The 288,358-nt window shown below is 43.8% G+C and overlaps 1 protein-coding gene and 1 long non-coding RNA gene across 6 annotated transcripts; both read right to left on the bottom strand.

Annotated features, from left to right (window-relative positions):
- Positions 1-20,309: 20,309 nt before the first annotated feature.
- Positions 20,310-34,499, bottom strand: LOC148774825 (uncharacterized). Its single transcript, XR_016035272.1, has 3 exons — positions 33,799-34,499; positions 32,239-32,279; positions 20,310-20,772 (listed from the first exon to the last, which is right to left on the bottom strand). It is a non-coding gene; the product is annotated as an uncharacterized LOC148774825 (long non-coding RNA).
- An 18,794-nt stretch (positions 34,500-53,293) lies between these two features.
- On the bottom strand, positions 53,294-246,822 carry ZNF827 (zinc finger protein 827). 5 transcript variants are annotated; one of them, XM_055405491.2, is made up of 15 exons: positions 246,271-246,822; positions 208,419-209,459; positions 197,188-197,360; positions 190,884-191,364; positions 173,256-173,489; positions 145,200-145,439; positions 142,740-142,794; positions 126,939-127,042; positions 77,379-77,516; positions 73,299-73,470; positions 72,283-72,449; positions 64,026-64,217; positions 63,487-63,664; positions 61,458-61,490; positions 59,853-59,988 (listed from the first exon to the last, which is right to left on the bottom strand). In XM_055405491.2, the coding sequence occupies exons 1-14, from the start codon at positions 246,311-246,313 to the stop codon at positions 61,475-61,477; spliced, it is 3,234 nt and encodes a 1,077-aa protein (XP_055261466.2). In that variant the 5' UTR covers positions 246,314-246,822; the 3' UTR covers positions 59,853-59,988; positions 61,458-61,474. The 5 variants fall into 5 exon arrangements, with proteins under 5 accessions (XP_055261465.2, XP_055261464.2, XP_055261466.2 ...); XM_088827996.1 differs by having other exon boundaries at positions 59,886-59,988; positions 63,478-63,664; XM_088827997.1 differs by having other exon boundaries at positions 59,898-59,988; positions 63,474-63,664.
- Positions 246,823-288,358: the final 41,536 nt, after the last annotated feature.

Raw genomic sequence — 288,358 nt, 5'->3', positions numbered from 1 at the left:
GGAAGGAAAGTTATGACCAACCTTGATAGTATATTAAAAAGCAGAGACATTACTTTGCCGACCAAGGTCCGTCTAGTCAAGGCAATGGTTTTTCCTGTGGTCATGTATGGATGTGAGAGTTGGACTGTGAAGAAGGCTGATCGCCGCAGAATCGATGCTTTTGAACTGTGGTGCTGGAGAAGACTCTTGAGAGTCCCTTATACTGCAAGGAGATCCAACCAGTCCATTCTAAAGGAGATCAATCCTGGATGTTCATTGGAGGGACTGATGCTAAAGCTGAAACTCCAATACTTTGGCCACCTCATGAGACGAGTTGACTCACTGGAAAAGACTCTGATGCTGGGAAAGGTTGGGGGCGGGAGGAGAAGGGGACGACGGAGAATGAGATGGCTGGATGGCATCACCGACTCTGTGGACATGAGTTTGAGTGTACTCCGGGAGTTGGTGATGGACAGGGAGGCCTGGCGTGCTGTGATTCATGGGGTCGCGGAGAGTCGGACACGACTGAGCGACTGAACTGAACTGAACTGAAGGTACATTTATACCATAATTATTTGTTGAAGAGTTTATGTTATCATACATTTGTTTATAGACAACCACACAGTCTAAGGAGAAAATTTTTAAATGTTTTCTACAAATACTGTTTCATAATCTGTTCTATTTGTTTTCCTGCCTCAAAACTATTTAACTATCAGGTTTTTTTTAACCAGAACATCACATAAGTTTATTTCAGATGTAACAGCAGTTTTAAAATCAACAAGTTTAAATCTTAACTGCACCAAGTAAACTCCTCCTTCACTGTATCTCCATCTTCTTCACCTTGTATCTGGGTTTCTCCAAGAAACCTCCAACTCCCTGAGAAAAAGCATCATGCCCTGAAACCATGTGCCTAATCCTTCTACAGCAAAGATGCTTGCGTTCCAAGTTTCAAAATTTTAAAGAAAGATACTCCTACTTTGATATACTAACAAGTATCTGTAAGTAATTTTCCTCTCAAAGAAGCATACCTTGTGGCATGTCAGCCGCACTTTAAGACTGTTGAAATTCAGCTCTTGGAGCAGTCTTCCCAGCATTTAAAATCAACAGCCACACCCTCATGTAACCATAGAAATCCTGGATTGGCCAAAAGTTCATTTGGATTATTCCATAAACTGGTAAGGAAAACCTGAATGACCTTATGGCCAACCCAATATGACGATTCCTGGGCTTTATTCCTATGGTCTGTGCAGGGCAGGTGAGCTTCTGCATGTCTAAGGCGCCGAATGGGTGCTGATCCAGCTACCTACGAAGACTCTTTCTTTAAGGCTGATGATGGATCCACTCCCGGAGGTGCCGATCAAGGTGAAGCAGGACCTCTGTTTCTGTAAAGCATCCCACAGGCCACGTGAATGAGCACAGAGGGCTGGGAGGTTCTGCTGAAAGAAGTGCTAAGAGCAGGGACACATGTGGCGAGATCTGTTTCAATTTGCCAGTGAATTGTCAGTGCAGAGAAGGAGAGGCAGGTGGACTAACCAGCCTTAGAGTCATTATTAGTGAAGGATGCAGGGAATCAGGTGAGCAGAAGGCAGGCTGCTATGACTTCTCAATCTAAAAAATATTCACAGTGGCATTTCAGTGGCCTTAATTCTTAACCCCAGCTGCTCTCTAGAAGCTTCCAGGAGTGAGCTTTTAAAAATTACCTTCGCTGTTCACCTGAAACCACCACAGCATTGTTAATCTGCTATACCCTGATACAAAATAAAAAGTTTAAAATATAAAATAAAAATGAGCCAAGCCAAGGCCCTACTCCAGACCAATTAAATCAGAATCTATGGCTGGGGGTGGGGTCTTATTTCACCAGCCCCTGGGGCGACTCCAGAGGGCCACCAGCTTCAGTACCTTTGCTCTATGACACACGAGAAGCCGTTCGCGTCACCTGCTACTGTTGACATCACAAACAGGACACATTTGCCTCCAGACCCTTGAAGGTCAGTCTTTAGAAGAAATGAATGCTTGGCACTGTCCTCTTGCTCCACGTCTTAAACCATCATGAGTAGGACTCACTTATTTTTAAAAGCAGTGGCCACCTGCTTTCTTTCCAGGATTTGTAGCTGCTTATCACTTAGAGCAAAAGCCAGAAAGTCCTAAATTTGCGAGTTAAAACTGGAGGGAGGTGGGAAGTAGCACTTGTGGAATTGTGGGACCTGTTGCTTGGCAACTTTGAGTTCAGCTTCTTTATTCTGTGAGCCGTCAGAGTCACAAAGTTTGCTGAGCTGGGTTGATTACTTCCCACTACAAAAAGGAAATTAATTCTGCACGACGGAGAGGGCTCCAAAAGCTGTCCTTCGAAGCGGGCCATGTCACACTTCTTCTACTTGACACCACAAATTCCTCTGCCCTTCCGTCCTCTCACTTCTCAAGAGTTTGATGTGATCAGACAGAAGGCCGCAGCATCTTGGCAGGATGAAGCAAGGTGGTCAGATTTGTCGATGACAACGTACATGGGCAGTTACAGGAAAAAGCAGCTGGATGAGTCCACGGGCGGCCGACTTGGAGTCCCTGGCCTGAGCATCACAAGTAAGATCGCTTTGTGATTTGCCCCTGGCTACGTCTCTCTGACTAGATGAGAACGATACTAGAAGGAGGAGGGTGTTGTCAACCCCGAAACACTTCTCGGAATTCCACTCTGTATATTTTCCTGAAATGTCAGGGGGCGTGCGTGCGAAGTTACTTCAGTCGTGTCCGACTCTTTGTGACCCCATGGAGTGTAGCCTGCAAAGCTCCTCTGTTGATGGGGCTTCCCAGGCAAGAATACTGCCATTTCCTTCTGCAGGGGATCTTCCTGACCCAGGAAAAAGAGCTAAATGTCAGTTACCAGCTGAAACTATGATTGTTATTCTCTGTTTAGTCCTTCTAAAATGGATGCACAACTGCTTTTACAAGGTAAAATGTGAGTATTTGGTTAAGATGGGCTTCCCAGGTGGCACAAGAGGTAAAGAACCAACCTGGCAATGCAGGAGACAAAAGAGATGCAGGTTCCATCCCCGGGTCAGGAAGATCCCCTGGAGCAGGGAATGGCTACCCACTCCAGTGTTCTTGCCTGGGAAATCCCATGGACAGAGGAGCCTGGAGGGGCTGCAGTCTACAGAGCTGCACAGAGTCAGACACAACTTAGTGACTAACCCTAATGAGTGTTAGTTATTTTGCCTTCCAGGGCTTTCCAGATTGTCAAAACAATACTCAAAGCTGAAATGTCTCAGGGGTACTTTCCAATTGGATACCTCGTCTGGTGTATTCCAATGAACTACACAGTCTGCGTTTTCAAAAACTCTCAAGTTTGTTGGCACCTCAATTAACTTTGGAAGTCCCTTTGCTAATTCTGTGAATTTTGAGGTATCTCTGGGCCCCCTGGGGGAATCTTCAAGGCAATACTTGCCTCCCCATCTCAACCTTGGACTCTCTGAGGTATACAAACCCAGAGGAGATGAAAACTGTGAGAGCCCTAACTGGACCTTTCAGAAGAGCCCCAGATTATTTGAAAAGCAGTGGTTTTCCTTTCTGCATTAGTACTAATAGAGGAAAATCCCTGAGTGAAAAAGCATTATCATGTTGGATCATGCTTCTGAAATAAAGAGGCACTGTGCAAGGGCTTACTAAAAAGCCACAGGACAAATAGGGTGCATTTGTTTGTTACAGCAGCAATAGGAAAGTACCGGTAGACCTTGGAGATACTGTGGGTTTGGTCTAATAAAGTGGGTATCCCAATAAATCAAGTCACACAAATTTTTTGGTTTCCCAGTATATAAAAAGTTATACATACACTATCAGTTCAGTTCAGTTCAGTTCAGTCGCTCAGTCGTGTCCGACTCTCCGCGACCCCATGAATCACAGCACACCAGGCCTCCCTGTCCATCACCAACTCCCGGAGTACACTCAAACTCATGTCCACAGAGTTGGTGATGCCATCCAGCCATCTCATTCTCCGTCGTCCCCTTCTCCTCCCGCCCCCAACCTTTCCCAGCATCAGAGTCTTTTCCAGTGAGTCAACTCGTCTCATGAGGTGGCCAAAGTATTGGAGTTTCAGCTTTAGCATCAGTCCCTCCAATGAACATCCAGGATTGATCTCCTTTAGAATGGACTGGTTGGATCTCCTTGCAGTATAAGGGACTCTCAAGAGTCTTCTCCAACACCACAGTTCAAAAGCATCGATTCTTCGGCGATCAGCTTTCTTCACAGTCCAACTCTCACATCCATACATGACCACGGGAAAAACCATTGCCTTGACTAGACGGACCTTGGTCGGCAAAGTAATGTCTCTGCTTTTTAATATACTATCAAGGTTGGTCATAACTTTCCTTCCAAGGAGCAAGCGTCTTTTAATTTCATGGCTGCAATCAGCATCTGCAGTGATTTTGGAGCCCAAAAAAACAAAGTCTGACACTGTTTCCACTGTTTTTCCATCTATTTCCCATGAAGTGATGGGACCAGATGCCATGATCTTTGTTTTCTGAATGTTGAGCTTCAAGCCAACCTTTTCACTCTCCTCTTTCACTTTCATCAAGAGGCTTTTGAGTTCCTCTTCACTTTCTGCCATAAGGGTAGTGTCATCTGCATATCTGAGGTTATTGATATTTCTCCCAGCAATCTTGATTCCAGCTTGTGCTTCTTCCAGCCCAGCGTTCCTCATGATGTACTCTGCATATAAGTTAAATAAGCAAGGTGACAATATACAACCTTGACGCACTCCTTTTCCTATTTGGAACCAGTCTGTTGTTCCATGACCGGTTCTAACTGTTGCTTCCTGACCTGCATACAGGTTTCTCAAGAGGCAGGTCAGGTGGTCTGGGATTCCCATCTCTTTCAGAATGTTCCACAGTTTATTGTGATCCACACAGTCAAAGGCTTTGGCATAGTCAATGAAGCAGAAATAGATGTTTTTCTGAAACTCTCTTGCTTTCTCCATAATCCAGCGGATGTTGGCAATTTGATCTCTGGTGCCTCTGCCTTTTCTAAAACCTGCTTGAACATCTGGGAGTTCACGGTTTACATACTGCTGAAGCCTGGCTTGGAGAATTTTGAGCATGACTTTACTAGCGTGTGAGATGAGTGCAATTGTGCGGTAGTTTGAGCATTCTTTGGCATTGCCTTTCTTTGGGATTGGAATGAAGACTGACCTCTTCCAGTCCTGTGGCCACTGCTGAGTTTTCCAAATCTGCTGGCATATTGAGTGCAGCACTTTCACAGCATCATCTTTCAAGACTTGAAATAGCTCAACTGGAATTCCATCACCACCACTAGCTTTGTTCGTAGTGATGCTTTCTAAGGCCCACTTGACTTCACATTCCAAGATGTCTGGCTCTAGGTCAGTGATCACATTATCGTGACTATCTTGGTCGTGAAGATCTTTTTTGTACAGTTCTTCTGTGTATTCCTGCCACCTCTTCTTAATATCTTCTGCTTCTGTTAGGTCCATACCATTTCTGTCCTTTATCGAGCCCATCTTTGCATGAAAAGTTCCCTTGGAATCTCTAATTTTCTTGAAGAGGTCTCTTGTTTTTCCTATTCTGTTGTTTTCCTCTATTTCTTTGCATTGATCACTGAGGAAGGCTTTCTTATCTCTCCTTGCTATTCTTTGGAACTCTGCATTCAGATGCTTATATCTTTCCTTTTCTCCTTTGCTTTTCGCCTCTCTTCTTTTTACAGCTATTTGTAAGGCCTCCTCAGACAGCCATTTCGCTCTTTTGCATTTCTTTTCCATGGGGATGGTCTTGGTCCCTGTCTCCTGTACAATGTCACGAACCTCCGTCCAGAGTTCATCAGGCACTCTATCAATCAGATCTAGTCCCTTAAATCTATTTCTCACTTCCACTGCATAATCATAAGGGATTTGATTGAGGTCATATCTGAATGGTCTAGTGGTTTTCCCTACTTTCTTCAATTTAAGTCTGAACTTCGCAATAAGGAGTTCATGATCTGAGCCACAGTCAGCTCCTGGTCTTGTTTTCGCTAACTGTATACAGCTTCTCCATCTTTGGTTGCAAAGAATATAATCAATCTGATTTCGGTGTTGACCATCTGGTGATGTCCATGTGTAGAGTCTTCTCTTGTGTTGTTGGAAGAGGGTGTTTGCTATGACCAGTGCATTCTCTTGACAAAACTCTATTAGCCTTTGCCCTGCTTCATTCCGTGCTCCAAGGCCAAATTTGCCAGTTACTCCAGGTGTTTCTTGACTTCCTACTTTTGCATTCCAGTCCCCTATAATGAAAAGGACATCTTTTTTGGGTGTTAGTTCTAAAAGGTCTTGTAGGTCTTCATAGAACCGATTAACTTCGGCTTCTTCAGCATTACTGGTTGGGGCATAGGCCTGGATTACTGTAATATTGAATGGTTTGCCTTGGAAACGAACAGAAATCATCCTGTCATTTTTAAGATTGCATCCAAGTAGTGCATTTCGGACTCTCTTGTTGACCATGATGGCTACTCCATTTCTTCTAAGGGATTCCTGCCCACAGTAGTAGATATAATGGTCATCCGAGTTAAATTCACCCATTCCAGTCCATTTTAGTTCACTGATTCCTAGAATGTCGACATTCACTCTTGCCATCTCCTGTTTGACCACTTCCAATTTGCCTTGATTCATGGACCTAACATTCCAGGTTCCTATGCAATATTGCTCTTTACAGCATCGGACCTTGTTTCTATCATTGGTCACATCCACAACTGGGTATTGGTTTTGCTTTTGCTCCATCCCTTTATTCCTTCTATAGTTATTTCTCCACTGAGCTCCAGTAGCATACTGGGCACCTACCGACCTGGGGAATTCCTCATTCAGTATCCTATCATTTTGCCCTTTGTTACTGTTCACGGGGTTCTCAAGGCAAGTATACTGAAGTGGTTTGCCATTCCCTTCTCCAGGGGACCACATTCGGCTGTGGTCCATGTGATTAGATCAGCTAGTTTCCTGTGATTATGATTTCAGTTTGTCTGCCCTCTGGTGCCCCCTAGCAATACCTACCGTCTTATTTCGGTTTCCCTTACCTTGGTCGTGGAAAATCTCTTCACAGCCGCTCCAGCAAAGTGCAGCTGCTGTACCTTACCTTGGACAAGGGGTATCTCCTCAAGGCCCCCCCTCCTGACCTTGAACGCGGAGTAGCTCCTCTCGGCCCTCCTGCGCCCGCGCAGCCACCGCCTGTTGGACGTGGGGTAGCTCCTCTCGGCCGCCGGCCCTGGCCTCAGGCGTGGGGTAGCTCCTCACACTATACTGTAGTCTATTAGGCGGGCAATAACATTATGTCTAAAAAACAATGTTCATGTCTTAATTTAAAAAATACTTGGTTGCTAAAAAAAATAAAATGTAACCATCATCTAACAACACAGGCTTGCCACACACCTTGAATTTGTAAAACACACAGTATCTGCAAAGTGCAAGAAAGTCAAGTCCAATTAAACAAGCTTTGCCTGTAACACAGGTAGAATGGAGATCAGAAACATTTTTATAATAAAGTGAAAATTTTTTATAATAAAGAGCACAATTCAAAATTTTCATGAATGTTAAAAACAGGAACTATGAAACAAAATTAGTGCTTACCAGTAAGTTTTCAAATGAAATTTTTTAAAAATGCCACTTTGCTAAAATATGTCAAGATTTTAGAATAAAGATAGTCAAAGATATGTAAGATCTCCACACAGAAAACTATAGGACCTTAGTGAGAGAATATAAAGATCTAAGTGAATAGAGAGATGAACCATGTTCATGGATTGGAAGACTGACTATTATAAGAATATTATTTCTCCCCAAATTGATTTACAGATTCTATACAATTCCAACATGTTTTTGTGGAACTTGACAAGATGGTTCAAGACCAGGAAACAGTCAGAACACTCTTAAAAAAGAACAAAGTATGCGTGTTTCCTCTACAGATAACAAAACTTACCATAAAGCCTCAGTAATTAAGGTGGAATGGCACTGTGGCCCCAAGCTAACAAACAGACGACTTGAACAGAAAAAAGGGCCCAAAACAGAACCTTGCATATATGGGCACTTATTTATGTAAAAGGTGGCAGAACAGTGAAGAAAGGTCATGTTTGCAATTCCAGGTAGATTCATTCCAGATGAATTAGAGACCAAAGTGTGAAAGGCAAAAATAGCAAAACCCATTAGATAATGACATAAGGACTATCTTGATGATCTTGGGGTTGGCAAAGATTTCCTAAACAGAACACAAGAAGTCCTAACCACAGAGAAACAGTGAAGTAAGTGAGACCAGCTTCAAGTAGCTCCATTTAACAAAATGCACCCTTAAAAGTATGAAAGTTGAGCTACAGATAGGAAGGTGAGATTTCCAACTTGGTGACTGACCAAGGGCTCATAACTACGATACATATTAAAAAAAAAAAAAACCTCCTGGGGACTTCCCTGGTGGTTCAGTGGCTAAGACTCCGTGCTCCCAATGCAGCGTGTCTGGGTTTGATCCCTGGTCAGGGCCACAATCTGCAACTCAGAGTTCACATGCTGCAATTAATAGTTTGCATGCCACATCTAAGACCTGGCACAGATAAATAAATAAATGAAAATATTAAAAAAAAAACTCATACAAATTAGTATGAAAAAGACAACCTACTAGAAACATAGGAAAGAGACTTTGAAATGAAGTTCATAAACCAAGATATCCATGTGATCAATAAAATGTATCAAAAGTTCCTTAACCACGTTAATCATCAGGACATGCAAATTAAAACCACAATGAACTTACTCATGTAAACTTCCAGAATGGTTAAACTCAAAAAGATAATACAAAGTGCTGGTGGAAGTATAAAACAATGAGGTCTCTCATGTATCTGGTGGGTATACGCATTGAATCGTTTTATTGAGGAAAACAATTTGATCTTCTTTTCTAAAGTTGATGCTATAGATATCCTCAGTTCAGTTCAATATCTTAGGACTTGGCAATTTTAAGTATATATCCGGCTGAAAAGTGTTGTCACACATGCACCAAGAGACATGTACAAGTAGTTCATAGCAATTTTTCACAATAGCCAAAAAACTAAAAAACAAGAGCCTAATGTAGAATACATACTGTTCAAATACAAAAGAATGGATAGACCATGGTGTGATTGTACAATGCTGGTGTAAATGAACAAACTATGGTTGCACCCTGTAATACCACCAACACTGCAGCCAGCATTTGAGCCAGATGCAAAACATGTGTATTATTCTATTTACGTAAAAGTTTTAAAAAACTGTGCATGCTAAGTTACTTCAGTTGTGTCCAACTCCTTATGATGCTATGGACTGTGGCCTGCCAGGCTCCTCTGTCCAAGGGATTCTCCAGGCAAGAATACTGGAGTGGGTTGCCATGCCCTTCTCCAGGGGATCTTTCCGACCCAGGGACTGAACCCGAGTCTCTTTACCACTGGGTTCTTTACCACTCGTGCCACCTGGGAAGCCCTCGTTTGGTGTATCTGCTTGGGTGATAAAAAACAAATAAATAAAAGGAGAAGCAAAGAAATGATTCCCATAGAAGTCAGAAAACTGGCCCACTGACTAACTTTCTGCTCTAAAATAATTACCGGGTTTGGACTTGGAAATACGCATTTGGTGGTCTTCCCTGGTGGTTCAGTGGTTAGGAATCTGCCTGCCACGGCAGGGGACATGGGTTCAATCCCTTGTCTGGGAAGATCTCACACACCATGGAGCAACTGAGCCCATGCACCAGGAAAGAAAAAAGAAATCAGAAATATGCATTTAAAAATTAATACCCCCTGGTGATTCACTTGTTGCTGTAGGTAAGGAGAAGAAAGATACAAGGTGGGCTGCCAGCCCCTGTCTCAGGGATGATGAGGGCTAGTCTGTGGGCTCAGTACATGTCCAGGAGCATTTTAGAACTCTTATTATTATTATTTTTTTTACATATTTTTAAACTTGTTTTCTGAAGTATAGTTGACTTACCTTGTTGTATATTTCTGCTGTGTGGCAAAGTGATTCAGTAATACATATGTATACATTCTTTTTCATATCCTTTTCCATTATGGTTTATCACAGGGTATAAATACAGTTCCTTGTGATATACAGCAGAACCTTGTTATTTATCTATTTCTATCTATGATAGTTTGCATCTACTAATTCCAAACTCCCAATCCATCCGTCCCCCAAACCCTCCATCTTTCCCACCCCTGCACTAAGACGCTAGGCTGACATAACTCCACTTTACCCCTAACACGCATGTAGTTCCAGGTCCCCGGAGCTTGAAGTCCCTCCTCTCCTCAACGAGAGGCCCTGAAACAACAGTCATCCTCTAGAAATTCATGACTGCGCTTCCCACCAAGCCAACTGCTTGCCTAAAATGAGCATTATATCTGGATTCAGAGAAACTGAGATACAGATATGTTTTGAAGGATAGACATAGCATCTGCTAGTCCCCAAGTTACCCCGCCACTATTAAGTTCTAAGTTTTCCTGGGAAACCAACATAATTACTGTAATATTTCCTATTCCATTCATAGCACTTATTTTATTTTGAAAACAGCTCCCTAGGGAAAGTCTCATAAATTCTGTGAAAACAATTATGAACTTACTGTTTGAGCTTTTCATGTACAAAAGTTGAACAGTTTACCCTTTTATGACAAATTGGGGAACAAACAAATCACTAAAGACAATGAGAAAGTCCAACTTGGGTTGATTTAATGGGATTTTTACTGTTGGGAGAGTGGAAAGAGGGAAGAAAAGAAGCCGAAGTTTAAGAAATCAAATGAAAGCATGAGTGAAAATCCCTGCAAGCCCGTAGGCTGTGGCTTATAAACCCCATAAGCTCATACCTTGTTTTTCGTACTTGCTTTCTGTAGGATGGCATTGCCAAACTGCTTTGCTGGCAGGGCTGAGCTCCAAGAGTCCACAGATGCTAAAGGTGAGTGCAGTGTGATCAGTTCTGAGCATAGCCATTTTGCCAAGATTGCTGCTTTGATAACTTTTATGTTCGAGATTGTCATCCGAATAGTTTCCATATACCTACTAAAGGCAAGGTGCCTCTGGCATGTTCCACTCTGGATCAGTTGCTCTTAAAAATAATAGTTATTCCAGGGTGAAAAACCTCCTCCTCAGAAGGTACCTTCTCCCAGAGCTTGGAGCTCTAAGTAACAGAATGTGAGCTTTACTGGGTATGTCAAAGAATTAGGAAGAGAAAACAAACCATTATAAACCACCAACTAAGAAACTCCATTTACTAATTGATACCACCTCCACCCCATTTCAGTTAAATCAGGATAACACTTGCAGCTACAATAGATAAACTTCCAAATTCCAGTTGCTTAACATAATAATGGGCTTCCCAGGTGGTGCTAGTGGTAAAGAACCCACCTGCTAATGCAGGAGACAGGAGAGAAGCAGGTTCGATCGCTGGGTGGGGACGATTCCCCGGAGGAGGACATGGCGACCCACTCCAGTATTCTTGCCTGGAAAATCCCATGGACAGAGGGGCCTGGCGGGCTACTGTCCATGGGGTCACAAAGAGTCAGACATAACTGAAGCAACTGAGCATGCAGGCAACATAATAAAAGATAGTTTTTTTCTTCATATAAAGGCCTGGGAAGGTGTTTTGCAGACAGACCTTAGATCTAAGGACACAGATGTCATTCATCTGGGAGTTCCACCATCTCCTGGGGCCCCAGAATCTCCATCTGGCAGGCGGGGGAGGATAAAGGGTTAGGATGGCACATGGCTTTTCCACCATTTCAGCCTGGAAGCAACTCACATCTCACATGGTCACATCCAGTGGGGGAAGCGGTCACAAGGCCCCACCTACACGAGAGTTCAGATTCCTGGGCTGGCAGCCCCGTCCAGTAACAACTGCGCTCGGCAGAGGGGGAGAGCCAGCCCTCCTACCCCACACTCTGATTTTGAGGAAGAAACACAATAGGTTTTTCCCATATAATTTCCTGGAAAAGGCACCCCACTCCAGTACTCTCGCCTGGAAAATCCCATGGACGGAGGAGCCTGGTGGGCTGCAGTCCATGGGGTCACGACTGAGCGACTTCACTTTCACTTTTCACTTGCGTGCATTGGAGAAGGAACTGGCAACCCACTCCAGTGTCCTTGACTGGAGAATCCCAGGGACAGGGGAGCCTGGTGGGCTGCCGTCTATGGGGTCACACAGAGTTGGACACAACTGAAGCGACTTAGCAGCAGCTGCAGCATATAATTTTCATCTCTCTGGGTTCAATCTTTGAAGGTTTAATAAGACCAATGAGAGTCATCTCAGGTGAGGATATTAAAGCACTTTGTAAAATATTCTATTAGTACTTTCTGTTATATTTGTTATCCAGTGTGTGCCCGTGTGTTGTCGGTATGGTGTTGAGAACCATCCTGTAGCCTCAGGGAGTTCTCCTGAAAAATGGAGTCAAGGTTTTTAACCACTGCCTTGGACGATCACTACTCTGCTGGCTTTGCTAATAAAACTGGACTGTATGGAAACAGTACATTTGAAATGGATTTGATGCATCCCTCTATGGTTTGTTGAGGCAAGAGGATAGGATGGCAAACCATCTGCACTATTGTTAAAATCAAGGAAGACTTTCTTTCTCCCTTTGCAGTAATAAACATATAATTGAAACACACTACTTAGCTTGGCTGGAGAAGGGACTGGCTACCCACTCCAGTATTCTTGCCTGGAAAATTCCATGGACAGAGGAGCCTGGCGGGCTGCAGTCCATGGGGTTACAAGAGCCACACATGACTGAATACACACACACACACATATACCCCTGACCTGAAGACAAGTCTAGGGCAGGGGAAGTTAAATAATGTACCACTGTATGGTAGATCTTGCTTTTTTCCTATCTTCTCCTGTCTTTATGGTAAAGTACAGTAGGAGAAAGGTAGAAAAGACATAAATGTACAAATGTATTCATAATGATGATTTACTAATGGAGACTTTGCCCATGTTGCTTTTCTCACTTTCCTCAAATGGTCATTTTAGTTTAACTGATGCCTACTCTCGTCATTAAGAGGTGACAGTATATCAAGGTAGAATTATTTAATTTGGCCAAAGGATAACTTCCCTCTGTGCTTCTTTGAAAATTTCTAATTTTGGGATTATCAACTGTGTGCTCAGTTCAGTTCAGTTCAGTCGCTCAGTCGTGTCTGACTCTTTGAGACCCCATGGACTGCAGCACACCAGGCTTCCCTGTCCATCACCAACTCCTAGACTTTACTCAAACTCATGTCCACTGAGTCGGTGATGCCATCCAACCATCTCATCCTCTGTCGTCCCCTTCTCCTCCTGCCTTCAATCTTTCCCAGCATCAGGGTCTTTTCCAATGAGTCAGCTCTTCACATCAGGTGGCCAAAGTATTGGGGTTTCAGCTTCAACATCAGTCCTTCTAAAACACTCAGGACTGTTCTCCTTTAGAATGGACTAGTTGGATCTCCTTGCAGTCCAAGGGACTCTCAAGAGTCTTCTCCAACACCACAGTTCAAAAGCATCACTTCTTCAGCACTCAGCTTTCTTTATAGTCCAACTCTCACAACCATACGTGACTACTGGAAAAACCATAGCCTGGACTAGACGGTCCTTTGTTGGCAAAGTAATGTCTCTGCTTTTTAATATGCTGTCTAGGTTGGTCATAACTTTCCTTCCAAGGAGTAAGTGTCTTTTAATTTCATGGCTGCAATCACCATCTGCAGTGATTTTGGAGCCCAAAAAAATTGTCAGCCACTGTTTCCACTGTTTCCCCATCTATTTCCCATGAAGTGATGGGACCAGATGCCATGATCTTAGTTTTCTGAATGTTGAGCTTCAAGCCAACTTTTCACTCTCCTCTTTCACTTTCATCAAGAGACTCTTTAGTCACTTTCCGCCATAAAGATGGTATCATCTGCATATCTGAGGTTATTGATATTTCTCCTGGCAATCTTGATTCCAGCTTGTGCTTCTTCCAGCCCAGCGTTCCTCATGATGTACTCTGCATATAAGTTAAATAAGCCAGGTGACAATATACAACCTTGACGTACACCTTTTCCTATTTGGAACCAGTGTGTTGTTCCATGTCCAGTTCTGTTGTTTCCTGACCTGCATACAGGTTTCTCAGCTTTGTGCTAAAAGTGTCTAATGAAGGGAGCTAAAACGTGAAGCCAAATCAATGCAAGCCCATTGGATAAATTCGCTCACCACTCGTGGACATGGCCTGTTGATGGTCTCCTTGTAGAGTGTGTCCCTCCATAGATATGCAAATCAGATGGATTGTTCCTAAGTGTGATTCACAACCATCAGAGGAAAAACATTCTCAGATTTTTTCAAGACTGCCTTTCAAAGAATTTGGTCTTATTCTGCCTATGCTAAGGTGGATTTTCCTTTGGTGTTACTATTAATTTTCTTTCCAAGTGATGTGGCTGCGGCTTTTCCCTCCTTTGGCGCCCTCCCCCACCCCGATCAATCTGCTCATCTCTCAAGTTCAAAGAACAAAGCAATAACTAAGAAAAACTAAAATCGAAGGTCTTAAAAGTGCAATACAGACAGAAATTGGTCAGCAATTCCTCTCTCTTTACACTCTGCTAAGACAGATTCTAGCAAGCTTTATTTAAAAAGCTCCTCTCACGCAAAAGCGATTTATGAAGAGTGAGATGGGATGTGGGCCCCGCTGCCTCTGGGGCTGCGCTCAAGGCGGTCCCTGCCCCTTCTCTTGTTCTGAGTGCCTCTGTACGTCCCTCCAGGACAAGCCCAAGTTACTCTTGCAAAAGGGTACACTGGCCTCTTTGAATCCAGCTGTTCTAAGAGACGTAATATGTACCAGGGAAGAGGATATCTATAGACTGACATCATCAGAGCCCAGATGTGACAGAGTGTATGAAAATGTGCATTCTTTCCTGGGATATTCCCTAGTCACACATAACAAATTTCAAGTCCCTAAAGAGCAACCTGGAATTGTCTTCATGGCATATGGCCTTTAAAAAAATAATAATAATAATAACCCACATTATTATTTATTTGGCTGCACCAGGTCTTACCTGATGCATGTGGGATCTAGTTCCCTGACCAGGGATCGAACCTGGGCCCCTGCACTGGGAGCATAGAGTCTTCACCACCAGAAGTCCCATGGTATTATGGCCTTTTACAAGGATGACAGCATCCAGGAGAATACTTATAGGAATCAAATAATATTCTAAGAGGACAACATGAAGATGATCTGTCATGTTCCTTCAAGAGCGTGTTCATTTTCAACATCATCTCACTTCTCCGAACCTCAAAAGACTTCTAAAAGTGAAAGGAACAACCAGAATACCCTTGAGTCCTGTCTTCACTCAGGGAGATCTTCACGCATAAACAAGATGATGTCACTTTGTTTCCTGTGATGCTTGCATTAAAACCCTCCACTCCCATTTCATGCCTTTTGCTTTTTGATCACTCTTTTCCAGTTAATTGACGTCTTTCAGGAACTTGAAACTGCTAAGCGATTTCCTACCTCAGGGCCTTTGCACACACATTCTCTTTGCTAGAATCCAATTATCCCAGCTCTGCTGAATTGTATGCTTCAGGTTTGAATTTAAATGTCACTTCTTCAGAGATGTTTTCCCTGGCCACTATATTTAAAGTCAGTTCTTCACATACTTTCCATTTTTAATTTTCATCTTAATGCCTAGTTTGCTATATATTATTATATTTGTTTACTCACTTATTATCGTTCCTCTTCTAGAACATAAGCTTCAAGAGAGCAGGAATTTGTCTTGTTGATCTCTGTATCTCCAGCACCCAGGGCAGGGCTAAACACAAACCAGGTGTCCTTTAATTGTATGTTGAAAAGTGGTTTTTATGGACCTTCTATGGTTGACTTTTTCTTTCCCACAATAGATTCTTACATAGAATTTGTCTTTCCAAAGGAAATTTATAAAAGTACTTTTTAAAATTATAATGTAGTTTTTATAGAAGCAATCTTTCAAAAACTTGTATTTCCAGTGGCAGGCTTTATTTATTTATTTTCAGTGGCAGGCTTTAGTGTGTTTAGTGGCAGGATTCTAAAGTGTTACATATAAAATACCTTAAAAATTGAGTAAAAAAACCAGCATATGGCACTGTTGCATTTTATGTGTGGTTTTAGTTGTATAGGGGCTTTCCTGGTATGGTGCTAGTGGTAAAGAACTCACCTGCTAATGCAGGAGACAGAAGAGACACAGGTTCGATCCCTGGGTGGGGAAGATCACTCAGAGGAGGGCATTGCAACCCACTGCAGTATTCTTGCCTGGAGAATCCCATGGACAGAGGGGCTTCATGGGCTACAGTCCACGGGTCGAAAGTGTCCGAAAGTACTGAGGCAACTTAGCACACATGCACCCACCTTAGTTGTGTACACTCCTCCACCCTGCACCCAGGCTCTGTAATGAGTGGAAGGAAGCACAGCCAGGCAAACCCCAAATCTGAAACAGACACAGCCCTGTAAGCAGCAAGTGTGATCTGGGATGGGCGGCAGAGAGGAAAGAGAGCAGAAACGTTGGTGTCCACAGGCCTACCCTTTCTCAGTGATGTGGGTGTCTTGCTTCCAAGCTTTGTCCACCTTCTTTCCATAACGTCACAGGGATGGCGCATCCTTGTGCTGTTTGGGGATCATTCCCAAACCTTTTTGCTCCTGGAGGCTGGGGCCCCAGAGTGAAGGTGGGAGCAGATGGCTTAGGGCATGCTGAAGAGACAGGCTTATCCAGGTTGCTGGATCCGGCAATCCTTAGCAGGTTTGCTGGTAAGGATTATCCGGTTTGCTGGTAAGGTAAGGGTTTACCGGATTTGCTTATCCGGCAATCCTCAGCAGGCGTGCTGGTCTGCCTGGGGAAGGAGCAGTAGGCTGGCCCCCGGATGGCAATGGTAAGTGGGGAGATGGCAGTCTAGCCAGGCAGCGTCCCCCAGCTGTCCTGGGAGAGACTCACGGCTCCTCATCCAGGCTCCCCGACACCTAGGCCATCATCTCCCAGGCAGAGGCATGGGGAGCTTCCCCTCCCTGGAATGAAGCCCCCCCCACGCACACACACCCGCCACCCTCTTGCCCTCAAAGAAACCTAATTTCTGTCTCCTCCTGCCTGTGACTCCACGCACGCCATCCTGCGCCTGGCACCTGGGTCGTCTCGCCCTGAGTTTCCACACTTTCCACTCCTACCATCTGTGCTGATAACGTTCTAGCACTTTCTCCACCCCTCCCTCCCCTCCCCCGCCTAGCCACACACCAGTTGCCTGACCACTCCCCTCTCTGGAGGCACAAGCCTTTGGGGGGTCCATTGTGTTGTGGGAAAAGAGGGTGACGCCTCTGGCTTCAGCACGAATGTCCCCCCTGGTTCCTCACAGGGCGGCTCTGTGTGCCTCCCTGGTTAACCTGATCCCTGCCCTCCTCCTCCTCCCACAGACAGCGTGGCTGCCCACGGGTACGAGGAAGGGGGAAGATGCCTTAGAACCAGCCTCCGCTGCCACGGGGTCCCCAGCTCACTCCCAGTGTGGGCGGTCACGGCAGAGAATCTGCTAATGCCAGGACTTCATTTATCTGGCTAATTCGTATGCCTGGCCGTGGGAAGTGCATATGTTTCTTTTAAACTACAGAAAGAAAAAAGCTTGTGTTGGCTACCCCATAAATCTAGACAGCCTGGAAAGCAGCTTGCCTGGGACTGAGGTCCTCCCCACACTAAAAAATGCCAGGTATAGCAGCTGATGGCCAGCACACCCCCAGTGAATCCCAGGACAGGCCCCCAGATTCAGGAACTACCACCGTGCCTTGCAGATGTTGGGGACTTTGTTTTGCTCAATTTGAAATTAGCAAACAGTCTAATAAATGGTTAAAAGTGTTTGCCAGGAAATATTCAAGTGTAAGGCAACGGCGTCCAAATTCCCTGCAGAGACTGGACACAAGGGAACATTGGCAGATAAGCCTGTTATTAAGAAGGTCACAAAACGCCATCTGTTACCCTGCATACTTGACTGTCCAAGCATAACGTCCACTAGGAAAGGAGAGCACAGCAGCAGGCGTCCCAGGTGGCGCGGTGGTCAAGAATCCGCCTGCCAGCGCAGGAGAGGCAGAAGACGCTGGTTCCATCCATGGTCGGGGAGTATCCCTTGCAGAAGGAAATGGCAACCCACTCCAGTATTCTTGCCTGGAGAATCCCGTGGACAGAGGAGACTGATGGGCTACAGTCCACGGGGGTCACAAAAGAGTTGGATGTGACGAAGCACCACACGCACAGGCATTGCAGTGATTTCAGTGGGCTTATGTGAACAAACCGTGGATCTCCCCATGGGATGGGCTACAAGTACGTGGGGAGAAGATGGGAAGAAGGCATCGTTTTTAGATCTGGTCTTGGTTATGGCTTCAGTGTAATTTGAGATGCTGCTGCCTGGTTTTCCGAATCTTTTTCTGCCTGGTTTTAGTTTTCTGTGAAATATGATAATAGTACTTTGTCTATCATTATGAAATTGAGCAGATAAATGAATGCCTCATTCCTTTATCCACAATTTTTTAATTCATAGAAAAGAAGGAATAGTAGAACCAGTATTTGCCTACTCCCTGCCTAGATTCACCAATTGTTAACATTTTGCCACATTTGTTAACATATAGTTTTATCTCCATCTCTACTTATTGATACTTGTATATAATACTCTGCAGAACTATTGAGTAAATTTTCAGGCATAGTAACAGTAAATCCTTAAATACTTCAGCATGTACCTCTAGGAGCAACAATGTTTGCTTATAACCATAATACTATTTGCTAATAACCATAATATTATTATCTTATATAACCATAATACTGTTATTACATGCAAGAAACTTCATATTGATAGGATATTCTCACCTAATGTTCAGTCCATTAAATGCGTTTTTCTTAATAATCTGTCAGGAAAAGATTCACTCTGTCTTCTATCCCCATGGTTAGCAGTTCTCTCTTTAAGACACCTCATATTTTTTGAGACACTTTGAAAAGTCTGATGAAAGCTCTAGGCCCTATCTTCAGAAAAATATCCGTCAAGAAAGACATTTCTATGCACCACCAATGCATACATCTTGGATCTCTCCAGGGTGTCCACGGACTCTTGGTTAAATGCTGTTAAGCTTTTATCTAAATTCTCCTCTTTTGTATGCATACAGTTTAAGACCACAGTACTCAGAAAAGGTTAAAAACAGTTTTTTCTTTACTTTCCAACATTATGTTTTGTGTTCATGAAGCTTCATTTTAAGGAACTGGAAGTTTCAAGGAACAGGGGGCTGGGTAGGTCAAAGATCACATGGTCCCCAAATCTAAGAAAAGAAAACAGAATCACAAATACACCTGAGAGCTGTACTATCACAGAACCTAGTGGGGGACTCCATGGTGAGAAGACCCAGAATATTTCCAAACTTGAGATTCCGCAAGAGCCAGGTGCTCACAAACCCACACTTGCTTTCTTGGTAACTTATTTTTAAAACCATATACCTGTAGCATTCCATCAGGTTTGGCACAATATTTCTGGACCTAATATGTAAGATAGAATTTTCTGGCAGTTACTGACATTGTTAGTTTAATCAACAAAACTGCCCAATTTGGTCACAGTTCTAGGACTAGGAAGTGGAAGCAGGGAGGCGGATACACGCTGGCAATTTAGGGGAATGTTAAATGTCCTTAATTGAAAGGCCAGCTGAAACTGCCAGGGTAATGTTGAACTGTGGGCTTTATTTTGTCAACTGTTAACTTGCAAAGAAAAAAATCAGCAGACCATACACCAGCATATGCGAGCTTCTTGGTATTCTTCTCCACAAACAGACTGAAGAAAATGAGAGCTGTTTCTAGCTTGATGAGAAAAATGTACAAGTTTGGCTAAAAGACGGACATAAAATCCCAACATATCCCTCATACAGTGGTCCAGCACAAATTCTAATCCCCATTTCCCCATAATCTATCAAATGCCTCAAAATCACTTTCTATAAAATTTTTATATTTTAAAATCATATAACTTGCTAATTAATGCTTCTCTTATATGATTTTTGAAAGGAAGGGTGACAAAAATCTAGTGAAAGCCTCTGGCAGGCCTATAGGATTTATAAAAGTCTTATAGAGCTTTGAAAGGCTAAGGATTTACAGGAATAATCAGAGCTAATTGTGCAGGATAAACTTCGTATCTACCTGCTCTGTCACTGTGAAAAAGTGGTTTTTTCTTGAATTTAGGTAAATAATTATTGAACTCATTGATTTTAGCTTAAGATACCCTGCTTTAAAAAGTTTATCAGCATAAAACAGCACAGATAATGAGTATCAGCCAAATGCTATTCCTCTCCCTTGACTTATCCCTGGTGACCAGACCCCATCATATTATGCCAAACCAGACACTCTTCTCCTTTTTAAATCAGTCTTTATTTATTTTTAATCAAATTAAAATTTTTCCTTACTTTTTTAATCAAAATAGTTGAGAAATCAACATGATTAGTCATTAGCAAAATGCAAATTAAAACACAATGACATACTTTCTTACATCTGTTCAGTTCAGTTCAGTCGCTCAGTTGTGTCTGACTCTCTGCGATCCCATGAACCGCAGCACGCCAGGCCTCCCTGTCCATCACCAACTCCTGGAGTTCACTCAAACTCATGTCCATCCAGTTGGTGATGCCATCCAGCCATCTCATTCTCTGTCGTCCCCTTCTCCTCCTGCCCTCAATCGTTCCCAGCATCAGGGTCTTTTCCAGTGAATCACCTCTTCGCATCAGGTGGCCAAAGTATTTCAGCTTCAACATCAGTCCTTCCAATGAACACCCAGGACTGATCTCCTTTAGGACAGACTGGATGGATCTCCTTGCAGTCCAAAAATGGCTATAATCACAGACAGAAAGTAACAAATGTGGGCCAGGATGTAGAGAAACCAGAACCTTCATTCATTGCTGGTGAGAATGTAAAGTCAGCACAGATACTTTGGAAAACACCTTGACAGTTTCTTTAAAAGTTAAACATAAATTTACAGTAGGATCCAGTAATTCCGTACCCAGGTACACAGCTGTGTGTGCTGAGTCGCTTCAGTTGTGTCCAACTCTCTGCAACCCCGTGAACTGCAGCCCACCGGGCTTCTCTGTCCATGGGACTCTCCAGACAAGAACACTGGAGTAGGTTGCCATGCCCTCCTCCAGGGGATCTCCCCAACTCAGGGATCAAACCCACATCTCTTCTGTCTCCTGCATTGGCAGGGGGTTCTTTATAATTAATGTCACCTGGGAAACCCAGGTACTCACTTAAGAGAAATGAAAACATATGTCCACACAAAGATTCGCACATGAATATTCACGACAGTACTATCTATAATAGTGAGAACTGGAAAGAATCCGGACATCCATCAGATGGTGAATGGATATCGAAATTTGTTTTATTTATACAGCGGAGTACTACCCATCAACGAAAAGAACAAAATATGGAATGTGGATGAATCTCAAAAACATTATGCTACATAAAAGAAGGTAGACATATAAGATCACATAGTGTATGATTCCATTTATATGAAATATCCAATAAAGGCAAACCTATAGATAAAGTAAGCTAGTAGTTTTCTGTGTCTGAAGATAGGACAGGACATTAGCTATAAATGGGCATGAAGGATCTTATTGGGTTAATGTAAATGCTCTAATACTAATTTACAGTATTATGATGATGGTTGTATAACTTGATACGTTTACTTGAAATCATTGAACTGGTTGGGTCGGTTTTATAACATGTAAGTTGTACCTCAAGAAAATTATTAAAAGTACACGAAAGCTTCTTTAGACCTTGAGAAAAATTCATAGCTTTAGAATTTTAGCATAGTCTTGGTATTCCCTCTGATTCTAAGAGTATAGATTGTGTGGCCATAGAAGGATGCTTCAGGCATAAGTTTACCCTGACTTCTGGCTTCCATTTCTGTACCTGAGGTACTTGAAAGAGTCTGCTCCATCCTAACAAAAGGTAAAAAGATGAAAAGACTGGAAAGGCAACAGCTGTCTTGGATCTATAAGGGAGGTGATGACCCAGAGCAAACCACTGTTCCCAAGATTGAAGAGAGAGATGAATACAAAGAGTCACAGCTTCCCAGAGCAGAGGCTAACAGGTGACAGCCACCACAGGAACCGGAGCTAGGGCTGGAATCTGAACAGCAACTGACAAACTGCTGAGGCTCAATGTAGCAAAGAGCAGACAAGACTGAGCATGCAGGCAATGCAACACAACAATTTGTCAACAACGTAGACAAGTCTGAGAGCTCAAAATTCTAGAAAGATCCAGGAGTAGGGTAATCCTTACAACACTGTGTGAAATTTACCTCCAGGAACTTGACCAGGTACCCACAGTAAACATCAGAGAACAACTCCCTTGTGCTTCCGGCAGGGGCAGGGGGAAAAGAACCATTTTGAAATACTCCGGAGTTTTCTTTACGCTAGTGGTAAAGAATCCACCTGGGCCAGGAAGATGCCCTGGAGGAGGGCATCACTACCCATTCCAGTATTCTTGCCTGGAGAATTCCCTGGATAGAGGAGACTGGTGGGCTACAGTTCATAGCGCTGCAAAGAGCTGGACAATATTGAGCGACTGTACACACACACACACACACACACCCTCGGGAGAAGATAGTTAACCAGAGCCTAATCTGCAAGGGTATTAGCATGGCCTAACTGAGCTGGGAGAAGGGAAACTGACAACTCCAGTCCACTCTGCCCTTCTATGTGGGAAAAGAGAAATACTCATCCCACTTCAGTCATGCTGTTCCACCCAGGATGGGAGAAAAAAACTTAGAAAAACTTGTGAAGTTCACAGTCCAGAGCCACAGGCTCACCAAAAGGCTGAGACCTAATCATAGGACTACAGAACGCTTCTCTCCCCTCACAACTTACCACCACATTATTAAGGTCCTATTTACAACAGTTCCTTTTACCTGGTACATCATGTGCTTCTATCAAGAAAAAAAAAAAATCACAAAGCATGCTAAAAGGCAAAAACACAATTTGAAGTTTAAGAGCATCAGGACCAGATACAGCAGGATGTTGGAATTATCAGATCAGGAATTTAAAGCAACTATGGTTAATATTCTTAAGGCTCTGATAAAATAGAATAGATGAGCAATATGTGCATATAGGGGCTTCCCTGGAAGCACTGGTGGTAAAGAACCCGCCTGCTAATGAGCAGACATAGGAGACGTGGGTTCGATTCCTGGTTCAGGAAGATCACCTGGAGGGAGTCATGGCAACCCATTCCAGTATTCTTGCCTGGAGAATTCCATGGACAGAGGAGTCTGGCAGACTACAGTCCATAGGGTCGCAAAGAATCAGACACAACTGAACTGACTTAGTGTGTGCATGTGTGTGCGTGCACACACACACACGAACATAGATGGAAATCTTAAGAAAGAAGCGAAAAGAAGTGCTAGAGATCAAAAGCAGTATCATATAAATAAGGAATGCCTTTGTTGGACTTAACAGTGAACTGCTCACAGCTTGAGGAAAAAGACTCTGGACTTGGGGCTACCTCAGTATAAACCTACAAAATTGAAAGACAAGGAGAACAAAGGCAGAAAATACAGAACACACCATGAGACAAATATAAACGATGTAATGAGAACACCAGAAGAAGAAAGAAATCCAAAAAGTATGTAAAGCAATAATGACTGAGAATTTTCACAAATTAATGTCAGACACCAAACCACAGATCCAGGAAGTTCAGGGGACATCAAGAAGGATAAATGTAAAACAAACAAAAGAAACGAAGAAGAGCCCTGTACCTAGATATACAATTTTCAAAGTACAGAAAGTAAAAGATATAGAAAAAAATTCTGAAAGAAGCCACAGGGGAAAACCTTACCTACAGAGAAACAAGATTAGAATTATATTCAAATTCTCCTGAGAAACCATGGAAGCTATTAGAGAGTAGAGTGAAATGTTTAATGTTGCTGAGAGAAAAAAACCCACTAACTTAGAATTTTGTGCCCTGTGAAATTATCCTTGAAAAGTGAAGGAGAAAGAAATGCTTTCTCAGACAAACAAAAGCTGAGGGAATTTGTTGCCAGTAAGCCTGTCTTGCAAGTGATGTTAAAAGTTCTTTACAGAGAAGGAAATAACATGGGTCAGAAATTGGATCTGCACAAAAAGGAAGAGCATTGAAGAAGGAATAGGTGAATGAAACTTAGTTTTCTTAGTAATTGAGCTAACAGATAACAGTTTGTTCAAAAATAATGTAACAATGTATTCAATAATATATGCTTATGTATATGTCTAATGTATATATGTGTACGTATGTATGCTTCTATAACTGAGATGAATGACAGAAATGATACCGTAAAAGGAGGAAATAGGAATATTTTATTATTATAAGATATGCTACAGTGTAAATGTATGTGCTAGTGCTAAGTTGCTCAGTTGTGTCTGACTCTTTGTGACTCTATGGATGGTAGCCCGCCAGGCTCCTCTATCCATGCGGATTCTCCAGGCAAGAATATTGGAGTGGGTTGCCATGTCCTTCTCCAGGTGTAAATGTATAGTTGTAAAAATACGTTGAAAACTCTAGGGAAGCGACTAAAAAAGCTTTTAAAAAAGCTGAAAGGAGAGAGATAGAATCATATAAAATGCTCAATTAAAGCAACAGAAGGCAGAAAAAGTGGAAGACATAAATAGGAATAAGGGTAACAAACTAAACAGTAACAAATATGGCAGAGGTTAATCCAGCTGTACCAACAGTCATTTTGAACATCAATGGTTTAAATACACTAGTTAAAAGACAGCGGAGAAGGCAATGGCAAGCCACTCCAGTACTCTTGCCTAGAAAATCCCATGGATGGAGGAGCCTGGTGGGCTGCAGTCCATGGGGTCACTCAGTCGGACACGACTGAGCGACCTCACTTTCACTTTTCACTTTCACACATTGGAGAAGGAAATGGCAACCCACTCCAGTGTTCTTGCCTGGAGAATCCCAGGGACGGGGGAGCCTGGTGGGCTGCCGTCTATGGGGTCGCACAGAGTCGGTCTCGACTGAAGCGACGCAGCAGCAGCAGCAGCAGTTAAAAGACAGAGGTCAGTGGAGCTGAATACAGGATCCTATCATATGTTATCTACAAGAAACCCACTTTAAATATAAAGACTCAAATAAATTAATGGTAAATAAATGGAAAAAATATACTATGTTAATACCAATTTTTAAAAAAGCAGGAATGGCTATATTTCACACAGAACAGACTTCAGAGCAAGGAAATTTATCAGAGATAAAGAAGGGCATTTAATAATAATGATGATGATATAATAATAATGATTAATAATAAGAATAATGATAAGGGGGTTAACTCTGCAAGAAGACATAATAATCCTTAACACATATGTTCCAAACAGCAGAGTATCAAACTATATGAGGTGACAACTGATAAAACTTTAAGGAGAAATAGATGAGCCCACTGTCATGTTTGGAAATTTCAACATCTTTCTATCAGAAGTGGATGGATCTAGAAGACAAACAGTGAGTGAGGACATAGTTGAACTCAACCACATATCAACTGGATATAATCAGCATCTATTAAATAACTTCATCCAACAACAGGAAATACATTCTTCTCAAGCTCACATGGAACATTCACCAAGATAGGCCACAGTCTGGCTCATAAAATACACCTCAATACATTTAAAAGAATAGCATTCATAGAATGTCTGCTCTCAGACCACAGCGGAATTAAATTAGAAATCAATAACAAAGATTACTGGAAAATCCCCAAATACATGGAGATTACACAATACACTTCTAAATAACACATGGATCATAGAAGAAATCTCAAGAGAAATTTAAAAAATATTTTGAACTAAATGAAAATACAACTTAAAATTTGTGTAATGCAGTAAAAGCAGTGCTTAGACAGAAATTTATAGCATTCCATTGATTTATCTGAAAAATCTAAAATCAATTTACTTTCCGTCTTAGGAAACTAGAAGAGAAAGAGCACATTAAACCCACAGTAAGCAATAGAAAAGAAATAGGTGGTAGAGGAGAAATCAATGAAATTGAAAATAGGAAATCAAGAGAGAAAATCAAGGAAACAGAAAGCTGGTTCTTTGAAAAAAATAGACAGGCTAACTAGAAAAAAGTAGAGAAAGGACATAAATTACTAGCAGAAATAAATCAAAGAAGAAAATCACTACAGAGCTCACAGACATTAAAAGGACACTAAAGGAATACTATGAAAAATTCCATGCTGACAAATTTGATAACCAAGATGAAATGGACCAATTCCTTGAAGATACAGACTGTCAATACTCAATAAGAAAAAATAGACAATCTGAATAGGCTTATATCTATTGAAGAAATTGAATCAATAACCTTCCCAGGCAGAAAGCAATAGGCCCAGATGGGTTCACTGGCGAATTTTATCAAACATTTAAGGAAGAACTTATACCAAATCTCTACAATTTCTTTCAGATGTTAAAAGGTGAAGGAAATCTTCCTAATTCATTCTATGAGGTCAGCATTACCCTAATACCAAAGCCAGACAAAGAGATTACAGGAGATATAGAGATAAATACATTTCATGAACACATATTCATAAATCCTCTGCTAAATATTAGCAAATAAAAGAATTATATACCATATCTAAGAGGAATTTATTCCAGGCATACAAGGCTAATTCAACATTCAGAAATCAATGTATCCATCACATCAACAGGCTAGATAAAAAATCACATGATCATATCAATACATTCAGAAAAAGCTTTTGACAAAATTCAATACCCATTCATGATAAAAAGTCTTAGTAAACTAGGAAAAGATGGGAACTTCCTCAACTTAATAAAAAAAATCTACAAAAAACCTATAGATAACATCATATTTAATGACAGAAGCTCAAAGCTTTCCCACTAAGATCAGGTAAGGCAAGGATTCTCCTCTTACCACTCTTTTCAACACAATACTGAGAGTACTAGCTAATGCATTAAGACAAGAAAGGGAAATAAAAGGTACAGAGATTGAGGAGGAAAGAATGAAACTCTCTTCGTTCACATATGAGTCAATTTCCTATGCAGACAATCTAAAAAAATTGACCAAACAGAAAAGAAAGTCCTGGGTTAATATACACAACTTGATTGCTGTCCTATATACTAGCAATGAACAAGTAGAAACTGAAATTAGATTCAGTGCAATCCCAGTCAAAACCACAAGTTATTTTGTGGATATCAACAAAGTGATTCTAAAGTTTACATAGGGATGGATAAATAGAGCACAGAAGACTTTTAGGACAGTGAAAAAACTCTGTGTAATACTGTAATGGGGCTTCCCTGGTGGCTCAGAGGTTAAAGCGTCTGCCTCCAATGCGGAAGACCCGGGTTCGATCCCTGGGTCGGGAAGATCCCCTGGAGAAGGAAACGGTAACCCACTCCAGTATTCTTGCCTGGAGAATCCCATGGATGGAGAAGCCTGGTAGGCTACAGTCCACGGGGTCGTAAAGAGTCGGACACGACTGAGCGACGGAACGGAACGGAATACTGTAATGATGGGTGCATGCCTTTATATATTTGTCCAAACCCATAGAATGTACTGGCTTTCCTGGTCGCTCAGTGATTAAAGAATCCACCTGCCAATGCAGGAGACATGGGTTCAATCCCTGGATTGGGAAGACCCCCCCGCCCCCGCAGAGAAGGAAATGGCAACCCACTCCAGTATCCACCTGGAGGATTCCATGGACAGAGGAGCCTGGTGGGGTCACATGGGGTCACAAAAGAGTCAGACACAACTTAGTGACTACACACTAACAGAATGTACACCACCAACAGTGAACTGTAGTGGAAACTGTGGACTTTAGGTGAGTATGATGTTATCGACACATTGTAGGTGTACCAGTTGCAACAATGGTTACTACGCTGGTAGGGGAATGCCGATGATGGGAAAGCTATGCCTGTGCTGGGGCAGGGAGAATATTGGAACTTGGTATCTTTCAGTTTTGTTGTGAACTTAAAATTGCTCTAAAAAATGAAAATCTTAAGAAAAGAGGAACACTTAAAAAAGGTTAATTTTTCTTTCTCATAGGGGAGAGGGGACATAAAGAATTATTTTGTAGCTAAATTAAAATTTAAGAAAATTAATACTGAAACACAGGCCCGATTTTAGACTTACTTCAGGAGAACCTTATAGAGAAAGCCAAAGGACATGTAAAACTGAATTACTCTGATAACATTTTTAAGCTGTAAATTCAAATAATTTCAATGTCTTCTTGGTTGTTGCCAATAAGATTTTCTTTTAAAAATAATGTTAAAGTGGTTAAAAAAAATAAAAACATTTTTACCCACTCACCCTGGGAGATCCAGAACGTTTACTATGTAAGTTAACTTTTAGTCACAGTTTTGTCTTACTTCTTACTTTTCTGTTGATCAGATTCTAAAGGGAAGTAAGTGATATGTGTACAATTTGCTGCTGCTGCTAAGTCGCTTCAGTCATGTCCGACTCTGTGTGACCCCATAGACAGCAGCCCACCAGGCTACGTCTGCTGCTATAGCCTAACTGGGAATGTAAGAAATTTTATTCTAACACTGGGTTTGATCCTGGTTTTCATCTTCATTTGCATGCAGGACTGTTACCGCATATTACCAGTTCGTTTAAAAATTCATTTGTCATCAAGCATGGAGTGGTAAGTCCAACATTTCTCAGTGATTATTTACATGCAGAGCTTAAATGACTGCATACTGCTTTGTTGTTATTAATTAGAAAACAAACAAACTGGAGGGGAATGAAGTTGTTAATACATTCATTCACGCAGCATTTATTTTTGAGTGCTTATTATACATTTAGCTTTCTTCTAGGTGATGGAGATATAAGATTACCAACATTAGTTGTGAGATGATGATTCCCTGCTTCTTTCACAGTCATAATTTTTCCTCTTTCCCGTGTGTGACAATAACTATACATACTACATTGATGGTTAAAAACAAAAGCAGCTCTTCTCTGATTGAAAACTTTCAAATAATACAGAGAAACAGAGACAAAGTAAGAGTTACCTGAAACCCTTCCTCTCCTCGCAGGGATGAACCACCATTAATATTTTAGTGATCTTCCTTAGAAATCTCTTTCTATACTCACGTGTATGTAAAGATGCTCACAGGGGCCTCCCTGGTGGCTCAGTGGTAAGGAGAAGAGCAGTCAATGCAGGAGACATGGGTTCGAGCCTTGATTTGGGAAGACCCCACACGCTGCAGAGCAACGAAGGTCCAGTGCCTCAACTACTGACCCTGTGCTCTAGAACCCAGGCGCTGCAACCACTGAAGCCCTCATGCCTCGAGCTGGTGCTTCTCAACAAGAGAGAGCAGGGCAATGAGAAGCCTTGGCACCACGACTAGAGAGGAGACCCTGCTCACCACAGCTAGAGCAAAGCCCATGCAGCAATGAAGGCCCAGCACAGCCAAAAGAATTAAAAAGTGTTTTAAAGATGTACACAGTCATGCACATAGAATACATCGATGGGATCCACTGTCCTCTGTAATCTGCTTTAATCATTTAAGGTTTTCATGGACCTCCTTCAGTGTTAACATAATCATTATTTTAATAGATACATAATATTCTATTGACTGGCTGTATCATTTTAAAAATATGCCATCCTGCTGGGCATTCAGGCTTTTCAAATTTGTAACTTACAAATTATGTGGGAATCAGTAAATTTGAATGCAAATTTTTTATAATTGTGAAATCATCATCTCAGAGTACTTTCCTACAGGCAGAATTCTTGGATCAGAAGGGATACTTATTTTAAATTCTGATATATGGCCAAATTGCCTATCAGAACATTGGTTTTATGAAACAGCCGCCCACAAGAGTGCCTGTTTTCCTATATTTTCTCTAATGCTGGCTTTAAAAATAATTTTAATATTTTCTAGTTTGATAAAAATAGTTCAGTCTTCTTTTGATTTTCATTTCTTTATCATTGAGGTTGAGCATCTTCTGTTTAATAGTTATTCATACTCTTTTCGTGAATTATAGTCAGTTCTCATTATTCAAGGTAGTTATCTCATTTAAAGTCTCCACTAACATGACTCAGGGAATACGGAACTATTGCTCCTAAGAGAAATATAGGGTCTGTTTCCTGTGAGCCTCTGGTCATACTATTTTCATCAACTGATCAATATGTAAGTTTGTTTTCCATGTGTTTCTGTTTAACAGCACCTTATTGAACATGTATTGTTGGTTCATCAACATTGATCCTACAGCATTATAACTTGTGCCTAAACGAAGCTTATCTAACAATCCTAGTTTCTCGGTAAGGCCCATCAGCCTTCTCGCACTTAGGAACACTAAGCAGCACATCAGCCCTGCACCTGGGGGCTGTTTAGAACAGTGAGATCATTAACAAAAGACACAAAAAGGCAGAAGGTGTGGCACTAGATAGGCTGCAGAAAGGCCACTTGTCCACAGGACCAGACCTGAAACAAGAAGGCAGAGTGTGCTCTTGTCGGGCCTCCACCAAGAACATGCATGCCAAGTGACTCAAACTGCTTGCCACTTTGGGCATGTCCTTGAATGATCTCAAAAGCACTGTGAGTATTGATTTTAAATGGAATCCATGAACCATGAGGATCGATCGTACTCACTTCCTTTGACCACCTTTCTATTGGGGTGCTTAGCTTTTTCTTAACTACTTTGTATAAGCTATTTGCATATAAGGATAGTTATATTTGCATATAAGGATATCTATTTGCATATAAGGATAGCTGTCCAATTTTATAAGTATTTTCTCCAATTCTGTCTTTTCATTTTAGTGTTAGTACTTTACTATGGTGGCTTCTGACAGCAGTATCAAAGTGCCTTTTGAATGGGGAGGACAACACTGGAAAGAGAATGTGATTAAGCTTCTATTGTTGTGAAACTGGTTGATGTGTGTTCCCATCTTTTCTTCATAGGCACACCAGATTCTGTCTGGGGATTTTCCTCCAGCACCTCCTCCTCCAGGTTATGAAAGACCATGTAAGTCTGATCCAAAACTACCACTTTACATCCACATTTTGCTTTTAATTATGATCTTTATTGGATATTTTCATACATTCCAGAGTGTGAAGCCATTTAAGGCCTTTGGCATTTCTGCCTCCTTCCTCCCATCACACACTTTACTACTTCATTGCACACACCTCTCCTTGGAGAAGGGAATGGCAACCCACTCCAGTGTTCTTGCCTGGAGAATCCCGTGGACGGAGGAGCCTGGCAGGGTACAGTCCATGGGGTAGCAAAGAGTCAGACACAACTGAGTGACTCTCACACATTCACATACCTCTCCCAACGTAAATGGAAGGATGGGAGAATGCAGACATAAAAAGAGAATTCCCACAGAGGCACTTGACAGTGGCAGCTCTGAAAAAGACTACCTGTGAGAAGGTTGTGATAGTGGCGGAAGTTGGGGATGGGGTAGGTGGGTAGTGTGTGTGTGAAGTAGGTAGTGTGTATGGAACGATTGATTAAAACATGGTTTAGGAATGTCAGTACAGTTCATCTATTCATATTGTAATAGACTTTACCATGAGTACTTAATCCACTAGCAGTCTATCTCTTTATGCTAGATGCGAGAATTAAAAGGCCAGCACCGAAGAACATGATGAGGTACACTCTTCTAAGGAGAGAGCTCCTGAAACATGTAAGAATCTTTTTGCTTGTCACCCAACAGTGGTTCCTTGGGAGTGTCAACAATTCTGCACAGTGTATCCTCGAGGGTGGACGTGTGTGTATGTTTAGAGTCGGTGCGAAGGTAATCCAACATTTACAATCACGTGACACATAGAAACAACTCTGGAAAAGGACTGTTTTGATAAGCAATCTTCCCAAAAGTATCATGAACATTTCTCGTGTAGGTCTCTTATTTTGGAAACAAGCCTCAAAGAGGCTTAGAGGGACTGGAACTTCTCTCGTACCGTCTAAATGCTCATCAGTGATGGCAGGGATCTGTTGGATTTCACCTCATGCGAAGAAGGCAGTAAGTTCTCAGACTGTCCTTCCCTTTTGGGGACCCATCCTGGGTGCCCAGTATCGGATTCACTATCCTCACGTGGCTATTCTGCCACCTGCTATCCACTGGCTCTGTTCCCCATGACACGGCCCTCTAGAGCCCAGGCTTTCTTTTGTCTGCTCAGACTTTCTCCAAACCAGTAATTTTAAGCAGGAGGTGACAGTGGGATTCTTCCTCTATCTTAAGAGTTCTGGCAGAGACTTCTAAAGAATAAAAACTCGTTTCTACAAGCACCCTACTGACTTTACTTCATTTGATATACAAGTTACAGGGACTTCCCTGGTGGTCCAGTGTTCTCAATGTACAGGGCACAGGTTCCATACCTGGTTGGGGAACTAAGATCCAACATGCCTCACAGTGCAGCCTGAAAAAAAAAAAAAAAGATTTAAAAAAAGTTACAATGACTTTTGCTATCTTATTACTTTTGCTTATTAAGATTCTCTTTAAATTGACTTTTAAAAATGTGGCCTCACCCTAAGTAATTATATTTACCAGCACCATCGGTTTGGTATGCTAGTTATGTGCATTAGAAAAAAAAACAACTCTGACCATTAAAATAAAAAATGTTATTCAAGTACCACCTAACATGATCACAAGAGCTACCAGTACAGACAGGATAGATAGATATCACTTAGGAAAATGCTAGTCTATGGGCACCAACTAGCTTATCTGATACATTGAGCTAACGAGACATGATTGTAAAGCCCACTTTGATTCCCAGGTAACTAGAATGGTGGTATTCCAGAAATGGCGTATTTGTCTTCATTTTTTTTTTTGCCTTAGGACTTAGTAACTTTCCTAGCTCAGGAGGGCAGGGCTGTGGTAAGCTGTGGAAAGCATTATTCTGGGGCATTTGAAGCTGGGCAGTTCACTGAATGTTATATTATGCAGATAGCCAGGGACCTCCCTTTACTGTAGGGTTGGTGCAGGCTTCTAGGAAGGGTAGCTGATTTCCTGAAAGTGTATTTACTGCTAGCTGGCCTCCCGGGAGTTGCCTGGGAGAATCATTAACTATTGTTAAATAAATAAGTCCCTCTCGCTGCACAGAGTTGTACTCGTGCCAAGCCATTCCACTGCCAGGGTCCGCAGCTGTTCGGGGGAACAGTTGTCTGTCTCTTCGAGGGGCTTCCTCGCCCTCCCTCCCCTAAAGTGAATGTTCTATATTCACAGTAACCTCTTTTAAGTCAACAATTCCCGACAAATTAATGACATTACATCCTGCTCTTGTTTTTATGGTACAACAAGAAGCTGAAAGTACAACACACAGACACACCCCACACAATCAACACGGGCTCCTTGTTTGGGAAAACTTGGGCCTAAAATTCCGAATAAAAGAAATCACGATTTTTAATTTATAGGATAAAGCAAAATCAATTTTCATATTATATTCTACATCAGTAGCAAGTAAGGACTGAATGAAAATTTCAACCATCATTAACGATATTTTCACTTTAAAAAGTATTTGCTTGGTGTCTAATGCCTTTGGTAACCATCTTCTAAATATTTATATTTCTGGGTTCTATCTTCAAGAAGTTCATGATGTAACACTGGAAAGTAGAGAAATCCACACCCAGGGCTATCTGTACTAAAAGGATGGTAGGGAAGACGGGAAAGAATCTTACTGCTAAAGGATGATTCAAGGGCAGCAGCAGCAGCAGTGAACCGGTGCGGTTATTGATTCCAGGAAATCAATGGTTCGGTTATTGATTCTAAGAGTTCTTGCCCCCCTTTCCTCTCCGGCTTATTGATCTGGCCTTCCTGACACAGACACGGTATATTAAATAGGCAAATTAAAGGAGATGGAAGAAAATGCAGGAATAATCCCAGTTTCTGCACGTTATCGATGTCTTGGCAATTTAATTCCCAACTGCGCAAAAACTAACCTTAGCGGATGGGCGAGTGCTGACAACCAGGCCATTTTTTTTTTCTTCCCCAGTTTCGTGAACCAAGTGATTCTACAAGCAAGAGTAGTTCATCTGGAGGCTCAGAAGCTGATCAAGTCGTTTATATTCGGAAAGGACCATTCTCGATATTCGTTTAGCTGAGTTGGAAAGCGAAGCCACAAAGTTGGCGGCTCCGAGCCTGCTTAATTAACGACTTGGAGATATGAATGGGCCCGGGAAGACACGGACCTAGGCAGGTTGGTTTTCTTGGGCACTTTCCGGACTTCAAAAGCCTTCATCCCTCAATTTGTTTTTTCTCTCAAATTGGAAAAGGGGACCAAAGTTATCGTTATACTGATCATTAAACTTTCCTGTAAAGACTTGGAAGCAGGCTTCTCTGCAGGAACTACAGAAATGGTGTTGTGGCCCCGACAGCTGTCGGCTCTAGCGTCCAAGGAGCCATTGCCGTCCATCTGGGCGCCCCAGGCGGGGAAGGGCGCAAGGGCGTGAGAAAGGCTCTTTTGTATTCAGAGCAATCGTCGCCTGAGCCGCAGCCTCGCACTAACAGCCTCGCACAAGTAGCTTCCTTCCCCGCGAGGCGCCGCGGGGAAGCAAGTTGGTGGGAGGGGGTGGCTGGCGGCGCGAAGGGGGCGGGATCTGGGGGCGGAGCGAATCGCGGCCTTTCTCGTCCCTCCAGAGCGGCCCCGCGACCCACAAGCCCCGCCCACGCCCCAGCCCCAGCCCCAGCCCCGCCCCACCGCGGTCTTCCTCTCGGAGTTCCGCCTCTCTCGCCTCTCCTCCTCTCCAGGTCCGCCTCCTCCCTCCACGATCCTCCTCCTCCTCCTCCTCCGTGCCGCGGTCCGCCGCCTCCTCCTCTCCTCCTCCTCCAGTTCTACGACCCTCCTCCGCTGCGTTCCCAGCGCCCCCTCCGGCCCCACCCCGACTGGACGTGCCAGGCCCTCTCCCCGCCGCGCACTCGCACCACCCCGCCGCCCCGGCCTGCGCCGCTGCCGAGCGCGCTGCAGGGAGGTCGCCCCTGCGGAGACCCTGTGCGGGGAGGGCGTCGCCGCTGTCCTGGGAGCAAGGGCCCCGCGAGTGCTGGCGCACCGAGGGGGAGGCCGAATCTCGTGTGGTTACGGAAGTAGCGGCCCCTGCCCCTCTTCCTCCGCACCCCCCGCCCTGCTCTCTGCCTGCTGCCGGCTTTACTCCCGTTTAGCAAACAGACCTTCTCCACATGGGTTCTGTTAAATAGAAAAGGTAATTAAAAGTCGCACCACCACCTCCACCTCGTCCCTCCCCCGACCCTTCCCAAACCTCCTAGTGGTTATTTTTGTTCTTTAGCCCAGGTTAGGCTAAGTGCTATCCCCGAAAGCCTTCTGGTCTGATTCCCAGGATCCCTACGTATGGTTTCCATTAAGGGCGCCAAACTGCTTTAAAACTGCTGCCTTGGAGCCACTCAGAAACCTCCAGGATTTTTGCCCTGGCCAGCTTCATGGAGAAGCTCTTGAGCAGAGGGAGGTAAAGGCCGCTGTTGAATGTCGACTTAAAGAATGCTGCTGCTAAGTCGCTTCAGTCGTGTCCGACTTTGTGCGTGCGACCCCATAGACAGCAGCCCACCAGGCTCCTCTGTCCCTGGGATTCTCCAGGCAAGAATACTGGAGTGGGTTGCCACTTCCTTCTCCAGACTTAAAGAATATTCACAATCTAAAAATTGAGTGTTATATTTTATTTGGTGGGCAATTTAAAGACTTAAAGCCCAGGAGACAGCATGTCAAGTGACACTGAGATAATTGCTCAGAAGAGGCAAGGGGAGGAGCCAGGTTATACGAAGTTTTACAGCAAAGGGCAGTAGTCTATCAAATGATTATTGTTAATTAAAGAAAACCAGATATCCCAAGTTAAGGAATTTAGTGCCTTTCTATGTATGGGAAGATGCATGAGTCTGTTGTTACTGTTCAGTTGCAAAGTCATGTCCAACTCTGAGACCCGGTGGACTGCAGCATGCCAGGCTAACCTGTCTGTCACTGTCTTCCAGAGTTTGTTCCCATTCATGTCCATTGAGTTGATGATGCCATCCAACCATCTCATCCTCTGACACTCCTCCTCCTGCCCTCAGTCTTTCGCAGCATCAGGGTCCTTTCCAGTGAGTCAGCTCTTCACATCTTTGGCCAAAGAATCGGAGCTTCAGCTTCAGGATCAGTCCTTCCAATGAATATTCAGTGTTGATTTCCTTTAGGATTGCTTAGTTTGATCTCCTTGCAGTCCAAGGGCCTCTCGGTTTTTTTCCAGTGTGCATGAGTGCTAAGTCTCTTCAGCCGTGTCTGACTCTCTGCGACCCTTTGGACTGTAGCCCACCAGGTTTCCTCTGTCCATGGGGATTCTCAGGGCAAGAATATTGGAGTGGGTTGCCATGCCCTCCTTCAGGGGATCTTCCTGACCCAGGGATCCAACCTGCATCTCTTATATCTTTGCATTGACCGGCAGTTTTTTACCACTAGCCTCCAGCACCACAATTCAAAAGCATCAGTTCTTCAGTGCTTAGCTTTCTTTATGGTACATCTCTCACAACTGTACAGGACTACTAGAAAAACCATAACTTTGACTATATGGACCTTTGTCAGCAAAGTGATGTCTCTGTCTTTTAATATGCTGTCTAGGTTTGTCATAGCTTTTCTTGCAAGGAGCAAGTGTCTTTTCATTTCCTGGCTGCAGTATCCGTCCGAAGTAATTTTGGAGTCCAGGAAAATAAAATCTGCCACGGTTTCCACTTTTTCTCCCTCTGTTTGCCATGAAGTGATGGGACTGAATGCCATGATCTTAGTTTTGGGCTCCCTGAAATCATTCCTTTCATATGCATCTCAGCGATGGGGGGCCAGTATCTTGTGTTTTTTTTTTTACATCCTGAGCATCCTTCGGAGTGGCTGCAGCCTAATGGCTGCCAGGTCTCCTTCCCAAGTGCCCTCAGGGCTTACGTTGGAGGGCTGTGACCCCTGATGACTGTTCAGTTCAGTGCAGTCGCTCAGTTGTGACCGACTCTTTGCGACCCCGTGAATCACAGCACACCAGGCCTCCCTGTCTATCACCAACTCCCAGAGTTCACTCAAACTCATGTCCATCGAGTCGGTGATGCCATCCAGCCATCTCATTCTCTGTCGTCCCCTTCTCCTCCCACCCCCAATCTTTCCCAGCATCAGAGTCTTTTCCAGTGAGTCAACTCTTCACATGAGGTGGCCAAAGTATTGGAGTTTCAGCTTTAGCATCAGTCCTTCCAATGAACACCCAGGATTGATCTCCTTTAGAATGGACTAGTTGGATCTCCTTGCAGTCCCAAGGGACTCTCAAGAGTCTTCTCCAGCACCACAGTTCAAAAGCATCAATTCTTCGGCGATCAGCTTTCTTCACAGTCCAACTCACATCCATACATGACCACTGGAAAAACCATAGCCTTGACTAGACGGACCTTGGTTGGCAAAGCAATGTCTCTGCTGATATGGCAGGAAATACTCCATTTCTCATGAAGGTCTAATTGCCTAATGCTCCTGGTCTTATGCTTCAATTAATGTTTTACTACTCCAAGGAAATAAAATTCTCTATGTCAATAGGTATTATTTGTTCTTTCAGTATTTGTGGATTTTTTTTTTGCTGTACGCGGGCATAACTTATTAGAATAACACTCTTTAAATTAAAAAACCCGATGTGAACAGATTTAGAGATGATTTTGGAGACTAACCTGGCCACAGAAATTCAGTTTAACCAGCAACATTTATATGGTTGGGTCTACACCGTCTCCTTTGCTGGGCCCCATTCCTCTACCAACCCCCAACAAAGACAAAAAAAAAATGTTGGCTTCTGGAAAAATAGTCCCTTACTTGGGGTTGGGGTTTGTGGTCTAAGAAAAAAGGGAGCTGATAGGTTTGTAGAATCACTGTGTTGTAATTGAAAAGTTCCCTAGAATTCATCACAAGTCTATCAGTTTATTGAGGAGACTCCCAAAGTGTAGGGCTTAGGGACAATCCACATGGCTCATGAGTGAAGGACTAACTCAGAACTGCGGCCTAATGTGGGGAAAGACTTGGACGTCAAGTGCTTTATCATGGATAGAAAAAGGACTGATCAAATTCAGCTCAATCGTAACACGTTCTCCTTGTTTCTCTCTCTCCTGCCTTTTGCCCTGCAGCTAACTCCCTGTCCTGCTCTGGGTCTTGCATGTTTGGGGAGTTCCAGCCCTCTCTTCCATCCCATAACCTAGGCTTCACTCCTTTCTTTCTCTTTTTCCTTCCTTCCTAACCCCTCAGCCCACCCGAGCCCCATCCATGAGATTTTTATTTGGATTTTTAAAATGAAACCAGGTGCTACATAAAACAAAAGCAAAGTAATAACAAGGAAAGACTATCCAACGCCTAAGGAATGTGCTGAGTTTTATGACTCAGGCTGTCCTGGCAAAGAGCTCCGACTTACCCGGAGAGGTGGGTGGCACAGAGCAAGGACCATACATGGCAGCCTCAGGCTCCCCAGATAGGCATGGTCAAGGCTGCCCGTGACTCACCGCCCCAAACCAGAGATCTTGTTCTTTGTGAAACAAGACTTCCTGAGACTAGAGCCAAAGGATCATCACATTTTCCCGAAGAGGCCAGTTCAGGCTGACATAGCAGGGGCCACCCTGAGGTTTGGAGGGGAAGGGAGCCTGGGAAGAAGGCCATCCCTGGGAAAGAAACCAGCTCGATGGACTTGGGCTAGGGTTTTGGTGCCTTGAAGTGATGAGTAAACTGCAAAGTGACAGGAAGCGCAGCAAGAATTGTTCTGGAGACAATGGCTTGGGAACTCCAGGTGGCAGGAGTGTCTTGGAGGAGGGGAGGGTGGCAATGGTGCTTGGAACCCACAGTGGCGGGGGCACGGGCTGGGGGGGGAGTTCCCCTTGACAAGTGGTGTGAGGTGTGGAGTGCAGGAAAAGTGGATCAGAGGCTGGCAGGGTTTCTGGGGGGTGCCCTGGCTCGTGTGATCAGGAGGAGCAGATAAGAGCAGCAGTGGTGGCCTTTACATAAACACCCCAGACACTCAGGCATACATCTTGGAATTCTGAGAATTCTTCTCCAGTGAGCACAGTAATGGGCTGAGCTGTACATTTTTTCTGCTACTAAGGGGCAGGCGGAGAGAGCTGAGAGAGCTAGGGTGCCCGACTCTTCTGGCAGAGTTGGGGGAAGGGGCCTGAACTTGGGGGACAAGGGTCTGTTGGCGTTCTCATCATTACACAGGCCCTGGGTCCAAAGGAGACCCATAGAGCTTCCTCTGGTGTCGGCCACCCCATTGAAGGCTGTCATTTTCTGCATGGGGGTGCACCTTGACTGGCATAAATGAGAGCCCACGCAGAAGCCTCATGGAGGGCAGCCTGATTTTTCCCTTTTCTTCTTTTTTTTCCCTTCTCCTTGCCGGTGGAATACCATGTCAAAAAGCTACAGTGACTATTCCATAATGGGCAGGAAAAGCTCTGCTTAACTTTTTCATTAAAATCTGCTTACCTGGAAAAATAAAGTCTTTTAAGGACCATGACTACATAAATATTTATAGCGTGAACAGGCGTCACTCTAGCTTCCGAGGGAGAATGGGCTTATTCAGTTTTATTTATGATGTGACACTCCGGTGAATGACATCCGTCATCTGGGTCGGCCCTACACTCCCTTCCACTGAAGCATGTTTATGGAGTGATTATGCCTGCAAATATTTGCTATATTTAGTCCCTCTCCTCCCCAACCGCCTCTTAGCCTTTTTTTTAACACCCCAAATGAGCAAAAAGTCAAGCTTATGGTCTTGGGAAGATTTGAACCCTAATGACAAGGTGCAGGGGCTGGAACAAGCGGTGCAGAAGCATTTGACGAGTTGGGAGGCAATTAGAGTGAGAAGGATGAGTTATTACAGCATCACCCCCACACAAAGGTGCTTTGTGGGGCCTGCGGCCAGCAGGTGAGGGCCCTCGGTGGGGCGTGATGGGTTTTGACAGGTGATAGCCATAGCCCTGAGTGATGAATGCAGATAGATCCCGGTTGAACTTTCCTTCCCAGGCAACTTTCTCAGGACAAGACCCCGCAAGACCTCAGATCCGTCACCGTACACCCTGAGGGCTCTGGGGGCAGGGGTTGGTGGGAACTCTGTGACCTCAGCTGGGTCAAGGTTGCTGGGGTAACCCGAGTGGGCCACACCTGGTGTCTGGCTGGGGGCACTGGAACTGCCCTCCATCAGCTGTGGAGAAGGGAGGGCCCCCTCTGGCTTCTAGCTTAACAGCTGCACATGCCCGCTCTTGGCATTTCAGGCTGGACCTAGGCTTACTTTAAGGCCCAGTGCCTGCCTCCGGTCAGCTTGGCCACCTATTGTTTATCCTGGGAAGGGCTGGGTCTTGGCAACGGGGCCTGAAGTGGTGCCCGCATTTTATTTTTAGAGATGGGAAAATGCTTGCTTTTTGGCAGCCACTCTTTTTCTGGCGCACATCAGGATGGCGTCAAAAAGTTCAAGCGAGAGATTCCAAGCCCTAGATTCATGGTGTGTGTATCATAGGCAGTAGGACCACGGGCCTCTCAACAGAAGCCTCTGCAGAGCCTGAGATCTCTCATCAGCAAGCCTCTTGAACAAAGTGGGTCCCACTGGCTTCATCCTGGCATCACAAGGCCTTTAGTCCTCCACCCTCAGCCTGGTCTTCTAACGAGCCCCTCTTCAGAGCCTCAGCTGGCCTGAAATGTTGAGTTCTTACCTCTCGTCCACTCCTTCCCTACCAATTCAAAGTCTAGTCCAACTTGGCAGACAGAGGAAGAAAAAGCAACCAGTCTGCTAAACCTGACATTCACCACCCCTTCTCAGAGCTACTGTCATTGCCATCATGGTGACTGGTGCGAGGCAACCAGCTTCCACAGCAAGAAGAGCATTACCACCCCCAGGAAGGGCATTTTCAGATTTTATTAGAATTATTATTTGTTCCAGCATGGTCCGTCTTAGAACATATTTTTATAGGTCCTGTGATTACAGCTACTGATAGTTTCAGTTCAGTTCAGTTCAGTTCAGTCGCTCAGTTGTGTCCAACTCTCAGCGACCCCATGAATCACAGCACGCCAGGCCTCCCTGTCCATCACCAACTCCCGGAGTTCACTCAAACTCATGTCCACAGAGTCAGTGATGCCATCCAGCCATCTCATTCTCGGTCGTCCCCTTCTCCTCCCGCCCCCAACCTTTCCCAGCATCAGAGTCTTTTCCAGTGAGTCAACTCATCGCATGAGGTGGCCAAAGTATTGCAGTTTCAGCTTTAGCATCAGTCCCTCCAATGAACACCCAGGATTGATCTCCTTTAGTTTACCTGAAAGCATTTTGTAAACTGTAATGACATGTTATACAAAGGTTAAAAGGAATGGATATAAAAGTAAAGAATTGCATTTCCGATTTTTCTTTATCCCCAACCTTTTAACAAATTACTTTTTAATTACAAAAGTAAAAAATGAATATACTCTCCTTTGCCCCCTTGATTACCTTTTGGATTCATTTTTCTTCTTACTGGAGTACACCCTCTGGTAGGTTTTCCTCTCTCCACCAGAGAGTACCTGTGGATGATAAATTTTCCTGAGGGCTTTTGTGTCTGAGACTTCATTTCCATCTCTCTCTAGTATTAAAAATTTGGCTTATTATGAAACTCTAAGTTCATATTTATTTTTCTCGAGCATATTGAAGCTATTTGCCCTATTTTTTTTTTTGAAACTTCTATGATTGATCTGACTCATTCTTTTGTAGACTCTTTTAGGACTGTCATTGTCACCTCGATCTTCTGGAGTTTTATTATGATATCTCTGTGTGTTAATTTAGTTTTTAAGCTTATCCTTCTCACTACTATAGGCTCTTTCAATCTGAGGGCTCAAGCCTTTAGTTCTAGGATGTGGGGTGCTGAGGAATAAGCCAGAAAGGTTATATTGACCTATATAATAGAGTTCTGGGGAGAGAAAAGGGGTCATGTGGCCTGAACATTGGGGGAACTCTAAGGGGTTCTAAAGAGATGGAGAAGAGTAAGGTTTGGAAGAATTCATTGCCAGTGAGGTGAGGAAAATGTCCTCAGAGGATCTTTAAGATCTTTGGATATACATCAAGAATGTACTCCCTTCTTTGGTATTTTATGAAGAAGCTGAAGCTTGAATTGTTGTTATATCTTTTTCTATGAAACTATTTTTCTGTAATTTGGTGCTGAAACTGAACCACAAAACTCTCTTGAGTTACTATGAGTTATAGAAACAATTATTTTTATAAAATTTTAAGCAAATATCTTTGTTTCATTCTGTGTCTCTCTCCTCACTGACCTTCTCCCTCTTCTTTTATATAATGAGGAAACAAAATTAGATGCTTCAAAGGCGTGCGTTTCTCTGTAACTCGCTCTCTTTTGCTCCTTCATCTATCTACCTAAATATTCTTTCTTATGAATAATGGCTTATAAGAAGCATAGGCACATAGTTTGTTCACTCATTTCTGTAATCTAACTTGTCACCAAGTGAGCTGTCCTGAGTAGATCGTAAATTTGGATAAAGAGGACAGCACAGTGACCAAGCTTATAGCAGGTCAGGACCCTTGGCTTAAGATCTGGTGTATGAAGCTCTGCCAACCCCCACCCCACCCACACCATAGAAGCTTACTATTCTAGCCTGAGGAATTCATTCCATAAATTCTCTTGGGCCACCCATTGGAGCTGAAAGGCTCAACCCAAAAGAGCATCTTTGAGCAAACAAAAGCAGAAGATGCAAACAAAATTAAGTTATTCTTCCATAAACATAATCATTGGGTCGGTTTTTATCAGGTGCGTGTCTTACCTATTGGAAAGCACAAAAGATGGTTATTAAACATTTTGAAATATGAAGAATATAGGTGTTAGCATTAAAGGTCCAAATTCTCCTGGGAGGTTTGGATTGTGTGGGGGCTCTTTCTTCCACTTTTAATACACACACTAACGTGTTTGCTGTGAAGAGACAATAAGCATATGCAGCCTGTAAACTGAATTACTCACCCTCCTGACTGAACCGTGACTGGGGCCTGAGTGGACTTCCCTGGTAGCTCAGCTGGTGAAGAATCCACCGGGAATGCAGGAGACCCTGGTTCAATTCCTGGGTCGGGAAGATCTCCTGGAGAAGGGATAGGCTACCCCATCCCAGCATTCATGGGCTTCCCTGGTGGCTCAGTGGTAAAGCATCCTCCCACAATGTGGGAGATCTGGGTTTGATCCCTGGGTTGGGAAGATCCCTTGGAGGAGGGCATGGCAAGCCACTCCAGTATTCTTGCCTGGAGAATCCCCATAGACAGAGGAGCCTGGCAGGCAACAGTCCATGGGGTCGCAAAGAGTCGGACACGATTGAGCAACTCAGCACACAGCATGCGGGGCTTGAGTAGCCCCAACTACCATGCAGCCCCAGTGCCCAGACAGATTCGGACCTCCTTGTTGATAGATGCTAGTGGCACTCTCACCAGCATTTGAAACTTGCCTAAGGAAGTGGAGATGCAGCATATCCTGTGAATACCATTTTGCTGTGTCATCCTTTTCAGGTCACTCCATACACAGTGACTGAACTTTGGAGGTACATGCCTGATGGTCTTGGGTTGAACTCTCAAGTGGTAGAATCAGCTCTGCTGACCTCTGCTCTTCTAGACTGAGGAATTGTTCTTCGGAGATTCTCTAGGACCACCTCGTGATTTGATGTGTGACATAGGGGAGAGAGATTTGGGAAAGGTGCCAACGTAGCACTGATTATCAACAGCAGGACCTCAGAGCAAGTGAAGGCACAAGATGTGAGCAAAATTAAGGTCAGAGTCTTCTATTTTTAACAAGCGATCTGTGCTGATCTTTTATTTTTTGCCATGAGGCCCTGTGGGATCTTAGTTCCCTGATCAGGGATCGAACTGGCATCCCTTGCATTGGAAGCTCAGAGTCTTAGCCACTAGACCACTAGGGAAGTCCCTCAGAGTCTTCTGAGAATGTAGGGCAAATAGTGAAAAGCATTCATGTGGATCCTCAAGGGAATCGGGTGTTTCTTCAAGCTGCCACCAGCATTTCTTCTTTTCTGGAGTGCAAGATTTCCTCCACTTTGTGTGTAACCACTGTTCTGTCTCCAGGGAGGGGCGTGTTTTCCAAATTATAGATCTCTCCTGCCTTCCTACAAAATAAAAAAAGGTGACAGTGTGAGGTTTTTAAAACTGTGCTTTACTGAAAAAGAACCATGCATTTGCTTTAAATTTTCAGGATACTATATTTTCAATTTTTGGTTCCTCTATAATTGTGTCTTCTCTCTAAATTTCCTACACTTTCTTTCATCTTCCCACCAACGTTTATGTTAAACAATGAATGCTCTATACTTTTGTAGGTAAAGATGCTTCTGGAATTTGGTCCCCATGAAGAGAATCCAATTTTATTTGTCATTATTTTTTAATAACTTAAAAGATATTTATTTATTTGGCTGCACCAGGTCTTACTTGCAGCATGTAGAATCTTTAGATGCAAACTCTTAGCTGCAGTGTGTGGGATCTAGTTCCCTGACCAGGGATTGAACCCAGGCCCCCTGCACTGAGAGCTCAAGTCTTAGCCACTGAACCAACAAGGAACTCCTGAGAATCTAATTTTAAAGGGAGAAATTCTGAAATAATCACTACCCCTTGTCTGGAAAATGTAAGTTTTCATAGAACAGCGTTTGTAAAAGCAGGCCTACCTCCAGAGAAACATGTGACAAGTATCTGGCAGATGCCATCACTGTAACGTATTCCCCTTAAAAACCCTTCCATTTTTGCTTGCTCTGATTTCCTGCTTTAATGGAAGAGCCCACCATGGTGACACATACACTCTTGTTTGTCAAAGTGTGAGGCCCTGCCAGATGGTCGTCTTCAGAAGAAACGCTTTCAATATGATAATGTTTATATTTGTGTTTCTGGCATGAATTAATAATTTTCTCATGATATTTAATAAGAAACAGATTATTTCATTTCCAACTCATAGAACCCTGTACCTTTCTTTCCATTATGTCTGATGAGAGTTATTTTCTTCCTGTTGGCACGCTGGCAGCGGGTACAAGCAGGATCGCTGAGTTGTAGTTCTTTTCCTCAACTGGAGTGTGTACAGCCCAGAAGGGCTGGAGATCCACTGCTCCATATGCCTCAGAGAGCGACAGTCAGGGTAGCGTGAGACCAGGCCTCCAGCGTAAACAATCTTTTGAGTTTCAAGATTAGACCCCCATGGTCTAGTATTCTGGATGTTGGTAACTGAGTCTGTCCTCTCTGGCCATATCCATCACGTTTTCTTTTGTTTTATTAAAGTTTAAGTCCCTTGGACTGCAAGGAGATCAAACCCGTCAGTCCTAAAGGAAATCAACCCTGAATATTCATTGGAAGGACTGATGCTGAAGCTGAAGCTCCAATACTTTGGCCACCTGATGCAAAGCGCTGACTCACTGGAAAAGACCCTGATCCTGGGAAAGACTGAAGGTGGGAGGAGAAGGGGATGACAGAGGATGAGATGGTTGGATGGTATCACCGACTCAATGGACATGAGTTTGAGCCAACTCCAGGAGATGGTGAAGAACAGGGAAACCTGGAGTGCTGCAGTCCGTGGGGTCGAAAAGAGTCGGACAGGACTGAGGGACTGAACACAATAAAATTTATTTTATTTATTCATTTTTAATTGGAGGATAATTGTTTTACAGTGTTGTATTGGTTTGTTGTGGAGAAGGCAATGGCAACCCACTCCAGTACTCTTGCCTGGAGAATCCCAGGGATGGGGGAGCCTGGTGGGCTGCTGTCTATGGGGTCACACAGAGTCGGACACGACTGAAGCGACTTAGCAGCAGCAGCAGCAGCAGCATTGGTTTGTTGGTTTTTTTTAATTTAAAAATACTTTTGGCTGTACCATGCAGCCTGAAGGACCTCCATTACCCAACCAAGAATCGAACCTGTAGCTCCTGCAGTGGATGCACAGAGTCTTAACCACTGGACCCCCAGGGAAGTCCCTCCGTCATGTTTTTTAAGAGACCTATCATATTGCCTTCTAACCCTTTAACTTTTCACACTGGAATCCTTATTTTATCATTCTGGGCATAGCAGAAGTTGGGAACAGGGATAACTTTCCATCCGTTGACTTTTTTTTTTTTTTGCAATTCTCCAGACTCTTGTAATTTAGTGTGCTGTGTGTCCTTGGTCACTCAGTCATGTCCGACTCTTTGCGAGCCCATGGGCTGTAGCCCACCAGGCTCCTCTGTCCATGGGATTCTCCAGGCAAGAATACTGGAGTGGGTTGCCATGCCCTTCTCCAGAGGACTCTTACCAACCCAGGGATCGAATCCGGCTTCTGCTTTGCAGGTAGATTCTCTGCCATCTGAGCTGGAGGGAAGGAAGTTGTATTTAGAAGTACTACCGAATTTTACCACGCAGCCTGTTTCCTGTGGATGTCTTTGGCAGAAACTTGTGCAGGCAGACAGCAGGAGCAGGGCATGAAGACAGACAGGATGCACTTCAGAGGATGAATTATACTGGAAAATGATGTGGAAAATTGGTGTGGAGTGTGGCTGGGATTCTAGATTACTCTTCCTTTCTTCAAAGGACTGTGAAGTGAGGATCAGGAGAGGTTAGGGCTCCCCAGGAGGGAAGGGAGGGTTCAACATCTTTGGGCACACGTGAGTATGAGGGACATGTGATTTTTTTCTTTCACTATCAAACAATAAGGCTTCTCTGGTGGCTCAGTGGTAAAGAACTCGCCTGCCAATGCAGGAGATGCGGGTTCAATCTCTGGGTCAGGACGACCCCTGGAGAAGAAAGTAGCAACTCACTCCAGTTTTCTTGCCGGGGAAACCCCATGGACAGAGGCACCTGGTGAGCTAGAGTCCATGGAATCGCAAAGAGCAGGACCCAACTTAATGACTAAACAACAACAACCCAACTTGATACAAGAGTAGACTCTTCTCCTTGTCACCAACTGCTCACCAGCAATTCATTCTGGAACATGTTGGAATTTGGTTTCCACCCCTAACCTGTCACTGACACTGCATCCTGAAAGATCACCAGGGGCCAGCAGATCATCGGTCAAGGCTGTGGGATTCAACCTCAACCTCCTCTTCCTTGGGGATTTCGCTTAGAGGACCCTCTCACCACAGCTCCCTGAAAGCTCTGTGCTCTGCTGCGACGTCTCGAAGTGTTGCTCTTTGGTCTCCTTGCCCTGGGAGGTTGGCATCTCCCAAGGTTCTGTCTTTGGTGCATTTGCTGCCATGGTGTTATCACCTGCCCCACGGGCTCCAAAAACCACCTTTGGGCCTACAAGCCTGATCATGAGCTTTGTCTGAGCTCTAGAGCTCACTTTCCACCACCTTTACGACCCAAGAATGACCTACTCAGAGAGAAAATGACTTCTAGACCCTTGGCAAGGATGCCGAGGCCCTGCACCCAGGTGTTAAGAGGGGAAAGACAGGAGAGATTCATAAAATACTTGGCAGATAAAGTGAACAGGACTTCGATGCACTCGCTGTCCAAAGAAAGGGAACAGAGAAAGGAAGAGGAGAGATAGAAGGGGGCAAAGCTGACCCCGGTAGCTCAGGTAACTTGGGGGGTGGGTGTCCCTTACTGATCTAGCACAGTGGTCCCCAGCCTTTTCGGCACCATGGGCTGGTTTTGTGGAAGACAGTTTTTCCACTGACTAGGGGCAGGGGGATGGTTTGAGGAAGATTCAAGCGCGTTACATTTGTTGTTTACTTCGCTTCTATTATTATGGCATCAGCTCCAGCTTGGATCATCAGGCATTAGATCGCAGAGGTTGGGGACCCCCGGTCTAAAGAGTGCACGGTTAAGCGGCACATCTCAGGGGGAAGACGGTGGTTTCAGTTTAGCATATCTGAACCTGCCACGTGTCTCTGCCCTTTTCATCCTCCTTCCCTGCAGCACCGCTAGGATTATCTTCCTAAAATGCAGGTCAGATCCTGCCATTTTCCTTCTCAATTTTTTTTCTGAGTTCTTTTTAACTAGAGAGTCATTTAGACGTTCAGACTCCTTAACAAGGGATTCAGAGCCCTACACAAGCTGGCTTTGTTTGGTTTCATTATCATCTTCTAGCACAACAGAACCTACCGTGCAGTTTCTCACCTTCTTGCTTTTCCTCAAGCTGTTCTCTCAATCTGGAATGCCCTCCCCACTCTTCCCGCCTCGGAGAATCCTACTCAGTCTTGAGACTGCAGTTGGCTTTCTCCATTCCCCAGAAAGCCTCCTGTCACCCTGGTTGGAAGTAGTCGCTCTTTAGTCAATATTTCTATAGCAATATATGCGTACTTTTTTCCTGGTATTGTAATGCATTTGCTCAAATGTGCGTTTCTTCTGTGGGTTGGCAAACACTTTAAAAGGGGCTTCTCAGGTGGCTCAAAGAATCTGCCTGCCAATGCAGGAGATGTGGGTTCCATCCCTGGGTCAGGAAGATCCCCTGGAGAAGGAAATGGCAACCCACTCCAGTATTCTTACCTGGAAAATTGCATGGACAGAGGAGATTGGCGGGCTACAGTCCACAGGGTTGCAAAAGAGTCAGACACAACTTAGTGACTGAGCACAGCCCAGCCCAGCAAATGCCTAAATATTAGGGATTATGTCTCATTTATCCCTGTTTCTTACCAGCTGCCAGCACATGACTTTCCATGTATCGATTTCATTAAATAATGAAAGAAAAGCAGAGACATTGGTTGAGGTTAGAGTGGAAGTGGAGTCTGGGGTGTGGGGGAAGCAGTGATGGGTGCACAGGCTTGCTTTGGAACCTGGCGGCTGGGTTGGAAGCTCTGGGTTGTGGAGGACAGCTGCAGAGAATAATAACGAGGGAGGCAGTGGATTATGGGTGATGTGAGGGGCTCATATATAAAGACAGGATCCCGTGACACCAAATCATAGTGAAAGTGTTAGTCCCTGAGTCGTGTCTAACTCTCTGCGACCCCATGGACTGTAGTCTGCCAGGCTTCTCTGTCCATGGGGTTTTGCAAGCGAGAATACTGGAGTGGGTTGCTATTCCCTTCTCTAGGGGATCTTCCCAACCTAGGGATCAAACCCAGGTCTCCTGCATTGCAGGCAGATTCTTTACTATCTGGGCCACCAGGGAAGCCCCACAAAATCATGGGTGAACACAACTTAGCCTACCTTATGGGCAGACATGCCAAATTACAACGTCCCTTCATCAACAGGGAATTTTCATTCTGCCCATTTAAAAAGACACATAGCCTCATTGTGTAACCAAAAACCCTTGCATAGTCGATGATGGCTGCTGTGTCTTTGTCTGATGCTGTAAAGAGATGGGACCTTGACCAATAGTATGATGATGACCCATTGCTATGCCCATTTATTTAATCGTAGAAAAGATATGCAAGAGGGTATTCTCTTAATAAGATTTCTTCGACCTTTAATTATTCTTTTCACATGGTACTTTTTCATTAGCCTATATTTATTTTTAGTAGCACAAAGGAAGAATGAAAAATGTTATCTTTTAATAGTGTGAGTCCCAGAATAAAACAAGCCATGGTCTTCCCTCCAGCAGCTCTCACACAAAGGCGTGTCTATTATGTTTATATCGGCACTGTACGCTGTGCATGCTGTCTGTGCACGTTCTGTGTAACCATGCTTAGCCCCATCTTCCTTAGTAAAAGGATTGCCAGTTGTGGGTTGTTGGTGTTGTTTAGTCTCTCAGTCGTGTCTGACTCTTTGGCAACGCCATGGACTGTGGCCCACCAGGCTCCTCTGTTCAAGGGATTCTCCAGGCAAGAATACTGGAGTGGGTTGCCATTTCTTTCTCCAGGGGATCTAGCATTGGCAGGCAGGTTCTTTACAACTGAGCCGCCAGGTAAAGCCCAACTGTGGGTTACAGGTGGGAATAAAAAAAAGATGAAATACCTTGAACATTTCAATTTTCAATTGGGGGCTTCCCTGGAGAAGGACGGAGAAGGCAATGGCAACCCACTCCAGTACTCTTGCCTGGAAAATCCCATGGTTGGGGGAGTCTGGTAGGCTGCAGTCCATGGGGTCGCTAAGAGTTGGACATGACTGAGCGACTTCACTTTCACTTTTCACTTTCATGCATTGGAGAAGGAAATGGCAACCCACTCCAGTGTTCTTGCCTGGAGAATCCCAGGGATGGGGGAGCCTTGTGGGCTGCCATCTATGGGGTCGCACAGAGTCGGACATGACTGAAGCGACTTAGCAGCAGCAGCAGCAGCTGGAGAAGGAAATGGTAACCCACTCCAGTGTTCTTGCCTGGAGAATCCCAGGGACGGGGGAGCCTGGTGGGCTGCCGTCTATGGGGTCGCACAGAGTTGGACACGACTGAAGCGACTTAGCAGCAGCAGCTGGTGGTCCAGTAGTTAAGAATCCACCTTGTAGTTCAAGGGACATTGGTTCGATCCCTGGTCCAGGAAGATTCCACACAGCATGGAGCAAGTCAGCCCACGCACCAGAACTACTGAGCCCACGCACTGCAGCTACTGAAGCTGGAGCGCCTGGAGTCCATGTTCTGCAACAAGAGAAGCCACCACAATGAGAAGCCCACACACCGCAAGGAAGAGGAGCCCCTCCTTCACAATTAGAGAAGGCCTGTGTGCAGCCAGGAGACGAAATAAATAAACAAATCTCTACAGAAGTTTTCAATTAGCTATTTTCCACGAGAACAGATACCTCCCTGTTCAGCCCCACGTTCGTTCCTCTGGGAGGTACAAGCATAAAGAAAATGCCTGCCTCCTTTATTCTTAGATGAGTTCTGGCTGCCAGCCCCTTTGTTGGACCAGCATTCATGATCACTTAGGACCTCTGAGATCCACCAGGATGCCTTTTGCTTGGGTTTGAGGCTGGCCGAAGCCTGAGGCATGGCTGCTCTTCCCTGGCTTTGTGGGGGCTCTCACGTGGCTTTCCCAGTCTAGGAGGCTCTCTGAGGTGGGGGACAGCCCATGTCGCTGTCAAGCAACTTCCTCTCAGTCAAGTCCCAGAAGGACTCAGTCTCATTAGAGAAATCAAAAGGGGAACTCCAAAGGAGGGAGGACTCTAAAGAGATTTTATAGTTTCTCTCCAGCTACATAGGTGGGAGAGCCTTTATTAATACCTGCTCCTCAGGTCCACCTCCTTCCTTCCATAGCACCACAAGCCAGCACTGTCTTGGTTCTTCCCAGCTCCCAGTGGGGGAAAGGAGAAGGTCTTCATTCTAACCTAATAGGCTGGATATACAGCCAACATTGGTTTAGAAGCTAATAAAGGGATGTCAACGTTTATGCCAAATATGACTGTCTTATCCGATACCGATGGCTCTGCATCTCACAGACTTACCTGCTTCTTTCCAGCCTTCGCTGCAGCAACCAACTACGGTCAGGTGTGGTTGACAGCACCTCCCCTCAGCTTCACCAACAATCTCTTTCATGCTGCACCATTGGCCTTTTTGCCGCGTCTGCGGCTGCCTGTGGGGAACTTCTCAGTCATTCCAAATCATGGGCAAAGCTGGAAGTGCAAGGGAATTGACGCACACTGCGGCTGCTCCGGCCCCTTCTCGCTTCCCTCATGTGACTTGTATCCTGAGACACGTTTACACAGCTCCTCAGGAGGCTCCCACAGTGACTGAGTCCCGGGTGTTCACTGCAGTGACTGACTTGCCAAAGCGCCCTGGGATTGGCTTTCCCCTCTTACCTACTTCACTCTTTCGAGCTTCACTTTTGTTTCTGGAATTGCTTCCGAAAATAAACCTCAGGATCCAGCTTTTTAGGGGAACCCAGAAAACACCGAGATAAAAGAAGGCGGCAGACTATAAATGCTGATCAAACCCATTGTGGGGAGAGTGTTCTATCAGACCTTCTATTTGAAGAGGGACCTAAGGGAACGACGGGGCTGGACTGTCCTCTGCAATACACACTGAGAAGCCTGTGGACCACTAATCAGAAACCGCGGTTAAAAAATAGAAGAACTCTAAAGCCAAGTGATGACATTTCCTATCTAGAAATCTTTGAGACTGGAGAGACATCATTCTGGAATTCAGGCTGGAAGATGGCTAGATAAATGTCCCTGGTTCTAGCCCCGTGTTTGCTTGTCTGATGAGGGGCATAGGTCAGTAATTTTCCTGTGTCTCTGGAAAGTACGTGTCCTCTTTCCATCCAAGGAAAGTGCCTGTAAGCATTGATAATGTGCTTAGAGGCCTTGGGTCCAGAGTCGTTCTAAACAAGTGGCAAAATGAGAAGAATATATTCTTTAGGTTAAAACTAAAATGTCTTTCATTACCTTTTAAAAGAAAACCATTTGCTCTTCTCCAGAGAACACCTGATGCATGGTTGGCAGAGAGTTTAGCAGTCACAACGGCACCAATCCCCTGGTGGAGGTTGGAAGCAAGTGGTGGGAAAAGGAAGGGGTGGAGTTAGAGAGATGAGATGACCAGGACAAAACCTTTCCCTCCCACCTGCCTACCCCCAACTCATCGAAGCAGATTAAGTACCCATAGTTAGGTGAAGCATTTTTGTTGTTGTTGTTGACTTGCTAAGTTGTGTTCGACTCTGCGACCCCACAGACTGCAGCCCACCAAGCTCCTCTGTCCTTGGGATTTTCCAGGCAAGAATACTGGAGTGGGGTGCCATTTCCTTCTTCAAGGGATCATCCCAACACCGCGATCGAACCCGCATCTCCTGCTTGGCAGGCAGATTCTTTACCATCTGAGCCACCTGGGAAGCCCAAGCCACCCTCAAGATGACTGCAAACAATCTAAGCATGATGCCTAATGTTTAATCAGAAGACATACATTTTAGATCTCCCAAATTCTGAAGTGGGAAAAAAATATATTTTTAGGCATTGTTTTCTCCCTTAAGTCTGTTGTGGCTTGAAAATATTGAGGTGCCATTTTTGCTCTAACTGCCTGGCGAGGGTTCTGTTTGGTGACCACTTTTGCTTCAGACCAACTTTTGCTTGTTCAGCAAGAGTCATGGAATCATCACACATGTTATCTGTTAGGGTGGGAAGGGATCTTAGAGACCATCTAGTTCAATCTTTCTTTTTATAAGGTGCTTCCGAGTCAGACTTCAAACTCAGGTGATCTAACTCCACGGAAATGTGTTTTGTGGTTGGAAAACCTTCTCTGTCATCCAGACCTTCTCACTAAAGAGGCTGGAAGGCCACCTCTAGGGATTGGTGTAGGGGAAAATAATTGAACTGAGATAGATTCTCTGCTCAAGTTCTAGAATTCTGTTGAAAACAAATTAATTTACACTTACCTTAACTCCATCAGAAAGGAATTCCAAGACACTATAGCAATTGACTTTCCCTTTCTCCTTTGCAGCTCCTACCAATATGAGCAGGGTTTACATTTTCCTGTTTTACAGATCCAGCTGGCAAGAATTATGAATGGGAGAACAGCTAACTCAGAAAGAAGAGGCCCTGATGGATAACCTCAGACCATTCACACCTTGGACAGGAGAAGAATGGGCCCCTTGGTCCACAGAGCCACACTTTATTTACCCCAGGGCCAGCATTATGGGCATTTGCTCTTAGTGAATTGTAATTACTTGAAAAATAAACCTCATTTTGTGTGGGATTCTTCTGAGAGTCGTTATACGTAAGAGTGTTGCCTGGGGTCTCTTGAACATCTGAGGTCGGTGACACCTTGGAGTGCAGTCTGAATCCCAAGAGTATTCTCTGATCCTGTGATTTTTGCTCACAGGCCTTAAGGCACTGTTGGAAGGATTCCAGTTTACCTTCTCTTAGTGGGCTTTTCAGGTGGTGCTGGTTGGTAAGGAATCTGCCTGCCAACGCAGGAGATGCGGTTTCCATCCCTGGGTGGGGAAGATCCCCTGGGGGAGGGCATGGCAACCCACTCCAGTATTCTTGCCTGGAAAATCCCACAGAGGAACCTGGCGGGCTATAGTCCATGGGGTCACAGAATCGGACATGACTGAAGCAACTTGGCATGCACGAATGAAAAAGCTGATGAAGTTACGTTTATTTTGCATGCACCCCCGGCTGCTTATGAACCACTTCAAACAGATAAAATCCCTCAGCTGCTGCTCCCTTTCACTGCTCCCTCTCCTTCTGTATGAGTTACCCCCAAGGACTGAAAGCACCGAAGTGATTTGATTCTGCGTTTGGGCCACTAAGGAGACGTGCCTTCCGCTGCAAGCCCTTCCTGAGCCCCACGTGACCCCTGGCAGCAAGGGGCTCTCCTGTGATGCTGCCGACTGTGGGTGTGGAGGTACCAGTGGTCGTCGAGCCTTGACATCTCCTTGTTGCCATGACCCGCTCTATGGCTCTATGAAATGGTCAAGGGCAGTCTCTGGTGCCCACCATATGGGGCCAGTCAGCTGTAGACACACTATAGAAAACATGACGGTGGTTAACAGGCTGTATGATCTTGGATGAAATTCTAACAAGGGCCGCATCGCTGGGTGGAGGTGCCGGGGCTCCTGAGCATCAACCTGAGCAAATCAGGGTGGAAGAGGATGAGGCCTGTCCTGTCCTGGATGGCTCGCATCCCATCCACTTCTCAGCATTACTGAAAGCTCATTAGCAGGGGAAACAATTACCAAACTGATGATTATTTTCTTTCTATTTCTGGCTTTTCTCAACCAAACGGAAAATGTGAGGTAGATGTGAAATCTAAGGGAAAAAAAACACAAAATGAGATGTCATGTCTGCCAGAGGTGTTAGCAAAAAGCAAAGAAGTCTGAGTTATTTTAATGTTTTCAGTAAACACCAACCATCCCCTAACACAACTAAGTATTTGAATCAAGGGAGAGATTATTGAGTCTCGTAAGACAGTTACTGGATGAAAACATGATGGAGGACTATAGTGTCTGGATTGGCCATTTTCAAAGTGGCTTCTACATTATCTCATTTTCCAAAAAGTAAATTTCATCTTTTCAATGTTAAAGTGAAGCAGTTTGTAATTTCTTGCAAGTAAAGGATATTAATGAGCAAGTTGTGAACCAGCAAAAGATTCTCTTCTGCTGCCTTGTATTTTTCATCAGCCATCACCGATTCATGAGGAAGTTCTAACAGAACTTTAAAATGGTGTTTTAAAAAATCGTTTGCATTTATCAGTGTGTCTGCTCGCTGATGTCACTCTCGCTTGCTCTCTTTTGGGCTCAATCTCTTTCTCCAGTTCACTTCAGTTCAGTTCAGTTCATTCGCTCAGTCATGTCCGACTCTCCGCGACCCCATGAATCACAGCACACCAGGCCTCCCTGTCCATCACCAACTTCCGGAGTTCACTCAAACTCATGTCCACAGAGTCGGTGATGCCATCCAGCCATCTCATTCTCCGTCGTCCCCTTCTCCTCCCGCCCCCAACCTTTCCCAGCATCAGAGTCTTTTCCAGTGAGTCAACTCGTCGCATGAGGTGGCCAAAGTATTGCAGTTTCAGCTTTAGCATCTGTCTTTCCAATGAACACCCAGGACTGATCTCCTTTAGAATGGACTGGTTGGATCTCCTTGCAGTCCAAGGGACTCTCAAGAGTCTTCTCCAACACCACAGTTCAAAAGCATTAATTCTTCGGCGATCAGCTTTCTTCACAGTCCAACTCTCACATCCATACATGACCACAGGAAAAACCATAGCTTTGACTAGATGGACCTTTGTTGGCAAAGTAATGTCTCTGCTTAATGAGGAACTAGTACTCGCATTTGGATAGATTATTATTTAGCTTATAAAACGTACCACTTATGACAGTTCTTATAGTTGCTAGACGTCATTAAGACAAATAGAATTACTCATCTGTAGGCCCCTCTTTGGCTATGGGGTCAATAAAATGCTGTTAAGCAGGAGAGGGTAAGGCTGGTGTACATTTCCAGTGTCACTAAGTATTTTCTGGAAGGAGCCAGCTTGCAGCTGTACTGATGGATGAGATGGTCTTAATACTAATGGCCTTGAATGATTTACATAATAGCAGTTTGCATTAGAACCATGGCTGTTCAAAACTTACACTTTGCAATAGTTGTAACTAGTAGTGAACATTTCCTAGGGCTTCCCTGGTGGCTCAGACAGTAAAGAATCTGCCTGCAGTACAGGAGATCCAAGTTCAATCCCTGGGTTGGGAAGATCCCCTCAAGAAAGGAATGGAAACCCACTCCAGTATTCTTGCCTGGAGAATTCATGGACAGAGGAGCCTGGTGGGCTACAGTCCATGGGGTCACAAGTCAGACATGACTTGGAGACTAAACTTACCTAAAACACACTGAAATTCAAATATCAGAACACAGCAAGACAAAACTCAGATTAACAAGTAGCCAAGAATGGCATCCAAGAAAGAAAAAGAAACAAGAGTATAGCCAACCTTTTTTTTTTAATTAGAGTATATTATACTTCCAAACTGGATACACTAGAAATTGGCAATGCAACATAAGATGCAAAGGAATATACCAGTTACTGTCAAAATGACCCTGTACAGCCTTGTAATGCAAAAAGCTTTATACAATACAAATTTTCAGTAATGTACATAAACCTTGACAGTATGATCATCTGAACATAATACGAGGAGTTAAAAAAAGGAGAGAAGAAAGTGCAGAGAATTCTAACTGTATCACTATATGGAAAAATAAGCTAGCTTTCATTGAAGAATGCATAGTGAAAACAGAATCAAAGTTAGTTGGCAGGTGACTATCTCAAAGACGTTAGTGTTTTACACGGAAAGGATATCTATGGAATACATCCTTCCCTGAGTATCAAACTGCAAACCAAATTTAGGGGTATGTATTACCTCAGTGGAATCTGAAAAATGCTGTAGATTTTTCTTTATTAATAACAATAATAATAATATAAAAAGTCAAACAAACTCCAAACACACCTTTTCTCACTCAGAAAACTTTTATAATTTACCAGAAAGATTGATGACTCTTTCCAAAGTGCTAAAAAAGTTGCCCAATTACATTAAGCATCACTAAGTCATTCAAATACAAGTTCAGTGGAACACATCTGAGCGGTAACCATCTCCTTCCAACACCCCTCTTGATCTTGAAAGTTTTACCCTAGGACCTCGTATTGCACAAGTGGCACGCTGTAAAATCTGCAGTCCTATCAGGGCCACTCTTCAGGTTTTTAACCTGCCGTTGCTCATGTGGGGCTCGCCCTCCTGCCAGCCTCTGTGGGTTCCCCGTGGCCCTCCTTCCTGCTATCACTGAACTTGTAATTGTGAAAAGCTTGTGGTTAGCCAAGTGGCACATTCTCCATCACATGGGGGTAAAGACGTGACTTGAAAAAAACACCCACCCACCCATAAGCCCAGTATTCTTGGAGTGTGTTTCCATGCCTGTCTATAGTGCCTTTGACTGAAACATTGACGGGGTGACGCTGAAGGACATCTCAAATGTGGCCAAGAACAGGCGTCTCTGCTGGAGAATGACCCAGGGTGCGGCAGCTTCCCACCCTCGCTGGCTCAGCCTCCCTGCCCGACCCCCGGGACAACTCCTTAGTGTAAACAGGCTTGCCAGGGCTGGATGACTGGCACGGGAAGCGGAGCACACCTGCCAGGTCTGGGGGAGGACGGGTGGGTATGGGGAGGACCATGGCGTGGACAGAAGGTACAGACTTCCGGCTTCCTGTAGAACTGTACAAGGGGGAGCTTTTGGAGAAGCAAACTGACCAGAGGAAGAAAATTCGGGATGCTTTTATTTCCCTCTGGATGAAACAGATGGGAAAAAAAAAAATCCCACCTCAAGGGTAGCACATGATGGAAAACAGCAATGCAGTAAGAATGCATTCCTCCTGCACACCGGTTCTTCAACAGATAAATAATACACAAACTTTTATATTCCAAACTTCCCATTACCATACAAAGCACATTTCTTCCTGCTCTTTTAGCCTGTTTCATACTGGAAATTCTGTTGTTTTAAAAATACAAGCCATTAACATGTTCAGCCAAAGATTCTTTTCTTTTTACCTCACCCCTGACTTTTTAAGAATAGTGAGGGGTTGTACAACCAATCCACACCTGCTTCTTGCTGCAATAAAGTGCTGCACATAAGTTGCCATTTTAATGACCACAAAGTAAGAGCTTTAAATAAGTATAAAGTTATCCTCCTAGCAGGTTATATCTACCAGGCGTTAACAAAATGGAATACAGAATTACTAATAACATGGAGAACACCGCTATAGCCAGACAATTTGCAAACACAATGGAAACGTCTCAGGGGCATAAACTGAACGGGAGGACTAAACAGCACCTTTTTGTTGGGTTGTTATATGTCACAGAGGTTATGACAAAAGTTTCAAACATACAGTCTACTCATTCCATAAAAAAGGTACATTTTCTTCCTTTTATTTTACTTTTTTTTTTTGCAGATGAAAAACAAACGCTAGTGCAAGACCAGAGCACTGTGCAAAACTGCCGTTTCATTTTTTTTTTTTTTAGTCTGAGCATTTATACCCAGAATTTATCCAAACCCCTTTTAATCTCCTTGGCTGGATTTATCAACCATAAAAATTTTCACTCATACATTTTTTTTTCTTTTCCTGCAAACAAATGGTAACCACTGACTTAATACATCACATATATATATATATTTAATCTGCCCTTAAAAAATGATGCACTGTGTGTGTGTGTACCATACACATTGCACACGTACGGACACACACACAAAACACACTTGAGTTTTGTGATGTTGGCTGCAGTGCTGTAAGCTATTTCTTCCAGGCGGGGCTCTCGATTGCTCTCTTCATAACCAGAAATGCGAGCACAAGATCTCCAGGACTCTGGAGAAATCGCAGGCAGCACTGAGTTGTCTACCATTCCTCCATCGAGTAAGCACCAGTCCCTACCACTCTGCAGCCACAAAACAGAGAGGGGAGAGGTGATGAAGGAGCTCTGGGAGCGACTGCAGCGCATGAACCACCCAGGAGGGCAAACAACGCTCATCGCTGTGAAAGAAGCCAGTACAAAGAAGGTGCAAATGTCATGGCACACGACACACGCTGTCTCTTTCCTAATCCACAAACGCTCACATGCCCCATTCGCCCAACAGAAAACAAAATGCACCGGTATGGAAGCTTACGAGTGCTGATTGCTATTAAGGACACTCTCTTTAGGGTTTAACAAGACAGGTTTCCTTTCAAAGTAAGGAGAAGGGCCGAGAGTGGGAGTGGGTGGCTGGGGAGGCATGCCTCTGAAGGTAGACGGTGCAGTCGGTCACTTCTCTGAAGATTGGATAAAGCAGCTTTCGGGTCAATGCAATAGGTATACACACAGAGCCAATCCTCTATTCCTTACTAAAGATATACAGTACACGTGGCTCAGACCCGGCGGGCCTGTAGGTTTTTGCAGCAACGTACACCTGCTGGGGTTGTGTTTTAAGTTTCGTGGGTTTTGTCTTTTTTGTGTTTATCTCTGTCCCTTGGTTTTTGGTACGGAGCCCGGCTGCCCTCAGACAGTCTCGGCTCTCTCTCTCAGTCCCAGATAGGCCAGGAAGGAGTGTTTGGGCGAGGGGATGCTGGGCGGCGCAGTCTGAGGTCGGGGAGGGTGGAATGTGAGATCCAACTGGTTCTTGGGGTATAACATCGTCAAGGGAATGAGATGGGCGAAATCCGAGTTCCGGTACTTGTCAAAGCGCAGAGGGGAGCCGTTCAAGGGCATGGCCTTGAGTGCCAGGTTGGGCTCGGAGCTGCTGCCGCCGTGGGCGGCCGACAGGGCCACGGTCTGCAGGGCCTGGGAGGCGGACATGACGGACAGCGGAGACAGCAGGTGGCGGGCGCTGCCGACCACCAGCAGCGGGGCCCCGGGGCCGCCGGCTTCCTGGGAGGCCGGGGCCGGGCCCTTCTTGTCCTCCTCGGGGCTGTCCGCGCTCTGATGCTTCTTGACGTGGCGGCTGAAGACGAAGGGGTGAGTGGTCTTGAACAGGCACTCTTCGCAGCTGAAGGTCTGGCGCGGGGCGTGCTTCAGCTTCTTGTGCAGGTTGAGATTGTCCTTGCGTTTGCAGCTGTAGCTGCACTGGTCACAGTGGAAGGGCCGCTCCCCGGTGTGCACGCGCACGTGCTCGATGAGCTTGTTGGCGGTCTTGGACAGGTAGCCGCACTGGTCGCACTTGTAGTGGTTGCCCAGGCGATGCGCGCGGGTGTGCGTCTCCAGCTCCAGCTGGTTGGCCTTCACCGTCTGGCAGATCCGGCACTTGTACTCCATCTTGTAGTGGGTCTTCACGTGGCACTCCATGGCGGCGGGGCGGTTGGTGGAATAAATGCAGAATGGGCACCTGCCGGGGAAGGGCGGGAAGCAAGGACGGGAGCGGGTCAGCCCTGCGGGGTCTGCGGGGGTACCCTCCCCGGCTGCTCCCCGCCTCGCCAGACTGCCCTCGGCCGCCCTCCCGGCTCCGAGACCCGACCTGCCCCCGGCCCAACCCGGCCCTGCCGCCTCCTGGGGACCCTTGGAGGCTCTGCTGCGGACAGAGCCATCCATTGGTCTGCTCGGGGACGGGGGCCTCCTGGCTGCACCGGCGGATGCCAGCCCCCAGGAAGGGGAGCAGAGCCAGTGCCTGGTTGGGGGGCGCTCAGCTAAGCTGTTCTCCCCTCCAGTACCCCCCGCCCGGCCCCTCGGAGCCCTCCCCGACCCCCACCGACCACGGCCGAGGGCTCACCCTCAAGACCTCCCCTCTAGATGGGAGCAACACAAAGAATCGACTTTTCATGCACCACACCAAGCACACGCAGAAAGGCTCAGAGTTTTGAAGAACAGCTTATAGGGGAGAGCTACCTCCAGCAAACAGAGAGTCATAGGGGTCAGAATCGTGCTGATTAAAAGGGTGGTTAGGATTGAGAAGGCCTGTGTGTGTGTGTGTCTGCGTGTGGGAGCAAGTGTGCTGTAGATACAGAGATCTGGACTCCTAACACCTGTCTCTCCTACAGCACTGGGTCTCCATCAGGGAAGGGAGGTGAGATCCATCACTGGGGCTCAGGAGAAGACCCACCCACCAGCCTGTCTAGGAATGAGGGATTGGGGGAGGGAGGCAGCTGCTATCTGGAACTTGAAGACATCATTAATGCATTATTAATGATTAATGTCATTACATCATGGAAATAAGAGTCATCCAAAGGGATCATAAGCTCTCAGCGGGCAGGACTCCCCTTCCTTCTGCATTCTCTGCAATGCTCGGTAGAGGAGCCCATAGTGGGCACTGATTCCTTTCTGGACTGGTCTCTACAAGTCATTTAGGCAGATTCTAGCAGGGCCGATTGCAGGCCCAGCTCTGTCACCTGATGGGCAGGCTGTGCCCCGGGACAAAGTCTGGGCCTCTCCATCCTAGGCAGTGAGGCTACGCTGCCCCCGGGCCCCCTGGATGTCCAGAGGGGCAAGGAGGGCAAGGGAGGGGTAGGTTCACAGATGTTGCTGAGCTTCGCTCTGTAGAAGCTGCCGGGCCCGAGTCGGTGGTTGATATTATGGCTGTAGCGTGTATGCTCTCTTTACCAAAAGGATGCAAATGCAAAAGTGGCGGCCTCGGCTCTGGACTGGCACCTGCAAGGGCAGGGCCCGGGAGTGACCTGTCCTCGGAGGGTTTGGAGAGGATTTCAGCAGAGCCCAACACACCCAGTGGCCGTGCACTGCTCCTCAGCGCCAAGCCCGCCGTTAGCCTCGGAACCTCAGCTCACAGAAGAGTGCACGCGAGAGAACTATAAGCCCATTCCCAGGTCAGTGCACACACAACCCCTACGCCAAGCTGGGCCTTACCTAGAGGAGTCTGAAACTCACCACTGTCCTGAGCTACGGCAAAAGAAAAATAATAGTATAATCTTATTTGATCTGCATTATGAACAGGATATAGAGTACAAGCAGTCCCATCACAGAAAAGCAATTTAGACATCAGCAGTCTGTTTCACGTTAAGGACGTTTCTGTGACCCACAGCTCAATCTTTCTTTCGCTGCTCAGGCAGAGGGAAAGGGTTTTCTATGTTCCCGTTATTTATCGTAAAGACACTCTGACAAATTACTTCTCTGAGACGGCAAAGGGAAAACAAAACAAAAACAAAAAAGACTCACTGTATAGCCAGAAGGCATTAGCAATTTTGTCAAAGTATTCTTCTACTTGGTCAGCCTAGAACATAAACTATTACATAGGGGACCGTTAGCACTGCATAGGAAGTGTCTACACCTGCAAAAGCATCAGGGTTCACTTGGCGTCCTCGCCAGTGGGTCAGAGGCTCGGGAACTTCTTAGGTCCCCGAAGAAAGGGGGTTCTAACTGGCAAAGCCACAACTGGCTGGGGCCGCAGGTAACGGGCGTGACTGGGCTTCTAGGAAGGGCAGTGAGCACTAAACCAACCAAGGAATACATGGCTTTTTAAAAAATACGTAAGAGTACGCTAATGTTTAGAGGGGGGCAGCGGGAATAAACCAAATCAAATTCCCAAATAAGCACGTGCTAGGCATTTCCCACTTACGGAGTCTTGAATGATCATCGCCCCACAACCCTTCCTCCTACCCTCCCCCCACCCCACCTAATCAGCCCCAAGAGTGAACCAAAATGGGATCTGACAGTGGGCGCCACTTCCTCTGTCTGGGGGAGTGTTTGAGGAGGGTTCCCCTGACCGGGCAGGAGCCAAGGGACTCCACCCTGCATTGCCCCCCACACTTGACTCCCGAGCTCCTGCTGGGTGGCTCCACCCCTTGCCCATTCAGGAGAGTCATGCCACTTCTCTCGGCAAGCTGTGAGTTTCAAAGATAAACATGTTTTTAAAAACAAAAGGTGTTCTTGTTCCTGTGTTAAGTAAAATGTCATTTTTCATTCTTTTACTTACACCATCAGTTCAGCTAAACATGAATAATTATGCTTTGAAAATGGTGTGTCTTTCTGTGCCCAGTGACAGATGCTTCTTTCTCTTCCCTAGAACGCAAGTGTCTCGTGAACGGGGCCTCTGATTTCAGAAGCATCAGGAAGATTAAACTCCGGTAGAGCTCGGACGTACATTTCCCTAGGGTGGAATTATGTTTTATTCCTTGTTTGCCCTTTAGCACCTATTATCAAGCCAGACACACAGCGTGTTTTGATAATAACGGATGGGTCTCTCTTTTGACCACAGGGCTTGTTGCAAATATTGGTTAATGATGATGCTCATTGTCTAGGTCTTTGGGGATCTGTGAAGAACATGTGATCAGAGGTGTCAGATCTCATGAAGGTGACACCAGCGAGATCCCAATTCCAGCTCCTAGAAAGGCGTAAGGCATGTTTGCAGGAAGACACGAGGCATGTGATCTCTGCATGAAAAGTGTTTCCTCTTGCCTGTTCACACTGGCAAGTATCCGATATCTGGAGGCGGGTGTGTTTGGGGTAGTTGTAGTGTTTATTTAAAAGACTTGTGGCAAATCATCTAAAAAATAAGAGATGGTGAAGTGCAGTGACAGGGTAATGATTTGCACGTGCGGACACATTATAACCCCTAAGTCCCTTACAATCAAGTCTGAACGGAACTCAAGTGGTGTAGGCTGAGTCTGCTCTTGCATGCCCACGTTGGGCTGCTTCAGTGAGTTGACCATCTTGGGAAATGGGAGTCTTGTGCTGACCTCTGCTGACCCCCTGGGGGACAGGTCTAATTCCTATCCAGCTAAAGGCAGCAGAGGTGTACCTGACTAATGCCCCCGCCCAGGCCAAGCTCCCCCTCTCCATGACCCCAAAAACCTTCAGGGGAGGGGACGGGGCAGGGATGGAGGCAGGGTGTTTAATAAAACAACACAGTAAAAGGTTCTGTACTTGCTTTCCTTACTTGAGCCCACCGGTGGGGACAGTGTGGCATTTCTTATGCTCCAGCAGCTGTTCGGGGGTCTTCATGAACTTGTGGCACACATCGCACTCAAACATCCGGGTGATGAGGTGGATCTGCAGGTGGCGCTCAAACATGTTCTTCGTCTTGCAGACAAAGTTGCAAAAAACGCATTCGAACCCTGCAAGGACCGAGGCTGGGTGTACGGGTGCAGGGGGCAGAGGGCAGGGGAGGGCGGGGGTTGGACGGAGACCACCCTCCTCCTTCTCTTTCCCTCCAGCTACACGATTCCAGGCACCGCTCCCTGCGTCTCTGAGCTAAAATGAGTTAAAGACACAATTCTGGCATCAATGTCACACTCCCCATCCTTTCATTCCATTTCATACACCAATGCAAACCAAGTCAAAAACCATATGCAAATTTTAGAGGCCATGCCTAATATCTGTTTCCCAACATCACTCCTCTCCAGGGCTTTACCTCAAGACTGGGTCATCCCTGCAGAGTGGATAGGACTGAGTCAACCAGCCCACCTCCTCCCTTACCTTTCTCTGGCTTTTCCTCACTAGTCAGGGAGGGCTGGCTCCCAGGCATGACGGAGATGACCAACAGGTTATTTCCACTCTTGTTCTTCTGAGAGCTGTCCGAATCGTCCTTGCTGTTGGCTGAATCACTCAGAGCTGAGAGGGACGAGGAAGAGGGGCTATTTGATTCACTGGGGGTCTTCCTGTCTTCCCCTGAAAAATTAAAAAAACAAACCAGGTCTGTTATTTAGATGAAAACCCTAGAATAATAGCAATTATGGGTGGGAGAGTTGGGGCCTCATGGCCACACCTTCATTCAGGGAGCACACACTGAGGTTTCCTGCTTTGCCAGTGCGGGGTCCCAGGTCCTGGTCACCTATGGTGATAACACGTATGGTTCTTGGGCCAAGAGTAGATATTCAATTTGCAAGTGTTTATTGGGGTCTTATAATAGTTTAAATTATAGCTAAGATGAACGTGTTACCAAGTTCTAGGAACTGTGTCGTGCTTTACATGCATGATCTCCTTTTAACCTCTCAAAAATCCAATGAGCCGTGACTATTATCATCCCCACTTTATAGACAAGGGAAGGGAGGCACAGCCAGATTAATGTGGCCTCAGTTGCGCGGCTAGGAAGTGGTGGACCAGAGCGTCGCTTGGTCTGATTCTAGTGTCTATGTGCTTGATCAGGGCACTGGGCTCTCCCTCAAAGCCATGGGTAAACAAATCAAGAGGCCAAGAAAATCAAGCATCAGGAGACTTCGGCTTCTCTTCAAGACAGAGTGTCAGAGACTGGATTGACCACTGCTACCGAAACAATGAAAAAAACACAGACAAAATCTATCAAACAATAATCTTCACAACACTGGACGTGAGGCAGTGAAGAGGCGCGACCCCTGCGAGAAAGGGAAGACAAGAAGGAGGCCCTAGGACTGCCCTGCTTCCCGCCTTGAGAGACTTCATCATCCAGGCTGCGATGCAGGGGTGGGGAACCCCCTGGCAGACTCACTGAACTGCGGAGAGAGAGCTGAGGCTCTTGAGGAGATTAACATGCCCGGACTTTGCAGGACAAAGCACCAGAGAAGAAAGAGAGGCACAGGAGAAGAACCCAGAGACCTGCAGATGGCCTCCCGAGGAGAAGAGTCGGGATCACAGCACGTGTGTGAGGAAACCATCCAAAGTTAAAGGGGAAAAAGGCATCTGAAAGGCTTAAAGAACAGTGTCTGTTTTCACCAGCCAAATTAGAAAAGCTCATAATTCCCAAGGCACTGAGTAGAAAAACATTTACTAGTGGGTAATGATTAGCCTCTCAGATGGAGCACTGCTCCAGACCTGCCTGACAAAACATAAAAGCAAGACCCTCAAAAGATCAAAGTTGCCAAATAATGCCTAAGACAAAAGTCAAGAGTATTTATAGGAATATAAAGTATACAGCACCCAACAAGGTAAGCATCACAATGTCTCACATCAAACAAAGATGATCAGGCATGCCAGGAAACTAGAAAACTCTACTCCCAAACAGAAATAATAATTGACCTATCAAATTTACCAGGAACTGACAAAGCTGTTAGAATTTACAGAAAATGACATAAGAACACTTATTGTAACTGTATTCTATATGTTCAGAAAGTTAAGCGGAGATAGAAATGATATAAAAAAGACCCAATCCAAATTCCGAGAGATGAAAATCATAGTGTCTGAGATGAAAAACAGACTGGGTGGGATTATTAGTGACTTAGACATGGCAGAAGAAAAGATCAGTGAACTTGAAGATAATCGCAATAGAAATGATCTGAAATGAAACAGAGAGGAAAAAGAATCAGAAACATGAAAAGAGCATCAGTGAGCTGTGGGATGCCTGCTGTTAGCTTCATATAAGTTCAACTGAAGTTCCTAACAGGGTGGGGAGGGCAGAAAAAATATCTGAAAAGACAAAAATTTTTCCAAATTTGAGGAAAAACCATAAATCTACAGATCCAAGAAACCTAATGAACTCTAAGCATAAGAAAGATAAAGAAATCCATACCAAGAGACATCATAATCAAATAGCTCTAAATGAGTGATAAAGAAAAAAATCCTAAAAGCAGCTAGAGAAAAAAAGCTACATTACGTGCAGAGGAACAAAAGTAAGTATGATGGCAGATTTCTCACGGGAAGCAATGCAAGGGAGAAGCAATGAAGTGACCGCTTTAAAGTACTGAAAGAAACAGCTGTCAGCCTGAGACTTCATACCCAGTGAGAATACATCCCAAACATGGAGGCAAAAGGGACTTCCCTGGTGCTCCAGCAGTTAAGATTCTTGGTTAGGGAACTAAAGATCCCACATACTGTGTGGTGCAGCGAAAAAAAAAAAAAAAACATGAAGAAAAGGCTGAAAGAAATCATCACCACAGACCCAAACTGTAAGAAATGGTAAAAAGAAATTCTTCAGGCAGTAGGAAAATGACACCAAATTAAAAAAAAATGGATCTACACAAAAAGAATGAAGAACCCTGGAAATGATAACTGCATGAGTAGACAGAGAAACTTTTCTGACTATTTAACATCTCTTTACAATATAAGAAAAGTAATTTTGTTCAAAAATACTGTAGCATTTATAACAGGTAAATATATGATGACAATGACATGAAGCCTGGGAGAGGAGAAATTATTGTGAGGTTCTTATACTAAAGGAAGTGGTATAACAGCACTTGAGGGTAAACTGTAATACATAAAAATGAACATCATAAACCCCAAATAACTGTGATTGATGCATTGTTCATGTTCAAGAGACTCAATATTTAGATGTCAATTGTCCCCAAGCCAATTCAATGCGACCTCATAGTCTTAGGTTAGTTTAGGGTTGCAACTATAAGGAGACTGTGCTTCAGTTCCTTTCAAATCAGCCAATTAAGTAATTTGGTGATTGCAAACTCTTAGAAACAAACTTTATTAGGAGATTAAAAAAATAAGTGATATTTTGTATATAGGCATAAAAAGTCCAGAAGTAAACAAAGCCGTAATGGTGGTTACAGCTAGTATATCAAATGACCAGCTTTATGCTTGTTTTTTTTTTAAATTTGGCTTTCAACATTTTTCCGGAGTGACCATGAATTACTTGTCCAATTAAAACACGTGTGTAAAAAGAGGAAGGAAAAATATTTACCAGTTTACAATGTTTTCAATGTTTCTGTCTGAAGAGCTGTACTTACGGCTAGAGCGCCCAGCTCTTACTTCAGTTGACAATTTAAAAACTCTTGCTCCTTAGCAGAAATGAACTTGGTTTCTGGACAGACGGGAGGTGACCTCACTTACTGACCCACGTGGAGGGATGGAACTTGCCTTTAAGCCACATCCCTCCCTTGGTACCCGGAAAGCCAGCACCATGATTGCCAGTCTCTTATCTAAATATTGAACCAGTTCAGTCACATTTTGTAGACAAACAGAGTATTTTCAGTGGGGGCCCTGAGTCCCCGGCATTGCCTCACCAAATCCATCCTCTGAGACTGGTCTTACCAACAGAATATTGTGCATGATTAAACTAGCTTTTAGAATTAAAACAGATAATTTTGGGGACTTTGCTGGTGGTCCAGGGCTAAGATTTTGCCCTTCCACTGCAGGGGACACAGGTTCGATTTCTGGTTCGGGAACTAAGATCCTGTAAGCTGCACAGTGTGTATTAAATAAATAAAAACAGATAATTTTAATTACCATCTTTAAGAATAGCTCCAAGTACCCTCAGGCTTATGGCACTGGAGAGATCTACCAAAATTAAGAAACGCGGATTCTCCAGGCAAGAATACTAGAGTGAGTCACCATTTCCTTCTCCAGGTGACCTTCCTAACCCAGGGACCAAACCCAGGCCTCCTGCATTGCAGGCAGATTCTTTATGGACTGAGCAGCCAGGGAAGCCAACTATATAGGAGCCGTGGCAAATCCTCTGGGCTGCAGCATGGAGAAACAAGCCCAGCCCACTCACTGTGTAATCCACTGTCTGCACAGCTTCCTTTCCCCTCAGCCCACAGCCCCCTTCACTGTATCTGCGGGATGTGAGCCAGGGTGCCCTCGTCAGCCCAATCCAAGGCTCACTATGATCCCAGTCACTGATCTTCAGCATCGCAAAGATTTCTGATGAAGGACACCTGTGCACAGGTAATGCACCCTCAAACTCTAGGATGGCCAACTGAAGAGAACTTTATAAACCTAAATATTTTGCAACTTAAAATGACAAAAATTGAGCAACTGAGCCCAGAAAAAAATACCAACCCTCTTTCTGCCTCAACACAAATACCATTACATTTCTGGTGTTTTTATTTTTTAAAAAGGAAACATCTCAATTTTAAAACTTGTTGCCATTAATTGCATAGTGGTTAAGAATAAGGACTTAAGATCCAGAATACCTGAGTTTGAATGCCATCTGTGCCACTCAGGAGCTGTATGACCTGGGACAAGGTATTGAACTTTGTGCTTCAATGATCTCATCTAAGAAATGGGAATAATATCAGTATCTCATACATTTGTTGTGGGACTCAAGTGAGTTTTTATATGCAAAGCGCCAAGAACAATGCCTGGCTCATGGTAAGCTTTGTTGAAGACTAAATTATTGTATTATAAAATATAACATACGATATTTATAAAATATAATAATATTAATAACTTTTTGTATTTTCCCATGCTCTTGTATATACCTGACATACAGCTGGCTCTCAAAAAATTTATAAAAATAATTATGAATTAATGGTTTTAAGAGAGAGTGTTATACCCACGGAGTAAACTTATTCTGCACGCATGTACGAACATGCTAAGTTGCTTCAGTCATGGCCGCCTCTTTGCAACCCTATTGCTCATAGTCTACCAGGCTCCTCTGTCCGTGGAATTCTCCAGGCAAGAATCCTGGAGTGGGCTGCCATTTCCTCCTCCAGGGTATCTTCCTGACCCAGGCATTAAACCCACATCTGTTAGGTCTCCTGCACTGCTAGGTGGATTTTTTACCATTAGTGCCACCTGGGAAGCCTTAAACTTATCCTACTCTCCTAAAATATTTCCTTAAAATTAAATTTTAAATTAAAATTAATATTCTACTGGCTGTTTTTATTTTTCCTACAGATAAATTCCCAGAAGTGAGATTACTGGGTCATAGTACATTACATTTTCAAGGCTCTTGGTATATACCAATTAGTTTTCAAAAGTTCTGCCACTTTGCAAGGCCATGGTCACAGGAGGATCAGCAGCTTCTGGCAACAGTGGAGAACGTAATAAGATATGCTCCTGACTTAACAGGTGAAACAGAAGCCACTTCTGAGTTTTGGTTTGCCTGCTAGCAAGGTTGAATACTTTTCCTGACGTTAAGTGATCAGTTTTTATTTCTTTTATTGTGAGTTGACTGTTCGTGTCCTTTGTGAATTCTTCAACTGGAGACTTTAGGTGTTTCTAACCAGTTTACATGAATTTTCCATGCTATAAATATATTAACCTTTGGTCATTTTTATAAACACATTTTACAGACTGTGGGTTTTTTAGCTTTTCTTCTCTTTTGCAAACAGAAGAAACTTTCCTGTGTCAAATCTCTTTTTTTTTTCTTTGTGATTTTGTGTGTCACTCAAGCTCTTACAAATCCTTCTTCTCATTCTGGAAGTTTGATAAATATTCTATTTTCCTCAAGCCTTTCTAGGGTTGACTTGTTGACAGGAATGGGGCAAGTTACGTGGAATTATTTTGGTGTCAGTGTGACGTGAAGTATAGATGGCTGTATTTTCCAAATAGCTGTTCAAATTCCTTAATGCCTTATTGCAACATTTTAAGACTACAGCAAAATTTGCATTGAGGAAGCACCAGAGGGAATATCTTCCCTTCCCGATGTTCTCTGCAGGGACAAGGAGCCAGAGAGGAAGAGGGTAAGGAAAGAGTCAAACACTAAACAGCAGACAGTTCCTCAAATTCCTGCTCGGCACTTCATTCACCAGTGAGTCTTGGGTAAGAGGAGCCAGTAAGGAAGTGTGAAGAAGGATGTGGATTCTAAGGGAGACTACATAAAAATCTGCGATTCATGAGAGCTGATCCTATAGGTCACGACTTCACTTAGGCAACAAGAAAGCACTCCAGATCCCAGGGTGCCGACACACAAGATGCCCACGTTTATGACGGTAAATCAAATGACCAGGCTTCCCCAGTGACTCGGTGGTAAAGAATCTGCCTGCGTGCATCTTCCTGATACAGGGATCGAACCCATGTTTCCTGCATTGGCAGACGGATTTTTTTTTTTTTTTAACCACTGAGCCACCAGGGAAGCCCCATTCTAGAGTATACATACTGTTTGTATCATAATTCTGCAATCACACAGCTTGTTGATTACAGACGTAGACTGACATATTTGGGGGCAAATTCAAACACCTCAAAGCAGCAGCTAATTACAAGAAACCCTCATTGGGAGACCATTAGCTTATAACTAGGGGTCACAAACTATAACCCTGGGGCCAAATTTAACTTTGTGTTTTTGTAAATCAAGTTTTAGAGGAACACTGCCATGCCCACTCTTTCACATATTATCTGTGGCTACTTTCCATCAATGGCAGGACTGAAGAGTACCGACAGCAACTGTGCCTGAAAGCCTGAGATACTTACTTTCTGGCCACTAAGAAATACGCTGCGTAGCACCCCTAGCTTATAGAGTAGGGCAGAACCTCACTCCCTAATAGCAGCACTAAAGGCTTCTACTGTGGTAAAGGAGAAACTTCTTTAATGCGTTTCACTCTGGGCTCTCTGCACTAATAAACAGGAATCTTCCCCACCATCTCAGAGGGAACAAGATCTCGCCGTGTTCCTGGTGGCAATGAGGAGGTGAGTGAGTCTGCAGCGGCCACTTGGGAAAGTTAACTTTCCAGTGATGACAATTAGGTGATGCCAAGTCCAACATTTCTCCAGGCATTAGTCTCTATGGTTTCCTTGGGGTGGTGTGGAGGGGCTTGGATCGGGGCGGGAGGAAGAAGGTTCTCGGCTGGGTTGAGGTGCACTTTGGGGTGGACAGGGTTAGAAGAAAGGAAAGTGTAACAGAAAAGAGAAAAAAAAAACTGAAAGCCAGTGGAAATGGAAGCAAGGCTGGCCTTTCCCTCCACTTGTCACTCCAGAAATGCTGAATTTAATTTGTCTTGGATGTGGGTTTCCCAGCACACCTGCTGCTCACGGTGCTAATGTGGCTACAGTCAGAAAACCGACAGTCAGACGCACCTCCTTGCTCAGCATAACGGCTCTCTGCAGACCTCCGAGTCAGAGCTGCTCAACTTACTGACAAAAGCAAGCTTTCATTGCTGTTGGCACCACAGAGCCACAGCGGCCAGTAAAGTAGAGAGAGATGGTTCTCATCTGTGCACGCCGCCAGCACAGCTGTCAGGGAAATGCCCCTTCCCAAATCCTTCCGGGCTGCAGACGCAAGGGGCAGATCCATGGCCTGGGGCTGGCGGTCAGCAACCTCTGCTAGCGACTTGCAAGCAAAGGCAGGGGCAGCTCCTCTTCATGGTCACTTATTGGCTGCACACTGGGGTTATTAGTAACCACCACTTGGGAGCGGTTGAGTGCATGGTGCAGTCAGATGTTAACATTATCAAATGGACGGAGTTAACCAGCACGGCCTTAAAGGAAAGGAAAGCACTGGCCAAAGTCTTGGCTGCAGCCTTGAGTGGTTTCAGGAGAAGCTGGTTTTCTTTGCGCTTGAACAGAGCTGCCGTTCATAGCTCTGGAGTGGGGCGGGGTGGGGAGGGGGCGCAGGGCTGCAGTTTCAGGGAAGAGGGGATGCTGCAGAGCTAGGTGAGCTGGTCTCTGACCCCAGAAAACAGAGAGGGGCAGCCCTCTGCTCAGGGTTGCCAGGGGCCATCAGAACAGCGTGGACACCGCAGGACTCTAGCAGGGAAGTGGTCAGGGCTGCTTGTAAATGAAGAGAAGACCTGACCTCTGTGGAAGCCTCAGAGTCTCCCTGTGTGGTACACCCACAATAATATGGACGGCGGAGGGTGGTTATAAGAGGTCCGGGGTGCAAAGGCACAAGCCTAGGGCGTTGTAAAAGCTCCATGACTGTTACCTAGGATGGTGATGACTGGGATGAGTAACAAGCATAGCCTCTCAACTTCGTCGGAGCCTGTGAATATGTCAGAGAGGCGAGGCACAAGCCGGCCAGGCGATGGCCTTGGGGCTACAGGGTAGCATCCTCTGGGAAGGAAGTGCCATGTGACGCGGATGTGCCTGTCAGGTGGGGCGGCGAGGGGTGGAGGGGAGAAGGGAGGGAAGGGCCGACGGGGAGGGCGGTCACCTGTGTGCTTGGTGCCGATGTGCGCCTTTATCTCCGCCTGCTCCGTGGTGACGAAGTCGCAGGCCGTGCAGCAGATGGAGAACATCCACTGCTCCTTGTCCACGTGGAGCGACATGTGGCTGACAAACTGGACGTTGAGCTCCGTCTCAAATCCGCACACATGACAGCTGGACCGGAGGAGAGATGCGTGAGCTTCTGAATGGAGGCTACTCGGGGGCAAGCGGTCCCCTCCCAAACCCCCACCTTGACACGCTTTGGTCCCACCAAAGGGCTAGGCATTAGGAAAGTCCTCCGCTTTCTGGGACGGCTTGGAAGTGGTCACCGTGCCAGATGGGTTAAATGCCCGCATAATGTAACAATCCCATTCATGCTATAATGATACTAAATAATCATACAGTTAATTCAAAATTACACATTCCAGATGCTCTACATTATCTAACTGATTCCTTCGGGCAAAGGGATGCAGGACAGCCTGGCCAAGATAATTAGCGGAGCTGGTGTGCCGATAAACTCCGCGAGCCTGGCAACTCAGGCTGTAAACAGCAACCACACCAAACCCTGATTCACGGTTGACTATGGAAAAGAAACAGGCAGCTCCAGGTACTGAAGGATAACACTGCGAAGGGAAGGGATGACATACTTCCAGGGCTATTTCCTCAAGGTTCCCAGACTCACTTTTTCCTTAGGATAATCCTCAGGAAGCAGCGATAAAGGTGGGAGCTTCCCGGCTGTAGGGACCTCATAGCTAATAACCCCCAAGTCTTCCTTCTCTCCGGACCCCACCCCAAAGCGCCACCTCCATGACCATTTCCCTTTTAATTAACTCTTCCTGGCCACCCAAGCCAGGAGAGGAGTCAGCGCATCACAGGGTTCAGTCCAAGCAAAGTCAATATTAAAAGCAAGCCCAGCCCTGAGGCTGAGATGAGACACTTTGTCACGTGTGCCCGAGCAGATGTGCAAGGAGTGTTCGAGGAAGTCTGGGCAGCCCGGACCGGCAGGTTCCACTGGCGGCTCACCTGTAATAATAAGGGTGCTTCTTCCCATCGCTGCCTTCAGAGGTGACAGCGCTGACAATGTCCTCGGTGTCCGTGCTCACCAGCTTCACCGAGTGGACGGTCAGGTGCTGGTTCAGGTTTGCGCGGCACTTAGCAGCATAGGGGCACAAGTGGCATTTGTATTTTCTTTCCTCTGGGGGAGAAGGGACAGGAGAAAACCCAAACCATGCTCAGAAATGGAAGCCCAACACCTTGCAAAAGACCACTCAGAGGTCTCAAGGACCGGAGGGCGCGACTCTCATTTCCAGTGGGGACAAAGCGAACACTCTGGAATTGTGACTATCTGAAGAGTTGACTCACTGGAAAAGACTCTGATGCTGGGAAGGACTGGGGGCGGGAGGAGACGGGGACGACAGAGAATGAGATGGCTGGATGGCATCACCGACTCGATGGACATGAGTTTGAGTGAACTCCGGGAGTTGGTGATGGACAGGGAGGCCTGGCGTGCTGTGATTCATGGGGTCGCGGAGAGTCGGACACGACTGAGCGACTGAACTGAACTGAGTCTTCCGTGATGGATCGAGTCGTAAAGAATCTGCCTGCCATTGCAGGAGACACAGGAGACGCGGGTTCGATCCCTAGGTTGGGAAAAATCCCCTGGAGGAGGGCATGACAACACTCCAGTTTTCTTGCCTGGGAAAGCCCAGGGACAGAGGAGTCTGGAGGGCTACAGTCCATAGGGTCGCAAAGAGTTGCACACAACTGAACAACATGCATATAAAGTCTTCACCTGGTGGCTTCTACATTGATACTTTCAAAGATAAAAGACAATTCCAGGGCGACTGGACCATCTGCTTTTTTCTGGATACCCATAGGCCTCTCTTCCTGATAACGTGCGCCCCACATATGCTACAAGAATACTCTGTGTGTGTGTGTATTCAAGTCCCCAGGTGTGTGGGTCTAGGGTGGGTGCTGAGCTGAGGAAGGGCATGTAAATCAGCCTGCTCAGGGCTGGCGTGTAAGAGACACACCATCACTTTCCCTAAGCTCCAGGCCTGGGTCAGTCAAGAAATAAACACGAAGGAAATTAAGGAGGGGGAAAAAATGAATCGGATGAAATAATTGAATTGGAAATTTTCATGGTCCATAAATAAAATTAAAAACTTTAATTATATTTCTTAATAGAATCCCTTTCATAAAACTGACGTTTCAGGGCCCTTTTCAGAGTGGCATTCTGAATTCATTTGACTTATCAAGTAAATTAAAGTAAAAGGAGCCGGCTTTGCTTTTAGGTACAGCTAAAGATAACAGATGGCAGCAGAGGAATAAAAAGGACAACTTCCTTTTCTGTCCTTAATTTTGACATTGTAACACTGGGCTTGCCTTAAAGAAAATACCTGTCTGTCTTACCTACATCACGGAGTAGGGTGAAAAAAAAAGTTTTTCTGCCACAAAATTTAAGGCATCATTATTACTATAGGTGGTCCCCAACATCTGAGGGGCTGGTGGCCTGGGCTCAGGCAAGGCTAGGGAGGAGCCCTACAGTGCAGAGAGAATAGTCTTTTCTTTAGAATTTTTGCATTTCTATTAATAAGCGAGGTTGTTAAGCTTTGATATTGAGATTGTTAAATTTGGGTATTAAGGTTACAATTTCTCCGTAAAGTGAACCGCTGAGCTTTCTTTCTCTTTTTCTTTTTATGGCCAAGCCCCTGTGGAATGTGGGGTCTTAGTTCCCCACCCAGGGATCAAACCCTCACCTCCTGCAGTGGAAGCATGGAGTCTTAACCACTGGACCACCAGGAAAGGTGTTATCTTTTACTATCATTTGGAGTAGTTTAACAATATCAGAATTTTCTAGTCTTGACAGGTTAAAAAAGAATCCAGCAGGAAAAGTTTCTGGACCTGATACTCTGTATTGTCTCCTCATCTTTCCAAATTCCCCTTTGGCAACCAGTTTATTTGAGGAGGGCATGGCAACCCATTCCAATATTCTTGCCTGGAGAATCCCATGGACAGAGCAGCCTGGCAGACTATAGTCCAAGTTTCTCCCCACCAGCTTTGGTCAATTTTGGAAATTTTGCTTAAATTATCTATGTCATTTAAAGTTTTCAGCTTTTTTTTTTTTTTGCCATTGAGTTGCCTTTATTTTCCAGTAATTCTTTAACAACATCTGTATTAGAAAATCAGGCTTCCCAACATAAATGTCCATTAATAGATGAATGGATAAGGAAGATGTGGTAGCTACATCAATGAAATACTGCGTGTATGCATGCTAAGTCACTTCAGTTGTGTCCGACTCTTTGTGACCCCATGGACTGTAGCCCACCAGGCTCCTCTGTCAATGGAATTCTCCAGGCAAAAATACTGGAGTGGGTTGTCATGCCTTCCTCCAGGGGATCTTCCCGACCCAGGGACTGAACCTGCGTCTCCGGCACTGCAGGCAGATTCTTTACCACTGAGCCACCGAGGAACCCCTAAAGAAATATTACTCAGCCATAAAAATAAATGAAATTTTGCTATTTGCAGCAACATGGATGGACTTTGAGGGTATTAAGTAAGCCAGACAAAGACAAATATTGTATAGTATCGATTATGTGTGGAATCTAAAAACTAAAGCAAACTAGTAATTTAACAAAAAAAGAAGCAGACTCCCAGATACAGAGAATAAACTAGTGGTTACTACTGAAGGGGAGGGGAAGTTAGGGGTGGGGAAGTGGTAGGTACAAATTACTGGTGTGAGATAGACTCAAAGGTGCATTGTACAACACGGGGAATGTTTTACAATAACTGTAAATGTGTAAGAGAAGAATTAGGCTTCCTTTTTCATTACTAATTTTGAATACTTTAGCCTCCTTTGTTTCTCTTAAACAGACTTAAAGGGATTTATCCATTTACGATCTTCTCCCTAGAATTTGTTCTTTTACTAATTCTTTATGATGAGTGCTAAGTTACTTAATTTTTGTTTTTCTTCCCTTCTAATTAAAACATTTAAGTCCATAAATGTTCCTCAGACCAGAGCTGCAGCTGTTTGTTCCAGGTTTAGGTATGAATGTTCTCCTTTCATTCCTCCTAGATGTCTGGAATTTGTGATTTTCTTCATTTCCTTTGATCTGATTAGGTAGGACATTTTATGGACCCTTGGTTATTTTAAATTTCATTGAAGTATATTCAGAGAATGTGGCACACAGAAGTTCTACTTTTCTGAACAAGTGAAAGTTTTCTTTGTGGCTAAGTATATGACTAAATTTGGTCTTTAGTGGTTTAATATTTAAGATTCAAAATGTTAAAAAATATATAAAGAGAAAATTAATCTTGTTATACTAATACTGTCTTGTTTTTTTGTTTTGTGTGATATATAAAACTTTTATTTTATCATTTTCTATTTGCTCTAAACAAGACACATTTGAATTTTTCAACAAGGCTGATCTTCAGTGTAAAAATTCAAACATTTTCTTATTTCCATCTCGCTTTTTGTTTAATATTGATTTTACCTCAGTTCTTTTTGTCCCAGCTTATTACTGTTGCATTGATTAAGTTACTATTTATTGCAGTTTCCACTTCCCAACACTCAGAATCAACCATAATTCTCTTCTTATACATAAATAAAGACAGACACTATTTCTCCACCAAGATGCTCTTTCCCCTTTGTCCCACCTACCACAATGAGATGAATCCAGTAAGACAGAGTGCAGCCACCCACCCCCATGCCTTCAAGATGAGGGCAATAAACTTAGAGTTGAGAAATTTCACCTGGACACACCTAAATGTGAATCTTCCTCATCAATCCTCCTTGAATGCAACAGATCCTTTCAGTACAAATGAAAAACTCTTTCCAGAGCCTTATTTGAATGTGCCAGGTAAAATGACTTGAAAAGGTCAGGATGAAAACATTTATACCACTTCATGGTTTAATTAAAAAAACTTTCTTTTTGTCCACACCAAGTGGCAAGTGGGACCCTAGTTCCCTGACCAGGGAGCGAACCCACACCCCCAGGACTGGAAGCATGGAGTCTTAACCACTGGGCTGCCAAGGAAGCTCAGAAACACAGATTCTTGATCATGAAGAAGCCAGTGGTCCAGACGGGGAAGGCCCCGACTTACCTGTGTGCAGAGACAGGTGTCGGGACAACGTCTGCTGTCGGCCAAATACTTTCCCACACACGTCACAGGGGAAGAGCTGGTCGTTGAATTTCCAGGAGGGCAACCCGTTTCCTGCCTCGAGGACTATCTTTTCTGTTTCTGGGCCAAAAGAACAAAGCAGTGTGAGGAATAAATGAAGCAATGGGAACACGTTTCAGCCTGGTCAACATTCAAGTTAATGTTCAACATTCAACTTAAGCCAAGGCTTCCTTCTAAAGAAGGTGGCTGATAAACTACAAGTAACCTCTGGTCTTCATGCTCATCTCCTGTCTCTAAGAAGGCCATTCTTGAAAACTATGGTGGCAAATGGAGCCCAATTTTAGTCAAGTCTCCTGTGGTTTCTCTCCTTCCTCACTAAAGGTCTGGGGACCCACCCTTTAGCAGGCTGACAGCATGGCTTAGCACTCTGCTCCAGATATAGCAGGCACTCTATCAAAGGTGCTGAACGAGTGAACAGCTGAGCTGCATGTTAAAATTCAAGAAATGCAGACTCTTGCCTGTGCGTGTGTGCGAAGTCACTTCAGTTCAGTTCAGTTCAGTTCAGTCGCTCAGTCGTGTCCGACTCTTTGCGACCTGATGATTCACAGCACGCCAGGCCTCCCTGTCCATCACCAACTCCCGGAGTTCACTCAAACTCATGTCCATTGAGTCGGTGATGCCATCCAGCCATCTCATTCTCTGTCGTCCCCTTCTCCTCCCGCCCCAATCCTTCCCAGCATCAGAGTCTTTTCCAGTGAGTCAACTCGTCGCATGAGGTGGCCAAAGTATTGGAGTTTCAGCTTTAGCATCAGTCCTTCCAATGAACACCCAGGACTGATCTCCCTTATTCAGTCATGTCTAAATCTTTGCAACTCCATGGACTGTAGCCTGCCAGCCTCCTCTGTCCATAGGATTCTTCAGGCAAGAATACTGGAGTGGGTTGCCATTTCCTCCTCCAGGGGATCTTTCCGACCCAGAGATTGAACCCACATCTCCTGCGTTGGCAGGTGAGTTCTTTACCACTAGCGCCATCTGGGAAGCTCGCAGACTCTTGCCATCAGACGGCAAATCAAGAATGCCAAAGCTCAGATTCTGATGTAAAAACAGATGGTTCAATCTCTTGAAAGGATTACAGTTTCATTGTCCTTTATGCACAAAATGTTTTGCCCTATGTTCTGGGTTGTGCAAAATCCTTAATGAGGAACCAGTGGTACACAGACTCAAGGATGACAACTGTGTACTGCTTGCTATGGTCTGAATGTATGAGTCCCCCCAAATTCATACACTGAAACCCTAATGCTCAAAGTTTTTTAGAGGTGGGGGTCCCTGGAAGGTGATTAGGTCATGAGGGTGCCTTCTCACGAGTGGGATTAGTGTCCTTAAAAAAGAGGCCCCACAGGGTTCCCTGACCCCTTTGCTATATGAGGACTCAGCAGGACGTAGGCAGTCTGTGTCCTGGAAGAAGGCCCTTGCCTGACCATGCTGACACCCTGCTCTTGGGCTTCCAGTCTCCAGGCCTGTGTGCAGTACATCTTTACGGTTTGTAAGCTACTCAGTCTATGGTATTTTGATACAGCAGTCTGAGTGGAGTCAGACTCTATTCCATGTGAAACTCCCTCATGAAAGAGTATACAACCAGAATTTCCCCAAGAGTCTCATGATGCTTGGGAAAATGATGAGAGCCACAAGTCATCTGTAAGTAATTCAGAGCCATGAATGACCTGCAGTCATTAATACCTTCTTTTGACATATTAAAAAGGGATTATTTTCTCATCATCATCCATTGGGTTACCTTGAATTTTCCTATCTATCCTCTGTCCATTGGATTCTCCAGTCAAGAATACTGGAGTGGGTTTCCATTTCCTTATCCAGATCTTCCTGACCCAGGGATCAAACCCACCTCTCCTGCACTGCATGTGGATTCTTTACCAGTGAGCTCCAGGGAAGCTCCATATTGCTTCTCGCTGAACTTAAGGATTGCACAAACATTCCTTCAACAGTAAGATAAGGAGAGGTGACAGACTGCCAAAAAGGGGGAAGCGGACACTTTCATGAGGACACTTGCTGGGCCCACTACAGCTTTCAGCCTCACCCTGAAGTGCAAGACAAATACTTTACTGAGTCAGTATCTTGTCCTTCATCTCCCTACATCACTGTGACTGTTTCTAGAGAACGGTGATGCTTTATACAACCGGATACCATGTGGCCATAATTAAATGGTGGAAGGAACTTTCCATAAAATCAAGCAGATGAAAACATTCAGACCACTGGGCAGAGACAAACATCAGAACAAAGAACCTGATTTCCCCCAGTTTGGTGAAAACTGCTTCCCAGACACAAATACAGGCTTCTACCTGCATTTGGGTGAGTCAACTGGATCAATTTTCATTTGAATTCAGACTTGCCAGATAGTGTAATCTCAGGAAAGAAGCAGCAAATATGCTATGTTTGGAAGGGGTGGGGGACTGATGGTGAAACTGTGAAAATGTTTGCTGGGAGGCACCTGCCAGTAATCCTAACACTGATAAGGCCCATGTATTGATTGATCTGTGTTTGTTAAATGTAGCTCTTTGGGCCTCAGAGACAAGATCAAGTCTTCTCATTAGAGTAGGAATGTGTGACTTCCCGCCTCTGCCCGGGAAGAGGCGGAGAGCTGTGGAGGAAAGAAAGCGCAAACGGAGCTACGGGGCTCTGCTACGTGAGGACAAGACCCACTCTCGGATGACCGTCCTTGAGTCCGAGCTGTGAGCATTTCCACACACGGCATGAGAGGGCATTTCAGTAGCTCCTTTGAAGTGTGTAATCACAACAGGGCTTCAAAGGAGGATGGTAGTAATAATTATAAGGAGAGATCAAGAGGGTACAGGGTCTTCCAATACACTCCCAACAAGAATGAACTAAGTGGGTCACAGACAGAACAAGCAGATGCAATTATAAAGAGAGAAGTCTCTTAGTAATTCTTTCAAGTATCAGTCACGTGCTTGAGACACTGAAGCATCATGAAAAGTCCAATTGCCTCCACTGGTCTAGAAAACGGTTAGAACCACAAAGGCTGTGCCGTGGGGAAGCAGAAGGACTGCCTGCAGACATGGTGAGGCAGGGTGGGGGTGTTCAGCCCTGGTCAGCACCCCCACCCACCCCAGCCTGGGCCCCAAGCCCTGTCCAGGGACCAGCTCCTCTCCCTCCTTGCTGTCTGCATTTGCTTTGGCTACCCCTTGCCATTTCACACGCAGGAGCAAAAGAATCAGGCCATCGCAGCCTCATCCCAGAACATGACCTTGAAATCAGATTGGGGTGAGGCTGGGGATGGAGGTACAGGGGCAAGAGAGGAATTAGAACTTTGCCCAAACAAGTACTGAAATCAAAGACTTGCTCTTCTTTCCCCAGAGCTGAAATGGAGCCCAAGGGGTGCCACGTTCTTCCACGTTTCCTGGGGATGGTGTCACTCGCCTGCTGTGAGAGAAACCTCACAATCTGTTTTGATTCCGCCCTCCGTCTCTCTGTCTTTTAGCACATCCCATCGGTCACCAAAAGCTGCCGTCTGGTTTGAGAGCGATAGCTGAATGTGATGGACACCCTGCAAGGCCACGCTTTAGGACCACTGTCTGCCTTCTGGAAGCAGGACTGGTTCCAGCACCATGGAGGCCCGGCAGCTGGGACCACCAGCTCTCCAGGACACATTCTGGAAGAGATCCAAGCACTGCCCTGCCGCTCTTGAGGATCAAAAGTTACCAAAAATACTGTAAACTATTTAAATTGTGAACCCTATAGATAAATGTTTATAAAAATGGATGTGGAGGCCTATACTAATTTCTTTGCATTAGGAATACAGACTGTAGCCCTACATTAAGAAAACCACTGTGGGGACAAGTGGCAAGTGCCCCCAGGGTGTGCATCTTTCAGCTCGGTTCATAGTCACAGGTACCGTGCTCCATCATCTCCTCCGGAAACCAAATGAACTAGCCTGGCTACTGCTTAACTGAGTCATCATCGCTCACCAGGAACACTGCCAAAGCCTCCTAAACAGACTCGCAGGTACCATTCCACCAGCCCCTCCTGGAGGTTCCCAGATGACCTAAGGCACAAGGCAGGTCATGTCTCGTCTTGAGTTCCCAGTGGCTCCCCCAGGCCAAACTCCTCCTGCACAGGGCTCCAACCATCTCTCCGCTTCTCCTCCCAAAGACTCAGCGGAGTGAGCGACTCGCCTTTCGGAAATAAGCTAGTCCCTCTGGAGCCTTCAACGCTTTTGAATCAACTATGCCTCCACCAGAAGCGACTCCCCACCTCTGGCACCTCTTCCACACACAGACTCCAGCTCATTTTCAAGCCCTGTCTCAGACCGTATCTCCTTGGTCAAGCCCTTCCCAGGTCCCCAGGTAATGTGTCCTTTACCCTTCTCTGTCCCAAAGCACTTTTCTTGAATATGCTATTGCACCACCTTACCTGTTAGATCATGTTTACATACCCTCTATTAATATGTTGTGTGTGTCTTTTTAACTCACCCAGTGAGTTCGACATGTAACAGTGCTCAGTAATTATGCTCTCTGGCTTCCCCTCCCTATTAGAAGGTGAGTCATTGAGGGAGGTGGTTCTGGAGGGTTTATTTATGCATCCTGGGCATAGGCACAGACCTGATACATAGCAGGTGGGTAGCAGATAGTTGTTGAAGAAGTGAATGACTGAATGAAATGACCCAAGTTTGGCAGGAAATAAACAGTATTCTTACTTTACACTGTGAAAGACTGAGGCTTGGAAACAGCATTAGTTAAAGCTAAAGGCCAATTCAGGGTAAAAAATAAGCCTACTTGCGTTCTGAATGGTGTCTTAACTGAACCTGAAAACCACGATTTAGTGATTTTTATTAGAAATGTTTGCAGTCCTGAGCCATACCCCCAGAGGGCCTCTGTCCTTACTTCTTCCCAATAACAAGCTACAGGATTATTCTCTTCATGACACATTCTCTGGCAGACACTGCTTTTTGGTTAACCCAACAGTCATTCTCAACTTTCCTCTCCCTGTCTAATTCCCACTGTAGAGGTAGCTGGGGTGGTCATGTGCTAAAGTTATGACCAATAAAAAGGCTTTTGCTTTCCTGATAAAGAGAAAGATATACTTGGTGTTGGCCTTCTTTTTCTTTCCTTGAACACAGAGATAATGCCTGGGGTTATGGCAGCCATTTTGGGCATGTGAGGCCTGAGGTGAAAGTCAACCTGTTAAGTATGGAGAAAGGGAAAGATGAAAAATGTCTGGGTCCTGGATGGCATCTTCCAGTGGCTGAATAAATGGTTGAAACCACCCACTCTGGACTTACTTTTTAGATAAGGAAAATAAACCACTGTTTGTTTCAGCCACTATCAGTTGGGTTTTCTTTTACTTATGATGCTCTTAACTGAAACACCTCCTGTGATTACTCTTTAACTGAGGACTGTGTAAGTTAGGTCTGCCTTTGACAAGCTGTATTCCAAAATTCCTGTATCCCGTGAAGGACTCTCCATATTCACTGTCAACAGCAGTAAGTGTACAGTCAGCCGAGCATATTTCCATCTTAATTATCTTCTGTTCTCCTCAAAAAAGAAAACTTTTTAAATTAAGAAATTTGCTTTTTAAAAACTTTTAATTGAAGCATAACACATAACAGAAAAATTCACATAACACTAACTGCTTTTTAATCAGCGCAAAATTTGGAATACAGATATTATTTTTAAAAATTTGCTCTTATTTCCACATCCCTTAATATTTGTTTCATTATTTTAAGAAGCTGTGAATAATTTTCTTCATTTCCTTTATAGCGAAATAGTTAGTGATTAAGCCTGCTGTGCTGCAGTCCATGGGGTTGCAAAGAGATGGACACAACTGAGCGACTGAACTGAACTGATACTTTTTAATATAGTGTCTCAGAGGATTCTGTCTCCTACAAAGCATTTTATTTTCCTTTATCTTCTTATACTCTGGTTCCTGAGATATCCATAAATTGTCCCCATAAGTTCCTGGCTACTCGGTACTATTTGAGTGGATGTTTTTCTCTCTACTTTTCCACCCATGATATTCGCTTTGAATATCATTTGGATCTTTCCCTCTTCCTTAAATACATTTTTGTTTTAAGTGAAGTAATAACTAGGTATGCAGGAGCAAGCACTTTAATCTCTTATAGTATGGTTCAGAGTATAGAAAGAGGGTATTTAGAGAGTCACCCCATCTTAGCAGTACCAGTATAAGGCTCTTAGCTCCTCCCCTTTGTGGTGAACTGAAAACCCTCATTCATAACAATAAGGCTCAACAGCCAAGAGATAGGATGCCAAACTCGCCTCTTGTGATCCAGTGATCTGAGGGGACAGGTCTCATTTTATGTACAGGTCATCAAGTATTTCTCCAAAAATTTCCATGTGATAAACCCATCTGGTACAGATTGGGAGGGAGTTTCATCAAACTCTATGTGACAGAACATTGGATACAGTAGAAGGAATCCAACTCCTTCATTTCCAGGAGGATGAAACGAAGCATAAAATTCCAGGGCCTCTTCCATCTCACTGTACCTCACAACATGTATAAATTTGAATAAGAGAATCAAGGTTTCCAGCATAAGTAAGGCTCAGGGAGGAACCTTAAGGATCATTTTGTTCAATTCTCTCTTCTTACATATAAGGAAACTGAGGCCCAGAGGACTGAAGTAATTGCTCAGGTACCTGGCTAGTGACTCTGAGAGAGGAGTGACCAGACTGGGTCTCACTGAAGCTCCTCCAAGTCACATGGAATCACAGACAATGTTTACAACAAACAAGAAAGGGATTTTTCTTTCTCCTCCTGTGTTTTGGCTCAGGGTTTAAATTCTTGGTTACAAGTGGACACAAGCAATTTAGCAACAATTCAGACACTAGAGTTTACTTCCACCTCTCTCTCTTTTTAATTGGAATATAGTTGCTTTACAATGTTGCGTTAGTTTCTGCTGTACAGCAAAGTGCATCAGTCACATGTATCCATTTATCCCCTCTTTGGTGGGTTTCCTTCCCGTTTAGGTCACCATAGAGCATTGAGTAGATGTGCTAACCTGTACTCCACAGTAGGATGTGTATAAGTCAACCTCACTTCTTGAAGGTGTCAGCCTAGTATATTCCCAGCCACAGAGGAGTTAGAGACCAGTATGTCATGAAGTAGAACAAAGAAAGAACAAGAGGAAGATCAAATGGGAAAACTAAAAGCCAAGCCCCTCTGAGGCAAACTACTTCCCTTTGGGCCTTTCACTGACATTTGGGGAACATTTTTGTTAAACAGGCAAAACCTCTCAAAGAACAAGAGGGGCAAAGGAAAGGGCTTTAGTTGGCTTTTCAGCCTTAACATTGTTTAGCTCCCTGACTGGTGTATCAGGCTTTATTATTGTGTCTGCGTGAGAGGATCCCTGTATCTCCTGCCAAAATAATCCTCTCAAAGAACCATCTCTCAACCTGACTTTGGCAAGAGACATGTGGAGAGAGAAGGCTTTATTTGGTTAAAGTCGTAAGCAAAAGATTGGCCAAAGTGTGACCTCAACGCATAAATAACTGTCCAGATTGACAAAATCCGCATCAGCTGCTCAATGTGGAAGACGCTCTGGGGCCCCTTGGGTTTTCCGTGATGACAGATGGTACTGTGAGTCTTTCTTTCATCATCAGGCCCAGAGAGTTGTGAGGCATATCTCAAACGAACTTCTGAAACCCTTGGCATTTAGAGTCCATACTCTTCTATAGGTTAAAACCTATCTGGTCATTTCCAGGCAGGGCATGTCATTTTTCTGGTAAGTCCTTTCCCTGCTGGTTCTGTCCTTTGGTTTCATAGGCTTAAGACAAGCTGCTGCCTTCTGAAGGTTGCTTGTGAATTAAGGAGAGCCAGTCATGCTTTAGGACTCTTTAGGGGTCAATATCTTTGAAGGGCTACAGTCTACAGGGTCACAAAAAGTCAGACCCGACTGAAGCGACTTGCACCATGCACACAAGCAGCATCTTTGCTATAGTGTTTGCAGTTCTATATCCTTTACAGATTTCTTGTAAGGGTCACTGCAACTTAGGGTAATCGGGCAGGTCCTAACAGATCTTTATTTTTTGGGGCTCCCAAATCACTGCAGATGGTGACTGAAGCCATGGAATTAAAAGATGCTTGCTCCTTGGAAGAAAAGCTATGACCAAACTAGACAGCATATTAAAAAGCAGAGACATTACTTTGCGATAAAGGTCTGCATAGTCAAATCAATGGTTTTTCCAGCTGTCATGTATGGATGTGAGAGCTGGACTATAAAGAAAGCTGAGTGCCAAAGAATTGATGCTTTTGAACTGTGGTGTTGGAGAAGACTCTTGAGAGTCCCTTGGACTGCAAGGATATCAAACCAGTCAATCCTAAAGAAAATCAGTCCTGAATATTCATTAGAAAGACTGATGCTGAAGCTAAAACTCCAGTACTTTGGCCACCTGATGCAAAGAACCCACTCATTGGAAAAGACCCTGATGCTGGGAAAGATTGAAGGTGGGAGGAGAAGGGGATGACAGAGGATGAGATGGTTGGATGGCATCACCGACTCGATGGACATGAGTTTGAGCAAGCTCCAGGAGTTGGTGAGGGACAGGGAAGCCTGGCGTCCTGCAGCCCATGGGTCACAAAGAGTCGACACAACTGAGCGACTGAACTGAACCGAACAGATCGATCAGGTTCCCTACACCTCTCTGCAGGTCTTGGTGCAACCAAATTCCCCTTTAAAGATGATTCCAAATACTTTTCCAAAGTAAGGGATTTTCCACTGGTCAAGATGTCAGATCAAGGAATAGCTAAGCTAGCAGAATTTAGCAAGAGTCAATCTGTGCTTGAGTAAAAATACCGGGCAGAGATTTTTAGGTATAAAAGAGTTCATGGTCTTGATCTTTTTTGGGGGCTCATTTCAAACTTCAGTTCAGTTCAGAAGCCCTCATCTCTATATAACCTCACCTTATCAATCAGTCCGTTAGGAATTTGTAGGAATTTGGATGTTGCTTCTACATTTTTCCTCTACTTGTATTTCCAAGATCAGTGGACACTCCATAAATGCTTATTGAATAAATGAGACCATCATACCCCCAAGATCATAACAGGTGAACTAAATGGCAACCAAATTTTACATTGCAACATGGAAGCAAACTGACAATACTGATACAGGAGTGACAGCCAAGGGGCTTTGGTTATTATTCTTGCCAGTTACACAGACCAGTGAATACTTCTCTTCTTAATGATGATGATAAGATTTGAAGTCTTAGCAAATGCCCTCAGAATGTCCCAATGTTGAGAACATTCACAAATCTTTGTTAGAAAACCATCAGGCCTGGGAGCTGTCATTCTCCTGTCTTGGTGGCAGACACTGCTCATTGCTTACTCAATAGCTAACAGAGCTACGCAATTTTTTTCTTTAGGGGAGCACTGTGCCTCGCTAAAAACACAAATAACATTTCCCTTCCCAGCTTCCACTGCTAGCAGGGTGTAGCCCTAAAACATGATTCTGTTCAATGAGATTCATCCTATTTGGGCAGCTTATCTTCATTATGCAAAACAGCATCAGAGTTTATTAAAAGTATATTAGAACCTGCTCTATAGCATAGGCTGCTCAGCTCAGTGGTCTGTGGTGACCTAGATGGGTGGGGCCGGGGAGGAAGGGAGGTCCAAAAGGGAGGGGATATATGTATACATATAGCTGATTCACTGTGTCGTACAGCAGAAATCAACACAACATTGTAGAGTCCATTCAGAAGATAATGCATAATTAAAGCCATAGGCTTCGTGTGTGGAGGATTTACCACCGTGCCAGGCACTGTACTACGCATGCACACATATTATACAGGAACTTGTAACAGCACTATGGTGAGATACTGTTGTTACCATTCCCATTTTACAAAAAAAGGAGTATCAGGCTCAGGGAGGTTGAACAATGAATTCAAGTTCTCCCAGCTGGTAAGTGACAGCCTAGCCCAAACCCAAGTCAATATGGCTCCAAAGCCCAACCCTGCAACCACTCATTTCATTACACAATTATACAAGATCAGTGAAGAAAATTCAAGGGTTCTTTCTGATTTATTTCGCCACAGACAAATCTATCTGCTGCAATCTCAATTTGTTCCAATTTAATTTTTCCTAAATTCACCAGCCATAAAGAAGAAGCACCAGGACAGCATAAATTTAAAGGGGGGTTTGTTGGGGCAACCCAAATACTGATCCCAGGACCTAGACAGAGAGAGAGTGGTGAAATTCGGAGCCCCCAACTTCCTTCTCTTGCCTGATTCCTCCTGGGTGTCCTTCTAGGTCTTTGCTGATGATGAGTTGCTAGATATAAAAAATCTGAGCACCAATTATGTAAATTTTAATTTAATCCTTTCAGGACAGCTTTCACTGGCCCCAGAGTAAGACCCTACAATGACTGTTCTTTCAACTTTTCTTAGAAAAGGAAGAGGCATTCAAGGGTGGTGCTACCCCATGACTATATTAGGTGATGGTGAATCTTTAAATCCAAAAGAGTTTTCTTCTACAGATTATCATAAAGTACGGGCACATATGAGAACATCTTGAGGGAAAACATTAACATTGCTAGGGCAAATGGGAGAATCATTTCTTTTCCCCCTTGTATATTGCTGAACTCGGTGTTCCACATTTATTTATTGAATAAATGAGAGAATGAATAAACTAAAAGCAGATCAACATTGTTAAAAATTTTAAATTTTCTAAAATACTCTAAAATGTGAAAATTCTAAATATTTTAGACTTCCTAAAATAAGTTCTAAAATACTAAAGAATTTAATGTTCATTTACTTCTACATGTGACCGTAGCCAAAAGGCCAAGAAGTGTGTTCATTTACAGCTAATACTATATGATGTGCTATGTATCATGCCTATAGAGCATTTTAAAAATATTTAATGTTTCTTTTTAAATTCAAGTCACAGTCATTTCCAAATGTTATTCAAGTAAGCCCCTAGGTATTCTGTCGTTCCCTTCACTGAGACTGGAATCCGCTGGTCGTCTCAATTATTCTAGTTCTTTTTTCTTATGGACAAGCCTTGATCATATCATCCATCCCTTTAAAGATTTCTAAATTTCCTCAAAGCCCTTATCAGTTCCCAGACATTGCAGTATTCCTGCGTGACCACATCCAATTTCAAATTTTCAGTCTTCTTTTCTCTCTGCTCACAATCTATTGAATTCTGTATTAACAGAAGCTATAACTCGTCAGTTTGTCTTTCTCCTGACCTTGAGTTTTAGCACATTATACAATTTGTGTTAGATGATGGTAGATTTAACATTTGAAGGCAACACTCATCGGAAACATTTTTCTCCAGGACCAGAAATACTATCTATTTGATTAAGCAAAGTTGTTTTTATGTGATCAAGATTTCTGTTTGTTGGTTTCTTTAATTATTCTTCTCCAGGTAGGGCTTACCAATATGGAATTGGGAAGTACCTCTGTTAATAGTATTTTCCTATGAAAGTATGTCAGAATGATAGGCAGCATTGACAATGTGTTACCAATAATAATAAATAACACTATTGGCAAACATTTTATTTTTAAATAAATAAAACAGGTTATCTCCAGAATAATATCATTGTCAATAATTTATTCATGGCCCTTCTTTAATGAGGGAAAAAGCTGTGGATTTAGATGTAGCTGAAAGAGGAACTGGGCTTCCCAGGTGGTGTTAGTGGTAAAGAACTCACCTGCCAATGCAGGAGACACAGAGATACAGGTTCGATCCCTGGGTTGGGAAGATCCTCTGGAGAAGGGCATGGCAACCCACTCCAGTATTCTTGCCTGGAGAATCCCCATGGACAGAGGAGCCTGGAGGGCTACAGTCCATGGGGTAGCAAAGAGACAGACACGACTGAAGCAACTGAGCACCCATGCATGCATGAAAGAGGAACTATCTGTACAACTAGTCACGATTTACTTAGCATTTATGTTGGGCTTCCCAGGTGGAGCAGTGGTAAAGAATCCACCTGCCAATGCGAGAGATCCAAGAAATAAGGGTTTGATCCCTGGGTTGGGCAGATCTCCTGGAATAGAAAATGGCAATCCACTCCAGTATTTCTTGCCTGAAAAATTTCATGGACAGAGGAGCCTGGCAGTCTACAGTCCATGGGGTTGCAAAGAGTCAGAAACAACTGAGCAACCAAACACACAAAACACACAGCATTTATGTTTTTCCAGGCACTATAGCTAAATCTTTTATTTACGTTACATCATTTAATCCTCAAGGCAACATGTTAAGGTTGTTCTCACTGTTATCCTCATTGGGTGTGATGCGTGTTCAATCACTTCAGTCATGTCCGACTCTTTGCGATCCTATGGACTGTAGCCCACCGGGTTCTTCTGTCCGTGGGATTCTCTAGGCAAGAATACTGGAGAGGGTTGCCATACCCTCCTTGAGGGGATCTTCCAGATCCAGAAATTGAACCTGCATCACTATGTCTCCTGCATTTGGCAGGTGGGTTCTTTACCACTAGCACCACCTGGGAAGCCATATCCTCACTGTATGGATGAAAAAATCAAAGCTCAGGATACTTAAGGCATCAGCCCATTCTCACACAGCTGGTAGGAAGTGGAGCTAAGATGTGAACCCAGAACCCCCAGTCTGGGAGAGTACGTGCCCTGGCTTCCCTTATACTGCACGTTAATATTCAGCAAGTTCATCAGGCATCACCCTGTTTTTGTGAAGGATCTTTAATCTCTGCTTCAAAGCAGAAAAAGGCTGATAGCTGATGACCTTGACTTAGTGGGCTCTAAGGAAGCCAAAGTCATGTATTTAATTTTTCTCATTCCTAGATGGCAAGTGTCACTGCATTTTATGGTTTCAGATGAAAGTACAACCATATCCAGCTGCCTTAGACACAAACATCCCTGTTAAAGAACAGAATGCAGCTACAGCGTGGAAGGTCTAATGTAAATTTAATCCTCTGCCAAACACATATTTTATCCATAAGGTATCTGAAGAATTGAACTTGTATCTTTGTGACCCCATGGACTATACAGTTCATGGAATTCTCCAGGCCAGAATACTGGAATGGGTAGCTGTTCCCTTCTCTAGGGGATCTTCTCAATCCAGGGATTGAATCCAGGTCAACCACATTGTAGGCAGATTCTTTACCAGCGGAGCCACCAGGGAAGCCCATTTGAAAGTTAGGGCACTACTATTATTAATATATTAGGTTGGTACGAAAGTAATTGTGGTTTGAATTGCTGAAATTTGCTGTTTGATATTGGAATGCATTCTTAAATAAATATGGTTATGCTATACATCATTTTATTGCAATTTCTCATTTATGTTTTTTTGCTAATGAGTTTTACTTGCTGTTTATTTTATATTTATTTTAAACTAGGAAAATAACATCACACAAAAAGTAACTTTGAATGATCTTCTTATTCAAATTCAAAATGGGTCATAAAGCAGTGAAGGCAACTCACAACATCAACAATGCATTTGGCATAGGAACTGCTAACACACATACAGTGTAGTGGTGGTTCAAGAAGTTTTACAAAAGAGACGAGAGCCTTGCAATGAGGAGCATGGTGGTGGGCCATCGGAAGTTGATAACGACCAATCAGCTTCGATGATCCTCTTACAACTATACAAGAAGTTGCCAAAGAACTCAGCGTTGACCATTCTATAGTCATTTGGCATTTGAACAAACTGGGAAGGTGAAAAACCTTGATAAGTGGGTACCTCATGAGCTGACCAAAAAGATCACTGGTTTGAAGTGTTGTTCTTCTCTTATTCTACATGACAGCAACAAACCATTTACTGATCAGATTGTGATGTATGATGAAAAGTGGATTTTTTAAGATAGCTGGTGATGACCAGCTCAGTGGCTGGACTGAGAAGAAGCTCCAAAACACTTCCCAAAGCCAAACTTGCAGCAAAAAACAGTCATGGCCACTGTTTGGTGATCTGCTGCCCGTCGGATTCACTACAGCCTTCTGAATCCCGGCGAAACCATTACATCTGAGAAGTATGCTGAACAAATCAATGAGATGCACCGAAAACTGCAATGCCTGCAGCCGGCATTGGTCATCAGAAAGGGCCCAATTCTTCTCCAAAACAATGCCCAACTGCACGTCTCACAACCAACACTTCAAAAGGTGAACATATTGCACTACAAAGTTTTGCCTCATCTGCCATATTCACCTGACCTCTTGCCAACTGACAACCACTTCATCGAGCATCTCAACAAGTTTTAGAAGGGAAAATACTTCCACAACCAGCAAAATGTTTCTATAACCACAACCAGAAGACACTTTCCCCTTGTTTGGGAAAATCATCTTAGGGGTTGGAACCAAGCAACGTTTAGAAGATAGCTGCTCACCGTTGATGGATCCTGGACCTCAGTTGCAATATTTCCAGCCTCTGGCCACCCCAGCTCACTTCAGACTGGCCCCACAATCCAAACTGACTCTGGCCATTCCTGTTACTGCTTGTCCTGAATTCAGTGGTTTTAACACACTCACAGACTCCCTCAGTTTTTCTCTCAAGTCTGAAGTTGAGGGTCAAACCTGTCAGTAACCAGTTCTCTGTTCAGTCCTAAATGGTGGGTATTCCCTACAATTCCAGGGCTTGGCCCTGTACTTGTGCTCCTAAATACATATTACACCACCCTCTAGGTTGCCTAGTCAGTTAATACATTGTTCAGTGTTCACTGCATCCTTAAAGATTTGTGCACTTTTAAAATCTTCATTTCAAAAATCTGAATACAGCTAAGCATATACTCTTTGTGAATTTGAAGTGTTAATGAAATAGTAAAAAAAAAAATAAAGGAAAGAAAAGAAAATGCTTTCCAAGTGTTGGTTGAATTAGAAAGCACAAATTTTTATGCTACAGGAATAAGCAAACTTATTACTGGTTGACAAAAATGTGTTTATTGTAATGGTACCTATTTTGATTAATAAAGATGTGTTTGACATACAAAGGTAATGAGTGGTGCGTTCTGTACCCATTAAAAATTAGAAATGAGTAGACTGTAAAACATGAGAAAATGCTTAGTAAAAAGAAAAAAGCAAGATACAAAAGTGTATGATTGGGTATGATTATGGCTGTAAATAACACACCAGTTCAGTTCAGTTCAGTTCAGTCGCTCAGTCATGTCCGACTCTCCGCGACCCCATAAATCACAGCACGCCAGGCCTCCCTGTCCATCACCAACTCCTGAAGTTCACTCAAACTCATGTCCATCGAGTCGGTGATGCCATCCAGCCATCTCATTCTCTGTCGTCCCCTTCTCCTCCCGCCCCCAACCTTTCCCAGCATCAGAGTCTTTTCCAGTGAGTCAACTCGTCGCATGAGGTGGCCAAAGTATTGCAGCTTCAGCTTTAGCATCAGTCCTTCCAATGAACACCCAGGATTGATCTCCTTTAGAATGGACTGGTTGGATCTCTTTGCAGTACAAGGGACTCTCAAGAGTCTTCTCCAACACCACAGTTCAAAAGCATCAATTCTTTGGCGATCAGCTTTCTTCACAGTCCAACTCTCACATCCATACATGACCACGGGAAAAACCATTGCCTTGACTAGACGGACCTTTGTTGGCAAAGTAATGCCTCTGCTTTTTAATATGCTATCTAGGTTGGTCATAACTTTCCTTCCAAGGAGTAAGCATCTTTTAATTTCATGGCTGCAATCAACATCTGCAGTGATTTTGGAGCCCCAAAAAATAAAGTCTGACACTGTTTCCACTGTTTTTCCATCTATTTCCCATGAAGTGATGGGACCAGATGCCATGATCTTTGTTTTCTGAATGTTGAGCTTCAAGCCAACCTTTTCACTCTCTTCTTTCACTTTCATCAAGAGGTTTTTTTAGTTCTTCTTCACTTTCTGCCATAAGGGTAGTGTCATCTGCATATCTGAGGTTATTGATATTTCTCCCAGAAATCTTGATTCCAGCTTGTGCTTCTTCCAGCCCAGCGTTCCTCATGATGTAATCTGCATATAAGTTAAATAAGCAAGGTGACAATATACAGCCTTGATGCACTCCTTTTCCTATTTGGAACCAGTCTGTTGTTCCATGTACAGTTTTGACTGTTGCTTCCTGACCTGCATACGGGTTTCTCAAGAGGCAGGTCAGGTGGTCTGGGATTCCCATCTCTTTCAGAACTTTCCACAGTTTATTGTGATCCACACAGTCAAAGGCTTTGGCATAGTCAATGAAGCAGAAATAGATGTTTTTCTGGAACTCTCTTGCTTTCTCCATGATCCAGTGGATGTTGGCAATTTGATCTCTGGTGCCTCTGCCTTTTCTAAAACCTGCTTGAACATCTGGGAGCTCACGGTTCACATATTGCTGAAGCCTGGCTTGGAGAATTTTGAGCATGACTTTACTAGCGTGTGAGATGAGTGCAATTGTGTGGTAGTTTGAGCATTCTTTGGCATTGCCTTTCTTTGGGATTGGGATGAAGACTGACCTTTTCCAGTCCTGTGGCCATTGCTGAGTTTTCCAAATTTGCTGGCATATTGAGTGCAGCACTTTCACAGCATCATCTTTCAAGATTTGAAATAGCTCAACTGGAATTCCATCACCTCCACTAGCTTTGTTCGTAGTGATGCTCTCTAAGGCCCACTTGACTTCACATTCCAAGATGTCTGGCTCTAGGTCAGTGATCACGTTATCGTGACTATCTTGGGCGTGAAGATCTTTTTTGTACAGTTCTTCTGTGTATTCTTGCCACCTCTTCTTAATATCTTCTGCTTCTGTTAGGTCCATACCATTTCTGTCCTTTATCGAGCCCATCTTTGCATGAAATGTTCCCTTGGGATCTCTAATTTTCTTGAAGAGATCTCTTGCTTTTAAAAAAAGAGGACAAAATAAATTCCTAACTGTGGTTATAATAGGAGGGCAGTAAATGGATGGCTTTGTCTTTCTTTAAGATTTTAGTTTTTCTTTGTTGGCATTACTTTTATAATAAAAATATTTTAAAGTAAAAAAAAAAAAAGATGTGTTTGAGTCTAGTTATCAATACAATGATTTAAAATTCATGATTTGAAACTGCAATTATGTTTGCAACAACCTAATAACTAAATGAAAACTTGAAACCCCTTCTATTTAATCATTTAAGGATAGAGCGAGAAGAGGATTTTCAGCTCACAAATCCAAAACGTAAACATCCAATAGCCTAAGGATATGTTAAGGAACAGAAAATACTCGGTAATACAACTCCAAAGTAGCTGAGCAAGAGGAGAAATCTAAAAAAAAAAAAAAAAAAGGATATTTTCCTCCCATTTCACTTTTCCAGTTGAAAAGCAAACAAATTACAAAAATATCAATGCAATATTTCAGTTACAAATCAAAATTGAGAAAAATCAAATAATAAATTTGGCAACATGGAGACACAACCCTACTCCATACTGGAAATGAACTATATTTTACTTATGTGCCTTGTATTACTGTAGGTTGGTATGTATTTTTTCTCATATATTCTGACTTGGTCGGTTTTGAAAGCATCTCTTCCTAGCCTCTCTTCTGACATCGATGTCAAATACAATAGACAATCAATAAATATTGGTTGATTTGATTAAAATTTCACCAGTTACAGGCAAAAGAGAGAAAATAAGCACAACATGCGTCAGTTAATGTAAAGCACCTGCAAACAGATAAGGCTGAGAAACCCTAGCCTGTCCAGTGTGGCACCACGTCCTAACCCATGACAAAAAGTCACCACCTCAAACTATTAGGTTGGCCATAATGTTTGCCTGGGTTTTTCCTGCTGCATCTTATGGAAAAACCCAAATGAACTTATTGGGCAACCCAATATGAAGACAGAGATTCAACATCCTTTGGAGACAGCCTCCACAGAATCTTGGCCCCACCTTCTGGGAACCAGGTGAACCAGGAAGAAAGCTTCTGCTAACTGCTTCTAAATTACAGAGAACCGGAGGTGCGGGCTGGCTAACTGCCTGCCTAGAATCCCACAGTAAAATCCAGACTGAGAGTGAACCAGTCTTGGCTCAGTGCCCTCCTCACCTCATCCCGCTGCCTCCCCAACAGGCTGAAGTTCAGGTTCTTAATCACACTACATACCAAAGGCTCTGCATATCTAATCAGTCTTCAAACCACACACTGTACTACAGAACATGTACATGGTGGAGAACAGATGTCGCCATGAGAATCGTATTTTCTGCTCCTTCCCAGTTTTGGCGTGTGTGCATCTGTAACCTTAATGTTGCAAGAATAAAGACTCTTGCATTTAATATTAATATGGGAACACACAAATGCTCCGCGTGTTGGAACACTGCCATATTCCAATTTCAACAGTGCACGCCTGCTTTTCTTGCATATGATTTGCCACAAGGTCCTGCTGGTGTTGTCTGAGCTGAGAATGTGGTCACAATCTCATCTCACAGGAGACAGTGTCAGGTGAAAGTCCTGGAGATCTACATGTCTCATTTAAAAAGCACACCCATATCAAACACCCATAAAGGCCAGTGGAAAAGCTCTTTACCAGTCAAGACCCAATTCACAGAACTATTTCTACCATTACGGAAACCAGTAACATCTTCAGCAGAACAGAACACTGAGTAACACCAAGGCCCAAATACTGGTCTGACAGGGGACCATGGGTAAGGAACGAGTCTCCAGTGGAACCTATTTCCTCTTCCAAAGTGAAGGTTTAGCCAAAATATTAATAGCAAACTCTGAAACCTAGACTAAGCCTTTCAACCACAGTTAGAATCACCATCAGCTGCTTACGGAGAGTGATTGCGTCTGTTTCCCTCACTGCATTATTTATAGATAATATTAACCACAGTGCTTAGACACCAGGATTGTCAGAAGTATGGCTTTTTAACCCTTTTTTATTTTTTTAATTTGTTTATTTTCGGCTGAGTCGGGTCTTAATTGCAGCATAGGGGCTCTCTAGTTGAGGCATGTGGGCTCAGGAGTTGCGGTGCGCTGGCTCAGTCGCCCTGTGGCATGTGAGATCTTAGTTCCCCAACCAGGGATCCAACCAGAGTCCCTGCACTGGAAGGAGGATTCTTAACCACTGGGCCACCAGAGAAGTCCCAAAGCTAATCATTTTTGCCCTAAGTGACAGAGTGTGGAGAAGTTAAATCCGATTTGATTAGGCTCCTGTGTAGGGGGGCAAAGGGAACTTATAAGAAGGGAAGTGAGAGCAACTGTCATTTTTCTGAAATTCTTTGCTCTACCTGATCAGCTAGAGTGGGATGAATTACACCAGTGGCTCCTCAGCTAAGGCTTCTAAGTCCCCTTCAATTGAATTTGGAGCCTGTCAGCCAACAGAGCATATAAAAATATGTAAGAGAGACTTGGTTATTGATCCTGGGCACCTGTACGTTTGGCCCACGTGGTGAAATGACCATGTCTGCATATGCAGATGGGCTTCCCTGGTGGCTCAGATGGTAAAGAATCTGCCTGTAATGCGGGAGACCTGGGTTCGATCTCTGGGTTGGGAAGATCCCCTGGAGAAGGGTATGGTAACCCTCTCCAGTAGTCTTGCCTGGAGAATCCCTATGGACAGAGGAACCTGACAGGCTACAGTCTACAGTCCACAGGGTCACAAAGAGCTGGACACGACTGAGAGACTAAGCACAGCACACACTATATGCAGATAAAATGACCTGCTCAATGCAGCAATAAATTCCAATATGAACCATTCCCTGGGTCTCGGTGTCTGTCCATTCAAAAAGGTCCTCTATAGCCAAAGTCTTCTTTATCTTGTTAAATCAAAAAGGATGAAACAATTTAATTCCACAGGGTTGAAAACTTGCCATCTGCAACCATGGAGGGAAGAGCCTCTTACTTCATTTCCCAGTTTCAATGACTGGCTTGAAAGGAGGTGCTTTATTCTTTGAAGTGGAGGGCTGCTTAAGAATAAATGTTCCAAAAATAAATATGGATACATGCAGATACACAGATAGGTTTTCACTTGTCTGTGCAAACAATGTCTCTGGAGGGATGCCCATGGAAGTGGTAACTCTGGTTGAGTGGCGGAGAAGGGGGCAGTGGGGGAGGAGGGGGTATATGGTCAGGAGCAGGGAACAGGGAACCGGTGGTGGGGAGAAGGGTGGGAAAGGTACTTATTTCATCACTTTCAAATTGAATTTCTAACCAACTCTGAACATTTAATATCATGTCTCTTGTACCCCTTAACACCTGTGCAAGAAATATGGTAGCAGCACCAATAATAAAATTTACTACTGAGAGTTAATAATGCATTGGGCACTCTCTGTGAAGCACCTGAAATAAATTATCATGGGCTCCTCCCAACAGCTACTGTGGAAGGTACTGACCCCCTTTCACAGATACTAAACTGAGCCACATATACAAAGGGCATCCTCCCAAGGGACATGCCAAGTTAGAAGCAAGGTCAAAGGCAGCCATCCAGTTATGTTTTATTAAGAATTTTGGTCTTTTAGGAGCAGCAGCCCTGAGTCACACAATTCTTGGACCACTTTTGCAATAATGATTAATCAATGGAACCCGTATATAATATTTCAAAACAAAAATTAGAGATCTTGAAGAGTCTCCCACAAACAACCCATATGTGGCTCAAGACAGAATGTGCTAGGTTATTATCTCTGTATTAAATAACAGAGACCCTATAGAACAAAGTACAGATCCTGCTCTTAAAGGTAAACTCTTTGCCTTTAGGTAAAATTATTGTAGAAAGCTTCACATTTGACCTTTACAGTCATTCCATCTACCGCTTGGATATAATAATAGCCGGAGGATTATCTTCCTATCAAGTTACAACTGTTCACCTCGTCACTCACATGAGTCTTATGCTTCTTTCAAGTTGGCCAAAGAGAGGTTTGTGAAGTCCTTGAACTTTAAGAGATTCGCAGCCTGCACGAGCTTTCTGAAACCGCCCTCTCCCCATCCCGTCAACAAATGCTGCATCACAGGAAAACTTATTTGTCTCCCTTTTCTCTGGAGCTGTTCACCAGTAATGCTAGAAGCCCTCATTCGCACGTGTTCCTTCTATGCTTTTCTGTTTCCTGTATTCATTTATTTTAAAAAGAAAAAGAGAGGAAGCTTTCTTCTAGGGCTTGCATCTTTAAGTCCTGAATAATTTTTTACGCCTTATACTACAATATATTGATCTTTAAGAGATCCAAGCTTCTGTAGCACAAATGGAAATGATTTATTCTGGAAAGTCTCACTGTAGTGCTGTTAAACCCACGAGCCCTCCGAATACTTAAAGCTTTAGCCAGCCTAGTAAATATCTTGGTATGGGTCAGTCTAAATAACTTCCATTTCCATGTGATGGTGCAAAATTGTTTTCTTTATCATTTTGTGGATAAAACAGTTAAGTATTGCTATCATCACCATTATTCTCCTTCACTGAGTTTAAGAATAAATGGAGGTAGAACTATCCACTAAATTAAAAAAAAAATGTTTAGTTTTGGTTGTGCTGGGTCTTTGTTGCTGCATGGGCTTTTCTCTAGTTGTGGTGCCTGGCCTTCTCACCGCGGTGGCTTTTCTTGTCATGGAGCAGGAGATCTAGGGCACTTGGGCTTCAGTATTTGCAGCACGTGGGCCCAATAGTTGTTGCAGCTCCTGGACCCTAGAGCAAAAGCTCAATAGTTTGTGGTGTGTGGGCTTAGTTGCTTCAAGGACTGTGAGATTTTCCTGGACCAGGGATCAAACCCACGTCTCCTGTATTGGCAGGTGAATTCTTTACCGCTGAGCCACCAGGTAAGTCCGTCATTAAACTTTCTGTTGTAAGGAACAAAGGGACTTTGAGAAGAAAATCAAGACAAAGGTTTGTTTACTGGAATATGGCTATCCCACTAACTTCATATTCACATCAGAGTATGCTACAGCCTACAGAAAATACACCCTGTATCCCAAATACAATATATACGATGTGCAATTCCCTCATTTCATGGGGAGGCAAAATATGAACCCACTTTCAAAATTTATACTAGTAAAAAGAAATGACCTAACAAAGAATATGTATGGTTTGGGGGCCAAACTATATGATCACCCACACAGGATTATCTCTAATACATCCACAGGTAGGTATGTACATTTGTAGCTTTAAAAATGTTCTAACCTTATTTTTAGTGACCTGTTCAGAATTCAGGGAAGGATATATTCTCTAAGATAATGAAATCTGAAATACTGTAGAAAGGATAACAATTACTGTTATGTGCAGATCTTCTGAGCTGCAGTGTTTTCACTATGGCTTCTTAAATTCCTTTACTGAAGAGTAAAGAAAGAACTGAGTCTAATGAAATTTGTTGGATCAAAGCAGAAATCTCATATCTGTAGAGAAATCAACAGGCAGTTGACAAAGCAGCTCGATCAAAGCAACTATACTCCAATAAAAATTAATTAAAAAAAAAAGCACCTGGAACATCAGTTGTCTAGCCTGAATTTCTAGCTTGTCTACCAACTTGACTCGGACATAAAGTGTTGGCAATCCACTGGTTTGTGAGATGGCTCAAGCTCACGTCAATCTTGATTTAGCTTTATTTTTATTTCAAATCAAATCTCATGTTTTGATATCTTTATTGGGGGTGGGAACTACAACTCAAAATTAGATCAAAGCAACAAATCTTTATTGGGATTTATTTCAAAACCAAATGAAATCGACAGACATGCATGTGTTTAATAAGTTAAGGCTCAAATCATTGGATAAGAAATCAGTACAGGAATCCCCCACAATGATAACAACGTTTAGAGCTCTGAGTAGGTCACGTTGGTGGGCACTGTTCTGAGTGCCTCATGTGTGTGACTTCACTAATCTTCACCACAACCCTATGAGTGCTAAGTCACTTCAGTCATGTCTGATTCTTTGCGACCTTATCGACTGTAGCCCGCCAGGCTCCTCTGTCCATGGAATTCTCCAGTCAAGAATATTGGAGTGATGCCTTCCTCCAGGGGATCTTCCCAACCCAGGGATGGAATTCGAGTCTCTTATGTCTCCTGCACTGGCAGCTGGGTTCTTTACCACTAGCGCCACCCGAGAAGATGAATAAGCCTATGAGTTACATATTATTACCATCAACAATTTACAAAGGAGGAAATCCAGGCTCAGAGAGTGGAAGGAAGCTTGCTAAAATCAACTCAGCCCGCAAGTGGTGGAGCTAAGATCTGAACCCAGGTGGGTCAGCTTCTGGGCTAGAAATGCCCCAAGAGTGATTTAGGATTAATGTAATGCAGTGAAATAACAAACCACTGTGGACATCATCAGAGTCTGTGCCCTCTGACCTGAGCGAAGGCCATCTGGAATTACTAAACAGTCTTTGGGCTCCTTGACCTTGAATCAACCACAGATAAGACATTTGAGGTTGCTAGTGTCCTCCTACCTGCATGCTTTTCTTCTTCCTTAATAAAGGAACCCCCGAGGTCTTACTGGGCACATGTCTGCCCACCAAAGAACACTGTCAGTTTCCCTAACAGCTAGACATAGGCATGTGACCAGGTTCTGGACAGTGGGATGACATGCACAACCTTTAGGTAATATCCTTAAAACGAGGGCCATGCCCTGGACTTCCTTCTTCCCTTCCTGGTGTTCAAATTGTGGACGTGATGATAGGAGATTGAGCGGCCGCCCTGGATGGTAACATGGAAGTTGTATGCTAGGGCTGGTAGAACAAGATAGAAAAAGTCTGGGTACCCTGGGGCCAACACATCAGCCACAGATGGTTCACACTCTGGCTGCCATAGCAGAGAAATACACTTCTACCTTATTTAAAGTGAAGCCGCTCAGTCGTGTCCGACTCTTTGCAACCCCATGGACTGTAGCTTACCAGGCTCCTAAGTCCATGGGATTTTCCAGGCAAGAATACTGGAGTGGGTTTCCTTCTCTATGGTCTACCTTATTTAGCCATTGTTATTTTGGCCTTTTTTTATAGCCATCAAAACTGTATCCTAACTAATATACGTAATTTTTTTTTTAATCATTTAGGCTTCCCAGGTGATGAGGTTGCTAAAGATGCAAAGGACAAAAGAGATGCAGGTTCAATCCCTGGGATAGAAAGACACCCTGGGGTAGGAAATGGCAACCCACTCCAGTATTCTTGCCTGGAGAATCCCATGGACAGAAGAGCCTGGCAGGCTACAGTCCATGAGAGTCTGTAGAGTCTCATGGCAGCAAAGAGTCAGACACAAGTGAGCATGCACACACACGCGCACGCACACACACACAGAGCCATTTTACAGGGAATAATGCACTTTCTCCGTTTCCTGAGATTTTAATAATTCATGAGCAAGGTTCTGTTCATGTTTGTTGCTTGTTTTTCAGACCACTGTTATACTGAAATAGTGTCACCATTGCCTAGTTGTTTATGATGAAACAAGTACAAGCGTTAATGGAATTATTAAATAAAACTCTAGCTTAGAAACTTAAAAAATTTCCAGAAGTCTGTGTTTATACATAGGTGAAGCAGTACCATTTAATTGGTATATCTGGTCTATGACTTTCAGTTTTCAAAATGCCCTTTAGATAAACCTGCCAACACCTAAGGTGGGATTTCTCAACCTCAGAACTATTGACATCTGGTCCAGAAAATTCTTTGTTGTTGGGTCTGTTCTGTGCATTGCAGGATATTTAATAGCATCCCTGGATTCTAGCTAATAGGTGCCAGTGGTACCTGCCTTCTAGTCATGGCAATTAAAAATATCACCAGACACTCCTAAATGTCTCCTGAGGGGGCAAATCACCCCCAGTTGAGAACCATACATCTCATATAGCCTACGTTGCAGATTTTGAGAAAGCAGACTGTGACTATTTAAATTCTAGCAGGAACACAGGCAGGTAGGTCCTCAACACATCTTCAACGAGAGTGGTGCCCTGGTGATTACCAGGGGCAAGGAGCATGAGCCAATTCTTATTTTTTGAATTAAGAAGTTCAACTGAGCTTTCAAGAAGAAAATTCACAAGGTAGTAAAAAAAAGTCACAGGCATAATTCCAAGCACATTAAACTATTAGTCCAACTTTCTCTATCCAAGGTTAAGATGGAAATAATTGCCTACGTGAAGTTAAAAAAAATCTTCCAGGTCTGAATAGGATTCTTTTGTAGAAACTCTGTTAGAAGAAAATCTGGCCCTCTCAGAATGGAGAGCGTTATCCTATTAAACTTTCAATTCCTTTAGCCTTTCTATGTCACTGGCACTATATTTTCAGACACTGGATATTACATATGTGCAGTAAGTGAGAATTATTATCTTCAAATATGTAAACATATTAAACCCCATCAGTCAAGTTCTTCTACCTTGATAGCCGTCACAATACTTAGCATTATGAATCTACTTATTTTATTTTTTGCTGGGGTATAACCTCAGATATGCAGATGACACTACCCTTATGGCAGAAAGTGAAGAGGAACTCAAAGGCCTCTTGATAAAAGTGAAAGAGGAGAGTGAAAAGGTTGGCTTGAAGCTCAGCATTCAGAAAACAAAGATCATGGCATCTGGTCCCATCACTTCATGGGAAATAGATGGAAAAACAGTGGAAACAGTGTCAGACTTTATTTTTTGGGGCTCCAAAGTCACTGCAGATGCTGATTGCAGCCATGAAATTAAAAGATGCTTACTCCTTGGAAGGAAGGTTATGACCAACCTTGATAGTATATTAAAAAGCAGAGACATTACTTTGCCAACCAAGGTCCGTCTAGTCAAGGCTATGGTTTCTCCCGTGGTCATGTATGGATGTGAGAGTTGGACTGTGAAGAAAGCTGATCGCCGAAGAATCGATGCTTTTGAACTGTGGTGTTGGAGAAGACTCTTGAGAGTCCCTTGTACTGCAAGGAGATCCAACCAGTCCATTCTAGAGGAGATCAATCCTGGATGTTCATTGGAGGGACTGATGCTAAAGCTGAAGCTGCAATACGTTGGCCACCTCATGCGACGAGTTGACTCACTGGAAAAGACTCTGATGCTGGGAAAGGTTGGGGGCGGGAGGAGAAGGGGACGACGGAGAATGAGATGGCTGGATGGCATCACCGACTCTGTGGACATGAGTTTGAGTGTACTCCGGGAGTTGGTGATGGACAGGGAGGCCTGGCGTGCTGTGATTCATGGGGTCGCGGAGAGTCGGACACGACTGAGCGACTGAACTGAACTGAACTTGACTTACAATGTTGTGTCAGTTTCAGGGGTACAGCAAAGTGATTCAGATACATATACCTGTATCTGTTCTCTTTCAGGTTCTTTTCCCTTATTCAGTTCAGTTCAGTTCAGTTCAGTCGCTCAGTCGTGTCTGACTCTCCGCGACCCCATGAATCACAGCACGCCAGGCCTCCCTGTCCATCACCAACTCCCGGAGTACACTCAAACTCATGTCCACAGAGTCGGTGATGCCATCCAGCCATCTCATTCTCCGTCGTCCCCTTCTCCTCCCGCCCCCAACCTTTCCCAGCATCAGAGTCTTTTCCAGTGAGTCAACTCGTCGCATGAGGTGGCCAACGTATTGCAGCTTCAGCTTTAGCATCAGTCCCTCCAATGAACATCCAGGATTGATCTCCTCTAGAATGGACTGGTTGGATCTCCTTGCAGTACAAGGGACTCTCAAGAGTCTTCTCCAACACCACAGTTCAAAAGCATCGATTCTTCGGCGATCAGCTTTCTTCACAGTCCAACTCTCACATCCATACATGACCACGGGAGAAACCATAGCCTTGACTAGACGGACCTTGGTTGGCAAAGTAATGTCTCTGCTTTTTAATATACTATCAAGGTTGGTCATAACCTTCCTTCCAAGGAGTAAGCATCTTTTAATTTCATGGCTGCAATCAGCATCTGCAGTGACTTTGGAGCCCCAAAAAATAAAGTCTGACACTGTTTCCACTGTTTTTCCATCTATTTCCCATGAAGTGATGGGACCAGATGCCATGATCTTTGTTTTCTGAATGCTGAGCTTCAAGCCAACCTTTTCACTCTCCTCTTTCACTTTCATCAAGAGTCTTTTGAGTTCCTCTTCACTTTCTGCCATAAGGGTAGTGTCATCTGCATATCTGAGGTTATTGATATTTCTCCCAGCAATCTTGATTCCAGCTTGTGCTTCTTCCAGCCCAACGTTCCTCATGATGTACTCTGCATATAAGTTAAATAAGGTGACAATATACAACCTTGACGTACACCTTTTCCTATTTGGAACCAGTCTGTTGTTCCATGTCCAGTTCTAACTGTTGCTTCCTGACCTGCCTGCATACAGGTTTCTCTCTTTCAGGTTCTTTTCCCTTATAGGTTATTATAAAATATTGAGTATAGTTCCTGGTGGTACACAATAGCAGAGAAGGCAATGACAAGCCACTCCAGTACTCTTGCCTAGAAAATCCCATGGATGGAGGAGCCTGGTGGGCTGCAGTCCGTGGGGTCGCTAAGGGTCGGACATGACTGAGCGACTTCACTTTCACTTTTCACTTTCACACATTGGAGAAGGAAATGGCAACCCATTCCAGTGTTCTTGCCTGGAGAATCCCAGGGAAGGGGGAGCCTGGTGGGCTTCTGTCTATGGGGTCGCACAGAGTCAGACACGACTGAAGTGACTTAGCAGCAGCAGCAGCTACACAATAGACGACAAATGGAAATATTTTATGTTCCATGGGATCAACTCATTCAAAGCAAACAGTATCTTCACAATCTCTTTCCCATTGGAGGTGGTGGGGAAGAAGTACACTGTAAAAAAATACGTCAGGCCCGTCACCTTCCTGAGATGGGACTTTGGGGGTGAGGTGAGGAAACTGCTGTCACCTTACATTTCTTTCAGATCACTGCACTCATTGGGAAGGTCCCCAGCACCTTTGGCATAACTGATGATTGTCAGGGCGTGGGAAGCCAATCAATTTGATGTTCATTGTCATCAACAGAGCAGAAGTATTACCCCAAGGTTGGGACGAAATTTCCTTGTTTTAACTGAGAGAATTCTCTCTTTGCTGATTCCTGGAGTGGCTAGAATCCAAGACATTTCTTTTTCTCCCTTTAATACACATGCTTTAAAAAGCTTAGCTGATTATTACAATCCATCATTTCCAGCAACTGAAAAAATTCCATTATTTCAATCTGAGCATTTTTAAATTAACATTAATGTTGGTGGTAGTGCTGGGCAAGGGGATGGTGAAGGGGGAAGGCAGGAAAGGTGATCTTCTGTTCACAGGAAGAGATTTTTTTTTAATGGGAATTAGAAGTAACATATGGAAAGATGGGGTTCATTCAACCCCTGTTTAATACACTGACTAAGAATCAAGGTTGGACATTGTCAAAGCTACTTACACCCAAGAAGGTGAAAAACCAAAGACTAGTTTCAGATTGCAATGATTCAATTCAGTTAATGGCTAGATGCAGAATTAATTTTTTTCTTCTTTTTCCTCCCATGTGGGTTCACTTTGCCATTATTTTAAAATTTTGGAAAGCTATTTAGAGACGTTTGGACTTCCATGAGATTCACTCAAATGTAAACCATCATTACTTTCTTGTTCCTCTTGAGATACAAAGCCCAATAGTGCGAGACCACTCTGGGAAAGGTTTGGTTCCTCTCCTGTTTTGTTTGTTTTTAGTACAGTGGGGCACAGCTTCAGAGGTCTGGTTCAGGGGTGATCCAATCATCTAAATAGGATCGGAGTTTGGATCTGCAAAGCATTTGGTACAAACCAGCCTGGTGAGTCAAGACCAAAGCAGTTGGCACCAAGGTGATAGTTCTTGAGTTTGCCATCAGGGAACTCAAAGGCTACCCTCCAGGTATGCTTATCGGTTAGTCCAGTGATGATTAGATTGCTGGGTGTGACCTGGCTGATCATGAAATGAACTGGGCTCAAGGAGCACTTTTTTTTAAAGGTGAAATAAAATAGGGTAGACTAGAAAATATCAGACACGGTACATGGTGAAGACTGTTTCATTTACCTATCTTAATCAATCAACCAACATACCTCTCCATATTTTACACTGTCATTTAACACACATGTATACATACAGAAACACATGACATTTACCCCGGGATTTTGTCCAAAAGTTTGAAAGTCACCGACTCAGTACATGGTTTCACCTACTTTGTTATGATAAGGAAACTTTAAGAGTCCACGTCTGTCAAAACCTCTACATAAAATGACTGCAAATATCTTTTCCCTAGTGCAGATTTTAAATGCTTTTTGGAGGGTTTCCCTGGTGGCTCAGTGGTAAAGAGGCCACCAGCCAACGCAGGTGGGAGACGGGGTTTGATTCCTGATCCAGGAAGACCTCACAGGCCGTGGGGCAACTAAGCCCGTGTGTCACAACTACTAAGATTGTACTTCAGAGCCTGGGAGCCAGAACTGCTGAAGCTGGCATGCCCTAGAGCCTGTGCTCTGCAAGAGGAGTCCCCACAATGAGAAGCCCAAGCTCAGCACCGAGAGGGCAGCCCCTGCTTACCACAACTAGAGAAAAGCCCCAGGAACAACAGAGACCCAGCACAACCAAAAATGATAAATAAAAAAACCCCAAATGCTTTATTTAAAAGTCTTTTTCATATTACCCATCTGAGCAATTTGGGGGAAAAAAAAAAAGAGCCCAAGCTGGTTACCATCTTCAAGACGGTAAGAAAATCACTTCTTTGCTGGCAGGGTAGTACTGGGATCCCTCTCATTCTTCCATTGAGCAAATAAAGGCGGTCATGCTGGAATCCAGCTGTGTGCAAAAGACTTTAGAAAGTGTCATGGCCGTAATCTGAGAGGAGTTAATAGCATCATCGTTTGAGAACGTCAACCCGCGCAAGCTGACCTATGAGACTTCTCTGTCCTCATCTTCCGAGAAGAGAGAAATTCCTCCAGTTGATCAAAGAATCCTCACGAAACAGTATATATGACTCCCCAAGATTCCAAGACCGTAATAGAGTCAGCAATATCATTTACCTTGAGCCAGTAATGATTTCCCAAAGGTCTTACTGCAGGTTTATCCCAGCTCCCTGGTAAAATGAACATGACTTAACTGCATTCACCGTGCTAAGCACACAGGAACATCCTGGTCAGGTTATTGATGCATACCAGAAAGAAAGATCCAGTTTCTCAAAATGGACATAGATTTCCTCAAATTAATTTTTCTTTGTTATTATTTGTTCTAACACATGATGTGCTACCCTGAAGAGAGGCCACTACTGCTAGGAACAATGAATTGATTAAAGACTTTCTAACTATAAAGTCTCTTAAGTGGACATTTCTATTTAAAATAGCAAAGTCTGCAAGTCATACAGAGAAAGACAAGTACGGTATGATTCAACTTTTATGTGGAATCTAAAAAATACAACAAACTAGCGAACCTAACAAAAGAGAAGCAGACTCACAGAAACAGAGGGCAAAGTGGTAGTTTCCAGCGGCAGAGTGGAGAAGCAATCGAGGTAGGGAGGGGATTAAGAGGCGTTAACTATTAGGCATAAAATAAGCTACAAAGAAAAGCTAGAGGGGTGGGGGGGGGAAGTGGGAGGGGCCATGGGATAACCCAGAGCTGACACATGCTGATGTCTGGTGGAGACCAACACAGTACTCTAAGGCAATTATCCTTCAACTAAAAATAAATGAAAATTTTTAAAAAGATACAAAATGCAGGGAATATACCCAATATTTTATCATAACTACAAACGGAATATAACCTTTACAACTTGTGAATCTCTGTATAGTACACCTGTAAGTTACACATTAATATGGTACAACAATACTTCAATTTAAAAAATGTTAAAAAAAAGCAAAACATCAAAGCCCTTTCAGATATTTTTGACCAGGTGTTCTCACACACCAAAAGAAAACGAACACACAATCAGTCATGAGTGAAAATGGATGTAAATGGACTGCTGATAAAGGTTTCTCCTTCTCCACTCTCAACCCTTCCCCCAGTGAATTCTGAAGCCTGCATCACCCCTGGAGGAAACTAATTCAGACTCACTCTCCAACCTGATGTTAAGTAGTCAACCTCACAGCTTGCCAGCAAGGAATGGGCTGCTTCATCACTGAGTCATATTATCTCATTCCCTGTCTCAGCAAACGGGCTCTGAATGGCTTGGCTGAAAAATGACATGGTAACAAGTTTAATCTAGAGAACCCCCTGCTTTATTCTGGCTGGAAAGAAAACAAAAATTTAGCCAAACAATGTATTTACAGGATGTGAGCCTTGAAAAGTCTATGAAGAATCTCCATTTCCTCAGATATTACGGATGACATTAAAATATTGTTAAAAGAGGATTTCAGCAACTGAGGATTGCTGGAAATCAGGGGGCAGAGGTACATATTTAGCTGGAAGGTCATCTTGAACCTGAGTTTTTGATGGGTTAGTACTTGGTTGTATTTCTAATAAATTTCTTGTTAAGTGCTATTTCCATGAATGGGGAAAGGCACCCTCCCCCACCACACACTCCTCATATTAGGAGGACCCCCTTGGTAATCCAGTGGTGAAGAATCCGTCTGCCAATGCTGGGGACGTGGGTTCAGTCCCTGGTTAGGGAACTAAGATCCCACATGCCACGGGGTAACTAAGCTTGCATGCCAAAATTACAGAGCCAGAGTTGCGCTATTAGACAGCCAGAGTGCCTCAACAATAAGCAACTTAAAATCCCACCTGCTGCAACTAAGATCAGATGCAGCAAAAGAGATAAATAAAATTCTCCCCCCATAAAAAATCATATTATGTAAAAGCACATATGACCTCTTCTGATCATCAGTAGGTTGGCTTCCCTTGTAGCTCAGTCAGCAAAGAATCTGCCTGCAATGCAGGAGACCCAGGTTTAATTCCTGGGTTGGGAAGAACCCCTGAAGAAGGGAATGGCAACCCATTCCAGTGTTCTTGCTTGGAGAATTCCATGGACAGAGGAGCCTGGCAGGCTCTAGTACACGGGGTCACAAGAGGCGGACATGACTTAGTGACTAAACCACCACCACCAATGCATGTAGGTAACAAATATTTAGGAGTTCCGTGGTAAATAACGGATGTTATTGTTTTACACAATATAATTTGGTATAACATTTGGAAAGAGCCATCATTAGTGGTTTTACGACTGTAAATCAGGTCTCCAATGGCAGAACTGGCAAAAAACACATATACAATAGCCTCTAGGCATGCTTTGTGAGCGTCTGTTAGAGTAATTTGCAGTTTTATTGGTGAATTCATAGTTCCCTGACATAGCTCTTTATAAATAATGCTGGAGAAATTCTTGGATGAAGCTAAATTCCTTTCTCTTATGAAGGCACTCTCTTTTCTACAATGAATTCTAAATAATAGATTCGTCTTGTCATTTTGTTTTAAAAATTATGGTTTCAAATTCTGTAACTTTCCAAGCTTTTTTATTATTGAATTTTGTAGACTATTCTCCATAAATACTTAGTTGGCTATCTTGATAGTCATTTTTAACTGATTAAGAAAAAGAAAAAAAAAACAAATTGAACGAGGCACAGTAAAACAAACTATTAACCCTCTTTTTTATTTTTTATATTAACATTTAAAATTTTAATTATTACTTTTTTTTTGAAGCACAGTTGATCTACAATATCATGTTAGTTTCGGGTATACAGTACAGTGACTCAGTTTTATCCATGTGTGTGCATGCATATCTCACATACACACACACATATATATATTCTTTCCAAGAGTCTTTTCCTTACAGGTTATTACAAAATATTAAGTACAGTTCCCAGTGCGATATAATCCCTCTTTCATAACTTAATAGTAAGAAAAATTAAATGAGATAAATATTGGGCAACACTCAGCACCACTAATTAATTATAACAGCGATATGCACAGACTCCATCCAAAAGGATACCCAGCAAATTAACTTTCTCTGACTGTCCTATCATTATTCAGGGCCTCTCTGTTTCCATTAAGCCTTTCAGGGGACTTTATTAAGCCTTTAAAGATTAAACAAGAGTGAGTCAGATTAACTTTTTAAAATGGAAGTGAGATTCTGTCATTTCTCTGCTCAAAACATTCCAGTGGTTCCTGAGATTCTTGCAGGAAAGGCCCAGTCTTAGCGAGTCTCCTCCAGGCTCTGTAGGCTCTCCCCCTGCCTCCCGTCCAGCCACCTATCTTCCTGCTTCCACTTCCCGGAGCCAAGCCCATCCTCACCTCTGGGCCTTGCAGTAAGTGATCCCTTTACCCAGAACTGTACCTTCTGAGGGGGAACTTTCTCTGACCATCCTACCTTTGATGGCCTCTTCCCAACCCCCCTTACCTAAAAGTTTAGTTTTTTCATGATGTTATTAAATAGTATAGAAATAAAATTACATATTCCATGAAAAATGTTATACATTTTAATAATGCTATTATATATGTGGGTGTATATAATTATTTGTGTATGACCTGTTTCTCTCTCTAGAATGTAAACCCCATAATGACAGGGACCTTGTTCTGTTCACTGCTATTCTCTGGACCTAAAAAAGCACTCAGTATATCACAGCTGCTCCATAAGTGCTTGTTGAATGAATAAACTTTCTTTTCACCTGAGGAGTATATAAAACTCCTAATAGCTTCTCAGATGCTCATCAAATACTTAATGCTGCTCAGGCCCTTTTATATTTAATCCCCATTTCATAGCATCTCAGCGTCCTCTGACACTGACGGAGAAGAATGAAAATAATCTAAGGGCTGGTGAATCTGCCTGTAGCCACAAAAATTTTTTCTAACTGACCTCTTCTGTTGGGAAACTAAATAGATGCAACAAAAATGTGAATGCTCATTCTACTTCTTGATAAAACTACTGAAAACATTCTCCATCAGCAGCTATTATTTTATTAATTGTATCTAAGTGGATGACATTTTTTTAGATATAAGTAAAGTACTATTTACTTAGGGACCAATAGTGCAATGTAACAGAACAAAGGGCCATTCCATTACACACTATTTTTTTTTCTCTTTCAAATTTCTTTTTTTTTTATTGGAGGCTAATTATTTTACAATATTATATTGGTTGGTTTTGCCATACATTGACATGAATCTGCCCCAGGTGTACATGAGTTCCCCTTCCTGAACCCCCCCCACCTCCCTCCTCCCTTTATCCCCCCTCTGGGTCATCCCCGCACACCAGCCCCGAACATCCTGTAACATGCGTCGACCTTGAACTGGTGATTCGTTTCACATATGACAACATACATGTTTCAATGCCATTCTCCCAAATCATCCTACCCTCACCCTCTCCCACAGAGTCCCAAAGACTATTCTATACATCTGTGTCTCTTTTACAGCCCAGTTGAATAAGGCTGCTCCAACAGCTGGTGCTCTAAGATAAATTTAATTCATTAACCTCCCTTGCACGGTTAAAAATAAGTAACCATCCTCAAACTTCCAATCATTCCTTAAGTGAGCTTAGCAAGTAGCCAAACTGAAATATGTACATATAAAGACTATGGCCATATTTATATTTCATATGAAGATTTTATAGTTCTTTGTTAATAACTTACAGGATATGTAACTTAAAATTTTTGAAATGACTCTGCCAGTATTTGTTCATTGTAACACAAGATGTTTGGGAACTTTGCATGTGACCATGAGAATATTATGATGCAACTCAAAGCATTATGAATCTTACCTTCTTCTCTTAACAACTTACTCACTCTAATAAATTTGATTTTTTTAATAAGCGTTCCACGCTCATTATAGAAAACTAGAAGAACACAGACAAATGGGGAAAAAAACCCCAAACCATGACAGTTCCCATCATTACCCAAAGGCAACTGCTATGAACATTTTGGTGAACTTTCATTTTATTCCTTTTTCATGTCCAAATGCCTTAAAAAAAAAAAAAAGACATTAATTACTATGAAAGGCTTGTAATCCAAGGCAAGTCTTAGTATGACACCAGCGATGATATTTTTAAAATACCACATTTTCGAGTGATAAAAGTAACAGTTGGGAGATAGACCGGAGTGCTTTAAAAATTAACATTTTTCATAAAAATGAAAAACAATTTGGCCAAAAATAGTGTCAAAAATAACTTTCACATACCGAAAGTATGCCTACATGTTAAAAGCATTTGCAAGAGTACACATTTTTTTTTTCCTGAGTAAAATTTTCCCCTGCTTTTCTTTTGGCAAGTACCTACACAGTACATACAAAATTAGTGAGCAAAAAATGTGATTTGTATGAGTCATCTTGACTTTAAGACAAAATAATACCTAAAATCCGCATAACCCATTAATTCTTGCCTCCACACTCGAGCAAAGATTGACAACCAGAGTCTGGACCTAGTCTTTTTTGTTTTTTTAAATCATTCTACCCCTGGGCTACCTGACTCCCTAATTATTCTGTTTCCCATTCCTATTAGAGAGCTCATTTCCTTGATAGCCTCACCGTTCCTTTTCCTGGGACTCACCCATTCACGAATCTTCCAACTAAACAACCCTAAGCCTAATTCCATTCAATTTAAAAGAGAAGCAACTCATCTCTGGATACTTAAGGCAAGAAACTCAAACCTTGAGACGGATGAGTCATTTTGACTGGAAAGCCCTGGATGGGAAGAAGGTACCCAAGGGTGCATGTCACAGAAGAGGAGAAAATCATTAATACCTAAGGTGCCAATCAGGGCAAGACATGAGACTGGGTGGCATCCTTTGTCTGACATCTTAAGATAGGTTCTGTGTTCCAAACACCTCTTACAAGATTTTCCCCAACATTTTCATCTCTTCCAGCTGAAAGTATTTCTGTTCACTTCAGTAGATCTACCATTTTTTGCTGGGATCACATTTAAATGTGGTTCTGTTGACGTTGATTGCCTTGTCCAAAGCTCCAGGCGTTATCTTCACATTAAAAACTTCCAGTGGTGTCAAGTGTTCAGTACCAGAACAAACAACATAGATTCACCTTTGATCAAATGATGTGTCTGATAATAAAAATAATGCATGCTTACTGCAAAAACAAAAGTCCATAAAATATACGTAAAAGTCATTTGAAAGTCTAATAACCCTGAGATAACAATGAACATTTCTACATCTATCCTTCCTGAATTTTTCCCATACACACACATGTTTACAAACCATGTATGCATGAAGATTTGTAACCTGATTTATATCCTCATGAACTGTATGAAACGCTCACTTAACTCTGGCATCTAGCTAGGGGAGTTCACCAAGGGAAGATGGCTAAGACTCACTGCTTTATGTGTATTTTTCTGAGTTCATTTAATCTAGACAGTGCTAGGGATCCAAGCCGTCATATGTACAAACAATAAATTATTTTTTTAAAAAGTGATTGGAATACATAGGTATCTCTCTTTACTTTTTTAAACTGTAAAAAATTGTATAAAAGTAATGTAAATTAATACTAAAAAAACAGAACAAAAGCTTTAAATTTAGAAAAATGAAAGCACCCCTCTCACCACCCCTCTTCTCCGTCTCGGTGCTTTTCACTCTGTGGTAATTCATCACTGTTCAGAGTTCCCATGTGGGGAGGTCATGTCCACATATGCAAGCATACTATGTGTACACGAAGTGTACCACTTCATGTCTTTTTTAAAGAAAGATACAAATGAGACTGTGTCAATCATGTTGCCTGTAGCTAGCTTTTAAAAATCCTTAACAGTGTCTCTTAGACATCTTTTCAAATTAAATTCTAAAAGATCTCCTTCATCCTTTTTTAATAGCTGTGGCATTTTCCATCAAATATCCTACGGTTAATTTCACCGGTTCTCTGCCTATGGACACTTGATTTGTTTTCAGATCTCTATGCCCAAAGCACAGCCTTGTCCATATACCTTAGTGCTACTTGTTCAAGTCTGTTGGCAGATGAAATTCTTAGAATCGCACATCAGGGTCCAAGTTCCTAAAATAACAGGGAACACTGTATTTCTCTGTAACATAGAGAATGCATTTCTTATTAACATAGAGAATGTATTTCTTATGGATGCCTTTAGTAGAGTATTTAATGTAAAACTTGGCTCCTGTGAGTTCCACAGAGGCTCATAATAGAAAAAGAGAAGGAAAAGGTAGGGATGAGACAGAATGCAAAGCGCTTTGCTATTGTTCAGTTGCTCTGTCATGTCCGATTCTTTGCAACCCCGTGGACTGCAGCACACCAGGCTTTCCTGTCCTTCACCATCTCCTGGAGCTTGCTTAAACTCATGTCCATTGAGTCGATGATGCCATCCAACCATCTCTTCCTCTGTTGGCCCCTTCTCTTCCTGCCTTCGATCTTTCCCAGCATCAGGGTCTTTTCCAATGAGTCAGATCTTCACATCAGGTAGCCAAAGTGTTGGAGCTTCAGCTTCAGCATCAATCCTTCCAATGAATATTCAGGATTGATTTCCTTTAGGATTGAGGGATTTGATCTCCTTTCAGTCCAAAGAACTCTCAAGAGTCTCCTTTAACACCACAATTCAAAAGCATCAGTTCTTCAGTGCTTAGTCTTCTTTATGGTCCAACTCTCACATCCACACATGACTACTGGAAAAACCAGAGCTTTGACTATGTGGACCTTTGTCGGCAAAGTAATGTCTCTGCTTTTTAATACACTGTCTAGAAATTGGAAAAGTTTTAGTTGATCAGTTGTATCTGACTCTTTGCAACCCCATGGATGATAGCCCACCAGGTTCCTCGGTCCACGGAATTCTCCAGGCAAGAATACTAGAGTAGGTAGCCATTTCCTTCTCCAGGGCATCGTCCTGACCCAGGGATGGAACCTTGGTCTCTTGCATCATAGGCAGATTCTTTACTGTCTGAACCACCAGGGAAGCCTAGGGGCAGAAACGGCTGTGTGTGTATGTGGCAGGTGGAAGTGGGTGGGTGGGTGGATGGGGGGTCTCCACCTCCAGGGGGCACATCTCAGATGATTTTTGCAAAGGTGAGGAGGAAGGTGTAAGGCTATGGAGGGTGTGGCCTGACAGCTGTAGGAAACTGTTTCTCTCTTCAGGTGTAAGAAATAATCGGGGAAACATCAGAAAACTTGTAGGACATTTCCTAAGCAAGAGGAAAAAATCACTTTTTAATAATTTGCAAAAAAATATATTTCCTTTCCTTGGGCTGCCCACATTCCAAAGGGCTTCAGGCCTGAATTCAAATCTGACTCACACGAAGTTTCCCATTAGTATGAATGAGAGACTCCTATGTGAACTTCTGCCTTATTTGAATCAAAATATAACACTGTCTCTCAATAAAATAATTAACTTGAAAAGAGAGGCTGATCTGATAAAGCAGTTGGCACATGGATGAGAAAACAATTCTATCTGAAATAATTTCAAGCTTTGTAAGACTAATGACACAGGGAATTTTATGCCTGGGAAATTTTATTATTACACATGAAAATCAGTATTGGAGTTTCACATTAATTCCAGTGTTAGCCTCTCACATCAAACCACTGAGTGTTCTTGGACCTCCATCTTCCACTCTCTGCCCTCAGAAACGCTGCTCCAGAGTTTCTTTGGTGGCAGTCAGATCTATATCTAAGGTGAGAAAAGGAACACAAAGAGCCTACAATCTTTCTCCTGTCAAGCTTAACCGTTTAATTCTAAAAAGAGAATTATGTCAGGGTAGTCACCCACATTAGCAAGAGAAAGCAAACAGGTTTGAAAAGAAGCTATATTGCACATCTTACATCTATAAAGGGGTCCATTTTAACCCACAGTCAAAAACAGATCTGTGTCATAATCAAAGTCTTATCGGATCTCTCTTTAGAACATTTAACACTGGCTCTGCAAACAACAGAGTTTTTCAGTGCTATGCTTTCATCCGAGATTGATGAGCAATTACACTTGGTGGTGGCTTCTGGGTGATGTTGTGGTCAAACAAGTCAGCCTATGCCCAGCAGGGAGTCTACTGCCAAGGGTAGAAGGCTGATGATTAAACAGGAAATTCTAAATATCCACGGAGACCGAAGGAAGTGGCACCTGATCCAGTTTTGGAGTGGAAGGGAATTGATTTCCAAAGAATGCAGAGATTGTTAAAAAACACAAACAAACAGCCTACAGGGAGAGACTTGCAGGTATCAGTTAGACTTTATCCTGAGAGCAGTGGGAAGCCAGCAGGGTGGAGAGTGAGATGAAGAGATATGCCTTACAGAAAGATTATGGCCGCAGGATGGGAGGAAGAGGCCGTCGGGAGTGACGCTGGCCTCAGGAAGACCAGCCAGAGGCCACGGCTGTAACCCAGACGACTCGTGGTGGAGACGTGAACAAGGTTACTGGCATGTGGGGTAGAAAGGAGAATATTCACTTAGGAGAAATGGAGGAGGAAGAATCACGGTGGGAACCCAGGGTAACGGTGGAAATGGAGGGTGGAGAAGAGGCACTAACAGAAGATGACGCGGCAAAGGCTGCCGTCCCGCCGTCCCTCCCCGCCATCACCCAGGCTTTGCCACTTCAGCGCCCGCGGGGCTTCCCCTGGCCCCGGGAGTCTGCTCTGCCCTCCCGTGCGCCTAAGCCCAGGGTGTTGGGGAACCGATACCTGCAGCAGCGTGAATCCCAGCTCTCTCGGCCCCTCAGGTAGAAAAGCCCTGTGGTGTGTCCTCCACAACTTGCCAGAGTCCCCCGGGACAAGAATCTCCGGGTTATCCACCCAGGAAACCTGCCTGAGAAGGAACCCGGTGCTGGGTGTCTCCCAGGGTCTGCTGGTCTCGCTGCCTTAGAAAACCTTCTTGCACAAATATCCGTCTCAGGATCTGCTTCTGGAGGAAGCTGAACAAATGGTGTTGAATCTTAAACCTCCCGTGGTTTGTGCCATGGGTAGGTAGTGATGCTACTCTCTAGGCTAGGAAAGAAGACAGGGAAGAGGGTTTTCATCCATTCTCATTATCTGAGGAAGGGAAGGACGGAGGGGAGGAAAAACCATACATTTAACTGGGGATCTGTTGATTCTAAAGAATCTGCAAGAACCCCTATGTGGGATGTCTCAATAGAACATGAAAGAGAGGCTGTGGGGCCTGGATTTCACAGGGCCAATGCGAAGACTACCCATACCTCTGTGCTTCTAGCTCACACCTTTCTTTCCTGGACAATAAATCGCGAATAGAAATGGTAAGGACTCTGCTAAAGAAAACACACTGTGTGAGAGAGAACGGCCCCCAAATAAAGCCCCTAACTGTCATTCCAACAACTGCACGGAGAAATGGCTGTGGTATGACATGGCATGGAGGGGAAGGGGGCGTCTCTTACCACGGCAAGGTCCCCATTTGGCCTGCATGTGGGAATACAGAATGGATCAGTTTAAATGAAAAATAGATGGTCTTGTTTGCAAGTGGAATGGCTTTTCTTTTTTTCTACCCTGGTTACCGGAGGGCAGTTGCTGCCATGCAAAGGAATAAACACAAAGAAGAAACTGCATGAAATGAGAATATGTATTTTTGATAGCAAAGGAATGGAAGAACGTATTGTATATACAGAAAAGGCCTTGTAGATTGAATTAGCCCATCCTAAACTGAAGCCAGGGTCACCACATGGCAATTTTCAAACAAATACTCTCCATCGTCCATTACACATACTCAAGGATCTGGCCTTTTATAGCACTATTCATTCCCCAAGCATCTCAACAGTCTTTGCAAAGAGTAAAAACACGACCACGGGCACCGCATAGGTCTTATAAATGGCATGCAGAAAATTTTATGCTCTGCTCATGGAAAGATACAAGGCCAGGGCCAAAGTGTTCCCAGCCCCAGGGGAAAAGCTGTACCTGAGAAATAAAGTTCTTAAACTGGGCTTTTTTTCTTTCCCATGTAATAAACTTGTAATAGTTTATTATAAGATATTGAATATAGCTCCCGTGCTGTATGGTAAGTCCTTGATGTTTATCTGTTTTATGTACAGTATAGTTAATATCTGCTAATCCCTAACTCCTAATTTATCCCTCCCCACCCCTTCCTTCCCTGGTAACCACAAGCTTGTTTACTTAGTCATTAAAAAAAAAAAAAAAGAAAGAATGCCATTGGCAGCAATATGGATGGACCTAGAGATTATCATGCTAAGTGAAGTAGGTCATACAGAGAAAGATAAATGTTGTATGCTATCACTTATATATGAACTCATTTACAAAACGGAAAACTGGGTTTTTAAAAGGGCTTCTGTATGTCACCATTTCCCACAAAGTACAAACACAAAAGCGTTGATGATTATCTTCAATACCAAGTGACTCAACCCTAGTGCCATCTGGGCAGAGATAAAGGGATTTGGCCCCAAAACCACAGTGTTTTTTTGATTTTTTTTCCTCCTCTCTGTGGCTTCTATACACAGCTCAGGTGAGGCACTGAAGCTGGAAATCAATTCTTCCTTTGGAAAGGTCACCCCCCCTCAAAAAGAGTGAGCCTCCAGTATGTGAACACCACAACCGCTGGTCTGCAGAGATTGATTAGTTATATTTTTGAGAAGATTAACTTGGACACACAGCTGACTGGTTAAAGCAAGACCTTTCGCTGCAAAAAAAATTTCAGTGGACTCAACAGCTCCTCTTTGGAATTCATCTACACTCTAAGACCAAACTTGGCTAGTGAGGAGCAAATGGGGCTAGGTGTGAGCACAGTGTTCTCAGTCTCAAAAATCTAGACTTCCCAGGTGGTGCTAGTGGTAAAGAACCTGCCTGCCAATGCAGGAGATGCAAGAGACGTGGGTTCGATCCCTGGGTCAGGAATATCCTGTGGAGAGGGAATGGCAATCCACTCCAGTATTCTTGCCTGGAGAATCCCATGGACAGAGGACCCTGGTGGGCTACAGTTCATAGACTCGCAAAGAGTCAGACACGACTGAAGAGACTTAGCACACAGGCAGCATGATCTGGATCAGGACTCTCCATAACAATGAAAACTTCTCCCTCTAGTAAACAGCTGGACAGACTACGTAGCTCATCTACTGCAAGTTCATCAATGAAATTCTATAAGCTGTACGGAACAGTTTCCCAACTTGAAACACATTTTATGCTCCAAATAGAGATATCACTATAAACTAAAAGTTGTCTGATTGAAGGCAGCTGGCATCATCATCACTTTCACGTCTCTGAAGTGAAGGCGTAGTCCTCCTGATGGCGTGGAGGCGGCCATGTGGCATCGAGACCCATCTATCTGTGAATAAGCCAGTTAACCCTAACACAGGCAGACACAGTCCTAAGTACACAGCCTGATGAATTCCCACAAGACTGCCTATCATGTAAACAGCAGTCAGATCAAGAAATAAAACAGCCAGCTTCCCAGAAGCTCTTCTTGTGCCCCCTTCTCAGCCACTACCACCCCCAATACTGTCTTTCAAGAACTATGTTTAAAAACTCGTTCCTTCCCCAACTCTTAGCAGAAATGGTAGAATTTCTAGTTGACTAGACGGATGTTCCCTTGGACCAGCACATAGTTTTGGCTCTACAAAGAAAAATAAAGGAAACTGAGCTGAAGTTACAGTATCACTACTGATGGCAGGATTTTTGAAAAAAAAGGGAGATGTGAAAGAAGCTTGAGGCTCCTATATTTTCTTTCTACTGGAACCTTAGTTAGGATTCTGATTCCCAGTTGAGAACTCTTTCTTTTGCGTCCCTGACCAGATCACAACTCATTTCAGTGCTGTGCTTTATTTAACCAGAAGGTTTTAACCCAGTTTCACACAACTATTTCCTATAGCTCAGACCGTCCATGAAAGATTACTGAAAAGAAATGTTGCTTCTTTACATTTCTTGACGGAAAGAAATACTTCCAGTGACACTGATTACCAAAGTATTAAAGGAAGAAAGAAAAGAAGTGGAAGAGAAGAGGACAAAATCAGAATCATAGTAACAAACAGTGCATTCTTATCTTGTCACTGCTTTGAAGTATCTTATTTAAAGGACCACTTTTTATTCCTGACTAACAGAGGGCCATCCTTCACATGTCAACTGGGAGTGTGTGTAGGCAAACACTAGAGAGGTGTGCTCCTGTGCTCACTGCTGGGGACACGTTATCTGACTTAGGAGGCAGAATGACAGGGCAGAGAGAGAGAAGATGCACTGCGGAGTTCCGCAGCTGCTGCTCACCAACTGCATGACCTTGAACAAATAATTACAGGTATATCTTGCTTTATTGTGAGTCACAGATTCCATTTTTTTTGTGGCAACTTTGCATTGTCACACGATAGCATTTTTTAGCAATAATGTAATCTTTTAAACAAGGTATGTACACTGTTTTTTTGTTGTTGTTTTTTTAATGGCTTCTCTGGTGGCTCAGACAGTAAAGAATCCACCTGCTAGTGCAGGAGACTCAGGTTCAATCCCTAGGTTGGAAAGATTCCCTGGAGGATGAAATGGCAACCCACTCCAGTATTCTTGCCTGGAGAACCCCAAGGACAGAGGAGCCTGGTGGCCTCAGTCCATGGGGTCACAAAGAGCTGGACACAACTTAGCAACTAAACCACCACTACCCTCATACTATCTTTTAGAAACAATGCTACTGCATATTTAATAGACTATAGTATGATATAAATGTAACTTTTATACACACCAAGAAACCAAAAAATGTGTGTGACTCACCTTATGGTGCTATCTGCTTTATTGTGGTGGCCTAGAACTGAACCCACAAAACCCATAATCTCGCCACAAAAGGTACAAACTTCCAGTTATAAGATAAACAAGTTCTGGGGATGTATTGTAAAACATGGTGACTATAGTTAGCAGTACTGTATTGCATATCTGAAAGCTTCTTGGTCACAAGAAAAAAAATTTGTAACATTTTTAAGCTTTCAGTAGGCTTATTGTGGGGTTCATTCTGATGTATATAAAATCATTAGGTTGTGCATTTTTAACCTGTCAATTATATCTCAATAAAACAGGAGAAATGGTATTAACATTTTAGGCTGTAGGTATTAACATTGTACGCTATAACACTTTAAGCTGTTAACTAGGCTTACTGTGGGCTTCATTCTGCAATATATATATATATATATACACACATATACAAAATCATTAGGGTGTGCATCTTGACCCGTCAGTTATATCTCAATAAAACAGGAGAAATGGTATGAAATCTCTGTGAACCTCCATTTAGTTATCTGTAAGTTCAGCTTACGGAGAAGGCAATGACACCCCACTCCAGTACTCTTGCCTGGAAAATCCCATGGATGGAGGAGCCTGGTGGGCTACAGTCCATGGGGTCGCTAAGAGTCAGAGACGACTGAGCGACTTCACTTTCACTTTTCACTTTCATGCATTGGAGAAGGAAATGGCAACCCACTCCAGTGTTCTTGCCTGGAGAATCCCAGGGACGGGGGAGCCTGGTGGGCTGCCATCTATTGGGTTGCACAAGAGTTGGATACGACTGAAATGACTTAGCAGCAGCAGCAGCAGCAGCAGTAAATTCAGCTTAATTCCTGCATCTCAGGGATTCCCAAGTACTGTAGTTGTAAAGAATCTGCCTGCCAATACAGGAGACACAGGAGACGCAGATTCGATCCCTGGGTCGGGAAGATCTTCTGGAGAAGGGAATGGCAACCCTCTCCAGTATTCTTGCCTGGAGAATCCCATGGGCAGAGGAGCCTGGTGGGCTACAGTCCATGTGGTCACAAAGAGTTGGACACAACTGAGCACACCATGCCTATGTCTCAATGGGTTTTTTTCAAAATTAAATGAGATGACACAGATCCTGGGCCTGACAATTTAGCAGGTCCTTGATAACCATTAACTTCCTCCTCTGTATAGGACAAATTTGTTTAATCAAAAAGGAGCTTAAGCCACAAAATGATACACACCAACAACACCCCATGTTCTACAGTTTATCCATGACTTAGTGTGAATTTTAAAAGAATCGGCTTTGTTTGAAAAGGGATTGAAGAAAACACTTTGCTGTAATCCAGAAAAGCTTGGTAGGTCTCTCTCTCTTGAGAAAGGACTTGGGAAATCTTAACATAAAGAAAGGTGACATACATATCTTTTAACCCACTGCCTGAGAGGTCATTCCTATCTGGCCAGTAGCATGGCAGGCCATCACTTAGCTGCTGGTGGCATTCTAATGCAAGGCACCACTAATTTAGATTTCAGAAAATTATATATGACACGGTACAACTTGTATTAGATTGATGAGCAGAACAGAAAGAGGAAAATGGATCAAGAATTGGCCTGGGGACAAGGCAGACCATTCTAAATCCATCTTTTTATTTAACATCAAACCTGACTGGCATATCCAATCTTGAAAAGAACGAAATTTGCCCATGTTCTTTACTGCTTGTTTGGATGACATAACCAATAACCAGAAAAAAGAGTTTCTTTTTCCAAAGGGAAGTTAGTAAATAGTGGGGGAAGGCATTGACAAATACAATTGCTGATATGTTTTGCAGTGTCTGACTCTAAGCTCCATTCAAAATAACAAACAGAAGCATCAGTGACTCCAAACACAGCGCAAGAATTCCATGGAGACCTGCATTTTCCTTTGCACCCGCTCTGCTTGTGTTTTTGTTTTGTGGCTTAATACACAGCAAACATACTGTGACTTCAAAATCATAATAAAACAGAACTGAAGCTCCACATTGCTGAAAAGCAGTGCTGGGATGTAAATCCTTCTTTCAATAGCCTTTGCTTCAGAAAGAGGATGGGAAAGCAGACAGAGCTGTAGGTACAGTGGTTCTGGGGCTACTCCTTAAACAGATCTGCCCTTCATGCCCGCCCCCCCCAACTCCGGACCTCAAAATCTTTCTTCTATTACTGTAAATCTTTTACAAAGTGAGACAACTATCAATTAGACAAAGTGCATTAAATTATGCACAGTCTGTAATTTTATCTCCGTCACAATAGGAAATCTCTTTTATCTCTTCTGTATAATCCCCATCAGCCACAGCATTGCCCAGGGTGCACTCAGCCATCTATTCACAGCCTTCAGGAAGATATTTTGTCCTCCCATCCCTCCAGCAGAAGGGGACCGCAGCTTTTAACTTATTGTTTTATTACGGATTCCTGGTGTTACCTCTGCCTAAGATGTTCACAGCAAGTAAAAATGTTAGGTCTTGGCTCGTGAGCATTCTTTGGTTCTCAGGAAAGTCAGTCTAGAAATAGTGGCAACAACCAGGGCCAGGACACCATGCAGCTCTGTGTTTATTCTATTTCTCTGGGATGGTGGCAGCTGTGTGTCTCAGAGACCATCTGCCGGAGGCAAATGCCTAGTTAACTGTGCTATTCTCGAGTTCCCCATGATCCTCGGTGCTACCATCTCTCCCCACTTTGCTTTCTCCCACACCGCTTACTTCGCTCTCCACGGGGCTGAAGCACAATCACCACCCACTGCTTGCACCCCTTCGGCCTGGAGCTGCCAGACCTTAAATGACCCTCTCGTGATATACTCCTCTGCCCCGTGGTCTCACTCCAAAGGTGCCTGGGAGATGCCTTTTCATTCCATTGATGGAGGTATCTAAGTACATGCCAATATATATTGTTGAATGAAAGCCAGGGGTTTTCAGCATTTGCAAAGGGCTTTCTTGGATCTGGACTAGGCACATTAAACCTCATTAATTATGGTCTCCGCTAATTGAGAATCTGAGATCATTCTCCAGGCTAGACGTTAATCTTTGCATGATCTGTGGCAAGAAGTTTGCTAAGTAAATAAAGAATAGAAATAATATTTTAATGGTGACATTTAAATTACCCAAGAGAAGGTGTCTAAGGATGCTGAGGTTCTTATTTATATACTAGCAACCAATGATCTTCTGCCTAGTCCTAAAGCAGGCTTTCTCCTTCCTGGCTTCCCCATTTCTGCTCAGTCACCATCAGTCCCTAATTCAACAGGCTTACAACAAAGCTAATCAGTCTCCCAAACTAGTCGACTAGCTTGTTGCCTGCCTGTCCTATCCCCCTCTTTCTTTTCTCAAATCCAGGCTTTATTAGACTCTTGAGAGTCCCTTGGACTGCAAGGAGAGCAAACCAGTTCATCCTAAAGGAAATCAACCCTGAATATTCATTGAAAGAACTGATGCTGAAGCCGAAGCTCCAATACTTTGACCACCTGATGTGAACAGTCAACTCTTTGGAAAAGACCCTGATGCTGGGAAAGATAGAGGGTAGAAGGGGGCGACAGAGGATAAGATGGCTGGATGGCATCATTGACTCTATGGATATGAGTTTGAGCAAACTCAGGGTGATAGTGAAGGACAGGGAAGCCTGGCGTGCTGCAGTCATGGGATTGCAGAGCCGGACACAATTGATCGACTGAACCACCACCACAACAGGCCTTCATCAGCAACGCTAGCCTGGTACTGGAGCATCTCCACTGGGCAACTCCTTCTATTTTCTACAGGAATTCATGATTCTTATACCCTAGAATCTTAAGATCTTTAACTGTAGCTTCAAAATTTCTTTGTTCCCAGCACTGCACTTATCAAAGTCCAAGAATAAACATAGGTTTATGATATCTGAGACCTCTGAGGCCTGACTCATTTTGGGATTCACACTTCTTCTGATTTCTGGGTGATAATATGGTACATAAGACATGACTTTATGTTACACTTCACTGGGCCTTCATCATCAAGCACATGGATATTTCTGCAACAAAATGTATGAATTTCACCCTTGGCATAATATGTAAAGGCTATAAATAGCCTCCCATTAGGTTTTGCCACCAAGCAACTTATTCAAAAGATTGTGCATTTCAGAACTGTGGGTAAGGGATTGGGGAGCTCAAGTAGGTGGCATACAATGGCCATTTATCACTGTCCAGATGTCAAAGACACGTTTTCTTGAAAAGTCTCCATATTGCAAAATCCTTTGTTTAGATTGGTTTTCTCCACAATTAGTCCAAATTATCAAGGTTTTTTCTTACAAAGCACATCTTCAAAGAGATATGACACATACCTCATATGAAGCAAAGCATATCATTCAAAGTAGATTGTGCTCACCAGGTTGTCTTCACTAGTTTTAATTTTTCTAATTTTAACTCCATTTCTACAGCATATTTTACAAAAGGCCCCCTTTTAGTGGTCTGTTTTGGCAAAATTTAAATACAGTCATTTTGCTTATCCTCTGCCTAAAGAAAGGCTCTTTCGAGAGCAGAGATGGGCTATCCCTCAGAATGTGGATTTGCATTTTAAAAACCCAAGTTGTGCTGATTCTTCCCCTCAAAATAAGAGTTCACTTTTTTAAAGTGTGAGTTTATCTAATTTGTAATAAAAGTCTGTCAAGCAAATCACAGGAAGCTCTCCATTCCCCCCCTCAACACAACACACACAGTTAAACATATTACTCTTTGAGGTCGAGCTGTAACTTGACTAATAAACCCTTCTTAAAATATAGCCAAGTCAAACGTTAAGCCAGCAATGCAGGGCTTGTATATACATCACAGGATGCTGGCTGTATGGGTCACAGCACTCTGACAGGCAATTCCTAGGCAGTTATTTTGACATTAGAAAGTCACAATCCATCAACTTAACAGCAGGGTGATAATTTGGGGACCGGGGAGATAGCTATTCAAAATGACACTGTGGGAAGTAAACAGTAGTTCAAATAGCCCCTGTTTGAGAATGAAGACATCAACTAAGCAGAATTTCTTTCCACCTCTAGAACCAGGTATTATGTAATATGTTTTTGTGTAAGCATGTTATTTATGGTGTTTGAATAGCCCTGCGAGACTAACAAGCCTGCAGGTACCGGGACTCTCTGGAGATGAGGAGAAATAGATCTGCCATCACAAGACTAAAGAATGACAAAGAGCAGCTTCTTCCCTATGGTTTGTCACGAACCACTTCCAACAACCACAAGCCAGTATCTCAGAAGATGCAACTCGGCTCTTTCCAAAATGAAAAACGCTCAGCTCCACAGCTGTCTGTATCCGTGACACGGGTTCCTTGCATGTGAGGGGGACCCTGGACTTTATTCTTGTGGGAATTCCCAGCCAACCACCCTGCTGTGAGTCCTTCCTGCAAACACATGGCCTTGGTTTCTCCTGGACAAATTGATGGGTGCAGAGGCCACTGTGAGCTTCTGCAGTCCTCTCAGTTTCTGGGAGTTGAAAGTGTCCTGGCTGTTGGTCTGGTGTTGGGATGGTGACGGGGAGTGCGTAGGGAGGGCGGGTTCCAGGACAGGGGTTCTCAAACGTTCTCATTTCATGACAACCCTAAGAGGGCACACAGAAGCCCTAAGGGACTGCCAGGTTGTTGGTAAGAGGAGAGCAAACACATCTTCCCTTCTGCTATGGAAGGGAGCAATGAAAAAGGAAGCACGACGAGGAAACTGGGCACTGATGCTAGGAGGCAAAAGGGAGAGGGAGATGGATCTACGCAGACCCCTCAAGAGAGGCGGTATCTGGGTGACACAACCATCTTAACAAGCTGTGCTGCTGCCATGGAAACTAAAGAGGTCTTTGTGGTGGCCCACACTCCCTGGCGGTCATGACCTTCCCTGTCTGCGATTAGCAGTCTTGCCCTCACCCTCGTCTATCTTCCCGGTTGCCTGCCTAAAATACTGACAACGTTGACAGCAAATTATTTCCAGGTTATACTTCGCTCTTTCAAAGGAATTCACTCTACGAATGAGGCATCAGCTGGTCAAGAAAAAAAGCTCCTGCAGCAAAGAAGAATAGCCTTATTACTGTCTGCATTTTCTCTTAACAAACTTTTGTGGCTATTTAAATTGAGTTTCTCCCTCTTTTCAAACACCAAGCTTCTATGAATACCTTCAACCTATAAGCTGAATGTACCTGAAAATCCACGCATTTCAGAAAAGTAATTTTCAAGCAACCAGTAGTAGAAGCAAAAGCGACAGTCTTTCCATACCTGGAGCTGATATTCTTCCGTGAAGCACAGACTCACTGGGCAGCAGGTCTTTTGAATTGGAGGTGAATGGTGATTGTCTAAAGGTATCTTCTGAAAAGAAAGGGCTGGGGGTGGGGGAGGAGGAGGGAAGTTTAGTAAATCAAAGTTATTTAAGATACCCAGGCTCCCAATATATATGCATACACACAAACTTTTTTTTAAAAAATGGTGTTTACAGAATATAAGATTGTGCTTAAAATGAAGAAAGATAAAATATATTACATCAGACAAGTGCCATCTGCACACTCTGCCTATTGGTTTTACAATTAAGGTGATCATATGAAACAGCATCTTTGAAACACTTAAACCCACAGTCAGGACAGCTGAGCAGTATATTGTACTTCTGCGCTATATGCTCTGTGAGTGTGCTGTGCCCCGGTGAACACCAACCTCCTGGGTCAGGTCAGAAAAGCCCGTTTGAGGGTCTTTCCAGGGCGGAGACAGAGCGGCCCCAGCTCACCCACATTCTGTCCCCTGGTCCCTGGGGGACCAACGGCACGTCCCAGAAGGGCAGATGGCTGGAGTCAGGGCCCACTGCACTGATGGAAACAACTCGCTGGTCCCCACAGAAACTTGAGTCTGCATCCTACAACTCTTTTGGTTTGGAAGGAGTTACAGCCAGCTAATGGGGCTGCCAGGAAGGACCCCAAGGAGCACTTTCATTTTCCAAGAAACTGAGGCTCTGACTTGAGTGATTCTAAACTCCCCTAGTGACTCAGCTAGAACTAGACACCAGACACCCCAGGCAGGGTTTTGCCCTAACACCACAGTCACGGTGAACACAAACACTCTGGCTTCTTTTAATCGGAGGATTTTAAAGCCAATCATATCATCCATCTTCCACGCCTCCAAAACAAACTGCATTGCAATTACGTGTGAGAATACTGGAATATACAACAGAGTCCAGCATGGAGAAAGGAAAGCTCTATTTATTTACAACTGAGAACATTTCACTGCAGGAACTGGGTACGCAGGGGTGGAAGGTTCCTAGAGGAAAACAGTACAGCCCAGAGGTAGGAGGAGCAGGAAGCCACCACCACTCTAAGGCTGGAGAGACAAAAGCAGGAGGCAAGTGGAGCCCAAGGGGACTGGGTCACCTGGCGGAAGCTGGAGGCAAGGTGAGCCTGCCTAGCAGGAAGCTGGAACCACAGCTGGGGGCAGAGAGAGAGAGGGAGAGAGGGAGAGAGAGAGGGAGGGAGGGAAATACCCAGGCTCTTTCTTAAACCCCACCCCTCACCCCACCAAAGGCTCTGATTGGCTGAAAAGTCAGACACACGCAGCCGGCAGGGATCAGGCTTCCGCAAAACCATAGATCAGAGGAAAGAATGCATCTGGGAGCACGCAAGCCTAGGACCCCCATGACTGATGCTGCTTTTCTAAACATGCTCACCGGCCATGGGTAACTTATTAAACATTAACAAGGAAACATCAAAATAAAAATGGAAGACATACCTATCTTTTAAAAGTAAAACACAACAATATAATTTCACAGGACTATTAGGCTAGACTTGTGCAACTTTGTGTGCCATGCTTTTTATTTACATCTTAAACACAAAACAGTTTAAATAGGCTTAAAAAGTGAACTGGCTACAGGCTAGTCAGTGATGGGGAGCAGGAAGACATGCTGCTTTGTGCCAAACATCTCATAACCTGCAAGTGATCCAAAACCCTGAGGAAGTATAGAAGGCAAAGCAGCGTGGGAGCTAAGAGCCTGCACTCGAGAGCAAGCAGTTCTAGGTCCAGATTTCAGGCCCACCACTGATGGCTGTGTGACCTTGCACAAGTCACTTAAGTTTTCTGAGCCTTTGTTTCTCTTCTATAAGGCGGAAAGAGAACAGATCTACACCTACTCACAGGACTAAGCAGACTAGTCCCTGGAATGTGTTTCTCACAGGGCCTGGCAAACAGTAGGTACTCAATAAACATAAGCTGTTTTTATCTGCATCTCTGTCGAGCCTCAAGGGGAGCATAAATTAATTACCCTTCCCTTACGAATCAACAAAAAGTATAAAGTTTCCTTGTATAAAATGCATGAAGAAAAGGTTGCTCTGATAATGAAGGGTCAGTGGACTGCTGGGATGACTGGTTAATCATCAAAGAACTTCTAAGGAGGTGGAGCCCTTGGAGGACTGTTGGTCAGACCCAGAGTGTGGGAGTTCATGATTCCCCCCTCCTTAGCTCTGAAGCCTCTAGAGAAGGTGACAACGACATCCTCGCATCCGGGTGGACAGGTCACTTGGGAACATAGCTTGGGAACAACCACCAGTTAGCCCAAGGGCACAGGGGAAAGATCAGGCAATGATCGGTTACACTGGAATGAGCCTGGCACTTGAGAGTTCAGGAAGTTCATGCAACTGTCTGGTCTGAAATGTGGACACTTCCTTAGGGGACACCAAGAGTCCCAAGAGGAGCCCCTCAGGGTATCTAGGAATATCATCTTTTTTTTTTTTTTTGCCACAGAGAAAGGTATGCAGTGCCTTCTTTCCATCAGTGTCACTGTAACCATTTAGTGAGTGCCTGGGTGTGCCAGGCACTGGAAAGATAACAGCAGCAAAACGGGCTACAGATGCAAACAGCAGAGGGGCTCGAAGACCTGTGTGGGCACTGCGACTAGACTAAGGCTGTGGAAAAGAAGGGTGTGGGGTCGCAGTGGGGCACCTGGCTTGGCTTGGAAGGACAGGAGCAGCTGCAGAAGCCACAGCTGAATGGAGACTAGCGCTGTCAGGGTTCTGGGGGGTGGGGACAGGGCGGGGGACATGTCCCCTGCACAATGAGAGAACAAAGCCAGTCTACCAAGGGGGATGAGGCTAGAGCCGCGGCGGGGTGGGCACACGGCAAGCGGGAATCACAGCTTCGTCAACCTACCAGTGTGTTAAGGAAGGGGGCACGAAATGCGATTTCAGCTGCAGGAAGCTCTGTCCGGCAAGCTGGAGAATACGAGGCAGGTGGCCAGAGCAGCAGCCCGCATGGGACATGGTGACCCTGGTGGCTGACACTGCAAGGTGGCCTCGACACAGGCAGGCTGAAAAACTGTGTAAGCAGCAGGTCAGGTAAAGACCACAGGGACATTTCCAACCAACCCCAAAGGTTTGGGGTGACCAGAGCAGAGGGTACCACACTACATGCTGGGAAGAGCATCTGAGGTTTTGCTAGCTCTGCATCTTCACGTGTTCTCTTCAGATTTCCACCCAGGTGGGGAATGAAGCCCTATTACTACCCAGCTGCTCAGAAGAAATTGAGTCAATTGCTGGGGGAAACAACCTTCCAAATAATTTTCTACCCTGGAGGCCAGCTTTATTCTGTATAGAAAAGATTTCTCCTGAGGGAGCGGAGAATTAGAAGGGAGTCAGGCTGGATAGTAGAAAAGCACAAAAGGACTGGCAATGTGAGGGGCAAAGAACTGACGGAGAAACTTCAGCAAGTCAAGGCAGCTGAAGCCTGGTGTAAGTTCTTATCTAGAAAGAGAAGATACCTCGTTAACAGATCATCAGTCTCAGTCCAGATCCCACTGCAGTGCTCGGCATTCAGATCCATGCACTCTGGGAGTGCTGTGGTTCAGCACTGAGTTTGGAATTAGAAGGATCTGAGTCTGAATTCCATACTGGTCACTTAATGGTTAAGTGACTTTGCTAAGTCAACAATCTTTCTCTAGCCTCAGTTACTTTATTTTTTTTTTTTCCTCTGCCAAGAGGTTTGTGGGATCTTAGTTTTCCTATCAGGGATTGAGCCCTCAGCAGTGAGAGTGCAGAGTCCAAAACGTGGGACCACCAGGGAATTCCCTCACACTCAGTCTCACTATTGGAAGGAGCTTTTAAAATATCGTCTTTATAGGGGAGCTGTAAAGGGTTAAGTAGGAACTTCCCTAGTGGTTCAGATGGTAAAGAGTCTGCCTGCAATGCAGGAGAACTGAGTTCAATCCCTGGGTCAGGAAGATCCCTTGTAGGAAACAATAGCAACCCACTCCAGTATTCTTGCCTGGAGAATTCCATGGTCAGAGGAGCCTGGCGGGCTATAGTCCATGGGGTCACAAAGAATCTGACACGACTGAATGACTAACACTTTTACTTTCTTTTTACTTTCAAAGGGTTAAGTAAGATTTTTCATGTCAAATTTCTTAGTACATGCTCAATAAAATTGAGCTTAGTACATGCTCAATAAAAAATGGCAACTAACACAACATCACTTACTAAGTATTTGGCACTGCTCTAAACTGCTTTGTGTGTCTTAACTTCCCTGCATTCTATGGCATGGGCTGTGAGGTCAACAGCCCAGGGCTGCAAAAAGAAAAGATTTAAAACAAATAATAAAAGAGTCCATAAAAGATTATGGCCTTAAATACATTTTGCTAAGTGGCACAAATATTTCCACCTTTAACATATGAATGTCAACAGGGAACTCAGCTTCGTGTAAAAAATCAGACCCAGCTACTTACAAACCAGTCCTCCCCTTGGGCCACCAGTGAAATCAACATTCCCATTATGATAGCAAAACAAAGCAGAAAGGAAAAGGAAAAGAAGGTGGATACAGTAGGTAAGAGAGCATTAAGGAAAAAAACTGCACGCTTAGAAATGGCCCTATAATTTTAAAGGAGCAACAGAGAAGAAATAAATGTTTTCCTTCTAAGAAAAATAGCAATGATTTTAAGGATTAAGCCTGGGGATAGCAAACAGAAAACAAAGATTAAGCAAGAAAAAAAGACTGTTCTGTAATAAATTTGTCCTCAGACTCTATAAGGATCTACTTATTTCAGGATTGTTTTATAGAATAGAAATCTACTTATTTCTATTAAATGTAAGAGTTTTGGGCAAGTCATCCTGAAGGGATATTCTGCCTTTAATCCACACACAGACAAAATTTTCTTCAATCACAGATGATGTATTTTCAAGTGAAAAAGTGAAAATGTTAGGTGCTTAGTTGTGTCTGACTCTTTGTGACCCCACAGACTGTAGACCGCCAGGCTCCTCTGTCCATGAGATTTCCCACCAAGAGTACTGGAGTGGGTAGCCATTTCCTTCTCCAGGGGATCTTCCCGACCCAGAGATCAAACCCAGGTCTCCTGAATTGCAAGCAGATTCTTTACTGCCTGAGGTACCAGGGAAACCAAGCAACTATTTTCTGGTAAAAGTACTTAATGATCTCTTCAGCTACGTGTCACATAACATAACAGGGCTTCTGGATTTTTTTCCCAAGAGCTGGGTAAATATGTCCAAAAGAACGTTAGTTAATTTTTATTTTGCTTTATTTTAAGGAAATTTTAAGACCAGATGATCTGACTTAGATATTTTAGAGAAGTTATATATTGTAAAAGGAGAGCCAGAAGCCCCCTTCTGGGGTGGAAAAATTCTGAGGGAGTCAAAGTTCTCTCTCTGCAGCCACGAACTGCCTCCCAGGACACACCTGCCCCGGGGCCACCTTGCCAGATGGCCCTGAGCCCCTGCCGGTAACAGGGCTGCCTCAATCTCCACTCAGCCCCAGATCTCAAGTCAGGACACTGAACTACTAGCTTTCTGCATTGATATATCAGGTTATTTTTTTTAAGAACTGGAATTCCATATATGTGTCTACAACCATTGTACTGGTATTTTAAAGATAATCAAATTAATGAATTATTTACTTAATTAGACCTTGAATTACTGAATTACTTAGCCCTTGAGACATATATACCCCAGAGTGACTCGCTACATTTATATTTTGAAATGAGCAGGTGGCACTAGTCAAGTAAACAATCCACTATGCCTCCGGAAGCCTCAAGCAGAGATAGGCTGACAGGCTAAATTCTTCCCAGAATAAATCTTACTCTAGTTCCAGGACTTTCTGACCATGTGAAATATGAATGTTGCACACTGAAATGGACACTAGTAACGTCTATATGGAATCTCCACCCATAGCTCATGAAACCAAAGAAAATGAGAACAAACTGGAAACATTTTCTCAATAAAACTGAGACCCTGCCAACAAATAATAGGCTATAGTCATTGACACAGAACACAAAGCATCATAGTTCCTTTTTCTAAAAGCTTTCAAACATATCAAAAAAAAAAAAAAAAGAATTACTTGAAGATAAGGGGAACTATCTGGATTAGTTGTAACTATCTTCTCAACACTTCCTCAAATACTTTAAGGTCAAAAGAAACTCTCTGAGAAGCTGGACTAGCTTGCATGAAACTATGCTCACAACTACAAAAACACTGCCATACTTTATTTTTACATATGGCACTTTAAAAAATGATCAAATGCCATTATTTCATTTTCAACTTAATTTTCATGAGTAATGCAATTTTCTTTAGGGAGTACTTATTTTTTTCTCAAATGGTACTGTCCTTGGGTATTTGCTAATAATTTATAATAACGGATGCTTGTTATTTCTTGTGCATAGGTTTATGTAACTCTATGTTTTGTAACTTATTTATAAAATGATGGTATTTGAAATATATTAACTGCTTAGTCCTACCGATTTCTGTAAGAGGATTTTGAGCACTCTGTGCAACCTTGGTAAGGTCCTTTTGCTGCAGTATAGTAATCTGTATGTCACTTCAGAAGCTATGTGGTCATCCTAACTGCTCCCTTGGACCTTCATTTCATTTTGGATGAGATTGCGTAGCTGCTTCTTCTGAAATGGGCCCAAATATCAACATTTCAGATAGAAAAGTCATTGCCAGTTTCCCTGTTTTAACTTCTCTGAGGTCAGTTAAAAAGGTAATATAAAATGAAAGAACACAAGGGTTTAATGGCATTCATGTACACGGTCCCTCCCGAGGACCCTTACTCTTAAGTGATTTTATTTATTTACTTATTTGAATAAAAGAACCCTGGGCGGCAGGTCAGGGGACGTGGGTGGAGCAGAGCGCTTAAGATGAGAAACCACCTGTCTCTGACATGAGGACAACCCGAACATCTGAAACAGCATGCTCCCTATTCAAGCTGAAAAGGGACGCAACAGAGAAGCCCTCTTATGACTCCCATGGGCTAGGCCTAGAAAGCCGGTCATTCATCATGTTGGGTGCACGTATTTTCAAAGAAAGAAGGACTGCAGTGAGTAAAACTTGAAGGAATCACATTTATCTACAGATTGAGACTTGGCACTGCAGACTTGGTATCTAAAAGGGCTTGTGGGCAGGTGGAGAGCCAAGGTCACTCCATCATTTGGCTATCCATATAGACCCCCAATTTTCTTTAATTTTTGGAGCCAAAATGTGTTTACTTTTCCTCCTCATTGATATGGCTGTATACTTGGCTGGGGTCAATCAAATTGAACCTTCTTAGCAACTGTAAACCAATCAAACGTGTTGTTAATTTATAAGGTATGAAATGGTATTGCAGAAAATGCCCTTATTTTTTAGAGATACATATCTCAAAGAATGTGAGCATGAATGTCATGCCTGGATGTGATCTAAAATATAAGGAGAAAAAGATTGGTGAAATAAGTGTAACAAATATTTATTCAATCTGAGTGGTGGGGATATGAGGGTTTATTATATTATTTCTTTCATTTTGTTTTAAAATTTTTCATAATAAAAAAAATCAATATCAACAATCAAACAAAAAGTTCAACCCAGACCAACTACCAGACAGAAAAATGTGACAATAAAAAATTGAAAAAAAGAAAAAAACAAATAAAAATTGCCTCCTCATGAACAGAATGCTTGATATCACCAGAAATCAATACATGAAAAGGTCTTAACTATAAGATATAATTTTTAACCTTCCAACTGGTTAAAAAAAATTTTTTTAATGATAAATCAAAGACCTTTAAAATATTCTCTCTCTCATTAGCTTCTAGTAAAATTGTAAATTCAACCTTTTTGAAAATCAATTTGACAGTTCATAGAAAAGCCTGAAAACTGTGCATGTTTCTTGAGTCGATTTATCCTGGCATTGTTTTTATTAGCAACAACGTGGGAAAACAAAACCAAGCCCTTAATACTCAATAATTAAGGAAACATATTAAATAAATTAGGGCACATGTAAATATTAAAAGAATAATATTGGGTTATGTTTACTGATATGAAAAGAAGTTCTAAATGTATTACTAGGTAAAAGAGATTATGAAACAGTACATATGGTAGGATCCAGTTTTGATAGGAAAGTATACATCTATGAATAGATAAAAATTCAGCCAGGATATACACCAACAACCTAGCAGCCAGTGGCTGCCTCTGGGGAGCTGGATTGATTATAAGTGGTTATTATTTCTTCTTTATGACCTCCTACATTCTCTGGAAACAAAAGTTATTTTTTAAAACTTAAAAAATGATTAAGTTTTACAGTTTGGAATTGTTTCTTTTGAAAGAGACTCTTAGTCTTTTAAAGAATATGCCAAGGATGACATAACTGAAGCAGTTGTAAAAGACATGGGCAAGGGAAATTGTTATCTAAAATCTGATTCCATTAATATCAGTTGACTCCAGTTGCAGAGGGCTGAAAGTCATGGAAGAAAAAGATTGTTTAAAATATTGTAGAAGAAAAGTAGGGTATTTTACGAAGAATACATTTTGGTAATGCTTGTAAATTTTCTTCTCTGAAAAGTACTTCTAGTCAGTGTATCCTAGAGGCAGGCTTCTACCCTGTATAACCTAACACCAAGTTTTCAAGGAACAATGCCTGTTGCTGCAACTTGAGCATTCATCCACCGCCGAGCCAGGAAACTTCTCAGGACAAGGAGCACAATGCCAGGCCTTGTCGACGGTGGCGGAGACAGGGAGGCCAGACCCTGGGGAGCCGGAGCCAGGCACAGCCACGGAAGTGGACCTGCATGTCCAGATCCGTGAAATGTCAGCTCGTGGAAGGAGCCGGCTCTCGCGCAGGAAGCCGACTTTGTGCATGAACGAGGACAACGGGCTTCTGCCGAGGTGAGCAGAGCACAGATGAACTCAGTCTTCTCTGCAGTGGCGCAAGAGCCCTTGTCCCATTTCCCTGTAACGCCCATGAAACGTGCATGGGCCCCGGGCTGCCGTGCTGTCCACCAGGGCTTGTCCCCTCCACAGAGGTCAACCCCGGACTGTTGGAGATATTTCTAGTAACAGCTATGGAGAGACCCTTGAGGAAAAACCCCAGATTAGAAGAGCAGGAGTGAAGGTGGTGCCTGGGCCGCACGGCACATGTTCCCTGTGTATGATCTGTTAAAGAAGGATGTCTACGTACAGAGACGTACAGATTTACATCTCGTTGCTGACTGCTCTGGGCTCCACACACAGAACACTGTTGTAAGCCAGCAGAAATAAAGATGAGAGAGACCACGGAAACGGAAGACAAGAAAGGCACAGCACTCTTCAGATCCTGGAAAGGAAGACTGAATCTTGCCTCTCCATAGTGACACTACCTTAGCAGTCCTGGAAGCACAGTGTCTCAGCTATAGCGGCTTGATGGCGAGGTCACAGATGGGAGGAAGAATGGCAGAGCGTGATACCTACAGGACAACGGCGTTTAGGAACAGAGAAAAGGACTGAGGAAGGTTTGGCGCAGTAAGAAGGGAAAAAACCCTAAAGGGCAGCAAGGCACAAAGTAGTTTGCAGCTCTGTGTATTAAAAACAAAGAACCCACTGTTTAAGGATGAGTTTTAACTTCTTTGAAAAATGAAAACTCAAAGAAAAGTTGAAAAGGATGGACTGCCAATGGAAAACACTGCAGTCAACATTTATGTCAGGGCAGCTACAGACAGCGGTGCAGGCCGCGTGCTGAACATAGGCACCTTCTCTGTGGGTGAAAGTGAAAGCTGCTCAGTCATGTCCCACTCTTTGTGAGCCCATGGGCTATAGAGTCCACGGGAATTCTCCAGGCCACAATACTGGAGTGCGTAGCCTTTCCCTTCTCCAGGGGATCTTCCCAACCCAGGGATCCAACCAGATCACCCACACTGGAGGTGAATTCTTTACCAGATGAGCCATAAGGGAAGCCCCAGCTGGGGGTGGATCAGTATTCAACATCACAGACATCATAGATTTACATATTTATTAAGACAGTATTCCAGTAGATGGCAGTGTCTTGACGAAGGGTGTTTTAAAAAATTTGCAATGGTCCAACAGCCTTGACTTGACCAAAAAAGCACGAAAAGTCTTAACTAGAGGGACTCCATGAAATTAGTAGCAATTTTCATTTTTTAGAAACAAAGTTCTATGCCTTTAAAGTCAGAAAATATAAAGCGTAAAGCAACTATAGGCAGAGCTACTCAAATATCTATTTCATTTGCTCTGTTTCCTGTTTATTTTCTTAATTGCTTCCATGTAATCCAGTGTTCTTTATTTGTAATCTTTTACTTTTTAAGGTAATGGAACATTGTTTTCTTATGCCTCTCAAAAAATGAAAACGGGAAATTGCACAAATTGAAGCAGTACATCGCACTCTAATAAATTTGTGCAATTTCTATTACTGACTCATAAATATTTAAGGACAGGCATCCAAACCACCACCCAGGCAAATTCTATATTGGACACTTTCAAGTACATATGTCTTTTAGTAAACACTGTAAGTGCCTTTCTCTAAATCACAGAAAAACAGCCCGCATTTCAAATTCTGAAAATTGGGCAAATATTGGTTGGCACAGCATGATCTGACTCTGCCTTTCTGATTTTCCCACTTCTGCTTTTCACCTAGTAATAGAGAAAAAAAAAAACTATTCAGGTAAATACTTCCTGGCTCTTGGAGTAGAGCAAGCCAGGTGTGAGAAGGTTTTCTCATAGGCCTGCAATCTGATATCCCCATGGACACTGAATTATTAATGGGGAAGAGAGAACAAATAGCCAAGAGAAGGTTCTTGGCAGCCATTGTTTGAAGTTCATGGTGTTACACAACATCAAGCACGTCCAATTCACCTGCCAGGAAGGTTCCATTTTCCTACTTCGATCTTATCCAGCATCTGGCTGGGTGACGGTCCATGTCAGAAGATGTAGATCTTCTTTTTATTCCATTAAACTTTGGGATCTGGCTATGATATCATGCCTCATATATTTTCATCTACAAATGATCATATTAGCTGGTTATCTGCTCCCGGCAGAACCGAGGGTTGTGCCGGGAAAGGAAATCGAAAAATCAAGATTGTATTAGTCTCTTAAGCCTCCAGTCTTTCTGTTCTCCTGGGTCCGGGTGGACCCATCTCATTTGTCAGGCAGAATGGCATTAAGAATGCCACGTGCTATCTCAAAGGGGACGCAGAGACTTCTTTACACTTAGATTGAATTTTCTCCACTCTAAGGTTAAACAGGCAGAAGAACTGCTGTTTTAGCATTTACAGTGAAGCTCCAACTGAAGGACTGATTCTATGGAGGTGCCCCCAGGAGGGCACAGACAATGGTGGAAAAAGGGTAAGGTCAAGGCATGGGTGAGCAGGACCACATGATCCAAAATCCCAGCTGCTAAGCAGACTGATTTTGCTGCCTGGCCACATGGGGTACCCTGGTGGACTGTCTTCTCCTTTGCTTTCGGGAAGATGATCCTAATTTAAGCAGCTGAGTCTGTTATTAGGATGATTTTTTAAAATGGCATTTTCAAGCTAGTTCTTTAAATGATGTCTAGGATTTGTTTCAAAATAATCTAGGGAGGAAGAACAAAATGAAGGGATGGAGGAGACAACATTCGTGAACTAACATGAACTGTTTAAACTCTATCCTGGGTACATTCTCTGCTTTTGCCTATATTTGAAATTTTCCATTGTAAGAGGTTTTGAAAAATGAGACTGAGAGTCAGTGATCCAGAAACCTGCCAGTTACTGGTTTCAACCCTTGTCTTTACCTAAAACCTCTTTTATGAGAGAGCTTACGAGGAATATTGTCTAACATCAGTTTCTCTTTCCATGTCTGCCGTCTTGTAATCACGATATCGACAAGCAGCATTGCCAATGGACAGCGGTGATGAGGGGGGATTGGATGAGGAGAGGGGTGCAGTCATCAGCCTTTATGGGATGGGCTTCCTGTAGCCTGGGTGAATGAGCACACTCCGGAATGCCAAGCTATGGAGTGTCTTGCCCTGGGCTGCCACGCTTTCCCTCTGCTCTTGTGGCTGCAATTACAGTGAAGATTAATAATGATAATCACCGGTGGGGGAAGCTGCGGGTTGATAAAGGACAGGGAGAGAACCTTAAGAGAATCCGTTTCTTTCTTCAGCACTGCACATCTCTTTTCTCCTCTGGTTCCCCCGCATCTCCAGACCTCAAGAGCAGACCCCAGCGTGTAGAGGGGCTCAGGCAACCACTGGCATTTGGAAGCGCCTGATCCCAATACTGCACTGAGGCCAGCATCCAGGGCTGCCCTTTATAAGTAAAGCATCTCAAATGTGTCCAGGAACCCTTAAACGTGGACAACTCCGAACTCTGACTTCAATCATTGGCCATCCTTCTGGATGGTCAGCTTCTTCTAGGAAATCAAACATGGGAAATCAAGTAACTAACCAAATGTTCCACTTAGTACTTAAAAAAATCAGGAGATATGGAAATTTGGAGGCTTGATGCAAATCATTTTGGAAAGTATCACAAATCACACCTTAAAACATAACCTCCATTAGTTGATCTTGTGCAAACTTCTTATAAAAAACATAGCTCTTTCTAAAACAAGAATCAAAAAAGAAGAGATAGAACTAGCATTTTTTTCTTATTTCTGCTATCAGTAACTCAGGTTACAGAGGATTTCTTGGCACAAGGCAGCTTGATTCTAGTCCACCTTAAGTAATGAGGTGAGAAGGGAAAAAAAAAAAAGATCTCTTTGAGGAGAGGCTAATTGGGCAAGTTGCCCACTCAAAGGAAAAATAAAAACACACCAAGGATTTTGTCAAAGAACAATAAACTTAGCAACCTGTAACACTGATTTCTGAACACTACATCATGGGGTGGGGTGGCGGCCCCATAGGAAGCATCTCTTCCTTTGCTTTGGGCAAAAGATCTGATTTGGATTTCTTCTTACTCACAAACTCCCAGCAACAGGAGAATTTAAGGATTGCTTCATATTTGCCAAATGGCTTAAAAAAATGTCTTTTCTATCCTATAATTATGCTCCAGCTCCAGCCAAGGGAATTGAGGCTATGAGGCATATTTCACTTGTCTGGGGCTAGTTCAAACCTCCTCTTACCTCTTCCCAGGGAACATCTGAAAAGCATGCCATAACAAGGTCTCTCAGCATACCTTTCTTTTACGTAAGTATCATCATGTAGTCTTAAAGAGCCAGCAGGAAACCTCCAAGGAGACGCTGCTGGGGTCCTGCCCAGATCACCTTTAATGCACCGGTGCACCCACCCCCACGGTGCTGGGAGTGTTGGCTGCTCACAGTAAGAACCACCCTCATGGTTGGAGTGGTGGGCCACACATTTCTTGCCGAATTGTAGATAATAAGGGGGTACCAGGAGAAGGCAATGGCACCCCACTCCAGTACTCTTGCCTGGAAAATCCCATGGACGGAGGAGCCTGGTGGACTGTAGTCCATGGGGTCGCTAAGAGTCAGACATGACTGAGCGACTTCACTTTCACTTTTCACTTTCATGCATTGGAGAAGGAAATGGCAACCCACTCCAGTGTTCGTGCCTGGAGAATCCCAGGGACGGCGGAACCTGGTGGGCTGATGTCTATGGGGTTGCACAGAGTCGGACACGACCGAAGCAACTTAGCAGCAGCAGCTGCAAGGGGGTACCAAGAACTGGCTCCTTTACCTTGAGGCAGGATTTACTCTGTGGTGCAATCCATGTCTCAGAATTCTCCATGGAAAGGAACTGGAGCTAGAATCCAGCTGACACCCCGTTCTCGCTCAGCTCCCCTTCTCTCTCCCAAACCACTGCACCCCGGCAGGTCGCCCTGAGAGCACACCCATATGAGAATCCTGTCTCAGGCTCTGTGTTTAGGGAACCTGACCTGTGACACTCCAGGAAGCCTATGGAAGCAAATTAAAATTAACACCTATTATCTTTAAACTGCTGTCTTTCGACATCCACCAATCTGGCCAATTTCATGTGTTTAGACAAACGAACATAGCACAGATACTAAAAAAATAGCCTTTAAGATTACATTTTATGCTTTCGAATTGAAGTGCTGGAGAAGACTCTTGAGAGTCCCTTGGACTGCAAGGAGATCAAACCAGTCAATCCTAAGGGAAATCAACCCTGAATATTCATTGGAAGGACTGATGCTGAAGCTCCCATACTTTGTCCACTTGATGTTAACAGCAGACGCATTGGAAAAGACCCTGATGATGGGAAAGACTGAAGGTAAAAGGAGAAGACAGTGGCAGAGGATGAGAAGGTTGGATAGCACCACTAATTCAATGGACATGAACTTGGGCTAACTCCAGGAGATGGTGAAGGGACAGGGAGGCCTGGGATGCTGCAGACCATGGGGTCACAAAGAGTCGGACACGCTTAGGGACTGAACAACAATATCACATGGTGAAAGCAGACTGGAATGTCCAGCAGTTCGCACCTCTTATTTGGGCATCCAGCTGAACAGACAAAATCACTTCTCTACCCCCAAGACCGATCTCCCAACACAATGCACAGACCAGATCAGGTCGCAAGACCTGTTTCCCATCTGTACACTCACACATGGATCAAGGCCAAGACCAGGCCTGGGTTCTGCTAGAGGCAGATTCTGTCCCTAACACTATATAAACCCTACGTAAAGCAAGCTGGCTCTGTGTTAATAACTGTTTAATATGTGCCAGTCCCACATTTCAATTCACAGGATTAAAAGGAAGAAACAGCTCAGGTGAAGGTTCAAAGGGGCACTGTTCCTGTGTACTCTGAGCATCCCGCATGATGCTCTGAGCTTGATTCCTGTCATATCTTCTGCACCAAGAATTAAAACCACAAAACCCATCAACAGTTCCCACAAGGAAGAATCTAAGTTTTCTCAGGAAAGTAAAGTTCCTTGACTTAAAGCCTTCCAAGGGGGAGAAACATCCTTCCCTGGTGGCCCAGTGATTAGGACCCCGTGCTGCCAATGCAGGGGCACAGGTTCCATCCCTGTTTGGAGAACTAAGATCCCACATGCTGCACAGCATGTCCAATAGATAAATAAAATAAATATTTTAAAAAGCCTTCCAAGGGGGAGACTGTCTCTCCCCAGAGCTCCTTTTCCAGTGATGGGGTCTGCGCTTGTTGGCACTTGCCTGCCAGCTGAGATCTGGGTGGTTATAAGGCTTGGAATGGGTGGCAGATGGGCAGACAGCCCCCTGGCTAACCTCTTAAAACTCCTCTGGCAAATAGGGAAGCTTCCTTACCTACAGTTGTTAGTGATGTCAGTTTTCCTGCAAGTTTTGAAAGCACTGTCTTTCTTCTACATTTCTGCCCTCCTAACAATGCCATGAGTTAAAAAGTTGGGATGTCCCTGGCGACAAATGATCAGCTCACAGCGCAAAGCTCCTGAGGAACACAGCTGAACTCGGCCTACCAACCAAGTGAGGCTTGCCCGGAGACACAGACCCAGCTCCAAGTCGCAGTCCGGCCACCCGCTCCAACCCTCAAGTCAGGGAACTTCAGCCCAAGAGGATAACAAATAGCCACTTCACAATATCATTGTAAGGAATAAAAAAACAAACAAAAAACATAGCATAAGGAAAACTCGCAGCACAGTGACACCCTCTGATGTTTAATAACTATGAATGGTCTTTCCCCCCTTGGGGTCCTTTGCTTTATCTACTGTTTCCACCAACCAAAGTTCAAACCCAAAATGGGGGAAAGGGGGTGACTTCTGAACCCAGTGAAAGAAAAAAGTTTGAGGAACGCTGTTTCAACTGTGATGCGGGCCTGATGACTCCCACAGGGGTATGCTGAGGGGCCCCCGCAGCGGCCTACCTGGTGGTCGTCCGGATGGCATTTTCTTTCTGAGTGTGCTCTTTGCTCACCTTCTCTGTAAAGGGAGAGGGTGAAACAGACATCGCTTAGGTCGTTCTGACTCAATCTGCGCTTAAGGCTGAAGCAGAAACGCCATCCACACCTCTTTCTCTCTTGCGGTTTTCTTTTGGTCTCTCTTTCAAGCATTCAAACCCTTCCTGTCTCACTGGTAAAGACACGCAACAGAAGCGTGTCAACAGCATCTACCAAAATAGTTAATTCAAAACCAATCAAAGGGAAAGAGTTACTAACAAAGTACAAGTGTGTCTGATTTTCATCAGGCTTCAGTAAGTACATGAACATACCCCACACACACACACACACACACAGATGTGCACAAAGAGAGTTATTTCAACTATATTTTCCCCCAACTGAAAAATGTCTGCTGTTCTCTGATTCAGCATGAAAACTGCAGTTGTTGCAACTGTTCCGCTTCTGACTTTGATGACAACCTTTAAGCATTCCGTATTGTCAGGCCCCTTTGTGAGGCAGGCTATAAAAACAGTCGTAAGACCTCTGGGTGTGAGAGTCATTGAGCGCTTATTCTGATAAATGTCACAGGGGACAAAAAAATATCATTAGACGAGGGGAGGTTAACTCTCCCTTACTCCGTCTTGAGGTCTGTATCTACCAGCTGTCAGAAATTATTTAATTAGCTTTCAAGAGCACAAAAGTTGACCTCTGGTCTTCCCTAACCAGTTCAAATGTGAGGCTTCTGACTGTCACAGCTCTCAATGGCTTCTTTTAAGTCTCCAGAGGAAACCCGGCCACCTTGACAAGGGTTTCAGATTTCAACGGCAGGGCAAGCGAAAAACCCCTAATCTCATGGATTCCGGGAGAAAGTGTAAACAAAGATTAATGCCATCTTTCCTGTGCTTTTAAATGCTGGTCTGAGGCTGCTGTGTGCGTGTTTGCACGAATGATTCCTTTCTGTCCACTCAACAGTAACAGTAAGGGTGAGTTTGGATTCACAGGCAGAGTTCTTTGAGAGAGCAGGAAATCGGGGCTAAATGACTTGCTTGAGGTCACCGGGGCGGTCAGTGACAGCGCCAGGGTGAGAACTCTCAGACACAAAGTTTCAGGCTGATAGTAGACCGTGATAATGTACTGCTGGAGAGAGAGACTTTTTGAAAAGAGCCACACTGGCCTCACTTCTGCAAATCTGAACTGCCAAATCACTCACAAAATTACATTGTTTTTAGAGATGCATTAAGCCTGTTTTGCTTTTTTTTTTTTAAAGAAAAGCTTCTTGCATGTTTGGAACATCTTTGGAACTTGCAAAGAACGATATGGCCTATTCAGTTTACTGACTTCACTATTTCCACCTCTCTCTGCTCTGCACAAGCACACTTCTTGTTTGAGAACCCAGAGCCACCATTTTCAGCACCAACCAGTAACTTCACAGCTATGGGTGGTGTCACAAGGCCAACGAGAAAATGAGCTATCAGAATGGCATGCAGATCCTAGCTTCTTTCCTTTCTCTGGGGTTTTTCTTAGTGGAGAAAAGTTAGAACTTAAATAATGTGGCATTTAAATAATGGGTGTTTTAAATCTGCAAGCTCATAGCAAAACAGAGTTCATGAAACATCAGTGACAAACACTACTGACGCCTGAATTTCAGAATGTAGGCCAATGCTTGACCAAAGATAAAGTATCTGTATTTCTATATAAGTCTGAATCTTACATGAGTCTCCATTCATCTCAATCACATTTAAACAGTAATAGTACATTAAATTTGATAACAACGAAGAGGATGCTGCTTGAAAGAGGTAATAAAGGGAACAACTTAGGTTCTAGGACTCTTACCTATTCTATCAAGACATTTAGCTGAGCTAGCAACTGACTTCTTGACTTTGAATTCTAAGTAGTCGAAGTAGAAAAGGTTGGTTTACAGAAAATGTTCTACCAGATTACAAATAGCTAGGGAAAGAGTCCTTACAGTTTCATCTTTTACTTGTCCCTTTCGTTGACTTTTTTTGCAGGGGCAAGATATAGTAAAATCTCATTAATTCCAACCACACTACTTTGGAATTCACAGTAATTCAGCCACTGTTAGAGTAAACTGAAGTTAATCTTTTGCACATTAGGGGGGGAAAAAAGGCTGTTAATCAGACCAACTGCCTAAACAAAACTAGAGGTGAGATATTTCATCCATGCAACAGGGGTCTTTTGCATGGAACTGAACAGAGTTCTAATTTCAAATGAATCTTAACTATTAAAGAAAGTTTAGTAGGAGTTTGACTTGGCAACATTTGATGGACTGTTCATTTGAATGGTGGAATCCATGTTAAAGTAACAAAATGGATTTCTGTCTAAAAAAGCCTATAAGCAGGTGTTTTTTTTTTTTTTTACTTTGTTAGAGTGGCTTTCCCTCAAATCAGTCCCAACTGTTGACTTTATTTTTCCTGCAAGAAAACGTACCTGACAGTTGAAAAAGCAGCTCGGAAGCCATCTTCACAGAGATGTCCTGACTGAATAGGTTTCTCTCCGGGGGTACTCTGCCTTCTGGCAGCTTCTGCAAGGGTTCCGTTTTCTCTCGCCCGATTAAAGTGCTGTAGCCAACATTGCGGCTGGGTGATATTGAGACCTGCGAGTCCTGGATGTCAACCTCCATAGGTTCCTCTTTAATCTTCACCATCTGAGTGTCCTTGTAGCTTTCCGCTGCAAACAGGTGAATGAAGAACAAAAATGCTAGAGTTTCTTAATTCTGAACCAAACCCAGTCTTTCAACACAGAGAGAACCACAAGGGAGTGGTTAAGAAGAAAGCACTGTGGCACATTGGAACACAGTTTGAAAACCTTCCAGTTTAACCTTATGACCGACCTAGCAATCCTTACTCCTGGGCATAGGCCCTGCTGCTGCTGCTGCTAAGTCACTTCAGTCGTTTCCGACTCTGTGTGACACCACAGACGGAAGCCCACCAGGCTCCCCCGTCCCTGGGATTCTCCAGGCAAGAACACTGGAGTGGATTGCCATTTCCTTCTCCAATGTGTGAAAGTGAAAAGTGAAAGTGAAGTCGCTCAGTCGTGTCCGACCCATAGCATAGGCCCTGAGAAAACCATAATTCAAAAAGACATATGTACCCCAATGTTTGCTGAAGCATTATTTTCAATAGCCAGGACATGGAAGCAACCTAGATGTCCATCAGCAGATGAACGGACAAAGAAGAGGTGTATACAATGGAATATTACTCAGCCATAAAAAATGAGTGAAATCGGGTCATTTGTAGTGCTGTGGAGTGAACCTAGAACTCTGTCAAACAGAGTGAAGCAAATCAGAAAGAGAAAAACAAGTATCACATAATAATGTATATATATGGAATCTGGAAAAATGTTACTGATGAACCTCTCTGTAGGGAAGGAATGGAGATGCAGACGTAGAAATCAGACATGCGGACACAGAGGTGGGGAAGAGGAGGGTGGGGTGAGCTGGGACAGCAGCACTGACATACATACACTGTTATGTGTGAGACAGCCAGCCAGTGGGAAGCTGCTGCGCAGCACGGGGAGCTCAGCTCGGCGCTCCGTGATGACCTACAGTGGTAGGGTAGGAGGGGTGGGAGGGAGGCACTCACAAGGGAGGGGACTTACGTATACAGATAGCTGATTCACTCTGTTGTACAGCAGAAATGAACAGAATATTGTAAAGCAATTATACTCCAATTCTTTTAAAAACAGAAAACTAGTTTGAGTCATCTGACTTCCAGAAAAGGTAGGAAATGGAAGCTCGGAGAGGTCACGTGACTTGCTCAAGGCCACACAAACGGCAGTAGAAGCAGGGTGAATGCCTCCAGATCTAGAACCAGGTTTCCTGACCGCAGTCTCGTGATCACATTCACACGCTATTTCTTCTCTGCCATGCTGCTTCTAGAACTTACGGAGAACACAGCAAATATCTGCCCCTGGTTTTTATTTATAACATACTCAGCTTCAGTGAAGCAAGTAAGAGCGAGCATATTCATACTAAGATTTTCTCCCCCTCTTTCAAAAGCTCTGATCAATATTTTTTTTCTTTCTTTTCCAGGGCACCTAAATTAATAAAGAATAAATAGGGTTGATGCAACCGAGACATTTACACCTTGCTGGGAGCTAGTAATCCTCAAGACCACCTAGGAAGTTAATTGCAGCCCAAGGATTAACACTTAGAAAAACAGCAATCCTACAAGTTATAATAACAGTTCAACCTGCTGACTGCTCTAGCTTTAGGTGTGGCTATTGAACATTTGGTCTCTAGCTTGAAACATACATTTACTTTGGAAGGCGAGAGTGTCTTTATGGACATGTGTTCCTTAGAGTTAATGAGAGAACACCCTGGAAACAAGGTGGGACAATTGGCCCAGCCATTGATTTGGATCACTTTAAAAAAAGGCCACACTTTCAAATCAGTAAACATTTGTTAGCTATTACTGTACACCGTACACTCAAACATTCTGGAAAATGTAAAAAAACAAAACAAAAAGGACTAGATAGATAGATGGCAGACTGGATTACCTAGGCAGGTCCCGAATCCAATAATAAGTGTCCACATTATACACAGATGAGAATAAGACAGAGACACAGTGGAAAAGGCCATGTGAGGACAGACGCTGTGCTGTAGACCAAACGCTGGTATTCCCACCCTACATTAACACGTCGAAACCTAATCACCAATGTGACGGTGTTTGGAAGTAGCGCCTTTGGGAGGTGATTAGGTCATGAGGAGCCATCCCCCATGTGCTGGGTTAGTGCCCTTATAAAGAAAACCCCGGAGAGCTCCCTTGCCCCTTCTTCCACGTGAGAACACACTGCAAAGATGCCTGACAGTGAACCAGGAAGAAGGCTCTCACTTGACCGTGCTGGCACCTTGATCCTCGACTCCCAGATGCCAGATCTGTGAGAAATACATTGCTGTTGTTTACAAGCTACCCAGTCCATGATGTTCTGGTACAGAAGCCCAAACAGACTGGGACAAATAGAGACTGGAGTTTTGCAGTCACAAGCTAAGGACTGCCTGGAGCCAACAGAAATTTGGAAGGAGTGCAGAAAGATTCTCCCCTAGAACCTTCAGATTTCATACTTCTGGCCCCCATTTCTGTTGGTTTCAGCTACCAAGTTGGTGGTAATTTGTGATGGATGGATGGATAGATAGTTAAATACATACTGGGTTGGCCAAAAAGTTCATTGGGTTTTTCCTTAAGGTCCTAAGGGAAAACTGGAATGAAATTTTTGGCCAGCCCAGTGGATGGATGAATAGACAGATAGACATATCAGTAAGAGGCAATAGTAAGCCAGTGCAGATCTGTGGGACAGTTAGGAAATATGACAGGGAAATCTCACTGCTCTAAGTGGGGTAGTCAGAGAAAGCTAGGCTCTCTTTGCCAAGTATGAGGCAGGTGAAAGTCAAGTATATGCAGACTATTGATTTGCAATAAAGATGATAGAGGAGTATTTAAAAAAAATATTAATAGGGTGCTACCCATAAGATTTCATGTAAGAAGTATGCTAATTGTGCTTTTTTTCTTCCTGACGTATTACACATTTTTCTCAGAGAAAACGACCTGATTTTTTGTCAGCAACTAAACTGCAGGCAACCGTTATATTTAATTTAGATCCCTCTCCCCACATTCCTGCCAAGCAGTTTTTTTTCTTCTTTTTTCTTTGCATGTCTGTGACTCTCATAAAAACCAAGTCCATTGATTTGATCATCCAAAAAAAAAGGAAAAGAAAAGAAGAATATAAAGCTTTCCAAGTTACATGCCTGGCTTCTATGCCTTTACTTCTGGCCCATCTGATTCTTTCTTGAGTCCTGACTGCACCCCCTGACCCCTTAAAGGATTTGGGGACTTGACAGCCATCCTGACCTTCCCTTAGCTCACCCATAGGTGCAGTCACCACACACACTGCCCTCTTTGTGTCCCCTCAAACTACCCAGGATTTGGAAAATAAACAGTTGGGTCAGTGTCACAGGTGCATAATGATGTCTCTGAACCTTGCCAGTCACTCCAAGGCCTGAGGACAAACACAAAGGGAAGCTAGACAGGGATTCATTTCGTTTAAAAAAAAAACAACAAAACACCAAACATAAGAAGAGCAAAGCTAGAAAGAAGCTCTATTATTTATCTCCCCCAAACCCCCTTTCCCCCAGCTTTGCCCCTGGATTAAAAATCACCTATTTCCACTCCTGGATTTAATGAAATCAGTTTTGTCCACCAGCTTTCAAATGTTTTATTTTTCATATTTTTAAGCATTTTACTACAACAAAGATAAAAAATAATATATTTGTTAAATCTGGATTTAATTCTGAATCAAAATATTTACTGAAATACAACACCGTGCTTCAAGGTATGGCTAACCACAGGAACTATCACATCTTCAAGTAACACTAAAATTACTTGAAACACTAAAGTAACACTTCAAATTTCTCTGTAGCTTGGGTGACATTTAGGCAGAATTCTTAGAAGAAAAATGCCCACTTTCTGCTGTGTGCCTAGTCTCTCAGTCATGTCCAACTCTTTGTGACCCCATGGGCTATAGCCCACCACGCTCCTCTGTCCCTGAGGATTCTCCAGGCAAGAACACTGGAGTGGGTTGCCATGCCTTCCTCCAGGGGATCTTCCCAACCCAGGGACTGAACCCAGGTCTCCAGCATTATAGGCAGATTCTTTACCGACTGAGCCACCAGGGAAGTCCAAGCTAATTTTGCTTCCCCCATTAGGTACCAGTTTCCAAGCCTTTTGTTTCATGTAAAAATTACTTCAATCGTCCTAACAATTCATAGATGCTCTGAATAACAGATTGTTAAATTTAAGCATTTTAAAGATGATATTACTAACTGGCAACATTACTTGGCTAGTTCAGACAACCCAGTAGTTCAGATTGAAACAGACCTGAAATAACAATGAAATTAACATAGTATTCCTTCTCCCTCCATACTGGGCACAAAGCTTCCTTATGTTTAAACATGAGTACACTGAATAAAAGTCCTCTGGCTAATTTAGGGTAGAACATATTCTAAAAAACAAGCTTTGGGGGAGCTGAATTATGAGTTATAGATTTCACAGATGTTTTTATTGAACTTAATGCAAAATAATAGGCCACATTTTAGTTACTTGAAACTGGTGGCGTTTACTGGGGGTGAGGAAAAGGTGAGAGGGGAACCGCAGTCATTTCAGTCATTCAAAGCTACTCAAAGACAGAGAAGGAAAATACCTTCCATCTCTTTCCTTTCTCATTGGTCACCTGAGGCAACCTGACTTGTGATGTTACTAACAAATCAGTTTTTTAAAAGCTACTTGGGATAATTTCAAGTATAATTTTTCCATGAAGTGCTTTCTTCTCTTTCTTATGACAACTCTTGACCTTTCAAAACTGCACAAAACACCGATGGCTGTTAAAAAACCTTTAGCATTTGTAATATACCTGGCAAACTCCAGACTCACTGAGAAGTTTTCAAACTGACAGCTTAGTGGGCAAGTGAGACATAATTCAATAAATATTTTTAAAGTCCTTGCACTTCCATGCAATAGCATCATTGCCAAGTGTTTTCTTACCTTTTTAAAAAGGCAGAATTTCTGAACCAATGGACATTTGAAGCCAGATACTTTCCTGCTGTAGGAGGCTGTGCTGTGCATTGCAGGATGTTCAGCAACATCTCTGATCTCTAACCACTAGATACCAGAAGCACCAGTCCCCTAATTGTGACAACCACAAATAACTCCAGACATCTCCAAAGTCCTTTGGGGGGGCAAAATCTCCCCAATGGAAAAATACAGCTGTAAAGTTTTGCCACACTCTGTTTTTGCCCCTTCTCCTCTTTAATTAGCACCCAAGGCAAAGAAGAAAGACGCTCCTTCTAAGTTCCAGCTTGGTTCAACAGTATCTCAGTCCAGCTGGCCTGAGACTGAGCTGCAGGAGGCAGGCTTACTTGCGAACAAAGTTTCTGCCACATTTCTTTCTTGGTCCCCAGCTTGCTCCCTTTTGTGTGGTGCATCCTAATACAGGGGCTTCCCAGGAGGCTCACTGGGAAAGCATTCCCAAGCAGGAGATGCGGGTTTGATCCCTGGCTTGGGAAGATGCCCCAGAGTGGGGCATGGCAACCCACACCAGTACTCTTGCCTGGGAAACCCCATGGACAGAGGAGCCTGGTGGGCTACAGTTCTTAGGATTGCAAAGAGTCGGACACAACTTAGTGACTAACCAGCAGCAGCATTCTAACCTCACAAAGGTTGAATTTCATCACTTCACTCACTCTTAGCTTTGACTTCCCCACCCAGGGACATGTCTACACATCCAGAATTTTACTCATTCCCAACATCTTCCTGCTTCACACACATTTCCGATTCTTCTGGATTCTCTTCCTAAAATGATAAGACAAATATTAATTTGACTCCAGTGGTCTCCACTGCTATTTCAACTGAGAACTTGGCATATGGGAAAAGATGGGAGAGTGTTAAAAGTAGGTGATGCCTGGGAGGTGGATTGCAGGTGACTGTTCACTGCAATGCTTATTCGTATTTTATAATTTTTTATGATGAATACGGGTATCTTGTCATGTAGATTTTTTTTTTTTAACGGAAAACCATTACATGCGCTGGTAAAAAGCTGCTACTTCCTCTTTAGAGATGCACAGAACAGTGTGCACGCCTGGAAGCATCAGAAGAGCTGTTTGTGACTCCAACAAACCGCTTTCAAACTCTGCTTGGCAACAGAGGAGAAAAAAGCAATGGGAATGCCATAACACTGTTTTCTTTCCCGCCTTCATAAACACAAATATATATCAGCTATCAAACTGGGTTATTTCATTCAATAGTCACTCAGTCACTCTATAATCTTTTTTTTTTAAAGTCCCATGTACTCAGAGCCATGACGGCTGATTCATGGTATTCAGAGGTAAATAAGACGAGGTTCTTGCCCTCAAGCAATTTAAATACAAATGGACGGATGACCAGACAAGTATCAACAGCCCTCTCATACAAGAAGTAAAATTCAAATGCAGGGTGGGAAGAGGAGTCGTGGAAGATCAGAAACCAAAGCACAGAAGTGGAATTGTACTCGACCAGAAGCATCCAGGGAATATCACACCGTCTGTCTGTCTGGAGCATCAAAGCTGGGAGGTACAACTGGCTCCCTGACTGAGCAGGACTCGGGGGGTGTCAACCTAAGAGCAGCTCTATCTTTGTCTGCCAGTCTTTAAACCTGCCTGGCAGGAAAACATTCTTCTCTTGTTCCTGGGTGAAAACTCAGGCAGGCTTAAAACCTGGTAATGCTTAGATAATGCAAGGCCTAACAACCCTTTAAATAGCAAAAAAATGTTCTGGTTTCAGGATACAGCAGGCCCAACCCCATGGGTTAATCCACAGCTCAGCCCTTTCGTGAAGGTGATCCCTGCTCCTCCCCAGAAGGGTCCCCAGGACGCCCGAGATGGGGGAAGTGGTGGGGTCGGCGCCCTCTCCCTGTCTTGTTGCCTTCTCCCCATAACACTAGCTGTCCTTCTAGACCCCAGAATCAGAGAAGTGGGGAGGTGGTTGGGAGGAGAGTGGAGAGGAGGGAAAACTTGTTGCCCTGTTCTAGAATGGTTTTACCCTCTTTAGGTCGGCAGATATCTCTCCCATGGCATCTTCCGAGACCTCTGACTTGGTGGTGATTACCCCTGGCATTTCCTTCACCTGGCTGAACGCCCTCTAGCCTGGGCTCACTGATTTCCCCCACTGCTCCTGGGGACATCCCTGCAGGCTTCCATCTCACGAGTGGGCAAGGGTACCATCAAGTCTTTAGGCAGCTCCTAGACAGCATTTTTGATAACATCCCTGTTGACCCCCCTGTGGGAATCCGGTCCACGCTGGGACCACGGGGAACACCAGCCTCTTCATTTGGTCAAAGAGAGTGAGTTCAGGCCCCAGGCAGACCACACCAAGGCAGTGTGCCACCTCTCACCCTTGTCAGGTGCCAGGCCACGAGGCTCCCCACTGAGGAAGACATGTGACCCACTCTGCAGATGATGTCCCTTTCAGATTTGAGGTGAGAGGCTGGAACCCCTCCTCCTGTCCCCATTACCTTGCAGTGGGGGAATCACAGCCCAGTTCTCTACAAAATCCCCTCACCCCAACCTTCAACAACCTCTCGCTTTTATACTCTCTCCATTTGGCTAAGAAGTACAAGGCGTGTGTGTGTATAAAATACATGTAACATAAATGGATCGTTGTAACTATTTTCAAGCATACCATTCAGTGGCAGTAAGTACATTCACACTGCTGTGCAGCCATCACCCCCACCCAGCTCCAGAATTTTTCATCTCCCCCCTGAAACTTTACCCTTAAAACACTAACTCTCCATCTTTCCCTCCCCTCAGTCTCTGGCAACCATCATTCTACTTTCTGACTCTAGATCAGGAGTTTTCACATTTTAAAAAAATTCTTCATGCGGTAACCTTGTTGTTGAAGCCAGATCTTCCATTTAACATTCTGTTTAGCAAAGAGCATCGGGTTATATTCCAGAGAAATTACACTGGAGGGGCAGGTCAGAGCAGAACATGGAATCTTAAAGGCTGAACCTCGAAGCCAGTCCTAAATGGGGAGCCTGTGAGGATCAAGCTTTAGCAGGGGTTTGCTTGGAGAAGCAGTATGATCAGCTGACATTTCGGAAGGACAATCGGGCAGGGATGCTTATACGGGACGAAGGGACTGGCAGAAATGGAAATGAGGAGTGGAGGGGACTTCCTATATTAACAGCAATCCAAGCAAGGAGATGATGAAAGCCTGAACTGCTGTTCACAAGGGGAGAAAAGACTCCCAAGATATCCCAGAGGCCGAACGCTAAGGCACTGCTGGCCGAGTCTGAATCAAGAATGAAGACACCAATGTGACAGTAATTGTGAAGAGACCTTGTGTATGGTCTGGGTAAGGGTGAAATTTTTAAAAGTAACAGTTCTATGACTTTTAAGCCTCTGAAATTTGGAAAATGCTATTAATAAGAATGGGCTTCCCTTGTGGTACAGCTGGTAAAGAATCCGCCTGCAATGCAGGAGACCTGGATTCGATCCCTGGGTTGGGAAAATCTCCTGGAGAAGGGAAAGGCTACCCACTCCAGTATTCTGGCCTGGAGAATTCCATGGACTCTACAGTCCATGGGGTCGCAGAGTCGGACACAACTGAGCAACTTTCACCACACTCTTCTTCACACATAAACAAGAATCAGGAAAGTTGGGTTGGGGAGAAATATGAAGGGAGATTTTCAGCTCTATGTTGGCGAAGCATCTGTGATTCCCACAAGAAGTGGCGGTCGTGATGGCTTAGAGGCAGTAAGAGAGCAGACAGACCGGAAGTCATCTGAGTCCAAGGGGCTGTGTGAGGTCAGAAAGGGAGGGTGAGCAGAGAGCAGAGGGTGGGGAAGAACTGCTATCGTCCACTCCGACAGAGGAGGAGGAGGAAGGAAGGGGAGAGAGGTGGCGAGGGCGGGTCCAGCACAGCGGCCGGCGCACAGAGGTCGGGGGAAGCTGGCGATGGTGGCAGGGCAGAGGCGCTGCCCACGCCTGCCTTTGGGCACCCATGCCCTTACAAGGATTCCTCTTCTTAGCATCTGCCCCACAGAAGCCCTCAGCCCCACTCTCCCTGCCGAACTGAAATCTGCCGCCTGCCCAAACACACCCCATTCTTCACCTCGTCCCAGCTGCTCGGCTGTGTCCAACCGCCTCCTTGTGACCCCATGGATTGCAGCCCGCCAGGCTCCTCTGTCCATGGAATTCTCCAAGAATACTGGAGTGGGTTGCCACTTCCTACTCTAGAGAATCTTCCCAACCCAGAGATCGAACCCCCACCCCCGTCTCTTGCATCTCCTGCATTGGCAGGTGGGTTCTTTACCACTAGCGCTGCCTGGGGTTCCTCACCTTATTCCCTTCTCTTGACAATAACCTAGACAGGTTTCAAAATGACTTAGACATCCCTCTGTGAGGGCCTTCCTTTATCTCCGTCAGATGGCACCTTCCCTCCTTTCTCCTACCTCCAGACGGTTCGGACCTTGCTAACGTTGTACCGGGCTGTAGTTTTATTATTTACAGATTTGTTTCCCCTGGGGACTGAACGCGTGGCAAGGGCCTGGTTCTGATTCCACTTTCATCCCAGGACTTTGAAGATACTGGATTAATACCTGTCTGTCACATGCATCGCTTGAGGCAGAGCACACAGTCGGTGTACAATGCTTCTCCCTTCCCTGACTCCTCAGCCTGCCGTGGACACTCACACATGCCGTGAACTTGAGATACAGAAGGGTCCAGCACCGGCAGTGGCGCTGAAATAAACAACGATAATTGGCCATGCTCCCTCTGGACTGCCGCTGTGATCCTGAGTGTTTCTGGATAACCAGACGCTTAAAAGAGCCTCTAGAAGCAACACCAGTGACTCCATATGGAAACATTTCACTTTCTAGAGTGATACCCCTGTCAATCAGATGAACTGAAAACCTTTTGTCTTCAACTTGCCATTCTCAAAAAGTTATGGGCTGGGCACAAAAATGTGGTCCAGGGATGTATGAACTGATTCCTGGAGGTGTCAGGTTTATTACTTAAAACTTTGTTTAGAAGCGTGGGTGACAGCTCTCACTGCATTCAAGTGATGCACTTTAGGTAGAACCGAATCACATCCAAATCCAGCCCCCAAGCAGCCCTGAAACCAACAGTACCAAGTGGGGAAGGGGAGAGGAGGGGGCCGATGGGAAGACCCCCCCATCTCCCTTCACTCCTCAGATTCAAAAACCAGGGATCCAAGTAACACCGGCCAAATCATCTCTCCGTGGTACAAAGACAAACAACAAAAGCAGATATTCTATCTATTTCCTAACCCATAATCCAGTTAGGATGCTGGGAAGGGATGACATTCAGTTCAAGTGAAAAGTGCACAGAGGCACCATCTCTCCTGTTTCTAATCCATGCAGTGGGAACAGAACCTGTCCATCAACACGTCCATCAACAGATAGATGGATAGAGAAGGCGTAGCATATACATACAGGCTTCCCAGGTGGCTCGGTGGCAAAGAATCTACACGCCAAGGCAGGAGTTGTGGGTTCGATCCCTGGGTGGGGAAGATCCCCTGGAGAAGGAAAGGGCAACCCATTCCATGGACAGAAGAGCCTAGTGGGCTACAGTCCATGAGGTCGCGAAAGAGTCAGAAAAATATAAATATAATATGTTTATATTATAATATAAATTTTAAAATATATATATATACACACACACACATATATATATGTTAAAGTCGCTCAGTCATGTCTGACTCTTTAAGGCCACATGGACTATACAGTCCACGGAATTCTCCAGGCCAGAATACTGGAGTGGGTAGCCATTCCTTTCTCTAGGGGATCTTCCCAACCCAGGGATCCAACCCAGGTCTCCCACATTGCAGGCAGATTCTTCACCAGCTGAGCCACCAGGGAAGCCCACATATACATACATACATATATGATGGAATATTACTCAGGCATTAAAGAGAATGAAATAATGCCATTTGCAGCAACATGGATAGACCTAGAGATTGTCATATTAAGTGAAGTGAGTCAGACAGAGAAGTACAAATATCCTATGATATCACTTGCACGTGGAATCTAAAATATGACACAAATGAACCTAAGAAACAGAACCATGGACACAGAGAACAGACTTGTGGTTGTCAAGGGGAGGGATGGAGTGGGAGGCTGGGGTTAGCAGATGCAAGCTTTCACATATAGAAAGGATGCACAACAAGGTCCTACCGTGTAGCACAGAGAACTGCATTCAACAGTCAGTGAGAAACCATGATGGAAAAGAATACAAAAAAAGGATGCATATATATGTATCACTGAATCACTCTGCTGTAAGCAGAAATTAACACAGCACTGTAAATCAACTATACATCAATTAAAAAAATGATAACCTTCATGTGTCTCCACGGTGGTCCTCGGCTGAGTAACAGCTCCCTAGTCCTGTTCTGAGGAACAAATCTCATGCCCGGGGCTTACCCACGGCAGCTTCCACATCCCAGGAGAGGAAATTCAGGCTCCTACTGTCCCTACTGGATGTATCGGTCATCTCTTCCCAAGGAAAGAGAGAAGAAACGTTCTCCACGAAAGGAAACAGTGGTGCAGCAATTTTTCCCTACTTCTCCTAATACACAAGATCCTTTGAGAACAGCATTCCACTGCCTCTTCCTGGAACAGCAGAATAGGAGACTTATTCTCTGGCATGGATAAAATGCATGTTCTCTGGACTTGAGGGTAACAGGCACAGCTGAGGGCAGGGCAGACAAATGGTGTGAGGTAGGGAACAAATGTCCCCCCCTCAATTAAAAAAAGGAAAAAATAGCGTTTTTCAATAGAAGAGCCTTACAATGACCTCCAGTGCACACACACACACACAGACACACACACACATATACACATACCACCTGGAACTGCACAGGAGTAACTCAGCAAATCATGAGAGCAAGCCAGTATCTATGAAGAAGAAACACAAAGCTGTGCACACCTTTAAATAATTCATCAGGCAATTAATTGACTAATTAAATTAGATTGGGACTTCCCTGCCAGTCCAATGACTTTGCCTTCCAATGCAGGGGGTTTGGGTTCAATACCTGGTCAGGGAGCTAAGATCTCATGTGCCATACGGCCAAAAAAACAAAACATAAAACAGAAACAATGCTGCCACAAGTTAATAAAGAGTTTAAAAATGGTCCATGTCAAAAAAAAAAATTAGACCATCTTTTCCAGGTGGAAAAGATGCACAATAATCTAAACACTAGGAGAATCTTGTTTAAAGTTAGGTCTCTGTCTGTCTCTATCACACACATCCCCACATGTTTTATTCCTATAAAAACTTCAAATATTTGACCAGAATTGGCCCTTTGAATTGGATCACCGAAACCACAAGTGAAGTTGCATTTCCCCTCTCTATCAGTATACTACTTGGTAACTTAGGAAGGAGAATTAATGAAGGTCTGAAGTGTGAGCTATGGACACTGCTGCTGCTGCTGCTGCTAAGTCACTTCAGTCGTGTCTGACTCTGTGTGACCCCATAGACGGAAGCCCACCAGGCTCCCCCTTCCCTGGGATTCTCCAGGCAAGAACACTGGAGTGGGTTGCCATTTCCTTCTCCAATGTGTGAAAGTGAAAAGTGAAAGTGAAGTTGCTCAGTCGTGTCACACTAGAATTCACAATTAAATGGACAGCGCTAAGCAGGAGGTCAACTCAGAAAGACACCATAAGGAGCAGCCAGTGTTCCATTTCATTAGTTGTTCTGAATCTTCAAGGAAAAATATGCCCCCAAAAAGAACAGAACTCAAACTTTAAAGATCATAAAGAGCGAAATGAGACCTGGAAGTTCCCTTTCAGGGATCCAAGAAACATATCCTTTTTCATCAGAGCAAAGTACTTGAACTTTATTCTTCTGAGCATTCTTCAATCAGTTTTTGCCTCCCCGACATCAGCAAGTAATGCAAGAGGTTCCTGCCCGAGATAACTCAGCTGGGCATTTGCCAATGTTTCCAGCCACAAAACTGGGCTCAGAGCAGCAGCACAAATTCTGGACTCGATTCAGGGCCTGACACTGCCCATGGTTAAACTATGTAAGGGGCTCCCTGACACAAAGGAAGGTCCCTCAGACCGGCCACGTGGTAGATGATCACAAGTCAGAATATGGGCATCACACAGAAGGGCTGCATTCGATTTCACTCCTATCCAGAGGACAAGAATTAAAATCTTTGAGTCACCGAGGGCTCCAGGAGATGAGCTGCTCCAGCCAGCAGAGGCTGTGGAGGGGGCCAGTCATTATCTGTTGAACTCTGAGTGTCCTGGTGTTAATGTAAAACCTCTCCCAATCATCTTGTTTTCATTTGATGATTTCACGAGAAATTAGCTAAAGAGGTGCATTTAAACTGTATGTCTGCCATTTGGTACCATTCCAAATGATCTCATTTTTAAAAAATTAACCTATTTTTCATCTAATGTCCAGAATATACTTTTCTTGTCTCACATTTTTTAAAAAAAGGAAAAAAGGGTCAATTCAAGTATCTGATTTAAACCTAAAGTGATTTAACATCATTATTCTTTGCCACTAATAAATCTAAGTCATCTGTTGTGATTAATAGGCCTTTGTATACCCTTTTATGAACCTGAATGCAGGAAGGGTGGGGTTGGGGTTGGGGGACGCACAAGCAGATTTTAAACAGAACTCCTGAAAGATTCAAAAGTCCTGCTGACATGACCAAAAAGCCAGGTCCATCTCTACCTGGTGGTGGGTTGGCCATTGCCTGACCCTCAATGAGGAAGACAAAGCAGAGTGAGCCCTTAATGCCCAAGGAGAGGACGGAGCGCACCGAGAGTTTTATTTCAATCACTAAGAGTTTCACCAAACTTTTAAATATTTTCCACTAACAGATGGTAAAAGGGCTTTAGTATATGCAGACAAGTTTAAAATGCTTTTCTTAGGTGGTGCTAAATATTACTGAATCGTGTCCCAAGGATATCTCTGTTGAGAAGCCCTGACGGCTTCTCTTCCATCGGTCAATGCTTCCAGAAGGCAGGGAAGGGCTGGCGAGATGGTGCAGAAAGCAGAACACTGCATAACAACATAATAACTGGAACCCAGCGTGAGCACGAGCAGGGGGATGGGATGGGACGAGAACACGGGGTCACGCAGGAAAGGACGCTCTCTTGTTCACCTTGGTAGCCCGAGTGGCCAAAAGGGGGCTTGGAAATTAGTAGTTCAGTTCAGTTCAGTTCAGTCGCTCGGTTGTGTCCGACTCTTTGTGACCCCATGGACTGCAGCACGCCAGGCCTCCCTGTCCATCACAAACTCCCGGAGTTCACCCAAACTCATGTCCATCGAGTCGGTGATGCCATCCAGCCATCTCATCCTGTCGTCCCCTTCTCCTCCTGCCCTCAATCTTTCCTAGCACCAGGGTCTTTCCAAATGAGTCAGCTCTTTGCATGAGGTGGCCAAAGTATTGGAGTTTCAGGTTCAACATCAGTCCTTTCAATGAACACCCAGGACTGTTCTCCTTTAGGATGGACTGGCTGGATCTCCTTGCAGTCCAAGGGACTCTCAAGAGACTTCTCCAACACCACAGTTCAAAAGCATCAATTTGGCTCAATTAAATCAGTAATTAAATTGGAAATTAGTAAGGGCTCAAGAAATAGTGCTGAGTGAATGAATAAGGGAGAGAAAACAAAGAACACCGTAAGAAGAAATGGAAAGGTGTGATGAGAAGTAGAGAAGAGCTAAAGTACAGGGTTCATTGACTCCTCTAAGAAAATTTGACGAAGTTTTGCCAAAAATCAAAGCCTTCTCGGCGGATGACAGGCGAGCCTCTGCTTACGATGGGGCACCAGCCTTGGGACCCAACCTGTGGGGCTCCCTGGAGTGGGGATGGGACCATGTGACAGTGGGACCCGCTCCCTCTGGGCTCTAATTCCTCTTACTTCTAGGAGACGCTGAGTGCATGGATAGTCTCCTGATGCATTCTGGCTGGTTGTCAACATTCTTTCCCGCATGTTTTACAATCAAACCTACTTGCAAGTAGCCTGAGCGACTCATCTTCCGTCCCTTCCTCTCTCTGTACCCGTGTCCTCTCCAGCACAGGTGGTGCAGAGGGACACCGGTCCACGGGGGCCGGGGGATGAGAAGGGGGCACCTGCGACTGATAACTTGGCCCTCCTGCTGAGCTGTCCCTGCTACACACGGGGTGAAGACTTCAGCCTCAGGGTCTTCAAGAACACTGCGAAGGAGTTGTACCAGCCTTCTGCTATGAGCACTTTAGGAGAAACTCGTTTAAACAGTCTTGTATGTGCAAGCTGTGCATACTCAGTAACTCGGTAATGTCGCTCCTTTGTGGCCCCATGGTCTGTAGCCTGCCAAGCTCCTCTGTCCATGGAATTCTCCAGGCAAGAATGCTGGAGTGGGTTGTCATTCCCTTCTCCAGGGGATCTTCCCAACCCAGGGGTTGGACCCAGGTATCCTGCATTGCAGGTGGACTCTTCACCATCTGAGCCACTAGGGATGCCCTTAAACAGTATCTGGGTATGATAAGCAGGGTTTGAAAGGTTTTAGCACAAGTGATTGAAAGGAGACAACCATTCATCTCATTTAAATTATCCCAAGTCCCCAGTTTTCTTTATTCCACAGCTTTTAAAAAAGTGCAAAAAATATTACCTACATATCACCAGTAGCTTGGCTACAAAGGCACTGGTGAATCCCAAGGGAAGACTGCCACCAATATTTAAATTTTTTATTTTTCAGCTATGTTGCTGCTGCTGCTAAGTCACTTCAGTCGTATCCAACTCTGTGTGACCCCATAGACGGAAGCCCACCAGGCTGCCCCATCCCTGGGATTCTCCAGGCAAGAACACTGGAGTGGGTTGCCATTTCCTTCTCCAATGTGTGAAAGTGAAAAGTGAAAGTGAAGTCACTCAGTCGTGTCCGACCCTTAGCGACCCCACGGACTGCAGCCTACCAGGCTCCTCCATCCATGGGATTTTCCAGGCAAGAGTACTGGAGTGGCTTGCCATTGCCTTCTCCATTCAGCTATGTTGCATGATCTTAATTCCCTGACCAGGGATTGAACTGCAGCCCCTGCTTTGGAACCGTGGAGTCTTAACCACCGGACTACCAGGGAAGTCCCTCCCCCCAATATTTAAATGTGGAGGGAGGCACAATGATTCTGCTCCCAAGATACATTCCACAGATCACTGCCATTTCCCCTTCAGTTCCAGTAAGGTTTCAGCTTTGCTAAGGGTCTCTCTCCCTCTCAACCAGAAGGCTATTAAGTTTACCTTTGGCAACACAGACATGGATCACAGGAACTTCCAGAAAGGCTGTCCTGATGGCTGCAACTCCAAAAGAGCAGGAAAAACCTTGGCAGCAACAGGAGGGACATCTGTGTGTGTGTGTGTGTGTCTGTGTGTGTGTGTTTAGGTGGGTTTACAGGGTTAAGGCCAGCAACAGGAGGAATAAGGAAAGAAGTTCGTGACGTATTCTTTAAACAGTGATGCTCACCACTCGATTTTGAAATTACGATTAACGGTGGCAGGCCACATATATGTTTGGTCATGGCCCCCACTTCCCCAGCTGTGGAGAGAAGCATGCGGCAGCAAAGGGAAACCATGAAATAGGCTTGAATCCAGGTGCTGGCCCACATTCAGAAAATAGGAAGTAAACCAATGCACAGCACGAACTCAAGACAGCCTACATATGCGGAAAATATATACAAAGTCCAAGTATTAGTCACTCAGTCGTGTCTGGCTCTTTGCGACCCCAAGGACTGTAGCCCACCAGGCTCCTCTCTCCACGGGACTTCCTAGGCAAGAATACTGGAGTGGGTAGCCATTCCCCTCTTCAGGGGACCTTCCCCAAATATATACATGTGTAGAGTAAACAGAAGACTTATGAGGAAGCAGACTGAGCGTGTGCTAGGTCCTCACGCTTTGATAAAGAGGAAATATCACTCTTCAAGCCTTTGCCTTCCTAGGAGAGGGACAGGAGCCAAAAGGGAGAAACAGTTCTCTTCGGGAAAGTGTTCCCTTTTTGGGCTAACCCGGACATGCCCCTGCTCAGAGGAATCAGCCATCGCTGGACTGGCCCGGGTCCCACCACCCAGCTGAGCCCCAGCCCAGTGGGATGTGGCCACTTGGCAGCAGACAGTGGAGTCTCTTCTCCAGAGGCAGGTCTGTGATACCAGCCTGTGCCCAGATGGGCACAGAGGACATGGGGTTTAATTACACATGCAAATGTTCCCCTTCTGTGACATGAATAAGTTAAAAGTGAAAGGTTAATATGGCAACAAGAAGAAAAACATCATGGAATGAGAATATTTGAGAGCTCTGGTTGAGGAAAATAACCGCTACGCTCTGCTTCACAAGACCACGACTGCACTAACACAGCACTGAAACGTCTGAAGGGAGGAGCCGCAAGAAGCTAGAGTGGTGCAAGAGACGCTAAGGCATGGACAAGACACACCGTTTCTGCCTGGCAGGGAAATTTGTCCTCTCAGTGAAAAACGGAACAGAATGTTTGACTGGTTACTCAAATATTTGCAATCGGCTCCCTCAGAAAGTAAAGTCTCTTCTTAGAGCTGTCACCATCAAATACTATTTACTCATGGCTTCTCCGTGTCACTCTTTGTGTCCTGGATAAGATAATATCTGCAGAAAAGGTTTTGTATTTCTATCGAAAAACAGAAATCAACGCAGGAATACAAGAGACAGGCATGCCAGCGGTGGACACATTTCCTAGGTGCCATTCGCAATTCTTTTGCTCAGCACTGTAAGGGACCTAGCACCCCTTCACCAGTCCTGACTCCACCTGGCACCTCCTGCCCTCTGGCCCTCTCTCACCCAATCTGGCCAAACAGAAAAGGAATCTGGAATGAAGGTAGAGCCCATGAAATTCCTTTCCGAGCTTTTGCCCGGTTTCTGGAACACAGGCCAACACAAATGTTCATAGCTATATTAATATATGAGATCTGCACCAGGGAGATGATAACAAAACCAGAGCCCTTTTGAGTCCAGCGTTTCTGAGGCCCAGGTCTCGATGTGGGAGGTGACAGAGCCGGGACAAGAAAGCTAAAGGGCGGCCCAGGGGTGAGAACCTTAAGGGAAAAAGGAGTTCCCTCTTCCTGCCCTCCCAGAACTCCACCAAGCTCTTTTCCACTCTGTCTTGTCTGAACAGCCAGGTAAATAACACCAAGGTACATCCTCTGAGCTTAAAAAGATCTAGACCTTCAAGAAAGGAATTCCCTGGGTACATAAACAGGTCACATTTTTATCTTATTAAAGCAATCTATTCCCTGTTTGTATAAGAGAGTGTTTTTGCACTCCAAACCTCTGCAATTCTCACTGAGTTTTCAAGTGCTTAAAAAAGAGTCTAATTCCTCATTTAAGATTTAACTTCCCCAGTTATGGGTTTTCTGTGTATATGTCTCCTGTATACACACACATATATATATATCCTGAGAGTTGCTGAGGATACACATGGCAATGACAGAATGGTAAGACCACCGTTGGTTATACGTATTAAAAGTCATTGACAAAGCTGACAGAGAAAGGCAAATGTATGATATCACTTATATGTGAACTCTAAACAAAGGAGTACCATGAACTTATCTACAAAACAAACAGACTTACAGGTGTAGAAAACAAACTTCTGGTTACCAAGGGGAAAGCAGGGGTGAGGGGTAAACTGGCAGATTGGGACTGACATGCACACACTACTGTACAGAAAACAGACAACGAGAAAGGCCCTGCTGCATAGTACAGGGAACTCTACTCAGCACCCCGTAATGACCCATACAGGAAAAGAGTCTAAAAAAGAGTGGATACACGGATATGTATAACTGATACACTCTGGTGTATACCTGAAACTAACATGACACTGTAAACTGACTATATTCCAATAAAAATTAAAAACATAAAGCTGACATATAAATATTCTTTGCAATCAGCTGAAGTACGGAATGTTATAGCAAATACAGAAATCACAGAGGTCAACCCCACTATGGAGGTATTTATTCAATAAATCAGGTTTCATAGTCTTTATATCTGAAAACTAAATATGGTGAAAATGTACATAAAGGCAGGCTTTCATCTTAATATTAAACAAGTCTCCATTTTTACCCAATTTTTGGAATTATGGAAATGTGATAATTCCCTATCACAAGCAACAAAAGAGAGACAAATTGGATTATAAGTAAAACCTTTTGCATTGCAAATAATGCCATCAAAAAAGTGAAAAGCAGGATGAGAGAAAGCATCTGTAAATCATATATCTCATAAGACACTTATATCCAGAATATATAAAAAAATTTTACAACTCAAAAATAAAAAGACAAATAATTTAAAAGCAGCGAAAAGACTTGAGGAGACATTTCTCCAAAGAAGGTATACAAATGGCCAAAAAGCACAGAAAAATATGCTCCACAACATTAGCCATCTGGGAAATGAAAATCAAAACCACAATGAGATACCAGCTCCCACCCAGACGATGGTTCTAATAAAAAAGACAGATAATAACAACTTTTGGCAAGGATGTGGAAAAACTGAAACTCCCATACATTGCTGTGGCGATATAAAATGGTGCATGCAGCTGCTTTGGGAAACAGCTTGGCAATTTCTCAAAATGTTAAACACAGGGCTACCATGTGACCCAGGAATTCCACTCTGAGGTATATACCCAAGAGAAACGAAACATGTCTACACAAAAACTTGCACATGAATGTTCTTATCAGCAAAAGTTGGCAACAACCCAGTTGTTCAACAACAGATGAATCGATAAAATGTTATACCGTGTATAAAATTAGTATTATTGGTGTATTCATTCCAATAATATCAATGGAATATTATTCTGCCATAAAAAGGAATAATGTACGGATGCATGTTACAAGAGAGATGGGCCTTGAAAACATTATGCTAAGTGAAAGAAGACACTTATTGGGCAATTACATTCATATGGAATGTCCACAACAGGAAAAATCTATGGAGAGGCAGTGGATTAGCAGCTGGGAGGGTACTGGGAGAAGAAGCGGGTAAGGAGTAACTGCTAAGGGGTACAGAGTTTCTTTCTGGGATGATAAAAATATTCTGCCACCTGTCACTGGAACTGGTGATGGTTATGTAACTCATTGGAAGGACTGATGCTAAAACTGAAACTCCAGTACTTAGGCCACCTCATGCAAAGAGTTGACTCACTGGAAAAGACTGATGCTGGGAAGGATTGGGGGCGGGAGGAGAAGGGGACAACAGAGAATGAGATGGCTGAATGGCATCACTGACTTGATGGATATGGGTTTGAGTGAACTCCGGGAGTTGGTGATGGACAGGGAGGCCTGGCGTGCTGTGATTCATGGGGTCGCAGAGAGTCGGACACGACTGAGTGACTGAACTGAACTGAACTGAACTGAATACACTAAAAGCCACTGAATGGTATACTTTAAATAGGTAACTTTTATGGTATGCAAATTATATCTCAATAAAGATGTTGAGAAAGTTGGATGGTGTTTACAAAAGCAGTTTAGAAGTCCCCTAAACGTAACAATCCAAAATATATACATGATTATGGGACTTCCCTGGTGAGCCAGTGGTTAAGAATCTGCCTTGCAATGCACAAGACACAAATTCCATCCCTGGTCAGGGAACCAAGATCCCACATGCCACAGAGCAACTAAGCCAGCATGCCAGAACTAGAGAGTCTACGCACTGCAACCAAAGATCCCGCACGCTGCAACCAAGACCCAATGCAGTTAAATAAAAAAATAAAATAAACAAAATACATGCATTACTAGAAAAGTAGGGTACCAGGTTCAATAGGTTTCTCCAGGTGTTTAAAAAAAGTTGGAGTGAAAAAAAAAGCATTTTTTCAATTTCAGACTGATTAGACTAGGCCATTTTGACATTTTCATGCTTTCAAATTCCCAGCATCACGTATTTGACAGTGTGCTAAACAGACAGCATTAATAAAATAAAATACTTTTTTTTTTTTTTACTGACGCTTCTAAATTACTCTTTAGCTCTTTTATAGTTTGGTAGCATGTCCAATGTGTTCACTCTAGGAGTGAGTTCCTTGCCATGGTGTGTAAGCAGGGGGAGTCACAGGAACCAGGGAAAAGCAGGCCTTTTGGGTTCTTTACACCATTCAGTGAAATAACTTGTAAGTATGAAGGAGGGCAATGTGAGATGACATTAATATAAACTGAAAATACCTATTTTCCATCCCTATAATTACTGAAGTCATGCAGAAGTCATAGCTTATGAAGTTTGATAGACTACAATTTTCCAAGGGAGAAGTACTAAATAGAACAGTGAATAGTTTTGCCTTGAGAACTCACTTAGCTAAAATCTCTACTTTATCTCAATGAATTCTTTACAGTCTCAGACATAACCTTTGATTTGTTGGGGGTGAGGGTGGGGAGATTCTCCCCCTTAATGCACATGTTGCCCAGAAATAATCATGAAATTTCACAGCAAAGAACATGGAAAAAAATAGTATTATCTGAGGCTCACCAGCAGTGCCATCCTTGATTTATTAGGGACACATGCCCTTCTAAAAAAGATTCCCGGTTACCATTTTTTTCCTAATAAATTAAAAAGAATCTCCACTGAAGAGAGATGGTTCTTTTTTAAAAGTAAAATGTGCATTTAAGATAAGGGTGGGGTGGGGGCAGGGGAGGGAGGCTCAAAACGGAGGCAATATATGTATAATTATGGCTGAAACAAACACAATATTGTAAAACAATTTTCCTCCAATTAAAAAACAAAACAAACAAAAAAGAGAGCTTTCTCCTCTGTCAGTTTCAAGCTGAGGCACTCTTTTCAGATGAACAAAACTTACATCTCTAATTAACCATTTCCTTGGCACAGAGCTTCTCAAAACTAAGCTTTCAGAATTATAAAAAAAAAAACTCAGCGTTTCAACTGGGTCCATAGAAAAACTCAAGAATTTGCATTTCTATAACTTCCCTAAGGGGCTTCCCTGGTGTCTCAGACAGCAAAGAATCTGCAAACCAGGAGATCTGTGTTAGATCCCTGGGTAGGGAAGATTCCTCCGGAGACTCCAGTATTCTCGCCTGGAGAATTCTATCTTCTCCAACTCTGCTGACTCTGCTCCTCCAGGGACCACACTTTGAGAAGCACACCCTCAGCATACACAGAGTTGCTACTGGCTAGGTCAACTCCTGGCTGGGCAGTTTTCTCCAAAACTCCACCAGAAAGGAAAGGCAAACATCACCCAAAGGCCAAACACATTTACATCCAATATTTAAATAACAGCAGTGACCATTAACTTTTGGGGGCTCATACATGTTGCTTCTCTTCCTGGTCTCACACCGCCCTCACTCTTGCCCACCCGAGGAATGATTCTAGGGATTCTTCTCCTCCCAGCCATCCTACAGGACTGTAGCCAGGTCTGTTCAACATGTCCTTCTCCCCATATATAGTAGGAGTTTCCTCTAGTGGGCCCCCACTGGAGTGGACACAATCAGCTGGAATTTGTAACTGGGACTAAGACATTTCTGTCCAGCTGCTCTTTTGAACAAGAGGTATACTCAGAAGTTGTTGGCAATTGCCATGTTCTACCATACGGGCTGGGTATCAGAAAAACCCATTTATGAGCAGAGAAGCAGGGATGAGCAAGGACTTCCTGGGCCCCATACAGTTCCTTCCCCCAACCCCTGGTTTCAGTGGAGGCCTGACGCCCTGCTGCTCCCCTGCCCTTGCGTTCACTCCACAAGTCAACCCCAAATGTGTATGTGTGCATGCTAAGTCACTTCCGTCGTGTCCAACTCTGCGACCCCATGGATTGTAGCCCTCCTGGCTCCTCTGTCCACGGGGTTCTCCAGGAAAGAATACTGGAGTGGGTTGCCATGTCCCACTCCAGAGGATCTTCCCAACCCAGGGATCGAACATGCGTCTCCTGCAGCTCCTGCACTGCAGGCAGATTCTTTACCACTGAGCCACTGGGGAAGCACCACCCACCCGCACTGCAAAATGTGCACCTCCTATTAAATTCCCTTTCTTGTCTAACCTGGCTGAAGAGCATTTGTTACTTGAAACCAAAGGGGCCCTAATTAAAACTGTTAACAAAGTCAATCTTTGGGTACCTTTCCTCTCTGTTTCAGCTCACATCGGAGATTGAATTCACCTTAAAACTTCATCCTACCCAAGTTTACCTGCTTCTCAATATCTCTGTACTGAAGCCCTTTCTTACATAGATGAATCCCTGAACTCTACATCACTATGTATTTCAAATCCAGGACCTGCCTGGATTCCTCTACAAGAGGCAATTATAATTTATATTTCCCTCCAAGACTAGGTAGGGATAAATTAATATAAATCAGAAATGAATATAAATCCATGTGGCTTCCTTCTTTGAGCACGGAAAAAAGAAACCCAATATACATGTTTTGAATTAAGATCTAATGGGAGATTTTATTTACCATGTTCAGTTCAGTCGCTCAGTCGTGTCCGACTCTCTGCGACCCCATGAATCACAGCACGCCAGGCCTCCCTGTCCATCACCAACTCCCAGAGTTCACCCAAACTCATGTCCATCGAGTCGGTGATCCATCCAGCCATCTCATTCTCTGTCGTCCCCTTCTCCTCCTGCTCCCAATCCCTCCCAGCATCAGGGTCTTTTCCAGTGAGTCAACTCTTCGCATGAGGTGGCCAAAGTATTGGAGTTTCAGCTTCAACATCAGTCCTTCCAATGAACACCCAGGACTGATCTCCTTTAGGATGAACTGGTTGGATCTCCTTGCAGTCCCAGGGACTCTTCAGTCTTCTCCAGCACCACAGTTCAAAAGCATCAATTCTTCGGCGATCAGCTTTCTTCACAGTCCAACTCTCACATCCATACACAACCAATGGAAAAACCATAGCCTTGACTAGACAGACCTTTGTTGGCAAAGTAATGTCTCTGCTTTTTAATATGTTATCTAGGTTGGTCATAACTTTCCTTCCATGTTAGATCAATTTAAATATCTAATTTTTCATTAATGTTTATGAATACCTCCAGCTTTCCAGCCACTTACTTTTATGGGATTCATATTTTTAAATGGCATTCTTATCTGCCGACTTCTTGGTTCAACCATACATGTGGTATATTGCACGTATGCATGACCAGGGAGAAGAGGACATTTCTTTGTTTCTTTGTGTCCAGCTACTTCTCTCTCTGTCTTTTTTTTTAATTTATTGAGGTATGGTTGATTTATATTACAGCTACTTCTCTTAAAGTGCAAAAGAGACAGAGTAGATAAAACTTTGTGTCACTTAGGGCACTACATCATACCTGGGATAACATATCTGCTCTTTAAGTTTTCAAAGTCACTGCTGCTGCAAAACCAGAGGTTAAGAGTGACTTGATTCTCTTAGTCTGTCTGATGTTATGCAGCCTCTGAATTTGATTTCAGGATTTGGGTCTTTTTAAATCAGGACTTCTGGGAATTATCTTTGGCAACTATATGTTTAGCAGAAAAGTCTGATTATCTTGGCTGCCTTGTGTCATATAACAACAGGTAGTCCCAGACACCCAGTGGTTTTCTTAGAGTGGGTTGCTTTCTTTATGGTAATCAATTTACTTGGCCCAGCTGCCAGGCACTTGACTGCCCAACTAACAACTGGAAATAGGACTTTAGCCACAAGGAAGGAAGAAAACTCAGATTTTCCTAAACACACAGTGAATGAAAAATTTTGCCTGGTCACTAACACATCTGTGTTTTTCTCATGAAACAGAAATATCAATTTGGAAAACAATATAACTACAGAGGTTTCTCCACCTAGGAAAGTTTCACATGATATCTGACCTGGCCATGAGCCCAACATCCATCATGAAGGACTTAACATAAATTAATTTAAACCCGGAAATGAGGCAGCTGACATTGTTGACTAGTTTCCTCTTGTTAATTCAAGGAAAAGACTGCAAGGACCTAAGCTACAGCAGATCATAGCTTTGAAAGTCAAAGAAGTAAGTAACAGAGAAGAAAATTCTCTTATTCCACATTTTAGGTATTCCTTGGGTCAAAACTTAAAGAAGGAAAAAAATGTACGGTGATGCATGGGATATACTTTTCTCATCCAACTCTTCTGCATCATATGGATTTTCCCCAGGGGAACAGAAGACTATAAAAGAAAATTAGCATGGCAGGGATCCCCACACATAGGAATACCTCTTGGGATATCAGATGAGAAGCAGCACTGACTACCTGCATAGACGCTACTCTTGTCTATTTGGGGACAGGAAATACCATGGGAAAGGGGGCCCTGAGGACCCAGACAGATCCTCTCCTCAGATGCCTTTCAGGGCATAAACACTGAATTGCTAAAATTATAACTTGAGGAAACACAGCAGAGAAGGTTTTCTTCCTAACATCTTCCTTCTTCCAAGAGCACCAATCTGTCTGTGATTAGAAACCCTAATGGCCCACTTTAAACCTAATAAAAGGTGAGGTCTCTTTACCTTTGTAGCTTAGGAATGAAAAGACACTTGTTATTTTCAAGTCACACTCCTATTTTTAGGAATGACTTGGAGACTTCTTCACAGTTTCCTGGCCACAATCTGCTAGACTGTACAAGTATGAAGTTCCAAGTGCAAAGCACTGATTGAATGCATTCCACTGCCCTGGATTACTTCTGACTAGACCACAAGCATCTAGAAGGTAGGGACTGTGGAACATATTTCTTTAACCTAAGTCAAAGCACACAGAATTCTTGGGGAATTTTTTCAGGGCAAAACATACTTATCTTAGTCTTCAGACAAGTTTTCATTTCCACAGCATGAAGCAGAGGAGATGCCTTTGGAAATGTGAACGTGTCATCCATTCAACTACTGTCTTTTATGTTTTCTATTTTTTAAAATTTTTGGTTGCACCCTACGGCTTGCGGGATCTTAGTTCCCAGACTGGGGATCAAACACGTGTCCTCGGCAATGAAAGCAAGGAGTCCTACCGACTGGACCGCCAGGGAATTTCCGATTCAACTATCATGGAGCCCCACAGCATGTGTATTCACTAACACTCAACATAAGCATTTAGAAGAGCCATTACTGACCACAAATATCATTAAATGTGCATGGCTGCCTAGCCGTATTCTATTTCAGGGATCTCATTACTACCCAGGAAATGATTTCATACTTCATTGTCTCAAATCGCATCATCCAAAAGAATTAGGATAAAACGGTTTCCTTAGAGAACATCTTTCCTTCAATCTTGTGTTTGCATATTATCTTTTGGGGCCACCCCAGCTTTCTCGGCTCGCAATGCTGGCTACACAGCAAACTCTGAAACAAAAATATTACACACTAGAATTTTACCATTAGGAGGGAACAGGAGTCACTGCTGGAAAAGAGTTAAAGTCATAATATGCAAGTCCACGTTATAAGAGAAGAAGGAGAGAGCTGTGTGACCTCCCTGAATTGACTGGAAAGCCAACAGATTACTGGATGTCACCAAGACATTTTGACATAGGAGGGAGGGTTCAAATTATCAAAGCATGTTGTCCTGAACAAGTTTTTTTTTTAAACTTGCGGCTTTTAGCAATTAGCACAACCTTGTGAGACCTCCCATTTACATAGGAGAAACTGTACCATCAGTTTAGAAAAATGGGGTGATAGTAAGGATGTAATCATTGTATTATGCTTTATCTGTAACAAATCATGTCCCCCGGAAGTTCCAGTGTGTTTTAAATTCACATCAAAGGAAAGAATTCTTAATCCCACCAACTGGCAAATACAGGAATTTCAGCTGTTCTGATGCAATAATTTTAAGTAAATAATTATTAATTTCTCACTTTCCCACCTACCGGTCAACCAGAAATGTGCAACTGCTGGTGAAACGACACTGGGAAGGGGTCTCCCTAATACATTTCTTGCTTTCATCCTCCAAGCATTGTAAATTACAAACTGAATTTACCATCCTCCAAGTAGGATCCATACCAGCATTCTGAATTTCTAAAAATTATCTTTAAGCAGCAATATTATTAACATAACTTTTCTTTCCCTGTTTTTAAAGTCATACCTTTGAATCTTATACTACACATATGTTTCTTGCTCTGTGCATGTGTGCTAAGCCCCTTCAGTCATGTCTGACTCTTTGCAACCCTAGGGACTGTGGCCCGCCAGACTCCCCTGTCCATGGGATTCTCCAGGCAGAATACTGGAGTGGGTTGCCATGCCTTCCTCCAGAGGATCTTCCTGACCCAGGGATTAAACTTGCATCTCTTACATCTTCTGTATTAAAGAACCTGCAGGCAGATTCTTTACCACTAGCAACACCTGGGAAGCACATACTTCCAAACACACTAAATATTTCAAAACACACTAAATTTTTATCTTCTCTGAAGCTCATGGGACAGATAGGAGACTGGGTGGGAAAAGAAATCCAAAATACATGAATTTCAAATTCTAAACCGATCTGCCAAAATTGGATACGCTGAAATGACATTTAGATACTAATAAAAATATTATTTGTCTCAAGAACTTAGATTAATTACTGTAATATTCCATTATGAGAAATTTCTATTTATAAAATCTCATTGCTACTCTACTGCTAATCACTTCAAGTGCCATCTTAATGGTTTATTAAGTTCAGAAAAATATTTTTAATGGTTCGTAAAGAAAATAGTACAAAAACACCAAACAGTGCAAGGTCCTCTATTAGGAAGGAAAGAAATTTTGATCAATTAGCAGAAGTGCTTTGCATGTCATTAGAACACATTTAAAATTATAGCCTACATCATCTTAGAAAAACAGCAGTGTTTCCCAACAATTTGCAGTCATAATCAGGAAAAGAGGAGTGTATTTAATAAGACAGGTACACGGCTAACATCCACAAACAAACTCATACACGAAACACATGAATTTAAGGCAAGTAAGCCAGTTATTCCTGACTTTACCTTAATAATGTGATATTACTGCCAACAGGGTAATATAACTCATAGGTAGCCCAGTTGGCTTGCAAGTGATGGTATCAGTATGTGAATATTTTAGAAGAAATCAAGTACCTGATAGTTTCATGAGAAGTTCAGATGCTGCTTTAACTGATATATCCTGTCTTAGTACGTTGCCCTTTGCTTCCTGGGGCTTAAGCGTGTCCTCAGAGATGCTCGCGGCTGACACTTCAGACTCGGGGCTGAACACATAGCTGGACCGAGGCAATGTGACGCTTAGGGTCTCCTCTTCCTTAGGCTCCTCTTTTACTTTAAAATTGAGATTCATGGGCTCCTTCTGATTTGCAGCTGTCAAAAGAAGAAAGGGATTACATACATATACATATATGAGAGACCACTCCCGCTCTTAGCTACTCCCAACTTAATGAAGTTTGGAATGTATGAACACACCGAGCTAACACCGGAGGGACCACAACTCCATCAAAATAGGCTGAGCCCTCGGCACAAAAATACAAGACACTCCATGAGAGCAGGACTTAGGAGAGTGTGGGCTTCTCAATCTTTGGAACTTACCGTATTTCAAGAAGTGCTGCCTCTACAAAGGGTCTGGGCATTTTCTCTTTGGTTTCCCTCAATGTCTTCTTTCCAGTACATGTCACTGCCTCTCTGACCTCTGAGCACTCTCCCTACCTAATCCTGTTATAGAATAATGCATTCAAACAGTTACTCTGCCATAAAACATTGAATATAAACATGTTAGTCGCTCAGTCGTGTCTGACTCTTTGCGACCCCATGGACTGTAGCCCGCCAGGCTCCTCTGTCCACGTAATTCTCCAGGCAAGAATACCAGAGTGGGTTGTCATCCTTTTCCAGAGGGTCTTCCCGACCCAGGGATTGAACCTGGGTCTCCCACATTGCAGGCTGATTCTTTATGGTCTGAGCCACGAGGGGAGCCCCTAAACATGAGTTCATGGCAATAATCCAAGCAAAAACCTAGACAGCAGTGGTCAGGTGAGAATGGAGAATCTGTCAGAAAAGCTCAGCACAGAGATGTGCTACTTTCACTTTATCATATAAGCTGACGCTACAGCCCCACAAAGAGTGGGGCAGGTATTTGGCGCTGTCTTTCTGCTCTATATCTTGTAGCCCAAATTATCTCCTAGCCCATAATGGGCATTTTTAAAGGAAAAAAAAAACCATTATTTTCTAAATGTAATTTTAGTTTTGCAGAGAAGCTGCAAAGATGATACAAAAAGTTCCCACACATCCTTCACCCTGAGTTTCCTAAAGTTAACATCTTACATAACCATGGGGCATTTGTCAGAACGAAACAATTCCCATTGCTATGATCTAAGATCCAGATTGTAGTCAGATTTCACCAATTTTTCCACTGAAGTCCTTTTCCATTTCTAGTATGATTGGCTGGTGTGGCATGTGTGGTCAGAGCAAAGCTGACTGGCCTATCATGGGATGGATTCTGTGGTTTGGCTATACCACACCAAGTCTTCCCCCACTGAGCTACATATTACTTTCTGGTCTTCCTTGGGAAAAACCAAGAAGGAAGACAAGCAGCCTCGTGGACCACTCGCCACTTTCACAGGCATCTCGTTTCCATTTAAAGGGTCACAGAAGGAAAATTTAGGTTGGTTATATTAGGTATATTGGTATTTTGAGAAAGATCTCATCCCAATACAGAAATTTTAGAAATGCTTACTAGAATGAGCCTTAAGCCGACACCTGCTTAACAAAGAAACAAATAAAAGGATAAATCCCCAAAGCAAACACCTATCATCCCCTGCCCACCCCCTGCCTCCAGCCAATACCTAAGCACAAAGTCCTTTCTTTCGGTCTCATGCCCCACTAAGAATATTTATTCTGGAATCAGGAAGTTCACACAGACCAGCCTGTTTGAAAACTGGACCCCAGAAGGCGAGAGTGACCTTTGGAAGTTTTACTACCAGAGAGATGAAGTGTGTGTGCATGCTCAGTTGCGTCCGACTCTTTGTGACCCCATGGACTGTAGCCCACCAGGCTTCTTCATCCATGGGATTTTCCAAGCAAGAATACTGCAGTGGGTTGCCATTTCCTTCTCCAGGGGATCTTCCCGGCCCAGGGATAGAACCCACATCTCTTCTGTGTCCGGCATTGGCAGGCAAGTTCTTTACCACTGCGCCACCCTGGAAGTCCAGACAGATAAACAGCGAGGACGAAAACCCAGGTCCATGGAAGGTCCACTCTGTATCCCTTCCCACCTCCATCACAGCATCCCTCCACCTCTGGCCTCTGTGTTACACCAACCCTTGAATGTAACTTGACCTTCACGTCTTTGCTAAAATACCACCTTCTCAATGCAGGCCCTGACCACACTAATCAAGACTGCAACCCCCACCCCACAGTACCCCCAGTCTCTCTTACTCAACTTTAACTTTCCTTTTTACTCCAAAATGTTTATCACTGGAAAACACTTCATTGTGGACTGAATTTTGTCTGCCCACCTCCCCAAATACATATATTGAAGGCCTAACTCCCACTGTGACTGTATTTGGAGACGGGGAGGTAATTGGTTAAATGAGGCCATTAGGGTTGGGGATGACCTTGATCCAATATGATTGGTGTCCTGAGAATGAAAGAGACGCAAAGGATGTGCACACACAGAGTAAAGACCATGTGGGACCCAGCAAGGAGGCGGTCATCTTGAAGCCAAGGAGACAGGCCTCAGGAGAAACCAAACCTGCCCACACTTTGATCTCGAACCTCCAAAATGATGAGAAATACATTTCTGTTGTGTGAACCACCAAGGCTCATTTTGCCAAGACAGCCCCAACAGATGAATCCATACTACATCATTTTCTTGTTTATTATGTTAACAAGTTATGGTCTGCTTCTCCAATTCAAAGGTAGGTTTCATGAAGGCGATGACCTTTATGGGGTTTTATTTCTTTTTATTTTTTTACTTTCTCCCTCAAAAACTTCTTTTTATTGTGAAATAAAATGTCATTAAAAATGTGCGTAAAAGAGATATGTAGAGTTTAACAAGTAGTTATAAAGTGAATGACACTGTAAAAATCCTTTTGGGTCAAGAAATAGAAAACTGAGCCCTATTTACTTAACAAATAGGAAGCTCATGTGTCAGGTTGGTGGGACTCTGGGCTCCATTTTATGAAGAGAGGTGTGTCTGCCATGGGCATCCTTTCTGAGGTCTGGGGAGTATGTTCGTGCTCAGTCGCTTCAGCCGTGTCTGACTCTTCGTGACCCCACAGACTGCAGTCTGCCTGTTTCCTCTGTCCACGGGATTCTCCAGGTAAGTATACTAGAGTGGGTTGCCATGCCCTCCTCCAGGAGATCTTCCTGACCCAAGGATGGAACCTGCATCTCCTGCCTTTCCTGCACTGCAGGTGGGTTCTTTCTCCACTGAGCCATCTGGGAAGCCCAGGGAGTATGTTAAACCTTTCAAAAATGAGCTAGGATGGAGAGCGGATGCTCATGGCATCCTGCACACTTCCCATCATCACAGGCAATGACCTTTTTTAAATGCTGATGTACCTTAAGTGTGTAGAACAGGGCCTGGAGCAACACATAGTAGGTACTCAAACATATATTTGTTGAATGAATAAAACATGTTGGTCACAAATCAGTGATATCTGTTGGCACTCCATTATAACTCATGGTAATCAAGAACTATGAATCCCAAAATATTTTACCAAAGGCAATCAGAAGTGCTTTCCCAAAGTATCATTAAATCTGGGATAAAACTTCCCAGATGAAGCTAAAAGCTCTGCTACTACACTACAACTCTTATTGAGGTGTTTCTGAATGATCACTTGGACTTTGGTATTACTAAAGCAGAAACCCAGAAGAATCTCCAGAAAAGTACTGAAAATCTAGTCCACTGGGGACAACGCCATTAGAAACTGAACCCAAGAAAACAAAGCCGTGCCTAGAGTAATGTTCAAGCATGTATTTTGGACCTCTACAGAAGGTAACTCCTAAAAGAATCCTGTTTGTTTAGCACATTTCTCCCCTTTCAACTACTTCTGGAGGGATTTTTACCAGACATCTCCTAAAGTTTCTCTCACCTAAGCCTTTCTTCCAGAATCCTTCATAAAACCTTTTCCAAGAGTATCCTAATTTAGTGGACACAGAGTAATTAAATGGATGCTATCTTTTAAGTCTATAACTTCAGTTCTTTGGGAAGGAACAATACAAAGTGAGTGGTTAATTATTTTTAAAAATGCTTTAGGTCTGCATATTTTATTTTTGAAACTTTAAAAAATTCTAAGGTGAGGCCAGGAAAGAGATAAGAAACTGCTGGAGCCTTAGAAGCAAATCCCAACTACTGGAGAGGACAACCATTGAGCAAATGTTCTCTGAAGGTATAAGGTAGTTTTTGGGAGCATTAGTCAGAACACATGCTATGTAAGATTTAAGGAGAAAAAAAGATATTTAGCATTGTTAGCACAACCCAAATTTAACAGAATTGCAATGACACTTTAAAAAAAATACACAAGCTGTATGTTGCTGTTTTTGTTGCTATTTTATAAATTTGCAAGGTACTTCATACCTGGTTTTCATTCTGACAGTGTCAAGAATGGCATAAAATGAGCAATGTGCTAGGGAGATGTAAATGTAACTAATGATACATCAAAAAATATGAAATATGTGAGAAATCCACATTCGTCAAAGTTTAAATTTCCCAAACATTTGAGTCTAAATAGATGATATAAAAATAGCAATATGAAGGCTACACTGCTTTCTTTCAATTACCAGAAGTATTTGCACTGAGAATAGTATATAAAGCCCTATATTTTAAAATTAATATGACAATAATTGCCATCATTTTTCACTATCGTACTTTAAAAAAACCTATTATCTTTTACAGAGAAAGGTGGAACTAAAGATGTTTTCTTTCTCTTTGGGGAAATTGCTAGAGAAAAGCAGTAATTTATGACTCACTGCCTAGCCTTTGCTTCATTCTTACCACTAAGAAGATCTGTGCACACATGGAACTCAATTCAAAAAGAACTTTCACAGCAACTGCCTTGACTTCTGTTTGTGTATCTTAAAGCTTCCAGACACTCTACTTAGCGCAGCGAGGAAGTCCAACTAACCAAGAGACCCTCTTCTCTCACCGCTCAAGCATTTTGTGACCTGAGAAAATTATGACTAAAAGTCATGTATATCTGTTAAGTCAGTGCACTCAACAAAGCTGGGCTGCCATTGAAAGGAAATGAATCAGTTTTCTTCTACATCAGGATTTAGAAAGGATTCAAGATAAATGCTAATATGGGGAAGGAATGGGGAAGCCACTGGGATAAAATGATTCCAAGTTTCTAGTTCAAATAGGCCAGCATCAATGAGTTGTAAAAGGAACCGTCGTTCTAGCAAGGTGTCCTCAGTGTCATCAATACACGCTGACATTCTGTCTAAGCCCCTCCCATCTCTGACTCCAGGACAACGCTATATAATTTCCTTAAAGACCATTATTTGGAAGCTTCCCTAGTGGTACAGTGGCTAAGACTCTATGCTCCCAATGCAGGGGGCCTGGGTTCAATCCCTGGTTAGAGAACTAAATCCCACATGTCACAGCTAAGAGATCGTATGTCACAATTAAAGATCCCATGTGCCACGACTAAGACCCAGCTGCTGCTGCTAAGTCACTTCAGTCGTGTCCGACTCTGTGTGACCCCACAGACGGCAGCCCACCAGGCTCCCCCATTCCTGGGATTCTCCAGGCAAGAACACTAGAGTGGGCTGCCATTTCCTTCTCCAATGTGTGAAAGTGAAAAGTGAAAGTGAAGTCGCTCAGTCGTGTCCGACCCTTAGCGACCCCACAGACTGCAGCCTACCAGGCTCCTCCATCCATGGGATTTTCTAGGCAAGAGTACTGGAGTGGCTCAGCCAAATAAATAATTTTTTTTTTTAAGACTACTATTTGTTTCAATGATGCACACAAATAGCATTTGAATTGTTATTCAGGAATCGATCCTTCCATCAACCACAGGAGACAAGTACTATTACCATCTTCATCTCTGAGGCGGAGAAGGCAATGGCACCCCACTCCAGTACTCTTGCCTGGAAAACCCCGTGGACGGAGGAGCTTGGTGGGCTACAGTCCATGGGGTCGCACAGAGTCAGACACGACTGAAGCAACTGAGCAGCAGCAGCAGCATCTTAGAGGTGAAGGAACCAAGGCCCCACGAGGTTAAGGGATTGACTCCTTCAAATCAGACACTAGACTTCAGGGTTTCTTGCTGGAAATGCACCCAAGCTCTCTCCTTTCTCTCCAACACAGTCCGAGTGCCTTTAAGGATACTGAGCCAAGCAGTTGCACTGTGGGCGTTGGACAGAAGTGATCTGGTGTGAACTAAGCTTCGTTAGTGAGGAATGAGGAAAGGGTGGGATGTAACCTGAAGGAAAGGGACATTTTCTGGTAGGGAAGAATTTTCTAAAGATCTAAGAGGGCGGAAGAAGAAGAGTCTGCAACATGAGTGCTTCTGTTTTGCCTTGTCCATTCCCTCTGGTGAAGGAAAAGGACACTTTCCTTGAGTTCAAAAGACAGAGCTCTCTTTCAGTTCAGAGTCTGGCAATTTTGTGACTACTGAACTGCTCCATGAAAAAGTTAGGCCGTTGAGAATTTTATTTACTACCTCCCCCTAAAGCAGAGCCAAAGACTCTTTGACCAGGAAGGGACTGCAGATTGGTGGTTTCCAAAAAGTATCCCAAGGAACCCTAGGTCAAGCTTCAGGGGTTCCAACAAATATCGGTTTCAAAGCGAAGCTTTTAAAATTATTTAACTTAATTTAAAAGTTCATTTTAAAATGTGGATCCTTAGCTCTGTTATATATAACATGTCATCTCACTGGAGACCACTGATAGGTTAACTTACATTAACAAGTTAATTCAGTCTAGTGTATCACTTGTTTTTCCTGCCTCATAGGAGTGGCAGCATTTTGCTTATATGTGGCTTCCCCAGTGTCTCAGTGGTAAAGAATCCACCTGCACTGCAGGAGACACAGGAAACACGGGTTTGAGCCCTGGGTCAGGAAGATCCCTTGGAGGAGTGCATGGCAACCCACTCCAGTTTTCCCTGCCTGGGAAATCCCATGGACAGAGGAGCCTGGCAGGGGACAATCCATGGGGTCACAAAAGAGTCAGATACGAATAAAGTGACTGAGCACATGCACTAATCTTTCCAAAAATTCAGGCCTGTGCATGGAAAATGCGCAATTATGGGCTCAGTAGAGTCTGTATGCATGCCTTAAAGCAGGGTTTCTCAACCTCAGCTACACTGACATTCTGGGCTGGATAATATGCTTTGGGGAAATTATCCTATAAATAGGAGGAGGTCCAGGAGCATCCCGAGCCTCTACCCATTATATGCCAACAGCATTTCCCAGTCGTGAAAACGATTTCTCTAGACATTTCAACTACCCGCTGAGCACGCCTGTGGTGGAGGATCACTGCCTTAACCTAGATGTAAGGAAGTTTCAAGTGTGTCTACTGTGATGACGCTGCTGATCATGGTGGACAAGCAGAAACATGTAGGCATATGTAGAGATACTTGGTGCCGTCATTGATAAGAGCACAGAGGACAGGGCCAGGCTGTATATGCGCCAGCGGGTAATTGAATTAATGTATCTGATCCTCTCAACCACCCCTTAAGGTAGTACTACCATTGTCCCCACTGTGTAGATGAAAAATGAGACTAGAGAGATTAAAGAAACTTTAAAATATCAGTTAACAGAGTAACACATGCTCATGTGTGCTCAATTGTGTCTGACTCTTTGCGACCCCATGGACTGCAGCCTGCCAGGTTCCTCTGTCCATGGGATTTCCCAGTCAAGAATACTGGAGCGGGTAACCATTTCCTTCTTCGGGGAATCTCCCCAACCCAGGGCTCAAACCCACGTCCCTTGAGTCTCCAGCACTGGCAGGCAAATTCTTTACCACTAACACCACTGGCAAAGCAACTGAGTAATAACCAAGTAGTTAATATAGAATTATAGATGGCTTTAGTGCCCATTGAAAGTTTAGGATGTTTTGTGTCTGCCCTTTATTATAAGGAATAAGGGCAGTTGCTAAATGTGTCAACTTAGAAGCAAAAACTTTTTATTATCATACTCTCCTTTCAAGCAGCTGAACAAATTTAATTAAAGGGATCATGAGATTATAAGGCGAATTGTTAAAAATATTATCTCATTTGTCACAATGCCCTTGTGTAAATTATATTTCTTGAAGCTGCAATCAGCAAAATAAATTTATAGAAACATACTAGATGCAAATACTGCTCATAACACTCATCATAACACTAATTTCATGTTCGGGGCTTATCACTTAGCAACTTTTTTCTAATTGCTGGACTTTTAGAAGAAACAAATATAATAAATGAGAATGTAAAAGATAAAATTAAGTTTTAAAATACATAAATTATGTATTTTTTGTGCTTTATATATTGAGTCTGTACTTCAAGATTTTGCTTGATAAAAATGGATTTAATTGTTTAAAAACAAACACACAAAATGAAAATCATTGCTGTTTTTCGATCCATTATTTTACAATAAGAAAATATAGTCTCAGAGAATGATACGACCTTTTTAAAGTCATACAGCTCATTCATGATAGAATCAGAGCTCAACTCTCCAGATTACAAATCAGGGCTGTTAGAGCGACCCAAGTTCCCTTGTAAGCATATATAAGGATGTATGATCTGTTTGGGTATCTGGGATTTTTTTTTCTTTTTTTGACTACTTGATGCACTTGGTTTGAAAAGAAAATAAACTGCCTCCTGAAGTCATAAGGAAAGCCAAGATTTCATTAAATAATAGCTAATAACAGTGAAGCATATTATACTCAAATAGAAGGTTTCAAACATTAACTAAATATTTTCAGATCCTGTTCTCTCATAAGGTAAACCACTTAAGTGGTCTTAAGTCGTTTTATATTTAGTGTTTAGGAAAGTCTTAACCATCTTCTATTTCTCATTATATTTAATTACATTTTTTATCCCCATCTGAGCTAATCCTAAGTCACACTTCAGGATCTATGTCCCCAGACCAGGACCACGCAAGTCCCCTGTGAAGCTACTGCGATTATAGACATAGTAACAAAGGGAAAACAAAAGTGCCTCTGGAGCAAGGTCAAGGGTAATAACAACAAGCAATGCCACAGACCTTTAAAACAAATAAATAAGGCTTTTCTCTGGGAACCAAACTATTCCAAGCCACACACAATGAGCAAGCATGGTTATCTGCAGTCATCACCTAACAGAGAGGATCTCTCCCTTGTCAAAAGCAGGAAGAGCCAGCACTGAAAAACCAATCAAGCCTCAAGCCAGGAGTAAATGGGAAAGAAAACTGCATTGTAAATTCACGCTATTAACATATCAAAAAATAAATAAATTGTACAAACCGGTGAAGTGACTTGTATGTAGGAACAGCTTGAGGTGACTTGAGACCAGAAAAAAGAAAAACTAATGATTGGATAATAGATTTCCAACACTTTCCAGGGAAGTCGGTGCCCATCTGCCCCAAATGACATCTCGTCTTGATGGTCCCACCTGTCATTTTAAGTGACTATACTGCATCCTGGTTCCTACATCGATATTGTAATGTTTTTTTGGTCTTCGTGGAACACCCACCCAGAGAGTCTGAAGAACTCCACCAAATGATGATTGTGATTCCTCTCCCTGAAAACCCACCCCTTCTGTCATGTGACTCAATAGCTCCTGCCAGTAAGAGGTGGAGATTCTCCTGCCCTTTGAATCTGGGCTGCAGCTGTGGTTGGCTTTGGTCACTGGAAGGTGGTGGAAGTGATGCTGGGCCAGTTCTGAGTCCAGCCCCCTGAGGCCGGAAGCACTGCTGCTCTCTCCTTTGGAAACCAGTCCAGCTGCCACATGGGCAAGCTCGGGCAAACCCACTGAAGGATGGAAGACCCTGGGGAACAGAGAGAGGCCATCCTGGCCGGAGCCATCTGAGACCAGCCATGCCCTGGCAACCTGGCAAGGTCCTACAGCTGATGAGTCAGGCCAGGAGAGACCGGAACAAGCACCCTGGTCAAAGACGCCCAAACTCGTGAGCTAAGTGAACAGCTATTGTGTTGAGCTGCTAAATTGCAGACAGGTTGTTACTTAACTGTATGCAAGACTCTGGTTCCTAGACTTGGCCCTACCAGCTGAGTTCCTGGTCAACACCAAGGTGCTCATGCTGTTGGAGGCTCCCTTTTGCTTTCTTTCCATGGATCATCTTTTCCATCCAGCCTCTTGACAGCACTATAGAGTTGGGTGTGAATTTGCAAATCTTTCTCTTTTTAAGTGAAGTAACATCACAACCTCTGAAAACCTGACTTCCAGAATAGACATGACTAATGAAATATCTTTCTTATCATCTACCATGGAATGCACTGTGGATGATACTGTACAAAGATAAAGACATTAAAAAGGAAATATTATCTCTTCCCAAACACTGCCCCCCCACCCCCCCACGCCCAGCAATCTCAACCTTCGTCTTAAGACTCAGCGGAGGTGACAGAACTATGAACAGAATTGGGGCGGGGACAGTAGGGGCAGGCATCACAGCACGGAGGCTCAATATTGCTAGAAAGCCTCTACAAAGATATAGAACCACTGCATGTCAGAGGTGCATTAAACTAGTTTTTTTGGGGGGGAGGATCTTTGTTCCTCAACCAGGGATCAAACCTGTGCCCCCTGCAGTGGAAGCTCAGATTCCTAACCGCTGGACCACAAGGGAATTTCCTAGTTATTTTAGTTTTAATAATATTATTAATTCTTTTTAGAACCTTCCCCCTTCCCTTTTATCTAACAGGAGAAGGATACATGGAACTCTACGGTTCAAATGTCCGGACTCCTGAAACATGAGTAAAGGCAGGTAAATGGAAATGATGGGGTGTGTCTATGAGCTGGTGAAGACTCAGCATTTTTCTTAAGAGGAGAAGGGGTAGAGTTGCTCAGTAGAAAGGACCCAGGCTTGGGCACAACCTGACGTCAGAGGTATTGGAAGCGTCCATTAATGCCTTGGCGGCCTGGAAGGGGGATGCTCCTGGGGTGGCGAGAGGCGTCAGGGAGGGAGCTGGAGGGGCAAGCTGATTACATGTGAGGGTGACAGCCCCCGGAGAGGCTGCCCTCTAAGGGATGGATTGCGGGTGTATTTTGAAGACGCAAAAAATTTAACCAGATTAGTGACTGAATTAGCATGCGTTAAAAAGGATGCCTTGGTTTGAAGCCAGGGAAAATAAACAGTAAAGCAGACAGAGGTCAAAAGACACTTCGCTCAACTGAGAAAAAAAAAAATTAGGTAATAGCTCAGTAAGTGCTCAGTAGCCAAGCTTTGCCGTTAGGCAGTTTGCTCTATCCCTTGCCCCTGAAACTTTCTAAGCCTCAGCTTCCTCGTCCATAAAATAGGTTTAACGTTAATTGGGCTATTGGGAGGATTAACTGAGAAATTACATCGAGTCACTGACACAGCGCCTGGCTCACTGTAAACCCATCTGATCAGTAGTAAGGCTCAGGATGATACTAGTAGAAGCGCAACAAAAGTAACAATAGCCATGAGTAAAATTAGTGACTTCTGAGGGAAGGCAGAAAATGACCTGGTTCAGTTCTGCAGAAATGCAGACTTTGATCAACTTCCCCAAGTCTCTCAAGATACAAAGTTACTCTGTGGACAATTCTAGAAGGAGGTAAACCTTATCCCGCACAGTGAGGAAAGAAACGTCTGGATTCCAGCGGCAGCGCCTCTGTACTACTGACTTGCCGTCTTGATTTCCTCAACTACGTGCTTGTCACCAGACAACTGTATTTGAAGGTACACAGTAACTGGCCTTACCATTACTGCTCTATTTGCACTAAACAATGCATGAGAAGCCTAAAAGCCTTCGTACAGTTTCTGACGTATGAGATTCTGAGAACGGCTCCCTTGCTGGGGCCTCTGACTCTACTACAGCAACAGGGACAGAGGACAGAGCCAACTTCCGGTTTTACCACTTCTTACTTAGTGATTTGGCGGAGGGGATGCTGGAGCCTGACTGCCTGGATTGGAACCCCAGTCCCAGCTCTCATTAGCTGTGTAAATAGGACCAAGTGTCTAAGCCCCTGTTTCTCAGTCTTCATCTGTACAATGGGAACACTAATAGCGTCTTCCTCTAGGGTTGTGAGAAGTTCAAGTGGGTTCGATGGCCTGGAGCAGGCACTGTGCTAACCAGCATCACTGACTCAATGGACATGAGTCTGAGCAAACTCCAGGAGATAGCGGAGGACGGAGGAGCTGGGCGTGCTGCAGTTCACGGGGTCGCAAAGAGTCGGATGTGACTTAGGAACTGAACAACAATAACAAGACACTAAGCAACTGATTGTTCCGGAAAAACCATAAACAATTACTCACTGACAGAAATCCTCCATCCCTGGAAGCCTGAGCACGTGAGTGTGTGACTCCAGGCCCCACTTCCTTGTAACAACCACCTGCTCCCTTTTGTGACTCAGATCAGCCCTTGTCTAGTGGAGTTGCTAGCCACTGAAAAACAGGAAAGAACCACACACTCTCTCTCACACGAATCCCCCACCAGTTCGCTAAAATCCAGGATTTTAACAAAGAGGGAGGCCCCTTAAAGTGGCTTCTGACACGAGGAATTTTAGTCACATGATCAGTTGAGGACTCATCATGAGAAAAGCCAGGCAGGGTTAAGAAAGGCCACACTGAAGATGCAAAGGAAGGCTGCCCAAAATAAACCTTTCTGGAAGGCATACTTAGGCATAGGGAGAGCTCTGGCTAACAGCAGTGAAACCTGAGGTCATGAATGGCAGAAAACTGACTTTTCTTTGGAAGAAGGATGCTAAGATGTTTGACAGCCAATCAGAGTCAGCAGGTAATAAGGATGCCTCATTTACCAGGCATCTTCTGGCTCCCTCCTTCTTCAGCAGCACAAAGGTATCACTGGATAAGGAGCTGCCCTTTACAGACAAACCGTATTTTAACTACAGATGCATAAAATTCTGGGAAATAGATGGAGGTGGCAGAGCGAAGGCCCATGGGAACCCGCAAGATACAACACAAACATGCACCAGCTCCCCGTTGTTGATTCAAGAAAACCTTTGCCATTTTACCGCTGAGCTCCTAACACATTTGAAACAATTCAGCTTGGACTCATTTGCAAGTCATTGCTTTCTGAAATCCACCTCTCATGGTTAAGATGTTTTCAGCCTCAATTTTATGAAATTAATAGAATGCGGGAGACAGAACATTTTTTTGGCCAGTTTCCAAACTAAAAATAGTTGAAATGACTTGTATCTTTTTATTTTCAAAAAACCCAGTACAAGAAGATTAAAAAGATATTCCCAGCCAACAACTGAGGTGCCAAGTTTCTGTCAACTGCTTGGTTCTAATTTGGAGAGTTAGATTTACATGTGATATCTTGAAAAGTGTGGTTTTTCAGAAAGAGAAGTGATGTAAGGCCACAGCAGGCAACTTTTAATCAGGCGTCTAATGACGATGCTCCCAGTTCCTAGATGTTACAGATGAATCTCAAGATTTTCTAATTCTAACTGCAGAGCATCCAGACGCTTGTTTTAATTCTCCTGTCATGTGGCCCCACGAGGGGAAACATGGGGCTCAACGACCATGACTCAGCCAGGCCTCCAGTTCAGGTCAACCTCGACGCAACCCACAGCCCCCGGCCCTTTTCATGGTCCGGGATGGAGAGTGAGCAAAGAGAGCTGTACTGAAAAAAACTACAACTGTACTGGAAACAAACAAACACGACAGATAAGTGCAGCTTCCACAGCCTTAGAAGCCTGGATGTGGAAGACCTAAGCTTGGTCCTTAGGCCTCGTTGCATTTTTAAAATCATCTGAGGATTTTAAAGAAAACACCAATGTTTAGGTCCTATCCGAGACCAGCTAAATCATAATTTCTGGCAGTGGGGCTGGACTCTGGCATGTAAAAAACAAAAGCTTCCCAGGTAAGTCTAATGTCAGTCAAGCTGAGCACCGCTGCTAGACTAAGGAGAGATGGCACAGAAACTGTAGGAATTTAACCTCCTCTCCCTTGCAAAGCCCCAGTCATGTGGCTACTGAATCCCTTGCCCTGACATGAGACAGTCTGCCTCTGTCTTCTGGATTCCAAGAGAGATCTGGGCAAACATGCCAGCTGCAGCCCTCAAAGGCTTGTCTCCTAGGCTGAAACGCACAGCAGAGTTTTCAAAACGATCTTTGCCGTCATCCCAGAAAGCCATCAGCAAGGGCTGCCCCATCTTCTCCTCTGAGGCAATTACAGTGCTGAGCCTGGGAAGCCTTGGTCCTAGGAAACATTAATCGCAAAGGACTAAGGAATGTTAAGTGTGGGCTCAGGCAGGAGAAGACTGGATGGTTTGGGGAAGGGGTTTGATTTCACAATCACAGGTGCTGGGAAACCTCAAAATGGGGATCGGGATGGGTGACCTTCGAGTCCCCTTAAAACAGCATTCCACCAGCGATTTTTAATACTACTGTGTATGTTCAGTTGGGCAGCGAGTCTGTGGTTCCACGGACTGTAGCCCACCAGGCTCCTTTGTCCATGGAATTCTCTAGGCAAGAATACTGGAGTGGGTTGTCACTTCCTACTCCAAGGGGATCTTCCCAAACCAGGGATCAAACCCACTCTCTTGCATCTCCTGCACTGGCAGGCAGATTCTTTATCCCTAGCGACACCTGGGAAGCCCTTTAATCCTCCTGGGTTCCCTTAAAGTCATTTGTGTGTTGAATGTGTGTTGAAGAAGCAAGAAAGACTCCCCTTAATCACCAAGCAAGAAAGAATCGAGTGTTTTCCATCTCGCTTTTGAAAACAAGAAGATAAGGACACGCTTGAATTTGTCACTGTGCTCCAGTTCTGCAGTGACGTGGCTGGCAGAGGCTCCCAGCCCCGGTGTTCACAAACAGCTGCACCCTAGGGTCCCAGCAGGTGCATGCACAGAGCCTGGCTCAAAAATTTAAGACGAGAACAATGGCACCATTATGAGGCTGCGGGACAAGGCCTGATGCTAACCCGACATCTGATAAGGGAAAGAGCTAGAAGCTCAGCCACAGCTACCCGGGGTCTGGCCCTTTGGTCCTGGGATCACAGCCACGGACACAGCCAGGTGGAGTACGCTGGCGAGAGCCGCTATCAATTATAGGGCTCTGATCAACCAGAGAGCAAGTGGAAGAAAAAAATAATAACCGCCCCCTCTCCCACGAAAATGTATTCCTTTCCTTTTCACGTATCTCCTCCCGTGGGCTGCGCTGCACTGCCACTAAGTTTACATTTACATCCAAATATGCACACACACAAAAATTACCGATGCATCTCACTCCCCGGTGACTCTGTAACAGGTTGCTAGGTAACAGTGCACACAAGTCAGGTTTCAGGACCTCTAGTAAGCCACCATAAAATAGCTGCACAGGCCTTTTGCATAAACAGCGTGCATTTGTTATCTGTTTTCTTATGCCCGTTGATCAGTCAGTAAATACTGCAACTGCCAAACCCGTAAACAAGTCCCCGTTAATAGCCGACTGAGAAAACAGATCACAGGAGAAGGCTTGGGCACATGGTTTTCCACCCCAACCTCCCAACTGGCTTCTCCTCTTGTGATTCTCCTGTTTGCAAGCCTGGCTTTCAGCAGTCACAGGTCTTACCTTACACTCCCTGAGATTGCGTCCGAAGCTAATTACAGACTGACGTGGGGCACTCATAGCTGAGCCCACCAGAAGTCGTGCATTATCAAGCTTTCCTCCACCCTCACCGTCCTCAGGATTTAAAAACTTTCTGGAGTCCTGGAGTAAAGAAGGCACCTTCTTCTATGAGCTGCTCACCCCTCCGGTTTCCCCCTTCTTTGCTAAGTAAGGAAATGTCCCATTTAGCCATCCTAAGTGAATACGCCCACCATTGCATTCCTTCCCTCGAGGAAGCACTAGAAGAGCCCAGAAAAGGAGCCCCTTTGGCTCTGACATTGGTGGGACATACTATCAAGAAGGAACCAGTGCTCTCCCAGAAGTGAAAATTGAAGGCTTTGCAGCAAAACGAAACCCAGAAGCCTACACTTTCCCCACATCTCCAAAGATGTTTATATATAAAATGCAGAGTCTTCAGGAGCACATGTTCTCTAGCTTGGGATGGGAGAGGAGAAGGCAGGGACAGATCATTGCTCATTGCCATGGTCAAGGCACCTGACTTCCTGCCACCTGACCATTTACAGTGTAGGATGTGTTCACCGGTCACGCAGGGTGGGTGCCTCCCTGTGACATTCCATCTCAGTTCTTTCCGCGATGCCTCACTTCCATACCCTGCCTTTCCTTATTTCTTCCAACCAGCCCTGAGCACTCCTGAGGGGCACACACCTGGGGTGATGGGAACATTCCAGAAGACCTGACTGACGTGTCACTGAGCAAAGGGACTTCAGAGAGAAGCAGAACCTCTAATTCACCTGGCGATGACATTTAGTGAAATTTGACTCACAGTCCATTTAAAGGAAGGTGGTGACCAATTATTCTCCATTTAAAAGGGTATTGTCAATCTCCAAAGAGCTGAAATGGCATTTGGAAATCATCGTGGGGCCTGCTGTCTTTACTGAGAGACAGAACCAATTCTCCGCCGACCTTTCCCCACCCTCTACATCTCTTTTAAAATTTAAAATCAGACTTTAAAAAATATAATGAGGAGCTGCACAGGCCCACAACATGTTTTCTCATCACAAAAAAAGTCAGGAAAAACAGTGCTGCTTCAGCATCACGACACTCCCTATTCAATTCCACAACTTAATCAAAGAAATTGGGGCGGGGGGGAAAAAAAAACGAAATGAAACATCATGTATAATTTGACGGTGAAAGTGGTATCAATTAGTAATACATTTTTATGACATACTACATCTTCTTTCTAAAAAGCATTGAGGCAGCTGCAAAAGAATATTAATAATTTTTTAAAATTCCAGTTTACACGAGGTTCCTAGTGTAGTTACGTTCATAGGGACAGAAAGTAGAACATAATTACCAGGGCAGAGGAGAGGGAGGAATTCTTGGTTAATGGGTACGAAGCTTCAGTTTGGGAGGATGAAAAAGTTCTGAAGACAGATGGTACAATGTAAATGTACTTAATGCTAAGGAACTGTATACCTGAAAATGGTTAAAATGGCAAACTTCGTATTTTTTTTTCACCACAATGAAAACCCTCCATTAGAAAAAACAAAACCTAAAGATAATTTTATCATCTGCTCAAATTTTAAAACTCTAAAATTTTTCTGATAGAACTCTGTGTATATGTCCTTTAGAATCTTTCACATCAAGGCAATCGAGAACCTGAGTATACGCAAAGCGAGATGTCCCGTACCAGCCCTTTTAAAGAACCCAGTGGAGAGACAAGTTAAATACGGTTTAAGGTCAATGGAGGGACAAGTTAAATAGGGCTCAAGGTCACACAAGGAACTAACTGTCACCAACCTGGCTCCCCTGTGACCTGTCCCCCACAGCAAGGACCCGTAACAGGGGAAAACCAGAAAGAAATCAACCGTCTCTGTTGTTTCGAGACCCAAACCATAGCCATGCCTACTTCCACAGGACTGTTAAAAAAAAAAAAGTCTCAAGGAGAAAATGTGTGAGGGTGCACACAATTGTCATTTAGAGGGAGCTTGAAATCACTCAGTCCTACCAGCTCACTGGATAGCTAGGAATACTGGTAGATAACGAGAAAACGAGAGAGAGAGAGGGGGACACCCCTCTTCAAGTACCTGACAGCTTCATGAGAAAATCAGACGCCATCTTAACAGAGATGTCCTGGCTGAACAACGCGGACGCACTGTTGGCCGCGAACTCGGAGGGCTCTCTCAGCTTTGTGTGGTTGGCTGGCCTGTCGGTAGCATTCAGAGGAAAGGAGGTTGGCAGGCCGTTATCTTCCTTGGGCTCCTCCTTCACCAGCAAAGGTGAGACGCCAGCCCCACCCTGGCTAGGCCTCTCTGGAGTGCTGGGCTTCGTCACGGTCCCCACTAGCTCTGTCCCTCCTCCTTCCCTTTGCTGCCCCAGGCAGGCACTGTCACTGAGGTGGGCAGGCCCCTTGGCCTCGGGGTCTGGGGTCTCCTCCTTCACCTTGGCTTCTGTCCTCAGGAAGTGCTGATGGCAGCGCATGTGGAGCTTCAGGCTGAAGTGGCGGGAGGAGGTGAAAGGGCAGAGCTGGCACTGGAAGGTCTCTCCCCGGTCCTGGTGCTGGTGAACCTGGCGGAGAAGCAACAAGAGTGAGCTGGCCGCGCGGGCCGCCGCACAACGCCCGGCTCCGCCTCCACCCTCCGCGCGTCTGCGCGGCCCAGTTGCTCGGCCACGCCTGACGCCTCGCGACCCTGTGGACCCTAGCCCACCCGGCTCCTCTGTCCGTGCTGGAACGGGGTTGCCATTCCCTCCCTGGCCCAGGGAATCCTATCACCAGGGGAGCACTTCACTGTGTCCTCAGGTCATGAGGGTCATCCCTAGGCAGAGTGGGTCCACGCAGGTTAAAAGTCAGTTAGATCCGCACTCAACTCAACAACCGGGGACGCCGTCTGCTCGTGGAGGCTGTCTAGGGTAGAACCCTCTTCGTGTTCTAGTCATCCCATCTCCATTGATGTCTTCAAAGAAAACTTGATAAACCCAGCACAATTGGAACTTACATAATTACTAGTTGGGGAGTCAAAAGAGGTACCCTGTCAAGTAATTCCTCTCACAATATAATATGCTGCATGGACCCAAGTATTACCACCCGGAGAAGTAGTTATGCTCTGCAAACATAATTTCCACTTTCAAAAATGCTTCTCTAGGTAATTAAGACTGTGGAAAATAATGCCTCCAGGGCATTCCTGTTTCATAGAGAAATTGAGACCCTGGAGCACGTGGCCGGAGCAAAAGGACATATAAAGAAAGCAGACAGGGAGGAACTTCCCTGGTGGTCAAGGGGTTAAGAATCCGCACTCCCACTGTACGGGTTTGTGTTCAATTTCTGGTCAGGGAACTAAGATCCCACAGGCTGTGCAATATGGACACAAATAATAAATAAACAACTCTCTAAGCTCCTAAGACACCCTTCCTTTCTGTATTCCTCCAGCCATCTATAGGCAGCTTCTAAAAAAAAAAAAGGAGCAGGGGGGGAGAAAAACCAGAGGCTGATGCCCACCAAACAGTCTCAACAAGATGAAACCAGAGGTGCCAAATATGGTTCTTTTTAGCAGGCTCTAGATAGGCATGTCTACAATGAAAGAATGCAGACTTGGAAACCCAGTTCCAGCCTTGCCTGCACAATACCTGTAAAAATGGGAAGAAACTTTTTTCTTTCCTTCCTGTCATGATCAAATTTAGGGCTTGAAAAAGTGAGGAAATCATTGCACTGGCCTGAGCCAGGCTTGGAGCTGGCAGGTGCTAGTAAGCTTGTAACTTCCCCATTCATCTCTGCCAATGTACTTGAGCACTGACCTGCTCCACCCTGCTATTTCAGGACTGGCCCTCCCTCGAGCAGAAACTGCCAATGGTGTAGATTTGGGCCAAAAGATTTGGGGAGCTGTGTGATTTTTGGAAAAACGAGGTAATGGAATTCAAACCCTGAGTCAAACCGACCTCTCCTCTTTGGCGATCTAGGCAGGATTTGAACCCAGGTTGAATGAAGGTTAAAGGTTCCTTAATCCACTGGGCCACCTGGCCCCTCTGCGTGGGCTTCCTTTCTAAGAGAGCAAGTTTTACTACAGCTGTTTATGCATTCTGAGTGCAATCCAAAAGCATTATTCACCAGCCAAAACATACTTTTAAATAATGTTCAGTGACCAACAAAAGCAAAGAAATTAAAAGTTAATGGTGAGATCCTGTCGCTACAGCACCCCACTGTGGCTTTTTGAAAAAAACAACAGAAGAGATTCTGGGTCCCCCAAAGCATGAATTTCTCCAAAGAAATAACCAGATACACTTAAATTCAGTTGCGGCAGAGCCTTGCTCATTAAAAGGCTTTCCGCCTGCCAGGTGGGGAGAGGCTGGAGGGTGGCACGCACCGTTTGTTGCTGGCTGAGGACTGTCTCAGCTCTTTCACAACAAAGGGATTTCACTCTGGAGAGGATGGATTCACTTGCTTTCTCCCTCACACAATCAGGAACATTCCCCATCCTCTCTTCTACCCGACTCGCGTGGCAGCTGGCACCTTGAGGGGCCTCTGGTCACAGCCCCAGGGAACCCTGACAGGTGCCACCCACGGCTCCTCCGGAGCCAGGTGGTAAAGGTCACTAGGCAGAAAGCTTCCGCCATCCCCAGGAGCAGGGTGGTGGGATAGATCCTGTTTCAGAAATGTCTTGACATCTATTGCCTGGCAGAGGACAGGCGCTAATTCAAGAACGAAGCTCCGGAAGCAGCTTCTGGAAGAGAAAAAGGATGGGGTCCAGGTTCTAAAATCCAACAGGGAGCCCTGGATTCAAAAGAGTCCGTGCCCAAGCCCCGTGCACGGCTCCTTTTCTACCGGAGCCTGGCTTGGCTACATTTAGTTGTGGGAAAATGAGTGAGTGTGGAAAAGAAAAACAGTGGATGTGGTGCTGACGGTCACACTTAGCATTATATTTGAGCTAGACCTGCCCAGAGGGGCGCGAGTTCGCATTCGGCCTTGGAGGGAAGGCTCGCATTTGGCCTTGGAAGGAAGGCTTGCCCCTGCTCTCCTGACAATAAAAGCCCTTTCTGGGATCATCTGTACTCTCTTTAGCCTGACATCGCCTTCAAAATCGCTCTCGCGTTGGCTACGGTCAAGAAACACTTGACTAAAGCATGTCGTTCTCTCCAGGTCACATAGAGATGGGCTGCCTGCTGGTCACCCTACACAGACAGCGCATGTCACCACCACAAGAAGTTTCAAGACTGCTGCGTCACTGTGTCCATCTCCTGTGCAGCAGTCGGACAGTTTGGGGAACAACATCTCCTCCACTCAGCCCGCTTAGGGGACCAGGCAGGCTGGGAGGGACGAACCTAGCAGTCACTGCCTTACCTGGCACACCTGAGACCAGCAAAGGTCAGCAGCCTAGCCCCTGCCTGCGTCTTGCTGTTTCTGCACCCGTGTTCCTGTTCTCTGTCCTCTGCACCCTCTCTGTTCAATTCCAGCTTATGAATTCCGTATTGAATTCCTGCATGCTCACTCATCCAGGAAAGTTGTAAAAGACTTAATGGAAATCTAAGATAACCCCGAGGAAGCTGGAGGCATTTACAAGCTCCTTCCGAAGCAAGCCATAAAAACATTTGCATGATATATTAAGGAGAAAAGGCAGGCTTTCAGAAAATGTACAGTGCCTAGAACCCAGGAAGCACTACAGTTGAACAAATCCATTAGAATCCCATTGTTCCTTAAGTAAATCTACATAGCAAGTACAGAAGGCTACAGATTAGCATGGTAATAATGGTTATTTCTGCGTGATGGGATTAAGGGCCAATTTCAGATTCTTTTCATCAGTTTTTCTAAATTCTCTTTGTGTCACAAAGAGAGAAAAGCAATAAAATTTAGAGTCATTCTTTTATGCTGTGTCATTGATTTATTTCTAAATGTAAATGTTAATATATATTCAGATGGCTTTTGGATAGTAATTACTATAGCAGCCACATTTATTGAGGGCTTCTCCATGCTGGGCATCATATTAAATGCTTTATATCCATTATTTCATTTAACCCTTATAACAACTCCATGAGATATATCATATGATTAATATCTCCAAGAGCGGAAATAGAGGCTTGGAGAGGTTAAATGATTCACCCAAAGCTCCAGAGCTACTGAGAGTCTAACTAAGGTTTTTTTGTTTTTGTTTTTCTGACCATGGGGTTTGAGATATTAACCTTTAGGCCATATTGTCCCTGCTTCTGAGGCAGGATCATTCTAGGAAATCTGTTCCTACCATAGCCTCTGGGGAACACAGCAGAGAATATCTATTCCTCAGGAAACCACCATGATATTTCTCTGTAGACCATGTTTCCAAAATCTAGCAAAATCTAGCAAAAAGTCTATCTCGTCAAAATTAAACTATGAATTCTTTGATGAAAGCAAAAACATGAGCCCACAAGTGAGGAGGGCAGAAGAGAAAGTGGACACCATCTGAGGAAATTAAACTTGCATGAGCCCTTCTCATACGTCTCTCCTCCAAAGCTCAACAGGTTAGGACACCATGAGTTTGAATAAAGTAGTCACTTCACACAACTGCTTCATTGTACTGGTTATTGATTTGTTCTGAAAGCATTCTAGGACCCCACGACCTGCAGAGCCCTGGCTGTTCTCATCTGTAATGCTGTCGTGGCCGACCGTCTGTATCACCAAGGCACCCCACTCATCTCCCTGCAGCTTCAGGGTCACTAGTTCCTGCTATTGAAAACCCAGCTTTTTTTTTTCCCCCCATGGGTTTATAAATAGGTTGTTTTAAGTGACCCTGAGCTGAAACCAGGCTTACAAGGTGTCAGGCCAGATGCAAGTTTTCTGCTCACTGAAGCTTTAAATTTGCCAGGCCTGATTTCTAAACCCCAGTGTAAGGGCATAGTAATGGAAGCAAATTTTAGTTTTAAAGGCACTTCTTTGAAAGTCTCCTTCAGCTTAATGAAATCCACTTATGCTGGTGTAAAATACAAGATTTTACTTTGGGAAGAGGTGACAGAGGATGAAGAGGGTTCAAGTACGAAACTTGAGTTGGCTCAGTAAAATTCTACCAACCAGAACCCTTGGTTAAATGGATTCTGATGATGAAGGGCATGTTATACTCCTCAGAGACAAAGACAAAGGGTAGAAAACAAGTTATATTATGGGTTTGTTTGCTTTTTAACTTTCCAAGTTATTTCCTAAAGTTAGTAGAGGTTCTGTCTGATCACACTCTTTTATAAAAATCTACAGTTCTAAACAGTGATTCCTGATCTATTCAGACGTATGGGACTACAAGAATTTGAGAAAAGCAACTACCTCATTATGTTACACTTTACATTATACATTACACTTCCTATGGCAGGATAGTAAACACTTTACAAATAATGTTAGCAGCCAGACTACTGCAAATATCAGGAAAAATGATGGTTATTACTATTAAGGTGTTCAACAACAATTACTGAAATCAAACAGCTACCACTGCACATTTCTGTGTTGAATACTTCACCATTATTTCCTTAAATATTAATGATATCCCTTCCAGACGGACATAACTATTCCCATTTAACAGATGAGAAAATTGAGTCTAAAGACGCATTTGCTCACAGCCTCTTAGCTAGTAAGTTCTGCAATAAGGTTTAAAGGCAGGCCTGTCAAAATCAAAAGCCCATGCTCTTTTGATCTCTTGCATCTCAGATACTGGATCTCTTTGCATTTCAGACAAAATTAGCACTACTAGAGTCTGCTAAAAAGATTACTAGCTGCCTAAGTTTTCCCCCAGCTCACTTAAGAGTGGCACGTAGTCTAGACAATTCCCTACATGCTCGTTACGGGCATAAGCCTCCCAACTGTCCCTAATAGCACACTGAAAAAAATATCTTCCAATGTTTGCTAAGTGTGACCCCGGGAATTATGACAACTCAAACCCTGACACCTCAAGGGGACCCAGTCTTGTCAGGAATGGCCCCCAAGCCTGCCACAGCGTGGAAGTTAAAGCCCAGATGACTTTCAGCTTCCTCACACTTCCTGTATGACGTCTCTGGGTGTGCCTCTGGGCTTGAAGCAACAGAAGAGGGCGCTCCCTCCAGGAAGAGGGGCAGGTCCAACAGCTCTTCCTGAACCTGTCTTTCCCTGCTTCTTACTCCTCCCCAAGTTTTCCTCCAAATGCATCACCCTGCAAGGCCAGGTTAGGCTGCCGCTCCCCAGTAGGAAGGAATGGTTCTACACGACATACATTATCTGGCTGCTGAAGCTGCTCTCTGCCTTTAGGTTCAAGACTGTCGAATGGGCATGAGGACACTTATAACGAGATCCTTTCCAACGCGGATCCTTTTATCCGCATCGCACTCTACCTTACAGCCCTGAGCTCAGACCCTGGTTGTGCGAGGGTCCTGGCTGTGCCTGCCTCACCTTCGGGCCCGTCGCGGGGGGCTTACCTTCATGTGGGATTTGAGATTGTCCTTGCGAGCACATCGGAACGGACAGAGCGGACACTGATGACTTTTTAAACCTGTGTGAATCACCATGTGCCGCTTCCAGTAACTCTTCCTTTTTATAACCAGACCACATATGGGGCACTGGAAAGGCTTTCCGCTTTCCTCTTCTGAGGCTTGGGAGAAGGAGAAAGACAGGAAAATTAAGGAAAACAAAAAGGCACATTGCATCCAGCACTAATTCATTCACATGCACTGTTCTATAAAGAAAACTAACAGGGAACTGGGGGGTTGGGGAGGGTTTTTTGCTTGTCCTCTCGTTTTTGTTGTTTTTTGTTTTGGAGGTCTTTTTTGGTTTTGCTTTCTGTTTGTTAGTTGTTTTTCTCATTCCAAGACCTCATATGTGAGGAAGCTTTATTCCTGCTTTGCTTCAGGTATGTTCATCTGATGATTTTCACCTGGGTTCCATTTTTCAAAATCTGCTCATCCTGCCTTGGGAAGGTCCTGCTTTCAGAGGCCATCCCACCGCACTTCAGAAGGCATCCCACACCTCAGCCCAGATAAACCCGACTCCAGGGCTTTGCCTTCCTGAAGGAAAGTGCCAGACTCAAGTTCATATCTGAATTCCTGAACTTGGAAAATGGCAAGAAATAAAGACAAGTCAAAGGGACTGAGAATAACGCCACGCTGGAAACCAAAGAGCCATCGTAAACTTCAAACCCTAATGGAGACAAACTTCAGGCTGACTTGTGCTGTGATGGCTTGGGCAGATGCTGCTGCCAATTTGGCCACTGGGGGCCTTAAGGTCAGAGGTTGTCACTCTCTTATTTTTGACCCTCCACTGGCCACTAAGGTGTGCTGCCTTCCTCTGTGGAGCCTGGGGCCCACCTCCCACTTTGGAAAAAGCTATAATCAGGCTGCCGCAAATGCTTCCATTTTTCAGGAAAGCAAACAAACCAAGTACTTCCTGCAAGGAAAGCAGAGATCACTCCTCCACCAGCCCCAAAGGGGAGAGTGTCTGCTGTGATACTGTGTTGCTACACTTCTGGTCTACCAATTTATACTGTACAGGGTCACAGAAGCCTCTGCTATTTGGGGATAAAGGAAATAAAAACAGAATTAAGGACTCAGGCTTTCCCTTCATGAGGGATCAGAAACATTTCCAAACTGGTTAAAGACACTGTAATACACTCATGAAATAAAATGTAAGAAGCCCATTTTAAAAAATAAATTAGATCAATACATGCTGATACAGAAACATGTCCAAGATAGTAGTTAGTGGATAAAGCAAGAATTGAAACTATAAGTCTGCTGCTGCTGCTGCTAAGTCGCTTCAGTCGTGTCCGACTCTGTGCGACCCCAGAGATGGCAGCCCACCAGGCTCCCCCATCCCTGGGATTCTCCAGGCAAGAACACTGGAGTGGGTTGCCATTTCCTTCTCCAACTATAAGTCTAGAAGGTTTCTATTTTTATTCTCTAGAAAATAGGAACCAATTGCTGCTCAGACCACTAGGTGAAAGGTTGATAGGGGATTTTATAAAGGATGTATGAAGCTGACAACACCTAGAAAACCATTATTCAATCTCAGCATCACTAAGAATGGATGCACGTTGGGTGCCCTTTGATAATCCATATATGAAATATTCTTACAAAATATTTAATCAAGCTTCTAGATAACCAGTGAGTTTCCTGGAAATACAGGTGGTTTTAATAAAAAATAATAATAAAAAAAGTTAAACACACCAAGCGGGATGGAATCAGCCGAATTCAGAATGTGGGACATTCTATAGAACAGATGACCCAGTTTCTTCAACAAGTAACTGGCATTTTAAAAAGGGAAGAGGCTATAGATGAAAAGACACTTAAGAGACAGACAAAGCAAATGCAAGGTGTGAAGCTTTATTTTGCTCCCGATTTGAATGAAACAATTATAAAAGGACACTTTTGAGATAATTAAGAAAATACTGATTATAGCCCGGGTGTTCCATAATATAACAATGTTGACCCCATTACATGCAATACCAGTTACTGTGAGTACGCATTTTTAAAGTCCTTGGTGGTGGTGGTTGGTGGTGGCGGAGGTTTAGTCGCTAAGTCGCGATCAACTTGGGACCCCACAGATTAAAGCCCACTAGGCTCTACTGTCCATGGGGTTTCCCAGGCAAGAATATTAGAGTGGGTTGCCATTTCATTCTCCTCTGGGAGATCTTCCTGACCCAGGGATCAAACCAGCGTCCCCTGCACAGGCAGGCACGGGCAAGCAGATTCTTTAGCAAGGAAGCCACCAGGGAAGCCCTTAATGTCCTTGTGTGCTGTGCGTCCTCCCTCGGTCGTGTCTGACTCTTTTCGACCATGGACCGTCGCCCACCAGGCTCCTCTGTCCATGGGGATCCTCCAGGCAAGACTACTGGAGTGGGTTGCCATGCCCTCCTCCAGGGGATCTTCCCAACCCAGGGATCAAACCCAGGTCTCCCACGCTGCATGTAGATTCTTTAACCTCTAAGCCACCAAGGAAGCCCCTTAAAGTCCTTATGTATATGTAAATACTTGCAAGCAAATGAATATGAGGACTGGGATTTGCTTTTAAATACTTGGGCAAAAAAGAAAAAAGAGAAATAGCAAGAATGAGATGAATAAATGAAACAAAAATGATAATCTTTTTATCTGTATGAGAATTATCCGGAAACGTACACAGGAAACCATTAAGCAGTTCATTTTAAACGACTATGGATTAAAAGGAAGGGATCATGGTGGGAAACTTGTTTTCATTGTATATTCCTCTGTACTATTTGATTTTTTTAATATATACATTACTTTTATAATTTTAAAAGGAAATATTCCCAAGTGTAAACTTTTAAATAATCTTATTATTTATTCATGGAGTCAACTGAATCTCCACATGCAAAGAACTACTTAAAATGGATGGAATCAGAAGAGTTCTGGAATAATGCCAGGGCATTCCAAAGATGCTGTTTTTACATTGCTTATAGGTGTAAGCAATATTGGTTAGCGCAACGAAGGACCTTGAAAAAGAATTCTCTATCTGAAAACATATCCCTCAAGTCTGAAATTCTACTTGTGATGGGTCCCATCACGGAACTCCCTTTTCTGATTGGGGGACAGGGTGGAGACTGAGGATTTCCTTTTACTCTAGGAAAAGCACACTTTGTAGAGGCTTATCAACACACCTTTTCTTAAACCATGCGAGCTCTCCTCCCATCTTATTGATCGCCTCTGCTGACCTGGACTCCTATCCCTGATTCAGCCTCTCATTTTCTATCCTTCACCATCATTCCCTCCACTCTGACATCTGGATCACAAAGACGGCATGTTGAATAACAGATTTGAGAGAGAGGACTGAATCAGGGGCTTCCCTGGTGGCTCAGTGGTAGGGAATCCGCCTGCCAACGCAGGAGACACAGGTTCAATCCCTGATCCAGGGAGATCCCACATGCCACAGAGCAACTAAGCCTGTGTGCCATAAGTATCAATCCTGTGCTCTAGGGCCCCAGAGCTGCAATTACTGAGTCCATGAGCCTTAAGTACTGAAGTGGGCACGCCTGTGCTCTGCAACAAGAGAAGCCACTGCAATGAGAAGACTGCACACTGAGCTACAAAGTAGCCCCAGCTCTCCACAACAAGAGAAAAGCCCACAGGGCAATAAAGATGCAGCACAACCAAAAGTTAAATAAATTAATAAAACTATATATATATAAAGACTGGATCAGGCCCCTAGGTGATATTACTGTCATAAGCCAAAGGGGGAAAATGATAATGATGTCTACTTGGGGTTATTAAGAACATCAAAGTAATAAGAAAGAGATATACAAACAGGCTGCCACTAACTCCCATCTTCAGGAAGTACTTCCCGCTGTCTAAACCCTAAACTGCTTTTTACACAATTGTCTGGGAGAGGAGAGAAAAGCTGAGATTTCATGGCACATCACAGGAAGGCAATCAAAAGGCATTTCCTCACAAAAGGAACATCTCTGGCTTTGCCTGGACAACTGGCTCTGCCTAATGTAACCAACACGCTTCCTATTTTTTATGACTCTCTCCACCCCTGCCCTAATCACCTATTCTACATTGCATATGGATCAGATTACACTGCGTTAAACCCTGCATATTCATATTTCATTTAAGTTTATTTTATTTGGGAGCTATGCTTTCTTAGGTTTAATTAATATCAAAATATACATGAACAGTGCACAAATCAGGGTGCCCTTGGACTGACTGGGGGGAAAAGTTCAAATAGTCATAATGAAGAGAAACTAACTGCAAGATAAGCAGTCCAGCAGCTACAGCGCTGTAACTATTCGACAGTTTTAACTGATCACTGCAGGAAAGGAAGACAGAAGCCAGTGTAACCGGAAAACAACGATCGAGTTTAAAAATTGGAATTTCCCCTGGTAATATTTGCATTCTTATTTATTAAAAATTTATATTTTGGTAAGATGCTTTCCATACATATATGATGTTGTTAACTACTTTTGAGAAAAACAGAAGTAAGGATGGACTCTATTTCGTACATCAAAATATTTTCAAGGAACTGACAGCTGTAAATTTCACTCAGATTTAGAGTCTAAAGAAATATGACCACTTCCTCAGAATGAACCACAACACGTTTTAAAGGTAACAGGATTGAAATGTTCATAATTTTACCGAGTTTACAACTGTTCGATGAACAGCTTCTCCCCAATACACCACTGGTTAGTATCACTGCAAACAAAATGAAATTCCACCAAGTGCTACCAGAGCTGGTGCTGTGGACAGTTGCTAATTCGCTCCCTTGGAGAAAATATGTTCCCTTTATAAGCATTAATATTACTGGAATAAAGCAGATAATAAATGTGTATAAAATGCCTGTCATGGAGGCTCTCAGTAGTAGCTACTGTAATGATAGTAGGGACAATAAACTCTTCCCTCCAAAGCAGAAAACTTACCATCAAAGCAGGTATAAATCTAAACAGCTGACATCACACAATAGATACGTAGCCCAGGGCCTAACCCAACAGGGCAGATTATTCCTGGGGCCAAGAGGAAATAAAATTCAGTAGGAATCCACAGAGCTGTTCATATAGGTCCAGCTCGGCCTATGCAGAATTCTGATGTCAAGTTCAGCTCAGCAGGGAAAAGAGGAAGATGGAAAAGATGGAAGGGGAGACAAAGAGGAGGGAGGAGGCAGGAATGGGCTGGGGCAGAGCTGGAAGTCCTTACCTACGTGTCTGAGGCACCCAAAACAGGGCCAGGGACCAAGTACAATTCAGCAACTGTGTGAAGGACCATAACGAAATTCAGTGGAAAGGGCTGGGTCAAGATAGTATCCCAAAAAATGAAACAAGGACTGGAAACAGAAAAAAAAAAAATACAGGAATCCGCCAGTAAGTCCCAGCAAAATAGTGTTAACCCAATAGCACATGCTTTTCACACATTATGCCAACACACATCTTGAAAGAATGAGTAGGTAAGTCACGATGATCACATGGAGATGTTCACACACTCATAGCTCACTTGTTTCCAAAGCAGCTTACAATCAAAATGCATGCAGTGTGACTACCTCATTCATAAAGTACAATCAGGTATGTCCATCTATTTACAATGGACAGGATCTGTCCAAGGCAGACAGATTGTGAAGGAAGTTTGAGAGTGAATTTTAAGAAGCAACATATGTAATTCAAAAATTAGGGGTAAGGAGTGGGGGCCAAAAAAAAAAACAAAAACAAAAATTGGAAAATAAAAGTTTTGTTTTGAGTGGATAGACAAATAAAGTGAAAGAAAGTAAAAGTAAAGAATTTTAAAGCAGGTAAGAACCTTGAAGACAAATCTTAACCAGTTCAGTGTGCAGTGGAGGCAACTGAATTGGGATGGATGTTTACGATGGTCCCTCTGCTCATGAGTGGCAGAGTAGTGATGACACTTCCGGCTGGTACTCTGCCCTACTGCCTATATATAAAAATTTCATTGGGATTAAAAAAAAAAGAGGGTTTTAACTGAATCACTGTAACTCAATGTAGGTATTTTTAAAACAAATGTTAATTGTTTTGTAGGCTTTGAAATCAAACTTTGCCTTGCCACATCCTAAGTGGCAATCTGTAGAAAATCAAGATAATTTGCAAGTGCACAGTTTCTGCAAACAGACCTCTCCATACACACTGAAGGAGTTTTAGATGACAGGTGGCCCTGAGGGTCTGTAATCCATGCACCATCCATCTCGACTCCAGGCCCACTAACCTACTAGTTCGTATCTGTGGAGGATAAGACACCCTCCCTCATAAGAACATACAGGGATTTGATATCTTTCCATGGAATTTATTGGGCAAGTCTTTCAAATCCTATTTCAGGGAAACACAAAACTCTGTTGGTCATGGATGTCACTGGGTCCTTCTGTTGTTACTGACATTGAGATATTGAGATAATTGATGCATATTCTAACAACTGGTAAATATTCAGTAAAACTTACAGAAAAGCCTGATATCTAGAGACAATCTAAGTTTAAGTCACTGGGGAGATATTATGGAGATGAGCGACAGAGAGTTCTGAATCTTGATTAAAAAGTGGATTCCTTTTCTAAGGAAGTCCCTGTATGCAATCATCCCCCAGATTACTGCTCTAATAATGATGGACCTGAGGGGAGTATCAGAAGAGGTGACCTGTCTTTCTGGACTTTCTCTGCTTTTGCAATAATGTTAATAACATCTCATAAATAGGAATGAAAACAGCAGCCAGAAAACCCTATCTATTGACCCAGGAAATATTCTTAGCTCCCAGCTGTATGAGACCAGCTTGCTTCTAAGCATATTTAAATTTTATTCAGGAAAATAAGATGTTTTGGAGGACATTCTCTGGGAGAGGCTCCTAGTGATTCCTTTTAACCAGGAGCCCGGCATCTTGGGAATCTTGGTAGCCTTCTACAAGAAACTTTGTCTTTAAAATAAAAACTATTTATTCTGTTCTGAGCTGCAGCAGAACAGTAGCTTCAAAGAGAATTGAGTCAATGTGTGACATTTATCTTTAGAGCAAACGGACATAATCTTCTCTCCACCATGTCCCCTTTCAGAAGAGCAGTGTCGCATGTGCTGGGGTGCAGGGTCACAAGAAAGAAACCTCCTACTCCAGCATCACCTCTCTTTGCAGGGGGAAAGGCTATCGAGTGATGGACTCTAAGGAATTAAATACACTATGACCTGGCAACAACTGAATCCTGTTCAAAAAAGAAGAATAAGGCCAGACCTAAAAGACACTTTTTTTTTTTCATGGTTTGGACTTCCCTTGACCTAAAGAAGGTCAAAGAAACGCTAGTGTCTAAATGACTCAACACAAGGCTGGCTTTTTCTAGCACATCTCACTTTGTAACTCCAGAATCAACTTTATACGCCCCTTGTGCAACATTTTGAGAAAGAGCTTCGAAATGTAAGCCCTGCTTAGAATCAGGATGGTGTGTATTTTTGTGGATTTTTTGGGGGGTGGGGGTAGGGGGTTATTACTTGTTTATTTAAGTCAGTGGGTAACAGAAACCCTTTCCCTGTGAGAAGTCAGTCCACCCACCTATTGAGAATTAAACTTAGATTTCTTCCAAACATAAAAATGAAAGTAGGCATGAGAACTGTTTAGAAGCGTAGGTGACAGCTCTCACTGCATCCCCGTAATGCTTCTTAGGTAAAATCGAGTCATACCCAAATCCAGCCCCCATGTGGCTCTGAAACCAAGAGGACCAAGTGGGGAAGGGGAGGGGACGGGAGGTGGGGAAAGGATGGAAAGATCCACCTTCCCTTCCACTCCTCAGATTCAAAAACCGGTGAGGGACCTAAGTAACACCAGCCAAACCATCTCTCCATGGTACAAAGACAAACAACAAAATCAGATACTCTTTCAACTTCTTAATCCATAACCCAGTTAGGATCCTGGGAGGTGATGACATTCACCTTAAGTGGGAAGTGCACAGAGGCACCGCCTCTGCTGTTTCCAGTTCATGCAATAAGCAACAGAGCCCGTCCAGCAACCTAAACACCCACCAACAGACGAATGGATAAACAAAATGTGCTATATACAGGTGCATACAACAGAATAATACTCAGCCATTAAAAAGAACCAAATAATGCCATTTGCAGTGACATGGATGGACCTAGAGATTATCAGCCTAAGTGACATAAGTCAGAGAAAGACAAGTATCACATGATGTCATTTCTATGTGGAATCTAAAAAATGATACAATCAGCTGATTTACAAAGCAGAAACAAATTCACAGCCAGAGAGAACAAACTTATCAACAAAGAGGAAAGGCAGGGAGGGATTAATTAGGAGTACAGGATTTACAGATAAACAACAATACATATAATATAAACACCAAGGGTTTACTGTATAGCACAAATATACAGTATAGTTTACTGTATATATTCAACATGCATATATTACTGTATATATTCAATATCTTGTAAGAACCTATAATGGAAAGGAATACAAAGCTATACAACTGAAAATAACACAGTACTGTAAATCAACTATAGTTTAATAAGCAGACTGTAGTTAAATTTAAAAAATTTTTTTTTAATTTAAAAGAAACAGAACTTGAACTTAGGATGTGCCCACATGGATACACAGGGGATCATTTTAAGAGTCCTCGTGCTTTTCTTTGCAGCAATCTTTTCTCTTGCCTGAGTTCTGCAAAATGAATGTTTCTTTTGAAATACAATTACTCTGTCACCCTCTTTAAGTGTGAACAGAGGCACATGGAAAACAGGGGTCCCTGTCAATCAGCAAAAGAGGTGACAGGGTCCCATTTTAAGTTCTTTTCCCTCCCGTTTCAGTTGCAACATGGTCATTGATTCAAACAGTAAGTGTTTCAGCAACAGAGTAAATTCAGGAAAGAGAAAAGAAAAATCGATTTCTCATAGACCTCCATATTCAACCCTACTGAGAAGCCCAGTGGGCGTGGTTTGTGCTGTGTGCTGTGCTTAGTTGCTCAGTCATGTCCGACTCTTTGCGACCCCATGGACCGCAGCCCACCAGGCTCCTCTGTCCGTGGGGATTCTCCAGGCAAGAATACTGGAGTGGGTTGCCATGCCCTCCTACGGGGGATCTTCCCAACCCAGGCATAGAACTAGGGTCTCCTGCATTGCAGGTGGATTCCCTGTCATCTGAGTCACCAGGGAAGCCCGTCGACATTTAAACCAAAACGGGAGCCCATCTTGTCCCTGGGTTGTAGATCCTACAACAAAACAGGCAAAAATAGTCCAGCTTACCCTGGAAGCTTGAGACCTCCCCTCCTCCTCACATGCATCTAGTCACCTGAATGAAAAGCTCATACTTCATAACTTGCTGGTTATACCCAAGACTCTTTAAAATGACAAAGCCACTACAATCAGCAGTCAGGAGACAGTCTTACCAGGTCCTTCTTTCCAAGCCACCAGCAAGCTAAAGTTTATTACTATTTTGTATAAACTTTTCCAAATAACTAATGTCCAGGTGAGTTTATAGGAGAAACACCATTTAATTCAGCTATTTAAGAACCATATGAAGAATACACATAAAGTAACATTTTACATAGGCGGCCATATCTCTCTTTCTGCTGCTCCCCATAAATGAAATTTTTATAAACCAGGAATGATTAATTCCCTTATAAAAATTACCCTGGTCCCTCTGTTTGTCTCCTTGTTCCCTAATTTTAGCCATTTCTCTCTTTATCTCACCAGATGGCCAGTGAGAAGTGAGGAGAAGGGAAACTCAGCATTGATCAAATTTTAGGATTTTATTGACACTTGGAGTGAGCGGTCTGGATCACTGGAAGAGTCATAAAAGTTCCATATATCCATTTTCCTAGTTCTATTCTGCTGTTTACACAAGTTTTAAGGCAATTATAATGAGTACATAGAGTTTATTCAGCAATTTAAATGAAAATTTGTCATAAACGCATCAAACTGATGTTAGCTGTGATTGTTCAGTCAATGATTTGCCAGTCTAAGCACCTCTCATCAATGTGGCTGCAAATAATCAAAAGTTGGCTAGACGCACACAATGGCAACGTTTCTACTGATGAGGACACACATGGCCCACTTCCTGTTCAGGTCTGGCAGGACATCCTCCAGAGACATCTGAAACTCCATCCATCCATCTCCAGGACCCTGTTTTTTTACGCGGGTATAATTTGAAAACAGACCAGTGCAAGAAACGATGTTTCCACTGTGAGGACCCAAGTGACTAAGATGAATAACTGTGAACGTCAAGGCGCTAGAAGATTGCGACTTCTCCTTTGAAAAGACCGTCCCCGTTAGAAAAACCCCACGATTCACATGTTCCCCATGCACATTCCTTCAGAATCTGATTGGACTGGAATAAAATAAAGAATTTGCAGGAAATGCTTTGATGACGTCTGAATGACAATATTCTTTAGAGTTCTTATACAATAAGAAACTATACAAAAACAGAGTATGTAAGGGCTTATATCCCACCAAAATAGTAATAAAAATGCTAATTGAAAAGTATACAAAAGGGGTGACACGAATTGCGAGATTGGGATTGACATATATCACTATTGATATAAAGTAGATAACTAATGAGAGCCTACTTGCATAGCAAAGCAAGCACATTGCTCTGTGTATGACCTAAATGGGAAGAGAATCCAAAAATGGGGATATATGTATACGTATAGATGATTACCTTTGCTGTACAGTAGAAAGCAATACACCATTGTAAAGCAACTATACTCCAATAAGAAAAAATATTTTAAAAAGTATATAGTGTGATAAATTGGGGCAGAATAGTTACTGATGACACAAAAGTCCATTTGTGATGGAAGCTGTAGGACAGTAAGCTCTCTCTTGTCAACTATTTCAAAAGCAGTGAGGTTTTTTTTCCCCCCTGTGCAGTGATGCCATGCACTCCGTGACAAAGATACTTTGATCTTCCTCCATTAAATATATCTTGTGTGGACCTAGCCTGAACTCAGTAAGGAGGGAAAAAAAAAACGTTTCTATGAAAGGGAAGGAGTACCGTATGTCTCTAAGATTATTCATTACCTTTCAAAAATAAAGCTATTGGTGAAGTCCTTGTGTCATCCATACATGAAAGACCCACCCGGAGGCTGCTTACTTATTTTGTCATTGCTTCTGCTTTTTTATTCCTGCCTCAGATCGGATGCGGAACCCACGTGAAGGAAGAAGGCAATGAATTAGACATTGCAATTGACAGGCAGAAAAAAAAAAAGGCTTAGAGGCTGATGGAAATGAAAGCATCCATACCTGAGTTGGAGGGCTTAGACACTCTTCCCTTGGGAACTGGGAGCAACAATAATTCCAAGGACTGCGGCGGTGGCGGTGGCGGCGGCGGCGGAGGCGGGGTTACTTTCTCTTGCTTCTTCTCTGAAGGCGGTGGCGGGAGAGGGTCCTCAGGCACCAGTGACGATTTCTCAGCCAGAAGGGTCCCGGCGGCCCTCGCCGCGACCTCTTTCAGAAGGGCCGCTGAGGAGGTCATGGAAGCCAGGGAAAGGAAAGAGCTGGCCGGGGGCGGGTGCTCCTGGCCAGGGGTCAGGCTTCTCTCGCTGACTTTCTTGGATAAAGCTGCCAAGGTGGAGCTGGCAGACTGGGAGCTGAAAGGGGAGGAAAAGGACTCAAATCGCACGGTCTCCTCCGTCCTGGTCAGCGATTTGTCCTGCAGGACGGCATTGGCTGCAGCTTTCAGTTTGAGGATGGCGGAATCCGGGGACAAGCCGCAGGTGGTGGTTGAGTTTGGCAACCACTTACCTTGATTCCATAGGAAACGGTTACTTGGAGGGTATTGGTCATTCTGTTCCTGCTTCTCGGCCAGCTTCCTGGCCAGCACGCTGAGCTGCTGGGCGTGGTGGGACGGCGGGGAAAAGGAGAGATTGGAGCCCGCGGTGACCGGGGACTCCACCCTGCCGTTGGCCGTGGCCGCGGCGTCCAGTTTGAGGGAGCCGGCTTCCAGCAGCCGCCTCAAGTTGCTGCTCAGGGGCTTGGTGGAGCCCGGGTGGTCCTCGTCACACAGAGAAGACACGCCGGGGGAGAGGTGATCTGGACACTGCAGAGGGTCTCGCAGGACCTCCCCGTCGAGGCCCACCAGCTCCAACGTGTGGCTGCTGGGGGTCGCGCTGCCCAGGGAGGTGTCCGGGGACGTGGACTGCTCTTGGATCCGATCCTCCAGGCACAGCTTATAGTTCTCTTGGACTTCTCCATAGGAGGCTTCCGACGGCGTCTCCGAAGAGTTCGCATACCAGTGTTCTCCTTCACTGAGTTCTCCCTCCGCCTCGTCCTGCCTACTAACATCTGGGGAATCAAGAAGATCAGGTTTACTCCCAAAGCAAGCAACAAGCAAGCCTGAAGACAGGCAAAAATGAACTCGTGGACACGCTTCCTCTGCCCTGCACCCCGCCCCCCCCAAACCACACGAAAGACAGACACAACCTTCGAGCAGGTCGGGGGCTGGGTCAGAGCCTCTGGACCTAAGCTTGAAAGGATGCTAAACGGGCCCCGGTTTAAAGCACAGCCACCTTCTACACACGTTCATCCTTTTCTAATCATTCCAAATCAAGGGAAATGGAAAAGGAGGAATGAGAAAAATGGAGCTGGTAAAGAAGAAACTGGATGCAGAAACTGCTTCTCAGTGAATGGGGGAAATGGGGAGAAGCTTGTGCCCATGTAAAAAGTGAGCATGAGATGTTCAAGATCATGTGGGAATGAAAGTGACAGCCAGACATAGGGAGAAACTGGGTGATGAGACCCAAGGCAGTGGGAAGCTGCTTCTCACTTTCTAACTCCATGACCTCAGGCCAGTCACTTAGCTGGCACAGGCAATTCATTTTTTTTAAAACTGATCAAAATAAATAAATAAAAACTTGCTTATTAGATATTCTACCAATTTCAGAGTTGTTCTGAAGCTTCCATCATAATAAACATGTGACCATCTTTTGAAAAAACAGTCGAGTACTATACAAAAATGAGATCTCACTAGCAAACACTACTCACATTCCTGATTTCTTAAAGGGACAATCTCTCCCTGACTTCTTAAAGGGACATCGCAAACTGCTTGTCTGAGATCCCAACCCTCAACTTGCCGGCCCTCTCAGCACAGGCAGTGATTTGTCATTTGTTCCCTCACTCCACCGAGAGTCCCCGTTCCTTATTTTCTATCCATGAGTTTATCTGTCCACCCTTACTGCTCTCACTGGGCCCCGGCACCAGTCAGCTGGGACTCTGCCTTTCCAGGAGCACAAGTGGGCTCGGCCACTTCTCTACTTTTGCACGAAATATTCCTTCAACCTGCGATGTCTTCCCCCAGAAGGCCTGACTGTCCAATTCTGCCCATCCTTCAACACCCAGCTCAAAGGATTCCTCCTCGTTATTCTCCCTAGAACTCAAGGTCAGAATTAATTTCTCTTTCTCATTCATTCCCTCCTTTATTCAACAGCTAAAGAGGGAGTGCCTGCCACATGGCAGGTGTTGGTCAAGACTAACAATGTTGAACACAACGAAGATCCTGCCTTCTTAGAGCTTACGTTCCGGTGAGGAAAACAGATGCTAAACAAAATGAATAAATGAGTAAATCTAGAGAAAACCAGAGTGTGTTAGGTGGTAAGTCAGAGCCCGGGGGTAATGGGTAGGAGGTAAGTCGTCATGTTCAACAGTCACGGTTAGGGTGAGGCTTCACTGAGGTGCTGACGTCCGTGCAAAGACTCGACAGACATCAGCAATCAGTCATGCAGCCATCTCTGAGAGAGGGGCCCAGGCAGAGGAGGGCCACTATGAATGCCCTGACGTGAGAACTTGCCTGGCACATGCATGGACCATCAAGGAAGCCAGTGAGTGTCAGAGCAGGCGGAAAGTCAGAGAAATAATGAGAGAGAGAGATGTAAAGGAGGGAGGCCGAGCCTATCACAAGGATGCTGTAAACTACCGAAAGGTTTTTGCATCTTTTGCAACTGGTGTGACTGGGAACCGCTGGAGGGGCAGCGGCGGGGCAGTGACATGACATGACTTATGTTTTCCAAGGTCTGTTCTGGCTGCCTGTGGAAAAGAGAATGCAGGTACAAGGTGGGAACAGGGAGGCTGCTCAAGGTGATTGCAGGTGGGGAGAAGCAGGCAGGTTCTGTACGTATTTTGAATGCAGACCCAACATTCCCATTTTTAAAACAGTGACACTGTATCAGTCTAAGTGATCTGTCTATTATGGACTTATCTTCTAAAAAATTAAGTGATGGGGTTCCTGGAAGGTAGGGATGGTGACTTACTATGTACAGAGTCCACGTATACCTCACACAATGCCTGGTCCCTAGAGAGTTCAATGACGGAGCCAAAATGCCCCACTGGACCAAGTTTTGCTACATACATCGTGCTGTTTCTTTTCTGAATAGAAATAGCTGGAAGCAGTCATGCCCGAACTACAAGCTAATACATCGATCTTCCCATGCTCTTTAGAGAAGAAATGTCACAAATGACAAATTCTCTTTCACTAAGTTACAGTTCTGCAACTCCTTCCTGAGATTCCTTATTAAGTTATCACGAAAATATAAAATATCAAATGGGATTTGCTGGAGAAAAGCAGGCAAAATTGAGTTTTCTCTGTTAAAAACAGTCTGGCTCCTGGTGATTTGCCACATTTCCTTCTTCCCATCTGATTTCGACATTTGTCATCTTTCCTGAAACTGGCGGGACCCAGAACCACTCATCTCACCAACGGCTTCTCGAAGAGATGCTCTTTACCAACCACCAAGCAGCCAACATCAATTTCAACAATAGGGTTAATTTTATGTTCCTTTTTATAAATGATGCTTTTGTCAAACTAGAGTAGCTCTCCATAGTCAAGACTGGTGTAGAACCTTAAGTGCATGCTAAGTCGTTTCCGTCAGGTCCAAAGGTCCACCAGGCCCTTTGTCCATCGGATACTCCAGGCAAGAATACTGGAGTGGGTTGTCATTCCTTGCAGTCTGGGACAATTAACAAGGTACATAAAATCAGGGTTTTGAAAACCATAATGAATCACAACCACATCCGTGTACAGTCTTGTCATTTTACTGAGACAATTAAATATTCTTAAGGTTACCAAGTTGGATCTAAGTCACACACAGAACTAAACTACTGCTAACACTGGAACCAAAAGCCCAAATCTCTCAACATCTGGCCCAACGCTCCTTTTCAAAGCCCCTGCCGGATGCCCTCTGAGTAGCATCTTCTAGAAAATCTGAGCAGCTGTCCTTCCACCCTTTGGAAAGAGAAATCAGCAAGTGAATTCTCATTGATAAAGATATCATTCACTCCTATTTTCAGATAAACCAAGAACAGCTAAGTACCCATTTTTTTTATAATTTCTCCATTCCCTCGCTGCCTCTTCTTTGTTGCCATTCTCAAAAATGGATTCAAATGTCTAAAAAAATTGGCACATCTTTTGGCAAAGCCCCAAAGGCAAAGTTTAATTTCCTGCCCACTCCAGATGTGAGAAGAAAATTCACCCCCCCCTCCAGACATGCTGAAGCCAGTGAGTGGGTCGAAAACTAAAGAAGTTGTCAATTCAGGCTCTAAGCCCATCAAACAAGGAGATCCAAACGTTCCAGAGTGATACAAACAGCTGATAACTACGTTTAAAGCAACTTCGTCAACCTCACCAAAACACAAGCCCAGAACACGCAAACAAAGCATTTCTTAAACAGACCAATTTAAGTCCTCTAAAATATCCAGACATTTCTTAACCATCTACTGCTCTGTGCTTTGCAGATACACACACTGAGATACATACATTCTTCTGTACCGCAAGAAAACTCAAATACCTAACGAGCATTTTTAAACTCATTTTTTTGTTGTTGTTGTTCAGTTGCTAAGCCATGTCCAACTCTTTAGTGACCCCACAGACTGCAGCCCACCAGGCCTCTCTGTCCATGAGATTTCCCAGGCAAGAATACTGGAGTGGGTTGCTATTTCCTTCTCCGTGGGAATCTTCCAGACTCAGGGATGGAACTTGTGTCTCTTGCATTGGCAGGCGGATTCTTTACCACTGAGACACCAGGGAAGCCCTTTTAAATTCATAATATTGCATTAATCGCTTTTCTGAAGATGCTGCTACTGCAATTTAATAAACCAGCAAATAATTGTAGTGCATGGCCTTGAAGGAGTCAGACTAGAAACCCAAGGAGAAACATCTCTGAAACTATTCTGTCATCACCTGAGGTCAAGTAAAAGCTGGGGTATGCACTCAGAGAGATGTACACAAGAGAAGTTGGGACCCACACAGGGTGAGAGAAAAACCCTGAAAGTCTCCAACAAATGTGCTTTCACTTCATAAAAGAGCAGCAACAAAGATTTTCTCCCACACATAAATTAATTTGGTTTCCCTTCTGCTGGGCTGCTGTTTATTTTCATATTTCAGCTTCATCCAGGAGGTGTTCCTTGGTCCAGTTTTGGGGAGCTCCCCTTCAGTAAGGTCTGTGGGCCACCCCTGCCCACAGCATCTTTCAGGCTGCAAGATGAAAAAGGCTTCTGTCACTGGGATGCTCAAATAGCATTCCTGCAATCTAAGGGATTAATTTGTTGGACGTCACAAACTTTCGAACAAATGAGGCTTGTCTTTTGACCCTCTTTCACATTTTGAGAACGCATCCCCATTCCCAGCCCCTTCTCCCATCCCCACCCTTCTCCCTCCCAGAGCTGTGAGACGCCCTCCCGGAAATGCTGCATCCGCATCCAGCATCCACCATGGATTTCACAGTTTTTCTAACTAAGTCTCCAGGGGAAGCCTCTGAACGGCCAATGTAAATAACTCCCTTCTAGATGCATTATTTTTAACCTCTAGAATAGGAAGCTATTTCCACTGCTAATTTTACGACAACCTATGTCCCTGACAGTCAGGTTCACACTCATTCCTGTCAATTTTACACAACAGTCTGTCTCCGTGGTTTTCCCTTTAAATCAGAAACTCAGAAAGAATTAAGAATAGAAGAGCAGCAACAAAGATTTTGCAGCAGTGCAATTACAGAATGAAAACACGCCGAATATATTTTGTTTCCATGTGGCAAATATTTCTCCTCTGGGGAAAACAAAACAAAATTTCACTACCTAACACATTTATTTACAATTCAGTTCTCAAGCAGAGAAACTGAGTAACTTGAGGTCCACCACTCTTGCTGCATTTTTTTTTCCAGCTCACCTCCTTTTTGGTTTGACAGTTTTAATCAGGTGCATTTAATTGGACCGATATTCAACTCTAAAGATCCTTGCTCAGAAAGATCAGCAGGAGAGAGAGAAAAAAATATAAGGAGGCACCTATTAATTTTCATGCCTTTTGGCTAAGGTTAAAGCTAGCGGAGGCGGAAGCCGAAAAACCTCAGTTCTTAATCTACCCACAAACCATTCCCACCAGTCAATACACACGAATCTCATCGGCAGTTATTGAAGAGCATCAGGATTAGGTTCTTAGGACTTGCCTGGATGGAGCTGACTCATGGTCAGTCCTCTGGCAGCCAACACCCTCTTCTTGTGACCACAGGTGTGTTCACCTGATCCCTAACCTTCCGGTTCATTTGCATCTAAAAATATTACATGTTTTCCATTTCCACCTAATATGCATCCATAGCTAAACAGGCCACCATCAATATTATCAGTTATACCAGGAATACCCACCTTAAAACATACAATAGATTTTTCCTTGCAATTGTGCACGAAAGCAGTTTGTAAAGTTTACACAACAGTATACAAAATCTATTAGTAAAATCAATGCTGATAATGGATTTAATTCAACATTTACTGAGCATTTACTATTAACATATTCAGGGAACCGAGAGTCTCAGAGACAGTAACAATGTCTAGGCCAACAGTTTATAATTAACAGGGGAGCAAGGATTGCACAAGCCTATGAAACACAATGGCTGGTGCCATCACAGAGTCCTGTGTGCCTAAGAGAGCAAAGCATTCATTCCAATCATGCAGGTAGCTTTGGAAACGGACCTTGGAGGACGAAGAAGATTTCAACAGACAACACTGGAAATTCACTTATAAGAGGGCTCCCTTACTATCAAACTATCAAACAGGAAATAGCCCAGTCGTGGAGTAAGCTAATATTCTGGTGACCTTGTTAGATAGTTTCACTTAAGGAAAATGTTTTCAGATTCTCCACTCTTCACATTTTAAAAACACCCCATCTATTGACTGGTTAAGGGCAGACTGACCAATTACCTTACCCAACTCACTCCTTTTGAAATCAAAAAACCATTAGGTTATACATGCCTGAAGCAGGACAATAAGGCAAGCCCTGACCAAAGCAGGGGTAGTTGGGCTCCTGTGGTGGTCAGTGACGAGGACCGTGCGTGAATGTTCTCGGGTCACGTTCTCAGTCCCTCTATCAAACATGGAGAGGGACGCATGTCGCTAGCACCAGAGAGAGTGACCAATGCACCATCAGGGCTCCCTCTCATTTGCGTCTAGTCTCTTCTGGGAGGGTAGCCTCCTCTCGGGCCACCTTTGCTGTGCTGTGCTTAGTCACTCAGTCATGTCCAACTCTGCGACCCCGTGGACTGCAGCCCTCCAGGCCCCTCCGTCCATGGGGATTCTCCAGGCAAGAGTACAGGAGTGGGTTGCCATGCCCTCTTCCAGGCCACCTTTTCCAGGAGGCTAAAAACCTGGCCCACAGGTTCTGCAGTCCACGCTCGAAGACGTGTGTATCACAAGAGAAAGGTCTTTCCCCCTCTGATTGGCTGCTGGAGGTCACGTGCCACTCCCTGGGCCTATCGCTGAAGCCAAGGGGCGGGCTCTACAACTGGCTCCACGTGGGTCACAGAAGAAAAGAGAAGGAAGAGGCACCCAGAGGACAAAAGCAGTGACCTCGGGAATGCTTAACGGAGGTTTAGCGTGCTGCACATCAGGTTGTTCTGAGCCAATTTTACGATCCTGAGCATAAAACATATCCTCTTGTGGCCGGTTTACTTGCCAATTTTTCGATCGTCCTTTTGTAGCCTGAAAGCCTCGGCACATCCCCCACACTGGTTCTGCCCTAAGTGAAGGCACCTCTCCAGGGTCCGGGTCTCCAAGTCCACAGTCTAAATGACACGCCCGCAATCGGTTCCGCAGGACCAAGCCGCAGAGACCACGGTTATTGAACCTGATGCCCAGGGGCACCCATCCCTTATCAGCATGGCCGGGAAGAAAATGTAAGAACTGCTAGTTATTTCAAACTGCCAGAGTGGAGAAGACAGTCAGATCCCTGTCACCAGTCCAGCTGGGGAAAAGGTGCCATGAGGGCAGCGGGAATGAGTGGAAGTCTGGAGAGGATAAGAGTCTGCAGACTGAGATAGCAGGGCTGCCTCCTGGGTCAAGTCGACCATTTTGCACACAGCAGTGTTTGCAGATTACTGTTGGAAGTGTCCAGGAAGAAAACAAAGGTAACACACATTAACACATTGCTCCTTATCTTCAAAGAGAGTCCCAAACAGTATCTTAAGCCAGTTTCAATATTCTCATAGAAAGTTGCCAGGTCATCCAGTGACCCAGGAACAACCCAAGCTCCCCCATCAAACTGCCCATCTCAACACAAATGGCAACTCCTCCACCCCTACAACTGCTGGGACCAAAATGCCAGGGCCAGTCTCCACTAGCTTCTTTCTCTCACACCCCTCATCTAATTAATTTGTGGATTCTGTTGGTTCTGCTTTCAACCTACATTCCAAATCTTAACACTTTTCAACATTTCCACCACTCCCACCCTCGTATATTGCACTGTACCCCTGGCCTCGACTGGGGCAGTAGCCTTTTGACTGGCTGACTTAATTCCAATTCTTGCCCCCTCCCCCCTATATTCTTAACCAGGAGCCAGAGTAAGCTTTTAAAAATATTATGTCCAATTCCACTGTGCATGCTAAGTCCCTTCAGTCATGTCTGACTCTTTGCAACCCTATGGACCATAGCCCACCAGGCTCCTCTGTCCATGGGATTCTCCAGGCAAAAAAAACTGGAGTAGGTTGGGTTGCTGTGCCTTCCTCCAGGGGGGATCTTCCTGACCCAGAGATTGGATTCTTTACCATTAGCACCAGCTGGGAAGCCCCTAATTCCACTGCTTCATCCCTAAAGCCTCCACGATGGCTTCTCAGGCTTCTCAGAATAAAATCCAAAACCTTTGCCTGGACCTAAAGGCCCTACATAATCTGCATCCCTCTGACCTCATCTCCTACCACTGTGCCTGGTAGGCTCCTGTCTCAGGGCCTTTGCACTTGCTATTCCTTTTGCCTGAAATCTTTCTCCCCCCAAAGAGCAACATGACTGATTTCCTTACTTCCTGAGGTCTCCCCTCAAATATCATTGTTTATTAGAATAGAAGCCCCCTGAGAGAGAAGATTTTGTTCTGCTTGCTGCTGTATCCTCAATATTTAGAATGGTACTCACCGGATCAGGTGCTCAAATATGTGTCACATGTATGTATGAGAAAGAAAACATGGGCTTAACAATCAGAATGGTGGCCCTTGTCAGTACTGGAAATGAGAATGGTTTTCGAAATTACAAATGATAATTCTATTTTTCTCCTGTGATCAAACACAGAATAGGGAAAAGAGCCTGCTTTGCAAACGTTTCTACCAGAACCTCCTTGCTGGCCAACAAAAGACAACAGCAGCCTACAGGAATGACTGGCTGAAGCTAAAGGCCCCTCTAGAAAGTACCAAATTTCTTTGAGTTTTAGCTTAACATTTCAAATGAATTCTGCACTGCATACTATAGATGAGTTTGTCCTTACTTAGCAATACAGGGGCGTTTCTCACAAACCATCCAAGAACATTATTCTCCTGGAAAGTGCGCCATGTCTCTCTGGATACCCATCTTCTTTGGAGAAACATGTACCCTAACAAGAGGAACAAGAATGTATGAAAAGTATGTAGTACAATGTCAAGAGCTCAATAAGGAGTGGCTGGCATTGTTACTATTATCAGAAAACAGACAGCACGCATCCTAGTAGTACCCCCATCTTCAGAGAGCAAAGCGAATGCCCAGAGGGTACTTGCCAAGCTGATCCAATGGATCTGGGGGATATTGAGAACTACAGCTCTATTTGTTGAAGTTGAATTTTGTTACAGGAATTATTTCAGAGATGGAAAAGCCTTGGAGAGCTAGTTCCTATGTCTAGCTTCTAGGCAGAGGCTTAGAGAGGGCTGGTGATCTTTGCGCTCAGATGTCCCCATGCAGAGGTCAGTGCTTCAACTACTGCATCACTAAATGATCATCAATGAGTGAATCCTAGAAAGAGACCTGAAACCTGACAGGTCTCCAACAAACATTTGCTGAACGAGCGAACAATCGTCTATAAAGCACCAGAAATATACCTGGTTCTACATTCGGTGTTTTAATAATCACCAGCAAATTAGATCCTCACAATCATTTTAGGCAGCAGACTGTACTCTTTTCAATTTACAGACCAGGAAACCAAGGTTACAAAAGGCTTACTTAATATTCACACTTAGTGCCAAAGTAAGGTTTAAACTCAAACCTTCAGAATATGAATAACTTGACAAAAAAGTAATATTTCAGGTCAAAAAAGTAATATTTCAGGTAACCAAAAAGTACCAAAGTACTTTCACACAGTTGACATATTTTTTTATCTTGGTTTGATGAGATTTAAAAATGCATACATACTCAAACATGATGTGTGAAACATGATTATTATGTTTGTAACATGATTATTATTTTCTGAGAAGTGTCTCAGAAACTACTGAGCCTTTGCAGCGGCTTGCCCCTATATCAAATAGCTCCAAGCAATGGTATTTTAAGTCATTATTCCTATTTTAACAATTCTTATGAATTCTTTCTTTTCTCTATTATGCCTGTGCAGAGCCCTTTCCTTCTAAATTTGAGGCTTTTTGTCTGCCATAACTGAAACAACAATCACCAGGCTTATTAAAATTCTGTGCAAACTAAGGACGAAAGCCTAGTGTTGTAGGTCGAATTGTTGTTGTTGTTTAGTCACTAAGTCACGTGGGACTCTTTTGTGACCCCATGGCCTGCATGCAGCCTGCCAGGCTCCTCCATCCATGGGATTCTGCAGGCAAGAATACTGGAATGTGTTTCCGTTTCTTTCTTCAGGGGATTTTCCCGACCCAGGGACTGAACATGCAGCTCCAGCATCGGCAGGTAGACTCTTTAGCACTGAGCCACCTGGGAAGCCCCATAGGCTGAACTGCACCCCCCATAAAGATGCTAATGTCCAATTCGCAGTACCCGTGAATGTGACTGATTCTGGAAATAGGATCTTTGTAGGTGATCAAGTTGAGATGAGGTCATTAAGGTGGGCCCTAACCCAGTATGACTGGTGCCCGAAGAAAAAGGGGAGATTTGCACACAGACAGACAAGCCATGTGAAGACTACAGGTGTACAGCCACAAGTCAAGGAGCTACCAGAAGCTGGGAGCGAGGCCCGCAACACACCCTTTCTTAGCATCTTTGGAAGGAGCATGGAGCTGCCGCCACCTTCATCTTGATCTTGAACTTTCGGCCTCCAGAACAGTGAGACAATACATTTCTTTTTTGACCTTCTTTTGAATCATGGGGATACAATATCTATTTGCTTTGTGTTAAAAAAGACCCAAATGCTGGGAAAAATTGAAGGCAGGAGGAGAAGGGGACAACAGAGGATGAGATGGTTGGATGGCATCACTGACTCAATGGACATGAGTTTGAGCAAGCTTTGGGAGTTGGTGATGGACAGGGAGGCCTGGCATGCTGCAGTCCATGGGGTCACGAACAGTTGAACTCGACTGAGCAACTGGACTGACTGATAGTACATATAACTGTTACATGATCTTACTGATTAAGAATAACTAAAAAAATTTTTTCCATCATTGAAGCCGTGCAATTGGTGGTACTTTGTAATGGCAGCTCTAGAAAATGAACATATTTAAGTTGGAATGAAGAAGGCCTGAGATGCCTGAGACTTTTTGCTGGGGTTTCGCCTCTGAATTCTAAACTGTAGACTCAGTTGGGTACTGTAGTTTTTGTATAAGCTAGTTTTATTGTACAGAACCGGCCACCCCCACCACTCAATGTGAAGTCCCCTGAGGCTACAGAGACTATAAACAGACTAAAAAGCTATTTTTGACTCTCTCTAAACTTTAGCCAAATTTCTGTCAAATGAAAGATTTTGAGAAAGGCATTAATCAAGACAAGTCTTCTATTACTACAGTAACTTAGAAATCTCCACATAAATATGTGTGTGTGTGTTTGTGGGCTTCCCAGGTGGCGCTACTGGTAAAGAACGCCCTGCCAATGTGCTGGTGCAGGAGACACAGGAGACGCGGGTTCATCCCTGGGCCGGGAAGAGCCCCTGGAGAGGGCATGGCAGCCCACTCCAGTATTCTTGCCTGGACAATCCCGTGGACAGAGGAGCCTGACGGGCTACAGTCCATGGGGTCGCAGAGTCGGACACGACTGAAGTGACTTAGCTCGCATACACATATACATGTATGTATACTCATCACCACATATGTTGTGGCCAATTAATAAGAAAGGGATAGTTGCAAATATAGCATGAATTCACCGCCCAATCGAGAGACCAAAACAGTACTGGTTAGCCCACGGATTGATTCCTTGCTGCTTCACCCTTTCAGGCACCTCCATGTTACAAAAAGCATATAGAATCTGTCCCCTCAAGCAATCAGAAGTAAATTTACCATGGCTACCCTGGCATTATCAGAAAAATTGTCTGCTAAGGCTGATAAATCGGTCGATTATCTGCTTCCTTGACTTTTATTTCCTCTTGTATAAATGTTTTCATCCAAACATTACCAATACCTGTTCTAAGATGAGCGATAAATTATCAAACTGCTGAAATCACCAGGAAATTATTAACAGATCAAGAAAGAATTTACCAACAACAACAAAAAGCTGTAATAACATAATAATGCACTCAGCAGTCTAAGAACAGCCCTCTATGGAAAGAAAAATGGCTACTTAGTAGAATCTTAGCTTATACATAAAATGATACATTTCTATGTGGATACATTTACCAAGTGTTGACAGCACCCACCTTGGAATGAAACATATCACGGTCATAATCCTTCTGCCTGCCAACAGAAAAGTTCACACAGTAAGTCCTTTATTGACTAAAAATATACCTACATCCAGAAGGAAAAGAACCTTGGGGGATAGGAGAATTTAGCAAGGGAGAGGAAATTGCTTTTTATTTAGTGATTAAATACATATAAAACAAAAGCTGCAGAGGAAGCCGCTCCCAACCCCCTACATGCTCACAAAAGTAGACGGTGCTATGGTGTGAGAATATTTCTTTGGGTTATACACGAGAATCCATGACACCAAAGGACACCACTTACAAGGACAACCCTAATTCAAAGTCAACTTTAAACACTGATTTAGGTCAACGATTTTAACCTTTACTCGGACCAGGCTTTGTGCCAGAGCTGCTATCGAGTGGTCAAATGTTCACTTATTTGCTGTCTCCTTTCCCTGCTCACCTTCTGGCACACACAAACGAAGTCAATGATAGCAGGCCAAAAGGCAGTGGGGACAACAAAAACCACAGGGAACCAGCAAGCAAGGGCAATTCCAAGGGCCACAGTACCCTGGAGTCAGATTAACAGCCCCGGAACAATGTAGCAGTCCACTGGCTTTGTCCATTTCATTCTCTTCTCAGAATCTCAGCGGGGACTTCCCTGGTGGGCCAAAGGTTAAGAATTCACCCGCCAGAGCAGAGGGTTCGCTCCCTGGTCTGGGAAGATCCCACATGCCACGGAGCAACTAAACCCATTCGCCACAACTATTGAGCCTGAGCTCTGCAACAAGAGAAGCCATTGCCGCTGCAATGAGAAGCCCATGCCCGCAACTAGAGAGTAGCCCCTGCCCACTGCAACTAGACAAAGCCTGCACGAAGCAACGAAGACCTAGCACAGCCAAAAAAAAAGTTCATTAAAACTGGATCCTGTTATATATAGTTTTAGAATCTTCTCTTTTACCTAGTAATATGTTTAGAACTTCTTTCCAAGTCAGTAAACAAAAATAAAGTGATTAATATTGATTAAAAAAGAAGGCAATGGACATGCCTTATATCTCTAATCAGCTTTGATTACACTAACCAGTTTCTTGTTCTTAATTCTGTCCAAAGAAGTTGCTGACCTGTGGAGGTCCACTGACAATGAAGATCCAGCACAGCCATAAAAATAATAATAAATAAGAATTTCAGGGATGATTTCCTCTCTTCCTGGGCTTTCTTCCGGCATGCCCACTTGGGGTATCACTAAGAAAGCTTTGCTAAGTCTTTCACCTGAAAGAAACCTGGAACTGTTTTCTAGTTCTCTGTCTCTAGGAGCAATGCTCCAGAGGAGAAAATATTCATTCCACTTCCCAACAAAGCTTGATCCTTCTGGAAACGCATTAATTAGTAAGGCTGAGGTTAGGGAACATGTCTACTGTTGCTGCAGATGAAGGTTCAACCCCAAGGTAAATGTTCAACAACAACAAAAAAAATCCCTCTGTCACACAGATGTCTGGCCCCAATGTGACCCTGGCCATTTCCCAGGAGTGACCTCTTACACTACTCGTATGTCAGTTCCTCTTGTTAACCTTTGGGGAGTCTATAAATGCCCCACTTCTCTATTTGAATAACCACACCACTTCTTTTTCATCTTATAGGTCCTATAACTCTCTGCAGCCCTCTAGCTGCAATATTCTCCCACGTTATAAGAACTTAGTTACCCAGCTGATCCTCCAACCAACAACTAGTATTTGAAAATAAGGATGAAAAACTGTGGGGCTTCCCCGGTGGCTCAGACAGTAAAGAATCTGCCTGCAATGCAGGACACCCGAGTCAGATCCCTGGGTTGGGAAGATCCCCTGGAGAAGGGAATGGTAACCCACTCCAGTACGCTTGACTGGAGAATCCCATGGGCAGATGAGCCTAGTGGGCTACAGTCCATAAGGTCCCAAAGAGTTGGACACAACTGAGCAACTAACACACTTTCACTTTTCATGAAAAGCTATAGGGCCATTTAAAGCTCTCATTGGAAAAGCTTTTTGATATAAATATTCTCAACTGCTCAGGCTTTGTTTTCAATCTACATGGTTTGAAGCTACTTAGAGAAAGTCAAATTCTTTTGGTATTTCCACACTAACGTCAACAGTAGCGGATCCTGTAAAGCAGGGTCAGCAGTCTTTATCTGTGAATAATCAGGCAGTAAATATTTTAGGCTTTGTGGTGCACATACGTTCTCTGCCCCATATTCTTCGTTGTTGCTGTTACCATTGCTTATTTTTTTTAAACAACTGCTTTAAAATACAAAATCCATTCTCAGCTCAAGTGGCTGCACAGAAATAGGCCACAGTTTGCTGACCCATGTTCTAAAGAATAGACATTTTTTTTTTCTTTATTGTCAAAGCAGAATGGCATTTAAAACAATATTGGAAATGTGGAGAGATGGCCACAAGTTTCATCACCATCTTCTTAATCTAGCCATATCTGTGAGTCACTAAGCACCTTGGTGCCTCGGTTTCTTCATCTGTAAGAGGGATTAGAGTAGATCCGTGATTTATAAACCACACTCTCAAAAAACCCTAGGTCTCCAGGGAAGGGCTTGGTTGTGGGGATCCATTTACCTCCCACCTTAGCACAGCTAACCTGCAGCCCTGCTTTTTCCTCGTCTATACAGAGGCACTCTCTTTAAAGACAGCATTTCCACTAATTTTTTAAAAACTATTTATTCATGTATCTATTTGGCTGAGCGGGGTCTTAGTTGAGCACTCAGGATCTTTGATCTTTGTTGCAGCATTCAGGAGCTTTAGTCATGACAGGAAAAGCCTTAATTGCAGCATGTGGGATCTAGTTCCCTGACCCGGGATGGAACCTGGGCCCCCTGCACTGGGAGCTTGGAGTCTTAGCCACTGGAACAGCAGGGACGTCCTTTCTTTTCAGTTTTAAAAACACTGTATTAGATGATCTCAGGGATCACCCTAGTGCTCATCCTCCATGAATCCATTATTGGATAATCGGTCCTTTTCCAATCATACTGGGAAGTGTCAGATAGAGAGGAAATGATTTAAAATCCTATGCTGAAGTTAAAAACAAGAGATCTTATTCTAAGAGGCCACATGTGCTTACTTAGATTTGTGACAATCTACTGGACAGCCATATCATAAGTGTGCAAACCCCATGCATACTGATAAGAGTTCACACTGGCATCTCTCTGCTTAGGGCTCTGGAAAAGCAGGATGGTTTAGCACTCGGTAGGGCAGTGAGCTCAGATCCGGAGACCCGGCTTCCAGGCTGAATTTGGTACTTACAGGTTCCCACTGTAATTCCTGGTGTTTATTTAACAAGAAACCGGAGAGTCTACTAAATACCAACCCTTTGACTGGGTGTTAGGAGCACAGAGATGAACCAAACAGATGTGAACACTCTGCCCCCATTAGTCAGATCCCTCGTCTATAAAGCAGAACAATAACACCTGCTCCCCCTTGCAGGCCCCAGGCTCCTGCAGAGATGGCGAAGTTTGTGGCAGTTGCCAAGCACAGACAACATTAAACTAGAAAACTACAGATTCTCTTTCTCTTAAGTATATAATGTATATGCAACTTCAAGAATTCACCCAACTGATGGGACTCCCCTGGTGGCTCAGTGGTTAAGAACCCACCTTCCCATCCAGGAGATGTGGGATCCATCCCTGGTCAGGGAACTAAGATTCCACATGCTGAAGAGCAACGAATCCCACGACGCAACTAGAGAAAGCCCTTGTACCTTGCAATGAAGAGCCCAAGCAGCCAAAAAAATTAAAATTAAAAAAAAAAAAAAGAATTTACTCAGTTGATAAAATGAGGCCACAACACGTTTTGCCTAACCAAAAAACCACAGCATTTCTAGAACATGAAGCAGCATGGCAAAACAGAAAGGGCACAAGCCTTGGCACCATAAAGTCTCACTCAAATCCCACCCAGCTTCCTGTTAGACCCTCCCAATAGCTACAGGCCCACGGTGTCATTTGCAGAACAGGATATTAAGGCCTGCAATTTCACAGGGTCACTGTCAAGGTAAATCAGAATTATATGAGTAAAGCGTGTGGCACAGTGTGAGCACGGAGTGAATATAGTTTCTCTTTTCCCTCCCTCCCAGGCACCCAGAAGTCTCAGAGGAGGGAACACTGTATTTTAAATAGTAGCGTCTACCTCCAAACTGTTGCTGTTGCTACCCAGCTCTATAGCATAATCACCTCAACCAAAGAGGACAGGAAACTTCTGGTTGTTATGACCATGGAATCCAGATGTAGAACATGCCCCGTCATCAGGAAAATCTTACAGTCTTGGCACAGTGTGAGGACACAGAGAAAGAGCAGAGCCAATGATGGAGGGGAGACTCTACAGTCTGGAATGTGCCCCAAACGTCCAACCACAAAAGTGCTCTCTTGCGCTCAGGCTGCGGTATCTCTGTGGTGTGGGCCACAGCCTCTGTTCCTCTCGGCAAGTTGCCTCAGAAGCACATGACTTTCTCCAGTCATCGCCTGGCCACATCCATGGGAATGCTCGCGGCACTGAGCATCACCTCCACACAGCCCAGTGAATCAGTTCAGCCCAATCCTTTTCTCATTTCTGAGGGAGGAAGATGGCAGGAGATAATTCCCCACGTCCTTTCTCTCCCAAAACCCTCTGATTATGTGACGCATTCTTAACTTCCCCACTCGTTCCTTCATTCAAGCGTGTTGATGGGACACCTCCTATACCTTGTGTTCTGTGACCCACTCTTTCATTAATTCATGTATTCAATAAAGTTTACAGAAGAGCTCCTTTCTTTGATTCTGTTCTTCTCGCATTCACTTATTCAACATGTTCACCGACCATCTACTATACACCAAGTACTGGTATGTGCAAAAGTGTACAAAAATGAGTGAAGAAATAGTCCATGCCCCAAGCTCACAGTCAATAATGACACAGAGGAATAAGCTATTATAACATAGCACAAAAGGTGTTATGAGAGACCCACAGGAACCAGGAGACAGGATGCCTAGTTTTGCCCAAGAGGTGGGACGATGGTGGGAGGAGGAGAGGGATGAAAGGCTTCTCTAAGGACTGAGTGTTGAAGGGTAAGAAGAAGATTATTGGGCCAATCAGATGAGTTGAAGACATCCCAGAAGTAGGAAAAAGAATATGCCAAAGTGAGGCTTCCCTGGCGGCTCAGATGGTACAGAATTTGCCTTCAACGCAGGAGATGCAGGTTCAATCCCTGGGTCAGGAAGATGCCCTGGAGAAGGGACTGGCTACCCACTCCAGTATTCTTGCCTGGAGAATTTCAAGGACAGAGGAGCCTGGTGGGCTGCAGTTCATGGGGTTGCAAAGAGTCAGGCACAACTGAGCAATTAACACGTCCAGCACGTGCGTGCACACACACACAAGGAGATATAAGCATGGCAGTCTGCAAAACAGATCACTCAGTATGACTGAAATAAGGGATTACAGGAGGGCAGGAGAAAGGGGGCTCAGGTGATGAAGCATCTTCTATACTTTGCTAAGAATAACAAACTTTATCTTTTTAGGGAAAGCCTTAAAAGATCCTAAATAAGGATTATCTAGATTACAGGAATGTTTTAGGAAGTCTACAGTGGTAGCAGGGTGCAGACTGGATTTATAGAGGCTGAGGTGGAGGGAAAGCAGACATGAGACAGAAGCAAAAAATGATCTCAATTCTTATGGGAAAAACTGAGAACATAAATGAAAACGGTGGCAAGGAATGTGCACATGATGAATGCTAGAGAGATTCTGAAAGTAGAATCAATGATTCTGAAAGTAGAATCAACAGACTTGGTGGGCAATTTGATGTGGGAGGAAAGGAAGTGGGTGGCATGCAAGAGTACACCCAGGTTCCTGTCTTAAGTAGGTGGGTTCATGGATGGTGGGGATACCAGCCCAGGGACCACACGACCAGAAATCCTCCAAGCTCCCAGGGCCTGAAAACCTCAGGCATCTCTGTACCCAACAATGCACTCCCCACGATAAAGCATGCTGGACCCGTGGTACCCACTAGAGTTCTCCTTCTCCAAGGGGGGTAACCAGGAAGTCACAGGGTGAACATGGAGCATCTTCACAGATCAACATTTTGACATATGTATTTGTGGAGAAGAAAAGTAATTTAGTTGCTAAGTTCATTTACAATATTATCTTAAAACAAACATATGTTATAGAGCAAAATGCTGATTTTCATCCAAATTTTCAGATCAAACAAAAAGACTTCGAAGATACTTCAAAGAAATCTCATAGAGCCCGAGAATACTTGTGAGGAAAGGGTCCCCTGCCTTTGGGGTTCTTCAGTGCAAACAGTCATAAAGTGCTGCATTGCAACCTTAGCAAGCCAAACTGAGGACTCCCAAGCCTTGGCATTTCTACTCCTGTGCAGGCATCTTAAAAAGGTGGTTCTCAGAGTGTGAGCTGTGGACCCCCCGGGATCTCTCTGAGAGCCTTTCAGGGATCCTCAAGATCAGAAGTGTTTTCACAATAATACTAAGATGCTATCTGCCCTTTTCACTCTGCTGACATTTGCACTGATGATGCAAAAGCAGTGGTGGGTAAAATGCTGACACCTTGGCTCCAATTGGGACAGTGGCACCAAACCACCCTTGGAATAAATCACTGTACTCTTTACCACCACACACCCACAGTAAACACACACACACAAAACAATCTTGCCAGTTTCACTTAAGAATGTCTTCAGTGAGGGACTTCTCTGGTGGTCCAGTGATTAAGACTCTGCAATTCCAGTGCAGGGGACATGGGTTCAATCCCTGGTTAGAGAACTAGGAGCCTATATGTCAGTCGGTGCAGCCAAAAAAAGCACAAGAATGTCTCTGATGAAGCAGCAGTAGAAATTATTAATTTTATTAAAGGTTGACCCTTGAGTAAGCTTTTTAAAAATATTCAATGTGATGAAATATGTGCATAAGGCATTTCTGCTATGACTGAAGTCAGATGGCTGTCTCAAGGGAAAGGACATGTGTGACTGAGCAGGGAACTGAACCAGTCACTTTTTTTTATTAAAACTTTATTTTTAAATCAGAGGATAATTGCTTTACAATGCTGTGTTGGTTTCTGCCATACAACAGTGTGAATTACACATAAACATACATATATCCTTGCTCTTCTGACCCTCACTCCCATCAATGGAACATCACTTTTAATTAATAGAATAACTGACAAATAACTGAATGACTTTGGTCATTCAAATCTGGGTATCTGGCAATTTCTTGTAAATAAATAAGTAAGGTTACTATTTTAAGGGAAAATTATTTGTAGCCAACGATAAAAGTCAAACCGTCAAGCCAGTATTAAAATTTTGGAAAATTTGTACTGTACACCATGAATGTAACAGCTTCCCAGTACAGACTTTTCAAATAAGATCACTGTTGACAACATACTTTTTACACTGTGCAATAAAATGTATCAACATTTGGTAGGTCTACATGATTTTTCAGTGAGCCAATAGCTTCCAAATGACCCATGCCTGATGGTACCTACAGGGTGGTCCATTCAAAATGCAATATAGACCAGTACATTTTAATACAACTGAATAAAAAAGTCCACTGAAATGGTTTCAGATTCCACATTACAACTAAGCTAAGAGGTAGCTTTAAGAAGCTCCCTCTTTTTGAGTCTTGGCAAAGTATCAAAGAATAGCCGTAATTATCTGAAAAGGTTGTTACCTATCAGTATTAAGCCAGATAGTCTTCCTATATTCCATCGAAAACAACATGCTGCAATTGACTGAATGCAGTAGCAGATATTAGAATCTTTCTATTAAGTCAGATGTTAAAGAGATTATGAAATAATGTCACTCTTCTCACTAAACTTATTTTTTTGCAAAAAGATATTTTTCATAAAAATACCCTATATAATTAACAAAAAATGGATTATAACCATTATTTTTAATAATAAAAAATATAAATTTCTCAATTTTAATATCTAATATGAGATGGATACAATGCACATATACAAAAGCTCTTTGACATCCTCAATAACTTTGAGAAGGTCCTGAGACTAAACTATTTGAGAACCAGTGTCTTAGAGAAATTTCCACTCAGGCTCAAGTGATAGGTACTTGCATGTCCACAACAGCACAGTTCCAACAGCAAAAAGTAGGAACAAACCACACACACACTGTGGTATATTTCTACAGGGCAAAACTGGGGAGCAGTGAAAATGAATGCACCACAGCTAAATACACCGACATGAATACATCTTACAAAGACAACAGCTGGATGAAAACCCAAAGTGCAGAATGCATGCTACTTGCTACCTCTTTATATTTTTATAAATTGCAAAGACAAGTGAAACTAAACAGGGTAAAGCTATAGAGAAAAGGGCTTCCCTGGTAGCTCAGACAGTAAAGAATCTGCTTGCGATGCAGGAGATGTGGGTTCGATCCCTGAGTGGGGAAGATCCCCTGGAGAAGGGAATGGCAATCCACTCCAGTATTCGTGCCTGGAGAATTCCATGGACAGAGGAGCCTGGTAGGCCACAGTCCATGGGGTTGCAAAGAGTCGGACATGACTGAGCGACTAACACTTACACTTACTTATAGAGAAAAAGCAAGGGGCACAGTCAACAGAAAATGTAGGATAATGGGAACAGGTAGCAGGAGAAGGATACAGAAGGGGTTTGATAGTGTTGAAATTCATTAGATTGGACAGCAGGTTTATTAATGTTCCTTTAACCAGAATGCTTCATTATATACATATGAATGTTAGACGTATTTTGTAAATGGCACATACTTTAGGACCTATAAAGGCAGGCACTGCATTACAGCATTCTTTGGCAAAGAAACCAAAGCAGTAAGGAGATGGGGGCCCTAAGCTCTGGCTGAGGGTCTGCAGTACTGGCCCCAGAGAAGCCCTTCACTGGGCAGGTCTCTTCCTCAGACACCTTCAAAGCTCACGTACACTGCCATCCATCTATCGGGTTGGCCAAAAGAGTTTGTTCAGGTTTTTCCTTAATCTTACAGAAAAACCCAAATGAACTTTTTTGGCCAACCCAATACTTTAGTTTTCCAATAGCCCTCCCTACTTAAAAAGGCTATTTCTAGGTTCAGGCCCTCATACACCACCTCCAATCATATAACACAATGAAAAATCTATCAAACTCCACAGTAGGTTTTGTGTTGTATCCAAAGGAGTAAACTTAGCCATCATAATCTCTTGTCACCTGGGTTAGCTCCTACTATAGTTTTCCTACCTCCTATCCATACATCACCAATATGACCCCCTCTGGTTCAACAAAGTTCCTTGATGTATCCTGTCTACTTTTGCTTTATTTCAGTCTCTTTGGGCTGATTCTATTCCTTCTGTTTGTAATGCTTTTCTCTCTTCTCAAGATCTAAATCCATCACATCGGTGAGGATGCTGTAGGTACCACTCTTCTCCAAGAATCTTCCAGCCATCACTGTTACCCTGAGTCTCCGCATACATTTACACACCTAATTCACATTATATTGTCTCACACCTGTTAGCACGTTGATTTGTACTCATGCTCTGTGGTCATTTGTGTCAACGTTTAAAAGAACTGTCAGCAGAGACTGCCCTCCATACAACTTGTATGAGCCAGGTAAATGCTCAAAACTTTTTCTCAATGAACGAGCACTAGGTAGGGACTCCAACTCTCAACTAATCAAATCCTCATGGCTCTAATATGTGTCGACATCCAAGTATGATTCTCAAAAGGCTTTCAATTCAGTATATTAAAGGATGCTGCCCGTCCCCCCAAGCCCCCTTCCCCCCACCACTAGAGGAGCAGATTTCCCATTTTATAACAGAAACCAAGCAAAGCAGCCTTCGCTCAACAGAATTCTCAACATTTCTGCTCCCCATCTCACCCCCTCTTTACTTGCAATCTTCAAAAAAATCACCCCCGATATGTGGTTAAACCAGCTTCTTCATAACACACAAGATCTTCTGTTTCACTTGGGGGCGATTTTATTTACTCAATAGATCCTTATCTTAAGAAATCAGTTATTTTCCCTCTAACTTTTACTCTATTGGTCCTAGTCTATGTTTCTTGCTCAGCATTTCAGAAATCCATGGAAATAATTTTCAAGCTGAATTTTAATTATTTGTTTGCATCTTCTCTGCCTGCTTGGCGCTGAGATCCTTGCAAGCTCGGACCATTCTCTGTTCGGCTCCACAGATCCCTAATCCCCGGTAGAGAAGCACCCAGTTACTGCTGCTTGAAAGAATGAACGAATCAAATATCAGACACAAGGTAAGAATTTAGGATGAATGACAATTCAGAGTAAGTCTACTCCCTTTTTCACCTGACAGAACTTCAAATATCTGAATTTAGTTACCATGCACAGCTTTTATCCACTCTCATTCTTTTCTTCATACTGTACGTGTGTGTGTGTGTGTGTGTTAGTTGCTCAGTCGTTTCCGACTCTTTACCAACTGTAGTCCACCAGGCTCCTCTGTCCATGGGATTCTCCAGGCAAGAATACTAGGGTGGGCTGCAATTTCCTTCTTCAGGAGATCTTTCTGACTCAGGGATCACAACCAAGTCTCCTGCATTGCAGGCAGACTCTTTACTCCCGTGATGTACTTAACATGGGATAACTAATTCTTCACATGATGATTTCAAGAGCCTACAACATGCTAATTGCCTCTGTCCTGGTGAGTAGTTTATCAATGAAAGTGAAAGTTGCTCAGCTGTGTCTGACCCACGGACTATATAGTCCATGGGATTCTCCAGGACAGAATACTGGAATGGGTAGCCTTTCCCTTCTCCAGGGGATCTTCCCAACCCAGGGATTGAACCCAGGTCTCCAGCATTGCAGGCGGATTCTTTACCAGCTGAGCCACCCTGGAAGCTCAAGAATACTGGAGTGGGTAGCCTATCCCTTCTCTAGCAGATCTTCCTGGCCCAGGAATCAAACTGGGGTCTCCTGCATTGCAGACACATTCTTTACCAGCTGAGCTACCAGGGAAGCCCCCAGTTTATCAATGTCCCCCTTAAAATCAGGGCACCCGATCTCGGATCCACTATTTTGCACGTGATCTATTCAGTTTTTAATTCTGCTGCTGCTGCTAAGTTACTTCAGTCATGTCCGACTCTGTGTGACCCCATAGACGGCAGCCCACCAGGCTCCCCCATCCCTGGGATTCTCCAGGCAAGAAAGTTTTTAACACTGTTTTCCTAAATTCAGTACATACATCAATTCAGCCAACTCTGCTGATATGCATCCATTTTTCAAATGATGGCTGAATTTTAAATACTGCTTGTTGATTCACAGCAGTTACTTATGGGGGTGTAAGCTGCGAAAGAGGACTTTCACATTTTACTTTAAATATTCCAATGTTGCTTTAATTATTGATACTAAATATGCATTCTTCTTGTCATGAAAAGCCAATATATATTTTTAAAATAAATTAATAAACTATTAACTAGTTAATTCCACGGTTCCAGCCTTACGGAGTACACAAATTGTATTTAAAATATGTGTACTCTCTGCCATGTATAAAGTAGATAACGAATAACAACTTACTGCAGAGCACAGGGAACTCTCCTCAATGCTCTGTGTGACCTACATAAGAAGGGAATCTTAAACAAGAGGAGATCTGTGCATACATATACCTGATTCACATTTCTGTTCAGCAGAGGCCAACACACTGTAAGACAACTATGCTCCAATAAAAATTAATAAAAACAATAGAAAAATAAAATACATGTACTCTCTTTTCTCTTGTGTATATTTTCTCATCTATCAACATGAATTTGAGTAGCCACACAGCACTTCTAGGATCTAGCAGTCCAGCCAACCCATGCCTTCTAGATTATGAAATTCCTCTCTTCCTGTAAATGTCAGAAAGCAGCAGCTCACTATAATTTGATTTCCCTCTTTCTTAAGGTCAGATTAAAACCCAGTAAGATGTCATTTGAGGTTTGCCTTCCTCTACAAGGGAGAAATCACACAGCACATTTCAGGAATATTTCTTGAAGCATAGGGTGTTCCAGCTTCCCAGGTGGCTCAGTGGTAAAGAATCTGCCTACCAAGGCAGGAAACGACGGAAACTGGATTCAGTCCCTAGGTCGGGAGGGTCTCCTGGAGGAGAAAATGGCAACCCACTCCAATATTCTTGCCTGAAGAATTCCATGGACAGAGGAGCCTGGCAGGCTACAGCCCATAGGGTCGCAAAGAGCTGGACACAACTGAGGGACTGAGTGACCACGCACAGGTTGTCCCCACTTTCTTTCCTTCCAAATACAGCTGTGTCTCATGCTCTAGAGAGATTGGCTGGATTAACAAGGAGGGTCATACAAGCACAGATTAGAAAACAACTCACAATTCTAGGCCATTATGTGAGGGCAGTGGAGTACATAGTTCACACCTCAGGAAGTATTACTGCAAGTGACTCTATTCTGTGACCTTCAGTTTAGTCTAAGGTCATAATAAATCTTTGAGGAGAGCAATATTCCTGGTGGCACAAGTCTTCCTGAATCACCGGGCAATGCATGTACTCCCTCAGCACCAAGGGGGCGTCCTGCAGTGGAGGGTGTGCGAGGAGATGCTGGTGGTGGAGGCACGTTCTCCAGGTTTGGGACCCCATGAAGCTTTCACAGACCCCTGAGCCCTGAGAGACCCCTGAAGACGGACTGGCCCTTGTTAGCACCCAGGCTGGTGACATCAAGCTAGCTTCTTCCTCCCTGCAGCCCAGTTTCCCTGTCTCTCTAGTTGGTAAGACGAGGAGCTCTTCCCTGCCTGCCTCACGGGCAGATGATATCAGTGAAAATGTTTTGTGGACAATAAGCATTATATAAAGAGAAGGCATCACCAATGCAATGGACATGAACTTGGGCAAACTTTGGGAGATGGTGAGGGACTGGGAGACCTGGCGTGCTGCAGTCCATGGGGCCGCAAAGAATTGGACACGACTGAGTGACTGAACAACAAACAGAAGGCATGATTAACGTACTATTATCCACCTACAGTTTCAGCTTTAGCATCAGTCCTTCCAATGAACATCCAGGATTGATCTCCTTTAGAATGGACTGGTTGGATCTCCTTGCAGTATAAGGGACTCTCAAGAGTCTTCTCCAACACCACAGTTCAAAAGCATCGATTCTTCGGCAATCAGCTTTCTTCACAGTCCAACTCTCACATCCATACATGACCACGGGAAAAACCATTGCCTTGACTAGACGGACCTTGGTTGGCAAAGTAATGTCTCTCTTTTTAACATACTATCAAGGTTGGTCATAACTTTCCTTCCAAGGAGCAAGCGTCTTTTAATTTCATGGCTGCAATCAGCATCTGCAGTGATTTTGGAGCCCAAAAAAATAAAGTCTGACACTGTTTCCACTGTTTTTCCATCTATTTCCCATGAAGTGATGCTGGGAAAGGTTGGGGGCGGGAGGAGAAAGGGACGACAGAGAATGAGATGGCTGGATGGCGTCACCGACTCTGTGGACATGAGTTTGAGTGTACTCCGGGAGTTGGTGATGGATAGGGAGGCCTGGCGTGCTGTGATTCATGGGGTCGCAGAGAGTAGGACACGACTGAGCGACTGAACTGAACTGAACTGACTGATCCACTTACAATGTATCCATTTACAATACAAAGAAAGCTGAATGCGGAGAAACTGATGCTTTTGAACTGTGATGTTGGAGGAGACTCTTGAGAGTCCCTTGGTCAGCAAGGAGATCAAACCAGTCCATCCTAAAGGAAATCAGTCCTGAATATTCATTGGAAGGAATGAATGCTGATGCTCAAGCTCCAATACTTTGGCCACCTGATGCGAAGAACTGACTCATTGGAAAAGACCTTGATGCTCGAAAAGACTGAAGGCACGAGAAGGGGATGACAGAGGATGAGATGGTTGGATGGAATCTCCGACTTGATGGACATGAGTTTGAGCAAGCTTCGGGAGTTGGTGATGGACAGGGAAACCCGATGTGCTGCAGTCGATGGGGTTGCAAATAGTCAGACACCACTGAACTGAACTGACTCATTTTACAAGATGGTACTCCATAAGCAGAGAGAAGTCGGGTGACTTACCCAAGGTCACAGAGCTAGTGAGAAACCCTGGTGACTGTGGTGGGAGAAGGTGACAGAGAAGACTGAAACGTGTGCCTTCTGCTTAGTACGGGTCCTTCCCTGAACCTCTGGTTTCCAATCTGGAGGAGCTGGAGCTGATTACTCAGATCCATGAGCTATTTCTAAAGGTTTTAGGAGTCTAACAGATTCTCATCAATAAGCTGCCCAGACTCAAAATCATGTCTTTATTTTTGGCTAAAATGGCATCAGCCCAGAGTGAGAGTTCTTGTTAGCTCAGGAGTCCGCAACTCTGACTATCCATTTACATCACCAGGGGAGCTTTTTAAGGATGTCCATGCCCAGACCCCACTCTGAACCAATTAAATTTAAACCTCTGGGGGGTGTTTGCATTTTCTAAATCTCCCAGGGAATTACAATTGACTGCCAGAACGGAGAACCACTAGATTGGCTAATGATGACCAGAAACAGATAGGCAGCAATAGTTGTCTTCAACTGATTATACAACACAGTTAAAGCAATCTTACTGAGATCCTTAATTGAAAGAAATTCACAAAACAAGAAAGAAATTAACACCTCGAGTGTCTTAATGCAGCCAGCATTTATTGTACACATACTAAGTGCCAGACATGAATCCAAATATCTACATGTATGAACTCACTTAGTTCCCAGAGAACCTACAATGCTTTCCCAATTTACAGATGAGGAGACAGGCAAACTGCAGTAACTTGCCAAGGTCACAGCTAAAACGTGGTGCAGCAGGGATGGAACTCATGCATCTGGTGCCAGGAGCTTTTTTTCTTTCATAGTTGCTTGGCATTGTTGTGTTAGTTTCTGCTGTACAACAAAGTGAATCAGCCATATGTATACACAGATCCCCTCCCTTTGGGACACCCCTCCCACTTCCACCCCCATCTCATCGTCTGCGTCATCACAGAGCACCAAGTTGAGCTCCCTGCATCACACAGCAGGTTCCTACTAGCTATCTATTTTACCCAGGGGTGGGGGGAGGGTTGCAGAAGGCCATGGCACCCCACTCCAGTACTCTTGCCTGGAAAATCCCACGGTGGGCTATAGTCCATGGGGTCTCGCAGAGTCGGACACAACTGAGCGACTTCACTTTCACTTTTCACTTTCATGCATTGGAGAAGGAAATGGCAACCCACCCCAGTCTTCTTGCCTGGAGAATCCCAGGGACAGAGGAGCCTGGTGGCCTGTTGTCTATGAGGTCGCACAGAGTCGGACACGACTGAAGTGACTTAGCAGCAACAGCAGGGGGGAGAGTGGGATGAGAACTGGGAAACTGGTACCAGGATCCCAACCCTAGGCAGCTTCCTGATATTGCCATCAGATGAGGTTTACAGTATCCTAGTCTCCGCGAGGACGTAAAAGATCACACAATCCTGGGGAATATAGAACAATTTCTAATCCAAACGCCTGCAGGGGCCAGGACATAAGACACTCTGGCAGGGGCGGGCAGGTGTACATGCAGGCAGGGACACGGAAGCCCCGGGGTGGGAACTGTGGCAGACTGGCAAGCACATGCCAAGGAAGGGAGACAGCCGCCACCAAATGCAGCAGATTGCAGCCACGTGGGGCGGCGGCCCGCGCCGCTGACTCGTCCAAGTTTCAGAAGAAGCTGGAAGCCGGGATTTGTATGTGAAGCCGCCTAAATGCTGTCTTGAGTTTTAAACATACTGTACGAGGCAAAACATACCAGGAGGCCACTAGCTTGTGACCTCTAATGTCATCTGTAATACATACATAAACACACATACAACACACATACACACCCCAATCTTCTAACACTTCTGAAAAATAGATACATGTATATGTTTAACTGAATCAGTTAGCTGAACACCTGAAACTCACACAACATTGTTCATCAACTGTGCTCCAAAACAAAACTAAAAAAAGGTTTAAATAAATAAAATTCATTTAATGTGTTCTCTTGGCTTGGTTCTCTGCAATTAGAAACACCAGACCCTGTCTTTCTTTTATTTTGTCCAACATGTGAACTATTAGCTGTGTGATACATGGAAAACCCAACAGAAATTTCCCCTGGGTAATTTTAATCAGTGGACTGACTGGTAAGTCAATGGATAAATAAACTTTTATTAAACGCCTATTTTCTCATTTGAATCTCAGCCTAAATCTGGGAACATGGATTTACTATCCTCACTTTATATAAAAGCTCAGTCATAATTCATATGATTTTTCATATTATTATACAATTGAGATATAATTCAGATCAAATCACGTAAAGTAATATTGGTGGCCTGTGAAACAAGCACTTGTCAAGTCCTTATAAAAGAATTTTACCGTGTCATATTATTACTGTACGAGATATATGGTGAATTTTTAAAAAGAATAATAACTATAGACATCACCAAAAACTTCTGAGTCAGAAATACCTATGGTTTGAACTGTGGTGTTGGAGAAGACTCATGAGAGTCCCTTGGACTGTGAGGAGATCCAACCAGTCCATTCTAAAGGAGATCAGTCCTGGGTGTTCATTAGAAGGACTGATGCTAAAGCTGAAACTGCAATACTGTGGCCACCTCATGCGATGAGTTGACTCACTGGAAAAGACTCTGATGCTGGGAAAGGTTGGGGGCGGGAGGAGAAGGGGACGACAGAGAATGAGATGGCTGGATGGCATCACCGACTCTGTGGACATGAGTTTGAGTGAACTCCAGGAGTTGGTGATGGACAGGGAGGCCTGGCGTGCTGTGATTCATGGGGTCGCGGAGAGTCAGATACGACTGAGTGACTGAACTGAAGAACTGAACTGAACCATAGGCTATGCAAATGAAAACTTATTTCTTATACTTAATAATAGCTAATCCTTCTTGAGCTCTTTCTACAAAGCAGCCACTAATAAGGTATGGTTATGTGTGTGCATATAATACAGATACTTCTGTATGTATTCAATTATTCATACAATATTCCTGTGATATAGGAACTGTTGTCACTATTGAAAGACGAGGAAACCAGGGAACAGGGAAGTTAAGTAATTTGCCTAAGGTCACACAGCTAGTGAGCAGCAGAGGTTGAATCTAAACAAGCTGCTGCCAAGGCTGTACAGTGGACCACTCCTCTGTGACCTTAAAAAGCATGTCCAGTCCCTGTTTGTTTTTCCCCTTAGGATGTACAGTATACGGTGGTGGTGGTGGTTTAGTTGCTAAGTCATGTCTGACTCTTGCAACCCCATGGACTGCAGTCTGCCAGGCTTCTCTGTACCTGGGGTTCTCCAGGCAAGAATACTGGAGGGGGTTGCCATGCCCTCCTCCAGGGGATCTTCCCAACCCAGGAATCAAACCCACATCTCCTGCATCACAGGAAGATTCTTCACTGCTGAGCCACCAGGGAAGCCCACCGGCTACAGGAGACATAGTGAAAAGAGGGTCAAATCACATGGTATTTTCTCCCCCTGGTTACAAAACAACAACACAAGCTTTTAAAAATACACCAGCAGACAACCCAAGACACTGGCCCCGTGTACCTTTAGAAAAATGTATCACCCTCCTCAAGTACAGTAGCTTGTTTCAAAAGCACAGATAAGCAGGCTGCTGCTGATCAATCATGGAAAAGATCACCTTCCCTGGCCTTCTCCAGTCAGCTTGGAAAGCCAACCTCTCCAGAGCACTCAAAACAATCCATCGGGAGATACAGCTCTCTCTCACCCCTGGTCCTTTCCCCCTCACACCTCACTTCTCATGGGGTCTAACCACTTTTCTGACCCATGGAGAAGTTACAAGGAAGAGAAAGAGACAGACACAGGGATTATTCTGGAGTCTGCTTTTTCAGGCCCCAGCCTCGGAGAAGCCTCCTTCCTTGCTGGGAGACCGAACTTGGCTGAATTTGAACTTTCTTAAAAACAGAAGCAGAGAGCACCTAAGTCTTAGTCATTTCAGAACTCGAGAGGGAGAGCTTCAGTGGTGGAGGTTTGTTTTTTAATAAGAAGGGAATGGCCGGCTGGAAACAATATCCTTTTTAGGCACACAGAATCTGCTGCATTTAATATAACCCTGGGTCAGTCTGTGAAAAACAGGGTGGCTAAAGGCTTCATGCTGATTTCAGACCGTGGGCGTGTATCACTGTACATTTTATAAAATTAGCTACAGTGCAGCCTCTGTGTGTGTGTGTGTGTGTGTACACGCAGTGAGGCTGACTTTTACAAAGTAAACAGCAGTATGTACCCATGAAGCTAAAGATCAGTATCAAGCCAAAGTCTGATTTTAATTTATGAAACTACTTTGTAACTACAGTGATTCTATCCCAAGGTGGGTCCTTGGGGAATGATAAAGTCACCTGAGAGGCCCTGCTTCAGCACCTAGTCACATATACTATTTTCTAATATCGTTAAAAGGGTAATTTATAGATGGAGCATAAAAATACAAAACTTGCTCCTAAACAGAGGGGGAAAGCAGCTAGAAACTTCAGTCCATCAAGTCTCTTGGCTATTTCTAAGGTCTGTGCTTGGCACATTAGTTTCTTATAAAATATGACAAAAGACATTTCAGCTACTATGAACCATAAAGTATTTTGTACACATGGCCCTAGATGGCATGTATTACTGAGCTACACCTCGAAAGCAGGAAATAGAAAAGAGTCCATCAGAAACAGGGCACAGTGGGACTTTCTTGGTGGTCCAGTGGTTAAGACTCTGCCTTCCACTGCCGGGGGCGTGGGTTCGATCCCTGATTGGGGAACTAAGATCCCACATGCCAGCAAGGTCAAGAAAAAAAAGAAAGAAAGAAACAGGACACAGGAACTTCACTGAAAATCTGCATCTCTAAAACATGATTCTAGAGTGCCTTTATTAGGCCAAAATGGGACCGAAATCAGAGGAAGAAAAGCAAAAACAAAACCACATGTCTTACCATCACTAGGCTTGGTCTGGATTTCCTTCGGATAAGAGGAAACTCGAAATCCACTCCTCTACCACAAAGCTCACAGTCTGGTAAAAACCTTCTGCTGGAAAGCCTTTCATGCCCCCCAAAGTCCTATTTTGTAGGTCACACTCTCATTATCTTGTTCTGCGATCAGTCTGATTAAATTATAGAAAATTACTAATACATCACTCAGAATAAAGAGATAAGCTTCCAGCCTGTTGTGTTTGTTTCCCCATCCTCCTCTCCTAAGACTCCAGCGGATATTCAAAAAGGTAGAGTGGAGGAGAGACAAGGCAACCTGGAAAGGGGACGGCAAAAGGGTGTATTAACCTCCTCCCAGGACTAAGCTGCCCTCAGCTTTCACAAAGGGCGTTATTGACCAGTCAACAGAAACCGAGAGAGCTTTTTACACTGTGACAATCGGGGCTCCACCATCATTTCCTCTGTGTCTTGTCATCTTTTGAGTCCAAAGACACCACTTTGCATGAAATGACCAGGGTTAGTGATACTGACTGAGTTTTTCTCTTTGGGGAAACAAAATCATTCAGACATGATCTCAACTACTGGGATTACTAAACAAATGGGTTTACCCACCAGCTGGGGTTACCAACCCCACTCCCTTTTCGAATCCAGTCTTTCCTGCAAGGATATCTTGACATTAATTAATTAAAGCCAACTTTTAACACCAGGAGAAGCCTGCCTGGTTACTCCACCAACACAACACGATCCCTTGGCTGTCTCTATGGCCTTTGTCCATCTAATTTTATAAGCCTCGCGAGATGAAGATTTTCCACACCTCCCTAGGAACTTTCCTAACAGGCCATTCAAAGACTCTAAAACCTCAAATGCACAGCAAGCTTTAACACTGGCCAAAAGCTGTCCAATTTATACTTCCCCAACGTGATTTATTAACACTTGGTGCAGGAGACTTGTCAATTCACACCAGCTGTGTCATCCCCAGCACGAGATGGCAACACATAGACAAATTAAAAATCAATTTTTTTATTAGAAACTATTTTGAAGCATTAGAAGGAATGCGATTTTGAGCTATCTTCCTCACTTTTAACAGCAAAGCTCAGTGGACTACTTACTGGATGAGAAATACATATAAGAACAGATGGGCATTTTTGCCCAGAATCAAGCAAGACTGCTTTGTGGTGTCGCAGAATCATCCACAGTGAAATACTTTACTCTTTCAGATTCAGAAAATTTCCCCATGGCCCTTGTCTAGTCAGGAGGTATTGTCTGGTTACTGAAAAAAATTTAGTAAGAATAAGTAAGGGAAAGATTCAACCTTCTATCTTTCAACAGACATATAAAGACACATAAATATAAAACAATAAGGGATCCTGTTGCTTTTCAGTCATTTTGCTTCCCAATTTTACGAGAAAGCAAGAAAGAATTTTTATAAAGTTTTGTTCATGACAAACACAATAACCTGTTCTGGTCTTGACCCACAACTGAGTAAAGAGTGTAAATACTGGAATAACAAAACAACTGTTTTATGAACTTTTCCTTTGTGCTCCCCCTTGGGAATAGGCATCGGGCAGCTTTCCAGCAATAAGCAGAACAGGGTCTAAGCTCGTGCACATTTAGGGGTAAGTTGAAGCTACTGAGGAAATCTTAAAAGTGCTGATGGCACCAATGGTCAAAGGATTTACAGATGCAATCAACACACCCCTTTCCCTCTCCAGCTCGTGACCCCAAATGGAATAATGTTCACAAAGGGCTGAGCCCTAGGCCTGGCCAACAGTCCCCGTGTCAGTTTCCCTCTCTTCCGCTTTCTTAGGCTGACAAACATTTTTATACTCTGCAGTCTGGGGATTCTGCTAAAGTTAAGCACATGGTATAGCTCCAAGGACCTCTAGGACATTTTTTGGAACATGGTATTGGACCCTGTTAATGGAAAGAACTTTTGTAAAAGAGCCATCAATCGCAGCAGAGTCATATTTAAATCCCCAAACGATAATTACTGCTCTAGGCCAAGAAATAAAGGCTTTATTTTGAATAATAATTTTGAGAGCCACTTCTCAAAAAGAGTTTAACACCCTTGGTTTGGGGTCACCTCTGAAACCTAGTGCAACTTGCCTTTTTTACTCACAGCCAGTAAGATCACCATTCAATTCTATAGGACAGACCATTTGTTTTTCTGCCCATGTATGAGGCCCATCTAACAGAAAAAAAAAACGAACCCCCACATACACTTACTTTGGAGGCCCAGGAGGAAAGGACTGTGCAGAATTTTAAATCAGAAATCTAACGCTTAGGTTAGTAGTGTCAGGTTAAAGGCTCACCCATCCCCAAAGCTAATTCGGTTCTGAACGGTCCCATGGGTGTCTAGTTGAACAGAAGCAGCTAGGAAACCTTAGCAGGCCGAAGCCCAGTCTGGGGAATTGCTGGGACTCCGTGCCAGAGGCTGAGGCTCACCCCAGACTTGGTATCAGATAATACCAACTGCTAGTCTGGATTTCCAGGACTAATCTACTCGAGGTTGGAACTTCCAGGTTCCCTGGTGTCTGTGCTATACAGTGGGAGGACTCTGGGCTTTGTAGATTCACACTGTGGTTGGCTACTATCATATTTAATAAAACATAGAATGAGTTTATTCATAGCAATGATTCATGGGGAAGGGGAACAGAAGCATGGGGGGGACCTAAGAGGAAGTAGAAAGCATTCTAAATTTTCTAGAGATGCAGTTATCACAAGTTTCTTTTTCTTGTAATTCTAATGTGAGTTTCTTAAATGTGTTTACAAGTTCTCTAAATTTTAAAGACATTCTATCAATAGTAGCTCTTAAGCACCTATATTTACTCAGAAGGCTCTTTGGTTTCAAAAGCAGTTCCTTCCCATCTCATCCCTCTGACCCTTCTCACCCTGAAATTACTCATATCACTCCTTTCTTCTATAGAGAAATGCGAAGTCTGCCTCTACATAACTTCTTAAAAACTCAGGATGACTTCTATTTGGGCAATCCATCCCCAACTCACTATATTTTAACTTTGATTCAAAAGGGTTCTCCAGGGAAAGAAAAATCCTGACACCGCTCCTCCCCCACATACACACAAATAAACAAATAAAGAATTTAGCATTCACACTGGAATTTAGGGCTACAACTGTATTCTACACTAAACACAAATGAACACTAATTTTACCAAAGTCCACCTCACTACAAGTTCTTTCAAGACTCACTCAGCATTTAAGGCAGTCTGGGGTTACTGTCTGAATTGCAAAATACACCATTTGCCCAGAAACTGCTCTCAGCTCAAATGCAAACTGCTTACAAAACATGTGTAAACCATGCTTAAAACAGGCTGCATACATCCACAAAAATCCATTCAAAGCAAAGGTAAGTGGAAAAAAAGCATCGCAAATTAGGCTTCTCTTTAAAAACTGGAGGCACTTTTACGGTGTTTCCAAAAGGTAATTGCTTTTTACTTCAGTAAAAGTGGCTTTATGTGACTGGGAGAAGGAGTTGATTTTTTTTTTTTTTAAACTGAGTGTATAACAGGATTCAATTAGAGAATTGGGTGGGTGGGAGAGCCCACTGGCAAAATCTAACTCAATCACCAGGCCCCGGCGCCCTGGAGAGGCCCACCCAACACACGAGCTAAAATGGAGCCTGAATTTCCTCTCAGACGGAGAGGGTAGTCGCACGAGGTCAGGGTCAAGGTCACCAGCAGGGCAGGCTGCAGCTGCCCGACTGCACTACCCACAACGGGAGGGAAGGCGTTCCATCTCCGTCACAAGTGAACAGATAAATCCCTTCTCCGCTCCTACCCTCCCTCTCACCCCGCCAAGATTTTTTTTTTAAGGAGAGAAGAAAGGAAAATGACCAAATAACCTCACCGCCCTGGTTTTCGCACACCAGCTCATCAGCGCCCAAAGTTGCCATCTAAGGGCAAGTTCGCAGAGAACACTGAAGCCCGTTTTGTCCGAGCAGGGCAAGCCTCTCCCGACCGCCGCCCCCCTCCCCAGGATTCCGGCCTCCTGTCCCTGCCCCCACGCGCCCCCGAAAAGAGCTGGGAAGCGCGGCGGGCCGGCCATGTGCAGGCACACACTTCCACCAACTGCTGCGAGTTTTCTGTGAATCGCCGCGCGGAGCCTCCCAACTCGCCCTCCCCGACTCCGCCGCCTGCTTCCCTCGCACAAAATTTCCCTACACACGCAGCCGCCTGCGAACGATTTTCTGTGCATATATATTACATATGTGATATTATCCTCAGAACCTCTAGCGGGCAGGCGAAGAAAGGACTGCACAGGGGCATTTTTTTTTTAAAGGAAGGGGAAAAAAAGCACAACCCAAGCTCTGTGCGTCGACTCCTGCGTACCGGGAAGGAGAAAGAAAGAGGAATGTTTGCCGAGCGGGCTGCCTGCAAGTGCCCTTGCTCGCCACTTCGGCCGCGGCCCGGGTGACACGGAGGCGCCGGGGGGCGCCCGGCCCGAGTCACCCGCGCCCCCTGCCCGTCCCCCCGGGCCGGCACCGCGGCGGAGATTTCGCGAGGGGGAGATCGATCGCGCTGCCTGTCTGCAGCGGAAACGCACACGCTCACACAACCCGAGCCCGAGACACCATAACCTTAACCCTTCCCCCACCCTCCGTGAACTTCAGGTGACCGACCACGTCGGCCTGACACCCCGGCGGGCGGGCGCTCCGGCTCCGCTCCCGCCCCCAGCCCGGGTTTTGCAGGATCGGGCTCCGAGCAGCGCCAAACCGCCGAGAGAGGGGAGCAGTGCGGGGGGGACTGGGGGGAAGAGAGAAGAGAAATTGACCCTCCGTCTCCCCGGACCCCTCCCTCCGGCGCCTCCGGCGTCCCCTCCTCCCGTCACCCCGCCCCACGCCTTCTCCCCTGCCCCCTCCTGCCTGCATTCAAGGAGCCGGGCGGCCCCGGGGGATATTTTTAGTTGCTTCTTTCTCCTTCACTTTTAGCTTTAGCAGCATCTCGGAACACTCAAAGCGGAGAAAGATGGGGGGGGGGGGGATTGAGCTGGAGAGGGAGTGGGGGAAAAGTTAAGAGACTCGCAAAGAAAAGCGGGAGGGAGGGCGGAGAGGGACCGGGGGCGCGGGTGGAGGAAGGGAAGGGGACCGGGCCGTGCCGGCGGGTGTGTGTCTCCAGTTGGTGTGTGTGGCTGCAGCCGGGGAGGGCTGCGATGCACTTTAGTCCTGGACTCTGCTCAGGCTCGCCGGGGAGGGGGGTCTGAGAGCCCGAGTCTCGCCCGGCTCCGTCTGCTCCCACTGACCCCGCATTTTATTGCGGCCAGGAGCCCTGCTCCTCCCTCCCCTCGGCTCTGCAGGGACCTCGCGCGCCGTGAGCCGCCCTGCCTCCTGCCTCCGCCTCGGCGCAGCTCCCGCACCCCACATCCGCCCGCCGCTGCCCGGCCTCGCCCCCCGCCCGGCCGCCCCGCGCCCCGGCGCGCCCCCTCGCCCCGGCGCCGCGGGAGCAGCCGCCCGGCGGCGCGTGTGTCCCCGTGTGTCTGCGTGCGGTGCCCCCACACCCTCCTCGCCGCTCCCGCCTCGCCCGCCCCCGACTCCCCTCCTCCGCCGCCGCCTCCTCCACCTCCGCCTCCGCCTGCTCCTGCCGCCGCCGCTGCCGCCGGCGGCTCCGGGGCCGACCAACCCCGGCGCAACCTTTAGCCGGAGACGGACCTCTCCCTGGATCCCGTCCCCGGCAGGCGGCCGCGCGCCCTCGCTCCGACACCCCCAAACGCCATGTCACAGCCCCCCAGCCCTCCGCGCGCCCCGACCCCCGCACCCTCGGGCACCGGGGATCCGCAAGGAATTTTTTTTTTTTTTTAAGATTCCAACCTCTCCCACCTCCCCTCCACCCCCCGATTAAAAAAAAAAAAACCGGCATCCACACTACTCCCCTCCTCCCTTCTCTTGCCCCCTCCCCCCAGCCACCCGGAGTGAGGAGGGGATGGGGGAGGGAAAGGGGAAAAAAGCCCGATCTCAAGGAAAAAAAGAGCGGGGGTGAGAGAAAGAAAGAAAAAGAGAGAGAGAATAGAAAGGGCACGGGGCTGATCATCACCAACATGGCTGCCTCAGCATAGACCTAAACGAGGAGTAACCCGGGCTGTGTCTTTGTCAGTTTCACCTCTGTAACCCTAAACTAATGCAGAAAACAACGGAGGAGGCTGCGGAGAGGAAAGAGCAGAGAGAGGGCGAGAAAATGGCACGACAGGAGGTGGAGAAGGGATGACTTACGTGAGGGAAGGCGCTTGGGCTGCTCCTGCTTCCTCCTGGGCATTTTCCCCCTTTTCTCACATTCTCCTCCTTGGTTAATGTGAGATCAAATAAACCCCCGTGGGGGCAGAGAGGCAGACACTGGCAGGAGCGGGGAGGTAGTTGGGGGGCGGGCGGGCGGGCAGGGGGAAACCCCTTCTCTCCGGTGTGTGCAATGGGTTGAAGCTTGTTTCCTGGAGCCAGAAGAGGGGTTTTCTTCTTTTCTTTCCTTTCTGTTTTTTTTTTTTCCTTGTTTTTTTTTTTTTTAATTTTTTGGTCGTGCACCTGGCTTGTCCCCGAGCGTAATATTCTTCAATGGAAACAGATCTAATAGGTGTGAGTGTGTGTGTCTGTCCTATGCTCGCGTGTGTGATGGGAGGTATAAATAAATGAGTGCCGGTGCGGCGGTGTCCATGGCCGCGCTGTGTGTCTCCGAGCCCCTAACACTAATGTCGGGATCAAAGGGCAGCGGCGGCGGCAGCACAGCTCACAGCTCGCTCCCTCGCTCGCTCGCTGTCTCCTCTCGCGCTCTCTCTCCGTCACACACACACTCACACACACACACACACACACACACAGAGGCAGACTGAAGGAAAGAGCGAGAGCTAGACACGCGCACACACACACACACACAGCAAAGAGGAAGGTGCCCTAAGGCTCCCAGGACGGACGCAGCCTGGGATTTGCAACCGCTCTGTCTGGAAAGAATGGGGGGCGCGCGTGCGGGGGTGGGATGCACTTCTTCGAATTTATCCCGCTATTCGGCACATCTAGGGGGAGAAAAAGTTTTTCCCACTCTTGAAACGAAGAGTAGTTCATTATTCTTCTTGATTCTTCAAGAGGGAAAAGGGTTTTCTCTTAACTTTCTTTTTGTTGATTAAACTACATTTTGTTCTGTATAAAAATTCTTGAGGCTTTTGCCACTCGAAGCTACTCTCTCACCTCATCACCTGAAGTCTCTGGAGGTGACAGTCTTCCACGCACTCTCCAAAAACGCTCCAATAAAAATAGCCAGAACAAAAAGGTAACATATGGTGAAATCAGTAACTAGGTGGATGGACTAAGCGTCCCGTTTTGAACTGTCCAGTGGAGTTAAAACTGGAAAATGCCTAAATGAAAATTACAACTCCTTGACAAAGGGGGGATAAATAAGATTAGGTCACCCCTGATGGTTGATTTAACTGCTACATGATACTCCTACAGTGCACACAACAATCTTGACTCCTGAAATTCACTTTCTTCCCTGCTATAATGGAGGTGTGTGAAGCTTGCCCTAAAGCAATTCCAGTTTGCATTATGAGCTCAATATAGCAGTTTTCATTAACTGATACATACTTTCATTACTTTACAAATCACACATATTTCTTCAAAGAGAGACATAAAGGGGAAGAAATAGAAAAGGATGGGTCTCACTCCAGCACAAAAGGTATTTGGTGAAAGAGGACAGTTCTCTTTGTGACTTGCAGTCATTTGGATAAAAGTTCACTCAGAGGTTGTTAATGATTTAAACTCCAAAATCTGCTACTATAATTGAAGTAAAAAACGGTCTGAAGAAGAGTTGTTTCATAAAACTCTCTTTGTAAGAGAAAACTTTGAACTTAGCAGAATACATTATATGTCATGAGTCAGATGTAGCGAAAAAATAAAAAAGGTGCATTATTTAACTACATCTTCCCTTTCTAGCTTTTTAAAACCTCTGACTCATCATCTTATTATGTTAAATATTTTCTTACAAATTTTAAAATAGACTTTTTCATCAAAGAAGGTGGAGGCACGGCAAAGATACAGAACATTAAAATGACACTCCCTAGGCTTACATGGATAGATAACACCTCTTTGAGGTTCTGACTGAATTCTCACAACTGGAGTGGTGTTCAAGACAGTGATGGGGGTTAATTCTGTAAACACCCCTTCAAAAATAACAATAAGCTTTCATATTGCACACTTTTCTTAGAGAAGCTTTAAAAATGTTTTATCTCCCCAAAGATGTTTTTCACTGATAGCGAAATCTCAGAATGAAACTCTCACTGCCAACTCCCCTGAAAGATCTAGCTTCCCAGTGACAGGCAATGCTATCTGAAGCAGGTTTTGAAACACCTGCTTGAATTCAATCTAAAACCAAACAGAGGGCAGTCAAGTTTGAAATGGCGCATCAGTGCTTAAACCAACTCTTCCTTGAATATTGACTTAAGTAAACTGATGGGCTTCTCTGTTGGATCAGTGGTAAAGAACTCGTCTGCCAGTGCAGAAGACTGGGGTTCAATCCCTGGGTCAGGAAGATCCCCTGGAGAAGGAAATGGCATCCCACTCCAGGGTTCTTGCCTGGGAAATCCCATGGACAGAGGAGCCTGGCAGGCTACAGTCCATGGGGTTGCGAAGAATCGGACACAGCTAAACGACTAAACAGCAACAAACTAATAGTTAAGTCTCCTCAAGTTCCAACTTGAAGTAGAACTATCTTCCAACTCAGATCAAATTCAACTTAGGCCATGATTTTTGACTACCATCAGTCGCATTGGTCATGATATTAGTGCATGAATGGTAAATTAGATAAATTTTTACATAGACTCATTGCCTGGAACATATAGCATCTCTAAACCTAACACAAGATCAGCAGAATGGTCACAGCACTTCACCACTGCTCACTCCAAGCCTGTAGCTGGGCTATGGGGGACTATCACTCTGCACAGACACACCATCACCTCTTTTTGAATTGCCAGCTCTTGCCAATGCTTAGTACCCTATAAAAGAAAACACACTTTAGGCCTTTCCTCAAGGTAGAGTACATTTCCTGCAACCTGTTAAAGGCATGCAGACAAATGCTATCAACATTTAATTATATAGTTGTTCTATCAACAGCCAAAAACATTCTTAATTGAATTCGTTCATACCTCTACCTCTTTCCAAAAATAATTTGAAGTAGCACACAGCAACAGAAAATGGAAATAAGGACAGAACAACTTATGTTTTAATCTCAGCTTGGAATCTCTGCTACAAAGCACCCTCCAAGGGCCCTGTATCTCCCCCTCAAAGCCTAGATGTTTAGGGAACACGAACTAATTTTAACATTTGACTAACCTAAAAATATTAGGAAGATAAATAGCTGGAGGTTACTATAATGGTTTTAGAAATCAAGTGGATAAATAATTCAGGAAATATGTACATTTTGGATGCCTTTTCCCATGAACTTGGATTACTGTTGGCTATGGTCATCAAGTTGTAATATTCTGTTTGATTCACCCTTATGGCCCAAGCTTTTGAAAGCATATTTTATCTTAATAATTAGAGTACTCTCTCCACCTCCATCTCTATCACCTCTCAAATGTAAGATTAAGATAGATTTTCTCAGAATTGTACATTCTAAGATGATGTTTCATAAACACTCAGTCTCCTAGGAGTAATTCTATCCTTCCCCACATATTCCTAAGGGTGGTAGACAGGGGAGCACCCTCCCTAGAATAATGTGTGCTCTAGAAAAGTCCTTGAGGTCAAAACTCTTTTCAGAATATTATTCGCCCTTTTATCTGTGTTGACTGATGCTTAAAAGCAATGGTAATAAAATGCTGGCAACTTAGCAGCTCAAATCAAGACAATGGCACAAAAATGTGTTGTATTAGTAGTCATTCTCTTCGTCACTTAGAGAAAAAAGAAGAGGTTCATTTAAGAATGTCCTTGATGGAGCAGTAAAAGTTTTTAATTTTATTAAATCTCAACCCTTGAGTGCAAGACTTTTAAATATATTCTTTGTGACAGAATGTTAGGTACATATAAAGTACTTGCTGCACACTGAAGTACATCGTTCTCTCAAGGAAAATCACTCTTGAGATGATTTAATATAGTTACTTTTTCCATGGAATATTATTTTTACTTGAAAGAATGACTGACAAACTGTGATTATTCAGACTTGAGTATTTCTCCAAAAATGAATGAAGTGAGCCTGTAACTTCAAAGAAAACAATTCATGATATTTTTTGGCAATGATAACATTTGTAGTTAGGAGTGAAAATTAGAATTTTAGATAACTTGTATCTATCGCTGTGACTTTCAACAGCTTCCTGATATAGACGTTTCTGATGAGATTCATAGTGATATTAATGAATGTGACTCTTTGATATTGTGTCAACCTTTTGGAAGAACTGAAGAACTCAGTATCTTCCAAATGACCAATACATGATGTTACAAAATCATATTGTAGTAAAGATCTATTTAAAGTACAAGATAAACCAAAGGATTTTAACGTAACAGTGTAAAAAGGTCATTGACATGGTTTCAAATTCCACACTGTCAGTAACTTTTAAGAAACTACCACTCATCAAGTTTTAGTGTTACATCAAGGAAAAATATCTACAATCATCTGAAAAAGCTATTAAAATCTTCCTCCCTTCTTCTAACTACATATCTTAGATTTTCTAACTAAAATCTTACATGATTTTCTTCTTGTGTATCTTTAACCAAAGCAACATATCACAACAGATTGAAAGCAAAAGCAGATAGGAGAATTCAGCTTGTCTTCTGGTAAGCCAGACATTGTAGAGATTTGCAGAAATGTAAACTAATGCCACGCTTTTCACTAATTTTTTTTGTTTTGAAAAATATATTTTTCATAAAAATGTGTTAACTTGAATTACACTTATTGTTGTCAGTATATAAGAATTAATAAATAATTATTTTAGAAATTCCACAGTTGTTATGTAGTAAATATCAAGTCATAACCCACATAAACAACAGTTCTCTGGTATCCTCAATAATTTTAAGAGTATAAAAGATCCCTAAGTTTGAGAAAAAGGTTTGAGAACCACTGCCCTAGAAATAAGTTGAGATACAATTAAGGGACAAAAGAAATTCTATGGGTGTTTTACTTGTTTCCAAACCCAGTTGTAAATATGTTACACTTCTCCAAAAAATGAAGCCCTCTTATCTCCAGGAAATGAAAGTTGGTTCTGTGTGTCCCAAAACTGGCTTCTGAGATTTCTTATGAAATGCAGAGAGGATGTATTAGAATTCTCCAGAGAAAAAACAGTTAAAAGAATTTGCCTGCAATGCAGGAGACTCGTGAGACACAGGTTCAATCCCGAAGTCGGGAAGATCCCCTGGAGGAGGGCATGGTAACCCACCCCAGTATTCTTGCCTGGAGAATCCCGTGGACAGAGGAGCCTGGAGGGCTGCAGTCCACAGGGTTACACAGATTGGAACACGACTGAAGCAACTGAACATGCACTCTTTCATCCATCCGTTCACTTATTTATTTATTACAGGATTGACTCATGAGGTTATGGAGACCAAGAAGTCCCACGACCAACTCTCAGGGAATAGGAAGCCAATAGTATAATGTCAAACGGCCCGAGAATTGGGGAAGGCAATGAAGTCCACGTCTGAATTCAAAAGGCCGAGAACCAAGAGCTGCAGTGTCCACGGTCGGGAGAGGAGGGATGTTTCAGTTCAAGTAGCGAGAGTGAATTTGCCTTTCCTATGCCATTTTGTTCTATTCAGGCCCTCTGTGGATTGGACTGTGGCTCCCCTCACAGGTGAGGACAATCTTCTCTACTCAGTCTATGGATTCAAATGCTCATTTCTTCTGGAAACACCTTCACAAACGCACCTAGAGATATTAATAATACCAGCTATCTGGGCATCCGTTAGCCCACCCAGTCTTATGGACACATAAAATGAATTATCATAGAGGGCAGGCTTCCCTGATAGCTCAGTTGGAAAGAATCTGCCTACAATGCAGGAGACCCCAGTGCAATTCCTGGGTTGGGAAGATCTGCTGGAGAAGGGATAGGCTACCCACTCCAGTATTTTGGGGCTTCCGTTGTGGCTCAGCTGGTAAAGAATCAACCTGCAATGCAGGAGACCTTGCTTTGATCCCTGGGTTGGGAAGATCCCCTGGAGAAGGGAAAGGCTACCCACTCCAGTATTCTGGCCTGGAGAATTCCATGGATTGTATAGTTCATGGGGTGGCAAAGAGTCAGACACGACTGAGCCACTTTCACTTCACCTCGTAGAGGGCAAGTGCTGTTGATACAAATTGTTCAGCTGGGTGGAGAATCTGGTTACTCTGAACAGAGGACCCAACCCTCTTCTGATCTCAGACCCTTTAGGACAGGAACACCACCTCTCTCTCTTTCTCAAGGCCTGAGCTATCTGCTTCAAAAGTTAAAACAGGGACTCTCTTAACCCCCAAAGTGCTTCAAGTCTGACATTTTAAATAATGAGTGCCTGTCCCAAGGCAGAGATATGGGTCTGGTGTCTCTTCTGGCCTGAACCTCACATGCTGTAAATCAGTATCTGGTGACGATGACCAGCCATCACACACAGAAAGGGGAGGCTTTTGTTATCCTGTGTACATATGTTCTGAAGAGGCCAGGGCCTAGCTGGGATCAGCAAGTTTTGTCACAATTTGGATTCACTGTGTTTTCAAAGGTTGTGGATACACAGGCACGTTACCTGACAGAGAGCCTGGGAAAGGTAGCATTTCTGGGCATTTTGGAGGTCTTCCACCCAAATTCACATGCTTGGGGTCTTTCCCTTAAACTTCTTCCCGATAGTTTTCCAACTCAACACCGACTCAGAGTACATGTCATATTTAGATTTAGTAAGTTCCTGATCTCTGCCCTCTGTGATCTGTTTCTCTTACCTTCCTATAATGACTGAGTCAGTCAGTCTTTCCTTATTTATTTCAAACTTGAACCCCAGCTTAATCTTAAGCCCCTGTCTCCCAAGCCTCATTGTTAGGCTTCGTAACATCTCTACCAGTTTAGCTTCCCTGGGCCTCACTTTTTTATTTTTATCTGCAATGGATTAAAAAACTCCCCTAAGCAACTGCCTCCCCCCCACCACCACCATTTTCATGCATTTTTCCAGCTGATTTGTCTGGTCGCTTAATGTACTTCTTTGCTGCCTGACCCAGTCACCCTCTGACCTGCCTCAAATCATACTGCTGTCTCCTGGCAAGACTTGCCTTGTGGTTTCTCTCAGAGCCCTTCTCTGGCTGCAGTCATCTCTGATCCAGTGTCTCTACAATGTCTGTCTTCCTTGAATCGGTTCTTCTTGACATCTTCTTCTCCCACCATCGGGCACCCACCCTTGCCTCTCGGTAAGGTGGTTTACCCAGCTCCCAGGTCAAGGAACACCCTGCTTAGACTATAGCATCATAGGGCTTAATGCTACAAGAATAACACAAAACAGAATGATAACACTTTCCAGGTCACGATTGTTGGTGATGAGCAAATAAAATGGGAGCAGAAACCAATCAGAAAGTTTTCTGTGGGTTTCCCTATATTCTTTCCTCCATGATTGCTATCTTTGTAGTCAGTAGTCACACCCATCTGCCTCTATCCTTTTGTGATTTTGCCAAATTTTCATTCACAGAAAGACCAATTTACCTTGAGCTTCAGCAGTGTCTTCTTGATTATTGAAGGATTGGCTATTCCTTTTTTATTGGATTGCAAGTCATTTCATAGAAAACAGCAAATGATAATGCCATGGGAATCAGCTATTACGTGCTCTCTCACTTCCATCACTTAATCTCATACTTTATTATTTTTAATAAAGAGGAAAAATAGAGCTTCAAGTTAGAATCACAGAACTTTGTGGCCAGAAGTTACTTGCGGACCACTTGGTTTACCCCTGGTATTTCACAGACAAATAATTTAGAGGGACTGAAATAGTGGGGGGGGGGAGGTGTTGCATCTAGCTGAGTTCTCATTAGCGTCTGTCTGCTATTCCAGAAAAGTAGAGCTCAAACATAGGATAATGTGATGGCTTCTTTGTCCAGCCTAATGGATTTAAGTAAACCTACAAGAACTTACAAGCATTTGATATAGCAACACACAAAATGAGGAAACTGAGTGCCTTTAAATATTATACCTGGAAAATTCAGCATAGGTTTATTATTTTACTAGCTTCTGGAAGGTTCTTTTAAATATGAGTAAAGGACAGCTATGGGGACTACAAGAAACTTTTAAAAATTACAAAGAAAAATTCACAAATCGTAGCGATAAACTATACAGAGAATACAGATGCTGTCGATAAAAAATGGAAATCTTCAAAATAAAAGCAGAGGAGAGAAAGTTACCATTCTGAGCAGAAACGTAGCAAACATTTCAAAATAAAATGTTTATACCATCATAAGAGAGTGTTTATGAAGCCCAACTTCAGATCCCGTGTTACCCCATGGTACACTTGGCCTTCGCTAATTGTCTTACAGAAGTCTTTCAGTGAGGGTCATAGGTACTTTGGAAGGATGTCAATGTACCAGTGCAAATCTATTACCCTTAAGGCAGAAACCATGAGTCACCAACCCAGCTCCCTGACAGCAGGTCAAAGGGTCATTTTCACGTTGGAAGAATGGGCCCTCTTAGAGCAGCAGCTTTGGAAACCTCATTCTCTCTCAACGTTGCATTAGGAGTCCCCATTCAAGGGACACCGGGAAAGTGGAACATTGTGAAATGTTCAGGATCAAAAAAAATGATACCTCCTAATTGCTCAAAACAAGAGGGAGGAACAGTATGGCTAAACCACAATACACACATTTGTCCTGGCATCTGAAGCCCGACTGGTTCAGCAAGTGTCCTCTTAGTAAACAGACTCTGGTGAATGGATTAACAAGTTCGTGTGGAGTTACACTCTGACACAGGAGCTGCGCCGGGACGTTTTACTGTGGGAAACCAGGGACCCAGGGGACTCGCCGCCATGCAGCTCCCACTGAAGATGTCCTAAAAAACAGACTCCAGGCATCGTAGGAAATTACTGAATTTCCAAAGGTCATGCCTCTAGAAATTTGCACCCCAGGAGGTGTGAGCTCCGTTTATGCCAGGTTGTTTGTTGTTTTAGAGAAAGGTTAGGTTGCTTCAGGCATTTTTCTTTCTTTCTTTCTTTCTTTTTTACACATATTCCAACTTCTCAGAGACTTTGCTTCTCTGTGGGGTGTCTATGAGAAGCTTTGTTGTGCCTTGGCATAATATAAATGTTTTGTCCAGCAGTATTTCTGTCTGAGATCAACACAGTGCCATATGGCAAAGCAGGGATGGGGGAGGGCACACTGTACCGACAGGGGCTGTCTAATTCATCTTCACATCAACTCTTTGAACCATTTCTTTTTTTTTTTTTTTTCACTTAATGGCTGGGGAAACTGAGGCACACCCATTTAAGACACTACTCAAGGCCACTTTCACTTGTGGCTATAAACATTATAATTTGATGACCAGTGATCTCTTGCCATCAATCAGGCAGAAACCCTAGTAACAGATGGGCCAGGTGTCATGCCCTAGAGGCCAAGAGATTCCAGCTTTTTCTAAAATTGAAGAATACTTGATTTACAATGTTGTGTTAATTTCTACTGTGCAGCAAACTGACTCCGTTATATATAATATATACATTTTTTCACATTCTTTTCTATTATAGGTTATTACAGGCTATTGAATGTAGGTCCCTGTGCTATATGGTAGGCCCTTGTTGTCTATCCATTCCGTATGTAAGACACTCTGACTTTTTGTCTAGGAGGGAGGGGATAAGCCTGGATGCCCTGATACTCTCTCTAGGAAATATTTCCGGTTTCCTGAAAGACGCGTATGAGCTCCCACGTAGACATCCATTGTCACAAAGAAGCAAAGTCATCTCTGCAAGCAACCAGGATGGTGACCAGCAGAGATGGACATGGGTCTCACTGTGCGCTGCTGAGATCGCATTGTACTGGCTTGTCCATCTTTGTCTCCAGTCTCCTCCCTCCCTGCCTGATTCCGAGCCCTAGGAACTGACCTTTAGTGACTGCATCACCCAACCTCTCTGTCTGGCTTGATGTACAGTTGGCTCAGCCAATAGGAGGTATACTTTTGGGAGAGAAGATAGTAGGAGGGCAGAGGGGTAGGCACGCTGCTTTTTTCTTCCTCCCAGCTTTGATGCCTTGTCTCTGAGTGGAGCTCTGTCTCTTCATGAACACAGCGCAGCTCAGACAACTTGCGAAAGATTATTTCCTCCCCTTGTTTTTCCTGCTTTAGATGTGGCAATGGCTCTCCATCATTGCCAGCCTCTGGGTGCCTCATCAGCCCTCATATATTCCCATAACCTCACCTACATCCCGATAAGCGGTCCCTTGGTTAAAGGCTCATCATTTGAATCATCTGAGGTGAATTTCATTCACTGCCCAAATCTGGACTGATCCGAGCTCCTTTCATTCATTCCCCAAATATTTAATGAGCATTGTCTTTAGTCGATCAGTCGTACCCAACTCTTTGCAAGCCCTTGGACTGCAGGCTCCTCTGTTCATGGCGATTCTCCAGGCAAGAATACTGGAGTGGGTTGCCATTCCTGCCTCCAGCAGATCTTCCCAACCCAGGGGTTGAACCCAGGTCTCCCAAATTGCAGACAAATTGTTTACTGTCTGAGCCACCAGGGAAGCCCTTAATAAGCATTCAGTTCAGTTCAGTCGCTCAGTCGTGTCCGACTCTTCACAACCCCATGAATCACAGCATGCCAGGCCTTACTGTCCATCACCAACTCCCGGAGTTCACTCAAACTCATGTCCATCGAGTCAGTGATGCCATCCAGCCATCTCATTCTCTGTCGTCCCCGTCTCCTCCTACCCCCAATCTTTCCCAGGATCAGAGTCTTTTCCAGTGAGTCAACTCGTTGCATGAGGTGGCCAGAGTATTGGAGTTTCAGCTTTAGCATCAGTCCTTCCAATGAACACCCAGGATTGATCTCCTTTAGAATGAACTGGTTGTATCTCCAACCAGTTGGCAGTCCAAGGGACTCTCAAGAGTCTTCCCCAACACCACAGTTCAAAAGCATCAATTCCTCGGCGATCAGCTTTCTTCACAGTCCAACTCTCACATCCATACATGACCACAGGAAAAACCATAGCCTTGACTAGATGGACCTTGGTTGGCAAAGTAATGTCTCTGCTTTTTAATATACTATCTAGGTTGGTCATAACTTTCCTTCCAAGGAGTAAGCGTCTTTTAATTTCATGGCTGCAATCAGCATCTGCAGTGATTTTGGAGCCCCCAAAAAATAAAGTCTGACACTGCTTCCACTGTTTCCCCATCTATTTCCCATGAAGTGATGGGACCAGATGCCATGATCTTTGTTTTCTGAATGTTGAGCTTCAAGCCGACCTTTTCACTCTCCTCTTTCACTTTCATCAAGAGACTTTTGAGTTCCTCTTCACTTTCTGCCATAAGGGTGGTGTCATCTGCATATCTGAGGTTATTGATATTTCTCCCAGCAATCTTGATTCCAGCTTGTGCTTCTTCCAGCCCAGCGTTCCTCATGATGTACTCTGCATAGAAGTTAAATAAGCAAGGTGACAATATACAACCTTGACGTACTCCTTTTCCTATTTGGAACCAGTCTATTGTACCATGTCCAGTTCTAATTGTTGCTTCCTGACCTGCATACCAGTCCTCTGTGCCAAACACTGCATAAACTATTGGGAATGCCATAGTAAGCAAATAGATATTATCCTTGACCCCGAGAATTTACAGAACTCCAGGGCTTATTTTAGTTAACCCTTCTTTGCTATTTCCCATGAACCTAAAAATCCCCCCTTTTTTGTGGTTTTTAAAGTATGGAAATTTTCCAGGTCAGTCAAGAACTCTGAGAACAGGGAACAAGGCTACATGAGAGGTAACCATAGACCCTGGCCGAATATTGGTTTCCCAGATGATGCTAGTGGTAAGGAATACGCATGACAATGCAGTAGACGCAAGAGACCCAGGTTCAATCCCCGGGTTGGGAAGATCCCCTGGGGAAGGAAATGATAACCCACTCCAGTATTCTTGCCTAGAAAAATCCCATGGGCAAAGCAGCCTGGCCGGCTACAGTCCATGGGGTTGTAAAGAGTCGGATGCAACTGAGCACTTGTGAGCTCAATTGGCCTGATATTAGGCACATAATTAGTAGAAGCTATGAACTGAATTTTGTCTCCCCCAAAACTTCTATGCTGAAGACCTAGATGTGATGATATTTAGAGCTGGTGCCTTCGGGAGGTAATTAGATTTACATAAGGTCATGAGGCTGGGTTACTCAGGATGGGATTAGTGCCCTTTGAGAAAGAGACACCAAAGAACTCTCATTTTCTCTGCCTCTTTGTCTCTCTCTTCCTCCTTCTCAGGAAAGGCCATGTGAGGGCACAGCAGTCTGACAGCCACCTGCAAGCCAGGAGGAGAGTCCTCACCAGAACCTGGGCATGCTGGCATCCTCATCTCAGACCTCCCAGTCTCCAGGACTGTGAGAAAATAGATGTCTGTTGTTTGAGCCACCCAGTATATGGTATGTTGTTACGGTAGCCTCAGTTGACTGATAGTGGATGAAAAAAAAGCAAACAGAATCAGTTTCCCAAAGGAAGTCTTGACCCTCTGCAATTTAGGACCGTCTCAGGTCTGAGCTCTGAATAAATTCCAAGTGACCTAAACAGAACTGCCAGGTGGGCCATGTTTGTCTCCAGGACCCGTTCCTTACATTTCCTCTGTCCTTTCTCCTGCCCCCACTTCCACATATTGGGTGACTTTGTACCCTCTCAGCACTCTGTTTAGCCCAGGAACACCCACTGTGCTGCTCACCAAACCTACCCTCTCCTTTTTTTCTTTTGGCCATGTTTTGAGGATTGCAAGATCTTGGTTCCCTGACCAGCGATTGAACATGGGCTCCCTGCAGTGGAAGCGTGGAGTCTGAACCACTGGATGGCTAGGGAAGTCCCTAAACCTGCCCCTTGCTGACAGGAGGAGCTCATAGTCTTTCTTCATCCAGAATAGAACTGCTCCCTTGTTGCCCATCTCCCAAGGTAGCATCATGCTTTTATTTCCCCAAAAATGATAGCCAATGGAAGAAAGAGAGCTATTCATTTTTTTCTTTTTTACTTTTGGCATTATTGAAATATATTGCCATAAATAAAGTTTTTTTAATTTAAAAATTGTAAGTTAATACACTTAACTGCTCTATGCCATCATCTTCAACAGTGCAAATAGCTTATATTTCTGTTTCTTCCAATCAGGATACACATAAAGGAGCCCAAAAGTACAAGATATCAAAGAATAAACATGGCCATCTTTCTGGAATGCTCCTTTCACTCAAATATTTGTTGGCAGAGAGTTACGTAATTTAATGTTCAAATAACTTAAAACATGCTTTAGGTACCTTGGTTTTTCTCCTAGAAAATGGGTAACGACAGCATTGTCTTTTCCTCAGGACACCGGCTTAAAGGAATCCAGTGTGTGAGCACAGAAACTGTTCGTTATGGCACAGACTCTGTCATGAGGGCCAAACTCTAAATGCATTTTAAGTTACCATGCAAGGCCTTGGGACTTCCCTGACGGTCCAATGGTTAAGACTCTGACTTCCAGCGCAGGGGGTGTGGGTTCAATCCCCGGTTGGGGCATTAGGATCCTACATGCTGCAGGGTGCAGCCAAAAAAGAACGAACACTGGAGTGGGTAACCATTCCCCACTCCAGGGGATCTTCCCGACCCAGGGATCGAACCTGGGTCTCCCAGGTTGCAGGCAGATTCTTTACTGTCTAAGCCACCAGGGAAGCCCAAGTACCTACACACAACATTGTAAATCAACTACACTTCAATAAAAAATTTTTTAATGCAAGGTCTCAAAGAAATTTTTCCCGGAACCCTCTTCAGTCTCTATCCGTACATTCCCAGAGGATGAGTTTTCATTTTCTTTGGCTACTAGAGGAAAAGTTTGAATATATTACCTCTGCTTTCTAGACTCCCCATGCCTTATCCCAGAGCAGCAACTTTAATAGCAGGAATTTTAGGCATTGTGGCATTCATTCAGTTATAAATTTCACTTATAAAACATTTATTGAGGTTTTCATGATTTGATTTGTTTTAAACCAACCTATTCTCCCTCTTCAACCCCCATTGTTGTGCCCAAAACAAAATAAATGACCCAGTATTATTTGGCATTCATCTGACATAAATCATAACCCACGTTGGATTGCTTGCAAGTCTGTGTTACAGTCCTATGGAAAAAGTATCATTCTCAGTGAGGACAGCTCTTTCCCTCTTAATACTTCTCTTTGTCTAAAGCAGATAGGCAAGCAAAATCTAAAAATATAATAATAATATCAAAAACAAACTTTATTTTATAAACCAGACTTTCTCTGAATTCAGAGAAGGAATATTACACCAGAAAGCCATACCAAACCCAAACAAAACAAAGCCCACATATACAAATTTTGATAATGTTTAACCAAGTCTTAGGTTGGAATCTTATCCTTGAAAGGACTAAGGTCGCGAGACAAGTCCAGTTGTCTCCATGTACTTTCAATGAATGAATGCTTTTAGTTATACACTATTTCAAGTACCTGTGTCACCCTGTTAGTTACTATATCAGACAATACATTTAACTTGACATGAAACATACTCAATAATTAATAGCAGAGAATGCAGAGCAATAGCCAATAAACATCCTAGGCCAACTAAGCTTTGGGAATACAGTATGAAAAAGGAAACATGCTTGCTACTGTCATGAAGCAAATATAATGACAAGTCACCATCTTTTTAGTAAAAAGTTTCTAAGGAAAACACCTAAGGAATTAGTCCAGTTATTTTTGTTTAAAAATTAACAAAACAAAATAACTAAATGTATGAATTTTGGGAAAAAATGATAAACGTGATAAAATCTATTTCAGATGCTTTGGTCAAAGAGTTTGTATCTTACTGAAAATTCTTTAGGTACATTAATCACCTAAATTCACAGTTCATTTATAACTGAGTGAACTCCGGGAGCTGGTGATGGACAGGGAGGCCTGGCGTGCTGTGATTCATGGGGTCGCAAAGAGTCGGACACGACTGAGCGACTGAACTGAACTTATCTAAATGGACAGCTAGGGTTGGAGGGTGGCAAGTGGGTTGCACATTGTTGAACAGGTCAGTGAGGCCACCTCCTGTATCTCAACTCCAAGAACTGTGGACCCTTTGTCACATGCCTTCCCATCTTTTAAGAGAAGCAAGAAATCTAAATTTTGTTGCAAAATCTCCAAGCATTGAGACATATATACCAAACAAATTATCAGTACAGTTCAGTTCAATCGCTCAGTCATGTCAGACTCTTTGTGACCCCGTGGACTTCAGCACACCAGGCTTCCCTGTCCATCACCAACTCTGGAAGCTTACTCAAACTCATGTCCATTGAGTCGGTGATGCCACCCAACCATCTCATCCTCTGTCGTCCCCTTCTCCTCCTACCTTCAATCTTTCCCAGCATCAGGGTCTTTTCAAATCAATCAGTTCTTAGCATCAGGTGGCCAAAGTATTGGGAGTTGCAGCTTCAGCATCAGTCCTTCCAATGAATATTCAGGACTGATTTCCTTTACGATGGACTGGTTGGATTTCCTTGCAGTCCAAGGGACTCTCAGGAGTCTTCTCCAACACCACAGTTCAAAAGCATCAATTCTTCAGCACTCAGCTTTCTTTAGAGTCCAACTCTCACCTCCATACATGACTACTAGAAAAACCAGAGCTTTGACTAGACAGACCTTTGTTGGCAAAGTAATGTTTCTGCTTTTTAATAAGCTGTCTAGGTTGGTCATAGCTTTTCTTCCAAGGAGCAAGTGTCTTTTAATTTCATGGCTGCAGTCACCATCTGCAGTGATTTTGGAGCCCCAAAAAATAAAGCTTCTCACTGTTTCCACTGTTTCCCCATCTATTTGCCATGAAGTGATGGGTCCAGATGCCATGATCTTAGTTTTCTGAATGTTGAGTTTTAAGCCAGCTTTTTCACTCTCCTCTTTCATTTTCAGCAAGAGGCTTTTTAGTTCTTCACTTTCTGCCATAAGGGTGGTATCATCTGCATATCTGAGGTTATTGATATTTCTCCCAGCAATCCTGATTCCAGCTTGAGCTTCATCCAGTCCAGCATTTCTCATGATGTACTCTGCATACAAGTTATATAAACAGGCTGACAGTATACAGCCTTGACGCACACCTTTCCCAATTTGGAACCAGTTTGTTGTTCCATGTCCAGTTCTAACTGTTGCTTCTTGACCTGCACACAGATTTCTCAGGAGGCAGGTCAGGTGGACTGGTATTCCCATCTCTTTAAGAATTTTCCACAGTTTGGTATGATGCACACAGGCAAAAGTCAATAAAACAGAAGTAGATGTTTTTCTGGAACTCTCTTGCTTTTTTGATGATCCAACAGATGTTGGCAATTTGATCTCTGGTTCCTCTGCCTTTTCTAAATCCAGCTTGAACATCTGGAAGTTCATGGTTCACATACTGTTGAAGTCTGGCTTGGAGAATTTTGAACATTACTTTGCTAGTGTGTGAGGTGAATGCATTTGTGTGGTAGTTTGAGCATTCTTTGTCATTGCCTTTATTTGGGATTAGAATGAAAACTGAGCTTTTCCAGTCCTGTGGCCACTGCTGAGTTTTCCAAATTTGCTGGCATATTGAGTGCAGCACTTTCACAGCATCATCTTTCAGGATTTGAAATAGCTCAACTGGAATTCCTTTGCCTCCACTAGCTTTGTTTGTAGTGATGCTTCCTAAGGCCCACTTGACTTCACATTCCAGGATGTCTGATTCTAGGTGAGTGATCACACCATTGTGGTTATCTGGGTCATGAAGATCTTTTTTGTATAGTTCTTCTGTATATTCTTACCACCTCTTCTTAATATCATCTGTTTCTGTTAGAAGCAAATTGTATCATAGGTCAAATCTGTAGACCACCAGTTTTCAACCTCCCCTTTACATTTGCATAGCTCCCAATAAATCATTGTAACTCATACATTGTATTTAACTTATATACATCTGACCAAAAATAAATAAGGCCCTCAAATATCATGATGTATTACAGATTCATAGACTCTTCACATGAGGAGTTGGTTAATACTTATCGTGGGTAACTATCTAGTCTAGCTTCTGATTTGGTCGTCCCAAGTAATGAGGCTGACTGTTTCATTGGACTTCCCAGGTAGTGGTAAAGAACCTGCCTGCCAGTGCGGGAGATGTAAGAGATGCAGGTTCAATCCCTGGGTTGGGAAGATCCCCTGGAGGAGGGCATGGCAACCCACTCCAGTACTCTTGCCTGGAGAATCCCATGGACAGAGGAGTGTAGTGGGCTACTGTCCATGGGGTTGCAAAGAGTCAGGCAGGACTGAGCAACTTAGCACAGCATCACACATCTCATTGGACAGAACTTATTGTGAGATAGTTCTTTTGTAGAGTCAGTCAAAATCTAACAGTGCCCTCACACTCGTTCAGTTCAGTTCAGTTCAGTTCATTTCAGTCGCTCAGTCGTGTCTGACTCTTTGCGACCCCGTGAATCACAGCATGCCAGGCCTCCCTGTCCATCACCAACTCCCGGAGTTCACTCAAACTCATGTCCATCGAGTCGCTGATGCCACCCAGCCATCTCATCCTCTGTCATCCCCGTCTCCTCCTACCCCCAATCCCTCCCAGCATCAGAGTCTTTTCCAGTGAGTCAACTCGTCGCATGAGGTGGCCAAAGTATTGGAGTTTCAGCTTTAGCATCAGTCCTTCCAATGAACACCCAGGATTGATCTCCTTTAGAATGGACTGGTTGGATCTCCTTGCAGTCCAAGGGACTCTCAAGAGTCTTCTCCAACACCGCAGTTCAAAAGCATCAATGCTTCGGCAATCAGCTTTCTTCAAAGTCCAACTCTCACATCCATACATGACCACTGGAAAAACCATAGCCTTGACTAGATGGACCTTGGTTGGCAAAGTAATGTCTCTGCTTTTTAATATGATATCTGGGTTGGTCATTACTTTCCTTCCAAGGAGTAAGCGTCTTTTAATTTCATTAGGATGGTTATTATCAAACAAACAAGATAATAAGTAATGGTGAGGAAGCAGAGAAATTATAACTCTTGTTCATGGCTGGTGTGAAAAGCAATATGGCAGTCTCAAATAATTAAATATAGATTTACCATTTGGTCTAGCAATCCCACAGGCTTCCCTGGTGGCTCGGTGGTAAAGATCCCACCTGCCAATGCAGAAGACATGAGTTTGATCCTTGGACTGGGAAGATCCTCTAAAGAAGGAAATGGCAACCCACTCCAATATTCTCGCCTGGGAAGCCCCATGGACAGAGGAGCCTGGGAGGGTTACAGTCCATGGAGTCACAAAAGAGTCAGACACGATAGTAACTAAACAATAGCAACAACCCAGCAATCCCACTCCCAAGTATAAACTTTGAACAATTGAATACAGGGACTCAAAACAGATATTTGTACACATAAGTTTATAGCAGCATGATTCACCATGGCCAAAAAGTGGAAATAATCCAAATTTCCATTGATGATTAAATGGTGGTGTAGACATACAACGGCATATTATTCAGCCTTAAAAAGAAAGGAAACTCCAACACATGCTGCAGCACGGAGGAAGCTTAAAGACATTATGTTAAGTGAAATAAGCCTGACACAAAGGGGTAAATGCCATGTACTTCTAATCTTATGCGATACCTAATCAGATTAATAGACACAGAAACAGAATAGTGAATGCCAGGGATTGTGGGAAGGACAGAATGGCGAGGTATTTTATTTTTTAATAATTCTATTTATTTATTTTGGTTGTGCTGGGTCTTCATTGCTGTGCGGGCTTTTCTCTAGTTGTGGCAATTGGCAGCTCCTCTCTGGTTGCCATATGCTGGCTTCTCACTGCGGTTTCTTCTCTTGTTGCAGAGCACGGGCTCTAGTGTTTGGGGGCTTCAGTAGCTGCGGCGGGTGGGCTCAGTAGTTCTGGCTCCCGGGCTCTAGAGCACAGGCTCAATAGTTGTGGCGTATGGGCTTGGTTGCTTCTTGGCATGTGAGATCTTCCCAGAACAGGGATCTTCTGCACTGGCAGGTGGATTCTTTACCACTGAGCCACCAGGGAAACCCAGGAGTTAATGTTCTTTTTAATGAGCACAGCCTCTCAGTTTGGGAGGATCTGAACATTCTGGAGACATAGCGTGGTGACGGTTGCACAACAATGTGAATGTACTATTTGATGTCCCTGAACTGTACACCTAAAGTTGGTTGAGATGATTGATTTTATGTTACATGTATTTTACTACAATAAAAAATGTGAAAAAGAAATCTAGCATTTGCACTATCTGGTCTGTCCTCTGCCCTCTGAAGCTACACAACACAAGTCTGCCCTTTCACATGACCATTCCCCAAATATTGGCAGAAAGCCGTCCTGGTACCTCACAAATTCCCTTTTTACATCTTTGCAGTTTTCCTCCAGAGTCCATCCGTTCAGTCTCTCTGGGCCCCTGCACCCAGGCCAGAACCTTGTGTGTGTGCAAAAGGTGGGGCAGGAGGATGACCATCCCTACCCTAAAAGTAAAGGCTGGGGGGCTGCCTCTGATTGCGAGACTCAAGTGTTTTAGGTTTTACCTCATTTTCTTTGGGGCCTCAGAGGTTGGTTCACTTATTTGCAAATGCTAGCTAAACTTGAAGGGAAAAAGCAGAAAAAAGGAGACATCCGGAACTGTTATTCCCTGATCAAGCAGTTTGAAAGCCCATCTATAAGCAATACTTTAATTTCTTTCTGGATTCTGAACTGTGGTTTGAATGGATTTGAATTTCCACTGCAGATTAACCCACAGTTGAAAAAGTCCCGAAGAGGGCTTTCCGGGTCATCTGTGGACTTTACCATCTAGAAGCTGTGTGCATCAGTGCCCAGATGAGCCTCAAAGAGTAGCCTGAAAGATGCTGAAACGAAACTGTTTTTCCTCTACACTTTGCCACCCACTTTCCCAGGACTTTTGTTACTGAAAGATAAAGGCCGTCTTGTAAGTTTAAAAGTTAAAATTTCCAACCAGGCTCCTCCTCCCCTTTGGTATCAATAAAATCAATTGTCCCCCTTCCTGTAGAACCTTCTCTAACCCTAGAATATAGTGACTTTTTAATCTTATTTCTAATTTGCTATTTGCCCATCTAGGAGAACGTAATAAAAAGTGACTTTCTAAAGACGCTCTGACAAAATCCGTGAGCCCTTTTGACCTGCCAGACTTTAAGGCATCCCAACTAATTTCCTTCTAAGAAGAAAGGCGGAAGAAAAAGCTTCCTTGCTCACACAACCAGCTATGCAGAGGACCTTGAAAGGTCTGGGGGATGCTGGGAGCGCCCAGCTGGCCGGCTCGGGCTCCGGTTCCACTAGGTCATGTTCAGTGTGAGTGTGTACACAGAGAAGGGAGGTGACCTCAATTGTCTCAACAGGATGTAGGACAGCACGGGGCGAGGCAGCAAGTGGCCCAGGCCTTCGCTATGAAGAGCTTTAAATATCACTGGTATTAGTAAATGAGCAGCTACAAGCCGTGTCATAAACTTTATGGGTTCACAACATGGTGTGACAAATCCTTCTTGAAATATTGGTTGTGGCTGAGGGATTCCTGAATGTGCTGGGCCTGGACGCAAGGCAGATGAGCTAGCAAGAAATGTCATTTGTCTCTCAGCCAAAGTCCATCCCTGGGTAGAGACATTATTACTTCTTCTTACTCACTACAATGACAACAAGACACGTTTTTATGGCATTTGGATATTGCAAAGTACTTCAACTTTGTTCTAAGTTATTCTACTCCACAATGAAGCAGGTGGAAGGTCAGAAGGGAAATACAAAGCTTAGACATAGCAGCTGAGTCTCAAAATTTGGGTGGAGTTGGAAGCCCACAGGAAGTCTTTGTTTCCAAAATGGTATGCATGCCTGCGTGCTCAGTCTTGTCCGACTCTTTGCGATCCTATGGACTGTAGCCCGCCAGGCTCCTCTGTCCATGGGATTCTCCAGGCAAGAATATTGGAGTGGGTTGCTGTGGCCTCCTCCAGGGGATCTACCAACCCCTTCACGCGATCAAACTCACATCTCCTGTGTGTTCAGCATCACAGGTGGATTCTTTGCCGCTGAGCTACCAGGGAAGCCCTCTGAAACGGTATAGATGAATCTATTCGCAGGGCAGGAATAGAGACCCAGATGTAGGGAACGGATATGTGGACATCTGCGGGAGAAGGCGGGACAAATAGGGAGACTTGGATTTGAAGAGTGTTCACTGCCATGTGTAAAACAGATAGCCATGGAGGAGCCTGGTAGGCTGCAGTCCGTGGGGTCGCTAAGGGTCGGACACGACTAAGCGACTTCACTTTTTCTTTTCACTTTCACACATTGGAAAAGGGAATGGCAACCCACTCCAGTGTTCTTGCCTGGAGAATCCCAGGGACGGGGTAGCCTGGTGGGCTTCCGTCTATGGGGTCTCACAGAGTGGGACGCGACTGAAGTGACTTAGCAGCAGCAGCAGCAGCAGCAGGAACCTACTGTGTAACACAAGGAGCTCAGTTCGGTGCTCTGTGGTGACCTAGATGGGAGGACGGGAGGGAAGACTAAGAGGGAGGGGTCATTTGTTTCGCTTAGTTGTGGAAATAACACAGCTATACCTACCCCCCCTCCCCCACCAAAAGAAGTAATTGGTTTCCATTGCTGAAAAGCTAAGAACGCAATAGGAGCCACTTGCTTGAGAAGGCCATAAAGGCCCAATGTTGCAACTGCAGACTTCCAACAAAGTGTCAAAAAATTCTGAGCCCTGGAATTTTCACTTTGTCTCTTTGTTCCTTATTAGCAATTCATTCCTCAACTCTCAGCTTCAAGCCAGGACTCTAGACTCTACCTGCCTGTTGCTTAACCAGCTTCTCTGAATTGACTGCTGGTCCTCCTCCCTCTGCTCACACGTGCCTGATCACAAAGTCTTGCTTTTCCTTCAACAAGATCAGTTCTTTCCTGCATCGTAGGGCCCAAGCCTGCATCATAACAGGTTCTTCCATTAAAAATTTCAAATTAAATTTTATGACTGCATGGTATAAGGATGAATGGATTAATGTTACATATTAAACTAGTCCTTTTGATCTTAAATTTTATGTTTTCTTTCTGATTTTACAAGGAACTAAAACATTTTCCACGGCTCCTAAAGGAATTGTGGCTTTGTGTCTACTGGGCCTGGTGGAGAAGTCAGCGCTGAGGTCTTTGCATTTGCTGTTCCCGCTGCTAGAAGTGCTGTTCCCCCAGATAATCACACAATGCAAAAACACTACATGTTCCTGCAGAAATGGCCTTTTTTTCAGAGCGGCTTTCTCCCATCTCCTTATCTAAAACAGGCCCCATACCTCAACTCCTGACAATCACCTGCATCCCTCAATACTACTCTACTTTTCCTGTAAGCATCTGACATCGTTTTAGATATTTATTTATGTTTTACTAGTTTGTGGTCTGTCTCTCTCACTAGAATGTAAGTTGTGTAAGACGAGGTACTCTGTCTCCAGGGCCCATTGTGCCAAGACTCACAATTGAAGCTCATAAATGTCTGTGCATGTTGAATGAATTTGTGCTTTCTTGATTCTAAACCCTTCATTGTCCCACAAAGAAAGAAAATTGAAAGAGGGCAATCAAGAAGAAGGAAAAGACTTTCTTGATCAAATATCCAACCTTATGGAAGACCTTGGCAAAGCTGGAGGCATGCTGGGAGCCGCCAGGTCTTCCTACCAGGCTCTGTGCTCTGGGCACTCCATCACCTTGTACATTCCCCTATCTCGATGCACAGCACCTGGTTCTGTAATTACTCATGGTTGGTGAAGCTGGGCTTTTCATCCCTCCTGCCTTCCCCTCCCCTTCTTCCTTCCACCTTCCCCCTTACCACCTTCTTTTCCTTCTCCCCTTCCTCCTCCTCCTTCTCTTCTTCATCTTCCTCTCCCTTTTCTTCTTCTTTGAAAGTGAGTATTAGTTGATCAGTCATGTCTGAATCTTTGTGACCCCGTGGACTGTAGCCCACCGGGTTCCTCCTCTATCCACAGAATCCTCCAGGCAACAATCCTGGAGTGGCTTTAATTTCATTTTATTGTGGTAAGAATACTTAACATGAGGTGTACCCACTTAATGATTTAGGTCTATAATACAGTATGGTCCATCAACTATATCCCAATAATTTTTTTAAATGCAGTATTGTTAACTATTGCCACAATGTGGTAGAGCAGGTCTCTAGAACGTGTTCATCTTTCTTAACTGAAACTTTTTGCTGATGTAGTATTACCTCCCCAATTCTCCCCTCCCCGTTTTCCCAGATTCTAGCAACCACCATTCCACCATCTAAGCATTTGCCTGTTTAAGATACTACATATATAAAGGATCATTTAATATGTGTCTTTCTGTGACTGGCTTATTTCACTCAGCATAGTAACCTCAAGGTCCATCTGTGTTGTTGCATATTGCAGAATCTCCTCCTTTTTTAAGACCGAATAATATTCCACTGTATGTATAGACTACATTTTCTTTATTCATTTATTTGCTGATGGACATATGATTTGCTCCCATATCTTGGCTACAGTGAATCATGCTTCAGCGAATAGGAAGGTGTGCAAACAGGTCTTTGAAATTCTGCTTTCAATTCTTTGGGGGTATATACTCAGAAATGGGATTTTGGGGTTGTACAGTGGTTCTGTTTTAATTTTTTCTGGAAATGTCATACTATTTGGCATCCTGGCAGCACCATTTTACAACCCTACCTCCAACATATAAGGGTTCCAATTTCTCTGTGTCCTTGCCAACACTTGTTATATTTAGCTTTTTTTGATAATAGCCATCCTGAGAGGTGTGAGGTGATACCTCACAGTGGGTTTGATTTGCTGATAATTAGTTAGCCTATTTTTTATCTGGGTTATTTACTTATTTATGTTTTTGCTCATGAGTTGTAGGAATTCTTTATATACTTTGGACATGAATCCCTTGCTGGACAGTCGGAAAACATTTGCTCCCACTCTGTTGGTTGCCTTTTCACTTCATTTCTTGCTTCCTTTGCTGTGCACCTCATGACTTCTAAGAACACGTACTGAGAACTCAATAAATTGCTACTGAAGCAAAAGTGAATGAACTGGAAAGAGAGAAAGATACAGAAGATTCTGTAAGTTTAAAGAACTTATACTTCAACATCAGATTGCACAGAATGAATGAGAATGGCTTTAACAAAATGGGGACGTATGTTGACCAAAGCAAGAATCATTTAGTGTGCAAAAAAGAGAGCTTGTAAATACCACAGATGTCTAGAAACAGGTCTCTGGAGTGATCTCCAAGTATCGGGTATGACTCTTGGTTGCAAAATTCTCTCTTGAGGAAAAAGGAGACTTAACAGCTCTTTGAAAAGTCCAGGGGTAGGTTTATGTCAGGCTTCCCAGATATTGAGCTCTGCCAACTCACTGGCCTGTGTTGCTCCTTCTCCAGTTGAAGTGGTGTCATCACAGGCTCCACACTGTAGCAACATGGAGGCATTGCTCCAATCTTTTTGCCCTCTCAAATCCAGCACCTGAAGTATGTGAGTCTCTTTCTCAGAAGTTATTTGTGAGGTCTCATTGTATTTCATTGCTTGTGATTTGACCATTTACTGCCTTTGGCCAATCACAGTACCTTGGAGGAGTGTCCTGGGGCTCTTAGGCTGGGTAACCTCATGGAGTGATCCTTGGTGTGGGGGAAGGCAGTGGGAGTGCCCCAGAGCCCCGGGGAGCAGAAATGAGTGGGCTAGGGGGTCCCCAGACCACAGTTAAGGAAGTAGGGTGTATGGATGCTGAGTGGCCAAAAAACAGATGTGCATTATGCTTGGCTCCAGAAAGAGTCATGAATTGTTTCACATCAAAAGCTGAGACTTGATCTAAGAGGTTGCAGGGAAATGTGAATAATATTAAACCCCCCAGGGACAACAAGAAACGATCATTAGCAACTATGGAGGAAAAATAGATTCCTATCCTCACAATTCCAGCGCCCTGTTATGTTAGCAATTCCTATGATTTCAGGAATGAAGAGGGGGGGAGTTTCATTTTATTGAAGCATTAAAAAAGACACAAGACATTAGTTTTAATGTAACTTCAGCCTTGAGACATGGGTGTGGGTGTGGGTGGGGAGTGAATTACCTTTCTTCAGGTAATCTTTCACTCAGGAAAGCTGCTGTGCAGAAGTAGTTGGTTTTTCTACTGTTGTTTCTGACCAGATTATTTTAAGTAAGTCATTTCTATGCCTCTGAGAAGCTGGGTCAATGCCAGATAATTTTCTCCTTAACCTTAAGTGTTAGGCAAGAGAGCTTGGTGGATGTCTTATTTTATTTTATTTATTTTTTGAAATTGAAATATGGTTGATTTACAATGTTTCAGGTGTACCTCAAAGTGATTTAGCTATATATATATATATATATATATATATATATATATATCTTTTCCACTATAGGTTATAATAAGATATTGAATATAGTTCCCTGTGCTAAAAATAGAATCTTGTTGTTTATCTTTTCTACATGTAGTAGTGTATATATGTTGATCCTAAACTCTTAATTTATCCATCCTCCTGTTTCCCCTTTGCTAACCATAAGTTTGTTTTCTCTATCTATGAGTCTATGTCTGTTTTGTATATTTATTTGAATTATTTTCTTTTAGATTCTACATACAAGTGATATCATATGATATTTGTCTTTCTCTGTCTGACTTACTTCACTTAGTATGATAACCTCTAGGTTCATCCACATAGCTGCAAATGGCATTTCATTCTTTTTAATGGCTGAGTAATATTCCATTATATATATATATATATATATTTGTTTTATATTTATACACAACTTCTTTACCCATTCAAATGTCTTATCTTACTATGTCTTATTTTCTTTAGTATAGAAATGAGACAGATGCTCACCTAGGCTCCCTGGTTGCTGCTAAGTCACTTCAGTCGTATCCGACTCTGTGTGACCCCATAGACGGAAGCCCACCAGGCTCCCCCGTCCCTGGGATTCTCCAGGCAAGAACACTGGAGTGGGTTGCCATTTCCTTCTCCAATGTGTGAAAGTGGAAAGTGAAAAGTGAAAGTGAAGTCGCTCAGTCGTGTCCGACCCTTAGCGACCCCACGGACTGCAGCCTACCAGGCTCCTCCATCCATGGGATTTTCTAGGCAAGAGTACTGGAGTGGCTTGCCATTGTCTTCTCCAGGCTCCCTGGTAGCCACAGCCTACTCACAAGAGCAAACTTTGCTTCTTCCAGGTTTATGGTTTGGAATCAGGGGAGCAAGAATGTCCATGTTTGTTTCTATAAAATTTATTGGTCACAGGCCACACAGAATTGAGAGGTCCACTCACCTCTCCGCCTGCTCCAAGGAAGAAGGCCACTGAAGACTAGATCAAGCAGACAGACACTCCCATGTTCTTCTCTTCAACACCATGAATGGTGGTTACCACTGAGTAACTACCATAATTGCTGCATTTTGCCTGTTGAGAGGAGAAAGAAAAACACAAAACAAAATAAATCCAACCCAGGGATTGAACCTGGGTTTCCTGCACTGCAGGCAGATTTTTACCATCTGAGTCACCAGTGAAACCTCTAACCCCCCAGCTCCCCCTCAGTTTCATCCCTACTGAACACCTCAACCACCAGGCCTTAGGAGGGTCTTCAGAGGTTACAATCCAACAGCATGCTACCATATGCAGCCAAGATCCCTGAAATACTTTCATGCTATAAATCCCCTTTCTCTGTAAAGTGCCCTTCCTGAAACTCTATGACATCCTTGTGGTTCCAGCTTATCTCCCCTTGTCCCTTCTCCACACACTTCTCTAAAGAGCTCTTTCCTGATATTATTTTCTCCTCCCTTTTTGTTTCAGTCTTTCACAAATACTTCCTGAGCATCTACTTCACACACCCTTTGATGGATGGAACAGTGAATAAAATAGATAATAGCTCTGCCCCGCCCTTATGAGGATGACATTCTGAAGAGGGAATCGCAGGGAGATGGAAAATAACCACAATGAAAGCGATCACATTTACAAGGTCAGGTGGTGATTTGTGCTTTGGAGGAAAAGAGAGCTAAGGCAATGAGGTCAGAAGACTGCCTCCCTGAGCCCTGGGCCTGTCTCCTCAGCTCAGTGTTTTGCTTGGGTTCCCCTCCCGAACTGGGATCCAGTGAACGTCTCCGCGCAGAAAGCTCGGGCTCCACTGGGCTTACTTCTAGGGATGACGATTGCCCATTGTCCGATGTCTGAAGTTGATTCCTATGTTTTTGTCCAGTTTTCTAGTTTTCTATGGTGGGAGGGCTAGTGTGGTACCAGGCTTCCCTGGTGCTCAGACAGTAAAGCGTCTGCCTGCAATGCAGGAGACCTGAGTTCGATCCCTGGGTTGGGAAGATCCCCTGGAGAAGGAAATGGCAACCCACTCACTCCAGTACTCTTGCCTGGAAAACCCCACGCACGGAGGAAGCTGTTGGGCTACAGTCCATGGGGTTGCAATGAGTCAGACACGACTGAGCGACTGCACTTTCTAGTCTGGTACCAGTGTCTCCTTTGTGATCAAAAGTAGAAGTCTTCTGGCTCAAATTTCAGAGGACGGCTCTGGCTGCTGTCCTTGCTACCCGCTGATTTCCGCCCGCGCTTGCTCATTGTTACTGTCTCATCAGTTCTAGCCACCAGGTCCAGTGGACTCTCCTTAAGCCTCATCCTTCTAGACGTTTCCATAGCATTTGATTCTCCTGGTCGCCCTCTCCTTCCTGAAATCCTCTTTTCCTGTGGCTGTCGTGGGACTCAGAGTTACTTTTGTTTTTGTTTTTCCAATCACACTTCAGTTCTCACGCTCATTTGAATGCATACCCTCTTCCCCTCTTGACTGCAAGCCCCTCAAAGCAAAGATACAAATGTTCATCTTTATGTACCAGGCCTAGTGTAGTGCTCTTGGCTTCAGCGGGGGCTCCGTAATTGCTTGCTGAGAGAATGTGAAATACAGTCACACAGACAGTGTATGGAAACACCCTCGGAGGGGCACAGACCTGCTTAGAGCTTTCTTAGGGTGGCCGACTTTACCCGGAGACCCAAGTGTCGAACTTTCAGTGCTAAAAGCCAGAGTGTGCTCAGTCATATTTGACGCTTTGCAAACCCATGAATCCCGTAGCCAGGCTCCTCTGTCCATGGGATTCTCCAGGCAAGAATCCTGGAGTGGGTCTCCATTTCCTCCTCCAGGGAATCTTCTCCAACCCAGAGACTGAACCCGGGACTCTTATGTCTCCTGCATTGGTACCTGGGAAGCCCATGAAGCCAGAAGAGGCCTAGGCAAACCAGAGTGATGGGTCTTCCAGGAACCTGCCAACCTTGTCAAGTCACAGTGCGTGGACAATGGTTATCTTTCTGAAGCATCCTGGAGTTGATGTGAGAGACCCACCTTGGCAGAGATGGTCTGGGAGCTCTCCACTCCTCAGTCCTGCAGGGTCCCTGGGAGGGCCACAGGGAATTCGCAGCTGAGCACTCCCCCAGCCCAGCTGGGGAAGCGGGTATGCCCTCCCATGAGGGTAGCCCAGCTATTCGTAGTTGCAAAGAGGAGGAGGCGGCTGGCCGGCAGGATGGGCCTGAATTTGGAAGGCTTGCATTAGAGTCCTCATGCAGGCACTCATCACTTGTGAACATGAGCAAGTCCCCTCATCTCTCAGAGATTTAAAAATGGGAAAATAGGACTTCCCTGGTGGTCCAGTGGTGAAGAATCTGCCTGTCAAATGCAGGGGACAAGGGTTCTATCCCTGGTCTGGGAAGATTCCATATGCCATGGGCAACTAAGCCCGGTTGCTGCAACTACTGAGCCTACTTTCTAGAGCCTGTGCTCTGCAACAAGAGAAGCCACTGCAGTGTGATGCCCTCCCATCGCAACTAGAGAGTAGCCCCCTCTCTCTGGAACTAGACAAAGCCCTCACACAGTAGTGGAGACCCAGCGCAGCCAAAAGTAAATAAATAATATTTCTAAAAGACTTTTAAAAATTAAAAGTGGGAAAACAATAATACCTGTTTCTTTTGTTTTTTGTTTTTTTAGGTTGTGGGGATTTAAAGGAAGTTATGTATGCAAGAACATTTCCTGTCCTAAAAATACCATACAGGTGTTATTTCTTCTTGTTGTTGCTTCTATTACATAACACAAATATTTAGAGAAAAAGGAACTGGTTGAAAGGACAAAGCCACAGAAGAACTCTTCAGGACAAAGACGAACAGGTGAGGCTGGAACTGGGAGGGCAGCCTCTTTCCTGGGACAAGAGGGAAAGAAGAAGAGATGAAAACATATTGAGTTGGGGCCAATTAACGGAGGCCGTTTAAATCCAACCACTTTGAACTTCTCAGGAACATTAAAAACAATGTCATTTGCTCAAACATAGGTGGTGCTGGAGCTGAAGGTCCCTAAAGAGTATTTGCAATGACTCTGTTTTTCTTTTTGGCCTCACGGCATGCAAGATCTTAGTCCCCCAACCAAAGATCGCACCTACGTCCCTCATAGTGGAAACACAGTCTTAACCCCTGGACTGCCAGGGAAGACCCCCAGAATGACTCTGTTTTATTAACACAAGTGTGGTGGTGAGTGGCAGGGGAGGGAACTGAAGATGTTTGTGGGATAAGTAGAGAAAGGAGACAGCAACCCTGCCGCTGCCCACCACCACCAATAGTCCTTCAAGTGGGGCAGAAGTAGCAAAGTCTAGGAAGAAAAGCCATTGACTGAATATAATCAACTTATTTTCTTCACTTTCTTTCATTTCCTCATTTTTCTCATGCCCGCCCCCTGCCCCCGCTTTCTTTCCTTCATTGGCCATAATAGAAGCAGTTTTAAAACATTAGTCTTGCAACTTATATTTATTGAACTCACGATTGCTTTAAAAGCTTGGAAGTTGAATACTTTGTCCTTCTCTCTCTCTCAGAAAAAGAAATGAATAATGAGAGTGTTTTCATTTCCTTGCGGCCAGTAATGACTTTTTTTTGATGGATCCTTTATTACCCTTTTTTGGGGGAAAAAAACCCCTTCCCATCCTAAGACTATTCCTATAACAGTTAAAACCTGGGGCATTAATGGCTCTTCTTTAATATTAATTTACCACATTTTTTACTTTTATTTCCTGTGCAACTTTTTTCTGGAGAGACAAAACCTCTCTTTTGACCATTTCCTGCCTGATGCAAAGAACACACAATGATTGGAAAAGAAGAGAAAATATTAGTTGCTCATTCGATCTGACTCTTTGCGACTCCATGGACTGTAGCCCACCAGGCTCTTCTGTCCATGGAATTCTCCAGGCAAGAATACTGGAGTGGGTGGCCATTTCCTTCTCCAAGGAATCTTGCCAACTCAGGGACTGAACCCAGGTTTCCTGCATTGCAGGCGGATTCTTTACCACTGAGCCACCAGAGAAGCACAATCCTCCCAAAGATCATCTGCCTTGAAGTCTCCCTTCAGTGCTGTCCTAGGAAGAGGCGGCTTTAAGTTTCGACAGCTTTATTAAATGCCCCTGCCCCAACTCTTGGTACATTTTGAGTGGTTGTGATGATTCTCGTAAATAATGCTTTGATACTCATACTGTAATTTATTTTTTTAATTAAAAAATTTATTGGAATATAGTTGCTTTACAATATCATGTTAGTTTCTACTGTACAGCAAAGTGAATCAGCTATACACATACATGTATCCCCTGTTTTTTGTATTTCCTTCCCATTTAGGTCACAATAGTGCATTGAATAGAGTTCCCTGTTTGCTATATAGTAGGTCCTTATCAGTATCTATTTTCTAAAGAGTAGTGTATCTGTGTCAATCCTGATTTTCCTATTCATCCTGCCTCCCACTTCCCCCTTAATGTCTGTACATTTGTTCTCTACACCTGTGTCTCTATTTCTGCTTTGCAAATGGGTTCATCTGTATATTGTGTATTAACACACTTATGTGGAATCTCATGGCTTCCCTGGTGGCTCATGCAGTAAAGAATCTGCCTCCAATGCGGGAGACCTGGGTTCAATCCCTGGTTTGGGAAGATCCCCTGGAGGAGGCCATGGCAACCCAATCCAGGACTCTTGCCTGGAGAATTCCATGGACAGAGGAGCCTGGGGGGCTACAGTCCATGGGATCACAAAGAGTCAGACACAACTGAGTGGAATCTCATGGAATCTCACGCTGTGATTTGATTTGTCCCTTTTCTTATGACCATGCCCTCACTATTTATTTATTCCAAATACCTTCACACAAGTACACCTTCTTGGATGCTCTCTCTAACATTCAGGACTACCTCGGTATCTTTGGCCTACAATAAGCTAAAGATTAACCTTCTGCCACCTCTCTGTTGAAATCTGAGCCAAGAGATCATTTCTGAAGTTGAGTTTACTTATTTGGCTTTGCTGTTTGAAGTTAATTTATGATGTAGCCCAACAAACTTATCTCCTTACTAGTGGTTTAACTTTCAAAGTGGCAAGGGAATATTAATAGTATAAGTATAGAATGGTTTCAGGCTTTCAAATGCTATATCTGTCTTTTTTCCTATGCCTTTAAATATCAACCATCAAGTCAATAAGCCACTGTTTGGCATTACTGGTCAATATGCAAATATATCTTCTTCTGAATGGGCATTTCTGATAGATTGCATTGAACTACTGGGCTATTTGTTGAATTCCACATTTTTACAGGAATTGGTTCAAGACATTAATTATGTGGAGTTTTGAAATACCCAAACTCAGATATTTGCATAGGTCTATTTGGTTTAATCCATGGTTCTCTATCAAGGTTGAATTCCCTAAGAATCTTACTTGGTATCAAGATGGATGAATGTCAGAAAATCAGACTAAACTTTTGTCATTGCAGTGCACCTAATCTACCATAATAGAGACAGGTTTAAAAGTTCTTCCTAAGAATTCAAAAATTCATAAATAAATTTATAACAAATTTGCCTTGTCTCCTCATCCTTATTTATTGCAATCTTCTGACCTCCAAGAGAGTTTCCTACTTATGTGGAGCAATTAGAATCTCTTTTGCTGTTTTGCTCTTCACCCCAATTCTTACCATCAACTTGGGTTACATCAGTGTCCAGATGAGGACCCACTCGTCATCCTGCCTCATAGCTCCTTAAACTCCTGTAGGCCAGTGACCTTGGTTTCTGTCTCCCCAAACCATTACCAAGACCATCTCCTGGACCCTGGTATAGCCAAAAATCACCCCACCTCTGAAACACTCTGTTCTTCTTTCAAACTACAATTTCCTATTCTTTCAGCTCTGGTTCTCATTCTCTACCTTGAAAGGCTTTTTCCTCTGTCTTCTTCACCAATGCCACTTTATTTCTTACTATTCAATACCACTATATTTCTTACTGTGCTATTCAAAAAGGAAGCTCTTGATTGTAAAATACATCATTATTTTATGTACCACTGGTGAAAACAACCATGTCAATTAAACAACAGCGCAGTGATTTCTTATCACTTCTGATTTTTATTTTATATTTAAAGCTCTTTTAGACTTCTGTATTATTTTTATTATGTAGCACTTTCATGCATCTATTAGTAAAGGAATTTGACCACAGTTAGTGTCTGAATTTTGTGAATCACTTTTCAAAGTAGTCGTTGATACCTGTGGCTTGCCATGTAAAGTCATCCTCTGGGTTAACCCCAGCATTGACGATGGAGCAATTTTTAAGACAGTGTCATTACTGTCTCTGTAGCTTTCTCCAAGACAATGACAGCCATTCTGCAAGTTTTGATGCTGACATGTTATTGATCATACCAGAAAGTATCAATGGAAGGTTTTTGACAACGTTAAGTGCTCATATTTCTTTCTCAAATGGTCTTTAAATGATCTGTTGATTGAAATGTCAAGGAGATGTCATGTCCAATCGTAACACCAGAAAAAGTCATCATATCACCATCCTTTCCAGCGAACTTGTCTTTAATTGTTAATATATAAGTCTGTGAAATGGATCAAAAGCTAATCATTGGGTGGGTAATGTGAGGTTCTTAGAAGCCTATTCCAGGTAACAGTTAGTGATTTCTATTTCTGTTTTTCCTGGTGCTCCAAGGGATGCTGTTCTGGCCCAGAGGTATCCACTTCCCTTAAGTTTGAGAGGAGTCCTTATGGCTGTGAATTCCTTTCCCCTTTAGGCTGAGCCTGTATTTTACATTCCTTTTTTTCTTTCTCTTCCCCTTTCCCCTGTTCCTTTCTTTTTTTTCCTGAACAGTTTGGTCCTAAAGCTGTTAAGTGGGGACAGAACAAGGTAGGTGTCTGAACCTAAGGTGAGGTGGGGATGGACCCCAGACTGGGCAGTGGGAGCTTGAGCAGGGTGCCCATGGGAGGCAGTCCTGCAGGCAGTGTCGGGGGATGCCTGTGCAGGGGACGGGACAAAGGAGAGCTGGGTTTTGGGTGACACAGGTGCACTAACCAAAAACAGAGAGCCAGTTTTGTTTTTTGTTTTTTACTATTGGAGAATGGACTTACAGATATGGAAAAGGAGGAAATTAGAACGAACACTGTGCTATTGGATTGTAATCAGCAGTGACAGTGTGTATCAAAAATGTGAATAGATGAAAAAATAGAAACATGGGGAATTTCCTGGTGGTCCAGTGGTTAAGACTTGGCATTTTTACGGCCATGGCCCAGATTCGATCTCTGGTGGAGGAACTAAGAATCCACAATTTGCATGATATGGCAAAAAATAAATAAATAAATATATGTATATATATATAAATATATATATATACATATAAATGTGTGTAAGAATCTCTGTTTGTATGTGTATAGGTGTGCATGCATGCATGCTAAGTCACTTTAGTCATGTCCAACCCCGTGCAGCCCCGTGGACTATAGCCTTCCAGGCACCTCTGTCCATGGGATTCTCCAGTCAAAAATCCTGGGGTGGGTTTCCATGCCCTCCTCCAGGGGATCTTCCCAATTCAGGGATCAAACTCACTTATCTTACATCTCCAGCATTGGCAGGCAGGTCGTTTACCACTCATGCCACCCAGGAAGCCTGTATAGGTGTAGACGCACACATGTATTCCCTAGTTCTGTACTTGGAAAGGGCTTGGAACCATTCATCTGAGCACATCCAGCTCTCAGAATGTACCTCCTAAATGTTCTTTCATTGAAAGGAACCAAGGATCCTTAGAGAAATGACTGATTTCAGGGCTGGTAGGGAAAGTACAAGATGAGTCTGGAATATCTTATTTATGCCAGAAAGCAAGGAAGTGTTTCAGGAATGATAGATTCATGTCAAAAAAAGACAAGGAAACTAGCCTAAAGGGGCTGCCACTGGCCAAATCTGGGTTAGTTTAAGGACGTCCATAAATAATGATAGTAATGGATTATAACCAACTGAGTAAAGAAATAATGAATCCATTCTGATATAAATTAATGAATGAATAAATTGAAAATTTGATGAGAAATAGCAAATTTACTTATTAATTACATAGGGGAGAGGCATAGTTTTAAAGTGAAGAAAACCGGCAGATACCACTTTTAATCAAGCAATCAAAGCCAATATCATCAGTAATGGGAAATCATCTGATATGTTGCAGTGAAAAGGTGATTTTCCTGCCAAAGACACGTAAGCTGAATCTCACATCATGAGGAAATAAGAGACAAGCCCAAATCATGGAACATACAACCAAATGACAAACTCTCAATCTTCAAAAGACTCCAGGACGAGAAAGGCCAGGGAAGACCATGGCATGGTCCCAGATAGTAGGAGGCCTGACAACTAAATGGAGCTTGGGATTTTGGACAGGATCCTTTTGCTGAAAACGACTGAAGGGACATTTGGCAAAACTTGACTGACAGTGGAGGACTAGATGGCGGTAACCCGCCTGCCAGTGCAGGAGCTGCAGGAGACATGGGTTCAGTCTCTGGGCCAGGAAGACCCCTTGGAGGAGGAAAATGGCAACCCACTCCAGTATTCCTGCCTGGAGAATCCCATGGACAGAGGAGCCTGGTGGACTACAGTCCATGGTACAGTCCATGGAGTCGCAAAGAGTTGGACACGACTGAGCCCGCATGCACAGGCACATGGGCAATGTCTCAAGTTAACCTCCTAATTATGTGGCTATCTTCTACTTATGTGGGAGAATGTTCCTATTTCTAGGAAATACGTACTAAAGAATTTTGTATTCTTTACATACGGTTATGGTCGCAAAGAGTTGGACACGACTGAGCGACTGAACTGATGGCGCATCAGGTCCGCAATTTACTTAGACATAATAGGGTATGGATGTGAGAGTTGGACTGTGAAGAAAGCTGATCGCCGAAGAATTGATGCTTTTGAACTGTGGTGCTGGAGAAGACTCTTGAGAGTCCCTTGGCCTGCAAGGAGATCCAACCAGTCCATTCTAAAGGCGATCAATCCTGGGTGTTCATTGGAAGGACTGATGCTAAAGCTGAAACTCCAATACTTTGGCCACTTCATGCGACGAGCTGACTCACTGGAAAAGACTCTGATGCTGGGAAGGATTGGGGACAGGAGAAGAAGGGGACGGCAGAGAATGAGATGGCTGGATGGCACCACCGACTCGATAGACATGAGTTTGAGTGAACTCCGGGAGTTGGTGATGGACAGTGAGGCCTGGCGTGCTGTGATTCATGGGGTCACAAAGAGTCGGACACGACTGAGCAACTGAACTGAATAGGGTTAAAGGGGTAAAAGTTTTATTTTTCCTTTGTACTGTAATTACAGCTTTTCTATGTTTGGGATGTTCAAAGATTAAAAATATATAAAGAGGGGGAAGAAAAAATATTGCCACCTGTTTAAACCTCAGGTACTTAGAACTGAATTTACCCCAAACAGAAATGAGCACTCTCCCTTTGGTCCTTTCCTGATTCGCAATTTTGATTATTGGTATTTTCACCAAAGCATTTCCTAAAGCTGAAAGCCTTAGGCTCATTCCTAATGTCTTCTTCTCTCTCTCTCACATCTAAGCTTTATCTCTTCTCAGAAAAATATCCCTTAATTTGAATCCATCTTCTCCACCCCAATGGCCACAATCCCTATTCCTTGTCCCTGACATCACCCACCAGTCTTTCTGCCTCCAACCTCTCTCTACAGCCCTGGTGGCAATTATCTTACTAAAAGGGAATGTTTTCATGTCATCCCCCTGCTTAGAGACATGTCTGGCCCGCATGCCTGCATGTTTCAGGACAGAATCTAGCATTAGTTATGGCGGTTTTCCAAGGCTTTCCCAATCCCAGCCAACCACTGTCATCTTCTCTCCTGCACCCCTTGAAATACTGCAACCAGCTGCCCACACTTCTGCACCTTCCTTGAGCATACCTGCCCTTCCTTGACTTCGTGTTTTTGTGGATGCTGTCTGATTCCCAAAATGCCTCCTGTGCCACCTTCAGAGTAGGGGATGTACACTGGAAGGCCCACAAACTGAATCTGGCCCTCAGAATATTTTGTCTGGGAGGAACATACACCCTTGAGGTGGGGTAACTTTGCTCCGCAGTTCATCATGAAACCATCCACGGGGACTTCGCAGGTTCGTTTGACTTTTAATACTCATCTCTTCTGAAGCCTTTCGTGACTTCACCTCTTCAAGCCTCCACTCATCACCCCCAAAAAGCACTGACCACATCATCCTGAGATTTCTGCTGCATGTTGCTCAGTCCTATGGGAATCGCAGCAAGAACCAACCTGGATTCTGTAGAGCGAAGTCTATCTAGGTAGACACTGGACTGAGAAATAGTAGCCAGGGATTCAGGAGTGATTTGACCCTTACACGGAACGCTGCTGAGCTCCAAAGGTAGAATCTTGAGCCCTCATTTTCATATGATCCCAGATCATACATTTTTTTGAAAGAAAGTTCCAGAGGGAAGCCAGTTCTTTGAAAGTTTCTTTTATCCTCTTTTGGAAAGTGGTGACCCTAAATATTTGGCCTGGACTGCAGATTTTGTCTAATTATGCCTTTTGGTGAATTGTGAAGCAGAATGTGAGCTTTTTCTTAATTTGGGTGCTTTCTCATGCCATTTCTATTTCAGATCTTCTGGCCTTCAGACAGAGAGCAAGCAAATGAAGAAGTGTTATCTCTGTATATGATTATCCCACCCAACAAAGCAGCAAACAGATTTGTTACAATTAAAAAGCCTTTGGGTTGTGTGTGGTGTGTGTGTGAGTCACATTAGCCATTCCTAACTCTTTGCAACCCTGTGAACTGTAGCCTGCCAGGCTCCACTGCCCAGGAATTCTCCAAGCAAGAATACTGCCGTGGGTTATGTGAATCAACATCAAATTTTGGCTCCCATAGAAATGGGCAAAAGGATTTACATGATTCCACCAATCCTGTATGAATACTTATGTTCTGCTAAATTTTTTGGATTTGAATTATGTTCTCTTGCGACACATTTTTAGAGGGTTTGAGAAATTAAGAAGCATAACATAGCAGGTAAACAGAAATGCAGAAGCAACAAGAGTGCTCACCAGGTGGATTCCCTGGATGCATTCATAGTTCTGTTTGCTCCCATCAGAAATCAGAGCTCATAAATGCCAGCCATCACAGGGATGGCAAACAGATGCCAAACACATGTGGTTCCCCTTAAGAACAGTCTTCTGTGGGGGTGTTCCCTGTACTTCTGACAGTCCTCTCTCTGCGTCCAATTCCCGGATTCCTTAGAGGAAAGCAAGTTCCTTTCCTTCCTGCAGTGGGAAAGAGGGAGGCCGGTTGAAAAAGGAAGGGGGTGTGGCTTTTGTAAGTTATCAGAGAGTGACACTCAGTTTCTAAATCAGATCTCTTGTTCATCTACTGAGAAAGCCACAAATTGCTGAGTCAAATTCTGGGGGTAGTCAAAAGTCAACAAATTCTATTTTTTCAGTTTATTGTTTTCTATTGAATAGAGTTGGTAGAAAGTTCCAATTTCTCAACATCTAGAAACAGGGTTTAAAAGGACTTCCCTGGTGGTACCATGGATAGGAATTTGTCTCCCAGCAGAGGGGACACAGGTTTGATTCCTGGTCTGGGAAGATTCCACTTGCCAAATGAGCCACTAAGCCTGTGAGCCACGACTGTTGAGCCTCGTGAGCCTTCAGCTACTGAAGCTCATGAGACTAGAGCCTAGATTTTGCAACAAGAGAAGCCACCGCGACAAGAAGCCTGTACACCACAAGGAAGAACAGTCCCCACTCGCCACAGCTAGAGAAAGCCCTCGCACAGCAGTGAAGACCCAGCACAAACAAAAATAAATACACAAATAAATTTTTAAAAATTCACTCTATAATTAAGGATGGTGACGGTTAACCCCTAAGAATGTTTCAGATGGGACCATCTGTATAGACTTTTTGGTGACAAGTGGGCTTATTGTTTTAAAATGTTGAGCTCAAATAAATTTAATAAGGCTTGTCTCCCAGTTTTTTCTCATTACCTGGAAATTTGTTATATATATATATATATATGCCATTATAATTATATATTAACATATATATAATAAATACATATATAATTCTAGATGTCTTTGCCTGGACCTATCTAGTAGGACTGTTTTAACTTGTGATGTGTGTGTATGTGTATAAGCTCAGTCGTGTCTGACTTTTTGGGACCCCATGGACTGTAGTCCATTAGGCTTTTCTGTCCATGGAATTTTTCAGGCAAGAATGCTGGATTGAGGGTAAATAGCATACCACTGACCAACCAATCCAGTGGCCTTCATTGGTGTTCTATAGTCTCCAGTTCCAAGATGTGATCACATGCAAGATGTACCTAATAATGTCAAGGGGCAACGTCTCCATTACATTGAATATGTGTTTGATTTTATGATAAATCCTTATTTTAGAAATTTTGTCAAGTTGCTGAGAGAAGAGGGGAGAAATGCATCTTAAAATGGGGGTAGAAAAATACTTGGGGAGAGTCTGCTCTTACAAAACGGCATCTATTTCAAGGTCGTAGAAAGATCTCCTAGAACCCAGTGGCAGGAAGTATAGGAAGACCTCGTAAGGATCAGGCAGTCACTCAGCAGCAGGACTGAAGTGGTGGTGTGGCCTTCTCTCTACCACTCTTTCCAGTGTGTCTTTCTGCCAGCCTTCCCATTCACCACTCTGAACTTCTGCCTGCCCATCATTCCAGCTTTGACTTTTCACGGTGCCAAATTCGGGCTCCATTTGACTGATGCCTGCTGCTCAGAGCCTTATTTTTAAAGTGTTCCAAAATTTAACAAGAGGAATCTGATTGGCTCAACTTGGGTTAGGTAGTCTCTCCTTGTCAAATCAGGCTTGGTTGTGGAGTTTGGGTCTCCTAATAAAAATTGGGACACACAGACTCACTTCATCAAGGTATGGGTGGATCTAGGCCTTGGAATATGAAAGGGGAGATAATGGTTATAATTTGTATGAAACTCAAGGATGTGTAGGGAAATTTCCAAGTCCGTAGATTTTTGGAGTTAAATGAAAGGTGGTCATAAGCACCTTGGCTTATATTTGAAAACGATGGAAACAGTTCTGTTTACTGCTCACCTAACGAGTGTCTATTGCTTTAAGACAGGAAGCTCCATTCTACAGACTATAAGCTGCATCCTCTGCCATCTAAAATGGCAAATAGTTAAAGCTACAGGACACTGGGTTTATATAATATACAATTTGTGTGACACACTCTCTTAAGTTTTTAATTTTAACACAAGACACATAGTGAAACAGTTTTCTTCCATTGCTTGTGGGAGTGCCAATTGTCTGAATCCTTTTAGAAAGCCATTTGGAAATGTGTATGTATCAAGAACTTTAATGGTCCATAACTTCATTTTGAATTTAATTTGAGGCTTCTTTGAGCTGGTTACATAGTTGGTACTCAATGAAAGCTCGTTGAGAAATTACAGTTGACCCTCTGTATCTACAGATCAACCAACCGGGGAGCAAAAATATTCAAAAGAAGAATTCCAGAATATTCCAAAAAGCAAAACTTGAATTTGCTGTGTGGCCAACTGCCTATATTGTATTAAGTATTATAAGTAACCTAGAGGTGACTTAAAGTACACAGGAAGATGTGTGTAGGTTATGTGCAAATGTTGTCCCATTTTATATAGAAGAATTGAGCATCTGTGGATTTTGGTATCCGAGGGAGTCCTGGAGCCAATCCCCCTCAGATACTGAGAGGTGACTGTAGTTTACATTTTATTTGCTTTTAACATCCTGTCCTTTCAAGCTTTTCTGTTTAACTTGCCTTACTGTGTGAGGCATATCACACTTATGTTTGAATGAATAAAACAACATTTTCGAGAGCAGGATAAATGTGTGCACACAGTTGGGGCAATTGAATCCAAATTACATGAAAATGGAGCTCTGTGCTAGTTGGCTTGTGAATACAGGTGTCCAATGTGAGCTTTAGGATGTGATGATTGAAGGCAAACTTGGGCAAAGGCACTGATGAGAGGTCGAGGTTTTATTATGTCCACTCTTGAGTGAAATTTCATCATCCCCGAGTTTTCTTGGTCTGGCTCAATTCACTTTCTTGGGCAGCCAAAACTCATCACCTCACCCACCACGCAAAAGGCAGGTCTCCTTCCTTTGACACTGGGTCTTTGTCAGCAGTTGGAGCGAAGACTGTGGAGTAGGCTGTTTCTTCCCTGCTATAGGCCTTTCCTTCCCCTACTCCTATCCCCATACATTTTATGGTATTCTGCTACAGCAAGTTGTTTCTGTGGAAGTTTCATTTACAGGGTCGTCCTCGAGTGAGCCTGGTTGTTCGTTCCAGGCTAATATGATAGAAGATCTCCTCCCCCCCCCCCCGTTTTATAGAGATAAAATTGACATGAAACATTATATTCCTTTTAAGTGCATGACATGATGACTTGATCTATGTATATATTGCAAAATGATCACCACAATAAATTTAGTTAACAGCCATCACCGTTCACAGTTACGATTTTTTTTCTTGGGATAAGAACCTTTGAGATTTACTCTTGGCTACTTTCAAATATACATATAGCATTAAAAACTATAGTCACTGTACTGTGCATTACACCCCAAGAGCTTATTTATCTTATAACTAGAAATCTGTACCTTTTGATCACCTTCAGCAATGTTTCCCATCTCTTACTTCTTGTCTCTGGCCACCACCAATCTGTCAGCAGGAGGTCTTATGATCTGATTCCAGGCATCCTTTTACAGAATTGCACAAAGTTTGGTCGCTGACTTTGGAGAGAATTTGTCATCATGCTTTCTTTTACTAATTTTTAAACAAAGTTTTAAAATTTATTTTTTATTTTAACTTTGGTTGCACCGGGTCTTCGTTGCTGTGTGCAGGCTTTCTCTAGTTATGGAGAGCAGCGGCTACTCTCTACTTGTGGTGTAAAGGCTTAGTTGCCGCGAGGCATGTGGGATCTTCCTGGACCGGGGATTGAACCGGAGTCCCCTGCCTTGCAAAGGGGTGACTCTTAATCACTGGACCACCAGGGAAGCCTCATGTCATCATGCATTCCTGTGCACACATCAACGTGTAGATCGCTCCTTGCTTACTTTAGACTGTTGTTCCTAAGGCAGCAGTGGAGATTGGTGAATGCCAAGGTTCTGCTTGCTCATTATAGGCAAGTTCAGCTGGACTGCCATCTTTACCTGTGGTTTGTCAGGAGCAAGACAAATCTAACCTGAGCTTCCCATCCTTTGGGGTATGCAGACATACATATGCATGGTAATAACATTTTCTGCTTGACATATTAAATTTAGATGTTCAGTACTCTTGCCTAGAAAATCCCATGGATGGAGGAGCCTGGTAGGCTGCAGTCCGTGGGGTCGCTAAGGGTCGGACACGACTGAGCAACTTCACTTTCACTTTCCACTTTCACACATTGGAGAAGGAAATGGCAACCCACTCCAGTGTTCTTGCCTGGAGAATCCCAGGGACGGGGGAGCCTGGTGGGCTTCCATCTATGGGATCACACAGAGTCGGACACGACTGAAGTGACTTAGCAGCAGTAGCAGTAAGAAAGCTGATCGCCAAAGAATTGATGCCTTTGAACTGTGGTGCTGGAGAAGACTCTTGAAAGTCCCTTGGACTGCAAGGAGATCCAACCAGTCCATTCTAAAGGAGATCAATCCTGGGTGTTCATTGGAAGGACTGATGCTAAAGCTGAAACTCCAATGCTTTGGCCACTTCATGCGAAGAGTTGACTCACTGGAAAAGACTCTGATGCTGGGAAGGATTGGGGGCGGGAGGAGAAGGGGACGACAGAGAATGAGATGGATGGATGGCATCACTGACTCGATGGACATAAGTTTGAGTGAACTCCAGGAGTTGGTGATGGACAGGGAGGCCTGGCGTGCTGTGATTCATGGGGTCATAAAGAGCGACTGAACTGAACTGAACATAATGTGGAAAGT

This window comes from Moschus berezovskii, chromosome 19 (genome assembly GCF_049115385.1).
Source record: "Moschus berezovskii isolate FMDL1 chromosome 19, NW_MosBer_1.0, whole genome shotgun sequence".
Classification (NCBI taxonomy): domain Eukaryota; kingdom Metazoa; phylum Chordata; class Mammalia; order Artiodactyla; family Moschidae; genus Moschus; species Moschus berezovskii.
Note: the sequence above shows the minus strand (reverse complement) of the source record. Positions and strands in the feature narration are given on the sequence as shown.

Bases quoted from the DNA above. Each gene is read 5' to 3' on its own strand.
- ZNF827 (XM_055405489.2), bottom strand. From the start codon at position 246,313: ATGCCCAGGAGGAAGCAGGAGCAGCCCAAGCGCCTTCCCTCAC. The intron at 77,517-126,938 runs GTATGGAAAGAC...CTTTTGGCCCAG, and splicing joins CGGAAGAATATCAGCTCCAG to AAACAGAAAAGATAGTCCTC. The intron at 64,218-72,282 runs GTGACCGCCCTC...TTAATTTTTCAG, and splicing joins CATCGGCACCAAGCACACAG to GGGAAGACAGGAAGACCCCC.